This window comes from Taudactylus pleione, unplaced genomic scaffold, assembly GCF_031769625.1.
Source record: "Taudactylus pleione unplaced genomic scaffold, aTauple2 ptg000032l, whole genome shotgun sequence".
In the NCBI taxonomy this organism is placed as follows: domain Eukaryota; kingdom Metazoa; phylum Chordata; class Amphibia; order Anura; family Myobatrachidae; genus Taudactylus; species Taudactylus pleione.
The window spans coordinates 8,188,622-8,431,875 of record NW_028284434.1 but is presented as its reverse complement, the minus strand read 5'-3'; the positions used below and the strand labels follow the sequence as shown (position 1 = coordinate 8,431,875).

At 44.9% G+C, this 243,254-nt stretch overlaps 2 protein-coding genes and 1 non-coding gene across 10 annotated transcripts; all 3 read right to left on the bottom strand.

Annotated features, from left to right (window-relative positions):
- Positions 1-19,620: 19,620 nt before the first annotated feature.
- POLR3E (RNA polymerase III subunit E) lies at positions 19,621-81,864 on the bottom strand. 3 transcript variants are annotated; one of them, XM_088451943.1, is made up of 21 exons: positions 81,749-81,864; positions 78,197-78,289; positions 77,662-77,712; positions 76,410-76,487; positions 76,155-76,270; positions 74,954-75,036; positions 73,959-74,066; positions 73,722-73,771; positions 72,869-72,988; positions 65,398-65,483; positions 61,965-62,009; positions 61,389-61,480; positions 60,640-60,760; positions 49,450-49,531; positions 48,383-48,442; positions 47,247-47,404; positions 42,347-42,411; positions 33,568-34,061; positions 22,879-22,956; positions 22,607-22,732; positions 19,621-20,720 (listed from the first exon to the last, which is right to left on the bottom strand). In XM_088451943.1, exons 2-21 carry the CDS (start codon positions 78,230-78,232, stop codon positions 20,664-20,666), a joined length of 2,106 nt encoding a protein of 701 aa, XP_088308069.1. In that variant the 5' UTR covers positions 78,233-78,289; positions 81,749-81,864; the 3' UTR covers positions 19,621-20,663. The 3 variants fall into 3 exon arrangements, with proteins under 3 accessions (XP_088308069.1, XP_088308070.1, XP_088308071.1); XM_088451944.1 differs by having other exon boundaries at positions 33,568-34,058; XM_088451945.1 differs by lacking the exons at positions 19,621-20,720; positions 22,607-22,732; positions 22,879-22,956 and adding an exon at positions 24,507-27,396.
- Positions 81,865-81,980: 116 nt separating this feature from the next.
- TRNAL-AAG (transfer RNA leucine (anticodon AAG)) lies at positions 81,981-82,062 on the bottom strand. The gene has a single exon. It is a non-coding gene; the product is annotated as a tRNA-Leu (tRNA).
- Positions 82,063-112,172: 30,110 nt separating this feature from the next.
- Positions 112,173-239,997, bottom strand: EEF2K (eukaryotic elongation factor 2 kinase). 6 transcript variants are annotated; one of them, XM_088451937.1, is made up of 20 exons: positions 239,796-239,997; positions 228,255-228,580; positions 188,982-189,032; positions 187,013-187,113; positions 182,809-182,869; positions 180,441-180,478; positions 176,018-176,189; positions 150,095-150,244; positions 142,970-143,102; positions 142,509-142,636; positions 140,362-140,563; positions 138,446-138,510; positions 138,262-138,333; positions 136,040-136,099; positions 133,088-133,135; positions 127,695-127,829; positions 123,338-123,526; positions 119,743-119,867; positions 117,540-117,721; positions 112,173-113,805 (listed from the first exon to the last, which is right to left on the bottom strand). In XM_088451937.1, the coding sequence occupies exons 2-20, from the start codon at positions 228,498-228,500 to the stop codon at positions 113,696-113,698; spliced, it is 2,268 nt and encodes a 755-aa protein (XP_088308063.1). In that variant the 5' UTR covers positions 228,501-228,580; positions 239,796-239,997; the 3' UTR covers positions 112,173-113,695. The 6 variants fall into 6 exon arrangements, with proteins under 6 accessions (XP_088308063.1, XP_088308064.1, XP_088308065.1 ...); XM_088451938.1 differs by having other exon boundaries at positions 117,540-117,718; XM_088451939.1 differs by lacking the exon at positions 133,088-133,135.
- Between the last annotated feature and the right edge of the window lie 3,257 nt (positions 239,998-243,254).

Here is a 243,254-nt window from a genome sequence, read left to right as displayed (position 1 = left end):
TCATTCTCAGTGGTCAGGGTCGCATCTTCAGATGCACCATCTGGTGCGTCTGTCTCCCCGGACCTGCATTTCCCTGCTTTGGTGGTTCCAGACCGACAATCCTTTTGCGGGTTGTCGCTTCAGCATTTGGAACTGGGGTCTCCTGACCTCTGATGCCAGTTTCTACATGTTGGGGGTGCAGTGGTACTGGAAAGTTTCAGGTCCACTGGTTGCAACAGGAGATGCTTCTTCCAATAAATTATTTAGAGCTCAGAGCAGGCTACATCCATGGCCAAAAGTTTTGAGAATGAGACAAGTACAGGTTTTCACAGTGGTTTTTTTTTTTTTAGACTTTTTTGTCAGATGTTACTATGGTAAACTGAAGTAAAATTACAAGCATTGAGTTTGTCACTGAGCGCTGTCCCCATATACACGTGAGGGGAAGTAGAACACTGGGTGCACCCCCTCCTCTTACCCACCCTGCCCAGAGCCCCTATTACCCTCTTCCATACCCTTGGGGGCACCAGTGCATGAACCCCCCTGAATGCACAGAGCTGTTTCCTGTACACAGGACACGTACATACTGCGCAGGCACTGATCACAAGAGTTGGCAATTTATCTCCCTGTGACAGGGAGGTAGATTGCCAGCTCTTGTGATCAGTGCCTGTGCAGTATGTACATGTCCTGTCCCCCAGCTCTCCTCCCATGCACAGCATACACACTTTTACTAATGTAGCCCCCATCATTACTCACCTACAGGATGCAGGATGAGGAAGCCTGCGGAAAGGAGGGGGAGGTTCAGTAGAGAAGGGTAAGATTGGGAAGGGAGGCACAGGGAGAGTCCGAGGGAGCGGGGAGTGGCAGCTGCAGGATGTGCTGGTGGACACAGGGATTCTGCAAGCTGTATTTCTCACAGCTCCAGCCAGCTGGTCTGTGCCCAGAGGGGGGAGGAGACGCTTCCAGCAGCAATGGGTTGATGAGAATCAGCGATTGGTTGCGAAGACGCCGGTGGTGGTGTCACTGCAGATGCAGTGCGTCCTGCAGCGATCCGCTGAGTTTTAAAAACTGGGTCCCCAACTTCCTGTAGTGTGTAAAAACTTGCTATAGTGTGTATTTTTTAATATATATAAACAGTAACAGTAAGGGGGTACAGAAGGAAAATAAAAAGAGGAAGGGGAAAGAACATAGTGGGTTACATGTATGTGTTACAAATAAAATAGTATAATAGGTCAAAATCAGTGTATATTATCACTAGGAGAAAATCAAAACAGAAAGGACAGGGTGAAGGTATAAAACTCATTACGTGGCTACTGGCAGACATGGACCCTCAGTGGAGAACTCGTGCCAGCTGAACCACTTCATAATCGGTGAGTTAGCTGAGGAGGATTAAGGACAAGTCAGAGTCTCCATGCGGAAGCTATAGTTAATTTTGGTCTTGATCAGTGTGAGAGTGGGAGCTTTATCTTGTTTCCAGAACTGAGCAATAGCTACTTTAGCAGCAATATGAATATGGCTTATAACATCATTGGAGAAAATATGTAAAAGTGCTCTGGAAGGAGACAGAGACAATTGTAAACCAGTAACCTGTAAAATTAAATCTTCCACCTCGGACCAAAGGGGATGTATGACAGGACACTTCCAAAAAACAAGATCTCTTCTATTTGGCCACATGCACGCCAACACAGTCTAGATGGGGAGGGCCATATTTTATGCAGTCTGATAACTATGATAAAACGCTACATTTCAATATGTGAGATACATTTAGCCATTTTAAAAATGGAAAGAAATAGAGACCATTCATGAGGTTCTAAACAAATATCCAGGTCATGTTCCCATTTCAAAATAGCTTGTGTCGTCTAGCGTTGTCTCGCTGTCACTAAATGGGTGTACTAAAAAGAAATTCCTCCCCTGCGAGTACCTGAGGTAATACAGGAGAGGACATGGGAGGGGACAAGTCCAGATGAGCCTACCAGGGGAGAAAAAGATTGGATCCAATGTCTTATTTGAAAATATTTATCAAAATCTCTAGAGGAAATAGAGAAGCGGGATTGTAACTGGGAAAATGACAGAATAGTATTATCTAGAAACAAATCATGAATAGTTTGAATACCATTAGCACACCAAAAGGAGAGATTCAGATTTGGGATCAAACAGGACAGACCTTGGATAGAGACTTTAGCTGATGGAAGGTGAAACTGTAAAAGAACAGATAGGCTGTCCCAAGCTTTAAGGGATGCAAGTGTTTCCCTGGAAATAATTTTAGAAAAAACTTTGGAACTAGATGGGATCCACAGCAAGTCAAAAAGGGGGAGTTGGCCCAGCATGTCACCCTCCAGTTTGACCCAAGGTTTAGGATCAAGGACCGGAGACCAATCACTAAGTTGATCAACCAGGCAAGCTGCTTGGTTAAGTTCCAGATTTGGATAAGCTAAGCCCCCACTGATCTAGACATCTCTTGGCTGCCCCAGGATTACCCCTATATTTTCCCTGGCCCTTCCCCATGAAGCCATGGCCCTTTTTCAGGTGCACTATCTTATGTCCCTAATTAAAAAATGATGGGGGGGGGTCTCTCTGGCACAGGGCACTAAAAAGTCTAGTTACGGCTCTGGGTCCTAGGGATAGATCTAAATAGATATAGAATTTTAGGAAGAAGAGTCATTTTGACAGCTCCCATTCTGCCCATCCAAGAAACATCATCCAGTCCTTTGTGAAGGAAATATATTGATTTAACAGGGGGCCATAATTATATTCGAGGAGGGTTTCTTCCTTGGCTGACAAAGAAATACCCAAGTAATGAAGAGAAACAGATTGCCAAGTAAAATTATATTGTGACTTAAAGGAAAGCAGAATATTGGGTGGAACATTTAATGACAGAACTTCTGTTTTATATGTATTCAATTTATAAAATGAGGCTGCAGAATATTCATCAAGCAACCGTTGTAGGTAGGGAAGAGAGGTTTCTGGATGGGTGATAAACAGAAGAATGTCATCTGCAAAAGGCAAATTCGGTGTTGCAAACAATTAATAAGGGGGCCACTAAGAAATGGGTTAGTATGGATACGTTCTGCAAGGGGTTCTTTTGCCAGAACAAAAATTAGGGGAGAAAGAGGACATCCATCCCTGCCTGGTGCCATTACTAATTGTAAACAGGACAGGAAACTATTACTAAATACATGGGCACCTGGAGAAGAGTAGAGCGCCAATATGGCATCCAAAAACCGTCCTATGAAACCAAATTTGTGGAGAACTGCCTTCATGTATCCCCAGTGGAGCCTGTCAAAGGCCTTTTCAGCGTCCAGTGAAAGTGCCAATAATGGGTCTCCCATCCGCATAAAATGCTCAATATTAAGGGTTCTGCGCGTATTATCAGGAGCTTGACGACATAGCACAAAGCCCACCTTATTCAAATTGATCAAGCCTGGTGGCAACGGATTTAATCTATTGGCTACCAATTTAGCATACAGTTTAATATCTGTGTTCAATAATGCTATGGGGCTATAATTTTGGGCATATGTCTGGTCTTTACCTGGTTTTAAAATGGTGATAATTCGAGCCTCCAGCATTTCAGGAGGGAAGGAGCCTAAGGAAGTCCCCGCCTCAAACACCTGCACCAACGCCGGAATAAGATCAGCCTGAAATCCTTATAAAAGTTATTAGAGAAGCCATCAGGGCCTGGAGCTTTATCATGCTTTAAGGTTTTAATCGCATCATTACTTCACCTTCTGTCCAGGGAGCCTAAAGACTGTTAGTTAAGAGTGGGCAGAGATAAATCTGAAAGGAAGGCAGAGATAGTCTCCGCAGAGGGCTGTAGTGTATTAGTGTCATCATTCAAATTATAAAGGCGGGCATAGTACTCAGCAAATGCATAGAAATGTTAGTGGATTGGTCAATTCCGCTCCAGAACCATTATATAGGGCCCTAACTGAAGCGCGAGCCATTTTCCCTCTCAGCTTCCGCGCCAAAAGACGGGATGCCCTATTACCTTCTATAAAAAAAATTGTTGATTCATCCTATCAATGGCGGACTTAATCTTTCTCATAGTATACATTTTTAACTCTTCTCTAACTTTCAGTATTTTCTGAAAACGCGTGTGGTTAGGGGGATCAGTTTTATGCTGATCCTCCAATGTTTGGACTTTAATCTCTAGGTATTTCTGTGCTAGAGCTTCTTGACGTCTAATTCTAGAGGATATCTGAATCACCGATCCCCTGAGAACCACCTTAAGGGCACACCAAAAGTTAATGGGAGAGGTATCTGCGGGATTGTTATGTTGGCGAAAATCTGACAGTGTCGCCTGTATGGCCTGTTTCGCTTCTACTGAGGAGAGAAGGAAGATATTAAATATCCATGGTCTGGTAAAGGGAAGAGACCGGGTAAGGTCCCAGGTAAGGGTCAAAGGGGCATGATCAGACCAGGTTTTAGGGAGGATATCAGAACTACGGACCTGTTGTAATCACCATTTATCCATACATGCAAAATCTATTCTGGAGTATGATCTGTGAACATGAGATAGAAAGTTATAATCATGCATAGTGGGGTGTAATGCCCACCACACATCACACAGACCATACTCCAGGATAAGCTGTCTAAAGGTCTTCGAGGCACCAGAAGGATCAACGAAGGTATCGCCATCTGCATTATTAGATCTATCCAGTCTGGGATCCAGAACTAAATTAAAGTCACCGAGAAGGATAACGTGGCCTGAGCACACTTTCTGAGTAGCCTTAAACAATTTTCTAATAAAAGACACTTGGCTCACATTCGGGGCATATACAGATGCCAAAGTAACAGCCTTACCCAGGGGGACCGAGAGGGGGGGGGAAGCGGGTAGAAATTACCCAGGCCCGGGCTTACTGGAGGGGCCCGGCGGGGGCCCGGGTCCGGTACCGCTCTCCCCCCTCTTTCATCACAGCAGCCCAGCACATGCTGTATGCTGTGTGCTGGGCTGCACTGGGAGACTGCTCGTGGCTGCTATGAAGCAGCCACAGCAGTCTCCTATGCCTGTGGGGGGAGCGATCACACTGATATAATAATATATCTACCTAAAACATCAGATATTTTAGTTTTTAAAATAAAATTGCAGTGACGGTGGAAAAGGATTGCTGCTCCTCTCTTTTTACCTGGGCCATTTGCAAAATAACCAAGTGGATAATTTAGATCAGAGAAAGCAGGGGGGGGGGCCAAATTAGCAAAATGGGTTTCCTGAATTGCTATAACATCCAGTTTATGAGTTCAAAAATAACGTAGGGCAACTCTTAGGGCGTATTCAATTAGCCGCGGGGTTGTCCCTGCGACTAATTGCCGTGCCGGTCTTATTCAATTGCCAGGGATTCCTCGCGCGGGAGTCCCCGAGCGCAAGTCCCCGCAGTCTGAATTGACCTCACAGCTCTTGGAGGTGCGAGGTAATATCAAATCAGACTCGCGCGCAGGGAAAAGGCTATTTAATTGAATAGCTTTTCCCCGAGCCGCAGGGATTAGGACGCCAAATAGTCGCGGGGACAACCCCGCGGCAAATTGAATATGTCCCTTAGTTTCTGGGGGGAGTTTAAACCTTTAGCATTAATAGACATGAATTTCACCATGTAACAAAAATTAAAGAGGTGCAAAAATTAGAAAAAGACAGCCAATCGGTACTGGACCGCACTACACTGACTTTGTTATACATAGAAAAATTGAGTATCACATAACCTGAAGGTAAATTAAAGGGATTAAAGAGCCTTGGGTAGGGACAAAAATAAAAAATACAAACATAAATGACTCCACAATGGAGGTCAGAGGGATCACGGAACAGAGTGGCGTAAATTGTAGAACACTGGGGGTAGTGATATAGTTCCCACCACCTGGCAACAGGAAAACACATAAAACTAAACAGATAACACCAGATATAGCCTAACAAACATAAAAAATTTATAAATACAGAAATAGGTCTATATGGCAGATAGAGACATAACATTCTTACAACCGAAGTCGAAAAAATATATAGAAAATATATAAGATATATAGTGAGCAAAAGAAAAATGGTAATATAAATATAAATTGCGATACAGTAACAATGATAACCAATATATATTTATGGTGAGTAGGGTCTTCGCAGTTTGTGTGAGGGACGACTGGCACCGTAAGGCACAACAAAAAGTCCAAAGCAAATGTCCAAGACTGCAGGGAGCATTCGAGTGATCTCCTAAGGAGTTACATCTCAGTCCCCAATGTAATAGGCTTAGATGAAATAGAGTATCTAAAGCAATAAATCAGCAAAGGATGGGGAGACGCCCCATGAATTCAAAGAAATAGCACGTATTTTGAGATCACTGAGGTACAAGTGCCTGCCTTTGTCCATCTTCTTTCAGCATCATTTGGCGCTTCAAGTGGTTCAGATGTTTCCTCAACGTCCTCTGGCATCCAGCAACTAGTGATTTGAAGGCTGAAGCACAATTCACAAGGGAACAACCATAGCTGCAGATATTGAAGTACCAAGGGATGGTGGGAGTCCAGATAAGCATCCAATAAGTAGAAAATCCAAGTGGATAATGACACAGTGTCTCTGAACGCGTTTCAATGAGCAATGACCACTCAGCTTCCTCAGGATTGTGCTTCAGCCTTCATATCGCTATTTGCTGGATGCCAGAGGACGCCCTGACAGCTATTTCAGCCATAATTGGTAAAGTTGCATTGCTGCTAATTATTTTCCATCTGGGACTATGTGGAAAGAGCCCTAAATCCAACAATTGACTATTATATTCGTCGCCAAGTGGACTTTTACACTATTTTTACTGAATTTTATTCATTATTTCTGAATATCAACTTATGTGCTTATCAATTTGTGATCCGTTGAATTGCGCAATGTGCTAGATATATAATTTATCTGCTTCTAAAGGTTTATTTTAACTTATTAAATTTCATTTTAACTTATCTTATTTTCAAACCGTCCATCATCCATTTTTATGCACTGCATCTTTATTTAGCGCTGGTATTCCTTTATATATGTGCTTTTATTTGTATTGTTGGGACTGACAATCCCTTTACCAGCAGTTGCAATAAAACTCTCCCACATCTCAATTTAATTTTTTTTAATTTTCTCCTGCACCACCTCCACCCAGGCCATACAAAACAGATAAAATAACTTTGTTTTGAAGAGCGTTAAGGTGGGAGGCTCTGGATGTATCTACACCTGCAAAACAGATTTATGAGCAGCAGCGCTGACCGCTAATAGTAGTCGTCTGCCACCTCTTGTCATTCGAATCTCTCTTGGAAGGATTCCGAACAAGGCCCATTCAGGTGTCAGAGACATGTCATTAAATAAATGATCTTTGGAGTAATTTAATACTTGCAACCAAAATCTGCGAATTAGTGGGCATGACCACAGACAATGGAATAGATCAGCCTGAGACTGATCAAACTTGAAACAAGAGTGAGAAGTTGAGAGCCCAATGATAAACCTTCTATGTGGGGACAAATAGCATTTGTGTAGTATATTGAGAAACATCTCCGTACACATGGTGGAGGTAACATGACCCATGATGAGCTTTTAATTAATCTGCCAATTGTACAAGGGGCAGTTGTGAGATCCATGTCTGGAGTCCTCCCTGAGAAGTAGAATAGTCTAGAATATGTTGGAAGTGTCCATAGGCTATAGAGATCACTTTTCTTGTTGACGGTGTCTGTTGAAGAAAAGCATCTAAAGTGTTCGACCAGTCAGTTTGGGAAAAATGGCGAGTGGTTTGGCTAACATAGTGTTGAGGTAGGTGGAAGGCCACAGGGTATGGAGCTAATACAGGGTATTTCTCGGTTTCCTTCCGGAATGTGAGGGGTCGCCTAGCCGATATATCTACCAAGCACCCAATGTTAACTACAACCCCCCACCCTCCAAATATTGAAAGGGTGCCTAGCTGTGCCATCTTGGAAATCAGGATTAGACATAAAAGGAAGATAGAGAGATTTATGTGCATTTAAATTATGCTTATGCCGCAGAGTGTGCCACAATTTCCTGGGAGGCCAGAGCAACGGGTTCTCTCTCATTGGGTTGGGACCTCTTGATCATGAAGATGTAGAAATGACAACAGATCTCCCCCTTCCAAAAATTCCCTCTCCATAGAAGTATTTCTTAAAAAAAAAAAAAGTCCAACATATTTTTTATTAAAGCTCAGTAAAGTACAATGTGAAACAGGAGGTATGTCAATCAGATGTATTTAATACAAAATAACACAAAAGTTTACTGAATTGGTTAACACACCATGAAAGGAACAAAGGTAACCGGTCTATAATGAAGAGCTATAACATATTTAACTTTATAAAGTAATATATTATGTAGCGTGGACAAATCTATGTGACTATAGTAGGTGAGGTGCAAATACTGCAAAGTTAAAGATGGTAAGGGAAACTAATCCCAATGTCTTCCACCTTTAGATTAACAATTTCACAAACAACTCCAGAATTACATAAAAAGGAAGCAAAAAATGAAAATAGGGTGGGGGAGGGGAGGGGTGGTAGAGAATACAAGAAAATGTGGTATGCAAAATATGAAAACAAAAAAACAGGTGCAATCAGTGCCTACCCAGAGTCCACGAGTCTTCGATCCAACCATGGAGCAGATCCGTAGTGAGAGAGGGAGATGTGGGAAAAGATAGTTAAATGAGAGGTGTGTTAACCACTTGACCGATGATTTTTTTTTTCTAAAAACCGCTCCGAAATTGCCGTTTTTTTTTTGTGAGTGAATTAGGTGAGGAACATCTATTTCAACTTATCCAAATTGATTTAATTAAAAAAAAAATATATACATATATTTTTTTTTTAAAGGTTTGTAAAAAATAGTTTTTTTTTTCTTTTTTCAAACATCGCGACTTTCAATTTGAAACCAGTTTCAGGCACCAGGTACACTAAGGGGGTGAGGGGGAGGTTAATTAACATTTTCCCAGGGTACAGGCAAGCAGAGGGACCGGAAGGTCCCTCTGAAAGCAGCTGCGGGAAGATTCTCTTCCTGCAGCCACCCTCATGTCTATCTGACTGGTCGAAATTTTGCGACCAGAGCAGAAAAAGAACTGCCTGGTGTGGTCGGAAAATTGCGACCATGCCAGGCAAGTGGATAAGAAAGAATACAGATGGACTGTATGTCATTAATAACTGTTTTGTGGTGCTTTACACAATAAAATTTGTTTAAAAAACAAACAATACAGAAAGCATATAAAAATATAGAAAAAAATTAAAGAGGAATAGGATTTTGAGCACCCAATAATTGGCAGCAATACCATGAAGTGTGTTGAAAGCAGCGTTTGGTCGCCAGTTTGGTTGGTGAGGGTCTGAATGTATTTGTTCCAGCTCTGAAATAAAACGGGTGACAGTGAATCTTTATTTAAAGTGGCCTCCAGCCAATTCATGTTGAACAGTAAGAGTAGCCTGGAAGTGGCCATTGTAACAATAGGTGCAGAGTCATGAATCCACTGTTGTAAAATATCCTTGAGCCAAGAGTAATGGTATGTACACACGGTACAACCTGCACAACCAACGATATCGCTGATAGATTTCCCTTCAACTTTCTGTAGTGCAGGGCAAATGATTTTGGGTGTACACACACATATCTATCATAGATATTTCAGTGAAGTCATCTCCTAACATGCAAATCGTGTTGAAATTGTCCAAGTTGGCCTGCATGTACGGACGACCATAGATATCGTTATCGTCCATGTGGGAACATGAGTCCCGATTTTACGAAATCCCGACCGCCGGCTTCCAGACTGTCTAATCCCAGCAAGGTACTAATGACAGGCGTTAAAATCTCAACGCCTGTATTTAGACCTACGTCGGGAGCCCGACACCCAGGTTACCGATCGAAGGTAATCCTGGCGTGGACAGCCGCGGGGGACGAAGGATTAGGATAGGGGCTCCCGGTGGGGTACTTAGGGCTAGGCACCCCTCCCCGGGAGGTTAGACTAAGGAAAGGGAGGGGTTAGGGACCCCCTGGGAGACTTAGGGTTAGGCTGCGAGGAAGGGGGGGATTAGGTTTAGGCACTAAGAGGGGGGAGGTTAGGGTTAGGAACCCCTAAGGGAGTGTTAGGGGGTAAAAAAAAGGTTAGCAATACTTACCTTTTGTAGCTTCGGGATTGTAGCCTGTGGCCGGCGGTAAATCATACCGATTCCGTCTAAAGCCAGGCTTGAGCTTGCCAACAGCTTGGCTGTATATTGTAGTCTCCCTCTGCTACAAATACTGCGGGTCCCTAGTTTTTACCCTGCACACCTCAGCTTTTCCAATTGAACATCTCCGGACGCAGAGTTTATCCCAATCAATACAAGGTCTGTTTCGGATATTGCTCCCTTTAGTCCCCTAGTGTGCACATATGCGTCCCTACTTACTACTAGCTAGTCAGGGGTGAGTTTAGATCCAAGATTTCCAAAGCAGAGGATGATTTAATCAGGACTCTAATTTAGAGATGTCCACTTACAAATGAGGGGTGATTACTCTACTTTTATTAATGCAGGGTCCTTAATAGCCGTAGTGTAATCCATGCTGTTACTTAAGCCTATGGTGAGGACACTCCTTTCCAGGAAAGTCCTTAGTTAAGTGTAGGAGGGAATTTTCTAGCAACTCCTCACCAAATTCTCACCAGGGAGGAACTTAGTCATGAGAGAACTCCTGAGGTGCTCAGCTAGGGAGACATTTTCCTGTTGCCTCCTCTACTGCCATTGATGCACTCCCTATATAATCAGCCAGCCAAAGGGTGCACTCACTCTTTACACCCTAGGCTGGTCATCTTCTCATCAACTTTGCCTCATGAGACCGGTCTTGCAGCCTGAGAGTGCTAAATCTTTATCCCTCTTAGATTCTGTGTCTATACTGCTGAATGGTAGCTGTATATTGGAGCACATGTAGACATAAGTATATTCACTGTGTTTGCATATATACTCATTTTAGTCTAAAATTTTTTATTTTGGTCCTTATTCAGTTGAAGGGGTTTGGTTCAGGGGTTAAAGCCACAAGTGTACTGTATATGACTCTTTTCCAATATATGCATTAATTGGTTTGTCACATAATATTTCAATGTTGGCTAAGGAGAACTCATCCAAAGCTGCCCATATCAATAGGGCCCTTTGTGTCTCATGCTGGGAAGACGATATAGTAGTTCGGTGCATCTGCAGGTGTGTACGTGCAACATTTCTGTGGGCGACATCGTTTACAGATGCCACGCCAGCCGCCAACACTGAAGTAATAAATCCCTTTGTTATTCTGTTTGTTTCTTTTACAAGAGCTTCTGAAGGTTTGGAAGATTGGTCTCTATGCCACACGGTCCTTATGTTACTGTATAGCCATGACAATCAATACACCTCAATATGTGTAGCTGGTGTTAAAAATTACTGTACATCCTCTGTCAGACTACTTTTCTGTTTTGTCTGGTATGGCATATTCTTGGTCCAACACCCTAACGGCCTTTTCTGTTGCATAACTGTCCCTTGAACCCTACCTGCACACATGTATATTCTGGCAGGTCCTCAGCTGTCGTCCTTTTAACATAATGGGATTTCCCACTTTCAATCTGGGGCATTCCAGACTGACCCTCCTTCCTACTTGTTACTCATCTAGTCTTCACTTTTGGTTTCTATTGCTCCTAGGGGCTGTTTCTTCAGTGGGTGGAGTTCAAGACTTATGCTAACTCTGCTGAAAAAAAAAAAGTTTTTGTTTTCTTTTGTTTTTCCTAACTCCCAACTACCTGGTGTATAAGGATTAGAGCAGTGATTCCCAACCTCAGTCCTCAAGGCACCCTAACAGTCCTGGTTTTAGGGATATCCATGATTGTGCACAGATGGTTAAATCAAAATAATTGAGGTACTAATTAAGTCACTTGTGCTCAAGTATGGCTATCCTTAAAACCTGGACTGTTCGTGTGCCTTGAGGACCGTATTTGGGAACCCCTGGGTTAGAGTACTTCACATTTATATTGATCTGGGAAAAGGGTCACATTGCATTAACTCTACACTGGTTGTAGGTTACTTGCAAGTATTACCCATGTCTCAGGACAAGGGTAAACATGAGACTGTTGTCCCTGTGCTGGTTTAATGTAAATTCTGTGCATTTGGCCTCTCAGGATTTCATACAGGATGGACTGTGGTTTGATTGTTCTACACCACAACAGTCCACCTCACCAGCACCTGTTTAGGGGTCACCTTCAATGTCCTCCTGGTCTAAGGTTATGACGCAGTTAGTGGACCGCTTAGAACCCACGACGCCTCCCACTTTGGATTACCCCCAGTGATTACAGCCTGCTATGTTTCCTCTTCCCATCCCTTTCTGGATGGAGGGTTATGTCAAAATCTAGTTTTTAGCATCTACCTATCTGCAGATGTTACAGGTGAATAAGGCATCAGCTGTCTAAGCATATAGATGGACTACGCTATCCTTTCAGTCCACCCTGCTTTCAGATTCTGATATATATATAATTTGAGGAGGCAAAGGATACACAGTTTTCTCCCTCTGGGCCTATCTCAGAGAGGAGCATCATTCATCAGTGGATGTTCCTCTCTAGCAGGGGCGGTTAATTCTATTCTCGTTATAGAAGATGAAGTACCGGCTCCTAAAGCCTAATAAACCTAATTAACCTAAAGCCTAATAAACCTGGTGTTCAGACACCAGAAGGTGATTTAGGCTGAATTCCCTCAATCTGAACAGCTCACTGAGCTTATAGGGGAAGCATGTAACGAACTGGCGAACCAAAGAGACTGGTGTCTTTTTACACAGAGAGTGAATTAGGTGGTAAATCCCTATTGGGGATTCTTACATGACACCTTCCTAAAGGGTTACTCCCCAGAAGGTTGTTTGCACAACTCCCAGGTCCTTTAGCTAACAGAGAAGAAGTTATTAGATTTGTTTTTGATTCAGAAGCTAAATAGGTATTGCTCTATTCTGAATCTGAAATCTCTCAACAGGTTCATCCATGTGCAGTTCCGTATGCAGAGCCTACGGTCAATTATGCTGGAAATGGAACCCAGGGATTTCATGGTCATGGACATACAGGATGCATTTCTGCATTGCACCGTCCACCGAGGGTTTCTGAGTTTTGCGGTTCATCAGCAACATTCCCACAGTCCCTGGGGTGTTTACCAAGATAATGGCGATCATAACTGCTCATTTCAGAAGGAGTCAGGATACTGCCACACTTGGACGACCTCCTGATATTGACATTCTATGGAGGTTTTAAAACATCATCTCCAGCTGACCACTGCCTGTCTACAGGAGCAGGGCTGGATAATCAATTGGAAAAAGTCTTCCCTTTCTCCAACAAGATAGAAGGTACATCTGGGGGCACTACTGGATTCCCTGGCACAAATTCTCTTTCTCCCAGTGGACAGGTTTTCAGCTCTACAATTGTGGGTGCGCAAATTGCTTCGAAAACAGTCGAAAAAATTCACTCTGCAATACAGGTCCTGGGGTCCATGGTATCCACCTTCAACATGGTGGAATATGCCCAGTTACATTCCAGACCTCTACAAAGATTGATTCTCTCCGGGTGGAACGGACAGCATTATCTTATAAAGTCTCAGATGATCCTTCTCACTCCAGAGGTTCATAACTCCCTCCTGTGGTGGCTGAGAAAGGATCATCTAAACAAAAGGGCACCCATTCTGGGGAAGATGGACACTTCAAGCTGGCATATCTGGTGCTTCCACTTTCCCTACTCCCAAGAGTTCTCAGAAAATTCAAACAGGAAGGCGGAATGGTAATACTGGTGGCTCCAGCTTGGCCCAGACGTCATTTGTTCACTGACATACAGAATCTGTCCATAGACAGTCCTTATCCTAACACAGAGTCCTTGCCGACATCTTGACTTAGCTCGTCTGGCTTTGACAGCGTGGCTCTTGAATATTCCATTATAAGAGCAAAAGGTTTTTCCAGTTCTGTAATTCAAACAATGCTTAGGGCAGAGGTTCCCAATCACAGTCCTCAAGGCTCCCCAACAGTTCAGGTTTTAGAGATATCCATGGTTGAGCACAGGTGATTTAATTAGTACCAAAGTCAATTTGATATAACCAACTGTGCTTAACCAGCGATATCTCTAAAACCTGAACTGTTGGGGAGCCTTGAGGACTGCGTTTGGGAACCTCTAGCTTAGGACACAGAAGCCTGCTTCTGCCCGGATCTATTACAGAGATTGGCATTCTTTTGGTCAATGGTGTTCCCATAAGGAATATGATCCTAGGGCAGTGGTGGCAAACCCTGGTACTCCAGCTGCTGTTGGACTACATATCCCAGCAAGCACTGTCAGAGTTTTGCTATTAGGGAATGCTAAAACTGTGACAGGGCATGCTGGGATAAGTAATCCAACAGCAGCTGGAGTACCTGGGTTCTTCACCACTGTCCTAGGGTGTTCAGGATTACCATGATACTGGCTTTTCTGCAAGTAGGGTTAGGCAGTGGTCTCTGCCTAGCCACTTTGAGAGTGCAGTTTTTTGCACTGTCAGTCTGGTTCCAGAAGAAGATTGCTTTATTACCAGATGTTAGATATCTTTTCCAAGGAGCTCAGCCTCCCTTTGTTCCACCGGTAGCACCATGGGATTTGTCTTTGGTTCTTGAGGGGTTAAAAGCTTCCCTATTTAAACCTTAGACTGTAGATTTGAAGTAGTTGACAGCAGAGACTTTTCTTCTTGCTATGTCTTCAGTTCCCAGAGTCTCAGATTTGGCAGCGCTCTCTTGTCGCTCCCCTTTTTTTTTTCTTCACAAGGATAAAGCGGTTCTTCGTACAAGGGAGGGTTACCTTCCTAAGGTAGTATCCCATTTTCATGTAAAGAAATTGAAGAAATGAATAAAGTTTTTCAGGCTCCAGACCTTTCTGTACGTGAAGCCTCCCTGGATGTAGTTCGTGCTCTCCGTATTTATGTGGAGCGTACGAATTCTGTTCGAAAACCAGATGCTCTTTTTGTATTATATGGTTTTCACAAACTAGGATGGCCAGCTAATAAGCAGCCTCTGGCGAGATGGCTACGCATGACTCTCTCTCAGGTGTTCACACAGGCTGATATTCCTGTCCCAAAGCACGGTGACAGAATATTCTACACGGTCTGTAGGACCATCGTGGGCATTCAGTCGTGGTGCCTCTGCTGAACAATTGTGCAAGGCTGCCACGTGGTCTTCTATCCACATTTTTCTTAGGTTTTATGCCTTTGATACTTTTGCCTCTCAGGATGTTTCCTTTGGGTGACTAGTTCTCTTTTCTGCTCAGGAGCGTCCCCACCATAGGGGAACTGCTTTTGGACATCCCCATGATATCCTTGTGGATCCCTATGGACCCTGAAGAAGAAATATAGTTATGGTAAACTTACCTAGATAACGGCTTTTCTTCAAGGATCATAGGGTCCACAGGGCACCCACCCCGACGCACCTGGCTTCACTGGGTGATTTTCTTTCGGTCACAGATTCCCTCATCTTCTGTAAGAGTATTTCTGGTGTACGATTGTTCTTCCTTCTCCTGCCTTTAGGCTTGTTAACTAAACTGAAGTCCTATGGCTAGGGGCAGGGTATATATGATGTAAAGCTGGCCACACATCTAAAGATTATCTGTCCAACCAGCCAACTAGTTGATTGGTTGGAATGAAAATCTGGTAACATATGGGAGTAACTGATGAATTTGCTCCTAAATGCCAGAAAACAGATGAAAATGGTCGGTCAGACAAGTTTGTTAAATGTTTGATCTAAACAATTTGTTCAAACAACAGTTTTTGTCCATTTTCTGGCGTTTGGGAGCAAATTGCTGATTGTCATTTGTTTTCATCTCTTATCAGATTTTCATTCCAACCAATCAACTAGTGGGCTGGTTGGACAGATAATCTTTTGATGTGTGGCCAGCTTAAGACCCAGGGCATTCTGGAAGCCAAAGCTTTAACTATTTGGTGCCTGGTCTTCCAACCATAATATCCCCATGGTATCCCTGTGAACCCTATGGACTTCAAAGAAAGGAGTTATCTAGATAAGTCTACCATAACTGTATATTTTGCACTGAATGACCAAATTTCTGAATGTTTTCACACTTTTAAGTATTATCCTCTAGCGCAGTGGTTCCCAAACTTGGTCCTCAGGACCCCATATAGGTCACGTTCTGCAGGTCACGTAACTGGTGCACAGGTGTATTCATTACTCACTGACACATTGTAAAAGATCCACAGGTGGAGCTAATTATTTCTCTTGTGATTCTGTAAGAAAACATGGAAAACATGCATTGTTTGGGGTCCTGAGGTCAGAGTTTGAGAACCTGTACTGTAGCCTAAGGACACCACCCGCAGAGCAGTACTGGGATGGCTGCAGATCTTGAGACAGACCATTCAGTAGCTGGACATCAGAACACCATTTATAACAGGGGTTCTCAATACCAGTCCTAAAGTACCACCAACAGGTCAGATTTTTGTGGATTTCTTTAATCATGCACAGGTGTTAATCTATTGTTCTGGGTCAGTAATTATACCACCTGCTTCCACAAACACAAAATATGACCTGTTGAGAAAACTTGAGGGTGTGAACTACTGATTAAGAGCATCAATTTTTTTATTTTTTTTTTTAAATCTTTTTTTGCAGGCAGGGAACTAGATAGATTTGGCACACGTGACTTGGTTACACTGCACAACAATGAACATGTTTCCGATGTGAAAATAGTTACTTCTAACTGATTTCAGCATGCAAAGAATGAATATGAAATTTAAAACTCTCAGTTAGCTCTGAGTTCCGAGATATAGCCCATTTATGACGATGTAGGGGTATGCCTAGTGAAGTGGGCAGAATGGAAAGAATCTTACCCGCAATCTGCATTCCGCGCAGAGGGGGCGGGCCTAATAACCCAATTAAATGAATCCGTTATTTGTCCCCTCCCCTATTCACATATATGCGATTCATGGGATTACCCACACAAAATAACTGTGGTGCACTGAGTGACAAGCATAGTGAGCCATTCCACCAAGACATTTCAGCAATGGAACAAAGATATCAGGGTAGGTGAATCACTACTGTTGGACAGTGACAAGAGATATTGAATACCTTTCCACTGGACCCAAACATATTGGCCAATCCAACATGGTTCCCTTTTGAAGATTTAATTTGGTTGCCCTCTCCAGTGTTACCATCATGAAGTCTGGCTACAGCTAGCGTGTGGATGATGGCACTGACAAGATCCGCAGCAATGACTGATCTTAGATGTAATATACTGCTACAATTATTTCTATATCTCAGACTCTAGATCAAAAGAAAGTATTTTTGAGCTAAATAATCAGTAGGGAGCAGCTCAATGAATGAGTACAATATAAAAGTAAATGAGCACTAAAAATAATTAGGTGGCACCTGAAAACAAATCTTATATAAAATGAATTGGTCTGTTTATCCGGTTATGCATTCAGACACCCCTGCACAGATTGGGATGAAACCAACACAAGGTGGTCTAGTTGGAGCCTGCCCAGGTTTTAGGGAAGGGGGGGAGGGGGGGGGGGGGGGGAGTTAGGGTCCCAGTCAGACCTCCCGTTGGTGTATGCTGGGCAGAACTTTGACCTGGATATCCTGTCCTGGGCATTCCACTGGATGGATTTGGATAACATCACATAAAACTTAACTTGAAGATTTAAACCCGGGCAACACTGGGTACTTCAGCCAGTATCAATATATACGCAGAAATAGGTTTATACAGTAGCCCTTAAGTAAATCTTTAGGAATAGTCACAAAACCGCACAGACCTCACCACTCAGCGGAGTGTTTAACTGTCTAGTTGGGCAATTTGAAAACAATCCACAATTACTTTATGTAATCAGTGGGTATTCTGCTCAGTCACTTGTGTATGATAGGTTTCAGAACGCCTCATAGCTCATGGAGTTAAACCAATTGCAAACACGTCTCAGTAATAAAAAACAAAGATGGAGGAAAATGTTAAATGAACCAAATTTTATTGTTTGATATTTTTCTTTTTCCACAACAAGCCAGACCGGCTTTTCAACTCTCTCCATTAATTTAAGTAGAAAAATGTTAAGGCCATTCTATACAGCAGCTCTGTATATTCAGAGCTGTCAGCTAATTGTGCAATACTGGATGTACTGGGAAACACTGGGCTAATATTGAATGTAAACACAGATACATTTTGTTACTCGACATGTCCCATTGTTCCAATGCTGAGAGAAAGCCGTCACTTTGTAATGGAGCAGCTTTGGTCAGAGATGTTTTCAGTAACAAAGGACTTTTGTCTGTTGTGAGCAATCATTAATAGAGATGGATGGGAGAACATGTTAAGAAGTTTCCATCCAGATTTCATTATGACGGTAGAAAGCACTACCAATAAAAATGGTTGAAAATGATTGTCAACTAGAGTGAACATAAAAGGCAGAAGCGTAACCTACAATGAAAGTGTATTTAGAGAAATGTAAGCCCACGTGACCAAATACATTTTCAGAGGGTTGTATTACTCCATGCCATCAGATTATCCAACAGGCCCAAATCCGTTCATACAGCCAATATAGCAAACATGTGCCATTTATACAGACAACCTAGTATTGGAATGCCACAGATCTGGGTTGTTAGAGACCCAACAATATATATACTGGTATATATTCAACATAGTACATTATATTTATTTCTCAAAATGTTGTTCATCTCCAATAAGCTTCCTCAGTCATGCGTGTTAGAATGCAAACCCCTAAACTAAAATAGGGGTTTGGTCATGGTTACTCTCCTCCATTCTGTTTTTGGTGGGTGATGACTAATCTCTATGAAGAGCCAATAATTCACCACACGAAGGCGCTCTGAAGTGGGGGAGAAATAAAGCAGAGTACAGACCGGGCATAACATGTCCTAGTTTCCCACCCATTTCTATTATCCTCTTCTGTAAAGCAGCCATGTCAGTCTGTCGCTCCACAGAAAGTTTAGCCTTTCTCCTGTCAAAATCAGAATGGAGCGAGACTGATATAAGCACACCTGTGTGCGCACGGCCCTAGTTTAGCCACAAAGTTAATATTTTACACATCTAGTCGAGGAGAACGCTTGAAAATCAATTTCAATGTCCCAGTACCCAGTTTGCTCTTTGAACAATACAATCTGCCACTCAAGCTGGCATTAAGATCTGATAACAGGCACCATTAATTTGCTGCCTTTGCAGACATGATAATAATAATAAAAAAAAGGAAACAGCTTAATGGTGCGATATTTCTTCTTGCTTTTACATCTATCGTCTACAAATGCTAGAGGCAGCCATTTTATAGCTATAGTCAATACTCCCGAGACTACAGTTTAGAGGCACCAGATTTCACTGCCACATAAATATTTGTCATGGAGAACCTCAGTGAAGTCACCTCCAATCTCTTAAAATCTGGTTCAGGGATTGTGATTTTGCTTCTTACCTGACAAATCCTTTTCTCAGAACTCGGGAGAGACATGGATATAGGAGGTGCTGGAGGAATCTGAGTACTAAATAGATAGAAGTGTGACAGCACAGGATCCTCCTCCCCTAGCCCACATGGATAAAAGAAAAATGGCTACCACCAGTTTGTGTAGGCAACAGGTTATTTATATATTTTTTTTTAAAGGGTCATAACACAATGCAGATATTTTTTTTTTGTTCAGAGCAAAAAAAAATAAAAAATATTCCACCCACAAGTAAAGGATATTTCATGCTGGCAGGTGACGTATCTAATAATGGTAAATACATTTAATCCAATCTACTTTATTTTACATTAGGAAATATTTTACATAAAAAAAATGGTCATGGTTAATTAGTTAGCAAACCAATGGTCAGCCTTTTTAATCGTGCAATTTTTGGTACACAGACCATGTGCTGGTTACAGTTATTTAAGGGACCAAAAGGCTTTTCATGTACAGACAATTTAGGCAACCTATGGCATTCCCAGCGTCAATCCAGAATATGCTGCCACCAACTAAGTTGCCGTATTAAATTAAGCAAAATGTAAGAATTAAGTAGTTATCCATATTTTTTTTATAATAATATTTTAAATAATATCATACAGTGATCCTAAAAGTTTTAAATACAGAAATGGGAAAACAGTTTGAAGAATTTCTAACAGATCATTAATGTAAATCCCCACGCTCTGAAGTGGCCCTGCGCCTACACACTGAAGATTCATCCCATAATGTGGCCGCATCCACTGTTTACCAATTCCCTACGAGCTAGTGACATAAGACGCATCCATGATGTCACCAGTTGCGAGTGACCCATAGGTCTCTGTTTTCATGAATATTGAATTTTGTTCACAAAATGTCAGCTTCCACTGTGACTAGGCCGGTGGAAGCAGAGCAGCCAATCAGTGCCCAACATACTGAATGAGGTGAACACATTACAAATTTCTTTAGGAGAGTTCTTCTTTATGACTAATAGATTCAGGCTGTTATTATTGCAGACATAATGTTGTTCCTGCACATTGTCCAAATTGTTGGCACTAAGTGGTAAACCAAAACGTAACCCCATCTTCTCTTCCTTTGGCTGTGCATACTTTTGTGCATTCACTGGGGTTAGAGAATGAAAAAAAAAAAAAAAAAAGATTTAAAAGCAAAAGTAAAGATCAACAGAGCAGCTTCCTTCCTCGTACTGCTCCGTCCTCTATAGACCATCGCGCCGACTCCATCTCATCCCTTTGGTAACGGTTGTGTGATGGTGCAAAAGCCTGAGATCAGGTACAGTCTGTGCTCAGGCCTCTAGGTTCTTCATCTACTGCCAGGTTTCCGGATATCGTCAGGTTTGTACCGTTCCTTTAAGATACCACATAGCTCCGAAACACACGCAACAGTCCTGCAAAATTAAATTTATCATGAAATCCAAGTATTGTGTGTGAGTTTCCCTCTGTGGGAGATGCACATTGCTACAGTGACATAGCAGACAGCGTGATTAAAAATAAATACATTAAATAAACATTCCTGATTTACTTTTCTTCAAACGCAGTCATGCAAAGGGATGTGTCAAATTTAACAATGTGTTGGATTGCATGGCCTCCAACATTACCTTAAATATGTTTTTTTTATTTCAAGCCCTATATGTAAAATCACCAGAGGCGGCCAATTACTTACATTATGCTTGGTTAGGACAGAGCTCTGCTGTACTTCTCTGCAGTACTGAATGCAAATACCAGGGTTGTTCAATAAGTAAGGTAACAGGACCTGTCATTACGTAAATTTATTCAACTCATACATATATGTACTGTATAATCAATATGGCCTTGGTACAGATTATTTTTTCCACAGAGTCCCCATACTTGTCTAAGTACTTATTCCAATGGTACACCAAGGAACCTATCCTGGCATAGAAGAAATCAGTGTCAAGCGCCTGAAGCCAGAACATGACGGCTTGTTGACCTTCACCTCCCACCCAGGTGCTTCTTCAATGGTCCAAACAGATGGAAATCACCTGGTGCCAGGTCAGGGCTGTAGGGAGGATGGTCCAGTACCTCCCAATGGTAGCGCCGTAACAACTCATGCCTGCAGATGGCTGGGTGTGGCCTGGTGTTATTGTGCAGCAATACAATGTCTGTTCGCAGCAACCCAGGTCATTTTCAGCAAATTGCCCTCCGTAACTGGCTCAGTGTGTCACAATAGTGGACAGCATTCACAGTATCTCCCTTTGTGAGGTAATCAACAAGAAGCACACCCTTGTGGTCCCAAGACACGGTCGCCATGACCTTCTGTGCTGATGGAGTGGTTTTGAATTTCTTTGAAGTTGGGGACGATGTGCGTTTCCATATCATGGAGGCTTGCTTTGTCTGTGTCACATGATGCACCCACGTTTCATCGCCTGTAACAATATGCTGCAGCAACTGCACTCGCTTATGGTAGCGCGCCAAGTGCACGAGAGACGATCCCATCCTATTGCTTCATTGAGTTGCTTCGGTAGCCAGCTTGAACACTTTCCCCTGTACCCCAGTTGCTCATGATCGATGTTGTGCACAGGACCCACTCAGACGTTTAGTACATCAGCAAAATCACTAACTCGAATGTGTCTATCCTCCTGAATCAGACCTCCAATGTGGCACCAATTGTCATCTGTGGTGGATGTGCTTAACCGGCCAGATTGCTGCTCATCTTGATCGTCTGTCCTGCCATTATCAGAGGCAGTGCACCAAGCCCAAGCCTGTCTCCATGACATGACGTTATCACCGTACACCTCAACAAGTAGGTGATGAATATCATCTACTGATGTGCCCTTTAGATGCAGAAATCTGATCACACTACGAACCTCAATGTCTGACCATGTTTCCGCCAGCCCCACCATCTTACAACGGATGTTGGTACAGTACGACTAATATGAGGTGCAGTCTAATGGCCATGAGGGGAAGCAGTGGTCTACCTACTCTGGCCTAGCAGGAAATTAGAATGAAATAGAGAATATTACAGACTGGGGAGGTCTTGTTACCTTACTTATTGAACCACCCACGTTTATACACAACACTCTATTACAGAGTAACGGAAACCGCAAAGTACAAAAACACAAATAACTGTTTATTAAAAACACAAAAAGTTTTGAAAAATGCAATATATTATATATAATGATGTTCATGAAGAAAAGCATCGGAAGTGTTAAAAAAAAATAAAACATCAACTCAGTGCTAGTAAACACACGACTGAGCCGTTAAGCCAATTAAACAGTTTGCCGAGACGATGCTTAATTCCTTTCACACTTCATACCTTCAGCACCTTATCCAGCTGCTGTTTACTGAGACTTTCTCCAAACTCCTGGCTCAGCCGTGCCTGGATTATGTTCCTACGCAGTCTGTGTCCCTTGGAGAAGAGTTCCAGTAGCGCCTGCCTCTCCTATGGCACAGGGATGCAGACTGAACTCAGCAATTATTCACTTTAACCAGCAGGGGGCAATGTAGCTTATTATCTCTTACATTTCACAGGTTATGATAATAATGATACACAATGGGGATGGATAATGTCATATGAGGTACTATTACCTTGTCATAATTGTCCCCACAAGTCCACAATGCGAACACTTTCTGTTCCTCAGGCGTTGCAGTGCTCTGGGGAGGAAACTAGCACAGAAAACAGGTCAGTAGTTCAATCTGGACCACTTCAGAAATAGCCTCACATAACCAAAGGCAATTTCACCAGTAAGACACAAACACTGAAAACACCCAGAGTCACTCTAAATACGAAACCAATTGCACCAGACTGGCAATTTTCAGCATTAGAATCAATAAAGGGTCCACTAACCGTAACACACAGGCTGAACCAAAATGAAACATTCATTTTCACCTCCCCCCCCAATTCTATTAAAGACAGCAGAAGCCCCGTTCCCATTTTTAGTTCAGTCTTCTCATGGGATGAGACGAAGGCACAAAAAAGCTGCGTGCAGTAATCAGTTTCGGTTCAGTCGATGGTGTCACCTGTGTATGGATTCACCAATCCGCACTGAGTGTTTTTGCAGAGCAGGTTTGGCAAATTGTCAGTCACACTGTTGTGTTACAGAACCACCTAACAAGACAATCTGCTGCAAAGGGGTGTAAGGGCATGTTAGACATTGCTAGCAAAGTATACATACTAGTTTTATTTCATACATATTATTTAGTTCATTAATAAACAGACTTTGATTTATATAAAAATGTCAAATACTGGATTAACAGGTTCTTTAAAGAAGGATGAGGAGTCCTCATCTACCTCGCGATCGTCCTTCGCCATTTCAGGGTCTATCACGGCAATCTCAAGTAACTTCACTTTTGATATGACTCATATGTACTGTTGTCTTGTGTACCTAATTTGTATGCTAGGTGTAGTGTTTCTCTGCATCTCCAGGAAGGTGGAAATTCAAGATTTTAATTCAAATTAACCTCTTCTTTGCAAGGGCTACCATCAAGCGTATTAGTACCTTTCATCTATGAAAGTAAAGGAATAACGGGACTGTCAAAACAGAAAGATAAAAGTAATAGAAGACAATGACTGGTGATCTTTTAGTGAATATTTGTGTCACTGACCTAACTGAAGGCTCAAAGTGGCCTGGTTTATAAATACATGTGAACAGGTACATTGCTGGCAGGAGAAGTAATTGCATTCATACAAAGAGAACCACACATTCCTATACTGCAATGAGCCTGAAGTTTGTCTTTTTTTTATACTGGCTTGTATCCATTTTACATAATAGTTCTACTTAGAGAATATACAACCCATTTCCATTCAGCAAATAATGTGGCCGGTCTGCTCATATACACAGTGTAATATGTAGACCAAGCTACAGCTGGTATGGGTTTATGGACGGCCGTAGATAGCACAATGGGTTATTACCATATGACTGGTAAACAGTCACTTTTCCCCCTATTTTTGTGCAGTAGATGGCTGGTAACAGGATAGCAGCTTGCACTCCGTTACACATACTCATAGGAAATAGAATGTAAAACATCTGTAGTTCTGCCAAGGTATAGATTCATATTGCACAGACAACCATATTCCTTACATATATTCTCAAATGCCTTAAGTCAGGCCTGGTCAACCTGTGGCTCTCCAGCTGTTGTGAAACTACAAGTCCCAGCATGCCTTACCAGCAGATCTGTGGGAGGGGATGCTGGGATTTGTAGTTTCACAACAGCTGGAGAACCGCAGGTTGGCCAGGCTTGCCTTAATGCACGTTTATCCTAGATAAAGATAGTCGCAGCCTCCAATAGGATATTGGATTTGGGCTCGTAATCAAAAGTCCCGCTTTTCGCCCTGTTCAATTCCAAAGGACGCGAAAACGGGCCCGGCGAAACTCTAACAGGCGATAAGTGCAGTCAGATTTGGGGAAATCAGCCTGACACCCCCCAAAAGATGCACTGCCATGGGGGTTCCCTATGTAACTCCCCGAATAGCCCTGCTGAAGGTATTTGGGGTACTTAAATTATGTCAATAGCTGCTATTTAGCATCTTTGCGTAAATGGTGTAGAATAGCATTTAGCAACTTTTTTTTGGCAAAAATAAGTAGTCCCATCAAATTTATGGTACTTGAAAATGGGTGCAAGCATATATAAAAATCGCTAAAGTGAAACATTAAAAAGCACCAAAATCGCACCTTCAGCAAGCCCCTGCAATTAAAAAACCACCTCCCATATACATGCAGACCCCCCCAAGGCTATTTCGCTAGTTTTTTAATTTGTACCCCCACTTTGAACTTTTTAGCCCACATTTTCTAAGTATTTTTTTGAGGTGTCCTTTGTGGTTTTTCTGCGGTTTTTGATGCAGGTCGTGTCAAGGTGGGGGGTGTCCAATGGGTGCAGGGTGGTTGCCGCAAGTTTGCACCCCAAAACCCCAATTCTGCACTTTTTTCTGCCGGTTAATCACTGGCGAATCTTTTCCGCTGGTTACAAGGCGCAAACTTTTCGCACAGGGGAAAAGTCAGACAAATTGAATACGGGATAAGTGGAATCTCTCCAAATTGAATACGGCCCTGAGTAGCAAAATGGACAATAAAGTAATATACTTGCTTAGCGTCACAAATCCAGATTAACAATTCACCTACATATAGGACTATCCTGGACTTATTACTTTTGGAAAAGTTACTAATAAGTAATAATTTCCCTCTGAAGTCATTCACTTGGGACATTACACTGCCTACTGCTGTTCATGTGGAAAGTATTGCAGTGTTCTTGCTGGCAGAGTCCATGATTGTTTATTTATGGGGTTATATAAAGCTTCCCTTGCAAACCTTCTAAAAGAAATGAGGGACTCCTCTGTCTGGGGAAGACAAAGTACAATTGCTCTATACTCCTTCAGGCTTTTGTGCAAGTTGAAGCAACACTACCAGGGTGAGCGATGCTGCAGAATAGCTTGGGTCCTAGGCATTGAGTCACATGCTGAGTACACACTTGAGCGACTGGCAATCGTGGCGATATCCAGGGACCCCCTAGACATCGCATCATTGCTGCTACACATTACAGCGATGTAATGAATGAATGAAGGACAGAACGATCACTCGTTTCGTCCTTCATTAATATGCACGGCGCCGCATGTGATATCGTTTGGTTGGCCATGCATCACGGCCGACACAGTATGCAATGGTGGGAGCGCGCAAATCGGGCATACACACTGAGCAATATGCGCTCCAGTGTGTACCCATCTTTACACTTGTACGTCTTACAAGGATGAGGGATTACACATAAAACGTTACGGCGGGGTTATCCCTAAACCTTACCTCAGTAGTCAGCTACAACATTTCCCAAATCAGGTAGAAGAGAAATGAGGTAGCACTCTAATTGGTTACACTCGCATGTCATACAATGCTGGACCCTCAGGGTGCTGGGACTTGTGAAGAGAATGAAGATACTTGTGTGCACAGATCCTTAAACTTTATACACACACAGAACAGCAACACATTTCGCTATAGCACCAATTAAGGGCCGTATTCAATTTGGAGCGAAAAGCCGTTTTCGCGTGTTTTAGGCAAAAACCAGTTGCCGATGATGTCATTTTCACCTGTTTTGATTTTACTCTGTATTCAATTTGAAAGACTTTCCGCCTAGGCAGAAAGTCAATGCAATGTATGAATAACAGGCAAAAAAAAGTGCAGAATTGGGGTTTTGGGGTGCAACGTTGTGGGAACCCCTATGCAGCCTTCAGACAGTCCCCCAACGGTAAACTGTGTCAAAAATTTTTTAACACAGACTTAAGGACACCCCAAAAAAAATCACTTTGAATTTGGAGGCGAAAAACAAAATGTTGGGGGACAAAGTTAAAAACTAGCGAACTTGACTCTGGGGGGGTCCCCAAGGATGCCCCATATGTTTTTTTCATTGCAGGTGCTTGCGGAAGCTGGATTTTTCACGATTTTTTCAACTTTAAAAAATGCTGAGCCCCATTTTCAAGTACCCCAAATTTGCTGGGATAAGTTATTTTCAGCAAAAAACCCCCTCCAGAATACTACTCTTCACCACTTATACAAAAACGCTATTTAGCAGCTATTGAGCCCGTTTATAAACACCAAATACCTATAGCAAACTAAATCGGGGGGTATCATAGCTAACCCCCATGTCAGAGCATCTTTTGGGGGGGTGTCAGGCTGATTTTCCCAAATCTGACAGTACTTTTAAATTGAATACAGCGAAACTCGGGCACTCCGCCTGCAAAACAGGCAAAAAGTCCGGGAGGCGAAAAAGTATCGCGGCTCGCCTCAAATTGAATAAGGGCCTAAGAGTCATCAAGATAAATTCAGGAAGGTGGAAGTAGTGACAGCATACCCTGAGTACGAGAGCTTCAAAATGAACACTCCATCTGCCCTTTACAGCATGACAGACACTACTTTTTTAAGTTGCTTAACATAAGTTCAACTATTCACAAACAGAACACACAGCAAATGATGTACAACACTATACAAGTATTGAAAGAAAGGTGCAGAGGGATCATCACAGATCTGGCTGCAAAGCCAACTGTAGGCATCAGGCAAGTGCAAACATCCGTAGATCTACCCACAACAGGCCTAAGGGAAGTCATCCCCCAGCGGACTCATAGAACTGTAAGTGAAAAAACAAGAGATATGGTAAGAACTTACCTTTGTTATCTCTGTTTCTACGAAGTCCATAGGGTCCACAGGGTGACCTTGGGGGTATAGCTGGATCCTGGATCCTCGGGCACCACGGAGTTAAAGCTTTTAGCTGCTCCCAGGATGCACTTGGGTCCAACCTCCCCTATACCCCGCCCCCGAGCCACAGGCACCTCAGTTGGTAAGCAGCCCAGGCCGGAGGAGGAGACGAAACAGAGAGAAGGAAGACTGGAACACACAAGAACCATACTCACAGAAATGGGAGACGGAAAACCGGTGACCAGTCACAGAGCCCTTATGAAGCCAGGTGCGTCAGGGCGGGTGCCCTGTGGACCCTATGGACTTCGTAGAAACAGAGATAACAAAGGTAAGTTCTTACCATATCTCTTGTTTTCTACTTCAGGGTCCATAGGGGTCCACAGGGTGACCTTGGGGATGTCCCAAAGCAGTCCAACTAAGGGCGGGGACGCTCCTGTGCTGATAGGAGAACCCGGCGCCCAAAGGATGCATCCTGAGAGGCAAAGGTGTCAAACGCATAGAACCTCAAAAAGGTCTGAATGGAAGACCAGGTGGCCGCCTTACAGAGCTGAACAGCAGAGGCGCCACGGCTAGCAGCCCAAGAAGGGCCCACGGACCGAGTGGAATGAGCCTTAACAGAGGCTGGAACAGCTAAACCCTCCTGCATATAAGCCTCAATAATAACAGAACGAAGCCAACGGGCTAGAGTCTGTTTGTTGGCAGGCCAACCCCTCTTGTGAAAACCAAAGAGGATAAACAAAGAATCCGACTTCCTCACAGAACTAGTCCGGTCCACATAAACCTGGAGTGCCCTTACAACGTCTAAGGAAGTCTCCCCAGCCGAAAGATCAGGTGACTGAAAGGCTGGTACAACAATTTCCTGATTAATGTGGAACCTGGAAACCACCTTAGGCAGGAAATCAGGACGAGTGCGAAGCACCGCTCTGTCCTGATGAAAAATCAGAAAAGGGGGACGACAAGAAAGCGCCCCCAAATCTGAAACCCTCCTGGCAGAAGCAATTGCCAAGAGGAAAACAGTTTTAAAAGTTAGCCACTTGAGCTCCACTGACTCCAAGGGCTCAAAAGGAGGACCCTGTAAGGCCCTAAGAACCACCGCCAAATCCCACGGGGCCACAGGTGGCACAAAGGGAGGCTGGATTCTCAAAACACCCTGGAAAAAGGTGTGTACGTCCGGCATAGCAGCGATCCTGCGCTGGAACCACACCGACAGACCAGACACGTGTACCTTCAGTGAAGAAAGACGTAATCCTAAGTCCAAACCGGACTGAAGGAAAGCCAGAATACGCGAAACTCGGAACACCTGGGGATCATAGTTTCTGGCCTCGCACCACTGAAAGTAAGTGTGCCACACTCTGTGATAGATCCTCGCGGAAGTAGGCTTGCGCGCCCTCAGCATGGTGGTAATAACGGAGCTAGAAAAGCCCCGAGACCTCAGGACGGCTGTCTCAAGAGCCACGCCGTCAAAGATAGTCGACCCAGATCCGGGTGAAGACAGGGCCCCTGAGACAACAGGTCCCGCCGTTGAGGTAGGAGGTACGGAGCGTCGATGGACAGGCTCCGCAGATCGGAGTACCACGGCCTTCTGGGCCACGCTGGGGCCACCAGGATCAGCGTGCCTCCGTCCTGTTTGAACTTGCGCAGGACCCGAGGCAGCAGAGATATCGGAGGGAACAAGTAAGCCAGTTGAAACAGCCATTTCACCGACAGCGCGTCTATCAGACTTGCGCCTGCGTCCCTTGTCCTTGACCCGTACACAGGCAGCTTGTGATTGTAACGGGACGCCATCAGGTCCAGCTCTGGCAGCCCCCACTTGTCCACGAGTAGTTGGAATACCTCTGGATGAAGCGACCATTCCCCGGGATGCACATCGTAACGGCTGAGGAAGTCTGCCTCCCAATTGAGGACTCCTGGGATGAAAACTGCCGAGAGAGCTGGAAGATAGCGCTCCGCCCAAGCCAGGACGCGGGACACCTCCGACATCGCAGCTCGACTGCGAGTCCCTCCCTGGTGATTGATGTACGCCACCGTGGTGGCGTTGTCTGACTGCACCTGAACGGCCCTTCCGTGAAGAGCGGTGCCGGACGACTGCAGGGCTCTGTATACTGCCCGCAGTTCCAGGATGTTGATGGGAAGAATCGCTTCCTCCGCCGACCAACGACCCTGAAGTGACAAGGAGCCTGTCACCGCCCCCCAACCCCGGAGACTGGCATCTGTCGTGAGCAGAACCCATTCCGGGATCCAAAAGGGGCGCCCCTCCAGGAGATGCGCTGTCTGCAGCCACCAGGCTAGGGACAGACGCACCTCCGAGGACAACACCAGCATCTGAGAGCGGATCCTGTGTGGCAATCCGTTCCATTCTGAAAGAATCAGCCCCTGCAGGGGCCTGGAATGGAACTGGGCAAACTCCACCATGTCGAATGCCGACACCATGGACCCCAAAACTCTCATCGCTGAGTGCACCGACACTCTGCCACTGCTCAGACAACTGTGAATCCGCAGCTGTAAGGAGGAGACCTTCTCTGGAGTCAGAAAAATCCGTTGCTGACGAGAGTCCAGCAGGGCCCCCAAATGAACCATCCGTTGTGATGGGATGAGGGAGGATTTCTTCCAGTTGATCAACCAGCCGTGCGCCTGTAGACAAGCGACCGTCAGGTGGAGATGCTGGATCAGTACCTCCGGGGAGCTTGCCAGCAAGAGGAGGTCGTCTAGATACGGTAGCAACCGTATCCCCTGGCTCCGAAGGTGAGCCGCCATGACCGCCATCACCTTGGTAAATACCCTTGGTGCCGTGGAGAGACCAAAGGGTAGAGCCCTGAATTGGTAGTGGTTGTGGAGAATAGCAAACCGCAGAAACCTTTGGTGCGATGTTGCTATAGGCACATGGAGGTAGGCGTCCTGGATATCCAGGGAGACCATATAATCCCCCGGTTCCATCGCCAGTATGATGGAACGCAAAGTTTCCATCCTGAATTTGGGAACCCTGAGAAACCTGTTCAGGGACTTCAAATTGAGGATGGGGCGATGAGAGCCATTGGGTTTCTGCACCAGAAACAGCGTAGAGTAATACCCCATCCCACGTTGAGACTGTGGTACGGTTATAATGACCCCCGCCGTCAGCAAGGCCTCTATGGCTTCCTGAACCTGCAAGGCCTTGGTTTTGTCCTGAGAAGGACTTGTGCAAAAAAACTGGCAAGGCGGCCTGTGCCGAAAAGACAGGGCGTACCCCTGGGAGACCACTTCTCGCACCCAGGCATCCGTGGTGGTATTGTGCCAGCACTGGGCGAATTGAAGAAGTCGGCCTCCCACTCTGGGGTCCCCCAGAGGGAGGCCCGTCCCATCACGCAGAAGGCTTATCTTCTGGCTTGGAAGAAGGGCGCCTAGCACTCCAGGCTTGCTTCTTTGGCTTTGTGGCGGTCTTGGGTGCGGACTGCCTCGGGAAGGACTGACCCTTTGCCTTGCCCTGAACCCGAAAGGAACGAAACGCCGAGCTCCGGACCTTAGCAGGTGTAGTAGCTGAAGGGAGGAAGGCTGACTTGGATTTTGCCAGGGTATCTACTATTTTGTCCAGGTCCGGACCAAATAGTAATTCCACATTAAAAGGTAAGGCCTCCAAGCCTTTCTTTGAATCCGCGTCTGCTCTCCAAGACCGCAACCACAAGGATCTACGAGCATACACTGCTGCCGCCGAAACCCTAGAGGTCAACAGGCTAGCATCCAAAGATGCTTCTCCAATGTAGGAGGCGGCATCTCTCATCTGTCCTAACAACGCCCCCTGGACGTCCGGAGATTCATCCGTAAACGTGTCCTCCAAGGCGTTGGCCCACCCCTCAATGGCCTTGGCCACCCAGGAGATGGCCATGGACGGCCGGGCTACAGCCCCTGAGAGAGAATAAATAGACTTTAGACAAGTCTCCACCTTCCTGTCCGTAGGATCCTTCAGCGAGGATATAGACGGCAATGGCAAAGTAGCACTCCTGATGAGGCGTGTTACATGGGAATCGACTGCAGGCGGAGTTTCCCATTTCTTACAATGCGCTTCCGGGAATGGATAATTGGACGCCAAGCGTTTCTGTGGCAGGAAACGCTTACTGGGCGTCTGCCAGGCCACCGCCATGTGATCAGTCAACTGATCAGACAAGGGGAACGCTGTAGAAGTAACCTTAGCTTTTTTAAAACTAGGATACCTTGACTTGGGAGCGGGTGCCTCATCCTCAATCAGAAGAATAGCCCGCACCGCCTTAACCAGAGCCCGCACATTGATGGAAGACTTAGTGTCTACCTCCTGGACTGAGGCATCTGAGGCTGAGTCATCCTGTACCTCACCATCATCCGAGAACCCCTCAGAATCCGAAAGATGCGCAGCCTGTGCCATGACTGAGCGTTTAGACGCCCTGGAGGGCACGTCACTGCGCAACATCGACTGAAAAGCCGAAGATGCTGCCGCCAAATCTTGGACAGTGTGGGAAAGCGCATCCACCCAGGGTGGAGGAGCTGTCACAGGAGCCTGAAACGGCACCACAGCCGGCTGTGCCACAGGGGTGGACTGAATATACATTGGCAACCCCGCATAGGGACCAACAGGCTGAGACCCCGGGGGAGTCTGCAATAATTGTGGGACACCCGGGGAATGGGGGATGGCAGGCTGGGGCAACGCCCTAGTAGGGGCGGCAGTCGGGACCGACAGACGGTCCGCGATGGACACCAGCACCTGGGAAAACATCGCCCATGGTGGCTCCTGCGAAATGGGAGGTTTAGACGTACCAGGGACCGCCTGGCACCGTCCGCACAGGCCGTCCTGTGACAAATCCTCCCTATCCACTCCTGCAGAACAGCGCCTGCAGGAGAACAATGCTGGAGCCCCGGAGTGCTCAATCTCCTCCTCAGACATGACTTAGGAAGAAAACGTGCGCACTCACCAATGTGCTGAACAACAGCCCACAATATGGTACTGTGTAGCACACAACTGTATGTGACGGACCTCACAAATACGTGATCTATATAGGTGAGGTCAGTAGAAACACCCTTCCCCCGCACACCTGTAGGGCTTGTAGGAGAAGGAAAGGGATAGGTACAGGCTGACAGTAAGTAGAAAAAAGACACAGACAGGCAGCACTAGCAAAAGTCACATACCATGCAGGAAGATATACTCACTGCACCTTTCCACTACAATCAACCTCCCAGATTCAGTGTCTGGGAGGGCTATAGTGCTGTGTACACTGTCCTTCTGCAGGGGAGAGGTACACAGGGGGACCGGTCCGCGTGCTCCCTGAGAGTATCCACGCTGCCAGTAAGAAAATGGCCGCTGGAGACCTCAGAGGAGGAGTGGCCGAGTATCTGCAGCTCAGCGACGCCAGACTCCGAGCTGAAAGGCGCGCTGAGCTGAGGGGAGGAGCCGCTAGACAGGGAAGGCTTCCTCCCCTGGCTAGCATATTAACCCCCGGGTTGCCGGCATCCCGCTTGCCGCGATATTAACCCTGGTGGTCTAGTGGTCTGGCGGGGTATGCCTCCGCTGGAGGGGGGGCCCGCCGCCACCGCTAGCGCCCCCGGTCTGTCCCCTAGACCGGGGGCATGGGACTGCATTTACAAGGAACCCGCGCACCGCCGCTAATCAGCGGTGCGCGGCTTACCTGATCTCCCCGGCGTCTTCCGGCAGCAGTCCCGGGGGAAGCCAGAGTCCGGCTAGTACAGACTGTGGCTTCCCCCGCCGCGATCCCCAGTTCAGTGCTGGCGTCGCGGCGCCAGCAGGGAGAAGGAGCGGCAGCGTGGGCGTCTGTACAGACAGCCCAGCGCTGCTGCTCTAGAGAAAAAACTAATAGTAAAAAATAAATAAATTTAACTAAGTTCAATAAAAAATTAAAAGCTTTAGGGGGCTGCTCCTGCAGCCCACCCCGCAGGGTGACCCGACTCCGGCCGGGCACCATCTAAAACTGAGGTGCCTGTGGCTCGGGGGCGGGGTATAGGGGAGGTTGGACCCAAGTGCATCCTGGGAGCAGCTAAAAGCTTTAACTCCGTGGTGCCCGAGGATCCAGGATCCAGCTATACCCCCAAGGTCACCCTGTGGACCCCTATGGACCCTGAAGTAGAAACAACCAAATATACTTACAGGCACCATGATCTGCTTACAACCAGAGTTTAGAACCGTTTCCTGCAGCATTTTGTCAGAGATGCCACTAAATAGAAGATGTCCAGGAGGAAGGCTGGCTAAATGAAGATTAAATAAACGTTTCAGTTCTCTCATGGTCAACACATATTGTTTCTTAAATGTTGAAACCACAAACTCTTTCAGTTCTTTTGCAACAGGTTCCTGGTCTCCTTTACTACTGGGGCCGTTCATTGACTCCCCCGAGTTTTCTTCTAGATGGACACCATTAACAATCCCATTGTTCAGACTGTCATACGTAGATGTGTCCATGCTTTCCTCGTCACTCATTGGCTCCTCTTTAATGTGGATGTCAGCCACGACTGTTGTGCTGGAAGCCTTCTTGCTCAGCTCTTTCTTCCTCTGCAAGTCCTTCTCCAGCCGTGCCTGGTTCTCCTTGGCTTTAGTTCTGGCATTGTTCAACACTTGGTCCCCAGGGATTACCACAGATGAGGCTGCTGAAGGATACAAAGTAAATGTCACAATGACCATACTTATAGAAGAGCAGATAGGTTTCCACACAATAGTATAGAGCAAAGTGATTGCAATCCTTTTCACAGTCACACCAAAATTAATGGCTTTCTGTAATTTATAAGTTTTACTTTTATATCTACGGTGCATTAGTGATCGCATAGCGCAGAGCGCCAGTGGAGGAACACACTCCAATGCAGACTTCCTCCATTTAAAATTTATGCCATCAACCTACAGTGCTGCTCTTTCCCTCTCTAAACAGTCCTATTTCAAGAACCTCATCTTCTTCCAGTTCTCTATCCCGGCAACTCTTCGCCACTGCCTCCTCTGCCCCCTCACTCATCACACCCCCTTCTCACTCTCTGCCCATGACTTTGCCACCCACTTCACATTGAAATTGAATCCATACGCCAGGACATCACATCCCACCAGACCCTCACCACCCCATCCACTTCTTCTCCAGCCTTCCTAAGCCCATCCTCCCCCATCCATTTTGCTAACTCTGACTTCATTCTGCCTCATATCTAGAGATAAAAGTCATGGCCCTAATCCAGTACCCCCCCTCACCTAACTCCTTATCCCCCCATATCCCTTCCCGCCTCCTCCACTCCCCTCTTCTGATGCCTGTTCTCAACTTTTCAATCTCTCCCTCTCATCAGGAACTGTCCCCTCTGCATTTAAACATGCCCTCGTTTCCCTCATTCCTATAAAAACCACCCTTGACCCTGACACACTCTAATTACCGCCCCATCTCTCTCCTCCCCTTTACCTCCAAACTCCTTGAGCGGATTGTCTACAACCGCCTTACCACCTTTCTTTCCTCCCGCTCCCTGCTCCACCCATTTCAGTCTGGCTTCCGTCTTCTCCACTCCACAGAAACAGCCCTCACTAAAGTCAGCAATGACCTCCTTGCTGCCAAATCCAAGGGGCGAATACTCCATCCTCAGTCTCTTTGACCTCTCTGCTGCTATTGACACTGTGGACCACCCTCTCCTGCAAAAAAACTTAATTCCCACGGTGCGTGATACTGCCCTCTCCTGGCTGTCCACCTACCTGTCTGACTGTTCTTTCACAGTCTCCTTACATAACTCCACTTCTCCCCTACACTCCACTTCCTCTATCAATAGGTTTTGTTCTTGGTCCTTTCATATTCTTCCTTTATACATCATCTTTAGGTGATCTCATCAGTTCTATTGGTCTCCAATATAATCTCTGTGCTGACGACACTCAGATCTACCACTCCTCCCCTAACCTCTTACCCTCCATCTGCACTCGAATCTGTCTCTGCCATTTCCTTTTGGATGTCCCAGCGCTTTCTTAAACGTAACATGTCTAAAGGTCGGTACACACTGTACAGATCTATCTGCAGATCAAGTGATGGTCGTTCATATATATACTGAACAGCCATCATCTGTGGCTGGCCGCGGATCCCGACGGCCTGGGGGCGTGTACTGTCCCCCTTCCCACGGCCTCTGCTGCATGTGTATGGTAGTTCGGCAGACCGCCATTACACACTGGCCGTTGGACAGATATATCTGCAGGTACAGATCTGCCATTGGCTGTGCAGCACAACCTACATGATATGTGTGAGAATGACGTTCACAGACATACGCTGGCACACACTGGTCGACGGCCATCCGATATATTGGCCGACCAATTGATCAGCCAATATATCTGCCACTGTGTACCCAGCATAAGACTGAGGTGATTATCTTCTCACCCTCCTGAATTACCTCACCTTCCACAATTTCAATATCACCTCTAACTCGCAAATGAGCTGTCTTTGGAGTTATTCTTGACTCTTCCCTCTCCTTCAAACCACACATCCAGTATCTTTCGCAGTTCTGCCGTTTCCAACTCAAATATCTCCAGGATCAGACCCTCATCCACACTAGTCATATCCTGACTGGACTATTGTGACCTCCTCTTATCTGGCCTCCCTGACTCACCTCTCTCCACTCCAATCTGTCCTCAATGCTGCTGCTCGGCTTATCTTCCACTCCAAATGTCTTACATCTGCCACCCCTCTCCAACAAGCCCTACACTGGCTCCCCTTCCCCTTCAGAACCAAATCAAACTCCTCTTACTTACAAAATCCTGACCCAATCCTCTCCCATTTACATCTTAGGCCTTACCTCCCTTTACACTGACACCCACCCACATCGCTCCACAAATTTATGCTGCCTCTCCTGCCAACTGATTACCTCCTCCCATTCTCGCTCCCAAAACATTGCCCATGCTGCTCCTTTCCTCTGGAACTCTCTATCTCTCCAACTCTTTATAAAACTTCAAATGGGCTCCCAAGACCCATTTCTTTATCAAAGCCTTCCATCCCTCATCCTAATCCACTGTTCCATGCTCTTTGCTCACGGTCTCTCCCCTCTGAGGTTATTATCGCATATATGGCCAAACACGAAAGGCCACTCAGATTTGTCCCCAATATTGCTACTGCATGGCACTACAAGCCTCAGTATGGTAGCACCTCTTACTATATTTAATTTAGGGTGTGCCGTCAAAGTACTCCCCCCCCCCCCCCCCTTTTCTGTATTTGCATATATAAAATACATTTGGAGGTTAAGACTACTTCTGCCGGATACTAGAACCCCCTCTCATCTGCCCTAAGGTGATTTTAATCAGAACAGGTCGACATCACGGTCTACAAATAAGTGGGTTTTATTATGGCAAGTCCTTGATAAATTGATATAATGCATTATATTAATAATGTTAGGGACCCATCTGATGGAGTTCACCTTGACATGGTGGATGGGCTCACGTTAGGCCAAACATGCTCATTTATACTTCATGTTAATTGTAGAGTTTATCATAATTGTTTTGACTATTCGTAGTCCTTAGGGGGAAATTCTTAGCCATGGTAATTTACTGCAGGCTAATTGATCGCAGAGGGCTATTCAATTAGCCCCACTTAATGGGATTTCTTTTCGGGTCTCATGAGACCGGAAAAGAAATCCACGATAACTCTGCTGTTATTGTGTTATAAGAGCCAGTTGACGCACGTATCCATGAACTTTTCATGGATTCAGTGTATTAATCAGTGTTAACGCTCGTTAACACGTTCATTTAAGGGGCGTTAACACAGGTATCGGGGGGGAATGGAGCCTAAGCGAATAACCTCGGGCGATAAAGCCCGAGGCTACTTCCCTTTTTAACCCCCGATATTTTATCGGGGCTAGTTGAATCTCCCCCATAGAATGTGCAGTTGTATTTTATTTTTCTTCCTGCAAAGCCTAAATAATAGTTAATAAAGCAGGATTACTATCTGTAAATCAAATCCTCAAATAAGCTTGAGCATATCCTCTTAGTTGGCTGAGAGCAGGACAAAAATGCTAACACAGGAAAACAATATAATCACAACTTGCAGGATCAGCACTCACTACTAATTCTGTGTGTACACGCGATCATACACGTAGCTACACATACTTAACTAATACATTTATTTATTTTTTCCAATATATGTTTATTATTTTTATCAAAACAAATAAACAGTACATCAGAATGCAGAATAAAGATCACACACAACATAGACTGATCATTCAAATATACTCAAAACATAGTAATCGTAACCAAAAGTTGGTAACTAGTCCAATGAGAAAAACTATATATAAAAAAAAATATATATAATAAAAAATAAAAGATTAAGATATAGGTAAACATAAAAATAAATAAACAACTTAATTAGAGACAAACAGAGAAGGGAAGGGGTTGGGACAAAAGGGGAGGGAAAAGTGTGGGGAGGTGGGGGGGAGGAGTTAGATGCCTCAAAATACAAATAGAGTTGTTAATTAAATCCTGTCCTCAACCAGATCTACCATTAGAACTCCATCAGTGGAGAAGTGATCAAGATCATGCCACAGACGTCAGATATGTTCCAGAAGATTTAAAGTTCAGCCATGGATGCCAAGTAGAGATGAACTCTTGACTCCTTTCTGGGGTCACTCGGAGGTCCTCCATAGACATGTACATGTCTATTCGGGCAAACCACTCTTTAAGAGTGGGGGGGGGAAGTAGACCGCCAGTGGACTGGGATAACAGCTTTCGCAGCACTGTTGAGGAACTTTAAGAGGGATTTTTTATATGTTGCTGGAGAACCATGGTATAGATTAAGAAGCCAGAAAGAAGGATCAGAGGGTGTCTCCGAGCCCACAATCGACTTGGTGATAGATATTACTTGTTCCCAGAAGGGGCGTAGAAGCCTACATTCCCACCAAATGTGTAGTGGAGAGCCAATTTCCTCATTGCACCTCCAGCATCTGTCGGACACCCCAGGAAACATCTTAGCCAGGGTAATGGGGCACCTATACCAGCGTGATAGAACCTTAAATTGTGTTTCAATTACAGAGTAGCTAACAGAACTAACAAATGTATTCTGGAAAATTCTGTTCCAATCAAAGTCCGTTAAGTCCAGCTGTAAGTCACGTTCCCAGTCTTTAACATATTTAGGGAGAGCAGAGTACATGTGCTCAATCAGAAGTCCGTATCCTCTCGAGAGGGAATGTGCCGGGCGTAAAGGTGCCAAGCACATGTCCTCAAAGAGAGTCAGGGGTCTGACAGAAGCAGCACGTAATTCCCCGGACTGTACGAAATGCTTTAATTGTAGGTATCTCCAAATCTCAGATGGGGGGAGGTCCCATTTAGTCTGCAATACAGAAAAAGAAGACACACCCCCCTCCTCCACCAGCTGGCCAACTCGCTGCACTCCATGTCGCATCCAAATGGAAAAGGCAGAGGTAGCAACCCCTGGGGGAAAGTCAGGATTATCGAACAAGGGAGTCAAGGGGGAAAATTTTGAGGACACGCAGGGAAGTTTACGCAATCTATTCCAGCGAGCCAAAGTTGGGCCTATAGTGGGATGGGAGACAACAGGAATCTTAGACATCCAGGGATACTGTGCTATATGTATGGGCAAAGATACATTTTCAAGGTGAACCCACTGTTTAATGTCAGTTGTCCGGGACCACTCCATGATCCTGCCCAGCATTACTGCGTCATAGTAACCTGAGAAGTGTGGGAGTTGAAGCCCTCCCATATGTCTACGTCTAAAAAGGATAGCATGCTGAAACCTCGGTCTCTTATTACCCCATACAAAATTTCTAACAACATTGAGTAATTCCCGTAACCAGGCTTTGGGGATATGTATAGGTAGTGTCTGAAGAAGATATAGAACCCTAGGTAGTACATTCATTTTCACTACGCTAATTTTACCAAGCCACGAAAGCCTTTTGGTACCCCAGTCTTTGAGTTCGGAGTGTAGTAGCTTTTTAAAATTATCGGCAAAGAGACGGGAAAGGTCAGTGCATAGGGTGACCCCGAGATATTTCAGGCTAGAGGGATGCCAGGAAAAGGATTGCTTGAGCCCAGCTATGGAGTGGGGGGGAGCAGACACATTCACAGCTACAGACTTTGAATAGTTCACCTTAAAATTAGAAAGAGAGCCAAATTTCTGAAATTCGACCATCAGATTGGGTATTGAGACAACCGGATTGGATAAGACGGCTAACAGGTCGTCTGCGAACAGACCCAATTTGTAATCAGCATCCCCAATTTTGAGGCCAGTGATGTTTGGGTTGAGTCTAATAGTGCATGCAAGGGCTTCCATACATAGTATAAAGATAAGGGGTGATAGAGGGCACCCCTGTCTGGTACCATTATTTATTTTTACCGGGTCCGAGAGTGCACCATTAATTTTAATCCGTGCCGTGGGAGAACGATAAAGCGCTAATATTCGATAAAAGCCTACAGGGCCGAAACCCATGTGTTTCAAAATTCCTTCCATAAATATCCAACTGACTCTGTCAAATGCCTTCTCGGCATCAGTGGATAGCAGGACCACTGGGACGGAACCACCAGAAGCTAAATGTATTAGATCTATGGCTTTAGTAGTATTGTCCCGCGCCTCCCTCCCAGGCACAAACCCCACCTGATCCGAGTGTATTAGGGTAGGAAGCAGGGTCTTAAGCCTATTGGCAATCAATTTCGCAAACAATTTAACATCAGTATTAAGGAGGGATATCGGGCGATAGCTGGCGCATTGAGTCGGGTCTTTACCTGCCTTAGGAATGACTGTAATGTGTGCTTCCAAAGATTGGGGGGAGAACCCACATTCATTCCAAATTGTATTAAAGGCATCAAGCATTTTGGGCAAAAGAGTCTTTAAAAAGTTTATAATCTGCAATGGTGAATCCATCTGGACCTGGACTTTTTCCAGATGGCGTGTTTTTAAGGGCTGTCTCGAGTTCTAAAATGGAAAAAGGAGAATCTAACCAAACACTGTCTTCCTCTGACAGTCTGGGCAGGCCAGAATCGCGGAGATACTGGGCCACAAGCTCCCGAGACAAGGCCATAACTAATACATTTTATTGTCTGCTGGATTTACCACCACCGAGGACTACAAGTCATCCACCACCGAGGTCACGAATGGTTATGAAAGATCAGTGTTCGCAAAATACACGCTATAGCGCGTTTTTACGTGCTACAGAGAGTGAGGGACCCAGTTTTTCAATATTGCCGGGTCCTGCAGTACGCTCTGGGACTCTCAGACCTGTTGCAATCCTCAGTGTCTCCCCAGTCAATCACTGCCGGCAGCAGTGAACGGCTTCCAATTGGCTCATAAAGTCTAGCCACTCCCCCAGTGTTGTGGTACAGCAGCGTTCTCCAGTCTGACCGGCAGCCATGTGGAACTTTGCTCTGAACTGCAGTCTTGCTGTTCCCGTCTCACCACCAGCTGCGAGATAGTCTGGGATTCACCTACCCATGACCTCCCCAGCGGCTCAGTCCAGCATGATAGCCTATGACAGGGACAGCTAAACAAGTCTAATATACTGTGGCCAGGCCACCATTAATCACAGCACAAACGCTGCTGCAAGTATTTCTACTGCCTTATCTACCCAGGCTGGAACTCAGTCTGCCTTGCATTGATTCTGGGCACTGAAGGGTTAAACAGCTGGGAGCACTACTAAGACAGCAGACCTGTGAGTGGAATCAGTGAGAGAGCATACAGCTCACATTACAGTATGTTATTTTATGAACACATTTTCCTTTTTCACTGCATGCAATTTTCACTAACCAATAGGGGGTATTCATTAGCATTACAATATATATTTCACCAGTAGTGGACATTGGTGCATTAACTTTAAAGACTAACCTATACTAATATCAGTGGGCTAAACAATTGTGTGGATCCAATTTAATCCATGTGAATGTGCTCATACTGGAACGGCAATAAAGCCTGATTCAGAGATGGACGCTAATGTGATCGCAGCTGAAATTTCGCACGGACCGTAGCTGCAAAAATATGCTAGTATAGGGATGCTCACCGCTGCCTTCTCATCTGCGTCAGACGTGGTTTTCCAGGGTAAATACCAGTAGCATGGATCAGCCATGCAGCCCTTGTGGAAGGTCTGACCTTCAGACGTGCTGCATAGGAGATAGCAATGTCTAATTTATGCACACCCAGGTAACGGTCAGACACACCTGTGTTTTTCTAACCACCCCCCGTTACCTCCCCCAAAAGCTGACTACCTGTCGCTCACTTTGCGAATGGGTTCTGTGTGTGTGTGGAATCGCAAGACAATCGCTGCACGTGCACAGTGCGGGTTATATGCAGGGGCAACAGCAAAAATTCATTTCATACATCTCTGTATCAGGCCCTTAAGTGAGTGATTTATTTAGTAGTTGAAAACCCCATGTGCTTCAGCTTACTAACCCACATAGACATCAGCACAGCATCACATAGCTGTTATTATTGTGCTTTATATTTTTTGAGATTTCTACATTAGTATTATTGACCCAAATGATTTTATTTTGCCGGTTGATATTTGTGGATTTATCTAATTTAGACAATTTTCTGTGATTATTGCCCAAATGCCCCCATCACCGACACGGTCTCAACTGCTGCCTGCCCTTAGCCCCCTGTCTGCCCCCCAGCACTGCACCTGTTGGCTATGTGAGATGAAGCAAATATATTTATAAACATTATCTGTAAATGAGTGCGACTTTCCCTAGTGTACAGTATGTATAAAAGGCATGTGGGATGGTCTGATGGCATATGGGAAGCTCAATAATCATAAATTTTGATGGGACCCAGAAATTGTGGAGTAGGACCCTAATTTTTTAAAGTGAGGAGTCCCTGGGACCCACCTTTTTTTTTTGCTCAGCGCGATCACTGAAGATTATACCACAGAGAGATGAAGACAAAATATTGAAAACGGACAAACACACCACAAATGAATGACAGCTGTATGTATTTTAACTTTACCTGCAGACAGATCGCTCTTTTTAGGCATCAGGTCTTCTTTTGACAAATTGAACACTTTTTCTAACCTGCAAAAGAAGCAGACAGGGCTCAAATAGTGGCCACGTCCTCTACACTAGACGTTAGGTGGGTACACATTTTACGATGTGTACCCAGCCAACCTATCATGCGACAGGACCCGGCAGGGGTCTCTGCATCGCCAAGTGCATACACACTTGCCGATGTCGGGAGCGTCAGCAGGGGCCGTGCTGCATTCGGCAGCATGGCCCTTGTAATGGTGACGCCCGTAGGACCTGCATGCAGGTCCAGCGGGCGATGTCGCTAGCAATGTGCGGGAGCGCGCATAGTCAGTGACATTGAGGGTACACACTAGTCCAGGGGTAGCCAACCTCGGTCCTCAAGCGCTACCAACAGTTCACGTTTTCCAGACCACCTAGCTGGTGCACAGGTGTATCCATTATAGATTCACAGGTGGAGCTAATTAATACACTTGTGATTCTGTGAGGAGACATGGAAAACATGCACTGTTGGTAGCTCTCGAGGACCAGGGTAGGCTACCCCTGCACTTGATGTGCCCTATATGTAGTCTGATCCAGCCGGATTGGACGACATATCATCTAGTGTTTACCGGCCATCACACCACTCTAGTAAGTATACTACAATCAATGATATACCGCAATGGGCGACCTTTATAGCTATGAGATCTTTTATATGGATCCCCTGGTACTTAGAAAATCAAAGAATTGCTGGTCAGTGAGGACTTGTATTGTTTTTACTGTTTGATTTCCTATAACAGAAGGTAATCTCAGCATTTCCTGGGTTCCATTTTGTTACCTTAACAAAATTAGTACATCATCTGGTTACTGCCAATCTTGTGGCACTGACCGGGCTATGAGGGAATGTAAAAATGTTCCTTTAGCATGGAGGTGTTGCTTCATCGCTCTTAATTTTGTTTAATTGTAACTGCAACTCCTCCAGTGTTTGGAAAGTAATATTTCCTTACACATCCTATGTCCTAGGACTATTTCCTTCTTTGCAGAAATAGATTAAAATGAGACACAGCATAGCCCTCCATCTTCAATTGTTGTTCCCACTTCATCATTTAGGAGGATAAATATTACACTTTTCTCCAGTTCATATACTTGGAAGAAAAAACTAATCCATTATTAAGCTTGAGTGCAATTTCCATTTCACGTATTTTACTACATTCCATGTACTTCCAAAGTGTTATCTTCCTTCTTGTGTTAACAACTGTGAGCAGCATATCTAAGCAAAGTACTGAGAATGTTATATAGATACGATCACTGAGTGCCTCGTCCTGTAGTCACTGTGAGGAGCACATCTAAGCAAAGTACTGAGAATGTTATATAGATACGATCACCGAGTGCATCGTCCTGTAGTCACTGTGAGGAGCACATCTAAGCAAAGTACTGAGAATGTTATATAGATACGATCACCGAGTGCCTCGTCCTGTAGTCACTGTGAGGAGCACATCTAAGCAAAGTACTGAGAATGTTATATAGATACGATCACCGAGTGCCTCGTCCTGTAGTCACTGTGAGGAGCACATCTAAGCAAAGTACTGAGAATGTTATATAGATACGATCACCGAGTGCCTCGTCCTGTAGTCACTGTGAGGAGCACATCTAAGCAAAGTACTGAGAATGTTATATAGATACGATCACCGAGTGCCTCGTCCTGTAGTCACTGTGAGGAGCACATCTAAGCAAAGTACTGAGAATGTTATATAGATACGATCACCGAGTGCATCGTCCTGTAGTCACTGTGAGGAGCACATCTAAGCAAAGTACTGAGAATGTTATATAGATACGATCACCGAGTGCCTCGTCCTGTAGTCACTGTGAGGAGCACATCTAAGCAAAGTACTGAGAATGTTATATAGATACGATCACCGAGTTCCTCGTCCTGTAGCCACTGTGAGGAGCACATCTAAGCAAAGTACTGAGAATGTTATATAGATACGATCACCGAGTGCCTCGTCCTGTAGACACTGTGAGGAGCACATCTAAGCAAAGTACTGAGAATGTTATATAGATACGATCACCGAGTGCCTCGTCCTGTAGTCACTGTGAGGAGCACATCTAAGCAAAGTACTGAGAATGTTATATAGATACGATCACCGAGTGCCTCGTCCTGTAGTCACTGTGAGCACATCTAAGCAAAGTACTGAGAATGTTATATAGATACGATCACTGAGTGCCTCGTCCTGTAGTCACTGTGAGGAGCACATCTAAGCAAAGTACTGAGAATGTTATATAGATACGATCACTGAGTGCCTCGTCCTGTAGTCACTGTGAGGAGCACATCTAAGCAAAGTACTGAGAATGTTATATAGATACGATCACCGAGTGCCTCGTCCTGTAGTCACTGTGAGGAGCACATCTAAGCAAAGTACTGAGAATGTTATATAGATACGATCACCGAGTGCCTCGTCCTGTAGTCACTGTGAGGAGCACATCTAAGCAAAGTACTGAGAATGTTATATAGATACGATCACCGAGTGCCTCGTCCTGTAGTCACTGTGAGGAGCACATCTAAGCAAAGTACTGAGAATGTTATATAGATACGATCACCGAGTGCCTCGTCCTGTAGTCACTGTGAGGAGCACATCTAAGCAAAGTACTGAGAATGTTATATAGATACGATCACCGAGTGCCTCGTCCTGTAGTCACTGTGAGGAGCACATCTAAGCAAAGTACTGAGAATGTTATATAGATACGATCACCGAGTGCCTCGTCCTGTAGTCACTGTGAGGAGCACATCTAAGCAAAGTACTGAGAATGTTATATAGATACGATCACCGAGTGCATCGTCCTGTAGTCACTGTGAGGAGCACATCTAAGCAAAGTACTGAGAATGTTATATAGATACGATCACCGAGTGCATCATCCTGTAGTCACTGTGAGGAGCACATCTAAGCAAAGTACTGAGAATGTTATATAGATACGATCACTGAGTGCCTCGTCCTGTAGTCACTGTGAGCACATCTAAGCAAAGTACTGAGAATGTTATATAGATACGATCACCGAGTGCCTCGTCCTGTAGTCACTGTGAGGAGCACATCTAAGCAAAGTACTGAGAATGTTATATAGATACGATCACCGAGTGCCTCGTCCTGTAGTCACTGTGAGGAGCACATCTAAGCAAAGTACTGAGAATGTTATATAGATACGATCACCGAGTGCATCGTCCTGTAGCCACTGTGAGGAGCACATCTAAGCAAAATACTGAGAATGTTATATAGATACGATCACCGAGTGCATCGTCCTGTAGTCACTGTGAGGAGCACATCTAAGCAAAGTACTGAGAATGTTATATAGATACGATCACTGAGTGCCTCGTCCTGTAGTCACTGTGAGCACATCTAAGCAAAGTACTGAGAATGTTATATAGATACGATCACCGAGTGCCTCGTCCTGTAGTCACTGTGAGGAGCACATCTAAGCAAAGTACTGAGAATGTTATATAGATACGATCACCGAGTGCATCGTCCTGTAGTCACTGTGAGGAGCACATCTAAGCAAAGTACTGAGAATGTTATATAGATACGATCACCGAGTGCATTGTCCTGTAGTCACTGTGAGCACATCTAAGCAAAGTACTGAGAATGTTATATAGATACGATCACTGAGTGCATCGTCCTGTAGTCACTGTGAGGAGCACATCTAAGCAAAGTACTGAGAATGTTATATAGATACGATCACCGAGTGCATCGTCCTGTAGCCACTGTGAGGAGCACATCTAAGCAAAGTACTGAGAATGTTATATAGATACGATCACCGAGTGCCTCGACCTGTAGCCACTGTGAGGAGCACATCTAAGCAAAGTACTGAGAATGTTATATAGATACGATCACCGAGTGCCTCGACCTGTAGCCACTGTGAGGAGCACATCTAAGCAAAGTACTGAGAATGTTATATAGATACGATCACCGAGTGCCTTGTCCTGTAGCCACTGTGAGGAGCACATCTAAGCAAAGTACTGAGAATGTTATATAGATACGATCACCGAGTGCCTCGTCCTGTAGACACTGTGAGGAGCACATCTAAGCAAAGTACTGAGAATGTTATATAGATACGATCACTGAGTGCCTCGTCCTGTAGCCACTGTGAGGAACACATCTAAGCAAAGTACTGATAATGTTATATAGATACGATCACCGAGTGCCTCGTCCTGTAGTCACTGTGAGGAGCACATATAAGGAAAGTTATAGGAATGCCAAACAAAGATAAGATCACAGAGTGCCTCTTCATATAGTCACTATGAGGAGAACTGCTGCACAGCATAACAAAGTGGAATGTTGAGGGCATTTTTTTTTACTTTTTAATGTTAAGTTAATTCTTGATATTAGACCCCGTACCTATACTCAGAAGGCACAATGCCAGTCTAAAACACCACAGCATACAGGAGCCCAGCATAGGGCATTTTACAGACCGCATTTAATGCCCACTAGCAATATAATTAATTTCTCCCACAACTGACAGATGGCCTGTGAAAATTATTGGCAATAACAGGCCGGTTGCTTAAATCTGTAATTGTACTTGTCCAACATTTAAGTAAATCTGGACATTGCGGCACAAAAATTAAAATGGAGTCACTTTTATTTTGTAAAATCATCTCGCAGTAGAGGAGCAGAAATAGAACTCCGGGAAGAAACTTTAACCTCAAAACTACTCACTCAACCGTTTCATTATTTAAATCTAGTCTCTTAATTTTTCCTTCACAAATGTCATTATTTGCTTTCTTACAACGATGTCCATAGACAGACATTTATTGCCTGAGCTTTGTTCATAATCGAATATCTCCTTGGCATTATGAACTGTGCAACATGCAACAATAATGTAGGAAACTGTACATTTTCTATTGCCCACCATGTACGTACTTGGACTGTATGCCTTTCCACAGCATATTCTGTCTCTGAACCACATCCGGGTGCTTCTTCATAAAGTCTTCATTGTACGGCAACATGAACTCCCAACCTTGGTTGATTCTCGGGATGGCCATATGATCCAGGAAGTCCTTCACATCTTCTTGGCAGAGCTGGGGAGACAATGAAAGAGCTCTCCTGATGTTCAGAACTGATATTACAGTGATTATAACCACAAGTGCTAGTCCAAAGGTCAAGGAGGCCATTATTGTCATGTCTCAAGAGTCTATATTTTGGGCTCTCATATGAACACTTTGGTTACCTGGATCGGTGGTGGGCACTGTAAGGTCTCACTAGGTGACTAGGTCTCCACATTACACTTCAACAATTGTTGAACTGCGAGTCTTTTTCCAATCTCCAGGTTATAGGGTATGGTCAGTGACACAGGTCCACACAACAACAAGCTAATAACTACAGTCATAGTGATCACTGGTTAGAATTACCACTCCAGGGTGGAGGTAACCGACTAAGGGCACCCTCTTACCTATCATATATCTAATTCCATGGAAAGTGTCACTCAGCACAAAAGTGCCAATCTAATATGAAACAAATAAAGCATTCATCTATCAAACTCCCAAAATGATAACTATGTAACTGGCATTAGCACTTTGGAGGTCACTGTGGTATGGCCATCTGAAGAGCTTATGCAGCTGGGTCTGGTATGTTAGGTCGACAGTTCATTATGTCCACATGGATGAGAATGTCAACCTAATGTCAATGGTGGCTCAGTGGTCACTTTCGTGGTCCCGGTGGCTGCAGAGGCACCAGCACGGCTTCTGGTCCATCACTTTCGCCGCAGACCTCAGACGTAGCACCTTTTTTGGACAGTATTTTCTTGCTATCCTTAACTCCTACCCTTAGTGCCTAACCCAAGCCACCCCCTCTAACTCTAACCTCCCACCGCAGCCTAACCGTCGGCATTCACATGGCAACTTTCTAAGCATGTCGACATACAAGTGTCAACATAATGAATGTCGACCATGTGACTGGATCCAATGCGGCATAGCAGATCATATTTATACTAACTATACAAGTACATGACAGTCTATCAGAACCAAGTACACATGAAAGGAAAGTTTGGAGCTCCTTACCTTTGTAACAGCAGCCACCTCCTTCCTCACCAACCAGCGGTCTTGTGTGAACTTCCACATCTAGGAATAAACATGAAACTGGTTAGACCGCTTTACCCAGCTTCAGTCTCTGACGTTGCAGCCTAAAATGCCGATTATTAGATCTATGGCAGGGACAGAGGCCACTGCATGGCATAGTCAGGACACTCTGAACACAACAAAGGAATGTATGGAAATGAGTACACAACTAATGGCAGAAAGTGGGCTATAACCTTTATCAGCAAATCAGAGGTTCGCGACAATTTTACAAACCTTACAAGAAAGAGGACACCTGCAAATTTACTGGTTTCAGCAATTCTTTCATAGTTTTCTCAGTGCCCCAGTGTTCATAGATGCCCATCTGTGAAGCTTATAGGGGAACTTCTGTTTATTTGAGACACTGATGGTGAACGGTCAGCAGGATACTTAGCGCCCTGACCTCTCAGCATAGGATTGCACAAGGCACCTACAAATTACACAGTGCTTAAACAGAGTATTTAATCATTTGCACACACACGGGATATTTGTATGTGTGTGGGGGGACTAGAGCACTCAGAGAAGTGAACATACAAACTCCACACAAATGGGGCCATGGTCAGAATTTGACCCATGACCCTAAAACTGTATGGCAACAATGCTAACCACTGTGCTCCAAACTAACAAAGGTTATTTCTATTTAACCATCACATAACAAAAATACTTAAATGTGCCTGGTTAATATGTTGACTAAGCATAAAAATGTTGGCATATCAACACATGCAGATGTAGCCACTAGAGGGTGACTAATTGGATTTCAACATTTCCACCAGCTACTGAAGAACTGCTGTGAAAGAAATCATATTAGAATGAGTTTTCCAAATTCCAAGAGCCCCAAAGATAACCCACCATAAGGTTAAAGGATTTGCTTGATTTCAATTTAATGATTACAGCTCTAAATGCTGTGAAATAAGTTAACAGACACATCCATTAACAAGGCCATTCTTATTGGAGCCATCAATATTCTGCAGATCATATTCCACGGCAGGCATTTCCAAGCTCTGTACACTTACAACAAAGTCTCTTCCCCGACACAAAACCTCAGCAGAGACCCCGCTGTGTGGACTGGAGGACTCCTTCGGATACACCACATCACTGGACAAGAGAGAGATGACAGCATCGGCATTAGATTCATGACTGCTTCCAAAAGCAGCTCCCCTTTCCTAAATTAGTAAGTGCCGTCCTCTACGGCAGAGACTCCCAAACTCGGTCCTCAGGGCACCCTAACGGTCCAAGTTTTAAAGGATATCCATGCTTAACCACAGGTGACTTAATAGTACCTCAGTCAATTTGATTTAACCACCTGTGCTTAACCATGGACATCGCTAAAACCTCAACTGTTGGGGAGCCTCGAGGACCGCGTTTTGGAATCTCTGCTCTAGGGGATTGCCAGAACTACAAAAACAAGAGTACAGCTGGGAACAAACTATACCTCCCATCATTGTGAGGTAATAACTATGCATATATTGCGGCTATATGATCTATAAACTAAAACATACAGGGTGTGTGCTCATATAGGGGGAGAAGTATCATACAGTCTAGAGAGTGGACAAGTTAAGAAGTTACCCAAAGTAATTAATCAGCTTTTAGCTTATTTTATAGAATGTATTTGATAAACGCTAGTTAGATGCCGATTTGTTGCTATGGACAACTTTTCCACTATTTAGATGGTTTGATAAATTTTTCCTTTAAATGTCCAAATTCCAGCAGATTGTAACTTTTGTCATCCAAAGAACATCACATTGTCTGCAGACACACAGAACAGATAACACCTTTTCCTTTGGAAGTGTAAAAGGTACAGTTTATAGCCCAGTCATTTGAACACTACAGTGTAACTGTTATAATATAAATGTTTTTGCAATGTATCAGGCTTTTTTTATCCCTGTTACTTTTTAACTAGATGCACGCATGATATAAGTTACTATATTTATTAGGAACTTGTTAGAAAAAAAATAAAAACATTTTGTACTTCTTGTAAGATCCTTTTGTAGTGTATTGTATTGGGAAGGAGACACAAAATGATCGTATAATCCCTGCCTGTTAAAGGGTGGACACTACGGAAAAATGACGAGCTACTTCTGCAGGCCGTAATGCCAGGCATGATGGAACAAATATAACACTGCATCAATTAGAAGGCAACCTGTCGACTACAGAATAAAATCACCAACACCACAAAAATATATATACACATGGGAAATACTCAGTGCATCCCATTACATACAAGGGACTTAATGGTAAATGCAAATATATTCTCTTCCTGTGCGATACTTATGTGGAGACTACATGTTACATTGCAAACACCACACAGAGGAAACACCTACTCTACTGAACACCTTGCTCAAGGGGGTCTTTACCAGTACCACTGTAAAACTTAATTTAAGTGTGGGTGGAGGACACCGTTACAGTCTTGATTCCAGACAGGCTCTTCCTGGGTCTGTGACCCGGATGGTAGGGGAGGAGGGGGGTCAGTTTCCTGACAGAAATTCCTTAACAATAAGTGCACACAACTAGACAGCAGCCTTCTGACCCTACTGTTTCTAGAAAGGGTTACTTCTATACAGCTTAAACATCTTCCAAATCATGAGGAGACACCATCGCGGGATAGAAGGGAGAGGGGCACAGATTGTCTTAATTCAGGAGGATGACAGACACCAGCTTAGGAAGGAAATCAAAAACCAGATGCAATATTGCTTGATCATGATGGCATAAAAGGAACAGAGCCTTGCATGAAAGGGCAGCCAACTCAGAAAATCTTCTGCCCAAGGCGTTGGCCCCAAAGAAGCAACCTTATAAATTTGAACTCTTAGTTTATGAGTAGATTAATCTAAGGGGATCTGGTCAATATCCGGGCACATGGAATGCCATTGCTTAGAATACCGGTGGCGGAATCCTGACGCCGGCTCCCCAAAGACAAGTAGCGGGGTTAGGGGCTAAGGTTAGGCAATATGGGGAGGGTTAGGCACTAAGGAAGGGAGGGGGGGGGGAATTAGGTTAAGGCACTAGGGAGGGAGGGTTAGGGGTAGGAGATGGGCTAGGATACCTACCAACAAATGTCGGTATCCTAACCCTGTTGGGTTGCAGGCATCGGGATTTTGACTGCCGGGATCTCGAGCGCCAGCATCCCGTACCCAACCCAATCTGAGGGACCTTTAGATAGGAGTTTGAGGAAGAAGATTAAATTCCAGAGATGCCAGGGAGACCAATAATGGGAGCCCCCCCCTTAATGCGAGAATGAGGCAATTGTACACTGAAAATAGACCAGCACAAAATAATGGACTTGTAGAGGAGCAGCACATCCCTACATGCAGTCCTGACTGCAGAAAGTCCAGGTGATGCAGTGCAAAGAAAACAATAATAGATTTGTATTCCATTTGTCAAAGTAGGAGTGGGATACATGGGAATACAGCTTACTAGCCAGTAGCTTTGTTTGAATGAGATTCAGAACTGCAGATTCAATAGCCACTGTTAAAAAGTTGATAAGGAAAGAGATTGGGTTAATCAGCCCTTAGGAACCATGACTTCTGATTGCAAGGTCCTTCTGGACCAGTTTTCTGGCATAATCTTGGAAGCATGGCCAGAAGAGGGAAGAGGTATGCCAAGCAGTAGTGTGGGGAACTTTCATGGTGTTTGAGCCGATTGGCAAAGGATATCAGTAGTGGTCTATAAACTGCAGGACTTTGAAGCTGTGCAAAGATGCTATCAGATACACCTGTGGTTCCTTAATTTGATGTAAACTGAACAAACACATTAGGTTGTGTTTTTCACCCCCAAAGATTTGGAAGGTCACGATCAATGACACAGACTTTCTCCAAGCCACGAATCGGTCATGCTTGGCCATCTCCTTCCTGCTCCTGTCCCCTCTGAGGGTGATGTATGCAACAAAAGTGGTACTGTGCAGAGATACCCTTCAGGCCAACCATCCCATGGAGGAAGACACAACTTATCCAAAGATCAACAAATGACAAGGTGGTCTAGAGCATGGGCCAAGGTGAACAGATACCAATCAGGGAAAAGAAGAGTAGTCCATCTTTTAACAGGAGAGAGAAACACCTGCAAGCTGAGCAACAGGAGAATGGGATGACTGTGTGAATGGCACCACCTGCTTTACTGGCAATAGCAACCTGAAGCTAGCCAGCGTTGAATTAGACAAACTGAATCTCCTCCTCAGTTACCACCAACACGCGTAAGACCTGTATACACTCTACTGCTGGTGCCATGTACTGATGGCAGATAAACAACACCCTGTCCTAATTGGAAGAACCTCTCTGGGGGAAGAAGGCTTCCCCTGAGCCATGCTGAAGATCAACTCCAGAAAAGTAATTATCTGCTATGGAACCAGAGAGGACTTCTGGTGGTTAATCAACCAGTATAAAAATTACACGCTAATCAGGGCTAGGTGAAGGTAGGCTCTATTCTCTTCCTTGGATCAGGTGGTCATCCAAGTACAGTATAACGATGACCCCATGTAGTAAAGGTACCGCCAGTAATGATGCCAGCATCTTTGTACACATTCTGAGCAAACAGCAGTACTAAAAATTGGAAGTGCCAGCCGTGGACTGCAAATTGAATAGATAAATTAAACCATCGCTTTTGCGGGCCACAAATGTAGGCGTTATACCCATTAACAATAAGTTTCTATTATATTTTATGTTTGGTCTTTGATCCAATAAAAAAAAAATGAAAACGCCCAATTATTGTTGATTTCTGGGACTTGGTTCATACTCTCTTGAACACCAGATATGGCACATGGTGGCAATGGAGGCGATACCTTACTACCTTCATGACAGAGGCCACGTTTCCAACCAAGTTTGGGCTCCCTGGCTCTTTGCGGAACACAGACCCTCCTCTCCCTCTGTATCTATAATCTCTCCCTCCTAGACGACCCATGGGTGGTGAATACTCTCTCTTTTCACCAGCTCCATTTTCTTTGCTCTTGACGATTTTTCTTTCCTTTCTCTTCTTTCTTGATCCTTAACCAGAGGTTATTTATATAACCCTATCTTGTGGTTCCCCTCCCCTATACTCGTCCCCCTTCTTACTTACCCACATTCCGGCTTATTTCATTATTACCGTTACATTTCTCTTTTCGAAATAATGGAAAAATTGGACATCCATTAATGTTTACTCCATTTTACTGCACATTTTTTGGCAACTGTTTACTCCAAGATTTAACTTGTATACACTGTGGCATTTTCTCTGTATTTAATGTGTGCCCTCTTTCCCTACGCCACAATACTATTGATTGCGTTTCTTTTTTTGTAATTTTGACTGACCATTCAAAATAAAGAATATAATATATATATATATATATATATATATATATATATATCTATATCTATCTATATCTATCTATAAAATAAATCCAATAGAGGTACAGAAATTCTCACATCCATGGGAGAGCAGAGCCTCCAGTATCAGTCTGTTTTATAGAGGAATATTGGATTCTAAAGCTGTGGAAGATCATTTCCCTGATTTAAAGCGGCAATTCTGTAAAAAGGCAAAACTAGGTTGTTTTTTTCTTTATCTTTTGAGGAGATATATATATTTTTTTTCCTAAATCTAGTGTCTGCAACTTGCAGGCTGTTACATATAGCCAAGACTCGGCTTCTCAGGGGAAAACAAACATGAGGAAGGAGTCCTGTAGAGGAGGATAGCTTAGAACCTTATGGTCTTGGGACTGTCAAACCACCCTGGGCTTGACTGAAAATCCAAAAGTTGGAAAGAGCTACAGCATGAGGCTCTGCCAAATTCACTAAAGAATCCTCAGAGGATGGAAATAGTTGTGAGAAAAGCTTCCACGATTTTCCATCCACCTTAATGTCGTCAGTGGAAAAACAGGATTTTGGTACTTACCGATAAATCCCTTTCTCCGATTCCACAGGGGACACTGGAGTTCAAGACAGTGGGGTATAGACGGTGGTAGAGTAGAGCCTGGCACTTTAAATAATTTAGAAGTGTGACTGGCTCCTCCCCCTCTATGCCCCATCAGCCCCAGTTTAAGAACTGAGCCCGAGAGGAGACGGAGGACAACAGGAAAATGAGGAGAAGGAGAAGACCACAGAACGGAACAAGTCCAACTGAAGGAGAACGGAAGAAACCACTGCAGGGAACACATGCAGTCACACAACTATATAAAGACCCACAACAGGCAGGTACGCCGCGCCGGGCGGGCATCCAGTGTCCCCTGTGGAATCGGAGAAAGGGATTTATCGGTAAGTACCAAAATCCTGTTTTCTCCTTCATCCACTAGGGGACACTGGAGTTCAAGACAGTGGGGACGTCCCAAAGCCAACCTCCCGGGTGGGAAGCGCGGAGGACATGCCGACCCTTCGGCCAACCGAACAGGGACCGCATAGAACCGGAGGTTCAACGGAAGGCAAGAGCTGAGAATCAAGTGTCGTGAGCCAGGAGACAAACAGAACTCCGTGCGGAACAGACACAGAATACCACAACGTACAGTAATCGAATGGAATAAGCGGCTAGCGAGAAAACACCCTCAGATGAGAAGCATCAGAACACTGTAAACTCAGCTGAAAACAGACCAAGCCAGACTGTTGGGAGCAGAGAACTCCTACCCGAACCCATAGGAGAAGGGCAGTAACCCGAGAAGAAACCTCGAGGAAACCGTACCAGATTTGGAAACAGGAAGCTGCCACATTTGCAGATAGCAGAATACCAGCACTGCTGGACATAACTCATATAGATAGAAGTATAACGATACCAATCTACAAAAACAGAGAGTCCACAGACTCCTAACAAAGAGTATACAGGGAGGTAAAAGTCAAGGCCGCACAGTCACCCTGACACCCTTCTGGAAGTCCAACTACTACAAAGTTGTTAACCTGCGGAAGGATGAGATCATAGAAATCTCTGAGTGGAGATCACCCTGGGCATGAGGCCGAGGCGGCTTCGAGAGGATTGAGATTACAATACCTTTCAGAGGGTTAGACCGCAGTACAACCCATTCTGAGAACAGGAATAAACCAGCAACTGAAACTCTGACGCTAAAGAGAAAACAACGGACAACTTCCAACATGATGGAAGTGCATAGGTAGTAGTAACTGCTGGCCTGAACATAGCATGAAAACAACCAGGAAGATACCAGTCAGGTACCTGTCAGTATGATAAAAATATCAACAGCTACTGAACAGGAAACCCACCAGGCCCCCTGAGTGGAACATAGTGACTGTCACACTTCTATGTAAAGATGTGCAGTAGCCCAGAGATGTGCTTTGGTCCATAACGCCAACAGATTCTAGTAGAATTGGGTCTCAATGTTGTAACTATGCACCAACACTCCAGGAAAATTCTAAAGTGTAGAGCCAACTGATTAAAAGAGCAGATGGCTGCTAGGAGGCAGTAAGGGAGAAGAATTCTATGTATGTCAGTTTACATGAAATAGGAGCCTCTACCGAGGCATTAGTGGGTAAGCTCTCACCTGTGAGCGACCAGAAGCCCTCTGGCCGAAATGTAGAATGTCACTGACCTGCTCTATCGCAAAGCAACCCGCCACATTAGGAATAGAGAGTAGCTTCAGTGGGCTAAGACCAATGCCCTACAGCACGTACTTCAGTCTGGAGATGTGCAGTAGAAAATACTGTGGAAACTAGCAAAATGTTAGTGGAGACAAGAAGGTCGTAAAACAGGACTCTATACCTGAGCCTGTTCCATTAGAGACGTGTATCTGTAGATTACACTCATACCCCAAAAACGGTCTGCTAGTTTAAGTATCCTTACATAAATATTTACAATGTGTATTATGCCGACAATAATATGGAGTACCGGAATCGATACTGAGAAGGGTACCTGTACTTAGACATACAACTCGTTAGTTATCCCAAGCAAAGAAGGGAGATATCAGTAGTGATAACCCCAGTAGGGTTAAACAGAAAACAGGTTTTTGTTGCCCAATTATTAGGAAATATACATACAAGGAATGGGCGTCTTACAAGTTTGCTACCAAGTGCATCACTGTAATGATAATAGGTCCCCCGAAACGGGGCGCCATAGATATAGACTGACATGAACCGAGCTATATAAGTATATATCCTTATATACATGTGACATGTCTAGGGTCCATACTAGAAGCAATGCCTTAGGGAATTGTGACTATCACTATGTAAGCTGCAGCACATGACTTTAGATTATAGAGCCACCATATAATATGTATGCATATAGCCTACAGCTTTTGATAATCCCAGGCGGCTTCCCATGCGTGCTATTATAGGTAACCTAATGCTTGTGGAAGTATAGGCCTCCTACACATATACATGTATATACACACACAACCCAATCCCCAGGGAGAGATCGTGTTAAGCGGAGTTATTGTACCAACTACCGCATCAGGAGTCCAGCCTCCAATCGCAGCCTTCTATCAATATGCTAGGTATCAGACATAAAACTGATAAGAACAGATCCTACCCCTGCTCTTATGGTAAGGATAAGAAGCGATATCCACATATGCATACGCATACCTACATACAAATTTAGTAGGTGACGATAATATTGTAAAATTAGAACATGAGCAAAAATTAAAGCCATGGAAGGAACTGAACCCAAGGACAAAATTCACTCCAGCATGTATATGTTCTACTGCAGGGCTAGTATAAAATACAATATACATATTACACACACACACACACATATATATATATACATACCATACACGTGGCTTACCTCCACGCAGGGGAACTGCTCATGTACCGCATGTGGCCGTCACTCTGCTACTGCGCAGGGGCAGGATATGTTAGCTGCGTGCTGTCCCAGACTGGTTTAGATCCTGGGACCCTTCTGTTACAGGTGGACTCGCCTTAGCAGGTGAGCCATTTTAGCACCAGATTAACCCATTTTTCGAAGTGGGAATCAAAAAGACTACCTCAGTGCTGTGAGGCCGTAATGCCAACAACTACACTAGCCGCACGTTACTAACCTCTTCCTGTATGTGCTGCTGAAGGGAACACATGAGATATAAATAGATGCACATATGCATACCTTCTAAGGTAAGCACAGAAAGCTGGTGAAAGGTTTTAAGACCAGCCTATAATGTAGTATATGTGCTGCCACATATATGCATGGGAAGATACTGCCCCTCTTTAAGGCGAGCCCATGTGAGGCATAAGCCTGGGGATGGGACGCCAAAATGTGCTAACCCTGGGTGAAGGGTATGCTATAACCATAAGTTCTGGCAGCAGCACCAGAACAGTAGAGCTAGTACACCATGAGGCTATGATACTTCACAGGCTGAGATACCAAGCCATTAGATTAAGCTAGGCGCCCTTTGTTATAGAACGAAGGGAAGCCTGCCAAGCGGCGCTGCATTGGCGGGACAGTCTCGTCAATCCCTCGCTTCTAGCTGTGATGCATCAACTGAACTGGCCTCTTTCAGAACTGCCTAACGTGGTGTTATGGTGCAAAAGGGAATTGGGCTAGTTCCCATACAGCTAGCAACCAGCTATCCACTGTAGCTAGCACTAAACTCCTGTCATACAAGGACAGGGCCTCCCCTACCTTTTGCGCTGAAGCAATCCCAGTGTGGTAGGCGTAAGAGACCCACGCTAAAGCACTCCCTGCTGCAGGTAATGCACTGAGCTATCATGCTTGTGAGCAGTAGTAACTACAGTCCTTAAAAGGGAAGCAGGGGGCGCTGTTTGTTCATGAATACCGCGCTGTGCGTGTGCAAACTGCTACACTCCAGTCAGCACAGCGCTGCTAGCCCCCTTAATAGTATAAAGCGGTGATGCTGTCCTGCTGTGACAGGAGCGTGATGGTCATACAGCGCTGCATCGGGGAGCCGCATTGTGCTGGTATAACTTAAGGCTATTAGCCCTATGTTATAGCTAACAGGGAAGCCTGCTCAGCCCAGCCAGGAGCTGCGGGACGCAGCATCTCCTCCTGAGATTTAGATGAGGAGCGTTGCTAATTTTTAAGACCAGCCTAAGCAAAGACAGTGCTGCCTGCACCGGGAGAACATACAAACTCCACACAGCAAGAGCCGTGGAGAGATCCGAGCCCTGCGCTGATACTTATTTTGTAGCTAGCACTATACTCCTACTTTTGTGCTAGCAGCACTCCCAGCGTGGGAGGGGGAGGGGGTCGCGTAGGATACCCACGCTAATTAACCCTGTTGCAGGAGTTGGAGGCAGCCGCGCTCATTCAGGCGCTGGTCTGCACTGCACTGCATCTTTAACCAGCGGCAGGCAGTGGTGGCTGCCCCGCTGGTTGGGCTGTTGCATGCCCGCGATTAGGGCCGCAAAGGGGGCGTGGCTTTGCCCCGAGTGTGGCCACCATTTTAACACTGGGGGGGCTGCTGCTGCCTGCTCTAGACGCGGCAGGATGCCCTCCCAGGTACCTCGGAGGTCCCTTCATGGGGGGACTAATGCAGAGTATGTTTGCGCAGCACCGCTAACGGACCGGCAGACCGCGCTGCTCTCAGATGAGAGCTTAGAGCACGAGCCCGACTACAGATGGCGCGGCTATTATTATGCCTAAAATACCGGCTATCAGTGTGTGCGCGCGCGCGTGCACTGTAAGGCTCGCCTCTGCCCAATTACTAGGAAAAAGTGGGCTGGGCGTAATATAGGGAAGACAACCTTCCTCCCGGCCCTTCTGAGTAAGCAGCACTTCACAGTAAGCAGCCTGCCTGTCCTCAGCTTGTTAAATAAAAAACAAAAAATAAAAATTATACGAGAAAGGCTGGAGACAGCCTGATGTGCGACCGGCTCTCTCGGGCACATTCTAAAAACTGGGGCTGATGGGGCATAGAGGGGGAGGAGCCAGTCACACTTCAGAATTATTTTAAGTGCCAGGCTCTACTCTACCACCGTCTATACCCCACTGTCTTGAACTCCAGTGTCCCCTAGTGGATGAAGGAGAAAAACAGGTCTAGAGCCAGCAATGGAGCATGGAAGTGCATGCAAACGGCTCAGACCAGCGTGTTCTGTCCAGAGGATAGCTTAGCCTTGTGCTGGGAAGATTTATCTCTGCAAAAGGCATAATGTCTATGATAGGAAATCAGAATACTGCAGTACATGCCATAAACCCGCCACACAGTGACTCTGCAATACACACAAACACTCCAAGAAAGGTGTCTAGAGAAAAAAGCAGCAGAGGGTAGAAGATGCAACCTGGAGGCAAGTGGCAGGCCCTATAAGCCTCAGCAGTTGTAAAGCTTAAAAAAAGGATCAAGTAATATGCAGCGGTGACACAAACACTCAAGGATACATCCAAACTAGTCATGTGGCCTACTAGCCTGGTAAGCAAAGGTCTGTCCTGCTTTTTGCCATTTTTTTTTTTTTTATTGAGTTATTTTTATTGAAATATAAAACAAAACAAATAATTAACAAAACTAAATGCACATGCATAAAATCACATAGCACATTAATAATAGTCAGATACTGTATATACACAACTTGCTAAATTTTTAAATAATCTTTGTAATTAACAAGACAGAACTAGAATAAATAGTAACATCGGTGCTAAATAATCTTGACAGAATCATATACAGAATATGTAGTATAACTGTATAAAAATTAAAGCAGCTGGACAAAGTAAGACACAGCATTGTCGCAAACCATCATATATGCTGGATCAACAGCACAAGAATGACAATTTGTATAAGCTTCCAGACCAAGATGCAGATATCGCCATTACAGTCTAGAGCAGTGTTGGCTAACCTTGACACTCCAGCTGTTGTGGAACTATATATCCCAGCATGCCCTGCCACAGTTTAAGCATGCCCTAATAGCAAAACTGTAGCAGTGCATGCTGGGTTATGTAGTTCCATAACAGCTGGAGTGTCAAGGTTAGCCATTACAGTCTAGGCTGCTTTATGCCATTTCAGTGACACTCAGATCCATTCTGAGCCAGCAAAGGACAGATAGAATTTAAGCCTTACACACTAGTACTAATAAAGAGATTATGCCGAGAAATACAGGAATGCAGCGGGTGACTGTTGTGATCATATAACTATGGGAAGGGAAAAATAAAAGAAAGAAAACTCCTATGTTGGGCACCAAGAAAGAACAGACTTCAGGGTTCATGTCTGGGGGTATTTGGCCTGCATGTGGGACAGTTTATCATTTTTTAATTTTTTCTTGCTCAGTGTCCAAACTCCAGAAGCACCTTTTCTATCCTTGTTTTACAGCCCCCTCAATGTAACTCATGAAAAGTCAGGTTTTATCAAATGACAAACATCCTGTACTCACCTCTTAACGACCCAGTTTCCCTGGACCAACATTGCCACCTGCTGAATGCATCGCAGAACTGTAATGGATTCTGTTCCTGCTGCCATTAAACCCATAAGATTTGCAAAAGGTATTACCTTGACTGCAAGAATAAAATCAGGGAAAAGAAAGATAGAGCTCATTAGAACAATAGCTTAATAAAACTAATCTTAAACAGTGAAGGGGGTGTATGGTAGTTAATGTAGACTGTAGGGTCCAATGGGACAGAGACAGATATGAATGATTAGAGAGAAAAGCAACCGAGCGGGAATAGAACGCCCTATGCCTAATGTACAGTGCTTTGGGTCCTATTAGGACAAAGGGGTCTATTTACTAAGATTGTTAGGAGATAAAGTGAACGTAGGTAAGGTACCAGCCAATCAGCTCCTAACTGTCATTTTTCAAACACCACCTGTGACTTGGCAGTTAGGAGCCGATTGGCTGGTACCTTATCTCCATTCACTTTATCTCCTAACCAAGCTTAGTAAATAGACCCCAAAGTCTCTATTTAACTAAATATTAATAACTCATCTTCAAATGGAGGGAGAACCAATCACAGGAAACAATCTCATGACTACGGCTTGTGATTGGCTCTTCCTCTCACAACCACCTAGGAAATTATCATCCCAAGTAGTAATGCAGCTTCGAGAGTCAGACTGTGATGTGGTGATGGTGGAACATTCAGCAACTAAATTTTCTCCCCCTTATTCAGACCGGTAATTAGGACGTACCATTCTTCATCAAGATCTTGATCTGGTCAGCCAGTGGCAGAGTCCTCAGTTGAGCCATTGACAATACATTGCTCGGAGCAACTGGTTTCTCACTGTTTGAGAAAATCGCATGATCAGTTCTGCTGTAAGATTTGTGCCCATTACAATTTGTTTTTTTACAGAAATCAACCCCAGAAGAATAATTAAATGAAACCTTATGCTGGGTACACACTTAGCAATGTGTACCCAGTCTGACATCACTGGCGACGGGACCCGGCACACGGCAAGTGCATATACACTTGCCGATGCCAGGTCCGACGGGGATGGAGAGACGTGTCATGCTTCATTCTACAGCATGGGATAGTTAGCGACATCTCCCGTCTGTCCGGCAGTATGGCCGACGGGCGATATCGCTAGCAATCCGCAGGAGCGCGCATATCATGGGTACACACTAGATGATGTAACTTATAGGTCACTCCGATTCGCAGGATCAGATGACCTATCGTCTAGTTTGTACCCAGCATTACAGTTAACAGCCAATGTGCTTCTCACTGCAAATATCATAAATAATCACGCATATAAAAATATGGCACTTACGTCTCTTCCTCAACTGTAGGAGGCATCAGCATCTGTAGATATTCACTGAAGCAAAGAAAATGAAACAACGTGATTATGCACCATAGATGGTTTAACCATCCAGCTTGCAGAGATGTCTGTAATGCATGATACCAAACTTGTTCTGCCCAATCTGAATCATCCTTATTGTAGCCAACACAATTATTCTGGCCAATCTGAATCATCCTTATTGTAGCCAACACAATTATTCTGGCCAATCTGAATCATCCTTATTGTAGCCAACACAATTATTCTGGCCAATCTGAATCATCCTTATTGTAGCCAACACAATTATTCTGGCCAATCTGAATCATCCTTATTGTAGCTACTTCTTAAAAAGATTTCAAAGTACCAACAAGGAAGAATCGGTTAGAAAATCTCTCAAACAACAGAAAGTGAGTGAATTCACCTAGAAAAGCTAATTTTTACCACACAATTTGTCCATCTTTTATACCCTGGCATTGTATACGAGGAAGGAAAGCAGTAAAAGGGCAGGTCCTGTGTTTTAGCATTACTTGTGGTAAGTGGTCATGACTGTATTGCATACCAGACTATAGAGAGGTTTGGTGTATTAATAGTCGCTACATAAAACATAGAATTGTTAATGCATAGAAGGCAAATACAGAAATTGGGGCTGATTCTGAGTCTGATGCCGATATTAGTGCAAATTGTAGAGGTTTATCTACTACTCTTGCATCTAAGTAGCTAAAAAGTGGCAGTGTGCATTCATCCCTTGGTGTGTGCGTACTGAGTCGCAGGATCCATTCAGATGTACGGAATCTGGAATGTATTAGGGCGTTCCAGGGCGGTGGCTACTCAGACGCAGGAAGATGCATCATCTTATAGTCATGTTAGGGGAGTGACGCAGAAGTGGTTGCGAATGCAGACAATCACTTACAAGTTTCGATGCTGTGTCTGATGGTTATGTCTAAAGACACATCAAGCTGGATACTTGCATCTAAAGAAGGACAAAGTGTGCATCCCAGTAATTGCACAGTCAGACACACGGATCAGTGTTCTCCCCAGAAAATGTAACCAGCCAGGTGGCATCAAGTAGCAGCAGGATGGGGGCCTTTGCAATAATGAAATTATATTCTATTGAATTAAACTCGAAATTAACAAATTAAATACTAATTATTCTCTTCTTTTTATAGGCCCCCTGAAACGCAGACAGTGGACGGAGGCAGTCAACTCTCTTCACTGGTGACCATTCCTGCCGGCAGCCGCACAGTCTTCCTTTTACACTGGGGTAAGGAACTGCTCTGCCCTCCAGTCGGACGCCACCCGGCACTAATGCGGCCAATAAATTGCGTTGTGGTGACATTTCTATATGAATCATCAGTACAGAGCGACTTTCGGCTGCTTCACAGTGCCGGACGGCAGAGGAATTTTGCCGGGTGGACCGCCAGAGAAATAAAGTGAGGGAAAACACTGCGGATGTACAGTACATCAGGAAAGAAATTTTACTAGTATAAGCAATAAGTCTCAGGCGTGACAGAATCAAAAGACACAAGCATGGACACCACTGCATCTGACTCAGAATAAGGCCTATAATATCTAAGGGCAAAAGGCAGCTTTTCCAGTCAACTTATTCCAAACAATGTGACAGAGGAACAACCATAGCCTAGGCACAGGGATGACATCCCTGGGGCAGCAGACGGTGTAATGGTTAGCATTACTGCCTCACAGCACGGAGGTCGTGGGTTCGATTCCCACCATGGCCCTGACTGTGTGGAGTTTGTATATTCTCCCTGTGCTTGCGTGGGTTTCCTCCGGGTACTCCGGTTTCCTCCCACACTCCAAAAACATACTGGTAGGTTAATTGGCTCCCTCCAAAAATGAACCCTAGTGTGTAAGTGTGTGTGTTCACGTGGTAGGGAATATAGATTGTAAGCTCCACTGGGGCAGGGATTGATGTAAAAGCGCTGCGGAATATGTGCGCTACATAAATAACTGGTAATAAATAAATCCCTGGGGTACTGTCTGTGTGGATCCTAACTTCTCAGTCTTTCGGGCGATGCCCATGTCCTCAAAGCCAGTGGTCCACAACTTTGTCACCTGAGAACACCATGAATATTGGGAGCGGTAAGGCAAGAAAATCGCTCGCCATGGCACAAGACATCCAGTCACTACCTGCCACACTAAGAATGGCCTCCCCACTGTCCAGTGGGAGATTGTGCATTCACTTACTCTCTGATTAAATATTCTCTGTACAGCGCTGCAAAATATGTAGGTGCTATAGAATGTAAGAATAAATAGATAACCGCCCACTGATATAGCCGAAAAGGGATTCCCGAGATGCCTGAAAGACCTGTTTCACAAACAAGTGGATGATATGTAGCGCACAGCTTGTTAGACGTGGGGATATTCACTCTATAGAGAATAATTTTTTTCCTGAGTGTTAAACACAGCATCAGGAACATCAACAATTTGGGCTTCTTTATAAGCCTCACGACTCCAAGAGCTGGGTAGTAAGCTGTAATTATATGGAATCACCAGCTAATTTGATCAGGTCCTCACCAGAATAACGTCCAGACATGATACAATCATGATCCATTAAGGATACAGAAGTGTCACCATTGACTTAGATCTGAAAAGACAAAAAGGAATAGCCTACTAATCTGGGAGAGCTGCCTGAAAAGAGCAGAAAGTCATGAATGGGGATATGACGATAGGCCTCCTCAATATCCCGAGACCATGTCAATTCTACTTCTCATGGTTACATTTTCGCTCAAAGCTCAGTAATGTAATTAAATTAGTGACCTAGCCTAGGAAGGCTATGGGACAGAAATGCCTGAGGAACTTTGGCCCTCCCATGCTACATTATATGTGCAGAACATAAACAGTCCAGTCTTGCTAGAGATCACACCCACTCTGGCTCAAGCATTGCCTGGGAGGGTTTCAGCACCTAGACGTGCCACATGGGATTGTGGTGGAATACAGGCAGTACATAGTGAGACAGATTGTGTTACAGGTAATTTAGTCTGCCATTTGACACAGCCATAACTAAAGGCTGCCAAGGTTGTGGGCCTAGCACACAGAAGAGGGGTTTCTCCTTGGTTAAGAATTCCTGGTGAATGAAACTACCCTGGAAGGGAAAGGGTGTTTTGAGTGTGCCCTGTCACACTCTGAAGTCAGTAAGACCCTCTGAGTCACATGCTAAGCCATGCTAGAAGACAAAGTACAAGGGAAAACACTTCCCTGAGAAGGTGAAGCTAGAGACAGCCATTGTTGGCCAGGTACCACTGTCCTCTGGGAAAGCTGGAATAATGAGTCTGGTTCTCTCAGAGATAGGACAAAAGAGGAACATAACACATACAGGTGTTGCATTCTGTATAAGAAATATGATTTGGTCTAAAAGCCTATACAAAGATTTTGTTATCTATACTAAACAACTGTGTAAATGAACACGTACCTGGGGGATTTTATTAGTTCCGTATTTTCAGTCATGCCAGGATTTTGGCAAAGCAAATATTGTCTTTCATGTTCTGAGCGGCTGTCCTAAAAACAAAAACAAGAGATATGGTAAGAACTTACCTTTGTTATCTCTATTTCAACGAAGTCCATGGGGTCCACAGAGTTGACCTTGGGGGGTATAGGTTGGGAACCAAATCCAGGCACCACGCAGTTAAAGCTTTCAGTTCCCAGGATGCACTGGATCCACTCTCACATTAACCCCGCCCCCAAGCCAGAGACACCACAGTTTGTTAGTCAAAGGCCGGAGGATGAAAGAAAGAGAGAAGACTGGAACACTCAAGAACCATACTCCAGAGAAGGAGACGGGAAACCGGTGACCAGTAACACAGCCTATATGAAGCCAGGTGCGTCAGGACGGGCGCCCTGTGGACTTCGTAGACACAGAGAGAACAAAAGGTAAGTTCTTACCAGATCTCTTGTTTTCTACTTCAGGGTCCATAGTGGGTCCACAGGGTTGACCTTGGGGATGTCCCAAAGCAGTCCTTATAAGGGTGGGGACGCTCCTGTGCTGAGAGGAGAATCCATCGCCCAAAGGAAGCATCCTGAGAGGCAAAGGAAACCAATGCATAGAACCTTAGAAAGGTCTGGACAGAAGACCACGTGGCCACCTTGCAAGGCAGAACAGCCGAGGCGCCACAGTGAGCTGCCCACTAGGGGCCCACAGAGTAGAATAAGCATCAACAGAAACAGAAAGGCCTTCCCAAGTGTAGGCCCCGGAGATAGGCATAAGAAGCCATCCAGCCAAAATCTGTTTATTGGCCGGCCATCCTTTGCTGTCAAATCCAGAAATCCATACACCATAAATAAGGAGTCTGAATTTCTGAAGGAACTTAAACGGACCACGTAAATCCTGAGAGGCCGGACCACAGTCAAATGAGGCCACCCCAGTCAATAGGACTGGAGACTGAAATGTCGGTACAATAAGTTCCTGAATAATATGGAACTCAAGAACCACTTTAGGAAGAAACACAGGGCAAGGTCGACTCACAACCCTGATTTGGTGAAATATCCAGAAGAGGGAGCCCCATAAGAACACTCCCAATTCCGACACTCTCCTGGCAGATGCAAACGCCATAAGAAAGAGAGAGTCTAAACCATAAACCACGGAAGGGCCATCAAAACTAGTGGTTCACATAAAAGGCCCCAGGAGGGCACGAAGAACCACTGCCAAATCCCAAGGAGCCCCTAGAGGGGGGATAAAGGGAGGTAGAATCCAGAAAACACCCTTAGAGGAGGATCTGGATACCCCAGAGTGGAGCAATTCCACATCCGAACCATCCTGACAGTGCAGAAACCCGCACTCTCAGGAAGGCCAGGCGGAGGGCTAGACCCAAGCCAGCTGGAAGGAATGCCAGAACTTCTGGAAATCCTACACACCCGAGGATCGTAGCTACAGGTACGATACCATAAGAATTATGTATGCTACATTCTGGAGGTAGATCCCAGCAAAAGCTGGCCTACACGCTCTAAACATCCCGATGACGACAGAGCCAGAGAAGCCTTAGGACCACAGTAGGGACGCAGTCAAAGACAAACGATCCAGGTCAAGGCAAAGGCAAGGACCCTGAGACAACAGGTCCGGAGTTTGAAGCAGCAGGAACGGAGTGTCGATGGAGAGACTCCGAAAATCTAAGTACCAGTGACGTCTGGGTCAATCTGGAGCCACCAGCAGGACAGTACCTCAGTCTTGAGTGAACTTCTGAAGAACTAAAGAAGGGAGACCGAAGGAAACAGATACACAAATTTGAAGGACCACCTCACTGACAACACGTCACCGAATGTGGCTTCAGCACCTCTAGTTCTGGACCCTAACACCGGCAGTGTGAGATAGAGTCAGGAGGCAATGAGGACCACCTCTGGGAGGCCCCCTCTGCTCACTAGGAGTTGAAACCTGTCTTGGAGAAAAGACTAGTCCCCGGAATGCACATCGTGATGGCTGAGGAAGTCTGCTTCCCAATGGAGAACTCCCGGAATGAATACTGCAGAGATTGCCGAGAAGAGACCCTTGGTCTGTGTCAGAATGTGTGACACTTCCGTCACTGCTGCCCAACTACGAGTGTCTCCTAGATGGAAACCACTGTTGTGACATTGTCAGACTGAACCTTTACAGGTTTACCATGAAGTATGTGTTAGGCCAGAGCGAGTGCCCAAGACAGCTTGAAGTTCCAATAAGTTGATTGATAGGGTGGAATCGACAAACGTCCAACTGCCCTGAAAAGAGTGCGGACCAGTCACTGCGCCCCAGAGACCGGCGTCGGTAGTAGGGATTACCCTAGATGAGATGGCCATAGCCACCCAGATAGACAGATGCACCTCCGGAGAGAGCATCATCGTCTGAACAGTGATCCGATGGAGAAACCTGTTCCATCTGGAGAGGATACGTTTTTTGTAAAGGCCTGGAATGGAACTGAGCATATTCCACCATTCCGAAGGTAGACACCCTGGATACCAGAACCCGCATTACTGAGTGTTATGACACTTGTTGACTGAGGAAACATCCTCAGGATTCTCTGATTCTGAGAATCCAGCAGGGCTCCCAGATGAATCATATCCTGTGCGGGATTCAGGGAGGACTTTTTCCCAGTAGATTAACCATTTGTGCTTGTGAATGAAAGCAATGGTTAACTGGAAAAGGCTTTAAAGTACCCTTGATCCTGCAAGAGCAGGAGGCCGTCCAGATACAGGAGCAGTCGGATACCCTGAACAGGTGGGCTGTCATAAAAGCCATAAAGCTGGTAAAGCCCCGGTGGAGCTGTGGACAGTCCAAAGGGCAGAGCCCGAAAATTGGAAGTGTTGCTGTAGCACAGCAAACCTGAGCTAACACTGATCAGAGGGCTCTATAGGTACATGTCCTGAATATAAATTTCCTGATACCATAAAGTCCCCAGGTTCCAAAGGTCGGATGATGGAGCGTAGGGGTTCCCTCCTGAATCTAGGCATCTTTTAGGAATTGGTTCAGGGATTTCAGATAGAGGATAAGGACCATTCGGCCTCTGCACCAGAAAGAAAGTAGAATAACTAGTCCCTTGCTGAGATAGTGGAACTGGCATAATTACCCCTGCTTACTGCAAGGACTGTATAGCTTTCTGGATTTGTAAGGCCTTGTTCAGGTCTGAAGAAGGGCCTGTGTAGCAAAATATGTGGGGAGGCCATCCGAGCAATGAGAGGGCATAGCTGTGAGAGACTTCAACTCTTACCCAAGCATCCGTGGTGACTTGACACCAGGCACTGGGCAAACTGAAAAAGTCGGTATCTCATGCTGGGATCTCCCAGATGAAGGCCTGTCCCATCAGGCGGAAAGGTTTAGAAGCAGGGCGCCTGGAGTTCCAGGTCTGCTTGGTTCCAGGTATGGTGGCCCTCGTGGAGGCCGACAGTCTAGGAGAAAACTGGCCTTTAGGCTTTCCCTGAGGACAAAAGGACTAAAACAGATGTAGTCCAAGGCCTTGTAGTGGAAGTAGCTGAAGACGGAAATGTCGTTTGTGATACTGCCAACATTGCTCCAATCTTGTCAAGGTCAGGGCCAAACAAGATCTCCCCATTATAGGGTAATCCATTTTAAAGCCTATCTTGGAGTCCACCTCTGCCTTCCAGGAGCGCACCCATAAGGTATGGTGGGCAGACACAGTCGCGGCCGAAACCCTGAAGTTTAGGAGACTGGTATCCAATGTTACTCCAAAATATGAAAACTGCATCTTGAATGTGAGCAGCAAGAGACATCTGATCCCCAGAAGTTTTTGAGGGAAAAACGATCTACAAATATATCAGTCTATCTCTCAAAAGCATTTAGCCATGGTTGGACGGGCAACAGCCCCTGAAAGCGAGTATATTGATTTCAGGCAAAGCTACCACCTACGTATCTATAGAATCCGTCAGAGCAGGGATGGGAGGCGTAGTAGCGCTCTTAATCAGATGAGTAACATGAGAATCCACCCCAGGAGATGATCCCTATTTCCCGCAATGACCCTCAGGGAATGGGTAACATGAGACCAAACGCTTTTGTGATACCTCCAATCTGGCGATTGCCAGACCCCCGCCATGTGATCCACCCGCTGGTCAGAGAGGGTGAAAACAGCCGAAGACACTTCAATGCTTAAACTGAGGGCGATTTGATTTAGGTGCAGGTTCAACATCCTCTCTAACTAGGATGGACCGCCAGCAGCCAAGCAGGGATAACAAAACTTGTTTTAGGCTGCCCCTCGTGTGAAAGGGATAGGAGTCCGAAACATCATCCAGTACTCCCTTAGCTGACGATCTGTGCTAGACAGTAGTGTAGACTGTGAAGTAACAACAGGGCGTTTATGGTAAACCCTGCAAGGGAAATACCCTGAGGGAATTGCATGTACTGTGAAAAACCCCAGTAGGGAGGGATAGTCTGTGTCACAGGGGTAAACTGCAAGAACTGTGAGATACCCTGAGAGGGAAGGGTAGCATGTTGAGGTAACCCCAAGTGGGTTACAACTATAGGGGACGCCAGGCGATCCGAAATGGAGGCATGGGTCTTGAGAAAACAAACCGCTCAAGGGGGTCCTGTAAGGGGCCCGGCACCTGATGGCACCTTAGACATAACCCTTCAGGAGTCAAATCCTTCGTACTCACACCTGCATCACATGACTTACAAAATAGCAAAAATGGGTGAAGTATCATGCTCTATTTCCTGGTCAGACATATCTGACCAACAATCATTGTGGAAATATCAAGCAGCACTATACTGGTCCTGACTGGCGCTAAAATTAGCTGCAGGGACCCATTATCAATGTATGCAACACACAGTTCCATTTAAAATATGGCAACGTGCAGCACGCAACAGTATGTGACAAACCTCACAAATTATATATATATATATATATATATATATATATATATATATATATATATATATATAGTCTCAGATCCACCCTAAGTAAACCTGTATTAGGGCACATTGTAAAGAAAAGGGATATACACTGACAGGTGAGAGAAAAAGCACAGACAGTCAGCACTAGCATAAGTCGCATCCAATGCAGAAATATTATATATTTATATATATATATATATATATATATTTATTACACACACATATAATTATACTGCAAATGTCGCTACATTCAACTGCCCAGATTCAGTGTCTGGGAAGGCTATAGCGCTGTGTACACTGCCCTAAATGGTGAGGTACACAGGGGGACTGGACTCACTGACATCCTGGAGATCTGCTGCATCCATAGAGGAAAATGACCACCTGGAGACCTCAGAAGAAGCGTGGATCACGGAGGAAGCAGCTCAGGGACGCCAGACCATGCGCTGGAAAGGCGCGCTGAGCTAAGGGGAGGAGCCGCTAGACCGGGAAGGCTGCCTCCCGTGGCTAGCAATTAACCCCCGGGACGCCGGTTCCCGCTGCCGGTATAACTCCCTGGTGGTCTAGCGGCTGCTAGCACCTCCAGTCTATCCCCAGAGACCGAAGGCAGAAGACTGCAGGATACACACGCGGGTCAGCACAAGCGGTGACCCGCGATCTTACCTGTCCCCGTCGATCTGGCTGCAGCCTTGGGATACCTCCAGAGCCAGGCTAGCACAGATTCTGGAGTCCCGCCGCGATCTCCAGATCTGTACTGACATTGCGGTGCCGGCGGGGTGTAGGAGTGGCAGCTTGGACGTCCAATGGACAGGCAGATGCTGCCACTCTGAAGAGCTCCAAAACAAAATAAAAATGTATCAAACTCAAATAAATAAAAGCTTAGGGCTGTTAAATCAGCCACCCTGCGCATAAAAGGTGACCCGACTCCGGCCAGGCACCAACTAAAACTGAGGTGCCTCTGGCTTGGGGGGCGAGGTTATAGGGAGAGTGGACCCAGTGCATCCTGGGAGCTGAAAGCTTTAACTGCGTGGTGCCCGGATTTGGTTCCCAACCTATACCCCCCCCCCCCCCAAGGTCAACCCTGTGGACCTCCTATGGACCCTGAAGTAGAAAGGCTTATTATGTACATTAGATACTTTATATAACTAATTAAATCATTAGAGCAGTTTCCCAAACGCCACCTTTACGGTCCAGGTTTTAAGGATGTCCATGCTTGAGTCCAGATGGTTAAATCAAATTGACTGAGGTACTGTACTAATTAAGTCAAGCATGGATATCCTTAAAACCTGGACTGTAATGGAGGAGTCTGGGAACATCTGAATTACGGGCTAGGCTCTAATCAAATGGATATTTCTGTCCGTTACATACAGTTCAAACTCATCAAGTGTTTGTTTTATTTTTAAACATATAAATTGAGTGGGCTGGTATAAAATTTACTTACTGTCCTAGAGTATGTTCATTAATTACGTAACTAACAAACAAATAAGCTTAAAGCCCCGCATGTGTGAACCACTAACCCTCAAAAGGGTTACACATCAGAATAAAAGTGGGGTATAACAGAGCTCACAGCAGAGTAAAGGTACAAAGAGCCAAAGCCAGAAGGAACTGAGGGATGCCGGTAAAGCCTTCGGTTATTGACCTTTTTTTTTTCTTTGGGTTGCGGTTAACTTGATAACCGATTAGTGTCATTGAGGCATATCTTGATAATAGAAGAAATCCTGAATTAAAATTCTAAAGCTATTCAAGTCAAACGGATTTAGTTACCAAGGGAGTAAAGTGTAACAAAACACAAGTATTTAAAGACTATTCACATTTGTTTTCTTATAGGAGACAGATGTCTGTATTTAATTAGGCCTATAGGTTATATGGTAAATGTGATTTTCATATTAACAACTGTTCAGACAACATTCTCTCTAATGTATATGACCCCTAATTACATTATATTCAAATAGGGCAACGCGACTTTCACAATTAGTGCGAATATTGTCAAGTCACATCTACGGTACTGTGTGAACCCACAATCCTTATACTTTAAGCTCTCACTAGCAGGGCCCTCCTCTGTCATTGTTCTCACCCTGCACTATCCTCGCCTCCAGTGTACCGATACTCGTGGTCAGCGATTCTGCTCCTCTCTGACCACCCTTCTATTGAGTGTTACCGTTAATAATGGTCTCATTTCCCTGTATCACTATGGCACTGGTAGATTGTTCCAAGAGTATTCTGCTTGACCCCTTTTACATTGTACTGCATTTACTATTGTAATTCTCCATATACGGCGCTACGGAAACATAATAATAATAGGTGCATAAGTATACACGCTTGTTACTCCTAATGTAAACCTGGCACACTTACCACTGTTGTACAACTGGGGTACATCTTCAGCTGACTGCACATATGCAGATAAATACACTTTTCCTGCCAGAGCCAGATTTAGACCTCATGGGGCGCTAAGCAAGATATCAGTTTGGGGCCCCACTTCCTCAACTGCATGTAATTTTGTCCCGAAGGTATTTTTAGAGCACAGAATAAAATGAAATGTATAAATAAGTCCTTAGGCGGTAAATGCCTCATCACCCACCTTGGCTGCACAGTAATGAAGGTGCACCCAGGACTCCTCTGCCTGTTTCTTTTGCAGAAACTCGTAGGACTGCACCCTCCTCTGCTTAGCTTGCTCAGATTCCGGGCGGGAGAAACGTACCTACCAGGGGAAAGAGAACCGTCAGCCTGGACAAGCCCCATAAACTGCTCATACGAAAAGCATCACATTACTTGGATACAGAAAATGTCTTACAGATACCCAGGAATCCTTTATAGTACATATATGTCCCAATATCAATGTTACATCATAGGGATCTGCAAATTAAAGTTTTATAAATAGTCTACTATGGCAAGAGCGTTACACTGAGGGAATGTACTGAAAATCTAGGGGAATATTGACTAAAGTGCAGGTTTTTAGAAGTGGAGATGTTGCCCATAGCAACCAGATTTTAGCTATTATCTTCTAGAAAGTGCTAGATAAATGCTGAGTTGAATCCGATTGGTTGCCATGGGCAATATATAAACTTCTAAAAACCTGCACTTTAGTAAATATATCCCCTAGTGTTCATTCTAGCACCTATGACAACCCGTGTACTTCAGCGTCACCCAATGAACTACAAAACAGTAAGGATTACAATGTGTCATGTGTTAGGGGAATGTAACAAACAGTAGATGACAAAATTCCCAGGTAGGCAGAATACTACACTCAATCAGGTCTTCATACTTTTGATTCATTTACATTACAGGAGACTGATATACATCTGGTATAGATGCCTGCAGTAATGCTTGGGGGGAAAACATAATCATGTCAGCATTAAGGGAATCATGTTACGTAACATTATAAAGAGCGCACTCGGTACAGAAAAGACAGGGGGTTACCATATGAGACTTACAGTTACTTGTTTGACATCATCCTCAACTTCATCCTGGGAGGAATCACCAGCTACATAAAGAAGACAAGTCAGGGTAATTTAATATCAGCACCAATAGCACAGTTTCTCCTAACCAATACAAGGAGATAGCTGTCAGTATACAGAAAATCAGATGGATGAAAAAAAAACACAAAACTTTAAGATACTGTAGTCCCACTAAATAGTAAATAAGGACAACATACCACTAATATAGCTTACCATCATTGGCAGCCTCTCGTTCTCGATATTTGGTGTCTGCTTTGTCCAAATATGAAAAGTTTGGACGCAACTGCAGAATCCCTTGCAGAGGAGTTACATGAATTTCACCTGCACAAACACACAAGAAGAAACAGGCTTCAATTCATTCATAATATTCTTACACACTGCTCTGGGAAAAGCTCAATGGGCCATCAGACAAACCTACTAGTGTAAAGGAGAGGGGTTCAGCACCAGAAAAGAAAAAATATCGTAGGATATTGGTAGAAAAAATAAATAAAATTGATAATTGAAGGATCAAATTCCTGAGTATGGCGGTGCACCACAGTCAGTAACTTAATACATATTCACAAAGAGGTTAAAAAATATTAATGTAGAAGAAGATAAAATTAACTTAATTGTTATGCATTCAAAATGAGTCCCATCTCACTTATGGTTTTGTGTGTAATTAAAATAAACTTCATCTCTTATAATCCCTCTATTTTTTTTTTTATAGTACGGATTCAGATTCTTAAGGGTAGATATGATAATAGACCACAAATGGACTGGGGTGAAATAGATTCAATGATACAGTTTATCTTATATATAGGAATATAATGCAGGGTTGGTCTTAACGGAATGTATGCACCTTTGGAAACAGGAAATCTATCTCAATATGGATACCCAAGCTGAAATGGGCATAACATAAGCACCAAAAAGTTCCAATAGTGAAGAACTTCTCAAACATAATGCATTGTTACAACAGCTGCCCAAATATCCAAACCAATAGGTTTGCCTCTGGATACAAAAAGATAATTAATGGTTTCAGTATTATGATGGACACCACATATAGATACCAATACATTAGTATCTATATGTGGTGCAAAATCAACCTCGTAAAAGCAGGCTGATTTTGCCCTGTGACTGCTAATTTAAAATACTGTGCACAGTATGGCACTGAATTCACCGATGTCCGCAGGATATAACTTTTACCCTATAGTGTAAATATTACGACATACCTTTTCGATAAATCGCAGCAGCATAGCGAGAAGTGTTGCATGCAGCTTGTATGGAAGAGAATGTCTGCTTGTCCATTAGTTTCCTGTAATAAAGGAAATTGAGAGGATATAGAATATATATATATATATATATATATATATATATATAGACACATACATTAAATATATATCCATGTTTCATATTATAATTTGCTGTAAAACTGCTCCAGACAGTAGGATGGAAATGATTCCTAAAACTAAAAGCTGCATACACACGTAAAGATTATCTGTTGGAATGAAAATCTGGTAAGGTACGAAAGCAAATGACAATCAGCAATTTGCTCCCAAACACCAGAAAATGGACAAAAACCTGTTGTTTGATCTAAACAATTTGTTCAAACAGTTTTTGTCCATTTTCCGGCGTTTGGGAGCAAATTGCTGATTGTCATTTGCCTTCGTACCTTACCAGATTTTCATTCCAACCAATCAACTAGTTGATTGGTTTGACAGATAATCTTTACGTGTGTATGCAGCTTCGCTGGGCATCCACTATACAATTTTCTGTCAGATATCTATCCAATCTGGCTGGTTGGAATGAAAACCTGGTAATGTATGGGAGCAAATGACAATCGTCCATTTGCTCACAAACACTGGAAAATAGCCAAAAATGGTTGTTCAGACAAATTGGTTAACACACACAAATGTAACCAATTTGAACAATTTTTGTAGGGGTTTTTTCAGTGTTTAAAACCATATGATCGACTGTTTGCTCCCATACACTGCCAGGTTTCATTCCAACCAGCCAGATTGGACAGATATATGACAGAAAATTGTATCGTGGATGCCCAGCTTTACACAGTGACTTCCTGGAAGTTGTCCAGCACTGAGCTAATCAGTTGTATTACAGGCAAATCTTCTTTTATCTGCCTAATCTACATGTGGAACGACCATTAAATTCCCATAAACTGGGCAAACAAAGCCCTGAATACACACATGGCAGCAGCTACGATAAGTATATAAGGCTTTTTTTCTAATTTGCCTCTAAGGTTAATTTCAAGTACAATGCTTCAATTCAAACTATTAAAAATACAAATGACAGGCATGCATATGTACTAACAGCTTTCATATAATATTATGAATCTGAAATCCTTTGCGGCATTTATTTTTTAGCATTGCTAAATATTTAAGGCTAGCGGTAAGGCGGAGAAGGCTGTGCACTTACGAAGAGTAGGTACTGGTCTCATCACTACACGTGCCATCAACATTCAAGGCAATCTGCTCTCCTTTACTGCGGCAGTAATTGGGACTCACTGTGTTAATGGCCATATCAATCTCCACCTGAAATGATAATGTACCACAACATTTGGATATACGGGCAGATACACTGTGCTCAGATTGAGAATAAATAAAGTACATAAACAGCAAATAACTTGCGAGTAAAGATTGTTAGGAGAAGTATATTAGCCATGTCTTTTACCTTGTGTAGCTTTGGTTTAATCCTTGCTGAGAGATGTGGTACTCCATCATACGTCATCGATGCTGGCCGGACTGGATACTTGGAAAGAAGGAGGGGGGAATTGAACTCCATGATATGTCTATGACTGAGTTGGTATTACAGCAACAACACAGGAGTACACCATGGCTTGTGGCCTTATCGCAGAGGATGCAAAAGGAAGTATTTAGCACTGGGCTGGAAACTACCACTGGCACAAACACTAACAAAGGGGTCAATTCAATTCAACACGATGGCCGCAATGTGCCATGTAGGTATGGCACACTGCATCCAGCCAGATCACACCATTTACCTTGTACCAAAGAGGTGCACATGGAATCTTGTGATGTTGGGTGTACCGTAACTGCCTGATATTTGCACAGCTGATCGCAGCACATCACCAGTAATTGTATTGACATACACAGAGTTGTCAAATCAAGGTGGATGCAGTTGGATTTTAATCAAAGAGAGTGTTCAGATAAGTTACAGTACAACATTGAACCAATATATACTAGGGAGGCCAATCCTGGGATCGGTGGGATCCCAGCATTTTGGCCTAAAAATGGTTGGGATTGATTCCCGGGATTGGAAGCCTCCAATCCCAATCACGGATTTGGCCATAAATATATATATTTTTTAAATGCCAGGCAGCACAGAGCACCTCGAACAGAGTGCTCTGATACAGCTCAGCTCCCCCTTCTCCCGGCTGTGCACACTGTGCAGCGTGACGTGAAGACAAAGTTCATGCTGTGCAGCCCTGCGCCGACTGGAGCGCCCACTCACCCAGCCCTCTAAACAGCCACGCTGTAGCTTCCATGCCGCTGCCCAGTAAGTCACTGTGGGGGCTGGGCGGGGGACATTTTTATTTTTAAACCCTAATCCAGAGGTTCCCAAACACGGTCAAGGCTCCCCAACAGTTCAGGTTTTAGAGATATCCATGGTTGAGCACAGGTGGTTCAATCAAATAGACTGAGGTACTAATTAAGTCACCTGTGCTCAACCATGGATATCTCTAAAACCTGAACTGTTGGGGAGCCTTGAGGACCGTGATTGGGAACCTCAGCCCTAATCCATAGGAAAACCCAGGGAGACCTCCCTTGTTCATATTGGGGCCGTCAATAATAAAATTCACCTGGTTACAGGCCAAGACCATATAGCATTGAATTAAACGACATCTAACACCATTTATTATATGTAACTCATTTATGGATCAATGTCAAACATTCTTTTAGCGTACCTGGAATAAGTACAGCTTATCTGCCAGGCTTTTGGCCAGGAAAACATCAAGCTGAAATACAATAGTAAGAGTCAGAGCAACAATATCGAAGACAGAGCAAGACGTACTGTACAAATATTTGCTTTGAATTTAAACTTATTGACATAGAAAGCAATGTAGGATCCTTTTATCAGATCACTTATTTCACTATAGATTGCCTGATTGCTGACAATCTCAGCATTACGGTGATTAGCCTTTATTATTAAATCACCAACATATAACGCAGCACTGTACAGCAAATAAGGGGTAAAGACAGGCCTGTACCAGCCCTGCACATCATAGTAACATGTTATCATTAGTTGTCATCTATCATTATCCTGTGTCAGTTCTTTTTCATTAAGTCAACATGTAAATAAATAATTTGTCTAAATCAATAATAAAGATAATCAAATTAGAACATAAACATGGTTGGGTAACAATTTTCCTTACATACAATACAGTAAGTAAATGGAAAAACAAACATGTGAGGTAAAGCCTGGGCGAGAGACTGTTTTACCTCATGTATAATTGGATCGTCATCTTCATTTTCCATACTACTGTGTAGCACAACGATCCGTTTTCTCCTCAACTCTGGACCCAATGACAACCCCTATAGGAGAGAGGAAATGTACAAGTTATGAGTATAGCTACATATGCTCTACGGACTCGTCCAGTGATTACCACCAAGTGCATGACAATTTGGTAGACAGCAGTAACACCTACATATCACATCACAGGGTACCCTGCCTCTTCTCTCTTCCTGATATCTCATTTTACACTGGTTGTGAACTTATAATTTCTGCAGTTCACACACAAGGCTTCTACCTATACCCACGCTGTGTTCTGATAACTTAACACTACATCAAACATAATGAAATTATTTAAGTAGGTAAAGTAGAATACGAACAGGTAATTAGATGAATGTATTCTTTTTATTTATTTTGCCTGAAAACTTTATATAAGAAAAGCAATGTATGTAGGACAGACAACAAGAAGTACACCATTAACAGTCTGAGGCTCTATAGCACTGATGGCGAACCTTTTAGAAACCTAGTTCCCAAACTACAACCCAAAACCCACTTATTTATCGCAAAGTGCCAACACGGCAATTTAACCTGAATACTGAGGTTTTCCCCATAGTTATGCCGCCAGCGCATGTTCTACAATATAGTTATGACCTAAATCATATTATGCCCCATAGTTGTGCCCCCAGTTCATGTTCTGCAATATAGTTATAATATATTATACCCCATAGACATCTATAAAGCCCCATCCCTAGTTGACACCCCCAACCCCCCCCCCCCCACTCATCGCGCCACAGCCCACGCACCGTACCTCCGACTCGCACTCACCAAATTGAAGAAAAAAAAAACAAATAGCGTGGCCTCCGGCACCCATAACCCGAGACCACCAACCTAATCCGGAGACAGATGTCACCTCCTGTGCTGCTTCCCTCAGCCTGTGCTGTGTAGAGTGCTGCATGGATGTCTTTAGGTGCGCGGAGGGCAGCAGCCCGGCCCCGCGCTGTGGCGATGGCACATGCCCACAGAGAGGGCTGAGTGCCCCCTCTGGCACACGTACTATAAGTTCGCCACCACTGCTCTATAGGAAAATAGAGGGTTTAATGTGACTTAGGCTGAAGTCATATAAGGTGCCTTTCCAGGGCCCATGCCTCATTTTAATAGTGTCTATATTGAATCTTGAGAAGTGCAGCACTAAGGGGTTTATTTACTAAGCGTTGGGTTCTAAAACCCAGAACTTCTGAGCATGTTTATGCCCGAAATTTAAAGGGCATAATTATTTTACTAGCAAAGAACAGCTAGTAAAAACATTGCCCTTTTAAGTTTTAGACATAAAAAATCTGAGTTCATAAAGCAGCACTTACACGCTCCCTGTGACAGGGTTTGCTTGAATACACAGCATTTCAGTTGGGCAGCGAGTGTATGGAGTACATTAGAAACAGGTCCATAACGCCGATGTCAGAGTTTTAAGAGGATTTCGAATTGAATCAGTTTGACACTGTACTTTTACCAAGGAAAATGTATCACACCTTCAAGAGAGAAAGTGGTTACATTGAACATAGCAACCAGTCAGCTTCTTTCTATAGCTGGACACACACTGGGCTATATATCAGCTGTTCAATCAGATGGCCGATATATTGTGAACTCGTTGGCGGGTGCGTACCCCCGATATGTCTGTGAACGTCGTTCTCAGACATATTGCATTGGCTGTGTGGCACAGCCAATGGCAGATATATCAGCGCACATGGCTGTGTACAGGAGGTCCGTCGGCCGCCCGTACACTTGCTACAGGAACCATGCGGTGATTGAAGCCGGAAAATGCTGTTTACCATTACTAAAACTCGGGCATTAGTCTCGGTAAAAAACTGCATTGCCCGACTTAAGTGCCAGCTGCGACGTGGACAATTGAATAGCTCCCGGCACTCATTCCCAGCTCTAAACAACATCGCGTTCAATTTTCTCCTAGTTCCTTTCAGCGACTGACTTTGTGCTTCCCCTACCTCAGGTACTGTCTTACTGTGTACTGAACTGCCCTCCACTCCCCATGACTCACCGTCCCACGCCTGTCTGTATATAAAGAGTCTGACAACCATGATCCCATCTGCATCCTACCTAGTTTGTCAGTTTCTTGCATTATGTTGTTTTAATTACATTTACAGTACATTTTGTGTGCATTTTCCCTAGTACCTGTATGGTGCTTTACAAACAAAGATATAATCAACTGGACTTTTAATTACATTATTTCTGAAACAACTACCCAGTCAAAAACACTTATGAGACAACAGGACCGAGAAAAATAAGTTTCCAATTACACCATTACTACACTAGGGTATTACTATATTAGAGGTGAATTAAATTAGAGGCGAGGAGAAGTAGCTGCCAGGATGAGTGCCTGGAGATGCAGTTTACCGTGACTAATACCTGGGGCACAGTGACAGTAAACTAATTTTCCAACTTATGTGCCAGCTGCAATGCTGATACTGCCACCGGTAACACTGCGACTAGCACCAAGGTACTGGTAAGCGCGGATTTCTGCTAACTCCCCAGGAGGGTGCAGGCAGAAATTAGCTAGTCACCGGATTACAGCGCGGGCAACTGAATAGCTCTGGGCATTCATCCTGGGAGCTGCATCCATTGGTTTGTAACTGAATTCCCCATAGTCTGTAGCATGTACTATGTTAGTGTCACAGCAGTGCTGTAAAGATAGACTTCCAGTAACATGTTATGGAACTACATTTTTTAAACCAGTATAAATCAATTTAGGTGCTTCCCTGATACACAAAAGTTCATCAACATATATAAAATACCAAACCACCTGGCATCATTGATCTGGCCACACACCTAAAGAGTATCTTTCCAACCAGACAACTAGTTGACTGGTTGGAAAGATAATCGTGTGTGTGGCAAGCTGTATTACCCACTCCTTGCCTATTATCCCAATAGAGCCAGCATGGAGCACCGAACAAGCTTTCAACTGTTTGGAACTCCATGCTGGCTACATTGGAATAGTAGGCAAGGGACACTTGGTTCTGTGGCGGATTAAAACCAGGTGAAATCCAGGTTTGAAGTCAGCCAGCCACAGAACCTGTGTTATCTCAAGAGTGTCCTGGTTTAAAAGGATAGTATGGCTTTAAACAACACTGTATATGAACCCCATAGACCTGCAGAGTACATAAGAGTTACAATGTAACGTGCTGCCAACACACAGTAATACAGGCAGACAGGCAACAAGTGACATGATGCAATGTATTGTCACACAGGCTGAGTGTAATATAAATTATGTATATACACACACATTGTAGTGGTGACATGCTAGAGACTGGGGGACAGGGATGCTGTGTGGGATACTGGGAAACACTGCAGCACCCGGATACCACCCCCTCTGCAGCAGGCAGCTGTGACAGAACCCTGCGTGGTATGATCACCCCCATCAGGCCCGGGGCAGGGAGTGCGGCACATGGAGTCACCACCGGGCCGCGGTGTACAGACCCCACACGGCACACACACACAACAGTCCTGCTTCCCCCACCGCGCCAGGCCGGCCCTACCTGCTAAACTGGCCGCTATCAGCGGCGTGTGAATCACTGCTCGCAGTCCCGGCTCAGACTCAGGCGGCGGCCATACTGCTTGTAATAACGCTGGTGCTGCTGACACGTGGGGAGCGGCTCTCTTTACCCATAATGCAGCATTCCACTGACTAGTGACAGCGCCGGGAGGTGGCGCTGTCTACCCGAATACCAAATGGGATCACCCAGCACAGCATAAAGAATAAAAAGAATCTGGCAGCGGTGGGATTCGAACCCACGCCCCCGAAGAGACTGGAGCCTTAATCCAGCGCCTTAGACCGCTCGGCCACGCTACCTCGATGGATTCCACAGCGGAATATGTGTTAGATATCATGTGATATGTGTATATACAGTGGTGTATTAGTTATCACGTGATATGTGTATATACAGTGGTGTATTAGATATCACGTGATATGTGTATATACAGTGGTGTATTAGTTATCACGTGATATGTGTATATACAGTGGTGTATTAGAAATCATGTGATATGTGTATATACAGTGGTGTATTAGAAATCATGTGATATGTGTATATACAGTGGTGTATTAGATATCATGTGATATGTGTGTATACAGTGGTGTATTAGTTATCATGTGATATGTGTATATACAGTGGTGTATTAGAAATCATGTGATATGTGTGTATACAGTGGTGTATTAGATATCATGTGATATGTGTATATACAGTGGTGTATTAGTTATCATGTGATACGTGTATATGCAGTGGTGTATTAGAAATCATGTGATACATGTATATACAGTAGTGTATTAGTTATCATGTGACACGTGTATATACAGTGTTGTATTAGATATCATGTGACATGTGTATATACAGTGGTGTATTAGTTATCATGTGATATGTGTATATACAGTGTTGTTTTAGATATCATGTGACATGTGTATATACAGTGGTGTATTAGATATCATGTGATATGTGTGTATATACAGTGGTGTATTAGATATCATGTGATATGTGTGTATATACAGTGGTGTATTAAAAATCATGTGATATGGTACAGTGGTGGTGAAATGTGAATGTTTTTCAAATTCGAATGCTTATAGAAACTGTTACACTTCACGCAGTGCAATGATTCATATATCAAAGGAAAATAAATTTAATGCTGAATTCAACACAATAAACAGAGGTCAAATATTTGCATTACAAGGGAAGTTATGCAGTGAAAACAACACTTCCTGTGTACTTATGATATTACTGTCCCATCAGTATTTCGTTGGGTATCCTTTATTATTCAAGACAGCAGCACAGCGACATGGCATTGAGCCAACCAATGTTTGGAGCTCTTCCTTCTTTATTATGTGGTGTCATGAGACAATTATAGCCTCAATTAATTGTCTTTTATTGGATGGATGCCTCAGATGTACCAGTTTTTCAAACGGAACCACAAATGTTCTATGGCAGGGGTCAGGGAACTTTTTTATCTTTTACCCCAAAATATATTTAGATACGCCGACGTTACTCCCTTGATTTGAAAGGAAGGAAATCATATAGTAGTGCCCCCATATTATGCCCCCGTAGTAGTGCCCCCATAGTTATGCCCTTGTAGTAGTGCCCCCGTATAATGCCCCTGTAGTAGTGCCACCATAGTTATGCCCCTGTAGTAGTGCCCCCATAGTTATGCCCCTGTAGTAGTGCCCCCATATAACGCCCCTGTAGTGCCGCTTGTACAAAAAAAAAAAAACACTTACCTTAATCCCCGCTCCTGCATCCGCCCGTCCTGTCCGCCCGGCTGCTCCTCGGAACTATGGGAGAGACGTCATGACGTCTCTCCCATAGTGCGCATGGAGAGAGGCAGAAGCTGGAGTTCAGAAGAGAGCCAGGTGCCCGCTGGTAATAACATCTCAGCGGGCGTCTGGCTTAGAGTCTCCCTGCGGCACAGCCAGGGGTAATGGACGGACATCCGGGCATGCATAGAATGATTCATATGCATGCCCGGCTGTCCGTCCATTACCCCCAGGAATTTCATTTTTACCCCATGTGGGGTAATTTACCCCTGTTCCCCGACCACTGTTCTATGGGGTTCAGGTCTGGGCTGTTTCCTGGCCATCCCAGCACCTGTATGTCATTCTCCGTAAATCACTGTTTGCATATCCGTGAAGTGTGGCATGGAGCTGAATCCTGCTGGAAAAAAAATTGGGCATTATCTGGAAAAAGATCCCTGATAGAAGGTAGAAGTTTTGGTTGTAGGATGGTGTCAATTAGGGGGTGTGCACCGGCCACTTTTCGTGTTATGTGTTTTGGATGTGGATCTTTCTTCGTGTTATGGATCTGGATTGTTTTTGCCAAAACCACCCTTCTGTGTTTTAGGTTCTGGGTTTTGTGTTTTGGATCTGTATTTTTTTGGGAAAAAAGCATAAAAACAGCTGAAATCACAGTTTTATTTTATTTTTTTGTTCCTATGCTATTATTAACCTCAATAACATTAATTTCCAGTCTATTCTGAACACTTCACACCTCACAATATTGTTTTTAGGCAAAAAGGTTGCACCGAGGTAGCTGGATGACTAAGCTAAGCAACACAAGTGGGCGGCACAAACACGTGACCCATTTAGGAGTGGCACTGCAGTGGTAGACAGGATGGCAGTTTGAAAAACTAGGCCCCAGAGAGTACATACTTGGCGCTGCTACTTTGTTGATGCACGTGCGGCTAATGCGCACATAAACACAGAAAAATAAACAAATTTAAAATGTTTGAAATTTTTGGGGCACTTTGGGGGTTACACCGCCCTTCAACAGACCAGCCGGCCCTTGACTTATGACACTGGCGCACGCTTGGCGCTGCAACTTTGTTGTTGCACGTGCGGCTAATGCGCACACAAACACAGAAAAATAAACACTTTTTAAATGTTTTAATTTTTGGGGGCACTTTGGAGGTTACACCACCCGTCAACAGACCAGCCGGCCCTTGACTTATGACACAGGTGCACACTTGGCGCTACTACTTTGTTTATGCATGTGCGGCTAACGCGCACACAAACACAGAATTTTTTTTTTGCACTTGGGGGGAGCACCCCTGATGGAAAGAGCACCCCCTGGACAACACTACAGCACCCCTTTAGAACTACAGTGACACAGGAGCCACTGAAGCCCCCCCTCTTCTGTCCTATGGACAACACAGACTTTATGGGACAACAGCACTGCACAACACAGCCCAGCCAGCTCCTATGGACAACACACACTTTATGGGACAACAGCACTGCACAACACAGCCCAGCCAGCTCCTATGGACAACACAGACTTTATGGGACAACAGCACTGCACAACACAGCCCAGCCAGCTCCTATGGACAACACATACTTTATGGGACCACAGCACTGCACAACACAGCCCAGCCAGCTCCTATGGACAACGCAGCCTTTATGGGACAATAGCACTGCACAACACAGCCCAGCCAGCTCCTATGGACAACACAGACTTTATGGGACAACAGCACTGCACAACACAGCCCAGCCAGCTCCTATGGACAACACAGACTTTATGGGACAACAGCACTGCACAACACAGCCCAGCCAGCTCCTATGGACAACGCAGACTTTATGGGACAACAGCACTGCACAACACAGCCCAGCCAGCCCCTATGGACAACGCAGACTTTATGGGACAATAGCACTGCACAACACAGCCCAGCCAGCTCCTATGGACAACACATACTTTATGGGACAACAGCACTGCACAACACAGCCCAGCCAGCTCCTATGGACAACGCAGACTTTATGGGACAACAGCACTGCACAACACAGCCCAGCCAGCTCCTATGGACAACGCAGACTTTATGGGACAACAGCACTGCACAACACAGCCCAGCCAGCTCCTATGGACAACACATACTTTATGGGACAACAGCACTGCACAACACAGCCCAGCCAGCTCCTATGGACAACACAGACTTTATGGGACAACATCACTGCACAACACAGCCCAGCCAGCCCCTATGGACTTTGGACAGCTGCTATGGACAACAGCAGCACCAGCACAGCAACCCCCACCCTCCCTCTTCACTGTCCACAGTCGGAGTGAAATATGGCGCCGATGCGGGGACCTTTTATAGAAACCAAAACCGAGAGGATCCGACAACGGGATGATGATGACGTTTTGCCTCGATTTCAGTTCCGAGCCAGGATTGGGGGGCTCAGGGGGGTTCGGATTTTTTAAATCCAAACCCGCTCATGCCTAGTGTCAATGTACTTTCTGCTGTTCAGTGTGCCAGCTATGACATAAAGGCGGCCTACAGCATCTGCTGTCATACATGACCAGATCATAACACTTGTAGGATTCTTTGTTGTCGCTTGAATGCAATCTGGATGTACCTCTTCCCCGATGCGACGTCTCACATATTTTCTCCCATCACTACCAAATATCAATAGCTTAGTTTCGTCACTCCATATCACTTGTTTCCACTGACCTTCTGTCCATGCAATGTGTTCTTTTGCCCACTGTACTCGTTTCTGCCTCTGCTTTTTATTCAGCAAAGGCTTTTTTCAGGGAATCCTACCTTTTAGGCCAACCTCCAGTTAGTCTTCTCTGTACCGTTCTTGCACTGACAAAAACACCAGTTGCACTCAGTTCACTGCTAATGGCCGCAGATGACATCCATCTGTCCCTGATGCAAATTCGTTTTATTCTCTGTTTATACAGCTGTTGTGCACTTTTTCCGGCCTTTTCCTTCTTTGTTTTGTACAGATTGTGTTTCCCGATAGCGTAAACAAAACTTTCGTACTCCTGATGTTGTCACATTCCCACCAACTTCTCTCGCAATTGCTGCATACGAAAGACCATTTTCACGGAACACCAAATCCTGGATCTCTGGATGACATTGTTGTACTTATTTTTTACACCGTCAATAGCACTAAACAATACACACAAACATCCAACCAACCGTATTTGCACTTCAGTAACCAACTTTATTCTACAAAATGAACAGCCAAACTGACCTTTCCCACCTTTGAACATGACCTTGCACCTGCTCATAAATGACAGCTGATTGGTCCTCAGAACGATGATTCCGATTGGCTGGTAGTAGCTGTTACTACAAACCGCTTCTTGAATCTCACGCGTCTGTGCTTCTTTGTCTGACTGAAAGTAGCATAACTTCCCTTGTAATGCAAATATTTGACCTCTGTTTATTCAAATTTCAAAATGTGTCTGCAATTTTGGCCACCAGTGTATGCAGACCCTCCAACATGACCCATTCCATTAGGTACAAAATGCTCTGCTCCTGAACTTCCCTCTTAAATTATGATTGCAGACACCTGTGCTGAAACACCTGTCTCAGCAGTTAACTAGTTCAACACAGGTGACTGCAATCATAAATTAGGTGGGAAATCCAGGAGCAGAGCATTTTGTACCTGATGGGAGGGGTCATGTTGGAGGGTAGGGTGTATGTTGTATATATGTTATAGCTTTCTTGTGTGAGGAGGAAATATTCATATTGTGTTCATTTATACACAAGGGATTGATGACATTTGCAGTCAGATAACTACTATCAGACCCATACCTTGCACTGTACATTCATTATAACTCACCCCTAATAGGCTATCTGGGACAAATACACATTAATAATCAGCCATCGATGTTTGCTAGCCATTGATGGACGATGGCCAACCCTAGGCCTGATTACCCCCATGCAGCCTGGTTGGCATCTGTCAGCAAGGTCACTGACAGTCATAGAAACTACAAACATAGCTGAAATAAAAGCATCAACATAAAACAGTTATGGTCTCGTATAATTGCAACATCATTAGTGCTTTATAACCAAGCGCATACAGTTACTAAATAACATTTAGAAAACTGCAAGTTGAGTAGATGTCTAAGGTCGAGATACAGTAAGGCAGATATACATGATCTAAACACATTAGATTACTGTGGATTCCTAAACATACTGTTCAATAATCCCAAAGGGTATAGATTAGTTCATGCTGCATACCACAGTCATATTAATGTCAATCACATAAATAACATATGGCATTACAACCAGATGCTCCAAGTGCTACCAAACACCATCTACAGAGGGTAGAGAATCCAATGGCCCACCCACTCGCTCATCAGTAGCCTTAGCATAGGCTGAGTCCAGACACTTGTCCCAAATATGGTTACATTTCTTCTCTGCATTTCGAGCTAGGTAAACAAACTTTTTATGTGCAATTCACTCATTTGTCAGCGATTCCCTGTATATCTGTCCCATAAGAGCCATCAATGATCGGGCTATACACACTCTTTTGCAGGTATACACAAATTGGCAATAAGGGGGTGCCCGGATCCTAGCTCTGTACTTGAAACATTTTGTCAGTTAAGCTCCATATGCAAACAGCCTACTGCACTAATGCAGCTGTTTCCCACATGTGGTACCACTCAACAATATATGCAGGGGAGAATGACCTGGGGATACCTATGCGACCATAAGGGTATGGAGAGCACTAACATCCGAGTCCCTAAACCAGGCCCACATATGCGCCTGTTGGGAGGTAAAATAATACAACTTAAAATGCGGAAGTGCAAGACCTCCCAACACCCAGGATCTAGTAAGTGTTCCAAGCTGAAAGCGGGCATGACGGTCTACCCATATCAAGGAGAACAAACCATCTATCTGTTGAAATATTTTTTTGTGGGATGTAGATTGGAGAATGTTGAAAAATATATAATAATATATCTCTTGGAAAGGGAAATGAATGGGGAGGAAATAAAACCATTTGTTGTGGGTTTACATGAAGTCCATATAGGGTTTGAAATTGTCATCAAGCAATGCAACGTAGTGGTTACCGGTCAATGACGTGTCCAGGTGGACAAGCGGACCCCACCCATGCCATGTGAACACCCCATACATCATTATGGAACCACCACCAGAGAATGGAAAGTGCGCTACAAAACCAAAAACACAATGCTAATACAAACTGGCAGCTCCTAACAAGCAGGATCTGCTACCTGCTGAAAATAGAATACAAAAAGAAGGTGTGTAGGAGCGCTGGTTTGTAGAAGAAACAATTCAATATTAAAATATAACAAAAGATTTAATAGCAATTAATAAATATCAGATGATAAAAAATAACAATTCCAACATAAATATCACATGAGCTCATATGATATTTATGTTGAAATTGTTATTTTTTTATCATCTGATATTTATTCATTGCTATTAAATCTTTTGTTATATTTTTATATTGAATTGTGTCTTCTACAAACCAGCGCTCCTACACACCTTCTTTTTGGAACCACCATCAGCCTGCACGGTGCCTTGTAGACAACTGGGGTCCATGGCCACATGGGGTCTGTGCCACACCCGAATCCTTCCATCAGCCCAAAACAACTGGAACTGTAACACATTGGACCACACCACATTTTGCGAGTCCATCATGGTCCAATTAGCGACGGCACAAGCCAACGTGAGGCACTGTGTCCAGTATAGTAGTGTTAACAGGGGCACTCTGATGGGTCTTCTGCTCCCATATCCCATGGAAGCTAAAGAACACTGCACTGACCTGCTGGGTATGTGTCTGGTACCTCCTGCATACAAAGTGGATGTGATTTGAGCCAGTGTCACTTGTCTGTTACCACAGACAATTCTGTCCAGGCACCGCTGGTCACAATCATGGTAATGCCTTCGATTAGGTATTCCTGGTACACACGTGACACCGTAGATCAAGGAATGTTGAAGGTCCACATAACTTTGGAATTGGAATGTCCCATCCGATGGGCACCCACTATCATGCCCTGTTTGAACTCCAATAATTAATGTCACCTTACCATGAGCAAACTGACTCACGAAATGTCAGATTACAACTGATGCAGTTCTGGGCATTTCCAAGATGTCACAATATGGTAGAGCCACTTTCAGGATTCAGCCTGGGATCGGCCGTCACTCATCGGGGGGCCGGCTTCCCCAGACTCAGTGGCAAACGCAGGATTTTGAAAGGGGGGTTTCCTATACTTGGTTACAAAACCAATGGCAAAAATCTAAACACATACAGGCAGCACTCCTCCTCCTCCTCAATAATCCAAGCTTGTTAATTCATTACTGTGCAACCTTTCAGATGCCTTGACAAAATATGTAATAAATGCACCTGAAAAGTGGCACAGAAATGGATTAATAAGCTTGGATTACTGAGTACCCAAGGAGAGCACTGATTGTATGAGACTGAGCTATGCTTAGAGCTTATTATATGCACTCAGGATATGCCCACCACGGGCCTAGTGTCCAACAACCCATGTGGTCTAGGGAGGATTAAATAAGTGAAAGTGGGCGAAGCCGCCTACCATGGCGCTGGGAGAGGCTGCAGTGGGGAGATTAGTTTTATTTCTTTTCCTTTCCACCACTGCAGCACTCTCCAGGTCCTTGGCTTCTTGCTGTAGGTCCATCCTGGCCAGCAGCGCCTCCTATTCTTGGCCAGCTCTTCCTTCTTCTTTTCTTCTGAAAGTCTTCTTTCCTCCCTCTCTGCTCCTCTCCCTTTGCAGCAGCACTCCTTTCCTCACTGCAGCCCACACCTCTCCTCATGCTCACACCTACCCTCCCCACAGCACTCACCTCTCCTCACACCTCCCCTCCCCACAGCACTCACTTCTCCTCACACCTCCCCTCCCCATAGCACTCACCTCTCCTCACACCTCCCCTCCACACAGCACTCACTTCTCCTCACACCTCCACTCACCACAGCACTCACTTCTCCTCACACCTTCCCTTCCCATAGCACTCACCTCTCCTCACACCTCCCCTCCACACAGCACTCACTTCTCCTTACACCTCCCCTCCCCATAGCACTCACCTCTCCTCACACCTCCCCTCACCACAGCACTCACCTCTCCTCACACCTCCCCTCCCCACAGCACTCACCTCTCCTCACACCTCCTCTCCCCACAGCACTCACCTCTCCTCACACCTCCCCTCCACACAGCACTCACTTCTCCTCACACCTCCCCTCCCCATAGCACTCACCTCTCCTCACACCTCCCCTCACCACAGCACTCACCTCTCCTCACACCTCCCTTCCCCACAGCACTCACCTCTCCTCGCACCTCCCCTCCACACAGCACTCACTTCTCCTCACACCTCCCCTCCCCACAGCACTCACCTCTCCTCACACCTACCTTCTCCTCACAGCAGCACACCCCTCCTCACATGACCACTCACCTCTCCTCACCTCACTGCAGCACTCACTTCTCCCCTCACCACTCACCTCACGCCACCCCTCCCCTCAGCAATCGCCACAGCACTCTGTTCCCCTTACCTAAACACACAGCCCCTCAACATTTGTACACAGCCCCTCACCATTTATACTCACAGACCCTCACCATCTGCATACACAGTGCACACAGCCCTCACTAAATGATCTGCATACACACAGCACCTTACATCTGCTCTGTGTGTATGCAGATCAGATAGTGAGGGGCTGTGTATACTGTGTATGCAGATGATGAAAAGGCTGTGTGTACAGTGTATATGCAGAGCAGATGTAAGGTGCTGTGTGTATGCAGATCAGATAATGAGGGGCTGTGTATACTGTGTATGCAGATGGTGAAGGGGCTGTGTAATACAGCCCCTACACCATCTGCTTACACAGTACACACAGCCCCTTCATCATCGGCATAATCTGCATACACACAGCCACCTCACCGGCATTTCTGCACATAGCCCCGCTCTCTCAGGACTCGCTTCGCCGCAGTGGTGTGCACCCTTCCCTTCAGGATCCCCGGAGGCACATTAGAATAGTGCGCCGGCCGCGCTGACCGACAGCCAATTAGGAGCGGCCACGTGGCCGCTATTGATTGGTTGCCGGCCGTGAGGAACAACAGCCAATTAGAAGCGGCCACGTGGCCGCTCTTGATTGGATGCCGGTCCGCGAGCCATAATTGACTTGCGCGACTGGCGTTAGTGGACAAATTTGCCGCCGGGTCCCTTATTAAGCTGCCAGTGCGCGGCGATGGATCGGCGGGCAGGGGGGGTTTCTAGGTACTCGGAAACCCCCCCTGCGTGCGCGCCTGAGACTAGCCGTGTGGCCAGACGCCAAGTGCGGTGGCAGGTGACATGTTGAGTATTATACCCGGGGCCCTGTTGACTTCCACGCGATACTCCATATCGGAGTTCCTGCGGCGGAGTCATGGGCGCAACCATATTGTCTGTCTCACCTGACCAGAACCTCCACCAATGGTAGCCTGGTCACCTCTCAGCTGACTCTCTCCTCCAATAGACTGCTACCTAAGGGTATAAAGCAGGACTCCAGGAAACAAGAAGTCGCCTGAACAACTTCTCTTCTCCAGTAGCTGCTAGTTTCGGATCGCTGTTCCAGGCTCCACGCTGTTGTATCCTCAGTACCCTTCACCAGTCTCTGTGATATTTAACTTCAGTCACTACCAATATTCTTCAGTGATATTCGACATCAGTCACTACCAGTGACATTCAGTATCGGTCACTACCACTATTCTTCAACATCGGTCACTACCAATATTCTTCAGTGATATTCAACATCAGTCACTACCAGTGACATTCAGTATATGTCACTACCACTATTCTTCAACATCGGTCACTACCAATATTCTTCAGTGATATTCGACATCAGTCACGTCAGTGATATTCAACATCAGTCACTACCAGTGACATTCAGTATCGGTCACTACCACTATTCTTCAACATCGGTCACTATCAATATTCTTCAGGGATACTCAACATCAGTCACATCAGTGAAATTCAACATCAGTCACTACCGGTGGTATTCAACATCGGTCACTACCGATATTTCCCCAGTGATATTCTATATCGGTCTCTACCAATATACTTCAGTATTAGTAACATCAGTGATTACCGATATTCACCATTGACAGTCTCCAGCCACTCAATTGTCTTCTTATCTCCCTGTCAGTTGCTAATTCCTGGGTCCCTGACCAGGGGGTGCAACCTGCTCATTGGGCACAGCTAAAACCCAAATCCCAATTGGAGGGGTCACTGGTGAAAACCATCAATGAGTTATACTCCACGCTTCTGGTCAGGTCTCATCAACACCCGGAATTAGCAGAGGAAGTTGTATGTACTTCCTCCTCGTTTACTGCTGCCTCCCCACCTAGTCACCCCAACTCCCAGTCCCCTGACTGGAAACCTCAAGGGCCAGGTCGTGACAGCCACCTACCATTACGTTTACATACTGCTATCCCAATACTTTTGATACTTCAGTAAATACCTTATGTAATAGACAGAGACGGATTAAGGGGGCGAGTACCCCCGAACCCCCCTCTTTCAGGGGACCCACTCAGCTGGAACTGCTCAGACCAGGCCCACTAATAGGTACAAGGGCCCAGAGGACCTTGGCTCCCCTGAAAGCTAAGCTGACTCCTTGCAGCTGCTGTAATCGGTATAGCACAGAAAGTGGAGGGGCCGGGAAGCCTCTCAACAGTGGTGAAGATCAGCGGAGCGAAAAGCGGCTATGGAGAGGGAAGGGAGGCCTGTGACTGCTGCTTCAGAAGCATGGGGAAGGGGGGAGAATGTTGCTGCTGCTGCAAAGGCAGAGAGGGGATTGTGGCTGTTGCAGAGACAAATGCACAGGGTGGGGTGGCTGTGGCTGCTGAGACACGAGGGGGAGGGGGAGCAGAGGCTGCTGGATAAACACCTGGGGGGAAACTGAGTCTATGCAGAGACACAGAGGGGATCTGAGGCTATGGAGAGATACAGGGGGGTCTATGGCTATGGAGACACAGGGGCATCTAAGACTATGGAGAGACATAGGGGGAGCCGAGGTTGCTAGATAGATACGGGGGGAGTTTGCTGGAGAGACCTGGTGGGGTGAGACAGCTGGAGAGATGCAGGATGAAAGGAGCACAATAATCTTCATTAAGACACCAATAAAAAAAAACATTACCTCTGTTGTATGATGGTGATTACATTGGTTATATTCCTACTTAAACAGGCATCTTCTGGGCCATGTGATTGCTTACATGAAAAGTGAATACAGACTGAATTTATCGTCTGCCGGGGAGGATCTATTTCCTCAGAGGTTTACCATTGCAGAGGTACAATTCTGCTCATATCCAGCCTCAGCGGCTCTCCCAGCTACAGCATGGCATTGGCAACAGATGCTGCTCTGCCGCTGGGTTGATGGCGGATGCTGGAGATGAGCAGAATCGGTCCCCACACTGCCCTAGGAGTGCAGGTAGGACCTGTGCTGCTGCCTAATGGAGGTGCGGGGGAAGGAGGCACACACAGCAGTCACAGCCAGGGGGGCTGTGCTAACTAGAGAGAGAGGGCCTCCCTGTCTTAAGTGCCCCGCGCCCCCGAAGGCTTAATCTGGCCCCGGTAATAGCTGAGCAACTGCACTTTTTATATTGCATATTAGGGTAAAACCAGACTTACCTACCCTCTCGATTTGGTCGGGAGCCTCCCGAAAATCGGGTGCCGCTCCCGGCCCCCCGGAAAGGTAGGTAAGTCTCCCGGTCCCCGGCGATCCATCTGGCTCGCCGCCGCTCCCTCCGCGAATTCAGTATTATCCCCATCAGCGGGGGGCCCGATGACGCGATTCGCGCCATCATGGCCCCTCCCCCTGCTTCACACTGACATTTATCTTGGCATTGTGAAGAGGGGGCGGGGCTGCGATGACGCAATAGCATTGTCACGCCCATGCCTCGCCCCCATTGACTAGTCATAGTCCGGGTCACGCCCCCTTCTGATGGGACACGCCCCCTGCTGAGGATGCCTGACAGCTCCCTCCCGGAAGGAGGGAGCTACAAGTCGGCAACTCTGGGTAAAACATATAGATGGATACATACCTATAATCCTATGGACAATCCTATGAACCATTGCACTCAGGGCCTGATTCAGAGATGGACACAATGCCCTGGGTGTCTGGGTCGCAGATATCTCACCTACCATAATCTGGAACTATTTGGGTTCTCATCAGCTTTAGTGCCTAAGTGGACAATTTTTAACTTTAGGGAATTGGGTGAATTTCCCTGTCTGTGTCACTGGCAGCTGGCTAATGGTTTATTGCGCACCAGTTGTTATATATTTTTTCATATCATTTTCTGGGTGTGTCAGCATGTGACTACGATCCCGCCCTCAGTAATAATGACTCTGGTTCCCGTGGCCATTCTGCATGACCATAGGATAAGTAAGAAAGCTGATTATCGACTGATCTGCGACAGATGCTGCATCTTTATACACAGTCATCTTGATTTGCAAAGCCTCCAATGGGTGTCTCAATACAAATCTTGGCACCTGCAACATTTGCATATTTTTGCACAATTGCTGTGTACAATTCGCAGCTCCAGTGGCATTAGCATCCATCTCTGAATCAGACCCTCAGTCCCATAGATAATCCTATAGACAATCTTGCATTGAGTCCTATGCAGGCTTGCCTACCCTCACGATTTGGTCGGGAGCCTCCCGAATATCGGGTGCCACTCCAGACCCCCCGGAAAGGCAGGCAGGCCTCCCGGCTGCCGCCTGCCCCCTATCCACTAATAGAAATCCCCACAGCGGCGGGGGGCGATGACACGATTTAATGATGGCATTGTGAAGAGGGGGCGGGGCCACGATAGTGCGATCGTGTGGCTCCGCCCCAATCCATCATCAGTGTCCGGCCACGCCCCCCACACTATGCAGGCATTCAGCTCCCTCCCGGAAGGAGGGAGCTGAATGTCAGCAAGTATGGTCCTATGCACAACCTGCACCCCATCATGGAACAATGTAATGCAATATTTTTGAAAATGTGGAACCCTGGTCCCTGCACTCAATACTGTATACATTGTGGAACCCTGCTTTTTGTACTGTTGGATCATGTATTCATATTAAGTCCAACTCACAATGTGGAACCCTGCACTCAATACTGTATACATTGTGGAACCCTTCTTTTTGTACTGTTGGATCATGTATTCATATTAAGTCCAACTCACAATGTGGAATCCTGCACTCAGGGCCTAATTCAGAGATGTACATAAACCCGATGTTTATGCACATCTCCGATGTTTTTAGATCTGCACATGTGCAGATCTGTGGCTACGATGCCCTAAACACTGCAGCATGCATGACATGATGCTGTCGTTTGGGGGCAGTGACGATGCGGCATCAGGATGTGTTACAGAAAATGGGGGGTGCATTGGCCTAATTTTTTGGGCGTGCCAAAGCCAGTGCCTGCGTCCAGCTCCACTGCTCAGATTTCCTATGGTCACGCAGTTGATCCGATGGCCAGGGTCATTAGTAGGGGTGTGTGACCGGTGCCACAGGACTCTGTGGGCAGCATCGTCACCACCCCACAGCTCTTGCTTCTGGTTGGCAGGGTGCCAGGAATGGCACCCTGCAGCCAGGATTGCTGCTGTAGTGCCGCCAAAGCACTTTCTAGACATTCCAGACAGGCACCCTGCTGCCTGTACTGCCAATCGGAACGTCTTCAGGGCCTGATTCAGACCCGGTCGCAAGCGCTGAGCACTTGCAACCGGGTCGATGGTGGCCCAGAGCGCATGCGCACGACGGAGCCGGCTCCGTCGTGCGCATGCGCGAGACCCGGATAGCGACAGGCAACCCATCGCTCCGGGTCTCGCACCATATGGGGCGTGGTCGATGTTGAGTGACAGCATGCCCCCTTTGGTGGGCGGGCCGGGGGGGTGGCTGCCCAAACGGAGGCATTCCCATGAGAACATCAAAAGTGATGTCAGTGGGAGAGCTTTCGGCTCTGTTTGAGCCGAAAGCTCTCTGGGGCTTGCGGCCACGAGATCCTACCACAAGGGTCTCGTTGCAAGCCCAATGGTCGCGATGGTCTTGACCATCGCGACCACCATCCTAGCCGCTCGCATTAGCTGTGGGTGGCAAACCACAGGAATGCGAGCGGCAGGGAGGCCGCTCCATAAAAAAAAAAAAACGCCCTGATTCAGAGCGAGCGCTCTGTCAGAGCGTCCGGCTCTGAATCAGGGCCTCAGTACGCTCCGGTCAGCGCTGCACTAACTGGTGCAGCTGGCCCACCCCTCTCTTTGCAATGTAATGATGCTATGTGCACAACGTCATGATGCCAGGCTCTCAGGGGGCAGGCTGGCACAGGTTGCATTTGTGCCCTCATCGGGCGCAGCATTGGATCAGAGACACTGGCTGTGGGAGCCTTTTTACTTAAGACGCCTGCTGCGGCTTTTGCATGCATACAAAGATGCAGTGGTTGTGCTACTGCGTCCATCTCTAAATCAGACCCTCAGTTTTGTGGCAATGAGGAACCCAGAACACAGTCCTATGGCAATGAGAAACCCAGCACACAGTTTTGTGGCAATGAGGAACCCAGAACACAGGGCCTGATTCAGAGCCGCTCGTAAGCGGGCGCTCGTTCGCTCCGAGCGATGTTCGCACATCTGCGCATGTGTATGGGTCGTAATGCGCATGCGCCAACCAGTCATTGCGGTCGGAAATCGTGCGCTTGCAAAACAGCGAGGGCCTGCTAGTTTGAGTGACAGAATGAGGCGTTTGTGGGTGGTAACAGGGGAAGGTGCTTGAAAACGGGGAGTGGAGAACTGAATGCAGGCGTGCCAAACGGTCAAAACGGGCATTTAATGGGAGTGCATAATTAGTAAGGGAGTGTCATCGATCACGTCACTTGGTTGTCTTTTAGCCTGAACTGCTCGCAGTGATTGCGGGAAGTAAAACCTACCACAAGCACTGCGAGCAGTTCAGACGCCTTTCGATGTACTTGATTTATCTAATAAATAGCGGAGATGACGTATGATGCGAACGGCCAGGGGGCGTCTTTACAAAATAGCGAGTGCATGTTTCATTCGCTCGCTCAGACATAGAGGCGTCAACAGACCGCAAAGAGCGAGCGCTCAATTTAAATAGCCGGCCCCTTTTTCTGAACGACCGTTCGCAAATAGCGTCCGGCTCTGAATCAGGCCCACAGTCCTGTGGTAATGAGAAGCTGACTCAAAGTCCAATGGTAATGAGAAACCCAGCACACAGTCCTGTGGCAATGAGGAACTGGACACACTGTTTTGTGGCATTGAAGAACCCAGGACACTTCATCTTAAAAATATTTCCAAGATTAGACCCTTCCTCACCCAGGATGCCACTAAAATCCTCATTGGTCATTTCCAGAATGGACTATTGTAACCTCCTCCTATCTGGCCTCCCCAACTCCCTTCTCCCCCCTCTCCAGTCTGTCTTCAATGCTGCTGCTCGGCTCATATTTCTCTCCAAACGCTCTGCATCTGCTTCCCCTCTCCTACAAGCCCTTCACTGGCTCCCCTTCCCTTTCAGAACCCAATTCAAGGTTCTCACACTCACTTACAAAGCCCTCACTGGTTCCTCTCCCATTTACATCTCGGACCTCATCTCCCTTCACTCTCCTGTCCGCCATCTTCGTTCAACAAATACACGCCGCCTTTCATGCCATTTGATTACTTCCTCTCACTCCCGCCTCCAAGACTTTGCCCGCGCTGCTCCCCACCTTTGGAACTCTCTCCCTCTTCCCATCAGACTCTCCACCTCTCCACAATCCTTCAAACGGGCTCTCAAGACCCACTATATCAAAGCCTTCCATCTTTCATCTTAACTTGCTGCTACGCACTCCTTCCTCCCTGCCTACCCCATCTGTGTCACACTTGTTTGTCTGTCACTCCCTTTAGAATATAAGCTCTTACAAGCAGGGCCCTCTACCCCCTTGTGCTTCTCCTTCTCTACTTTCATCTACTTCTTACTCCCCACTAGGGCACTTACCACTTGGTTGCTTTGCTCTGTTGCTTATCTGAGTGTATGGTCGCTAATGTAGCAATGTATATTATCCATGTCCTTGTCCTGTATTGTATTGTACTGTTAGTCACTGGTCAACTTATTTGTTTATGTACTTTGTAAGGCGCTGTGGAACACTTGTGGTGCCATATTAATAAATAATAATAATAATAAGGAAAGAAGTCCGTGGCCGCACAGGTACAACAATGCAAAAATATTTCTAATATAACAAATTGTGACTAAAAAACTAGTAGTACAGTATAGATAATTGTGGTGTATTATACTATAAATCCATATGTATCTGTATTCAAAAGGGAAACAGTATTAGCCTACTAGGGGTGCACCCCAGAGTCAGATATAGGTAACTTGAAAATGTATCCAAGAGAGGAAAAGGATCACAAAGGACTCCTGGTAGGAGGCACGCTTGAATAGTCACAATCAAAAGTTATTCTCTTATTACGTATATTATTTAACTACACTGCGACTATTCAAGCGTGCCCCCTACCAGGAGTCCTTTGTGATCCTTTTCCTCTCTTGGATACTTTTTCAAATAATAATAATAATAATAATAATAATAATAATAGTAATAATAATGAGGAACCCAGTACACAGTCCTGTGGCAACAAGGAACCCAGAACACAGTCCTGTGGCAATGAGGAAGCGGGCACACAGTTTTGTGGCATTGTGGGAACCCAGCACACAGTCCTGTGGCAATAAGGAACCCAGAACACAGGCCCTGATTCAGAGCCGGACGCTCTGACAGAATGCTCGCGCTGAATAAGGGCCGTCCCTGCTCCTTTTTGGAGCGGCCTCCTGGCCGCTCGCATAGCTCTGGGTGACCACCCACAGCTATAGCGAGCGGCCAAAATGATGGTCGCGATGGTCAAGACCATCGCGACCATCGGGCTTGCGATGAGACCCTGCGGTAGGGTCTCGCTGCCGCAATCCCAGGAGTGCTTTTGGCTCTATCAGAGCCAAAAGCACTCCCACTGACATCACTAGTGATGTCAGTGGGGCCGGCCCCAGACAGTAGGCGTTCCCACGGGAACGCCTCCGTCTGGGCAGCCACACCCCCGGCACGCCCACCAAAGTGTCAATCACCATCGACAGCACGCACCCTTTGGTGCGAGACCTATAACGACGGCTTGGCCGTCGTTATTCGGGTCTCGCGCATGCCCACGACGGAGCCGCCTCCGTCGTGCGCATGCACACTTGGGCAACATCGACCCGCTTGCGAGCGCTCAGCACTCGCGAGTGGGCCTGAATCAGGCCCACAGTCCCGTTGCAATGAGAAACCCAGCACAGCGTCCTGTGGCAATGAGAAACCCAGCACAGTGTCCTGTGGCAATGAGGAACCCAGAGCACAGTCCTGTGGCAATGAGGAACTAGACACACAGGCCCTGATTCAGAGCTGAACGCTCTGACCAGAGCGCTCGCTCTGAATCAGGGACCTCCTCCATGAAAATGGAGCGTCCTCTTGGACGCTCGTATAGCTGTGGGTGACCACCCACAGCTATAGCGAGCATCCATGATGATGGTCGCAATGGTCTTTGACCATCGCGACCATCGGGCTTGCGACGAGATCCTGCAGTAGGGTCTCGCTGCTGCAAGCCCAGGAGTGATTTTGGCTCTATCAGAGCCAAAAGCACTCCCACTGACATAATTACTGATGTCAGTGGGGCCGGCTTCAGACGGTAGGCGTTCCCATGGGAACGCCTCCATCTGGCAGCCACGCCCCCGGCACGCCCACCAAAGGGGGTGTGCTGTCAATCAACATCGACAGCACGCAACCCTTTGGTGCGAGACCCGGAGCGATGGAGAGCCCGTTGCTCACCGGGTCTTGCGCATGCGCACCTCCGTCGTGCGCATGCGCAGTGGGGGAACATTGACCCGCTTGCGAGCGTACTGCCGCTCACGAGCGGGTCTGAATGACCCCCACAGTTCTTTTCACACCTGAGGGTTGGTTTGGGCTGGAACAGGCGCGGGAGGCTGAAGAGGAGACTTAGAGGTGTGTATAAACCTGGGTGGCTTGAGCCAGGACTTCCTCATGTAATGCTGTGAGCTGGTAGAGGAGCTGCAGAGGATGATGGTCCCGAAGGCGAGAACAAGAATAGAATGTCTTTATTAAACAGCAGGTTGGAATGAGAACTGGACATGATAATACTGAATGAATGAGCAAAGTCGGATTGGGATCGATGATGCTGGATTGAGAGCTGATCGGCTTGAGACCGATGTTGATGATTTGAAGAACTTGATGGATTTAAATCCGATGTTGAATAATTGATGTACTTGATTGTTTTGAGGGCCTGATTCACTACGGAACGTTATTCTGCAACGCAGTTGCTAATATCAGCTGTGATACTGTATATAAATGTATGCATTAGCATTGCATTCGCAGCCTGACATAAGGACGCCCACTTCCCCTTACTCACATCCGTATACTTGGCCAACATAGAGAAACATCGAGTAACATCGGACAGTTAATGAAGCCCAGACCTTACTCAGGAATTGCTTACTTCAGCACACGCTATGACGCCTCAGGCGGCATCTGTAATTGCAGTGGGTAATTTATGCACACCCATGGAACGGCATTGAAAAGCACTGGCACGCCTGCGTTCGCCCAACCACCCCCCATCACCACCCACAAACGGCACTTCCTGTCAATAACATTGCCATGGGTCTCTGTATCCTCTGCGTTCGCTGTCCAGATCGCAGTGGCTAGTTCGCACACTTGTACTGCGATGCATTGGCTATGCAGAGCAGTTTGATTGACAGGAAGTGCCGTTTGTGGGTGGTAACGGGGGGGGGTGGTCGGGCAAATGCAGGCGTGCCAGTGCGTTTCAACGCCGTTGCAGGGTGTGCATAAATTATCCACTGCGTGGCCATAGCACTGATAGTGTGCCTGGCTGTTAGCAATTTCTGAGTAAGGTCAGGGCTTGTGCAAGTGTGCATATGGGTCTGATGTTACCCGATGTTACCAATTGTTTCACTATGTTGCCCTAATATATGAATGTGAGTAAGGAGAAGTGGGCGTCCTTATGCCTGGTGTTCGCAATGTGAATGCACACATTTAAATAGCACCGCTGTTATTAGCAACTGTGGTGCGTGCGTATAAGCAGAATTGCGATCCGTAGTGAATCAGGCCCTTGATCGTTTGGGACCGATGTTGATGTATTGAGGAACATAATTGATAAGAGTCTGATGTTGATGAATTGATTAACTTGATCGGTTGGGACCGATGTTGATGAAATGAAGAACTTATTATTGGAAGCATCGCATGAGACCGATGGTTGGAGGTATCGGCTGGAACCAATGGTGGCTGTAAGAACAAGTCTCAGGGCCTGATTCAGCAAGGATCACAGTTGCTTATACGTACGCAATCGGCTGATTATTTTGCACTGCGCATGCCTACGCATCGCAGTGCGCGTGCGCAAACCAGACGCTGTGATCAGGATTGCAATCACAGGGCCAGATTCAGCAAGAATCGCAGTTGCTAATACGCATGATATCGGACAATTATTTTGCACTGCGCATGCATGTGCATCGCAGTGCGTGTGCGCGAACCAGATGCTGCGATCTGGACTGCAATTACAGTGACCACACAGACCCATTGCAGAGTGATTGACAGGAAGTGCCATTTGTGGGTGGTGATGGGGGTGGTCGGGTGTGCTAGTGCGTTTCAATGACGTTGCATGGGAGTACATAAATTAGCCACTGTGATGCAAGACGCAGGCAGAAGTAAGCAATTCCTGAGTGAGGTCTGACCTGCCTTAAGTGTGCGTATAAGTCCGATGTTACTCGATGTTACAGATTGATTCGCTATGTTGCCCTAGTATACGGATGTGAGTAAGATGAAGTGGGCGTCATTATGTCAGGCTGTGATCGCAATGCGAATGCAAACATCTATATATCGCTGCTGATATTAGCAACTGCGTTGCATGCGTATAAGGAGAATAGCGATCCGTGCTGAATCAGGCTCTTAGGGGCATATACAATTACCCGCGGGACTTCTCCCGCGAGTAATTGGAGCTCGAAAGTCCCACGGCGCGGGGTTAAGCTATTCAATAAAATAGCTTTTTCCCCGCGCCGGTAAATGTGCTCTCGCGCGCTGGAACACACTGTTTCCGCGAGAAGTGCGTAAACAGTGTGTTATTGTCTCGCACGCGAGGACGACAAGGGCGGCTTCGTGCGGCTGTTACCTCGCACCTACAAGAGGTGCGAGGGAAAGCACGACAGCGGGGGACTAATTGACTCACCACCAGCGTGACAATTAGTCGCGGGGTAAACCCTGCGGCTAATTGCATATGCTCCTAAGTGTTGAAAACCAGACTGGTGTGCAAGATGGTATAAGAGACTTGTTTACCAGATATAGGGACTGGATATAATGGACTGGGGGCCTTAGGGCCTGATTCAGACCCGGACGCTATTTGCGTCCGCTCGCTGGCTAAAAGGGGCCGGCTACTTAAGTCACGTGCTCGCACTGCATTGCGTAAAGCCGCCCACTAAGTAATAGCCGGACTATGCGCTCGCACCTGTATAAAGATGCCCCTTTGCCACTCGCAACACGTCATCTCCGGCAGTTGTAGGATTAATCAGGAACATCGACAGCCATCGGAGCTGCTCGCAGCACTTGTGGTAACCTTTTCCCACCACAACATTGCGAGCAGTTCAGGCTAAAATACAACCCAGTCACGTGTGTAATGACGCTACTTTGCTAATTATGCACAAGCATTAAACGCCGTTCTGACGGTCGGGCACGCCTGCATTCGCACATCCACACCCCCGTTTTCAAGTGCCTTCCCGTTACCGCCCACAAACGGCACTATCTGTCACTCAAAGTAGCGGCCCGACTGCAGGCTATGGGCGAGCACTTTCCCATCGCAATGACTGGTTCGCGCACGTGCATTGCGAATCATACGCATGCGCAGATTGCGAAAAATCGCTTAATGCGAGTGAGCGTAGCATAGCATCCAGGTCTGAATCAGGCCCTTAATCTTTAAGGATCGCTATTGCGATTGCAGCTCCGCAATCGCAGGTCAGCTGCGAAAATATGCTAATGAATGCTATTGCAATGCCGTCGCACTGCCAGCATAGAGATGTAACCTGCCTCCCATTACCGCTATCTCACATGTGTAATACCTTGCAAACCTCCTACATTCAGTCCTGTGGACAATGATGGATCATATATTCATATTTAGCTCTTTGCACAAAGTGGAACCTGGCATTTAGTTCTGCTAACAAAGAGGAACCCTGGCACAGTCCTATAGACATTGTTGCACCCTGCATTCATTCTTCTGTGCAATGTTGGAACCATTTAATCAGGGGCACAGCATAAGGGGAACCTACTATTGGGGGCACTACTACAGGGAGCATTACTATTGGGGGCATTACTACTGGGAGCACTACTACAGGGGGCATTACTATTGGAGGCTCCACTCCTGGGGGAACTGCATAAGGGGCACTACTACTGGGGGCACTGCATAAGGGGCACCACTACTGTAGGCTCTGCATAAGGGGCTCTACCACTGCATAAGGGGCACCACTACTGTGGGCACTGTATAAGGGGCACTACTACTGGGGGCAGTGCATAAGAGGCACTACTACAGGGAGCATTACTATTGGGGGCATTACTACTGGGAACACTACTACAGGGGGCATTACTATTGGGGGCACTACTACAGGGAGCATTACTATTGGGGGCATTACTACTGGGAGCACTACTACAGGGGGCATTACTATTGGAGGCTCCACTTCTGGAGGAACTGCATAAGGGGCACTACTACTGGGGGCACTGCATAAGGGGCACTACTACTGGGGGCACTGTATAAGGGGCACTACTACTGGGGGCATTGCATAAGAGGCACTACTACTGGGGGCACTGTATAAGGGGCACCCACTCCTGGGGGCACTGCATAAGGGGAACTGCCACTGTGGGCACTGCATAAGGGGCACTGCCACTGTGGGCACTGCATAAGGGGCACTGCCACTATGGGCACTGCATAAGGGGCACCACTACTGGGGGCACTGCATAAGGGGCACCTCAAATGTGGGCTCTGCATAAGGGGCACTGCATAAGGGGCACCTCAAATGTGGGCTCTGCATAAGGGGCACTACCACTGTGAGCACTGCATAAGGGGCACTGCCACTACTGGGGGCACTGCATAAGGAGCACCACTACTGGGGGCACCACTACAGTGGGCATTGCATAAAGAGCATTTCTGCTGTGGGCATAAGGGGCACTACATAAAGGGCATAAGGGGCACTACTGTGGGCATTATATGTATTAGGGGCACTACTACTGTGGGCACTGTGTTTAAAGGGCACTAATGTGGGCATTATGTAAAATGGGCACTACTGTGTGTCATAATATGAATAAGGCACACTACTGTGTGGTGTAATGTGGATAAGATTGTGCTACTGTGTGGCATAATTTGAATTGGAAACAACACCACGTCCCTTTCTTTTGAAACCACGCCCTTTTTTCACCACACGCCTACGGTGCACGCTGTTTCTTTATTGAAAAGCTTGAAGGTTGGGGGTGGGTTCCACCACTTCTCTAGGACCACTTTAAGCACTGGTGCTGCTCCCTGTAAGGTGCTACTCCCTGTGTTGTGTTGTCCACGTAATAGACCTGTCCTCTGTATAGTGCTGTCACTTGTATACTGTAGTATTGCCTCCCTTGTATAGTGTTGCGTACAACACACTTGAATTCCCCCCATAGAGGTGAACATTGGCGTGGCCACTAAAAGTCCCGGCCGAGCGCTCAATCGGGTCACTTTTCGGTAATTTCTGTTCGCCAGCTCGGAGGGGCTGCAAGTAGAAATGTCAGCGCCGATAGATGAGGACGCCCAAATAGAACAACAATTGAATTGCTTCATCGGGCGCAATCTAGTGCCCGTCGGCGTGCAACAAACTTGAGCAGCGTTAAGGAGCAGCGTTAGCCTTTTATATATATATATATATATATATATATATATATATATATAATTACTGCAACATAATTTCCTTAAGGGGTTTTAGACCATAACTTCCTTTGCTATGGTAATAATCCCAGCTTTTTTTTTCTATTATCTGTGACGCACACATCGGAGCTGATACAAACCTGTGTGAAAATAAATTTTTGGGCCCAAACTGCAATTTGTGTACAGAGGACCTGATTCAGACCCGCTCACGAGCGCTCGCAACCGGGTCGATGGTGCCCTAGTGCGCATGCGCACGATGGAGGGAGCTCCGTCGTGCGCATGCGCGAGACCCGCATAGCGACGGCCAAGCCGTCGCTATGGGTCTCGCACCAAAGGGGGCGTGCTGTCGATGCTGAGTGACAGCACGCTCCCTTTGGTGGGCGTGCCGGGGGCGTTGCTGCCCAGATGGAGGCGTTCCCATGGGAACGCCTACCGTCTGGGGCCGGCCCCACTGACATCACTAGTGATGTCAGTGGGAGTGCTTTTGGCTCTGATAGAGCCAAAAGCACTCCTGGGCTTGCGGTAGCGAGACCCTACCGCAGGGTCTCGTCGCAAGCCCGATGGTCGCGATGGTCTTGACCATCGCGACCATCTTTTTGGCCGCTCACATAAGCTGTGGGTGGTCACCCACAGCTATGCGAGCGGCCAGGAGGCCGCTCCAATTTTAGGTAGGAGGGCTCTGTTTCAGAGCGAGCGCTCTTGTCAGAGCGTCCGGCTCTGAATCAGGCCCAGTGCATGCACACAAAACACTTGTACGCATCTTTGCCTATGTGAATTCTGATATATTTTCCACATATGCCTCCTTGTGCTTAGAGGTGGAATGGAGGATGAGGAGGGAGGTGTACAAATGCTGCATTACGATGTTTTCACACAATTTTATACCATCTAGACCATAACAATAATGCACATTGCTGGTGTAAAGTATTTTAAAGTCATTTCTGATATGAGTACGTCTTGGTCCCTCCCATTGATGCTATTCTACTATTAGTGTGGCTGCTCCAATCTATTTGTAATATTTAAATATTTTCGATTGATCCGGATACTAAATTCCCTTTTGTTTTGTTTTTAAAGTGGGGCAGACAACGGATGTTTCTATTTAATTGAATGAATAATTTAGTGTTCCTTAGCATGTAAGCTCACAGGGGCAAGGTCCTCCATCCTCTTGTTCACCCCTCGCACTATCCTCGCTTCCAGTGCTCCTTGTCTCCTTCAGCGATTCTGACTGTGTGCTCGCACTTCATTAGGGGCCTGTCTCATTAAGTGCTGGACTGCGTTATGTGGGAATGTGCTACATGGTTTTTTGTTAACATCACACGTGTTGTTAATGACAATACAGTACTCTATTATGTTCCTTCCACTCCCAGTGACTCACCGTCCCACGTTTGTCTGGATATAGTGAGTTTCCCAACCATTGCCCCGCCTAGTTTTGTCGGCCATTTGTTTTGTGTAGTTTCAATGTTATGTCAGATTGCATTTACTGTACTAATGATATTATCATGTAGCGTAAGGGACGCCGGTACAGAGATGCCTTGACGTGGCCTGGAGCTTAACCATATATTTGCAAATATATGCAACAAAGATACAGTATCGGAATTTCTATTATCATGTGGTATTCAAGTCTTTTTGCTGTTTTTTTTTTATTGCAGTGTGCTGGAGGGAATTTTATTTTCTAGCACAGAGTAATCCCCTCCCCTTTACAAGCACCTGTGAAAAACTATTAAGTTGATCATGAGCAACCATTATTTTGTATTGCGGTAATTAGAGGCATGGACGGGACCAGCATTGGGAGGGTGTGCTGGCTCCTGTAGTGCTACTTGGAGGTCTCTGGGGTACCTTCAGGTGAGTTGGCTCTCAACTTAAATATATCTATGTATGTGCTGTTATCATGTGAAACAACAGTATGTAATTAAATGAACCATAGTGGGTGCTGTTATTATATAGCGTTAGGGACGCCGGTACGGAGAAGCCTTGACGTGGCCTGGCATTTAACCATGTATTTGCAAATATATGCAACAAAGATCTCTGAATTTCTATTATCATGTGGTATTCAAGTCTTTTTGCTGGGTTTTTTTATTGCAGTGTGCTGGAGGGAATTTTATTTTCTAGCATAGAGTAATCCCCTCCCCTTTATAAGCACCTGTGAAAAACTATTAAGTTGATCATGAGCAACCATTATTTTGTATTACTGTACTACTGATAAGTCTATTTTCATAGTTACTTGTATATTGCCTGAACAGTGCTGCGGAAATTGTGTGGCGCCTTAAGACTAAATAACAATAGTATTTGCCTCTGTATTTAAAAGCATTTTACATGGTGAATGTGACTTATTTACTAATAACACTGTTCAAACACAGACAGACGTAAGGGGAGATGTATCAGGCCTTGAAGAGAGATACAGTGGAGAAGTTGCCCAAAGCAACCAATCAGCTTCTGTCATTTTACAGGGAGTGCTAGATAAATGACAGAAGCTGATTGATTGGCTTGGCTAATTTCTCCACCATAATTCTCTCCAAGGCTTGGTACACCTCTCCCTCATTCATTACAGAACTAGACTGTGCACAAATTGTATACTGTACCTTTAGCAGTCACTATTAGCACTTTTAAGTCACACCTCTTGCCATCAAACAGGGACATACCGTATATTACTTGGTTTCTCCTGGCCTTACCCTAGTCATTTCTCTTGGCATAAAACCGTCCCATATACTACTTTTGATGAATTGCATACATCTTGAAATTTGTCTAGCTCTGCAAGAGGAGCAAAATGCACCTTTTGGGGGGCACATTTTACGCCAGCATTTTTTTTTGCACAGTGCGCTCAGAACCCTTGTTATGGCTCTGAGATATACCACTGGCTAAAGCCATACTTGCCAACTCTCCCTCATTGTCAGGGAGACTCCCTGAAATAGCTGTAATCTCCCGGTCTCCCTGAAGAGCCTAGTAATCTCCCTGATTGCACCTTACCACATTATGAAGCTGTTGTATTAAAAAAACAGAGATATATACATTAAAATGTGATCATTAGTATCATTTTCCTGCATTGGTTATAAGGCACAAAGGCCCTGATTCAGAGCTGGACGCTCTGACCAGAGCGCTCGCTCTGAATCAGGGCCCACCTCCATTAATATGGAGCGTCCTCCTGGACGCTCGTATAGCTGTGGGTCACCACCCACAGCATATACGAGCGTGCAGGATGATGGTCGCGATGGTCTTGACCATCGCGACCATCGAAACTGCGAGCAAAAGCCTTGGGTTTTTCAACCGCAAGGCCAGGAGTGATTTTGGCTCTATCAGAGCCAAAATCACTCCCACTGACATCACTAGTGATGTCAATGGGGCCGGCTTCAGACGGTAGGCGTTCCCATGGGAACGCCTCCGTCTGGCAGCCACGCCCCCGGCACGCCCACCAAAGGGGGCATGCTGTCAGTCACCATCGACAGCACGCCCCCTTTGATGAGACACTCCGAGCGAAGGAAAGTCCTTCGCTCGTCGGGTCTCGCGCATGCGCACGACGGAGCTCCCTCCGTCGTGCGCATGCGCAGTGGGGACCATCGACCCACTTGCGAGCGGACAGCCGCTCGCGAGTGGGTCTGAATGAGGGCCAATGATCCATATGGCTACATGCATTTTCTTAGTGTGTTTTCATCAACAGATAGATCTTATTAATTTCTTTTGGGCTCGCTTAAATTTGGATGTAAATCAGTATTATGACACGCCTCTCAGATGTAAAAGTACACGCCCACTTTACTGTCATGCTCTACCTTTCACAATCTCCCTGAAATGCTTTTTCAAGAGTAGGCAAGTATGGGTAAAGCTGATCTATGTAAAAGGTGTTTGGCACTTGATTTTCACTATACTGATGCCTGCACATTTACTTCAAATCAGTAACCAAGGATAAGCCAACAGCGTGTGTAACAGCCTAATGACAGAATAATTTTGGCGGCATATCGGCTTTTATTAGAAACAAAATATGGAGCAGACAAAACATTCATAACAAAATTAAATGGCAGTAAAATGTATGAAACAGTATTACTGTTTGTTTGATAAAATAAAACAGAACATGGAAATTAAAAACCCATACAACATGCGTCTTGCACATTAAAGTTATTAGCACATTCGCTTAACCAAGCTTTTCTGTAATTATTAAAACATAATTTTATTTTTTTGTTTGTTTTTTTGTTTGTTTTTACTTTATACAAGTTATAATAATAAAAGTATATTTTACACAGGCATTACTAGCACAATCCCTATGGGATTTCAAACAAAACTTGCATATTTTTTTTCTTTTGTAAACATTGCATGTGGAACTACCCATCATATATTGGATTAAAGTTTGTGTATTCATGAAAGAAAACTTTATTGTCATTGTACAAAACTAACAATAGAATTGACAATGAAATACAATTCATAATACTCCCTTCATCCCAATAAAAGCAGAGCTCTGACTTAAAAAATACACCCTAAACACTCTCATTTATATTAATCCTAACAATAACTGAGGGGGGATAAAAAGCTCCTTTGCACCTTTGATGTCCGTTAATGCAATTAAAGCGCCTTTTTGATGGCAATAAAGAAAATATATTATGGTTGAGATGGTTACAATCCATGACCATGCTTTCACTATTCTTAGACTACTTGGTATATTTACTACATGTCGATTTCTGAAAGCCGCAGAATATCGGCGATTTTGACTGATAGTTTTAAAACGGCAACTGGAATCAAAGCTCAACCAGCCTGTTTAAGCATTGATTCCCATTGCTGTTTTAAAACTATTTGTCAAAGCCGCTGTTTGACATAGATGTACTCAATAGGGGGCATCCACATACCAATAACATGTTCAGGAGACCCCACACTCTTTGTAAGAGCTTCTGATAGGCCAATGTGCTATTCCCATAAAATGCTTTCTACAACACAGTGATAAAAGTTAATAAGGTTTCTCTTAGACAAATTTACTGCCCTCAGTATTCTAAGGTATTTAAAAGTTGTTTTTTTGTTTTGTTTTTTAAATTAGCACTTTTAATTGTGCTGCATCTGTACAACATAGTATAAGCATATGTTTAGTGGGTAGACTTTAACATTCAACCTCTATTTATAAGCAAACTATTTCCTCGGTGATTGGCAAGATATCTATGTCCTGTGATGTTTTCAGCCAAGCAAACAGTCCGACAAAAACAGGGAGCAGTCGGGTGCCATTCACCATGGATTACTGTGGGTACGGGTAAGCAGCAGCCGTTGTGCTAGATGGGCAATCCCTTCAGAAAGACAGAGAACACAGGGCCTGATTCAGAGATGGCCGTAACTCCCGTCACCACCGCGTCTTTGTCAACTGTGCAGAAATATGCAAATGTCATAGCGGCCTGGATTTGTACTGAGACGTCAACCCCCACCTTCACAAATACAAGCGATTTCGTACAAAGACCCTTGTACACAGACCAGTCGATTATCGAACTTCTGAGTAAGACTAAGGCAGTCGGAACCTTTGCAACAGTGTATGGGATTGCAGTCGCAGAGTCCCCAAAACGGTCACGAGACGTCTGCCTTTAAGACGCCACTCCGCCCCGTTGCCCCCCCGACAGTCCCCATCTGTTAATCATTTTGCGAACAAATCCGCACTACCAGCATCAGTGGTAATCCATCCGGACACATGCTCTGTATGTATCCAATGCATGCGTCCATCTCTGAATCAGGACCACGTCCTTTGACCAGCAATTGTAGGAGAAGGGATAAGAAACTCTTTTGTGCTTATAAAAGATAACTCCACCTAAAACTTTTTTTTTACTTTTGGGTAGAATTCAATCTGAAAATGATATTTACCTTGAATAAGCCTCTCCCTAGATTCGCTGTGGTTCCCCATTGTCTGTGACTTTCCCACAATGCCCCATACTGTCCTCTCACTGATTAGCATGTTTCAAAGAAGAAGTCTGGATGTCAAACTCATCCCTCATGAACGTTTCAGTCCCATGAATGAGAGGTGCACAGAGAAGGCAGACCTACATCTGATCAGTCTGTGTGAGAGATGTAAGGCAGGAAGAGAACAGATCTGCATGCATAGGCGGTTTAAGGACGAGGCCTAAAAATGTTCCCCATTCCCATTTGCTTCCCTCATCACGTGGCGTACTGGAGATGAAGAACTAATGCTTTGATCTACAAATCATGGATATTTCTCTTTAGGGGGCACCTAAAACATTTTATTTTCTAATTAGCTTGTGAACAAATGGGCAGAAGTAAGTAAATGAGTAATGACAGTCCTGTCATTACAATCCTGTTGCAGATTCTCCAGCACCGAAGAGGTTAATGTAAACATGGCGGCACCAGGACATGTATGTTCACCACCATCAGAGTAAAATTAATGCTGGTCTTACCCATGTATGCATATCTGTATGCAGCAGGTACACGATCTTACTATTTACAAACAATATAGAAATGTTACGTAAGATTATTGCTAATATGATAATGCACCGCACAGCTGCAATATAAAACTCTTTGTCCCAGATTTAGAAGTTATATGTAAAAATGTGAGAAACAGCTAAATATATTTATTCTGTAGCAAAAGTAAATATATGTGTGGGGTAAAATGGGTTTCAGGAGACTGGATATACATTTAGACATATTCAGAGATCTACTAGGTCTGAAAGGATACAGCCGCATACACACTAGACGATATGCTTCATGAGCGATGAAGCACGCATCGTTGGTTCGTTTACCACATACACACTGGACGATATTGGACGCGATGGGCGATAACGATATAGTTAATATAGTCCAACTTGTCGTCTAGTGTGTACGCGGCTTAAGATAGTGATAGGCAAAAAGGAAAACAAAGAACCTAAGCTATTTCTCTCTATGGAACTTAATTTAGTTATTTAAATGAAATGTTGTTAAACAGTCCGCAAAGGAAAAAACAAGTATAATTACTTGGCTGCCATTGGCCAACATCCCGGAATCTGATGTAACATAAAGCAGACTTGCAGTATGGTCTGATCCAGATTTGTACCCAATACCAATGTGTACGGATTTCAGCGCTTATGCATCTAAGCCGCACTGCGCGTGTGTCAGGGTACATTACTGTAGTCATATTCAGCGACTTTTTACTCGCATTGTTATTGACAGTCAGGGAGTGCTTAGGGGAGGTAACGGGGAGTGGCAGCAAAGATGGCAGGCGCGTAGTGACCATTTTGGGGGCGTATCACACTCTGCGTCTGCGATCGCAAGAAATATGGCTCTGGCATCTCAGTACCCGCGGCCATTCTGTGGGACTGTAGTCTCACTCAGGACTGTGATAATCAAATGATCTGTGGCCGCAGCTGCGATATTTGCATATTTTTGCATAGCATCTGCATACACATTGGCAGCATTAGTGTACATCTCTGAATCAGGCCCTATGGGTCATGTTATATTTTTACATTTATTTCTGTTATTTGCTTATACTTTTATAAATGTTTATGGGGACAAAAGGAATGGAGGTTTGGCAACACATTTAAATGCTAAAATTTAGTTTTTGTATGATTCCATGTCTTTTGAACCAGATGCAAGTCTATAGATGTCAGATGTTTTAGTTATAATAAATGAACAGTCTCATATCTTAAAGCTACATTACCTACTATGAAAATATTTAGCTAAAGAGGCCCCTCCTCCTAGCCAAAGCCCCATGGGCTCCTCCCTATCACTCACAGCTCTCTTGCAGCTTGTGATTGGTCCTTTCGTTCCCGCCCTCCTCCCCCCTCCACACAACCAATAAAAAAACAAATTTATAGGTTCGGTATTGTAGAACGGACCTGGGAAAAAAGCCTGGGTAAGGTAGTACGCCCTTGGGCTCCAGGTAGGGTGCGGGGCCAAATCTGTGACAATGCAACCTCAGAATTCCAAGAAATAAACCTCTGCACAAAGTTTTTGCTTTACAGACTAACAAACACAGCAAAAATAAAGCAATATGGCGGCTAGGACTTTATTCCTGAGAGACGCTCCAAAAATTAGGAGTGCACAGGACCTGGGTTAGCAGTTTGTCTTTATGAAATCTGTTCATGTATACAAATGCAGCGGAGTGCAGGAGTAGCTCACCCTCTGCCATATAAAGCGTACACAGTATCAGCCAGCCCACACTGGGGTTACTGCTAGCTCTGTGGAGATTCTCACCCACAACACAACATCTAACAAAACTATTTTTCTCTCAGTGTAAACGTATTGGGTCCAGAGAACATTCAATCATTCTGTAACAAATACAAAATATAATCCTTATTTGACAAGTATCTTAATATGCCCTTTGCATTGTTTTAAGGTGGCATATTAATCCTCCATGAGAGCCCAAGCTTCCTCTGCCTTCTGGTAGTACTGGTTGGCAAGCCTTCCTTTCATAGCCTCCATTGCAGCTTCTGCGGCTTCTGTGTACAGGTCACCTAGAAGGAACAGAGGACATAGTGACCGTGTGAACAACTGGATACTTGTGTTATTTCCTGCCATGCAGAACTGTGCCTTGTAAAACATAATTGAAGTTACAAATGTTCCCTCTGTATAGAAAAACTAAATTGCATACTAAGCATAGAGGGGGGTTTGTTATACTAACATTCAACATAATGAATTTGGTGTAGTTTGGGCTCATCTAATGCACAGGTAACAATAAGGTAGATGAGTTATATTATGGCAGTGTGCCTCTCCATCCATGCAGGAATGCTACCAGACCACCGTCGTTGGGTTCTGACGCTGGACAGCAGGGTAAATAGAGAGCTGTCAGTGCTATGAAGAGAATAGAGCAGGGCATTCAGCAGGGATAAGACCGCCATTGACGTGCTACAAGGTGGAAGAGGGTAGGTAGATAATTTAGCTTAATCATAAACAAGGTTGAGGGAATAATGTATTTATACACTATTGTATAATCATCTCTCTTAGGGGTATAATTACGAAAGTGAGAGTTTTTAGAAGTGGAGATCAGATTCTACTTAACATTTAAATAGCACCTTCTAGAACAGGAATGGGGAACCACCGGCCCGCAAGATCATTTCATCAGGTCCGGCCGGCTGTGGCTCTCTCCCCTTCAGTGGCAGCAGAGACAGCACAGCGGGCGTCCCCCTCAGCGACAGGCATAGGAACTTGTGGGGTGATCCGAGTGCAGAACACCCTCTCTCCCTCCCTCTGCACCCAATGGCTTGTTTAGTGGCTTGAGTGGCGTTGATCGTGGTCCAATGAGCGTGGGAGCGGCAGAAGTGGCACCCCACCAAGCCTATCATGTGGCGGCAAGTGGGCGGGCGGCTCAGGTTTAGCCATGTTACAGAACGCTCAGCCCCGCAGATCTCTGAAGATGGTGGCAGCTGCAGGTGGGGGGAAGGTCAGCTTATCACAGGACTAAGGGAGGGAAACCCAAATGAGGATGAAGACGGACGGTAGCAATGACAACGCAGCGGCGGTAAGAGTGCAGCCCTGTGCCTGGGGTTGGGGGCCGGAGGCACTGTGTGGGCTGTATAGCAGCGTAGAGGAGCCTCCTGTGTGTGTGTGACTGGCTGGGGCCTACTAGTCACTAACACTCCACACTGGTATGCACAACCCACAAAATAGGGATGCAGTGGGTTGCTAGTATGGGTTCCTTTTCCCTATATACAGACATTTCCCAGTAGATACTGCGAGGAACGCTGCTAAATGTAGCGCTTTTAGTGTAAGGGTCAGTATGGGGGGAACAGCAGGGCTGCTGGGTGATACACCTCTTACATTGCTTGTCTGCAACACCAGAGATCCTATCCCGACCTTATTGGTGCATATTCCACTGCACATTTTTAACTTTTAATAATATGGGATATATCTCCCAAACCTTATCTGTTCAGTTTCAGATTAAAGCTGCCCCCTTACATTATGAATGCACAGTATTGTGTGTGGGTTGTCTCACCTAAGTGGTCCCTTTGTAAGGCTGCTCTTAGCCTGGTCCCATTCACTATCAACCCCCCCCACCCTTCCATTGTAGTAAGGGCAATTTGGGGGATGGGGATTTAGGGGGGAGCACTGTGTGTGTCCCTTAAGCTGGGTACACACTGTCAACACAGTCGATTCGCCAGCACAGCGGCAGGTATGGCCCCCGACTGATTTTATAAATCTCCAAATGGCCCTTGGCAGAAAAAAGGTGGCATGACATCATAGGTCACGCAGCCGCCAACTTTCTTCATCACTGAGGCTGCTGCATGCCAGTGCCGCCCACGGCTGGGGGTAGGAAGGGACTGGAAGATCCTTTCTCTCTTATTCTACTGACTGGACAGGTCAGTCTTCTGTGGGGGTCTGGGAAAATTAATGTGTATTTTATTTTGACCTGTGGCTTTCCAGCTGTTGTGAAACTACGAGTCCCAGCATGCCCTGCCACAGTGTTAGCATTCCCTAATACCCAAACTGTGGCAGAGCATGCTAGGACTTGTAGTTTCACAACAGCTGGAGCCACAGGTTGGCCAGGCCTGTCCTAGTTAAAGTGGAATGGGGAGAAAATCAAGGGCTGGTCACAGTAACAACTTAACTTGGGAAAAATTAGAAATTGAGCCTGACAGGAAATATCAATGCTGTTCCAGACAGTAGATGGCTGATACTCACTGGCAGATGAAGTGGCTCCCCTATTTAAATCTTGGAATGCGCTGCAGCCCCACCCCTGGAGCCGCCACTGTTAATCATACATCTAGCCTACTTGTGTGTTAAACAGCCCTTCTAAGCGCGCCATGCCGTGGCGTGGCTCTGTAGTGCTGAGCGTCTTTTTGTGCTACTTTTTAGCACAAGCAGCTTCTGCCGATTAACATGATATGCAGCATGCCTATGTTCTGTGTGTGACTGCCGGTGTAACTGCATGCTAAATGCTACGTTACAGTGTTATAGCCGCTGACACTGTAACGTTGCGTTTCGCATGCAGATACAGCCGCAGACGCACACAGAACATAGGCACGTCGCATATAATTTTAATCAGCAGAAGCTGTTTGTGCTAGCTATTCGCATCACTGTGTGAATAAGACGCATTTGAAGGTAAAAAGTCGCACAAAAGACGCACAGCCCTACCGAGGCACATGGAGCTCCCATGTTATGTGTGGCGCAACTTATAGCGCATGGAGGATAGATGTATGTGGACACATCTGTACCAGGAAGGCAACAGGTGATGCATAAGGCTGACCTATGGGTAGACTAGTCGGTCAGCAGGTTGAATAATTCTATAGAGTAGATCCAAGTCTACACTAGACGATTTTTCTAACAATTTGTCCGATTCCGCCGGAAAGTCAAATCGTTAAAATGGTTAAGTGTGTATGCACTATGGGCCTGATTCAGCTTGGATCGCAACTGCTAATATGCACGCAATTGGCGGATTGTTGCGTTCTGCGCATGCATATGCATCACAGTGCGCAAACTGGCCACTGCGAATGGAACTGCGATCACAGTGACTACACAGACCCATTGCAGAGTGACTGACAAGAAGTACTGTTTGGGGGTGGTGATGGGGGGGTGGTCGGCGAAACGAAGGCGCGCCAGTGCGTTAGAACGCCGTTGAAGGGGATTGCATAAATTATCCACTGCGATGCCTTATGCAGCGTGCAACGAAATTAGCATTTTTTGAGTAAGGTCTGTGCTTGTGCAAGTGTGCGGGAGGCGGCGATGATACTCGATTGTACAATGGCTTCACAGTCCTGGAAAACATGACGATGCGGCTGACTACCCCATGCAGCGGGATGCGGCAGTAGGCCACTGGATCGTCTAGTGCATAGGTTCTCAAATTCGGTCCTCAGGACCCCAAACAGTGCATGTTTTCCAGGTCTCTTCACAGGATCACAAGTGAAATAATTAGCTCCATCTGTGGATCTTTTAAATTGTCAGTGAGTAATGATTACACCTGTGCACCTGTTGGGTGACCTGGAAAACGTGACATGTGTGGAGTTCTGAGGACAGAGTTTGAGAACCAATGGTCTACTGTGTACGGGCCGCCCGATATGTGTCACTATTTGCTTAATGTAGGTCATGACCTCTACTGCAGTATTCAGGACACAGTTTACACTGTTATAAAGAGCAACATTCAAAAAATATAGCAGTAGGCAAATAGTAAATGGCTGATAAGGATGAGCCTCCAAGGAAGGCAAAGTGCACCTGCTGTTTTATCCAGAAACATTAAACTGAATTAATATTTTACCAGATCTTTGTGGGTCTTTCTCCAATTCAAATCCTCCTGTGAGCAACATATCAGCTTCCCTAGCGAGCAGCAGGTACTTGGGTTCATCTTGGGTTCCGTCATATTCTCCGCCTTCGTCATAATCGGTCATGTTAAGTGCAGCATTGTACCAGAAAAGGGCCTCCTGCCAGTTTTGTAACCTGCTGGATGACAGTCAGGATTACTCCTACAGATTAATGTACTAAGACTCTGTCTCTCTGCTAGGCTACACAATATGTTTAGTAGAACATCCTTCGGCAACAGAGCTTTGCTTGCGCTCCGTACTAAGGGGCTGGTTCAGAGGAGGACACAGTGTGGATCGGTGCTACATCTTCGATCGCAGCGGATCTGAGTGTATAAGCTAATGCTGAAGACGCAACATGGGATACACAGTGCAAATATCGCCGGCCCATTGGACATCAGACAGCTGCGAAAATATTGAAACAGCCTCCACCTCTGAATCAGCCCCTAAGAGTCTAATGATATTGGAGTGGAGATAAGAAGATTTCTTATTTGTGAACTCTAAAAAAAGTTTTAGGCATCTATCTCCAACATATAGAGGAGGGCTATTTTCAATACAAAAGGCACCTGATGCTCTATGTTCCTGAAACATTAAACTGTAACCCTCTCCCCCCCAAATCAGTTAACATCAATGCAGAACAGGATTTACTAGGGATATGGTGTTTCAGGGCCGTAGGGAAGGTGGTGCGGCCAGTGCCTCCGCACAGTGCAGAAGCCTCCAGGGTCACCGGCCACACACTTCCCGGCTCACGAGGTCTGCAGGAAGAGATCTCCGGCAGTGGTGCGCGGCGCACCAAGAACAACGGCAGAGGATCCCGCCCTCCCTTCACCCCCTGGAGGGAAAGGTTAGCGCTCAGGGGGAGTTTAGCAAGAGGGGCGGCAGTGCTGCACAGGGCGCATTGCCGTCCAGATAAAGCACTGTGGTGTTTCACCAGAACTAACAAATTCCCAGCACCTGTGACAGCCTGGCTGTACTCTCCGCCATCGACATATTGGGTGGTGAAACAAACACTAGAAATGTTCTGCATTAATGTTTAGTTTATGGAATTCCATTAAAGTATAAAACAATATACTTCACACTAGACTGTGTTCTTTTAGTTGAGTTTAGGTGATACAAAATGTCGACAAAAATTTGGTCGACACCAAAATGTCAACATGGAAAAAAAGGTAGACATGACAAAGTTAGACACCACAGAAGGTCGACAGGTTCAAAAGGTCGACATGCAAAATGGTCTTTTATTCCAAAAACAAAGATAGTTAAAGTAACAGGGCAACCCATTTATTTTGCCCTTGCTTTCATACAGAAGTAGACGCAAGTTCATTATCATGTCTGTAAGCTTCCCTGCAGCATAGTTGTTATTACCTAATAAGGGTTTCCATAGAACCCCAATCTATATGCTTACAATAAACACCTATGTGTAATGAGCTCCTACTCTTATTGTAAGAGTGCATTATTTCAACATTGTTGCAAGACACAGATGTATATTCTGGTCACACAGGGGGTGATTCTGAGCTGGGAGCAAAGGAAAAAAATATTAGTAACTTTGCACCTTGGACAAATCATGTTGCAATGCAATGGGTGCAAATACCAGAGCCGTAGCTAGACTTTTTGGTGCCCTGTGCCAGAAAGAGCATTGGTACCCCCCTCACTTTTCAAGGGGACATAATGCACCCAAAAAAGGGCCATGGATTCATGGGGAAGGGCCAGGGAAGAGATAGGGGGGGACAGGAGATGCTGGGGATGAAATAAGAGGAAGCTACAAGCAAGAATGACAATAAACAGAAATTTGACAGGCCCAAACAGCGCCCCCTGACCTGTGGTGCCCTGTGCGATGGCACCGGCTGCACTACCCTAGCTACGGCCCTGGCAAATACATTTATTTTTTGCAGGTGGGGTAAATACTGCCTGATAATGCATCTGGACAGCTTTATTTTTACACGGCCCTCTCAGCTCTAAATCTCACTGCACATTTTACATCTGCCCCACCTGCAGTGCAACATGGTTTTGTCAAGGTGTAAATTTGCTTTTTTCTTATTTGTTTACTATGACCCCAATACAGAGTCAGTCCCACTATTTTGGATTGCAGTATTGCAGTTGTCACACTATCGCAGCAGCGGATCTGAGTGTACTGTTGAGAGGTGTAATTGCAGTGTTGTTAATGACCTGTCTTTTCTAAGATTTGTTCCAGTGTCGTAGGCTCGAGCAATGTGGATCATGGAGGGCCGGTCACCAGCTTCTGCTGCCATCAATAAATAGTTGAATCCCTTAATTCTGTTTACTTCTGTGTCCTTTGGAAAAGAAGAGACCAACATTCAACATGATTGTTAAATGATAAAAACATTTCCATTAAACACAGCTACCAATGAGACACCTGCTTTCATCATCTACTTTGCAGTAGACAGAAAACAGCTTATTGCTGATTGGTTGTTTGCATCTGTGAAAATGTACGTTAGAAAACGAGCCTCTATGTGTTGGTGTAGGAAGCGTTCCTTGAGCTCTAGTAATGAATTAGTACCATCATACATAATTACACCATACGTTTTAAAGTCCAAAATGTTTCTTAGTAAACAAAGATGAATAACGCGACAATAAATACACCAAAATGACACAAGCTGTATCTCACATGAGACCTGTATTGTTCATTGTATTTATTAGGTGCTGATTACATTAAACTAACTTTCCACAATTTTATACATTGATAACTAGTAGGGGGCAAACCTTTGTTTGACTTCTCTACATTTCAGCTCTCTCTGATAACTCATGACTATATAAATATTCATATACACTATTACAATAGGCATATGCATGTATTACAATAGGTCTCTTGCACCAATAAGGCTTATGCATGTATTACAATATGTCTCTTGCAACAATAAGGCATGATGACTGGGGAGTGGATGACCATAACATTATAATTCTAAAACACCTGACACAACATAAACTAACCTGGACTTTAGGTGGGTTTAGATGTTTTACACGGCTAAACCAGGTCTAATTGGGCATGACACGTGCGATAATTAATTGGAGCCCTAAACAACTGAATTGCAACATTGAGTGCCCATTAATTACCGCAACATAAAAAAACAATTGAATCGCCCCCTACATGTTTGAAAATTAATTTGGGGGTTGGTTCAAGACATCCCCGACACAGGATGAAGACTTTTTTTGGGGATGGCCTGGTGTCAAGAAGGGCAGCAAAGAAACCACTTCTCTCCAGGAAAAACATCAGGGACAGACTGATAAGGTACAGGGATTGGACTGCTGAGGACTGGGGTAAAGTTATTTTCTCTGATGAATCCCCTTTCAGATTGTTTGGTGCATCTGGAGTGAGCGCTACCATCAGTCCTGTGTCATGCCTACAGTAAAGCATCCTGAGACCATTCATGTGTGGGGTTGCTTCTCAGCCAAGGGAGTGGGCCTTTTGCCTAAGAACACAGCCATGAATAAAGAATGGTACCAAAACATCCTCCAAGAGCAACTTCTCCCAACCATCCAAGAACAGTTTGGTGATGAACAATGCCTTTCCAGCATGATGGAGCACCTTGCCATAAGGCAAAAGTGATAACTAAGTGGCTCGGGGAACAAAACATTGAAATTTTGGGTCCATGGCCTGGAAACTTTCCAGACCTTAATCACATTGAGAACTTGAGGTCAATCCTCACGAGGCCGGAGGACAAACGAAAACCCACAAATTCTGACAAACCAAGCATTGATTAGGCAATAATGGGTGGTCATCAGTCAGTATGTGGCCCAGAAGTTGATTGACAGCATGCCAGGGCGAATTGTAGAGGTCTTGAAAAAGAAGGGTCAACACTGCAAATATTGACTCTTTGCATAAACTTAATGTAATTGTCAATAAAAGCCTTTGACACTTATGAAATGCTTGTAATTTTACTTCAGTATACCATAGTAACATCTGACAAAAAGGTCTAAACACTGAAGCAGGGAACTTTGTGAAAACCAATACTTGTGTCATTCTCAAAACTTTTGGCCATGACTGTATATAGTTTGTTTCTGGTTGCCAGGAGACATCATCTACCCTATGAAGCATCCAATATCTACAAAAGCACAAATGTTCTATTTACATAAAGTACATTAATACATGCTGGAAACAAGTATAATTTTATGGTTAAATATGGAATTTTGCTTTTTAGCGAATAACCAACCTAATGGATATTACATTTAAAACTTTTCCACTCGTTGAAAACATGACACCTTTTATAAATGTTGCATATTCGCTATGGCCTTATTAACACTGGTTGAAAGAGCCAGTGAGCGATCTGCTAAGTGAAGGGCTACACACAGGATCAATGCTAGAGTGTTCGGCACCCCCCTGCAAACCATAAATTTGCGCTCACCTACAAAGATGTCCTCTTGAAATGTCTAATATTTACCTCTCATTCACATTACGCCACACAGTAAAGCCCCTTATACACATTATGCCACACAGCAGTACCCCTTATACACATTATGCCACACAGCAGTACCCCTTATGCACATTATGCCACACAGTCCCTTATACACATTATGACACACAGTAAAGCCCCTTATACACATTATGCCAAACAACAGTACCCCTTATACACATTATGCCACACAGTAAAGCCTCTTATACACATTATGCCACATACTGTAGCAGTACCCCTTATACACATTATGACACACAGTAAAGCCCCTTATACACATTATGCCACATACTGTAGCAGTACCCCTTATACATATTACGCCACACAGTAAACCTCTTATACACATTACACCACACAGTAGTACCCCTTATACACATTATGCCACACAGTAGTACCCCTTTAGCACATTATGCCACACAGCCCCTTATACACATTATTCCACACATTAAAGCCCCTTATATACATTATGCCACACAGTAAAGCCCCTTATACACATTATGCCACAGTAGAGCCACTTATTCACCTTATGCCACACAGTAGTGTCCTTACGCACATTATGCCACACAGCAGTACCCCTTCTACACATTATGCCACACAGTAGTACCCTTATACACATTGCGTCACATAGCAAAGCCCCTTATACACATTACGCCACACAGTAGTACCCCTTATACACATTATGCCACACAGTAAAGCCCCTTATACACATTATACCACACAGTAAAGCCCCTTAAACACATTACGCCACAATAGAGCCACTTATTCACCTTATGACACACAGTAGTACCCTTATACACATTAAGCCACACAGTAAAGCCTCTTATACACATTACGCCACACAGTAGTACCCCTTATACACATTACGCCACACAGTAATGCCACCCTTACCTATCTGTTAGTAAAGAGTGGACTGTGCCTAATGCCCAGCCACTCTCCAGGGGCTCAGGCTATTGTCTGCCTACTGTAGGGTGCATAAAGTGACCTGGGCCTAATGCCCAGAGTTACTTTAATTGTGGTACAGGCAATCTTCCCGCCTAACATGCTCCACAGGCCTGTAGCCTGATTGCACCCACAGGCCTGATGCCCAACACCTGGTGGTCTAGGAGGGGGGGGTAAATTACCGGTGGTCAAGGCCGCTGGGAGAGGCTGCAGTGGGGAGCTTTGTTTAGCTCTTTGCTTCCCACCACCTGCAGCACTCACCGTCCGGTCCCCATCTTCTTTCTAGATTCCTTCTTTCAATATTTGTCAAACAGTGAAATATTTGTCTTCCTGCCATAAGCGTAGCATTCATGTGTAGTTCTGAATAAAAAATAAATGAGCAGGTCCTGTTGAATGGAGCAAAGAGGCATTACCTGCACAGAGACTTCAGTCAGGATATGATGAGGCAGCTGAGAATACATGAGGCCAAGGCCAATAATTGCTTCCAATTCCCCACAGCGAGCAGCATGTTCCAGGTGGAATACGGCAGATTCCTGATCCCAGTCCTGATCTTTGTCACAAAAACGCCCGGCTTCATGATAGCGTACCATTGCCAAGTGAACCTGCAAAACAGTACATTGTTAAGTGCGTGTAACTTCTTACACACAATTGTTATACTGTGCATCAATTCTGTAGTGTTGAATCACATTTACTACATTTGACCTTTTGTGGATTATAAACACTAAAGGTCATTTATGACGCGCACTACAGAACACTTTATTTGTGAGCCGGTGATCCATGGAGCACACATTAATGTGCCTTGTGCATCAATGTGCAGAAGGTAGAAAAGTTGCTAGTGATCACCGCTTTTAGGAGACGACCAAAAAATTTAAAACTCACATCTAATGCAGGCTATACATCAGCGACGCAATTCCCCGATGCCAATCCTATACGCTGATCAGCAATCAAAACTGCCGCTCTGTGGGTATCAATGATTGGCATATGTCGGGGAATCGGGGGGAAATACTGCATGTTAAATCTCGACCTGCAAATCGCAATAATTTTTTGGTCGGTATCTGCAAATCAGGGAAATTCAACATGCTGGAATTCCCCGATCCCCCGACCCAGGAGTTGGGGAATTGCGTCAATCAGTCGCAGATGTATGGGCCACTAAAGTTCAACCGACTCCCCCTTATGTACCACCTCTTTTAAAAAGTTTTATTTACTTTTAAAGTACTGCATGGTTTAGCTTTAATTGGTTTAAATAAATCACTAGTGAGGGAACTTTGTTTATATTACACTTTAGGGGCTACATTTACTAAGATCCGTGTTGGTCCCGATTTGCATTTTAGGGTGATAATATCCCTTTTTTGCAAATCGGGAATTAACTATCATTAAAGTCGGGTGATTTCTTAAATTTTTCAGCTTGAAATCGGGTGGTTTAATGCCGCAAATTCATCCTGTTTGAACAACAGAAGTTATATCACCATCGGCTCAATTCGGAAGTACTTTTCACTTATTTCATACAAATCGGGAATTTACCATTATTCGTTTTGCTAAAGGCGCTGTTTTACACTCAAATCGGGGACTCAATAGAAGTTTTCAATGCATCACCTCCTGAGCTGCGAGTTGTCATTCAACATACACAAATCAGTGTGATTTGTGTAAGTTCCTGAATGGAACAAGTGTTGTAAGGGTTAATTAATAAAAAAAATGACGTGAGGTCCTCCCCCAAAAGGCTAAGCAGCCCCAGACTTGCCAGTCTGTCCTGGTATCTAAAATTACGGGGAACAAAACGTATAGGGTTCCACCGTAATTTAGGTACCAGCACCAGGCTGCAGGGCCAGTTCTGGTTTTAATTATAGGGGGGAAAAAATTGCGTAGGGGTCCCCCTATAATTAAAACCAGCACCAGACCCTTTCTAGCGGGGGGCTGATGCCACAGCCAGGGGAGCCCTTTCACCAGGCCCCCCAGCCGCAGCTTCAGTCCTGACCGCTAGTCAGCCCAGGCCAGGGATCCTTGAGGAGTTGGGGACCCCCCTCTCCAGGGCACCCCTAGCCTAAGCTGATAGCCTGGGGCTATCTCTACCACCCTAGGGCAGTGGGTGGCAGGTTGATAGTGCATATAGAGTGTAAAAAATAGATTTAACAACATTGTCTTTACAGTGGAACTACAGGTCCCAGCAAGTCTCCCCCGCATGCTGGTACTTGGAGAACCATAAGTACCAGCATGCGGGGCATTAAGGGCCCGCTGGTACCTATAGTTCACCTGTAAAGAAGTGTGTAAAAAAACACACAACAAACAAAGTACAGTTTTGTTACATACATACACATACTCACCTACATTACCAGGAGTGGTCCCCTAGTCCAGTAGGCATCCACGTTCTTCTTAACACAAAAAAAAGGACATTACCCAATCCACGCAACACATAATAACCAGAATGGTTGTTATGTCCAGAATGAGTCGCTCAGAAGCGGCTCTAGCCTTTGTAGAGTCGTATCTGAGCGTTCATTGGCTGAGGTGAGCCCCCGCCTCTCTCAGCCAATGAACGGCTCCTCCATTGAAGTCAATGAAGAGCTGCAGTTTATTAAAGTTAATTCTGCGGTTCCCACCATTGACTTCAATGGAGGAGCCGTTCATTGGCTAAGAGGCGGGGGCTCACCTCTCTCAGCCAATGAACGCTCAGTTATGACTCTACAAAGGCTAGAGCCGCGTCTGAGCATCTCATTCGGGACATAACAACCATCCTGGTTGTTATGTGTTGCGTGGATCGGGTAATGTCGTTTTATTGTTTTAAGAAGACCTTGGATGCCTACTGGACAAGGGGACTACTCCTGTTAATGTAGGTGAGTATGTGTGTGGATGTATGTAATTAAACTGTACTTTCACGGTGTGTGTGTTATTTGTTTTTTTACACATTTCTTTACAGGTGAACTACAGGTACCAGCGGGCCCTTAATGCCACGCATGCTGGTACTTGTGGCTCTCCAAGTACCAGGATGCGGGGGAGGGTTGCTGGGACCTGTAGTTCCACTGTAAAGACAATGTTGTTAAATCTATTTTTTACACACTACATACACTATCAACCTGCCACCCACCGCCCTAGGGTGGCGGGGATAGCCCCAGGCTATCAGCCTAGGCCAGGGGTGCCCTGGAGAGGGGGACCCCTTTATTGGGGAGGGGCCCCAACTCCCCAGAGATCCCTGGCCTGGGCTGACTAGCGGTCAGGACTGATGCTGCGGCTGGGGTCCCGGGGAAAGGGCTCCCCTGGCTGTGGCAGCAGGCCCCTGCTAGAAAGGGTCTGGTGCTAGTTTTAATTATAGGGGGATCCCTACGCAATTTTTTCCCCCTATAATTAAAACCAGGGCTGGCCCTGCAGCCTGGTGCTGGTACCTAAATTACCGTGGAACCCTACACGTTCTGTTCCCCGTAATTTTAGATACCAGGATAGGCTGGCAAGTCTGGAGCTGGATATCCTTTTGGGGGGGCGGAGCCTCACATAATTTTTTTTTTTTTTTTTTTAAATAACCCTGATATGTGCAGGCTGCTTGTTCGGGAGAGAAATTCGGCTATTTAAATCGGGACTTCAAAACGAACAGGATCGACCAAATATACCATCAATCAAAACGATCCTGTCAAAACCGCGAGCTTAGTAAATTCCCAATTTTTTAAGTGAAAAAAACGTCCGTTTCTGATTGATCCTAATCGACTTGAACAACAGGAAAAATCGGGACCAAATCGAATCTTAGTAAATTTACCCCTGGGTGTGGAAATATTTTTATGACACTGCTCAAGGGCTGGATTATAACTAGTAGCCTCAAGTTATCTATTTATTTATTTTTTTGTTTTAATGGGAAAAAAATAGTCAAGGAAGCTACAAGTTTTGCATGCTCTGGTAAGAGGGGGGAACCCCTCATCATCTTGTGTAACCTCACACATTGAGAAACATACTGTCATACGTCAGGAAGAGCCGCCTGCCTGCGTTCATCTGTGGTCCCCAAATTGTCTCCAGAAATCGAGATCGCAAGAGCAGGGGAGAATAGCCACTTACATAGAACAGACCGCCGGATGAATAGCCAGAGGAGAAGCAGTACTGACGGCCTGGACTGGACAATCTGTCCAACAATCTTATTAAAGAGCATAAACATTGTATTTCATAGTGAACTACCTGACCTCTTTTCCCATTTTACCCTTGACCCATGTCTTTATCCAGCTGTTCTGATCTTTTCTTGCCTGATTTCACCCCTATATCTTTGTTTTTATTTGTATTATTTTAATTTTCCCTATGCACTTTTTTCATCCATCAAATACAGATGACTTTTTCTAAAATTGATACCCCAATTCCTATTTACTGTTCTCACGGGAAACGCTGATAGCATTTCTGACCTAGTATGTATTCATTCATATTTATCGTTTTAATTGATATTTAATTGATATTTCAGTGTAATAGTAACAACTTTAAATCTGCATTCTTACATGTAAATTCTGCCGTCAGTTAAAATGTGATTTCTTTTATGAAAAATATTTGGTTACCTTCTTAGTGCTAATTAGTGGTTCTTTAAAAGTTTCCCATGAGCTGTTTTAAAGGTACCTGTTGGCCAATTGTAGGTTCCTATAATGTCTAATGCTACAGAGCAGATATTTTGTGCTTTACACGTGATCTCCAAAGACTATCCCACCTACATTTACTAATAGCTTGCCTTTAGTCAAATCCTTCAAAAGACCGTCTGCACAATACTGTAAGTAAAATAACATATTAGGCTACTTCATGTATCAACAGGTTTTCATTTACCTTCCCGAGAATGGATTTCCCAATTTTCCTTTCAATCTCAAGGTCGTTAAGTCTTTGTACTTCCACTGCAACACAGGATGATCGGTGTATGTGCACACGGGATGCATGGAACTGGTTCCATTTCTCCACAGTCACCTATATCAGCCAGGAGAAAGAGCTTTGTAGTCATAAAACCATATGCCATAAGGGTCTCTCACACATACCGTATGTTCTGCATCACAGAACAATGTTTGGGGAAAATCATTGCTGTAGGATTCATGTCAATGGGACTCATTTACAAGCACAATGGATGCTCTCTGAAAAATGCCCCCAGTGTCCAACAATAAGGCACACACCCACTCCCTGATCTCAGGACATGCATCTATAACCTAAGTGTGCCTGGGAGTATGATGAAGTGGGAATATCTGAAAGGGAACACCGTGCAAAAGTGTATACATCACATCAATATCTTATCATTCATTCAACTTTTCCATGGTACCCCTGAAATACAGCTTGGATCAAACTCAAGCATGAGAGTGAGGGGACATTTTATCACGTGTTACGTCTTTGTGTGCTAAGCATCTTATTACATTGCTTGAAGGGCACCTAGGAGTGCAACAAGAAGTTGCAGAGATCATGCCATTAGAAGCAGACTAAGAGACCCGAAGACCTCCAGTTATGACCTAACACAAAAGGTTAGTCCGCTTGCATAGTGTAAATAGCCATGCACCCCTCTACACTGCTAAAATGCGCTTTACCATTTATATAATTTAAATAATCTGCAAAATGGAATCTTATATTTGTTCTCTTCTGTACTTTGTAAGGAACTCGCGTAATACAACCAACCCTTGGCCTGTGCAAACTTCCGCGGGACTGCAAACACTGTCATCTTGCTTTGCAAACTTATGTAGTTTGGTAGAAATATGGGATCCCTTAATGCCTGTAGTCATTTTCCATACAATATCAAATATGAACACTGTGGAGTACATTTTATGTAGCAATGTATATACAACCATGGGTGTCACACAAGAGGACATGGCCACAGCTCTTAGGATGATAGCAACACGGAACACCAGACAAGTCCTAATAATGAATTTCTCTAACAGTGTTTAGCCAGATGATCAGTCACCAGGGGAGGGATGCACTAATACTTACTGCCTAACACTGCCGGACATCGCAATTTTACAGATCGCATATGCACTAACATATGCGATCTGTACAGCAAAGGACAGCTCTTCCGATAAGAGCTGTCCTTTGCGATCTCTCCTGCACAGTGGACTTCGGGTTTATGACCCGGGAGTCCATCTGCGCATGTGCAGACTGACGCGGCAGCCGCGAGGCATGCTGGGAGGGATCCGATCGGATCCTTCATAGCAGTGCTATGCGGCAGAAGCCCATAGGCTTCTATAGGGTAACGCCAGCAAAAGCTGGAGTTACCCTCCACATCGCAGCCCAGCGGCCAGGAGATTGCTGCATACGGAAATTGCGGTAAACAGGGGTTTTACCGCATTTTCCATTTGGTGCATCCCACCCCTGGTAATAGAAAACAGTTCTTTTTATTCAATTACACATTTTGCAGGCCTGGGGCCTAATTCAACACGGATCACTATTGCGATTGCGGCTGCGTAAATATGCTAATGTTTGCAACCGCTCAGCCAGCATAGAGAAGCCCATTACAGCCTTCTCACAGACGTAATACCTCACAGTCCTGCATACACATCGGTAACATTGGCCCTTCACGCACAATTACAGCAGCTCTGACCTGTCTCAGAAATTGCAACTGTCGTCGCACGCGGTGAGTACTCAAGCTGTGAATGCAATCGCAGTGGCTAATTTAAGCACACTCATGCAACGACGTTCAAACGGACAGACACACCTGCGTTTCTCCTAACAACCCCCGTTACCACCCCCAAATGCTGACATCCTTTCACTCACTTTGCCATGGCTTCCTACACCAATGCAATACTGTCGCTGCACACGGGCACTGCGGTGCATATGCAGTACACACCATCGGCCGATCTGCGTACGCGGTTGCAAGTGCGATCCATGATGAATCAGGCCCCTAATCAGCACCTACTGATAGTCTTTAAAACAAAATGTAACCATTTTTGTGAGCCAGTGTAGTAACTTCTTGCAGCCTGTAGATGTAGCTGTTGCTCTCATAGTTTATAGTCTCAGTTTGGGGTCTCATTTAAGACTTAAGCTGTCCACACACTAGACCAACTTACATCCAACCAGTCAACTAGTTGATTGGTTGGAATGAAAATCTGGTAATGTATGGGAGTAACTGATTATCAGCAATTTGCTCCTAAATGCCAGAAAACAGATTAAAATGGTCGTCAGACAAGTTTGTTAAATGTTTGATCCCAACAATTTGTTCAAACAAGAGTTTTTGTACATTTTCCGGCGTTTGGGAGCAAATTGCTGATTGTCATTTGCTTTCATACCTTACCAGATTTTCATTCCAACCAATCAACTAGTTGGCTGGTTGGACAGATAATCTTTAGATGTGTGGCCAGCTTTAGATGTAAATTAATTTGCGTCACGAAAAAATCTGACATGCTAGAAACTGGTCGCACCCACTGTGCATTCACACAACTTATAGACACATGGGGGAGATGCACTGAGCCTTGAAGAGAGATAAAGTGGAGAGTGATAAAGTACCAACCGATCAGCTCCTGTCATTTTTCAAACACAGCCTGTAAACTGACAGTTAGGAGCTGATTGGTTGGTACTTTATCACTCTCTATTTTATCTCTCTTCTTAGAGAGTCAGAGACATTTGTGTGTAAGTTCAATAGTGTGCAGAGAGGAAGCCAGCCACCTGCCTTAAGATGTGTAGAGATGTGCTTAGATACTCCTTTTGAGATGTGTAGCTTTTGGGGATCAATATGCCATGGTGTCATTTTACGAGTTTATGATGCTGCCACAACTTTGCAATGGACAATTCTACACATTACAGGCACATGGATCTGGTATATGTACAGTACAACCACAATTTTGGTCAAAATAGTACGTCTACATTCAGATACATTTTTATGGCCAACTGTTCATTAACCACCTAACTGGTTCGGTCGTATTAGATGCCAACTTAGCTAGCTGGGCTTTCTCTGACACGGTTGCATCTCACATGAATATGCCATCTTGCTGCTTTCCCAACTCCTCCTGCTCACCGGCAGTAAGGTCTGTGACATCCAAGTGCTGAAAAACCACTCGGATCTATTACCAGTTAGTGGGGTGGGGGGTAGTGTTACTGGGGATCTTACACTGTGAATCAAGGTGGAAGGTAATTTTACAGTGGGTCCCTATGGACATGTGAGGTGCCAGTCATCCCCTCTGCATTTATTTTTCTATAGAATATTTAAATACATCTTTTAATAATATGCTTCATTAAATAATTAAATAAAAAATAATGAGAGGTTTTTGTTGCTTTTTGGTACAAGAAAATCGTCAGTTAAGGGAATAAGCCCTTGGATCCTAACCAAAAGCAATCCACAGACAATAGATTACAATATGGTTTCAGTCAACATATTGAGGAGGACAAGCATAATGACCCAAACACAATTAAAATTAGGCATAAATGTGACCCACACAGTGTAAGATGCCATTTTGTGTGATGAATTATCCATTAGAAGAAAGCAGTGTACAGTACTCTGAGGTACAATAGGTCTCTGGTTTCTAGTGAACTGACAGGCTGCCTTCCAATGAATATTGCATCAATCCATATAATAAAGTCTGTCTTTAGTGTGATGCTGTGTTACACATAATGGGGCTGGTTCAGCAAAGCAAAAAAAGAAAGTAGCTTTGCAATATGGATATCTGATTGAACACACCCCACCTGCAGTGCAACATGGTTTTACCAAGGTGCAAAGCTACTTTCTTACAGTGCAACAATAAAGCTGTTCAGCATCTTTGGGCTATTTGCAAATGCAGCCAGTACTTACTGTGCATGCAAAACATATCAATGTATTTGTATTTTGTAAGCCTTGCAGTACAGGTACAAAGTTCTTTTCTCTTTTGCTTTGCTCCCAACTCAGAATCAGCCTCAAAGTATGGTGTAAGGTTTAGCTACACATACAGATGTGTCCTTTCTCATCTAGCCTCAATACGCCATGCAGCGCGATATGCCTGACGTGAGTGAGCCGCCAGGTCCCGTGTTACTCTGCTAGCGTCAAGCGTATTTTTGCCGAAACTGCGCCTGTTGCCATGCGATGCGACTAGAATGCACCAGGAGACTGTGATGACTCATTTAATAAGTGACACTTATATATCTGTGTGCAACTGAGACTGCAAACAAAACTTGGCATGGAAAAGAGCTACAGCTGCTACATTGTAGCACTTGGTAAGCTGACTAGAGAGACTCAAGGCCCCCATACACGGCACGATATACATGCGGATCCAACGGATTGGCACGATATAGGTGCTATATATCGTGCCGTGTATGGGCACCATCGGTCGCACACAGATATACAAGTGTCCATTATAATAATATCATATTAATCAGCCCAGTCTCCTGGTGCTTCCTAGTCGCATCGATTGCGACTTAGGAGCATTTTCGTAAAAAAAAAAGGTGCTAGCAGTGTCTCACGGGACCAGGCGCGCCAAGAGGGGCTATTTGGCACAACTGCAGCCAAGATGAGTGAGGACACATCTGTAGGGGCTGATTCTGACTTTTAGATTATTGCCACATTAAATCTACAGCTGAGATGACTGAAATTGCACGGCTTTACACAACTCCCACAAAAAATCTGCCGCTAGTGTAAGGTTTAGATACATATAATGCTGCTAAACATGTTACAATAATAAACATTCTGATAAAACAAAGTAGCCATTGTTACTTTGTAAAGTAATCGCTTTCACGCAAATGAAACCGCCTATTTTCATGCATAGTCATAGAGCAGAAGTAATATTCAGCTAATATAAAATAAACACGCCTACTTTCATTTAGCACTTATTGTCTGAAGTGCAACCCTGTAAGATAATGCAAAACGAGACAATATGCATGCCGTATTTTCACACCTTCATGTGCAAGGTTACCATCTGTATTAGACAGCACTCATGTAACAAAAGCCACATAATATATGGACGGGTCTGCTTAGCACAGTATGGATGGATACCTGAAATTGTACATTATTCTCTCAAAAGGAGGGAGGGGGGAGAGAGAGAAAGAGAAAGCGAGAGAGAGAGAGAAAAAGAGAGAGAGAGAGAGGGAGAGAAAGAGCGCTGCTGTTTGAATAGTGATTCTAATGGGGATGTTTATTGTATGATAGAATATTACACAATATTATGGGCCTATGGCAGGATGAATCCGTGAATGGGATGCCACATTTCTGGTGGGTATCCATCCAAACATATGCTAGGTGCAAGCAATAAACATTAATTGAAAACTCTTCTCAGGGTGTCATGCAGAATCACCAGTTTACTCCGGGAGATCACATGGGCCTTACTAATAAGACATTTGCTCTAATTGAAGAAAAGATTAGAAAGGAATGGATGAAGTCATGTGTTAAGTAACAATGATAAAGAAATTAAATGAAAAAAAAAACACAGCAGTACTGGGTGTATATTAAGCTATTTTGTATTTATTTTTCAAATTTTTTTTTACTAAGCCAGTATATGTATCTGGAATAAACAAATGCTTATTCTTGAATTACCAAATAGCTTCCATTTACTGTATGTCCCTGGAAATGGTATTGTAGATCTATGGTCATTTTAGGCATACATACTGCATCTGGAGAGTAAATAAATAATTCTTACATTCTGTAACCTTACCTACTACAAGCAATTTACTGACAGAAAAACATTTACTAAGCAGTGTTAGGAGACAGAGTGAAAAGTGAAAAGAAAGTGATAAGGTGCCAGCCAATCAGCTCCCAACTGTCATCTCACAGACTTTGTTTGAAAAATGACAGTTGGGAGCTGATTGGCTGGCACCTTATCACTTTCTTATGACTTTTCACTCTGTCTCCTAACACTGCTTAGTAAATAGACCCCTGTGTTACATTTTTACCCATCAGTAATAATCATCACACACAGTATGTTCCAGCAGCTAGTCTGAGCGCCTGATTCAGCTTTGGGAATAGAGTGAGAAACAGCACGTAACTGATCATCTTGGTAAAACCATGCTGCACTGCAGGTGGGGCAGATTTAAAATGTGCAGAGAGATTTAGATTTGGGAGGGAGGTGTCCAAACTGACATCTGAATTATAGAGAAATAATAAAGCTGTGCAGTATTTGTGGGCTACATACAAAAGCAGACAGTATTTACACTACATGCAAAAAAATGTATGTATTTACACCCCTTGCATTGCAACATGGTTTGTCCAGATTCACAGTTACGTGCTAATTCTCACTGTATTCCGAAAGCTGAATCAAGTCCTGAGTGCCAAGCAACAGGATCACTGGCCAGTTTAGCCACAAATGCAAGGGGTAAAACTGGTCACTCCTATGGCCCCCAGGCCGAGCAGTCTGAGCCTGTTAGAACAGTCACAAGATGGCCGCCTGCACGTGGCAATAGTGGTCATCTGTGATCATCATGACTGCATTTCATAACATGTCCCATAATGATCAGATTTACTTTTCACTGGGGATCATTTTGAGACTGCACGTGAAGCTTACTGTCAGGCTTAAGCCAGTTTTCACTCAAAAGCTCAGTCACCTGCAGCAATAGTGGCCACATGCCCACAAGGAAAAAACAGCTCAGTAAAAATCTTCCTGAAGGCTCTATATTACACTATACATTGTCCAACAAATTATTTTGAGACACTGTAGGCTCCAAATACCGTTCTTAATGTCATGGACAATCTTTCTTTTGCAGATGCTGTAATTATGGAAACTGTTTGATATAGGGGGGAATTCATTTAGCTGCAATAATTCATTCTCGTGCGTTAAAGTGAATTTCTGGTGAATTTTTTTTTCGCACTATTCAATTAGCCTGCAATTTAATGTGTGGTAATTCTTCATAGGGTTTATAGCAAATTTATTTTCACCATCTCCAGAGCAGGTGAAAAGTTGGGGAAAATCCTTATTTTAAGGTAAAAATGTTGTGACTTAGAGCCTGAATCAGCTTTGGGAATAGAGTGAGAATTAGCATGTAACTGTGACCCAGGACAAACCATGTGGCAAAGCAAGGGATGTAAATACATAAATTTTTTTGCTTGTGGGGCATATACTGGCTGCTTTTGAATGTAGCCCACAAATACTGCACAGCTTTATTATTACTTTACAATGTACATGTCAGTTTGGACACCTCCCTCCCAACTCTAAATCTCTCTGCACATGTTAAATCTGCCCCACCTGCAGTGCAGCATGGTTTCACCAAGATGATCAGTTGAGAGAGATATCTCACTCTATTTCCAGAGATTAATCAGGCCCTTAGTTCAGAACAACTAGGACACCCTCTATAATGACTAATTAGGCAAAAATAATTTTTTAATCAACTTAATTTGCCCTATCATGACGTCATTTTTGGGGTGAAAATGTGCAAAGTGCAGGGGAATGGGTTAATTGATGTAGGACAGGTATATGGAGGGTGCTATATGAATGGGACAGGTGTTTTTAAGACTGCAGATGGGTGTTAGAGGCGTATTTTGTATTTGTATTTTTTTAAGTGGCTTAAAATTACACAAATATATATTTATAGGTATTTTATGCACTCCCAATTTAAGTAGAACATTTATTTTGCAAAAAAAACACTTCCTTTCTATAATTTTTTCACTGTTTTAGAAAAATGCATGTAACAGCCATTTGACACAATTTAAGAACCCCAAATACTTTTATTATGGCCACTAATAGACTTCTATGCTGTTATCCTATATCAGTTTGGTGTTTTTGGTAGATACAGGTAGATTTCCCCATTTTCACCTATACTACTTATGTGTAAAACCTGCAAGAATTATCGCGCAAATGCCGGAAGATGACTTTTCAAAACAAATTGAGCGAAAACTGGAGCGCGCATACTGGCGAAAAGTGAAATTAACGGGCGATAGGTTGGATAATTTAATGCACAAAAAGTTGAAGTTTTATCAAGGCTAATTGAATTAAACCCATAACCTAAAAGTGGTGTCTGTCAGTAAACTGCACAGTAGGTAGTCAGTAAAAAATATATTACATGGATTGCAGCATTCCTGCGGTTTCAAGGCATTAGGTCCAAAGGAGCAAAACAAATGTGGACATAATCATATGGCTAAGATGGAGATAAATCAGAGAGAGATAAGGGATAGACAGAAGTCATATTTACATACATATACTGACTATATATGTGACATTAGTACTGCTGTCTCATGGGTTACATAAACGGAAAATGGTGAAATGTTGGGAAAAGAGGTTGAACAGAAGAGAAATATTGTTACGTCTGTGGTCACCAACCTTTCCAAAGCTGTCTTCCGACTCGGACTCTATCCGTCTACGGCTATAATTTACAGGTATCTGCATAAATGGAAAATACTAAATAAAATACAAGGTCTACACAATACGAAAGTGGTCTGTACAGAGTATATTATATATTGTGTGACTTCATTATTCTGGTTGAGCTGGTAACACGAAGGGTGAATGCAAGTCCCCGGTAATAAAACTCTCCGATACTTTAAATGCCAGTATAATACCAACTTTATAAAGAACCTAACAGAGTAGTGAGTCCTGCTGCAATATTATTTTATCAATAAAGAGAGCTGGTTATATGTGCCATATCTGGTATGTAGGTGTTATAAATGTATACACTTTAACAAGACAATGTACATTCAATATAACAAAATGGATAAGGCGCTAGACTGTTTAAGGATCAGATTTGTTCAAGTAGTATCAATATAAAACACATTTACTAATAAGCCAATCAAAAAACAGCCCCCTGTTTTACATTACTCTCATATACATAAACTGTCACATTTGTTCATTTGTTAATAAATATTGTAGCATGCCTGGTAAAACTCCTCCATGCTGAATTAGTAAATTTATGTAGCACAGTATATTATATATATATAAATGCATCGAACTGTGTCTAGGTTATATATTGAAAAACCCATAACATACAACTTTACTGAGATGTTGCTAAGCTTTTTGTGCCTTAGTCAGGCTGCATCTATAACCAGCTATTTTGCACTAACGACGAGCGCCAATGAGGATGAAAAGTTTGTTGGCGGAATAGAGTGGGTAAAACACTGACTCCATCAACCAAAAGTCTCCTATATAGAAGCACTCTATTTCCTGACAGTATAATAATTCAGCCACTATGATGGAGTCTGTGGTTAAGCTAACTTAGGATGTAATCATTTGGCATTTGGAAAGTTACACTGTCCTTCCCTGGCTTTAATTATTCAGTTTGATGTTTCAAAGATTGAATTTGAATATACACAACTGCTCCGAGTGTGGGCTCTACAATATAAGAACATTGAGGGAACCATTTAGATTTAAATAATGTAGAAGAGATTCTGTAGTCACCACATGTATAAATCTCACCCGCAGTACCATTAATGCCGGTACCATTAATGCAGGTACCATTAATGCCGGTACCAGTAATGCCAGTACCTTTAATGCAGGTACCATTAATGCCAGAATGCAGGTACCATTAATGCCGGTACCATTAATGCCGCTACCATTAATGCCGGTACCATTAATGCAGGTACCATTAATGTCGGTACCAGTAATGCCAGTACCTTTAATGCAGGTACCATTAATGCCGGTACCAGTAATGCCAGTACCTTTAATGCAGGTACCATTAATGCCAGAATGCAGGTACCATTAATGCCGGTACCAGTAATGCCAGTACCTTTAATGCAGGTACCATTAATGCCAGAATGCAGGTACCATTAATGCCGGTACCAGTAATGCCAGTACCTTTAATGCAGGTACCATTAATGCCAGAATGCAGGTACCATTAATGTCGGTACCAGTAATGCCAGTACCTTTAATGCAGGTACCATTAATGCCGGTACCAGTAATGCCAGTACCTTTAATGCAGGTACCATTAATGCCAGAATGCAGGTACCATTAATGCCGGTACCAGTAATGCCAGTACCTTTAATGCAGGTACCATTAATGCCGGTACCAGTAATGCCAGTACCTTTAATGCAGGTACCATTAATGCCAGAATGCAGGTACCATTAATGCCGGTACCATTAAAAGCTTCAAAAGCTGGGATTGGTCCTTTAAGCATTATTCATACTGATGATGAACATAAATTGATACACATTAAATAAAAAGTACTGGGGTGCTTCACCCTATGAATTTGCATTGTGACTGCATTCTAGTCCTCCCCTATGACCACTAACACTCTGACATGGCATCCTCTGCCAACTTGTGTAATATAAGTGAAATAATAACCAGTGTATGCTGAACATGGCTGCAATTCTTTTATATAGACAAGAGCTTACATGCCTAGTTTTAAATTCACCACCTCTATGTCTCTTTAAAGGACAGTATCACAAAACAGTTTTTTTGTGTTCCGCTCTTTTTGATGTGGAATACAGTAATCAATATTACAAAGATAAATCAAACTAATGTTTTCCTGTATTACTGACTGGCTCCATTTCTAAGACTGACGACAATCCAACACATCCAAGGTGACAATGGACAGGACAGATGTCCAGACTTACCCGATGTTCCATTTCATCAGATTCACTTCTCTTTTCGCTGGGACACCCGCTATCACCACCATTCTCAGAGTCCTAAATATGCAAAAAAATGAAATTAAAATGAAAAACAAACAAACATATTTTGTACACAAACCACCAATATTTCTGTGCAATGTTATAAAGACAATCATTAAACAAAACTCACTCTGCGGTTATCTAGATTGTTATCTTCATTAACCAAGTTGTCAAATTCGTTGAAAATCGGCCATCCTGTGCCAAGAAAAAAAAAATAAAATATATATATATATATATATATATATATATATAAAGAAACCTTAAAACAAATACTTCACACAAACATACCGAATCTTGAAACAAACCTTTTCCTGTTTTTGTGAAATTTTCAGAATATAACAGACATGTGTTTCGCCAATTGGATGAAAAAGGGAAGGATTCATCATGATTTTTAATGGTCTTAAAATGATATATATTTTCTTTTGGCTCATAAAAAAATAGTAAATAGATATTTACATCTCTGATGGTAACTACTTATCAGTATTGTAGGTCAGTCTGTAGACTGAGGGCCTGATTCAGAGCTGCTCGTTCGCTCCGAGCGATGTTCGCACAACTGCGCATGCGTATGGGTTGTAATACGCATGCACGAACCAGTCATTGCGGTCGGAAATTGTGTGCTCGCAAAATAGCGAATGCCTGCTAATTTGAGTGACAGGATGAGGCGTTTGTGGGTGGTAACAGGGGAAGGTGCTTGAAAACGGGGAGTGGAGATCCGAACGCAGGCGTGCCAAACGGTCAAAACGGGCGTTTTAAGGCTGTGCATAATTAACAAAGCAGCGTCATCGACCACGTCATTTGGTTGTCTTTTAGCCTGAACTGCTCGCATGATTGCGGTAGGAAATTCCTACCACAAGCACTGCGAGCAGTTCATACGCCTTTCGACGTACTCAATTAATCAAATAAATAGCGGAGATGACGTAGGATGCGAGCGGCCAGGGGGTGTTTTTTAAAAATAGTGAGCGCATGTTTCGTTCGCTCGTTCAGACATAGAGGCGTCAACAGACCGCAAAGAGCGAGCGCTCTATTTAAATATCCGGCCCCTTTTTCTGAGTGAGCGAGCGCAAATAGCGTCCGGCTCTGAATCAGGCCCTGACTTCAGTAAATCGCATGCATATGAAATATATCAGCCGTAGGACTTCATTAATGAAGTGTGTCCAATGAATACAGCCTCGGGTGCACCTTGGTGGTTCAGATATCTGTGCACTCGGGTAAAAGTGAATCTTGATTTACGGAGAAGTAGGAAATATATAGGTGGTATCACATATAGGGGTGAATCAAATTACTCGTGAGTCCCCTCGCAGCTTGTGTAAGTGTGGCTCTATGCCACACTTCCGAGAATACCGGACTCGCAGATTTTTGTTCACAGACCCATAGGGCTGCACACAAAAATGTGCGAGACCGGAATGAGCAGGGGCAGCGAGGGGTGCGAGTTCAGGTGACGTTGCCGGCGTTTGTATGACGTTGCAACGGCAACTCTACCCCTTCGCGGGTAATTGGATCGACCCCATAAAAAGTGTTACACTTTTAGGATTAGCACTTTCAATGAAATAAAGTTTTATTTTTTTCCTTCTAAAATACTCCTTGTTTTAACCATATTTATGGCTTAGATAATACATGAGTGCCTCAGTCACTGATCTCTAATCTACCGGTAGGCAGCATTCTCAGCAATATTTGACATTAGTACTATAATACATTATCCTTTTCGTATAGGGAAGAATAAAATGGTACAGTCCATGAAACTGCTATTAGCACAGTGGTAGGCAGTCTGATACACTAAATAAGGCATACATTACCCTTACTCTCCGTAATAAGTTAAAACAATATAATCAAATGAAGAGACACCTTTCTGTAATAACATATCAGCAGGCATTTTAAACATGTGTTAAAAGCTATAACAAACAAGTAGGACAAAAAAGCAGCAGGAGCTGGGGGCCACAGATGAAGGCTCGGAGTGCTGCTTACGGCCCATCACACTGTATAATGAGATTTAATGCAGGCCCAGCAATTGAGTTACTCCTATGATCACACAAATGATGTTGCTCATACCATTCCCATCAAATCTGTGGCCTTGAGGGGTGACTGGGGACGGTGAGTTGGGTAAGGAGTCAAATGTGATGTCGCTCATGTTCTCGTCCCCTGAGTTCTCAGAAAAGCGGGACAGCAGAGGTGGGCGGCTTCCAGACATAGTCCTCACCCGAAAGCTGCCACATTTCTCTTCTGTGCCACGCACAACTGTCTGTGCAGATTGCTGTAACACAGGAAGGTTGCTGTAATGTGGTCAGATGCAGAATAAAGTCACATTACCATAGGATTACACCATGTAGATGCAAATATCATCTGCACCTTAGATAATGGGCCTATGGAACATCTGCTAAGATTTATGATGCTAATATGAGAGCAATGCAATTATACCACATAAACTCACATAAAAAGGTTCCGCTTAGGGCTGGCATGCACTATATAATTCACATCCAGCACTAGTGGTTTAATCAGCAATAAATGAATGTATCTGTAAATTCAAAACACATACATATGTGGATAAATGTAAAGAACCACAAAATATGTTACATTAACATTTCAAATGATAAACAAATAAATATAATTTAACCAAAGCTCCTAAAAACAATTCACCAAGCTATGTTTTCCTGCCAACAACATGCTTTCAGCGGGAGCGTGCAGAAGTGGAGCAGCGGCAGGCACCTTACAGCCTGAATGCTGGAACCCAAGAAAGATTTTTAAATTGAGTTTGGCCTAAGAATATTCCAAAAGTATAATTTAATTAGCATAGGCCAGTGGTTTCCAAACGGTGTACTCGCAGAGGTGCTGTGGGCAGGAGGGTGGTCCGGTCCCAAATCAAATGATTTGAGCCGGCATCTTTGAGGACTTGGCCAGTCGCTGTCTGTGGCATCGCAGAGAGACAACACATAACCATTTGCACAGGCTGCATGCTTGTATGCCACCCCGCACCCTCCTCCACTGAATGGCTTACTGCAACCTGCACACCAGGCTCCCAGCATACATCTCTGTAAGTAGTGTCCCCACTCCTCCCTTGTCTGTTCAGTCTGACAACAGCATCTGCAGCTATGCTGGAAACAGGCACTGCCCATTAGTTGCTTGGCTTGACCTATGGTATTGGCTCATGTGTAGATGGCATCACAGACAGAGAGTCTGATGTGCATACAAAAATATAGCTCGGGAAACAAATTATATCATCAGTCTCTGATGTTTTTAGCTGTTATTCCCAAAGCTTTAAAATATATAGTAGTAAATGTTGAATTGTTTATGCCCCTTTTCCACTGCTGCAATAACCAGGTTATTGCTGGGTCTACTCAGGTTGCGGCTCAGTGGAAAAGGTTAGCGACCAGGGTTGGACACAGGAATAACCTGGGTTAGAGGGCAGTGTAAACGAGTAACCCAGGCTGGACGCCCCAGGTCCCGTTTACAGTATGGGGAGATACAGATTTCCCAGCACTTGGAGATGATGTCATCTCTAATTGCCGGCAGAAATGTTACATTGCACACGGGAATAACCTGTGTTGGTGCCGCGGCGGGAGAGGGGTCTGTCCCGGGTCTGACCCAGTTTGGTAGCGTGTTCCAAATCCCAGGTCGGACCTGGGATTTTTGGTTGAAAGGGGCTTCAAGTGAGAACTTGACAGTATCAAGCCTCCCAAGTCATATCTGTACATAATATCTTGAAACCCAAATTTACCTTAAAAAACATTTCCTGCCTTATGCTGGGTACACACTATAGCGATACATCTGTTGATCGAATGATCTGCAGATATATCTGCAGATGATGGTCGTTCATACACACTGACCGGCCATCATCTGCTTCTGCCCACGGGTCCCGGAGGTCGGGGGTGTGTCCTGTCCCCCTCCCCGCAGCTGCCCCTGTATGTGTACTGTCCATAAGCTGTGCAGCACAGCCAATGTGACATGTCTGTGAACGACTTCGTTCACAGACATGTTGCAGATATATTGGCTGATCAATTGATCGGCCAATATATCGGCCAGTGTGTACCAAGCATAACTCGTGTATTCTGCCAACTGAACTGAACAAAGCACTTCCCTAAAAATGCATTGTACAAGGTAAAGTGGGACACTGATTGTTACATACTGAGTGAGGCCTTATTAGTATATGTTGTTGAAAATCACACATCATCTAAAAAACTGTATTTAAAACTGGTGCATACCAATAGCTTGCTGCAGTTGTCCAAAATGGTGTTCTCCTGAGCCGAGAGGTCAAACGGTGTCAGTCGCATGCTTTTGCAGATTCTGTTGCAGGCATGGGAATGAAAGAACAGGGCCATTCCTCGCACCCCTGAAGGAAAGTGGGAAGCAACGTTTCAAAAACAGAAGAGAAATCACAGGATCAAAGTCAACCACTTGGCCAACACTTGTAGGCCCCCATCCATCCTCTGTTCTTCCTATCTAAGAGCAAGGAGGCCTAAGTGCGAAATGCGTTTGATTCTACATATGGATGGATGCGTGTTTTGGCTCATGCCTAGTACAAAAAACAGTGCAATATGTGCCAAAAAATATGCTTATGTCCAACTCTACATCAACACCTTAAAGTCTACCTGGCTTCTGGTATTCTGAACAACAACTGTAATTGTATAAGTCATATTGATGAACACATGGCAGAATATTATACCTAAGTTGCCGTCTCCGAAGTCAGTTCCGCTCTCTGTGTGGATTTGAGGATCGGTGTATAAATCGCCCACACCTTGAATATCAACAACAATCAGCTGATGCCCTGATCTCTCAAATGTAAAGTGACTGAAAGCCTAGAGAACAAAATACATTTCTCAAATACAGAATTTATAGATTATACATTCCAAGCACACGGCCACACACGTCAGCCATGTACAAACGTACACACATAAAAGATACAGTCTATAAATTCAAAATAAACGGATACATCGCTGCTGGATGGGGCAGGAACTGTGACTGTGAAACTCAAAAATAAATTGGTCAAAGCCACAAAAATGGCTGCAGACTTTGTAATGCATGGGTCCACTATAACAGGTGGTAGCCGGTTTTAAAAGTGAGACCCAAAGGCTGATTTGTAATCACACAGGTCTCTCTACACGGACGCAAGTGGCGAGGGTTTGCCTCTGTACATGTGGAGCAAATATAAAAACTGTGAAACATGCAAAAAATATGAGATATGGTAAGAACTTACCCTTGTTATCTCTATTTCTACGAAGTCCATAGGGTTCCACAGGATACCTTGGGGTATAGGTGTGACGTCAGTCGCAGGGCACCAAAGAGTTAAGCTTTCAGCCTCCCAGGATGCACTAGGTCCCCCTCCTATACCCCGCCCCCGGGCCAAGGCACCTCAGTTAGTTACTAAGCCATAGGCCGGAGGAGGAGAAGGAAGAGAGAGAACAAAGATCTGGACACATACAAGAATCACATTCTCACCAGAGGGAGACGGAAAACCGGTGACCAGAGCAAAGCCCATCTGCAGCACAGGTGCGACAGGGCGGGAGTCCTGTGGAACCCTATGGACTTCGTAGAAATAGAGATAACAAGGGTAAGTTCTTACCATATCTCATATTTTCTACTTCAGGGTCCATAGGGTATCCACAGGATACCTTGGGGATGTCCCAAAGCAGTATCCTTTAAGGGTGGGGACGCTCCTGTGCAGAAAGGAGAATCCGCTGCCCGAAGGAAGCATCCTGAGAGGCGAAGGTGTCAAACCTGTAATACCTCACGAAGGTATGGACAGAAGACCACGTAGCAGCCTTGCAGATCTGAACTGCCGAGGCACCACGTCGAGCTGCCCACGAAGGACCCACAGACCTAGTGGAATGAGCCTTCAGAGAAGGAGGGACCGGTAGGCCTTCATGAAGATAAGCTTCAGAAATAGCCATACGGATCCAGGCTGCCAAAGTTTGCCTTGAAGCAGGCCAACCCTTTTTAAGGAAGCCATAGAGGACAAACAAAGCGTCCGACTTCCTAAACGAAGAAGTGCGGTCAACATAAGTCCTTAAGGCCCGCACAACATCCAAAGAGGCCTCACCCACGGAAAGACCCGGTGAGTTAAAGGCCGGAACAACTATTTCCTCGTTAACATGAAACTGGGAAACAACTTTGGGAAGAAACTCGGGCCGAGTGCGGAGCACTGCCCTGTTCCCATAAAAAACCAAGAAAGGGGGTCTACAAGAAAGAGCCCCTAGCTCAGAAACACGTCTGGCCGAAGCAATGGCCAGAAGGAAAACAGTCTTAGCTGTTAGCCATTTAAGATCCACTGAGCCCAGTGGTTCAAACGGCGGTCCTTGGAGAGCCCTCAGGACCACAGCCAAATCCCAAGGCGCCACAGGTGGAACAAAGGGCGGCTGAATGCGGAGAACACCCTGCATAAAGGTGCGCACATCCGGGATTGTAGCAATCCTACGGTGAAACCAGACAGATAGGGCCGAAACCTGTACCTTCAAAGAAGCAAGGCGAAGCCCATGATCTAGTCCCGCTTGCAGGAAGGCGAGAATCCGAGACAGACGAAACTCCCGCGGTGCATAACCTCTCGGTCGACACCACTGGAAGAACGTATGCCACACACGATGGTATATCCTCGCGGAAGACGGTTTCCGAGCTCGTAACATGGTATGCACCACAGAGCTGGAAAACCCCCGGGACCTCAGCATGGCCGTCTCAACAGCCACGCCGTCAAAGACAGCCGAGTCAGGTCCGGGTGAAGGCAAGGACCCTGAGACAGAAGGTCCGGTCGTAGCGGCAACCGCAGAGGACTGTCCACGGACAGACCCTGAAGGTCTGAGAACCAGTGCCGTCTGGGCCACGCGGGAGCTATCAACAGGAGCGTCCCTCCTTCCTGTTTGAATTTCGGATTACCCGTGGAAGAAGGGAGACCGGAGGGAACAGGTATGCGAACCGGAACGTCCACCGGACGGACAGAGCATCCACCAGAGACGCCCCTTCGTCTCTTGTGCGAGACCCGTACACCGGCAACTTGTTGTTGTGCCGGGACGCCATGAGGTCGATTTCTGGAAGACCCCACCTGTCCACCAGTAGTTGAAAAATGTCCGGGTGCAGGGACCATTCCCCCGGATGAACGTCCTGGCGACTTAGAAAGTCCGCCTCCCAATTTAGCACTCCCGGGATGAAGACCGCTGATATGGCCGGAAGATTGCGCTCCGCCCAAACCAGGATCCGAGAGACCTCTACGAGAGCCGCCCGACTGCGAGTTCCTCCTTGCCTGTTTATGTAGGCCACGGTGGTAGCGTTGTCCGACTGGACCTGCACCGGGCGACCCTGGAGAAACCGCTGTGCCTGCTGGAGAGCATTGAAGACCGCACGGAGTTCCAAGATATTTATTGGAAGCTCCGCTTCTGTCGGCGTCCACCTGCCCTGGAACAAGTGTGGACCCGAAACTGCTCCCCAGCCCCGAAGACTGGCGTCCGTTGTCAACAGGACCCAATTTGGAACCCAGAACGGACGTCCCTTGTTGAGGTGGGTCGTCTGTAACCACCACGCAAGGGACAGGCGAACCTCCTGGGTGAGCACAATCGTCTGGGACTTCAGAGACTGAGTCAGCCCGTTCCACTTGGACAGGATCAGGTGCTGCAGAGGTCTGGAGTGAAACTGGGCGTATTCCACCATGTCGAACACCGACACCATGGAGCCCAGTAACCTCATCGCCGAGTGTAAGGACACCCGGCGGCTGTGCAGGCAACTGCGCACCCTTGACTGTAAAGCAGAGATCTTGTCCTCCGTCACGAAGATCCTTTGCTGTCCCGAGTCCAATAAGGCTCCAAGATGCAGAATCCTCCGAGACGGGATTAGAGTGGACTTCTGCCAGTTGATTAGCCAGCCGTGCCGTTGCAGCAGTGCAATGGTCAGGTCCAAGTGGCGTAACAGGAGCTCTGGAGATCCTGCCACCAATAACAGGTCGTCCAAATACGGCAACATGCGGACTCCCTGCAGCCGCAGAGAAGCCGCCATGACCGCCATCACCTTGGTGAAAACACGTGGTGCTGTTGCCAGGCCAAAAGGTAACGCCCGAAACTGGAAGTGGTCGCTGCGGATTGCAAACCTGAGGAACTGTTGATGGCGCAAAAGAATAGGGACATGCAGGTAAGCGTCCTGTATGTCCAATGACACCAAGTAGTCCCCAGGTTCCAGCGCCAGAATGATGGACCGTAGGGTCTCCATCCGAAACTTCGGGACCCGCAAAGACTTGTTGAGTGCTTTGAGGTTGAGAATCGGACGATATGACCCATTGGGTTTCTGTACCAAAAATAGATTTGAATAGAAACCCTGGCCCCTCTGGGAGAATGGAACAGCCACTATAACTCCAGCCTGGAGCATAGTGTGCAATACCTTCCGCAGCTCCGTAGCCTTGTTCCGGTCTGATGGGAGACCCGTGGTGAAGAAGCGAGCCGGGGGTCTGTGCCGGAAGGAGAGGGCGTATCCGTGGGAAACCACCTCCAGAACCCAAGTGTCTGTCGTAGTGGTCGACCAACACTGGGCGAACTGTAGCAGGCGGCCTCCCACCCTGGGATCCCCCAAAGGGAGGCCCGGACCGTCAGGCCGCAGGCTTGTCATCTGGCTTGGGGGCCGGACGTCTGGTACTCCATGCCTGCTTCCGGGGCTTGACCGATTTCTTAGGGCCAGCCTGTCGAGGAAACGACTGTGGTTTGGGCCTGCCCTGGGCCCTAGATGACCGAAAGGACGATGGTCCCGAACCAGAAGGAGCAGCGGCCGACGGGAGACAAGCAGATTTGGCTGCCGCCAGCGTGGCCACAATCTTATCCAGATCCGGACCGAAGAGAACTTCTCCGGTAAACGGCAACGCTTCCAGACCTTTCTTGGAATCTGCGTCCGCCTTCCATGATCGCAGCCACAAGGTGCGACGAGCAGCCACCGCTGCTGAAGAAATTCTAGACACCAGAGTACTAATGTCTAGAGCCGCCTCGTTGATGTAGGTGGCCGAATCACGGAGATTGCCAATCAACTCCGCCTGTTCGGCCGGACAGTCGGATTCAAAAGAAGCCTCTAATGAATCCGCCCAGCGCTCCATCGCTCTGGCAACCCAGCAAATGGCCATAGCCGGCCGTGCTGCCCCCCCTGCAAGGGAATAAGCGGACTTCAGGCAGATTTCTACCTTGCGGTCCGTAGCATCCTTAAGGGAGGACATGGATGGCATCGGCAATGTGGCACTACGGACAAGACGGGTCACGTGAGAATCCACCTGTGGAGGGGATTCCCACTTAGCAAAATAATTATCCGCGAACGGATAAGCCACCGCCAGGCGTCTCTGCGGCTGGTATCTTTTGCCAGGTTGTTTCCACGCCTCCTCTAAATGGTCCACCAACTGACCCGAAAGAGGAAAGACTGTGGCATCGCCCTTCACATCTTTGAAAAAGGCATACTTAGATTTAGCCGCTGGGGGAACTTCGTCCTCAATCACCAAGGCTGTGCGGACCGCCCGAATAAGTCCAGGAATATATACTTTGGACTTAGCATCAGCGTCCTTAGTATGGAGAGGTTCCTGATCGTAAGGATCCAGAATCTCCCCATCATCAGACGTCCCTTCGTCATCCTCATAAGGAGCGGACAGAGACGCCACCGGCCTTTTATGAGGCCGCATCACAGACTCCCCTTGCAACACATCCGACAAGTGCTGTACAGAACTCGTCAGGGAGTTAACCCACGCTGGCTCCTGAGAACCCGGGAGCGGGGAAATAGGGAGACTGTGGGGTACCACCAATTGTCGTGGGAACCCCTGCATGGGTGACGACACCACAGACTGCTGGGACAAACCCATCGGAGTAAACGCGGGCTGCGGAGCTAACTGGCCCACTAAAGCTGTTAACGCCTGAGCGAAACAAGCCCAGGGCGGCTCCTGTACCGGTGCTGTAACCGTAATAGGCCGCGCCATGGACAAACACTGCCGGCAAAGGCCCTCCGCGCTACCCTCCCCCTCCGCTAACGGTACTTTGCACGTGGTACACTGTAGCCGGAGGGGAAAATCACTTTCAGACATGATGGCACCACGTATGTGACCTCTCTCACCAATTAAGTATTAAATAGGCGAGAGACCACCCTGCAGCACCGCACCGCAAGGGCTTTAGCAGAAGAACAGGGACAGTAATAAAGCTGACAGTTTAGAGAAGAAAAGTTACAGGCAGCGCTAGCACAGTCACATACAATGCAGAGAAATAACAATTCCTGCACTAACAGCGCTGATTACTCAACTACACAGACACAGGGCCTGGTAGGACACAGCGCTGCATACACAGACCTGAGCCACAGCGGAGGAGAGGTATGCGGGGGGACCCAGACCACGATGCTTCCGTCCAGCACTTCCAGCAGCGTTCACCATGCGTTCTGGAGAAGATGGCCGCCGAGGAGCAGAGAGGAGGCTGGCCTGGGGGAGGAGCGCTGCCACAGGACCAGTCGGCAGCATGCAGAGAGGGCTGTGTGCAGCGGGGGAGGCGCCGGCTGTGAGACAGGGAAGGCGCGCTCCCCTGGCATGCATTTAACCCCTGGGACGCCGCAGCGCTACCGCTCTGCTGCGGTCCGCTGTCCCAGGGGGTAGTGGAAGCGCAGGTTGGTCGCCTGGCTCCACGCTGCAGCCAGTCCCCAGGGAGCCCCCTGCCTGGGGACTTAGGACCATGTGATCAGCGGGGACCCACCGCGGGACCCCGCTGCTTACCTCTGTCCCCCTTGAATCCGGCCATGGTCCGGAGCATCTGGGGTCACCGCTAGCTGTGACCCCAGACGCCCACCAGCATCCCCGGATCAGTACCGGCGTTCTGGTACCGGCGGGGTGTAGGGAAGACAGCATGGACGTCAGGACTGACAGTCCATGCTGTTCATCCAGATGTGCAGCCACAGCTGCATGAAGAAAAAGCTTCAGGGGCTCTTCTAGCCCCCACTCCAACAGGTGCACCCGACTCCGGCCGGGCACCAAACTAAACTGAGGTGCCTTGGCCCGGGGGCGGGGTATAGGAGGGGGACCTAGTGCATCCTGGGAGGCTGAAAGCTTAACTCTTTGGTGCCCTGCGACTGACGTCACACCTATACCCCAAGGTATCCTGTGGATACCCTATGGACCCTGAAGTAGAAATAGTCAATATAGTGACTAACAAACCAATCGGAATCGGTATTTAATGCCGGCGGCTGAGCAGCACCCGGATCAAATACAGACGGCAGAACCCCGACGGATCTAATTCCCGACTGGGGCTGGGAAGTAACCTAACCCTCCCCTTTCCTAACCCTCCCTTAGTGGTGCCCCCTTCCCCCGGGGGTCCCTAAACTTAATAGCCCCCCCGCGTGCGGCTATCCGCTAAGACACCCGGCTTACCTTCGTTCGGTATGCCGGGTGTCGGTATTTTGTAGAGGGGCTAATGATAGGCGTCGGGATTTCCACGCCTATCTGTAGTCCCCTGTCGGGCTGTCAGTGTCGGGATATCGGTGGGCAGTATCCTGACTGCATCCCAAACCAATCAATACAGGTTTGTACTTGAGATTTTTTTAAACAAGCTTTATGAGCCCGGACTCTGACCATGCCACTAATAGCGGTTATCGCTATATCAGGTAATTATTATTAATAATGTCATATTATTATAAGAAATGGCAATTATTAGAGCAATGTCTGCTTGTTGTTTTTAGATAATTACAATCAATAGTTATCAGGAAGACGTATTTCAGCAAGGCAATAGGCCTAATCCTGGAACAATTGTGGATCTCCAATACATTGCTGTACTTGATTAGAATGAGTTACGGTAGCTGCTTACTTTGATAGTCCTACCTGTGGGGTGAGACGAATGTTGTCATCTCGGACAAATCCTGAGTTGGAGTTATATTTAATATATTTGCCCTCAATGTAATGCTCCAAGTGGTACAATGGTTTGCCAGGTCTGTCTTTCATTTCAATGATACACATCTGCATAATGTCCACCTGCCAGGGGAAGCCAAACACTTGTTATGGAATAAAATAGCATACACTTATTCAGATGTGGACGCTATGCCGATATTTACTCAGTTGAGCGACTTACGGTTGACTGCACATGCGTGGGGATCGCACTGCGCACGCGCCAAGATACCTTAGCGGTGCCGCACGCAGGATTTCTGACAGTCAAGGACCATGTGGGGGTGGTTACAGGGAGTGATGGCATAAATGGAGGCCAGATATGGGGTGTATCTCAGCATGCTGCTGCGATCCCGTACGCAGAAAACAATGCGCCAGTGTCCCAGTTCCCGCGGCCATTCTGCGCGACAATAGGGTTACACAGATGGTCAATTATCGAAGGATCTGCGACCAACGCTGCGCGTTTCTATGCATTTTTTTTATCTGCGAAGCTGCCGGTGGTTGTCTCAATACATTTCCCGGGCGGCTGCAGGCATTAGCGTATTTTTGTACAGCAGCTGCGTGCGGGATCGCAGCTGCGAATGCCTTAACATTAGCATACATATCAGGCCCAATATTAGTAATTATGACTTTACCCCAGGAACAACAAAGTAACTAGGACTCCACATACCATAACAGCATGAGGATGTTGGATGAAACAAAAAAAGGTTTGTTTTCTTTTTCTAATTGGGGGCTGTATATGTTTTACAGAACAAGCTATAACCAGAAATGCCTCTTCTTCTCCAGAATCGTCACAATGTCAGCAGCAGGCATGCATTTCTTATTCGGCCCATACACGGTGCGATTTTTTTGCACGATATGGCCGATTTAGATCAATCGTAACGATTTATCTAAATCGGCCATCGTGTGCGGTATTTGTACGATTATGATGACGATGCGCGTCCCCGCCATCGTAAATCTCCATCATAGATCTTGTGGAAAAACAGTAAGATTACGACCTATCGTGTACCATGTGCCACACATTGTATGCTGTTTTGCTTGATAAACGATCCGATGTACGAAGTCTTGCATAATCCCTGGCCACTCTCCTCCTCCATTTTGTGAAAGACGACGCATCGGTATCGTATGATCGTATGTACAATCGTACACCATCTGACCAAATCATATAAAGAATTTCAAGGGAAGAATCTCAAGGGAAATCATACAACACATCTTAACGTTAGGAAATCGCACCGTGTATGGCCGGCTTTACAGGCTAATATCCGATGGCAAACCAATTGTCACACGCCGCCCTGGAGACCCCAGAATCAGACCCCGTCGCCTACCTTTGCGGGTGCTGACCCGCTCTGTCTTCCGGCTCCCTCGCTGTGCACTGCTTCCCTCTCTCTCTGGCCAGTCTCCGCTGTCCTCTGGAGGGTCCCGCTGCTCTGCTGCTCCCACGCTGGCTCCTGCTGGTCGCTGGTCCCCGCTGACTTCTTCTGAGAAGCGTTGTCCTCCGGTCCATGGGCGCGGCCATCTTGGATTGCCCATGTGACACACTACCACCAATGAGGAGTCTTCTCCTTTCTCTCTCAGCCTGTCAGCTCCCAGCGTCCACTATATAAGGTTCCCCAATGCTGACACAAGTTGCCAGTGCAACTAGTTTCCTAGTGAGCTTTCCCACTGTGCTCCAGTCGCTCCACGTAGCTTCCCAGCTACCGACGTCTCCCCACGGCTATCCAGCCGCTCCGCGTAGTTTCCCAGCTACTGACGTCTCCCCACGGCTATCCAGCCGCTCCGCGTAGCCACCCAGCTACCAACGTCTACCCCACGGCTATCCAGCCGCTCCACGTAGCCACCCAGCTACCAACGTCTACCCCACGGCTATCCAGCCACTCCACGTAGCCACCCAGCTACCAACGTCTACCCACGGCTATCCAGCCGCTCCACGTAGCCACCCAGCTACCAACGTCTACCCACGGCTATCCAGCCGCTCCACGTAGCCACCCAGCTACCAACATCTACCCTACGGCTATCCAGCCGCTCCACGTAGCCACCCAGCTACCAACGTCTACCCCACGGCTATCCAGCCGCTCCACGTAGCCACCCAGCTACCAACGTCTACCCACGGCTATCCAGCCGCTCCACATAGCCACCCAGCTACCAACGTCTACCCACGGCTATCCAGCCGCTCCACGTAGCCACCCAGCTACCAACGTCTACCCACGGCTATCCAGCCGCTCCACGTAGTCACCCAGCTACCAACGTCTACCCACGGCTATCCAGCCGCTCCACGTAGCCACCCAGCTACCAACGTCTATCCACGGCTATCCAGCCACTCCACGTAGCTACCCAGCTACCAACGTCTACCCACGGCTATCCAGCCGCTCCACGTAGCCACCCAGCTACCAACGTCTACCCACGGCTATCCAGCCGCTCCACGTAGTCACCCAGCTACCAACGTCTACCCACGGTTATCCAGCCGCTCCACGTAGCTTCTCAGCTCCTAACGTCCACACAAGGCTATCCAGTCTTTCCAAGTGGCTTCCAAGCTACCACACCATTTCTAACAGTACTCAAATTCCCTATTAGTACACTGCTTCCTCTCATGCGGAGGAACTTTATTAAACCAAGTCTCCTCCTGCGGGCGTCTGCGCCAAGTGATACAGGTCCAAGGCCCAGTCTGGGAACACAGTCTTTAAATCCCACGATTGTGACACCAATAGAACAACAGCAACTATCACAAATAGAGATATCTGTGCCAATAAGTCCTGGTACATGGTACGTATTTTATAAAATGCTAGCCATGGTACGTATTATATAAACTGCTAGCCATGTATGGATATATTACACATTTTCTGTTGTGCTTCACATTTGAAGAAACACATAATACAAAATATCATGGACACACTGGGCCTGATTCCGTAGTGAAAGCTGCGGCATCCGCTCTTGCGTCTGTTGCTGGAGTCGTGGCAATGCGTTTCCATTGCATGATGCACCTCTGAATAATGCCCGGGGCCATTAGTACGGGGGGGAGAGGGCGTGCGCAGATAGTTAGATAGATGTGTATGCGTATATATATACATATATATATATACACAGTATACACACAAAATTCATATACATATTGTACGTTTTTAGCGTAATCTTAAGAACGAAGTAGTATCGAATATAAACACATATCCATGACATGCAATGACAAATATACAGACAAATTAATCCAACTAAATAAGCTACTTCACATATACAGTATATACACAATCTATAAATGTGGAACATTATTAATAATAGTTTCTATGTGGCAATGTTACCCACGCCTTTCATAGAACGGCCCATGAGCCATTAACATGTTTATTCTCGGTCCGTTGACCATTGATAAATCTATAAGTGAGCCGGGGGGACGGGTTTCACTATCTTAACAAAAACAGAGCTAATGTGAGCTATGTAATAAAACAGTATATTAAAATGTATGTGCTAATACAATTCCACAGTAGAAAAGCCAGAGGTAACTGGTTTTGCTAAGGGCTCTTATCTTTGACATGAGAGGGATTAGATGGCAGATGAGCTCAAACAAAAAGCAATCTGCACAAATGGATGTTGCTGTGGGAGCCTGAGGGAATTGGTCACATGGTCTGTAGTCACATGCTGATACAGCCATTCTTCCTGCGCCCAGACTCACGTTTCAGTGTCTATAGAATGTAAATAAGACCATGCACGATGCATTGCCTCACGTATACCACGTCTCAGTCAGAGAGCCAACAGAAAATATGCTGTACATGGTGTACGCTGCACCTCAGCTGTCCCATCCCACTGGCTCATGTTACAAGCTATAACTGGAGACATGCTGCATTAAGTTATACCATAACATTCCGAGAGATACCAGAGATGCACAGACAAGATATACAAGTAAACAAGTACGAGATTTCTGCTGCCTTTGCAGACTGAGAGTGAAAATAATACTTTTAACTAGGGGTGTGCACCGGCCACTTTTCGTGTTTTGTGTTTTGGTTTTGGATCTGGATCTTTCTTCGTGTTTTGGATCTGGATTGGTTTTGCCAAAACCACCCTTCCGTGTTTTGGGTTCTGGGTTTTGTGTTTTGGATCTGTATTTTTTTTTAAAAAAGCATAAAAACAGCTAAAATCACAGAATTTGTAGGTTTTTCTGCTCCTATGCTATTATTAACCTCAATAACCTTAATTTCCACTCATTTCCAGTCTATTCTGAACACCTCACACCTCACAATAGTGTTTTTATGTCCAAAACGTTGCACCGAGGTAGCTGGATGACTATGCTAAGCGACACGAGTGGGCGGCACAAACACGTGACCCATCTAGGCGTGAAACTGCAGTGGCAGACAGGATGGCAGTTTGAAAAACTAGGCCCCAAACTGTACATAATGCAAAGAAAAAAAAGAGGTGCAAGATGGAATTGTCCTTGGGCCCTCCCACCCACCCTTATGTTGTATAAACAGGACATGCACACTTTAACAAACCAATCATTTCAGCGCCAGGGTCTGCCACACAACTGTGGCTGAAATGATTGGTTCGTTTGGGCCCCCACAAAACAAGCTGGCAATTAATGTGTCCCTGCACAAACTGGCTCTATGGAGGCAAGATGTCATCCTCATCCTCCACATCCACCGATTCCTCACCCTCTTCAGTGTGTACATCCTCATCCTCACAGAGTATTAATTCGTCCCTGCAGGAACCACAGGTCCCTCTGTACGTTCTGGAGGCTGGTCTCCCTGGAAGAGTTGATAATTCATTTTATGAACATCATCTTCTCCACATTTTGTGGAAGCAACCTCCTACGCCTTTCGCTGACAAGGTTCCCGGCTGCACTAAACACTCTTTCGGAGTACACACTGGAGGGGGGGCAACTCAGGTAAAATAGAGCCAGTTTGTACAGGGACCTCCAAATTGCTTCTTTTTCCTGCCAGTACAGGTACGGACTGTCTGACATGCCTACTTGGATTCTGTCACTGATGTAATCCTTTAACAGACAGACGCACGCTTGTCGCTGCTGCTTTGAGGATTCAAGTGCGGCTACAGCCCACACAATTCACAAAGACAGAAAAAAAAAAAGAATATTTTTATTGTTTGTGGAGCACACTTTGAGGGTTACACCACCCTTTAACAGTCAGACGCACGCTTGTCGCTGCTGCTTTGAGGATGCAAGTGCGGCTACAGCCCACACAATTCACAAAGACAGAAAAAAGAAGAAGAATATTTTAATTGTTTGTGTAGCACACTTTGAGGGTGTCACCACCCTTTAACAGACAGACGCACGCTTGTCGCTGCTGCTTTAAGGATGCAGGTGCGGCTACAGCCCACACAATTCACAAAGACAGAAAAAAGAAGAATATTTTTATTGTTTGTGTAGCACACTTTGAGGGTGTCACCACCCTTTAACAGACAGACGCACGCTTGTCGCTGCTGCTTTGAGGATGCAAGTGCGGCTACATCGCACACAAGTCACAAACACATTAAAAAAATAGTTTTTTTATTTTTTGGAGCACTTTGAGAGTTACACCACCCTTTAACAGACAGACGCACGCTTGTCGCTGCTGCTTTAAGGATGCAGGTGCGGCTACAGCCCACACATTTCACAAAGACCGAAAAAAAAAGAACAATATTTTAATTGTTTCTGTAGAACACTTTGAGGTGTCACCACCCTTTAACAGACAGACACACGCTTGTCGCTGCTGCTTTAAGGATGCAGGTGCGGCTACAGCCCACACAATTCACAAAGACAGAAAAAAGAAGAATATTTTTATTGTTTGTGTAGCACACTTTGAGGGTGTCACCACCCTTTAACAGACAGACGCACGCTTGTCGCTGCTGCTTTGAGGATGCAAGTGCGGCTACATCGCACACAAGTCACAAACACATTAAAAAAATAGTTTTTTATTTTTTGGAGCACTTTGAGAGTTACACCACCCTTTAACAGACAGACGCACGCTTGTCGCTGCTGCTTTAAGGATGCAGGTGCGGCTACAGCCCACACATTTCACAAAGACCGAAAAAAAAAGAACAATATTTTAATTGTTTGTGTAGCACACTGTGAGGGTGTCACCACCCTTTAACAGACAGACGCACGCTTGTCGCTGCTGCTTTAAGGATGCAGGTGCGGCTACAGCCCACACAATTCACAAAGACAGAAAAAAAAAGAACAATATTTTAATTGTTTGTGTAGCACACTTTGAGGGTGTCACCACCCTTTAACAGACAGACGCACGCTTGTCGCTGCTGCTTTGAGGATGCAGGTGGAATCTAGACGGGATTTGGAACCGAGGACACACTACCTCCATCAATTGTCTAAATCCCACTGCACTAATGTCAGATACCGGACGCACGTCTAACACCAACATAGCAGTCAAGGCCTCAGTTATACGTTTTGCTTCAGGATGACTGCTGTCGTACTTCATCCTCATCGCTAGGGACTGTTGGAGGGTCAATTGTTTAGTAAAAGTAGTGATGTTCCTACTTCCTCTCTGGGATGATGAACAACTCCCAGCAGCAGCAACAGCACTAGGAGGAAGTGGTTCTTGATCTTTCCCTATTTTATTTTTATCGGAGAAAGTTTGGTCCTCCATTTATGTTATATTGATATATATACGTGCGGCTAAAGCGCACACAAACACAGAAAATATTTTTTTATTTTTGCTGGAGAGTAGTGCACTTTGTGGGTTACACCACCCTTTAAGAAATGAGCCAGCCGGCTCTTTACTTATGGGACACAGGCGCACGCTTGGCGCTGCTCCTTTGTTGATGCACGTGCAGCCACAGTGCACACAAGTCACAAACACAGAAAATATATATTTTTTTGGTTTGGAGTGTACTTTGGGGGTTACAGAACCCTTTAACGGTCAAGCCAGCCGGCCCTTTACTTATGACACAGGCGCACGCTTGGCACTACTTTGTTGATGCACGTGCGGCTACTGCGCACACAATTCACAAACACAGAAAATAATTTTTTTTTTGGTTTGGACTGGAGTGTACTTTCGGGGGATACAGCACCCTTTAACGGTCTAGCCAGCCGGCCCTTTACTTATGACACAGGCGCACGCTTGGCACTACTTTGTTGATGCACGTGCGGCTACTGCGCACACAATTCACAAACACAGAAAATAATTTTTTTTTTGGTTTGGACTGGAGTGTACTTTCGGGGGTTACAGCACCCTTAACGGTCAAGCCAGCCGGCCCTTTACTTATGACACAGGCGCACGCTTGGCACTACTTTGTTGATGCACGTGCGGCTACTGCACACACAATTCACAAACACAGAAAATAATTTTTTTTTTGGTTTGGACTGGAGTGTACTTTCTGGGGATACAGCACCCTTTAACGGTCTAGCCAGCCGGCCCTTTACTTATGACACAGGCGCACGCTTGGCACTACTTTGTTGATGCACGTGCGGCTACTGCGCACACAATTCACAAACACAGAAAATTATTTTTTTTTTGGTTTGGACTGGAGTGTACTTTCGGGGGTTACAGCACCCTTAACGGTCAAGCCAGCCGGCCCTTTACTTATGACACAGGCGCACGCTTGGCACTACTTTGTTGATGAACGTGCGGCTACTGCGCACACAATTCACAAACACAGAAAATAATTTTTTTTTTGGTTTGGACTGGAGTGTACTTTGGGGGTTACAGCACCCTTTAATGGTCAAGCCAGCCGGCCCTTTACTTATGACACAGGCGCACGCTTGGCACTACTTTGTTGATGCATATGCGGCTACTGCGCACACAATTCACAAACACAGAAAATAATTTTTTTTTTGGTTTGGACTGGAGTGTACTTTCGGGGGTTACAGCACCCTTAACGGTCAAGCCAGCCGGCCCTTTACTTATGACACAGGCGCACGCTTGGCACTACTTTGTTGATGCACGTGCGGCTACTGCGCACACAATTCACAAACACAGAAAATAATTTTTTTTTTGGTTTGGACTGGAGTGTACTTTCGGGGGTTACATCACCCTTAACGGTCAAGCCAGCCGGCCCTTTACTTATGACACAGGCGCACGCTTGGCACTACTTTGTTGATGCACGTGCGGCTACTGCGCACACAATTCACAAACACAGAAAATAATTTTTTTTTTGGTTTGGACTGGAGTGTACTTTCGGGGGTTACAGCACCCTTAACGGTCAAGCCAGCCGGCCCTTTACTTATGACACAGGCGCACGCTTGGCACTACTTTGTTGATGCACGTGCGGCTACTGCGCACACAATTCACAAACACAGAAAATATATTATTTTTTTAGCACTTGGGGGGAGCACCCCTGATGGACAGAGCACCCCCTGGACAACACTTCAGCACCCCTTTAGGACTGGGACACTGCACAGGACTTTGGAGTGGACACAGCCCCTATGGAGAACTGACTGCACAACACAGTCCAGCCAGCCCCTATGGACTTTGAAGTAGTGGACACAGCCCCTATTAACAACAGCAGCACAGCACAACACAGCCAGCCCCTATGGACTTTGAAGTAGTGGACAACAGCAGCACTACACTACACTACACTACACAGCCCTAACTCCCACCCTCCCTCTTCACTGTCCACAGCCGAGTGAGAAAATGGCGCCGACGTGTGTACCTTATATAGGATCCAAAACCCGCGAGACTCGGAAGGCGGGAAGATGACGTTTTGCCTCGATTTCAGATCCGAGTCAGGCGGGAAAAGTCGAGCCTGACTCGGATCGGACTCGGATCGGGGGGGCTCGGGGGGGTTCGGATTTCAGAAATCCGAACCCGCTCACCCCTACTTTTAACTATTGTGTATACACCAAAACTTGCAGAATGCTGGATATGTATCTAAATAGCTATAATTGTATCTCTGCTATGGCCTGATCATTAAAGAGCGTCCAAATGCATGCACATATACATTCATACTCCAATCCAGGGGAGCTGGGATCTATTCCAGTATTACATTTATGTAAGTCAATATATTAACATTACAATCAGGTGAAGGTTTCGTACTGTTCCGTACTGTGCATTCCCGCACACTGTGCAGTGTATTTTCATCAAGCACATACGCGATATCTGCGCAATTCAGTTACATATGGCAAGTCGCAAGTTTCAAAGCAATTAATTCTGCAGTGTGCGACCCATGTGAAGTCCATGAAAAAGTGGGGAAATCATTCTGAAAACCCAAAAAGCGGCATGGGGAAAATGCTAAACTGCTAAACCAATGGGTTTCCTTGAATGTTAAACCCCCGATGGTGTCTTCTTACCGCTGAGTTTTCCTTGCAGCTCCTGAAGCTGTGAGGAAATGTCCTCTCAGGGGAAATGGCGTGCCGGGCCAATTGGATTCTCCCCTAAGTGTGTATATACAACTTTGTAAAAAAAACAAAAAAAACTTGCAACTCGCATCCGCAAGTACAAAAATCTTTGTCCCACCACTGCAACACCTCAACATACATGTCCCTCATCATTTTACCCATTTTTTGGCTTTTATAGAAAACATGAACAAATAACATGTTTTTTTGCCAGTATTTTCCTATTTAAAAACCTCTAAATACATTATTCTTCACTGTGAGGGTTGTCCCAAGGGTACTACGTTATGTCCTATCATTTTTATATTAAAGTATGGATGGTTCACTACTTTTCACCAATTCTGAGGACTAAAAGCCTTTTTTTTTTTTAAATCCAATAGTTTTTTTATAAAATTTTGTTTAGAATATACAATTAAATGTACATTTATAACCAATAAAGCAATGTAAACATTACATTACATTGATGAAATATAAACAATAAAAATAACAAAAGACAAAAACAAAAATACATACATGTGTGGCTTCACTTCTTGCTATTTAAATATCACTGTACCATACAATAAAATCTTTCCTCTGTATATATAACTCATAAAAAAAGTATAATTATCTGGTATAAAAAATCATATTACTGACATCTATTACCGCATCCCACATGTAATACTATAATCTTATTCTAAGGGATTACTCAATATTGCAGCCCTCAAACGGTTATATGGGGAGTCTAGCCATCTGTCCCATACAGTATAATACTTCTGAGATATATCTCTAGCAGTATAGACATATTTTTCATGTGCTGCAACTGCTCCAACTAAAGATATCCAGGTTTCCAGATTTGGCCCAGCATTTGCCATCCAATCTCTTGCAATACATACTTTGGCAAGCACACAAAGATTATTAATAAAACGTGTAGCAGGTTTGTCAATTGCGTCTGCATTTATTACGGCCAAAGTACATGCCGTAGGAGTAAGAATATCTTTTTTTTTTATATATATTCAGTTTTTATTAGAATATTTAGAAAAAAAATTACATGTGATATAAACATTTCACCTCTGATAAACCCGAAACAAATAATAATTAAATATTTGTTTTCTTAGAAATATCAGGCTAATAGCACAAATAACACAATCTATATCAGATATATAATATATCAGAAAAGAAAAATCACATAACAAACAAAAAGTTTTTTTTTAAAAGTAAAACAAACAAAAAAAAACAAACTATAAAAAGAAAAACAGAGAGAAAGAGAAGGACACGAATAGAAAAGCAGAGAAGGGAAGGGAGGAGAAGAAAGAAGAAAAGGAGGGACTATCGTGTGTATAAGAGTAAGAATAGTTGTTATTCTAAGAATCATAATTTATATTGTGGATGAGGTGGAAGACATATAGTTCCTGTATGTATCTGAAGACTTATAGTCTAGCCAAGGAGACCAGGTATTGGCAAATTCAGAGGGCTTATCTAGAGAGGAATATAAAATATCTTCCATTGACATAAAATAATCAAGCCTACAAAACCAATCTTTACGTGTAGGAGGAGTGGTAGATCTCCAGAGTACAGGTATTACGGCTCGAGCTGCGTTACTCAGATGGCGAAGCAGGGATTTCTTAAACTGAGACAATGGGACCGACGAATGGTTAATTAACCAAAATTCAGGGCCTGTGGGAACGGGAAAGCCTAAAATTTGTTGGGAGATAGAGATAACATCGGACCAAAAATTTGATAGTGAAGGACAATCCCACCAAATATGTCGGAGAGAGCCCACAGTGGAAGAACATCTCCAACAAGTATTGGGAACTGATGGGAACATGGAATGTAATATGACAGGGTGACGATACCATCGCATTAAAATTTTATATTGTGTTTCCCTAACTGTGATACAAATAGAGCTAGTGTGGGTTTTAAGAAAGATGGTCTGCCAAGGAGTAAGAATATCTTGAGGTATGCCCATAGAAACAATCACCCTGAGTACGCTTTGCCAAAAGGAATATACTATAGGACATAACCATAACAGATGCCAAAAATTACCCTCAGACAAATTGCATTTGGGACACTTTGAATCTGTCCTGCCCCCTATTCTCAGTAATCGGACAGGTGTCATATATATTCTATGTAGTATGAAATACTGTATCTGCTGATATCTTACAGACATAGTGGCAAGGCATGGACTAGCAAGAGCTACACTCCAATCATCTTCTGCCAATACCCCAACGTCATTTTCCCATTGTTGTTTTATAGCTATTAAATCTGACTTATGATGCTTGGTCAATAAATTAGTATAGATCACAGATACCAAGCGACCAGAACTAATAGATTGTAATAGAGTTTTAATAGGAGATTCCTGTAAGGTCAAAGGAGCTTCAGAGAACTGGTCATTAATAGCATGTCTAAGCTGAAGATACCAAAAGAAATATGATTGGGGACATCAAATTCAAGTTGCAACTGATGAAAGGACTTTAGAGTTCCCGCCTGAAATATCTGTCCCAGGGATACTACGTCCCACTGACCCCATGTTTCTCCGACCTGAAGGGCAGATAGCTCCTTAAGGTTAATAGCATGTGCTAGCGGAGTATCTGGATCTACGCTTTCCGCCTGCAGAATATGCGAGGCAAGTCTCCAAATATTGATGGCCTGCTTTATTAAGGGCCTACTAACTATGTGTATATTATCACTCAAGAGTAGACGCAATGGCGATAGACCTGTCTTGGACTCAGCCAATATTAGGGCGGGTAGGGAGACTGCCGTTTTATCATTTATCCAATCCCATATATGTGATAATTGTGCGGCATAGTAATATAATTTGAAAAGGGGTAGCGTTCCATGGTTTCCCAGAGAAACAACCACTCAACTGAATCGAACGCCTTAGCGGCATCCAATGAGACAATAATGGAGGTTTGTGCATCTTCCCGTTTTAACTGTAAGTGTGTGAATAAACGGCGTAAATTGACTGCCATAGACTTACCAGGCATGAACCCTGTTTGATCAGAATGGATCAGTTGGGTTATAATCTGATTAATCCTGGAGGCCAATACTTTTGCTAGGATTTTTATATCTGTGGGGAGTAGTGATATAGGTCTGTATGAATTTGGCCGAGTAGCATCTTTGTCTGGCTTAGGTAACACAATTATTAATGCCTCAGACATAGATTTAGGTAATGTATTATTTGTGTACATTTGATTAAAAAGCTCAAATAATTGGGGTACAAGTATTTTATTATGTTTTTTGTATAACTCAGGTGGGATCCCATCTAACCCTGGGGCCTTACCATTGGGAATTGAGTTTAAGGCCACCTCGATTTCTTCTAATGTCAAGGGAGAATCCAGCAAATCCCTCGCCGCTGGAGAGAGTGTCAGAAGGGAAATAGCAGACAGGAATTCTCTCACTTCTGGTTGAGTATAGACCAACCTAGATTTGTATAATTGATGATAATATCTTACAAATTCCTCTGCTATCTCTGGGGTACGCACATATGCCACATTATCTGAACCAACTAATTTAACCACCGTATTGGATGATTTTTGTTCTATTCGAGCTAACTTAGCTAAATATGATCCAGGTCTATCACCCGTAGCAAATTGTAAATGCGAATTAAATAGAATTTTATATTGGGCCTTGTCCATTAAGCAATCCTTCCATAATTTTTGTGCATCATACCATACTTTATAGGCTAACTCTAAAAATTTGCAGGAAGCTTCCAGATCCACTTCAGTTTTTTTATAAGAAAACTTTAAATTAGCAACTTTCTGAATTAAAGAACCTCTTAGAAATGACTTAAAGGTATCCCAGATAATTGCAGCAGATGCAGTGCCATTATTTAATTAAAAAAAATCTTTCCACGTGGCATCTAATTCAGCCCCAGAACCCATGCATGACAACCAGAACTGGTTAAATTTCCAGAATTGTTGACCCCGTTGTCCCTCCATGTCAAGACTGACTGTTAATGGGGAATGGTTGAAAATACCCCATGTCTAATAAATTATCTTATGCACTCTCGGTAATAAACTTGATGTAACTAAAGCCATATCAATCCTGGAAAACGATGAGTGTGTATAGGAGAAACAAGAATATTGTCTCACATTAGGTTATCTGATCCTCCAGGCATCAATGAAGCACATCCCCTGGACCACATTTGAAAAACCAGATCCCCTCCCCTGTGTACCTGAAGCAGACACTCTATGCCTGTCTAACAATGGGTCTAGGATATTATTAAAATCTCCCAGGCACAAAGCAGGTGTGACCGGGAATATGGGCAAAAATTCAGCCACCTTTTTGAGAACCTCATGTGAGTATGGTGGTGGAATGTATACCGCCATTAATAGTACAGATATAGAGTTAATTTTGCATTTCAGGAACACATATCTACTCCAGGCATCACATTGCACCTGCTCCATTGAAAATTGGACAGATTTACGCACTAATATGGACACACCACTGGATGCAGAAGTGTGCGTAGAATGATATGTCCAGCCAATGCACGGCTTTTTCAAGGACATCAATTTCCCACCAATCAAATGAGTCTCCATCAGACAAATTATATCTGCAGCATACTGTTTCACCTGTCTGAACACTAATGATCTTTTGACTTTATCATTTAAACCCCTCACATTCCAAGTAAGAATATTAACCTTTGGCAATGCCATCATTTGATATACCTTAGAAAATATTTAAACAGCCTTGGAAACATAGAGGAAGTGTATACAAAACCACACATAGCAGAAGGAAACCACTACACACAAAGAAAATAAAAAATATCCCATATCAACAGATATGAACCCATCGCCTAAAACCTCCCCCACCCTGTATAAGAAACCCAACCTAGGCATACCTTGTACCTGAACACCCTACCCCACTCTATTAAACTAAACTAGGCAATATAATTATTATATATTACCTTACTACTAACAATTAACTGAAGCAAAATATATAATGGCAATAGAACATAGCACCTGGATGTCTCCAGACACGGAATTAACCCCCGGGAATAAACACACATATTTGAAAATTCCAGTATAAATTAGGCGGTACCTAACTAGCAGAACACACTTGTTAATTTATCTAGAAGAGATTAGAAATCACAACACATAAATAGTGTAAATGAATATAGTACCCAAACAATATGGAATAACAAACATTAGAAAAATATCCGTAGATATATAATGTCAGCAGCAGTTAACCCTATATATATATATATATATATATATATATATATATATATATATCTGTACTTCGTCTATTCAAATACTGGGAGCATTTACACACAACCTATATATACTGTAGCGTAGAAAAAGTAAACACTAGCGGTGTAACAACAAATGACTGATGTAGCGCAAAATATCATGATGTCAGTCATTAGTCATTGCATCCCTGGCGGGTCTGCGGCAATCCAGCCAGAGCGCCGCATCCTGCGGAGTCGTGAAGAATTTGGTTTCACCATCAGCAACTAATCGGAGTTTAGATGGGTATAGCATGGCATATGAAATGTTGAGGTCCCGCAGGCGCCTTTTGATCGGGAGAAATTGGGTCCTGTCCTTTTGTATTTCCATAGCGAAATCCTGAAAAACTGAAACACGAGTCCCATTCCATTACAAAGGGCCATTAGTGCGGGCCAGTCTGAGGACAGAGTCCCGGTCATGATAGCGCAGGAACTTTGCTAGAGGAATGCACGGTGGCGCCCCAGGCGGCAAGGGTCTAGGTGGCACCCTGTGAGCTCTCTCAATTGTAAAATATGATGAGAAAGAAGTAGAACCAAACGTATCAGACAGCCATTTTTCCAGGAATTTTTCAGGGCTGGGAACCTCCTCCTTCTCTGGTAGTCCCACGAAACGGACGTTTTTACGCCTTAAGCGTCCCTCCATGTCAGACATTTTCTTCTGCATGGAAAGAAGCTGCGAATCTTTAGAATCAACTCTAACACTCAGAGGTGTTATCTTATCCTCCAGGGTAGAAGTGCGAGTTTCCACCTCTTCAACTCTCTCACGCACACACTGCAGGTCATGGTGTATAATTGATAAATCTGACTGCACTTTTCCAATTTTTTCTGACATCCTAGTCTCGCAGGCTGTCACTGCCTCAAGAAAACGTTGAAGCGCAGCGTTTGATGGCTCAACAGAGGTCATCGACTCTGCTGGAGATGTAGGAGGGGAGTTATCACCCCGGGCAGTACAAGTGGATTGAGCAGGGGGTACTCTGGAGAATTTCTCCAGCTTCGCTGCAGCAGCAGAATTTTTCCCCATCATGAGAATGTAAACGGTAAGGTCCAGCCGTATATTACTGTATAGAGCTGGAGGTAGAAGTATAGAGGAAAATATATATAAAGTCCCCCTTTTTGTATAACTGATACAGATCAACAACTGTCAGGAGATATGGTGGTCTAGAGGCTGGACCCGCCTGTATACTTCAGTGGGGATGTGATGACACTGCCCTTTTATTATGAGCACCAGAACTGTGCTCACTTATACAGACAGAGAGAGCCGCTCTCACCTTCAGCCACTTCAGGGACACCACAGGGTATATTAATGCAATGCCGACAGCCACCGGGAAGGAGCGCCTCCAGTTAGAGACAAGCCGCCGCTGGGACTCTGCACACGCAGAAAACATGGCGCCGGTGGGACACGTGAGCGGGCCCCGTCTTCCACACACACCTAATGCCGGGTAAGTAGATGTCCGCAACCACCGCTGAGCTGCACACCACGGCCACAGGACCTTGCGCCAGCCAGGCACCTAGGTGAAATCCCGGGAGTGCCTCAGGATAACACCGCAAGGATAGGTTAGTCCGGAGAGCGCACCAAAGTGTGTGCTACCACATGCTCTCCGTGGCCACGCCTCCGGACTAAAAGCCTTTTAACTACCATTAAAACTTTAATTAACTTAACACAGATTTCTAAAAGGAAAGCTGCGATTTTTACCAGCGTAAAAAAGTTGTGTAGCCAAACCCGTGACTAAATTAATTTGGTCCAAGTATTACCGTTCTTACAACAGTGCTATCAATTTTAACCAAAAGACGTAATTCTTAAGCTGATACCTGAATAATTTGCACACAAATTACATTACCATTATCTTCTCATGCACACACTGTAATATTAAAGTGTAAAGTAATGGATAACCCAAATGCTCACACTTAGCAGATCCCATTTCGGAGTGATATTTTAGATTATAGTGCATTGTTTTGCACAGTTTCTGCTCCACAATAATAGCGATAATTGTGTGACCCCCCCCCCATTGACTATGATAGCATCGGAATAACATCAGAATACAAAATTGTAGCAAGTGTGGGCACCTTTTTTTACCACCACCGCTCGTCTATGGCTCCAATTTAGAATGATTTGTCTAACATTGTATATCATATAAGCAGGATCTGGCTTAATGTATTACTATACTCCAATATTGCATTATCATAACTCTATTAATATACTACTCCATCCTTGCTAGCGGAATATTCTATAGGGGATGTACACTAATATAGATAACAAACTCCCCAGAGAAATAATAATGGCACACTGCCTGTGTATTTATTTTTTACTATCATTTCAATAGAATTACAGGAATGGGGTCTTCCCTTACTGTGGCACATATATATGTCCTATATATTCAGCAAATTTATCTTTCAATGACATGTTCCCAAGCAGTCACGTAGTTGCTCCTACACAGATTCATAAAATGCCTCATGCCTCAGTTATACTTCTAGTTCCTACGGAACTGATAGGCTTAATTTTAATGAGTTCAAAATGGCTGCCTCCAACGTGTAAAGATACAAAGTACTAATTGAAGTCAAGATTTTTATAACAGATTTTAAAGAGGAAGAAACAAAAACCTCATATCACAACTCAACTCCAATGTGGCTGGGAACTAGACATCAGCGGACATACCTGGCCAGAGACGTTGTCCCAGGATTGGATGTGAGCTGATCACATGGCCCCCTAGGCCACGTAACATCCTGGTAACTTTTTGTTTAGTGTTCTATAATATAGCAAAGCTTCCCAAGAGACAAACTACGTAAGAAAATGAAAGCATTCTGTGATATTTTTTTATAAAACAATATAAAAAGAAGTTATTACTTTTCTTATCAGCTTAAAGCTGTTTTTGTACTAGCCCATGGTGACAGGTAGGTGTGGCAATATGTGTTTGGAACACAAGGTCATGAGATAAATTCCTGTCTTTCTCACCTGTCTGCCAAAAACTTGTGTAAAGCCATTTATCATTCTGTATAAACATCATTGCATGGCTTCTGTGGCAACAAAAATATATATAAAAAAAGAGCACAGTAGTACAGAGTTGTGGAATTAAAGCAGATAAAGACTGCTGAATGCAAAATAACTGAACTGGTACTATCTTTAGTTAAGCCGGGCATACACGTGCAGATAAAGTGCCTGTCAGACCGACAGACATTTTATCTGGCAGCATGCCAGCCGCAGATGTCCCCGCCATACACTGTGAGAAATCAGCTTTAGACATGGGTGCCAGAATTTTTAAGATTTTAAGGGTGACCTGACTTGCACAACACTTTTAACACTTTTCCATTGGTTGTCATTCACATCTAATGCTGGCCATACACGCTACAATTATCGGGGCGATCCGCCCGATATCCGCAGATCGCCCCGATAATTGTAGCGTGTGTGTGGGCGGCCGAGGGTTAAATATTGCTCGGTTGGGCATGCCGGATTGTACAGCATGGCGGTCCGATGCGATGTTTAACAGGTAAACTGCCGGCCGCATCGGGCTGTGTATGCCCAGCCGCGGCCGACAGACAGACATTTCCTGTGTTCCTTCCCATGGAAGGAACAGGGAAATGTCTCCTCCCCCGGGGGTGGAGCGCAGATGTCGGGCTCAGTGTATGCTGCGGACATCTGCGGCTGGCATGCTGCCAGAAAAAATGTCTGTCGGTCTGCACATGTATGCCCAGCTTTAGTAGGATTAATGATTTTATTCATTTTAAAGTAATTTAATATTGATGTAGATTAGAATGCAGGAAATACATCTTGCAGAATTTGCATGACACTGATTGTATAAGTGTGACTATATACTGCTCACAGCATGCATGTTTAACACCTTTAACTCCTCTAATACAGCCTCACTGTATTGTCTACCTAGTGCCAGATTCAACTGCAAACAGCCCTTAAAGAGGTTAAAAAAACAAAACACAAGGTGCTTGCAATCATTATACCAATAGCAGCTAAGGAAGAAGTTAACCTCCTAATAACTAGTAATACCCAAGATAATAAAAAAGTGACAACGCTGTATGGTAAACAAGATAATAAAATAAAAATTAAAATATAAAATAAAATCATAATAACTATGTATGTGGTATATCGAATAGTAAATATATTTAATGTGTCCAAAATGCAGGTGCAAAATGCATTCACATAAAAATACAGAATTGCATGTGAGAGCTTAAGGCATGATAAGACAGATTTATGAACTACATGCACAACAATATAGTTCATTGTGGTTAGAAATACCACGTGGACTAAGCAATACAGAGCAGCTTTTATCACGCTCTGACCAATCACAGTGCAGCTGCTTTGTATTGATTAGCTTATGCGCCCCTTCACTCCATCTAAGGAGCAGCAAGGGTAAGTGACATTCGAGGCATTACTTTGTACACATACACAGGACAAATATGCATATTTTATGTCATTACAGGCATAACAGGCATAACATCCAACTGAACAAACAAGAAAAAAGCTCTGCATTAAATCTCCTACGGGCTGAAGTCAGTCCTCTATGCTAGCCACATCATTTATCTTAGAACCTTATATAATACACACTAAAAAATAAGGGGTCAATCCAATTACATGGGATGAACTCGCGGGTACGAGTCATCGCGACAACTGCCACGATTGACGGCAGCTCAAATTCGCAATAAAAGTGCTTGCAGCCCCATAGGGCTCCGAGCAAAAGTATGCGAATTTGGGCTCGGAAGAGCCCGTGAAGGGTGCATGGTGCGGTGCAGTTGCCAGCGTTTTAATGCCGCTGCAACAGCAACTCACACCCTTCACATGTAATTTAACCCCTAAATGTACTAAAATAAAGACACAGGGACATAACTTTGGCAGAAATTGGTCAGCTATTTATTTATTCAGAACTGAGGACGGCCAGAACTGAGCAACATCCAACAAAAACTTAGAACATGATAATTAGTCTAGGCAAATTAAAAGCAAGAGATTCCTTTGTGGGACACACTTATGTATTATATAAAGTAAGATTAAAATATAACTTTTAATGGTTCTTCCCATTAAAAAGAGAAGATATAATGACTGTTAAATATGACAAATGTGGTGGAGTCATCCCTAATGTAACAAATACTTATACAAAAAACATTCACATATAAACAGAAGATTTCAAAGAATATATATATATATATATATATATATATATATATATATATATATATATATATATAAAGCAAATGTTAGGCGAATTGCTCAAATAATTCTCCAAATGGTGAAAATTATTGTTAAAAATCTATCACTTCAATGAGCAGAATGTCACATTTAGGTATGGATCCCAAATAATAATTATTCAAACAAACATATAAAATGATTCAGATTTAAATGGATTTCCAACCATTCATATTTCCATATCCAGTTTTATTATCAGCAAATATCTCTTTTGGTGTACACACTCCCCCTTTATTCAGAAGGCATGAGGGGAGGGGAGGGGGAGGTTTGTCTCAGATGTATCCAACTATCTATCTATATTGGAATAACCAGGTTGCCACAAAATGAATGATTAAATGGAGTGAGAAATAAAAAAACACCTAAGTTCTCAATATAGTGGTGAGAGTGATACATTGGCTTAGAGAAAAAGGGAAAGATCGATTGTTTGAAAAAACATATCATATTTGTTGCAGCCTGCGCTAAGTGTCTCTCCTCAGACGTTAAGTAGCCAATATTCTATATCACAGTTGACACTGTTATTTGAGTGGACAAGTATTTTTATTGGAATATGTTGCATTAAATCATGCTAGTGCAACGATCATATGTTCAAAATCAACCAGTGAACGGTGTATTCAGATAGACTTGGTACTGATTCCAATGTACTAATTAATTCCTTGTGTTATTTGTGCAACACTGATATAAAGGGGTGTTATGATGTAACACCCCAATAAGGGTGTTTTGTTCTAAGTGTGGGGTGTTGGAGGGTTTCCTTACCACATACACACACAGCCCAGAGGACTCTTACGGAAGATACTTACGAGATCCCGCGCATGCTCAGTGGAGCTGGCTTGGACTGACAAGCAGTGCATCAGTGGTCAATAGCGGGTAGCGCCGGAGGGGGGAGTTAATGCTCCCCCTCTCCTGGCGATGAGATGTTCATACATCTCATCGGTAGTGCTTCCTGCTTCGCTTCGGTATAGACGTTAAGTGCCGCTATAATACATCTACCCCAATATGCGGTAAAAGGCAAATGTTCATAACAACTTTACATTAAAACAATTACATCACAATAGAATTGACACTTTTTAAGAGAATGAAAATACACTCCGATCCTTGTTTTATCTATTAAATCTAGAACGCAGGATACTAGATCCACCTATGGGAGCAATGGGTTAACCGCAAATGAGCATATATCATCACATTCCTGTACAGTAGTTTGACTCAGAAAAATGACCAACTAATATCAGGTGCACCCGAAAGTGTAATACACTAGTCTCTAATCCTATCTCCGCATGCAAGAGATAATTGGCTGTTAGTTCAGTTTTAGTATAACGTTGCCCGGGTTGATGAATAGCTTATTGGAGAAAGAGATTAAAAGGTCCTTGTTTAATACGAAGTCCTACACTGCTATTTGTATTGTGCAAAGTTAGCGCTATTCTTAAGAGACGTTTTCGTTTAGAATATAATCCTCACTGCTTTTTGCTGGATAAATTTGCTGACTGTTCTGTATTCAATATTTACTGTAAAACTATTCCTTTGGAAGTTAATAGACTGTATCCAATCCAGCTCACCTATTGATAAATTGTAACAATCCCTTCTGGCTACGCTCCTTGCATACAGCCTGGGAAGACTGGTAACTCCACTTAATGATCTTACTGGGACTTATACCTGCGGTCTTTCTGAGTTCTTTACAAGTCCTTCTCTACCTCTGCGGAGGGATGATGTATGTTACAATATGCAGCTACAGGGGCGATTACATTCACTGAAATGACCGGGCGGTTTCTCACTGTATAACTTGTGCAGATATCCACTGATAAGGGTTAATGTCATGCAGGTAAATTATCAATAGTGCTCCTTGAGTCCCAGTGGCTATTACCGATGGGGACTGCTCTTAGGACAGCTTAGGGAGGTAGTGCTTAATAGGAGTCCCCCTGGCTTGAATAATGTGGTCTATTCTCAGATTAGGAGCTATTGGAGGGGTTTTCTCACAGGAGTCTGATGTCTCCCATCTTCTCTTACCGCTTAGCCTGTCCCCAGCGCTCAGTCTCTCCTCCTCCATCAATCTCGATCAGCCTCCGGCACTTTGCGATGAGCTCTGCCCAGGCCGCGCCTCTGGCTCCCGGTTGTCACTCACCAGCCCTGGGGGAAGGTCACTGGGCGGCTCCCACTGACACCGCTGCCTGCCTGCAGTGTCCTCACAGCTCTCTGGCTGTCTGTGTCTCGGCTCACACCTTCCGGCTGGCTGCGGCGCTGCACAGCACTATCCAGCGAGTCCCTCCTGTAAGCACGGCACTCGTTTTCGCCACTCGCCCCCCCTCAGGACCAGCTACGCAGCGGCCTTTAGTGTCACAACAATTGCCAGACACTTTATTATCTGCATCTAATGGGTAGAGTTCCCTTTGCGTCTCTTTTCTGTCTTGGTACATGCTTTTTGCAAAATAGAGGCTATTTCTCTATAGCTTATCGTGGTGTATTCGAAGTCTGGGCGATGCCACTCGGGAAACAGATAGGTCACTTCTTCCTTATCTGCATTAGGACAGTGTCCTCACAGCTCTCTGGCTGTCTGTGTCGGGACACACCTTCCGGCTGGCTGCGGCTCTGCACTATCAGCACTATCCAGCGAGTCCCTCCGGTAAGCACGGCACTCGTTTTCGCCGCTCGCCCACCTCAGGACCAGCTACCCAGCAGTCCCTGCGGGATTCTCCTTTTATCCTAGTTGTCGTGTGCGTTCTCTTTCCCGCTCACTGTACGCGCTGCTTTAGCCCACTGACATACTGGGCTTGTTCAATGGGGACAGTGGGCCTGATTCAGAGCCGGACGCTATTTGCGCTCGCTCGTTCAGAAAAAGGGTCCGGCTATTTAAATTGAGCGCTCGCTCTTTGCGGTCTGTTGACGCCTCTATGTCTGAGCGAGCGAACGAAGCATGCGCTCGCTATTTTGTAGAGACGCCCCCTGGCCGCTCGCATCCTACGTCATCTCCGCTATTTATTAGATTAATCGAGTACATCGAAAGGCGTCTGAAATGATCGCAGTGCTTGTGGTTGGATTTTCCTACCGCAATTATGCGAACAGTTCAGGCTAAGATACAACCAAGTGACGTGGCCGATGACGCTGCTTTGTTAATTATGCACACCCTTAAAACGCCCGTTTTGACCGTTTGGCACACCTGCGTTCGGATCTCCACTCCCCGTTTTCAAGCACCTTCCCCTGTTACCACCCACAAACGCCTCATCCTGTCACTCAAATTAGCAGGCACTCGCTATTTTGCGAGCGCTCGATTTCCGACCGCACTGACTGGTTGGCGCATGCGCATTACGACCCATACGCATGCGCAGATGTGCGAACATCGCTCGGAGCGAACAAGCGGCCACTTACGAGCGGCTCTGAATCAGGCCCAGTTTCCCCTATCCAGCGGCTGCAGCACACACATCCCTGCCACGTGCCCCTTAGTATCCCTAGCGGAGCATGGGCAGACCGTTTCAAGTGCCCCTCTGTGAGGGGTGAAGATACATACATATATATGTGGGCAGCTTCACTGCCTTACTATCTATGTAAATACATGAAGTAAAAATTTTTTCATTATTTATATACAGTGAACATATATCAATTACATACCAACATATTTTAAAAATGGTAACCACTTCAGGGGTGTCACAATGACAAACAATATAATTTCATCAAAACTCTATACTATACACAAATATATTGGGATATTCGCCCAGGTCTCGATGATGTGAACAGTTATTGTGTGACATAAGATTCATATATTAGGCATTTTCCATCAAGATATAAAATGTTTAACTTCAAAATAGCGCAAGACTTGATATATAAAACCCAAGATAGAAGGATAGAAAAAGTATAGTATGCTACCAAGGTCCCGGATACACCTGCAGTCTAGGGTCATCAGCGAGCGGACCGGAGATGAGAGAGGGCCCCCTGAACAGTGCCGATAGAATCAAAAGTGAGTGCGGGTGACGCTGATGCTGGTATGCAGTCGGGAAACCGGCTGCCTTAATACCAACAGCCGGCTTCCCGGCTGCTTTATCCCGGCGTGGGATAAATGACCGGCGTCTATATCTAGATGCCTGTCATGTACCCGACGGTGGGAGACCGGCGCCCGGAATCCCGATCGAAGAGAAGCCGGGCGCCGCGTGTTCCCAGCTGCAGGAGGGAACCACGAACAACTGGGAACACGGGGAACCACGAACGGCAGATCTAGGAATCAGTAATTATTTATCATAACACTCCTTTATGTCATGTTGCACAAATAACACAAGGAATTAATTAGTACATTGGAATCAGTACCAAGTCTATTTGAATATACCGTTCACTGGTGTGTTGATTTTGAACATATGATCGTTGCACTAGTATGATTTAATGCAACATACTTGTCCACTCAAATAACAGTTTCAACTGTGATATAGAATATTGGCTACTTAATGTCTGAGGAGAGACACTAATGCTGGGCATACACGGCAAGATAAAATGTCTGTCAGACCGACAGACATTTTATCTGGCCGGCTGCCAGCCGCAGATGTCCGCGGCATACACTGTGAGAGAAATCTCACAGTGTATAGCCCGACATCTGCGCTCCGCCCCCGGAGACATTTCCTTGTTCCTTCCGTAGGAAGGAACACAGGAAATGTCTGTCTGTCTGTCGGCCGCGCTGGGAATACACTGCCCGATGCGGCCGACAGTTACCGGGTAAATATTGCATCGGACAATATTTAACCCTCGGTCGCCCCCCCACGCTACAATTATCGCGGCGATCGGGCGGATCGCCCCGATAATTGCAGCGTGTATGGCCAGCATTAGCACAGGCTGCAACAAATATGATATGTTTTTTCAAACAATGTATCTTTCCCTTTTTCTCTAAGCCAATGTATCACTCTCACCACTATATTGAGAACTTAGGTGTTTTTATTTCTCACTCCATTTAATCATTCATTTTGTGGCAACCTGGTTATTCCAATATAGATAGATAGTTGGATACATCTGAGACAAACCCCCCCTCCCCTCCCCTCATGCCTTCTGAATAAAGGGGGAGTGTGTACACCAAAAGAGATATTTGCTGATAATAAAACTGGATATGGAAATATGGATGGTCCATTTAAATCTGAATCATTTGTTTGAATAATTATTATTTGGGATCCATACCTAAATGTGACGTTCCACTCATTGAAGTGATATATTTTTAATAATAATTTTCATCATTTGGAGAATTATTTGAGCAATTCGCCTAACAGGGATGACTCCACCACATTTGTCATATTTAACAGCTATTATATCTTCTCTTTTTAACGTGAAGAACCATTAAGTTATATATATATAATACATAACAATTTTTCAAAAGTGTGCCCTACAAAGGAATCTCTTGCTTTTAATTAGTCTAGGCTAATTATCATGTTCTAAGTACTTGTTATTTGATTTCTGGGAGCACCTGAAGCCATTATTCATATATTTTTCACTAATTTGATTATTATCTAAACTCATTTTCATTTACTGCTGGTTGTCATATGCATTTGATGATTTGATTGTTTGATCCTATGCAGGATAATATATTTTTCTAGACAACATCCAACAATACACAACTTACAAATGCACTGTAAGGCAGATACCATCCAAGGTGCCTAAATCACCAAAAATGAAAGTATCCAACTCCCCCATTTAAACTTCTTTACCCATCTCATGAGATAGGTGTCACTTCCCCCATAAGGCAGGTATAGTTCAAAATATAGTCACAAAGGTGAGTGCACCTCCAAAACAATCAAAATTTGCACTTGGCCTGCTATCCTGCCATTCTTTCCCGCCAAAAATAGCCAACAAATGTAAACAACTGAGAATCAGGCAACAGGGAAGGGAGGTTGGGAAAGCATCACCGACCAAAGAGGCCTGGGCCAATTAAATACTGCAGTAAATCATCTACCACAACCCTACCACAGGCTGGTACAACCATGTGGCCGACCCCAGGGCCCGATCACAGCCTTGTGGTTTATACCACTTTATGCATATTCTGCCTGCAGTTATACTTCTTCTTCCCAATTGCAATATTATGTTAGATTTGAAGGGTTCCATTTACTGTATAGCATCCTACAGAATCTGGATAATAACACAAGACTCTGTAAAATATAAGAGAAGCCACATAAATTTTCAAAAACAGGAGCCTGTGTTGTTGACTCCTATCAGTAAGTGGTGTGACACAAACGCAATTCCAAGACAATAAACCAATCCTACCTGCTTTGGTGGCTTGTGTCGGTTGAACTCCTCCCCCCACAATTTTGCCTCCATTTGAAGTCGGACATCTTCAAAATACACATCTCTGTCGACCGTCTCTAAATATCGTTTAGCTACATAATTGTAAGCGCTTTTCCACTGCTGTTTGTGTGCAAAATTAGACAGCTTCTTCCTGTAAAAAAAGATTTGCACACATGTAGTATAATGTTACCTGAAAAAGACTTCAAAGTGATTGTTGGTCAAGGTTAGAATTTGTGCAATAGCCATAGAGGCCCAATTCCAGATCTGGCTGGCCGTATACACATCCTCCTCCCGCATAAGAGCTGGTTCTCCCACCAAACGGCATCTTGTACAATATTAGACCTTGCTCCTATTCATAATGATCTGTACAACCAGTGGATTTTAGGTTCATAATGCATGGATTGGCGATTGCTTTCCATTGATTTAGTATCAGGGTTTATAATAATTGATTAGCACACATGTATTATATTGCTATTAGGAAAGCAATATATTTTGATATAGCGGCTACATGTGTGTATGTACTGTGTATATATATGTTTTTGTTTTATAGTGCCAATTGGACCTTTTTATTTATTTATGACCAACAACCACTGAAATGTTACATAAAGTACTCAAAAGACGTTCACAAGCTGTGTCCATGGACTTTCCTGGATCTCTTAAAAACTCAATGGGTATAGAGGCTGTATTTGTAATGGTGATCTACATGATTGATCATTATTCTGACAGGTGCTTTCAGTGTCTAATAATAAAGCACTAAGGTTATAGCATAGGAGACTACATACACTAATGAGTCTTACATAATCCTGAGAATTGATACCATGCACAATCATACATCTGAGGACTCATAAAACAGGAACAAATCTTAAGCAGGAAAGCAAATAATATGAGCTCTGTTGTTAAGCATCTTATCAGAGACTGCTGTAATACAGCCCAGGTATATGGTTTATAAACATGATCTGGGGTCAATGTGTTATTTATTGATCATTTTAGCTCTACAATATTTAACTATCTCTGTATTTATTCCTCCTAAAGTCCTTAAGTTATGTCACAATGAGGCAGATCTTTACTACCAGGGGACTTTTACATTTTTAGCACATGGCTGGCGATTGCTTCCCATTGATTTTGTATAGGGGTTTAATAATAATTTTACTGATTAGAACACGTATAGCGGCTGCATGTGTATATATCGTTTTATTATTTTATATATATACATTAGGTAAGGTACAACGAAAAAAACACAAATAGGAATTTCAAAAATCACTCTGACACAAAATTTTAAATCTTAATTTACTACATTATAAATAGATTTTATCTATAATTCAGTGGATCTTTGTCTGGAAAGTCGCATTAAGTAATTATTTATCAACGCGGATTGGTGACCAATTTGAACAGTTGCACATACTCAGTGTTCAGGTCGGGCGGCTTCACCTAATAAGAGCCCAAGTGCTGATGACAGCACACACAAGCCGACAGAGGTGACCTGCCAACTAGATTCTCAGGCATGCCCAAAAATGATCCACTCAATTCTGATCTTAGGGCCTGAGTAAGACCCGCTCACTAGGATGCGTTTGCAGCCAGACAATTGCTTGCAATCTGCGCATGCATACACATCGCAATGAGCGTGCGCGAACTAGTGCGAGAGATCGAGAAGCGTTCGCTTGCTGTGCATATACAGCCCCGCTGAATGAGTGACAGGACAAGCCGTTTGTGGGTGGTGACAGGGGCTGGCTGCTAGAAACGGGGGAGTGGAGGTGCGAATGCAGGCGTGCCTGAGCGTCTTAACGCTGTTTCAGAGGCGTGCATAATTAAGAGGCAGCGTCATAGTACACGTCACCTGGTTGTATTTTACACTGAAGCGCTCGCAGTGCTTGCGGCAGGGTATGGTCAACCACAAGTGCTGCGAAATCGATATTACCAATGGTTGCATACACTTCCTGGAGATGATGTGCGCAAGTGGGCGTCTTAAGACAGGTTGGTTGGCATCTGCATACACAATGCGATCGCACGCCAAGACATAGTGGGCGTGCTAATGCCTTGCCGTGCGATCGCCTACCTTGCTGAATTTGCATACGCATCTAGCGAGCGGGTCTGAATCGAGCCCTTAGGTCCTCATTCAGAGCCACTCGCTAGCGGCAGTACGCTCGTTCCGAGCGATGTTCGCACATCTGCGCATGCGTACGGATCGTTATACGCATGCGCGAACCAGTCAGTGCGGCCGAAATTCATGTGCTCGCAATATAGCGAATGCCTGCTATTTTGAGTGACAGAATGAGGCGTATGTGGGTGGTAACAGGGGAAGGTGCTTGAAAATGGGGAGTGGAGATCCGAACGCAGGCGTGCTTAAAGGTCAAAACGGGCGTTTTAAGGGAGTGCATAATTAATCCAGCAGTGTCATTGACCACGTCACTTGGTTTTTTTTTACTCAGAACTGCTCGCAAAATACTGGTTGAAAAAACCAACCACAAGAATAGCGAGCAGTTCATACGCTGGTCGATGTACTCGATTAATCTAATAAATAGCGGACATGACGTATGGGGCGAGCGGCCAGGGGGCATTTTTAACAAATAAACGAGCGTATGTTTTGCTCGCTCAGACTTAGAGGTGTGAACAGACTGCAATTTGCGAACGGATCATTTGAATAGCCACCCCTTGTTTTTGAACGAACGACCGCAAATAGCAAATGGGTCTGAATCAGGCCCTTAGTCTCTGAACGTGCAACATCAAGTCACTTTGATAATATCAATGGGTGTGTGGCCAACATTAATGTGTACTTCTGTGACCAATAACTATACTGGCTCGCTAATAATGTTCTAGCTGTTGTTTTGTATTCTATTCCTATCCAATCTCATTTGGTAGGCACGGTAAAGCAAATATTAGCTTTGTAATATTTATTTTGAAGGAAAAAAAATAATGTTTGCTCATAGCTTTCTGTAAAGATTCTCACAGTCATGTGTGATCCACAATTGTAAAAAAAAGAAAAAAAGATTGAGAACCGCAATGCTGAGAAAGATACTGGTGCTTTATAAATCAATAACAAAACATAATAATAGGAATAAAGGATTCAATCACCATCATTATGATGAGTTCCTTTATAGAATGTGTAAGCTTCATGAAGTATCTGAGGCATTAGAGATCTATACGATCATAACATCACTATGGTGAAAGGAGTTTCATAGCGCAACACTAGGGAAACAGGCCGTGTATCACTTACTCACTACACTTTTGAGAAACCCTTCTGCATTTCCAAATTCTGCCTAAATCTCATTAGGTACTTGTGTACTTTACTGACTCATTGCAGAGAGAACCCAATTAATGTTTTAAATGGTACTTTACATACACAAGTACCGAAAGTTGTCCCCACCTAAAGAAGAAAGTTGTCTCCTCACGGGCTCGCTGCGCTCGCCACGCTTCGGGCTTGGTGGCTTGCTACGCTCGCCACAAGGTTATATTCACCCTCTATGCCCACTTGGATGGTAGGGAATGATGCTGGACACTGGGAATGACGCTGGACACTGGCTGATGACGTCAGGGTCCTCTCCATGAAGAGGATTTAGACACTACCATGATTGATAATAATAATGAGTGAAGGACACTTAGGTTCTCTCTGCAATGAGTCCGTAAAGTACACAAGTACCTCTCATTATATTCCCCAATGCTTCTCCTAGCACATTTTACAAGAGTTACAGATGCCCAGCACACCCTAAATAATGCTCACGTATAAGCAGTATCCAATTATACCTGTAGTTTATGCCTAGTTATGCCTAGTCTCTCCAAATCAAGATTCTGCAAGGATCGCAGTTGCTTATATGCACACAATCGGCCGATTGTCGCATACTGCGCATGCATCGCAGTCCGTGTGCACGAACTAGCTATTGCGATCGGGACTGCGATCGCAGAGGATATGCAGACCCATCGCAGAGTGATTGACAGGAAGTGCCGTTTGTGGGTGGTAATGGGGGGGGTTGGTCGGGCGAACGCAGGTGTGCCAGTGCGTTAGGATGGCGTTGCAGGGGCGTGCATAAATTATCCACTGCGATACCGTTCGCAGCCAGAGGCCTCATAGCGTGCGCTGAAGTAAGCATTCCTGAGTGAGGTCTGACCTGCCTTAACTGTGTATATGGGTCCGATGTCACTCAATGTTACCGATTGTTTTGCTATGTTGCCCGAGTATACGGATCTGAGTAACGGGAAGTGGGCGTCCTTATGTTAGGCGCCAATCGCAATGCAATTGCAAACATCTATATATCACCGCTGATATTAGCAACTGCGCTGTGTGCGTATAAGCAGAATAGCGATCCATGCTGAATCAGGCCCTAATTCTGTACACTTTCACATATATATCATATGCATTCATGTCAATTCAAAAATACACTCAACATCACAAAAAAATATCTTTACTTACATTCTGTAGCATTCTCTCATAGCACCACGACCAAATGGCTATTAAAAAGAAAAAGAACAACTGACATTAAGGTATGTTTTAATTTCTATAAATGGCAGCACTGTCTGATGCCATTACTTGAACACTGATTACAAACACTACCATATTAAATCAAATATGCTCACCTCTCAACCAGTGGCGGCTCCAGAGGTGTGGCTGCAGCGCAGTCCAAAATTCAAAAAGAGGAGCCAGACCAACTGCCAGTGAGACCCAGCCGGTGATGTTTGGCTGTGTTTGGATGGGCAGTTGGTGTTGCTCCCCTATTTGCATTTTGGACTGCGCTGCAGCCCTACCTCTGGAGCCACCACTGCACCCAACTGTAATGATTTTGACAGGTGGGTCCTGATTTACGACCTCAAAAGGGACTTGCCTGGCGTGGTCGCATTAGATGCAACCACACCAGACTGGGCTTTCCCTGACATGGTTGCATCTAATGTGACCGGTCAGAAATGCTCACTGGTCGGCTGCTGAAACATAATCTTCCAGCATTCCCTAATCTAAGGCTCAGGGGCAGGCGCGGGCAGAAGGGGCAGGGGCGGGCGACAGGGGCAGTGGCCCCGGGTCCCCACACACAGAGGGGCCCCTACACGGGGTCGGTGTGAACAGGTGTCCAGTGGCACCTGTTCTCGGATGGGGGCTCTGTTGGATACAGCGCAGAGCGGTTCCCGAGTCCCCTCATCGGGCCCGGCGTCATGTGACACATCATATCCGTGATGCTGAAGAGGGGACTAGGGAGCAGCTCTGCCAGAATTGCGAGCGAGGTGAGTATTATTAATCAGGGGCGGGGTTGAGGAAGTAGGGTCTCTGTGTGCCTTGGGGGCGGGGGGGGGGGTTTGAGGTAGGCTCCGTGTGGCTTGATGGGGACCCCCACAACCTAGTTGCCTTGGGGACCCCACAAGCCTTAATCAGGCACTGCCTCTGCATCCATGGCTCCTCCCCCAAGTGTGTTTCCCGATCACTGTGGCCAGCAGTGATCGGAGCAGCCGGACGGAACCCCCCTCCCGGCGACTGCAGTGAGGAGCAGGTGTCGGTAAATCCAGGGCTGCTCCAGTGTATATACCCGGTGACTGCAGAAAGGAGCAGCTGCTGGTAAATCCAGCTCTGCCCCCACTGTGTATATCCAGCGGCTGCAGAGAGCAGCAGCCTCCAGGGGAAACAAGCGTTGCCTGCCTGTCCCCATTGATGTTACCTGTCGGCTGCAGAGAGAAGCAGCCATAAGCATCCCCATTATATGCCTCCTCTCGATGGTCACAGTGGCCTGTTCATCAATGGTCCAATATATCAGTCCCAGATTTATTAAAAAATATCGATATTCATTTTTTAATGTGTTTAAAAAATAAAATTAAACTAAAATTGTGTTATTAAGTAGTAAAAAAACATCAATTTCTGAGTATTTTTTTTGGAAACAAAATTAGCCAGTAGTGGTTAAAGTGGGTTTTACTCAAAGTAGGCGTTTATGGGCAGATCAGGAACTGGCTTATATTATCCCAATTTTGTATGTTTAATGTTAGGAGGTGTACATACATCATCTGTGATTTGTATTCAGTGTCAGATCCAAGACAAGTGTCCTATGCCTTAGCCACTAACCTGGCATGGTCACATGGGATACGACCACAGCCAGTTGGGAAATCATTACACGGTCACATGAATCCCAAGCATCTATGCCACCCCGCTGCATCCCCTGGCAGGGAATGCATGCTGGTCCAGCCCCCCTGGCAGTGATGTAGTGGTCTGAAACCACCAACATCGCTGCCAAAAATCACACCCCAGAATGCTGTGTGCATGCACGGTGAACAAAGTGCGGGAAGGAGGCCGTGGGATTTCATTTACTGAGGATGTTTGCTGCCACTGGGGGTGGAGCTTATTCTTCAATGGGGACCTATGGACATCAGGGGTGGTGGTTAATGCCACTGAGTATCAATTACCACTGGTGGGCTGTCAGGAAATATTACAATGGGGACCTATTGACACGGGGGAAGTGCTAGACATCCATAGAGGTATTTTTTCACTAAAATATTTAAATATATTTTTAAATAAATTAAAGGTTTTTTTTATTTTTTATTTAAATTGACAGCTTTTTAGGTTACTTTTGAAAAAAAAAAGAATTATCAGTTAAGTGGTTAGTATGGTAATCCTGTCATTTTTTCAAAAATTAATCATCAATCAATCATTCACAAATAATACATGTTTGTAATTGACACGTAATGGTTATTAAGATGTTACAGTATAAAGTTAGAGAGTTCAATGCAATTGCGTTCACAATGGGAATGACACGATTCTGGTTACCAGGTAGTTATCTAGAGCAGGAGTAATAGGAGGAAGCACTTACCTGAGAGGCCATTTTAATCAACACGTCATCCTGCACCCACTGGCCGGACACAACATTGTACCTACAGGCAGAGCATAAACCTTATTAATAGCCCGTCTCTCAACACAGTACAGTTGTCTGCTTACAAATTAAAAAGAAAACATTCGGTCACATACAAAAGAATCTGTCTATCTCTGTGTGTACAAACAATATATCTGTTCTTACATGAAGATTTCCAGCCCAGCGGTTTTGAAGAAAATGTACAGTATATCACACTTGTCAAACCACGACAAATGTGTAGCACATACGTACTTCAGAAATACATTTGCAGGGCTTAAGTTAAAAAACAAAACCAGTTGAATAGGGAAGCAATCGGGAAGCCGACTGCCTAAATACCGGCAGCCGGCTTCCCGACTGTCTTATCCCGGCATGGGTGAAATGCCGGGCGTCTAGATGTAGACGCCCGCATTTCCCTGACGCCGGGAGACCGGCGCCCGGCATCACGATCGTAGTGATGCCGGGCGCCGCGAGTGGACAGCCGCGGGGGACTTAGGGTTAGGCACCCCCCCGGGAGGGATAGGGTTAGGCTAGGGGGAGGGAGGGTTAGGGTTAGGCACCCCCGGGGGGGGGACTTAGGGTTAGGCACCCCCCCGAGGGACTTAGGTTTAGGCAGCGGGGAAGGGGGTGGTTAGGGTTAGGCACTTAGAGGGGGGATTAGGGTTAGGCACTTGGGGGGGAAGTTAGGGTTAGGCACCCCTAAGGAGGGTTAGGGTTAGGGGGGTTAGGTTAGGTTAGTGTATACTTACCTATCCACGATCGGGATTTCCAGCGCTGTCGGGCTTCCGCTGCTTCTAACTCTGCTCCTGTCGGGCTGCCGCTGACGGGAATCGAACCGCCGGCCATGCGGCCAGCGGTATATCATACCCATTCCGTTGAATAAGACTGAGCACTATCCAAGCAGAACTAACATTACTAGAACTAGCTAAATAAATAACATATTTGGCTCTACGTTGATAAGAGAATACCAAGGACTGTTTTGCTGGAGAGTCTAAACTCTAAATGGACCTTTGAAGAATATTTTCCTAAGTAAAAAATTGTGATTGGCAAATTGATATTTTTGCTGAATTTGTATTTTAAACAAACCACATATAAACAAAGTCTCAATATAGTAAAAAGCAAGACCATCATGACAGAACATATTGTACAGATACAACGAAGCATGTGTTTGTCATATGCAGGAATGCAGTAAAGTTCAGCTATATTTATTAGCACACCACATATTGGGATTGCTCCTTATCAGTGGTTCGTAGACAGTTTAATGACATAAAGCATATGCAGGACATGGGGAAGCACAGGGCTTGTTCTGAATACACTTCATAGGCCATAACCACAATCCTCACTCTTTGTGCTATTCTTAGCCGTTTAAGGGCTCTGTATGATGTTACTGGCGCAGCTGAGTTGTGTCTTAACACAAGACTATGTTTAGCCAAGTCTCTGGCCTTGGTCTACATACTGTACAACATACTTGGTGTACATACTGTACAACATAAGAAAATAAATAAATAATGTATTTGTCCACCATACAGTCTGTATAATACAGGTCCATAAACTGTATGAACCTACACAAGTCACAGGGACAGTGTCATCACACTGGAAATGTGTTACTTCTTTCTTTCGTTTACGTTCATGTCTTATGTACGAGGGTCAGGGGGGTGCACTATTGCCTCTATGCTGTATAATCTGGAAATTATAATTTTAATATCTGTACTTATTAAGGAGAATCAGCTTGCAGCATTGTAGGTAGTAGTGGATTCTCAATCCCACCTATCATGAGGCTGGCTTTACATTAAATGTTTAACTCTTTCATTTCCAGGTTCCTCGGTTCAGAGGGAACATTACAGTGTGGGTAAGGAGAAATGTATAATATACATAATTAGTTTTGTTGTTCAAATTTGTACAATAGATTTCTGACAAAGGAACTTCAGCCACATCATGTATTTCACTATTAAGTACCATAAAAGCAACTTTAAATGATATATACAGATGTGTCCTCACTCGTCTTTTCTGCAGTCGCGTCTCACACCTGTCGACGCGCCTGGTACCGTAAGACTCTGCTAGCGCTGGACGTCTTTTTTTTTTCCATCTTTTTTTTTGGCAAACATGCGTCACAATGCAATGCGACTAGGATGCCCCAGCAGACTGTACTGATTTTTCTGAGGTGCAGTGCTTGTATATCTGTGTGCAACGGAGTCTCTGAATCAGCACGTGAAATGCTACGATGCAGCAGCCGCAGCTTTTTTCCACTCCAAGTCCCGTTTACAGACTCAGTCACACACATATATATACAAGTGTCTCATATCAAATTAATCAGCACAGCCTCCTAGTGTGTCCTAGTCGGACGGCGTATTGAGGCTAGATGAGCAAGGACACATCTGTAGTGCAAACTAAGACAAAGTACAAATGTTGACATAGGCCCTGATTCAGAGATGAACGCAACTGCAAGCCACACGCAGATCGAGCGATTATTTGCCATTGCGCATGCGTATGCATCGCAGTATGCATGCGCGACGGCAGCAGCGCATTCGATGTGCGTTCACGCAGACCACGGAGGCTCAATGCAGATTGATTGACAGGAAGTGACCGTTTTGGGGTGTTGACAGGGGGTGGTTAGTGAAACGCAGGCGTGCCTGGCCGCTTGAACGCCGCTACGTGGGCGTGCATAAATTAGCCACTACAATTGCATACGCAGCTCTGCGTGGCAGAAGAGCTCCCTGGCCTGCGCCAGGTCTGACCTGCCGCAAGGGTAAAATGGCCGCCGATGAACTTCGATGGTACCGATGTTTAAGTAGGTATGCGTAGTTGTACACAGGTGGGAAGGCAGTAGTGGGCGTCTTTATGCTCGGGTATTCTTTGCTAACATTAGCATATTTTTGCAACCGCGTTGCGTACGGAGACGCAGTTGCGGTCGCATTAGCGTCCATCTCTGAATCAGGCTCATAATTACTGAAAGTATTAGACATTAGGCCCATAACAAAGCAATACTGGCACAGCAAAAATGACATTAAACTTGGTAGATGTTACAGTGTTTAGTTCTGCACTGATAATTGCCCTAAAATGGCTAAATACTACTGTAAAAGATCCTAGCACTAAATGAGAAGTGTTACATTTCAAGACCTTGTGCCCCTACTTTACATGACTGCATACGTAGGTTGCTTTAAGTTTGCTGGCTGACTGTGTGTCACAAAGATCCACTCCAAAGTTACTGGGAACATTCCTGGAACTCAACCAGGTTTCTAGGAGTATGGGACAGCCAGGCTTGTAAAATGCAGACATTGAAACACAGCACTCGCCGTGAATTGCAAATGCAAATTAGTGTGATCAAGACAGTACAGTGTAGAGTACAACACCATTTATGTAATGCAAAGCTCTCTAATGCACAATACCTCTCACAGTCATCATATTGTTTCTGCATTGGCTAACACCTGAACATCCTGGCAGTAGAGCAGAAATAGGACACAACGATCTCTTCTTGTCTGCAGGTAAATCTTTAGCCAGGCACAATGGAATCAGCAGCCATTCATGTTCCTGTGTTTGCTTGCTTTGGACATAATTATTGCTGATGCATGCCATAGGAACCGGAATTTCAATCCTGTTCAAGGTGAATTAACATCTAATTGAATCAGATTTTAATTGGACATGATGGGCTTCTGATTGTCCAAAGGTGCTGCCATAAAAGTCTAAATTGTCTGGAACAGACCGTAGTGGTCACCATAAGTTTGTGTATGTTTAGCTATACCAGTAACAGCTAGCAAACATTGACTAGATTGGGGGTATTACTAACATTGATGGTCTTGTACATACAAATGGGGAAAGCTGAAATGGACCATCATGGGCCCAATTATGATCATAGCAAGAGTTACACATTATTTTTATACGCTTTTTGTAAACATTCATCACATTTGGTATCAGAACACTCATTATGTTCTCTACTAATCTACACAACCATACATGATAGACAGAAACACATGGTCAGTGACCTGAGCCCATTTCTGTTATGGAAGATAATATCAGGGAAAATTATGCTTTATACCAGAGACAGGTCATGAGTTGAAAGGATGACACCCTCGGTATGTCAGGGAAAAAGTGTCTTCTGACCTCAACTCTGACCTGGCTTTGAGGAGTCTTACTGGAATTTCCTATCTGGCTACCAAGAGCTGCTACGGACCTGTGTCGGATTGCATGTTCTGCCTCTATGTCTTCCAAGTGAAACTCAGCCCATGGGTCAGGCATCTGCTTGGCTTTCTGGATAGCATGTTTCCAGGCCTCCTGTGGATGGCATAGAAGAACTCATTAGCATTGCAGCCAGGATCAACAGCTGAATACTGAAATGAGAATGGAAATTTTGTGTGGTTAATAGGATCACACCTACAGTAAGTGAATGCATTGTTTTGATAGGATGGGAATGAGCAGGACGGTGTATAGAGTGCAACAGGGATAAAGATAAGGTGAATGAAAACAATAATAATAATCCTTTGTCTGGCTGGATACATTTATTCTGCAATACCAGTATATCATCATCAGGATATATATTTACTAAGCTTGCAGAAAATATAAAGTGAGAACAGGGTCAGATACACAATCTTGAAATATCAGAGCAGTTATCTACCAATGTGTATAAGGTATGGCCGGATAAAGCCTTTGGGAGGCCAGGGTTAAGAAAAGGGGGTCTGTCTCACTCTTACAGCCCTCCCCAACTTATCAGTATTGTCCCCACTCTTCAACCGGCCCGCCCCCACTTCTCATCCAGCCCACATCCAATCGTAGTCCTGCCCGCCCACACTCATCTGTCCCTTAGTAAATGCACAGGACTGCATAGTGCAGCAGTGTGTTCAGACTTGAGGAGGGACCTGAGATATTTTGGTACGGGATCCCACCGGTCAAAATCCCGAAGCCGGCATACCGACAGGGTCAGACACCTGTCTGTAGGTATCCTAACCCTCTCCCTACCCCTAACCCTCCCTCCCCGATGCCTAAACCTAACCACCCCCCTAGTGCCTTAATCTAAACTCCCTAAAATAGCCCTCCCCGTTTTTGCCTAACCTTAACCCCCACCCTAGTGCCTGACTCTAACCCCTAACCCTCCCTTTAACCCCGCTACTTACCTTATGGAATTATGACTGGTGTCGGGATTCCGGCACCGGTATTCTAAGCACCGGCATCCCATGCGCAGGGATATTGCCCGTATCCCACCTGAAAGAGGAGGGCCCTCTTATCAGCATAGTTCCCACTCGTCATCCGGCCCACCCTCACTTGTCATCCATCCCACCTCCACTCATTGTCCGGCTCGCCCCCACACGTCCGTCACTTAGAAATTGCACAGGACTAAACACAGTACAGCAATCTGTTCCAGCCAATGAAAGGAAGGGGGGGAAGCCATGCACCTGTGCCCCCCTCACCCTTACTTAATCCGGAACTAGTATTAGGGAGGAGGCAGGTGTGCAATCTATACAAAACCTCTGGAACACGCACCTGCACAAATAAGTGGGTTTCTTACTAAAAACAATCTGATGGTGCATGATTCTACATTTTTCCTATATTTTGTTTTCTTGAAAGAATATGCATCACATTCTCCTGAGACTTTGTGCCTCGTGCCTCAGTGCCATAACTCGTTTCTAGTAAATAAATAGGCTGTATTCCCATAACTACTGGTCCAGCCCTAAGAATTGCTTACTGCAAACAACAGGTTGGCTTTCATGCATACTTCCTAAATAATGGTGAATTGTGATGAAACAAGTGTGGATAACATGGGCAAGTGGCCCTGTTTTACAGTCCACAGCAGCACAATGAGAAACACAACATGTATTATGGACAACATGACATACAGTACATAGGAAATTAACAGATCAAGAAAGTCATATATTCAGGGTCCCTCTTCTCTGTGTTCAGAATAAATATAGGTGACGTGAATATTATATCATGTGACATATATGTAAGTTATTAATAGCATGTTTAATTTCCTTTATTTATAACAAAGATATCTAGAAAATCAAACAATTTTAATGGACTCTGTAGAAGTATAATAAGAATGTGTGAATGCTGATCAAGCACAGAGAATTAGGTGCCAAGTATACATACAGTACTCTCAGGATTTGTTATATAACCGATACAATGTCCAAATTTGAAATAGCACATACCCGACCTCGCTCAGCCAAGCAGCCATGCTTAATATACCGCTGTTTGTCATTCTAGGAAATGCATGAAAATCATTAATGAGCCATCACCAAAAGCAACCCGCAACACACACAACACAGCAAAGGGAACACTACTGTATAGGGTACGATTGTCATCTGTATACGTAACATGAGAATGTATCTGATTAAAGCAGGACACTTGCAGAAAAGACACATTAAGCTATGATTCCAAACATGCCCTGAAAAATTAAATCATTAGTAGCAACACCAGCATCAAAGGGGAACATCAAATCACCTTCTTCTTTTTTATTATTATCATGATTATTATTATTATTATTATTAGTGTTATTATTATTATTATTACCACTACAGTACTAAATGCATTTTTTCACCTTTTATATTTGAAACGTAGCAAAACGTCAAGAATGTATCTAACTAAATCAGAGACATTAATAACAAAAAAACAGTGCTGGTAACACTATATGTTATACCTCTTTTACACCAAAAACCCAGGTCCGACATGGGTTTTCAGAGATGGTTCCAACGCAGGTCAGACACAGTTTACACAGCACCATCAATCTGGATTATTCCCAGGTCAGCCCCATACTTTCCGTTCACACTGAACCTGTGTCTGCCCTGCTAAACTTGTGAAAAAGTGGGAGGTGACTGCTCCACAGCCACCAATCAGCTAATTTTAGGCATGACCCAGGTCGGATAACCCGGGTTGCACCGTTTACACTGCACCGTTACCCAGGTCGATCCTGGCCCCACTTGTCCCGAGTTATTTAACAGGGACCCTTTTACAATGAGCTGCAACCCCGGTAGTCCCAGCAAAAACCCAGGTTTTTGCTCTGGTGTAAAAGGGGTATTAGTCTATTTATTAGAACATAAAAGGTTTAAATTCCACATACAAAAGACACTTTAATACATATATATCTCTAAAATAGACTTAATTACTACATATAAATCACATCATATAGTAAATGTTTCCATGCTGGGGGACGCCCCGGACTTCACTGTCTAATGGTGCATACACACAGTCAGATTTTTCTTCAGATCTGAACGATAACGATTTAAAAAATCGTTCAAATCTGAAGGAAAATCAGACATATCTGACATGCCTGAACGATGAAAGATGCGCGTTCCCGATGGTCAGATAATGATATCTAACATCTGATGTGTTTGCAGTCAGACTTGGACGATTCCATTCATTTTAATGCACTCAAAAATCGTTCAATCATTCAAATTGTTCAAATCTTTGGTAAAATCGTTCAAATCGTTCAATCGTTCTTCTGACAGATCTGAAAAATCTGACAAATCTGACCGTGTGTATGCTCCTTAATACCGCCCAAATTGATACTATTAAAGGCAGTCTGATTATATTCTTTCACCACAGCTACAATACTATTTACCAAGCTGAGATACTGCTGTTGATATCAATTTTGCAGGACAGACAGATACAGTCAGGTCCATAAATATTGGGACATTGACAGAATTTTCATATTTTGGCCTCTATTCACCACCACAATGGCTTTGAAATAAAACAAACAAGATGCGATTTAACTGCAGACTTTCAGATTTAATTTGAGGGTAATTACATCCAAATCAGGTGAACGGTGTAGGAATTACAAAGGTTTCTATATGTGCCTCCCACTTTTTAAGGGGCCAAAAGTAATGGGACAAACTAAACAATCCTAAATCTAACTTTCACTTTTTAATACTTTGTTGCAAATCCTTTGCAGGCAATTACAGCCTGAAGTCTGGAACGCATAGACATCACCAGACGCTGGGTTTCATCCCTGGTGATGCTCTGCCAGGTTTCTACTGCAAATGTCTTCAGTTCCTGCTTGTTCTTGGACCATTTTCCCTTCAGTTTTGTCTTCATCAAGTGAAATGCATGCTCAATCGGATTCAGGTCAGGGGATTGACTTGGCCATTGCATAACATTCCACTTTTTAGCCTTAAAAAACTCTTTGGTTGCTTTTGCAGTATGCTTCGGGTCATTGTCCATCTGCACTGTGAAGCGCCGTCCAATGAGTTCTGAAGCATTTGACTGAATATGAGCATATAATATTGCCCCAAACACTTCAGAATTCATTCTGCTGCTTTTGTCAGCAGTCACATCATCAATAAATACAAGGGAACCAGTTCCATTGGCAGCCATACATGCCCACGCCATGACACTACCACCACCATGCTTCACTGATGAGGTGGTATGTTTTGGATCATGAGCAGTTCCTTTCCTTCTCTTCTCTTCCCATCACTCTGGTTCAAGTTGATTTTTGTCTCATCTGTCCATAGGATGTTGTTCCAGAACTGTAATGGCTTTTTTAGATGTTGTTTGGCAAACTCTAATCTGGTCTTCCTGTTTTTGTGGCTCACCAATGGTTTGTATCTTGTGGTGAACCCTCTATATTCACTCTTGTGAAGTCTTCTCTTGATTGTTGACTTTGACACATATACATCTACCTCCTGGAGAGTGTTCTTGATTTGGCCAACTGTTGTGAAGGGGTTTTTCTTCACCAGGGAAATAATTCTTCTGTCATCCACCACAGTTGTTTTCCGTGGTCTTCCGGGTCTTTTGGTGTCGCTGAGCTCTCTGGTGTGTTCTTTCTTTTTAAGAATGTTCCAAACAGTTGATTTGGCCACACCTAATGTTTTTGCTATCTCTCTGATGGGTTTGTTTTAATTTTTCAGCCTAATGATGGCTTGCTTCACTGATAGTGACAGCTCTTTGGATCTCATATTGAGAGTTGACAGCAACTGATTCCAAATGCAAATGTCACACCTAGAATCAACTCCAGACCTTTTACCTGCTTAATTGATAATGAAATAACGAGGGAATAGCCCACACCTGTCCATGAAATAGCTTTTGAGTTGATAGTCCCATTACTTTTGGCCCCTTAAAAAGTGGGAGGCACATATTGAAACTGTTGTAATTCCTACACCATTCACCCGATTTGGATGTACTTACCCTCAAATTAAATCGGAAAGTCTGCAGTTAAAGCACATCTTGTTTGTTTCATTTCAAAACTATTGTGGTGGTGAATAGACTCTGTATTGCAATTTACATCAGATCTGAGATTAAAGAACACTCCCAGGGCCTAATTCAGACCCGCTCGCGAGCGCAGGACGCTCGCAAGCGGGTCGATGGTGCCCTAATGCGCATGCGCACGACGGAGGGAGCTCCGTCGTGTGCATGCGCGAGACCCGCATAGCGACAGCCAAGCTGTCGCTCGGGGTCTCGCACCAAAGGGGGCGTGCTGTCGATGGTGACTGACAGCATGCCCCCTTTGGTGGGCGTGTCGGGGGTGTGGCTGCCAGACGGAGGCGTTCCCATAGGAACGCCTACCGTCTGGAGGCGGCCCCACTGACATCAGTAGTGATGTCAGTGGGAGTGATTTTGGCTCTGATAGAGCCAAAATCACTCCAGGGCTTGCGGCAGCGAGACCCTACCGCAGGGTCTCGTCGCAAGCCCGATGGTCGCGATGGTCTTGACCATCGCGACCATCATCATGGACGCTCGCTATAGCTGTGGGTGGTAACCCACAGCTATGCGAGTGTCCAAGAGGCCGCTCCAAGTTGAGGTAGGAGGGCCCTAATTCAGAGCGAGCGCTCTGGTCAGAGCGTCCGGCTCTGAATCAGGCCCCCAGTCTGATATTTATGGGAACATTTACTATATGATGTGATTTATATGTAGTAATTAAGTCTATTTTAGAGATATATATGTATTAAAGTGTCTTTTGTATGTGGAATTTAAACCTTTTATATTCTAATAAATAGACTAACATGTAACCAGCGCTGCATTTTTGTTATTAATGTCTCTGATTTAGGGCCGAAAATAGGCAAAAAAGTTTTGCCTATGAACACCCGGTGGCAAAAAGTACAGAATTGGGATTTTGGGGTGCAAATTTGCGGGGACCACCCTAAACCCTTTTTACACCCCTTTGACGCTAACTGCGTCAAAAAAAGGTCACCCCAAAAAAGCACTTTGAAAAAATGTGCTGGAAAAAAAAAAAGTTGGGGAGCAAATTAAAAAACTAGCGAAATAGCCTCTGGGGGGGTCTGGAAGTATGGGGGAGGGGGGTTTTTGGATTGCAGGTGCTAGCGGAAGGTGCTTTTTTTGTGCACTTTAAAGCTTTATTTTAGTCACTTTAAACTATGCTTGCACTCATTTTTATGTACCCCAAATTTGATGGGAATACTTTTCCCCAAAAAAGTAGCAAAAATCTATTCTTCATCACTTACTCAATTATGCAAAATAGCGCCTATTGAGACAATTGAAAAACCCCAAATACCTTTAGCAGGTCTATTCGGGAGTACCCATAGTGAACCCCCATGTCAGAGTATCTTTATGAGGGTGTCAGGCTGATTTCCCCAAAACTGCCAGAACTTTTTGCCGATATTTGATTTGCCTGGGTCCCGTTTTCGCACATTTGTGATTGAATAAGGGGATACGCGGGGACACGTGCGATACTTTTTCACCAGCAAAACCTCAGATGACGGCAAAAAGTTCGGATTCTGACTTTTCACTCCAAATTGAACACGGGCCTTAGTTACTGTAGATACATTCTTGGCACTGGTCGCACTACTCTAGTTACGGGCCTATAAAGATGTAATGACCCACCTCTTAGCTGTGTGTGTGTGTGTGGGGATTGTGGGGACAAAACTTCTCTAACCAGCTTTGTAACAGAGCTGCCGTTTAGGGGTTTGCAGGTCCTTTAAGTTGTATTAGGTCACAGAGAGATTAAGGAGATTTGTAGTGAATGATAGAACGTGCCTTTTTCATACCTTGAGTTGTACTTTAGGTTTAATAAACAACCAGTCTTCAAGTTAATTTCGTAAGTGTTTAACAACATTACAAAAAGTGTTTTGTTCATTTTTGGCTCCTTGTCCTTGTTACTCCTGTTTTTCTTGTGTACACTAATGATGACACAGTGAGATGTGCTTTTATTGCCCTGTGTCACATGACCCATAATCCTAAAATTTGCAGACAAGGATGATTATCATAAACTTGTGGCTGCCAGAGGAGAACTAGGCCTCCTTCTTACAGCAAAAGCTGAGACTTCTCTTAAATGGCTTAATCAAACATTTTACGAAAAAAGGGGATACAGCTGATAGAATGCTGGCATCTAGATTGTGATCTAAACTCTCACAAAACATTGTTCTGATGATTAATTCTCACTCAGGCGACTCTATTAGGCGACTCTATTAGGGATCCCTTACGTATCACTGAAGAGTTTCGTAAATTTTATAATAAACTGTATAATCTCTCGTCTTCCTTGGATAGTTCTCTCCCTACTGTGGACTCTATATAAAACTTTTTAACCAACTGTCATTTACCTAAACTATCTTCCTCGGCCCTTGAATTCCTAAGTGTTGAAATTGAGGTGCAGGAGATCTCAGAAGTGATCAAAAACCTTAAGGCCAATAAGGCACCTGGCCCAGACGGCTTTACGGCCACTTAATATAAATCCTTTAACTCCTTACTTTCCCCCTATCTTGCTGAGGTGTTCAACGGTGTGATGTCAGGAGTCTCTTTCTCCAAGGAGCCCTGGGGGATAGGATTATAGTTATTCCCAAAGAGGGAAAGGACCACTCCAATTGTGCTCAATATAGACCTATCTCGCTGTTGAACACTGATGTTAAGATTTCTGCAAAGATACTTGCTAACCGCCTGAACTCCGTATTGCCCAGCTTAGCTCATAACGATCAAGTTGGCTATATACTGAGGAGACAGGCCAGGGACAACACTATGCGCAATATTAGCCTCATTCACTCCATCAGTTCTACTCGAACTCTAGTCCTGGTGCTTTCCCTAGACGCTGAGAAAGCCTTTGACCAGATTTGCTGGCCCTTCATGCTCCAAACATTGAGGGCCTTTGGCTTAGGTGGTAATTTTCTCCAGGGCATCCTTGCCCTATACTCTACCCCTTCAGCTAGGGTCTCCGTGAATGGTCTTCTTCGTCCCCTTTTCTTATAAAAATGGCACTAGATAGGGGTGCCCTTTGTCACCCCTGATCTTTGCTTTGGTTACTGAACTCTTTGCAGCTCAAATCCACCTTGATTCAGATATTAGAGGTACCTCACTAGGAAAGGCAGTATATAAAGGGTCCCTTTTTGTCGACGACGTTCTTCTAACACTAACTTCTCCCCATACGTCTATACCAAAACTCTTTCAAGTTTTGGCTGAACACGGCTCACTCTCGGGCTACAAGATCAACCTTTCTAAAACTGAGTCTCTCGCACTCAATATATCACCTATGGCCTTGGATTTCCTGCGTCACAATTATAACTTTGCCTGGCACCCCTCTAAAATTAAATATCTAGGAGTCTATATAACAAGCAGATATGACACCCTATTCTCTGTAAACTTTCCCCCTATGCTTAAGACAATTAAACTGGGCCTCCTCCGATGGCGTGATCTAATTATTTTCTGGTCAGGTAGGATAGTGGCAGTTAAGATGAAGCTCGTGACTAGACTACTCTACCTCTTCCAGACCCTCCCTGTTGCTGTTAACAAAATCTAATTTATTGCAATTACACAGGTGGTTTGTTCAATTTTTATGGAAATTCAAGCCTCCCTGTATCAGTTTTCTCACTCTTCGTCACCCCACTACCAATGGGGGCAACGGGTTTCCTGATGTTAACCTTTATTATACGCTACCCATTTAAGTCAAGCAATAGCTTGGTTTGCTTCCTCCCAGGTACCTAGGTGGGTAGAAGTCGAGGCTAATTCGTGCGATATCCCTTTTATGTCCGCTATTGTAGGATTGGTTACACCTGACAGGCCTCAGTCTGTTCGCTCACATCCAGTTATTTCATTTACATGCTCCATTTGGGATCACTGTACATCTCACTATAATATTACCACCTACCCATCCCCTATTACTCCTATATGGTTTAATCCGGCATTTTCCCCAGGTTTCAACCTCGCCCACTTCTCTCCATGGATTAAGGGTGGGGTTAGGGTGGTATCTGATATCCTCGACTCGGGTGGGTTAGCCTCTCTGGGTTCCTTACAGAATAAACTCAACATATCTTCTATCAACACTTTTGCCTATATTCAAGTTCGGCATTTTATCAATTCCCTCCCCCCTAATTCAATTGATAGATCTTTAACATAATTTGAGTCTTTGTGTCTCCGCAATCTTTTCATGAAAGGTATCATATCTGTTATATATAACCTTTTGCTCTTTGTTAAACTCCCAGATACGCCAAATTATGAACTTCAGTGGGAAAAAGATTTAGGGAGTCCACCTGATGAGCACACATGGTCTGTGGTGCGGGAAAGGGTATCCAGGTCCTCTATTTCTTCCTTAATTAAGGAAAATGCCTACAAGGTGTATTATAGATGATACCTGGTACCTGCCTGTTTGCACAAAATGTATAATTTAGCCTCTGATCAATGTTGGAGAGGTTGTGGCGAGATAGGTACTTTCATACACATATGGTGGTTATGCCCTAAAATAGCCCAATTTTGGGATGGGGTTACCAGTCTCCTTTCAGAAATTAATAAAATACCACTGATTAAGTCTCCCTGGTCTTTCCTCCTTGGCTGTCCACTTGAGGACCTTAACAAATGCTGATAAGCTCTCTTCACATATTTTAAATGCAGCTCGATGTCTAATTGCATATTGACCCTTCTCCTTGCCAACAACTTATAAATAAAATTTGGCACGTGGCGGCCATGGAGAAAATATCAGCTTATCTCCACAATATCTCTCCTATGTTCCTCGTGGTTTGGCGTGACTGGTTCCTATATAACAGCACCACGCCAAACAGGACCCTGCCCTCAGGCTTTTCGAACCTCCTACTCTAACGTTCACAATTAACTTATATTAGTTATTTGTTTATTATCTCTCCATTTTACTATGGCGACTTTTATTCAAGTTTTCCCAATATACAATATACCGTATATACTCGAGTATAAGTCGACCCGAAAATAAGCCGAGGTACCTAATTTTACCACAAAAAACTGGGAAAACTTATTGACTCGAGTATAAACCTAGGGTGGGACATGCAGCAGCTGGTAGTGCCCCCAGTAGTAATCCCCCCCTGGTAGTGCCCCCAGAAGTAATTCCCCCTGGTAGTGCCGCCAGAAGTAATTCCCCCTGGTAGTGCCTGGTAGCGCCCCCTGAAGTAATTACCCCTGGTAGTGCCTGGTAGTGCCCCCAGAAGTAATTCCCCCTGGTAGTGCCCCCAGAAGTAATTCCCCCTGGTAGTGCCCCCTGAAGTAATTCCCCCTGGTAGTGCCTGGTAGTGCCCCCTGAAGCAATTCTCCCTGGTAGTGCCCCCAGAAGTAATTCCCCCTGGTAGTGCCCCCAGAAGTAATTCCCCCTGGTAGTGCCCCCAGTAGTAATCCCCCCAGGTAGTGCCCCCAGAAGTAATTCCCCCTGGTAGTGCCCCCAGTAGTAATTACCCCCTGGTAGTGCCCCCAGAAGTAATTCCCCCGTGGTAGTGCCCCAGAAGCAATCCCCCCTGGTAGTGCCCCCAGAAGTAATCCCCCCCTGGTAGTGCCCCCAGTAGTCCTAATAAAAATAAAAAAAAACACTTACCTGAAACCCCGCTCCTGGTCACGCCGCTGCCATCAGCTCCTCCGGCCGCTTTGCATTATGGGAGAGACGTCGTCATGACGTCTCTCCCATTACCCACTGTGGGAGCCGGAAGATGGCTCTCATCGGCTGCTGATTACAACAAACACACAGCTGCCGGCTCCAGCGGCTGTGTGTTTGGCAGTGTGTAGTGCTGACCGAACTCCGTCCGGTCAGCGCTACACACGCGGTCACAGAGACACAGTCTGCACCGCGGCCCGCATGGTACGCTACTCAGCTGCGTACCATGCGGGCATCACTCGAGTATAAGCCGAGGGGGTGCTTTTTCAGCACAAAAAATGTGCTGAAAAACTTGGCTTATACTCGAGTATATATGGTAGACCCGGATTCGGCCTCCTTCCTACTTATCCTATCCCCCATCTTATTCTCCCTCTTTTTCTTCCTTTTCTTCTCTCTTCATTTTTCCCTTCTCTCTTCTGCGTGCTTTTCTGTGTCCTACTTGTTTATTCTTTTTCTTTTTTTTTATTTTGTACTATTATTTACAGTCTATTTTGAATATGTGCTATGATATATAGCAATATTTACTCTTCTATATTTCATCTGTTTTCAGAATGGTTTATTGCTATATGTGTCTTTTTGATACTTTACTATTCTGTATTTTTGTTTTTGTAATATTTCAAATATTTTTATTGCCCATGCACATATTGTTGTACTTAATTTTTGTAAAATTCTAAATAAATTTTGTTAAAAAAAAACAAAACTTGCAGGCAAGATTGTATGAGGTCAACATATCTGTAACATCTCTGTTTGTGGGGCCAGCACAATATGACATAATAGGGCAGATGTATGAAGCTCTGGAAAGTGATAAAGTGCAGAGTGTTAAACGACCAATCACTCAGCTCCTAACTGTCATGTTACAGGCTGTGTTTGAAAAATGACAGTTGGGAGCTGATTGGCTGGTCGTTTATCACTCTCCATTTTATCACATCCCAGAGCTTCTCCATTGTTAACCCGTTCACACAATTAAAGATTTTCTGAACGGTTTTCTGTCAGATTATCTGTCAGATTTTTTAAAGTGTAATGAACAATGTTTTTGAACTACAAACGATTTTTGCATATACCCTTAATGAAAATCGTTGAGTTGGTCTGACTGAACTACAAACTACTAACGTGAACGCGCATGAACAATAATCATTCATCGTTTTAACTTAGAAAGTGAACGATTTTTCAAAGATTGAACGATAAATGATATCGTTAACGATAATCGTTCAAAAATCGTTGTGTGTGTATGCACCTTTAATGTTTAAAAACATCAGTCTGTGGGGGAGATGTATCAAACCTTTAAGGGAGATAAAGTTAACCATAACAACCAATTATCTTCTGTCATTTATCTAGCTCAGTTTATAAAATTACAGAGGCTGATTGGTTGGTATGAGAAACTTCTTCACTTTCGCTCTCTCTCTAACTTTTGAGACATCTCCCCCTGTGTACCTTACTACAAACTGACATTTATTAGATGCATAATAGAGACGGGTATCACACTCCTCCTGCATGTACCGTACCTCATCTCCCAACCGCAGCTATCAGTGACCACTGTCGGGTGCAGTGAAAGGACCACACACTGAGACAGGAAATCCTGTGACAATGATATCGAATCAGTCTCAGTTATGGATGTTTCGGGTTACAGACAGACCTCTTTTTCAAAATTGGGGACTTTGAGGGAGAGCAGCTTCACAGTCCAAATTGTGCAAATTGCTAAACCACAGAATTGCAGGAGATAGGATGGAGGGAATCGGTATGAATTACCGCCGGTTCAAATCCCGACAGCGGCTGCCCGACATGGGTGAAAATCCTGATCATCCCCAGGTAAGTATTTACTAACCTAACCTCCCCCCCGCTCAACCCTCCTTAGGGGTGCCTAACCCTAACCTTCCCCCCAGTGCCTAACCCTAATCCCCCCTCTAAGTGCCTAAACCTAACCCCCCCTTCCCCGCGGCCTAAACCTAAGTCCCCCGGCGGGGGGGGTGCCTAACCCTAAGTCCCCCCCGGGGGTGCCTAACCCTAACCTCCCGGGGAAGTGCCTAAACCTAGCCTTCCCCCCCCGGCTGTCCGCAGCGGCGCCTGGCATCATTTAGATCGGGATGCTGGGCGCCGGTCTCCCAGCGTCAGTAAAATGACAGGCGTCTACATTTAGACGCCTGTTATTTAGCCCTCGCCGGGATAAAGCAGTCGGGAAGCCGGCCGTCGGGATTACTTCCGCCGGCTTCCCAGCTGTATACCAGATGGAGATTGTAGTTTGTATTACATTTTTCCTGTATTTTACAGCACAGCAGAATACATATGCTGGACATTATGAACGTGACTAGAACAGGTGGTATACCTAGTAAGGAACTGCCCTATTTGTTATTAAAATGTGCAAGCAAATGTACATTCTCTATTAGCAGGCACTAACTTCAATGAACTGTTCGTACAATCTGTTCAGACTTGCACAACAAATTTTCTTTCAGTAAACAGTGTGACTGTAAATCCATTAGCATATCATATAAGATATATCACATCCTGTTATTTCATACACAGTTTAAAACTATTATTTTTGAAGAAAAACACAAACAATAACTGTGCCTAATACCACTAAAGTTATTATTTTTATTAATAATAATAATAATAATAATAATAATAATAATAATAATAATAATAATAATTATTATTATTATTATTATTAGAATTGATTATATTGTGGTAGCTCAAACATTTTCATATTGTGAAAACATTCCTAGTTATAACCTAGAGAAAACTTATAATTTGATTTCACCTTTAACAAAGCAAAACACATAAACAACAAAAACTCGATACAAAGAAGAGAAAACGTGACTTTGGACCTCATTCAGAGTCGGTCGCAAGCGCCGATGTGCTCGTAACCGACTGCTGTCCGAGGGCCTCCTGGTACCTATCACTGCCCTGAGTAGAAAACATATTGCCAAGTGACTGAGTATTCAGGTAAAAAGTTAGGTAGGTCACCTGGGGTACGGCCAGGCCTGGGCAGTGATGGTGAAGACACTTTCATGCATATGGTTGGTGCACAGTTACTATACAGACTCTGGGGGTCATTCAGACCCGGTCGCAAACACCGATGTGCTTGCAACCGGGTCGATGGGTAGCCCTGCGGTCGCGCAGCGGGCGCACTGTGCGTGTGCAAGCCCCGGAGCGACAGAGAAACTCTCTCGCTCCGGAGCTCGTTACCAAAGGGGCGGCTGTTGATGTTGATCGACAGCTCGCCCCGTTTGGTAGGCGGGCCGGGGGGGTGGTTTCCAAAACGGAGGCGATCCTTAATGAACGCCTACCGTTTTGTGGGCGGTCGCACTGACATCATCAGTGATGTCAGTGGGGAGCTTCCTGCTCCATCAGAGCAGAAAGCTCCCTGGGGCTTACGAGTGCCCAGACCCAACCTTAGGGTCTGGTCGTAAGCCACGATGGTCGCGATGGTGATTACCATCGCTACCATCAACCTGGTCAGTCGTTAAGCTGTGGGTGGTAACCCACAGCTTAACTAACGACCAGGAGGCCGCACTACAAAAATGAAGCGTCCGCCCTCATTCAGAGAGAGCGATCGCTTCTTGCGACCACCTCTGAGTGAGGGCCTTAATGTGTGTGTGTTTAATATTATCTGCATTATAAAAAAAAGTTTATGAACACTCCTGATATTTAATGACGATTAACAAGGTGTGCTACATTTTATTTTTCTTATTTTATTTTTATTTATAGAAGAAAAAACACAGCAAACAAATCTGCGATACATAGGACGGTATTCAATTAGCCGCGGGGTTTACCCTGCAACTAATTCACAGCCAAAATCCCCACGGTACAGGGAAAGGCTATTCAATTAAATATCCTTTTCCCGCACCGAAAAATTGGGACACTCACGGAAACACACTGATTCCGTGTAAACTGCGGAATCAATGGATTTTTCCGCAGCGCATGAGCCCGATTTGGTGTTTTTATACACGGTGATAAGCAATACACAGTAAATATATCCCAGCACATTTCCATGGACATCTTTTACAAAGTATATACGTTCACATAGCCCAAGACTTGTATAAAATACAGACACATATTTAGGGCCAAATGTAATAGGCTGAGAGTTTAGAAAATGTGAGAGTTTAGCAGTAAACTCTCACATTGGTTGAGTTTTATCTTCAAAATGGGAAAACATCTGAATGAGATTTTAAATCGTAAGTGTTTTTTAAATCTAAAAAAACATGCAAGTTCGCTCTGTTACTTTGTTTTTGGACTCTATTACATTAGCAAAGTTTAAAAAGTGTCAGAAACTCTCACTTTTCTAAACTCTCACCCTATTACATTTGGCCCATAGTGTTTGATATAAATATAAGTGGGAGATACAATGAGATGTGCTACATTTTTATATCATCAGCTAATACGTAACAGAGGCAAACACGTCAATGTTTATTTACTATTTGGCACTGTTACTATTGCTCTCTATGCACGTGATATGATAGATCCCACTAACACTATCTGTAAGTACAAAGTAATCAAGGAATTTGTGCACATAGTGAATTACGATCATGTGGTTCCCTTAATATTAGTACAGGATGAGTTTCCCATATACAAAATCCTTGGCACCAGGGGAATTTTGGATAACGGAATATTCCGTATTTTGGAATATTTGCATACCATAATTAGATATCTTGGGAATGGGACCCCAATATACACACAGAATGCATATATGTGTTATATACACCTTATACACACAGGCCCTGATTCAGAGCCGGACGCTCTGACAGAGCGCTCGCTCTGAATCAGGGCCGTCCCTGCCCCTTTTTGGAGTGGCCTCCTGGCCGCTCGCATAGCTCTATAGCGAGCGGCCAAAATGATGGTCGCGATGGTCAAGACCATCGCGACCACCAGGCTTGCGGCGAGACCCTTGCGGTAGGGTCTCGCTGCCGCAAGCCCTGGAGTGCTTTTGGCTCTATCAGAGCCAAAAGCACTCCCACTGACATCACTAGTGATGTCAGTGGGGCCGGCCCCAGACGGTCAGCGTTCCCATGGGAACGCCTCCGTCTGGGCAGCCACGCCCCCGGCACGCCCACCAAAGGGGGCGTGCTGTCAATCACCATCGACAGCACGCCCCCTTTGGTGCGAGACCCATAATGACGGCTTGGCCATCGTTATTCGGGTCTCGCGCATGCGCACGACGGAGCCGGCTCCCTCGTGCACATGCGCACTTGGGCAAAATCGACCCGCTTGCGAGCGCTCAGCACTCGCAAGCGGGTCTGAATCAGGTCCACAGCCTGCAGGTCATTTTATATATTATTTTCAATAATTTTGTGCATCACACAAAGTTTGTGCACATACATGAAATTAATTTATGGTTCATATACACCTTATACACACAGCCTGAAGGGAATTGTATATAATATGTTTAATAATTTTGTGCCTTAAACAATGTTTGTGTACACTGAACCATCAGAAAGTAAATGTTTCACTATTTCAGTCATGCAATCATGAAGTGAATACTACCTATGATGATGTATTCCCACATTAAGCATTGCAGTCTATCATCTACAGTAGGACTGTCCAACTGGTGACTAAGGGGTAAATTTACTGAAGGTTGATTTCAAGTACTGACTTTAAACGATTTCAAACCAATCTAAATCAATATTGTGTTTCTGGACAGTTTTTGATTTGGTTTAGTAAGTGTTAGTAAATGTGTGATTTAGCCCCAGAAAACACAACACCAATTTAGATCGATTTGAAATCAATAAAAATCTATTGAAATCGACCTTTAGTAAAGCACCCTTAAGACTCTATTGTACGGCAAGCACCTAGTTGTGACACAAATACAGGCTTTTACTGTAGGCACTTGAGGGGAGATGTATCAAGGCTTGGAGAGAGATAAGTGGAGTAATTGCCCAAAACAACCTATCAGCATCTAGCTGCCATTTCAAAGACTGTGCTAGATTATTTGATCTCTCTCCAAGGCTTGAGACATCTCCCCCTTGGAGAAGTGTATAAGTTCCTAGCAGAGCAATACCATTTATGTGCAGTGATGGGTAAAACCATTGTACTGTGAAACATTAACTCTCTGGACATCACAGTGGCTCAAGCAGAAAATCTTTTCCAAAAATAATAATACATCTGAATATCTGTGAGGATCTTTTCTCACTTTAAGGGGGGAATTCAATTAGGTGTGAGTTTGCAATAGGCATTACACTCGCACACTTCACCTTCAAGCGTGCACCCGAGAGACACACAATTCAATTAGAAATGCCAAATAGCACTACTTGCAGTGAGATTGTGCAAATTTTGTCCAAAAAGCTAACACAAAAAATATCATGAAAAAGTGGGGAGACCTTACTGGACCCCCAAAAAAGTGACAACTTCGTTAGCAGAATCATATAGAAGAATGAGTGGCCATAAGGAAAGTACTGTATGCTTTTAAGAGGTGTCAAAAGGTTGATTTGTGTATTTTTTATGTAAAGAAGTGAAAGAATGTAAAAAAAAGCTGTGGAATTTTGTTTTATTTACAAAGAAATTAAATGGAAAAAACAAACAAAAAAATAGAGAAAAAAAATAATTTGTTTTTGGGGTAATTTGGGCCAACTAAAATAAAGAAAAAAGAGGATTTTTGGTACTTACCGTTGAATCCTTTTCTCTGAGACAGGCTGGGGGACACTGGACCATGGGGTTGTAGGTGGGAAGGTGTGGAGTTGGCACTAATGAATGAAATCTATAACTCCCCCCCTCTGCAACCCCTGACTTCAGTACAACTTCAAAAGTGCCTGGTAAGGAGAAGCGATACTCAGTGACACTGTCACACCGAAAAATAACGAAACTGACGGTCAATTAGGACCCAAATCATAACTCATACTCAATACGACTGAGCGTGAGGGAGGGAACGCAGTGTCCCCCAGCCTGACTCGGAGAAAATAATTCAACGGTAAGTACCAAAAATCCTCTTTTCTCTTTCATCTTGACTGCGGGACAATGGACTATGGGACGTTCAAAAGCCGCCCCCAGGGGAGGGAACGCTCAGGTTGCCTGAATGGAGAACTGTATGCCCAAAATGGGCGTCCCCGGAGGCAAAAACATGAAACCTGTAGAACCGAGCAAACGTGTGGACAGAGGACCAGGTAGCTGCGCGACAAACCTGTTCAGCTGAGGCCCCATGATGCACCGCCTAGGAGGGCACCACAGCCCGAGTGGAATAAACCGATACGCTGGCTGGTGCCGGGTGCCCCACATCAGAATAAGCCTTTGAGATCACTGAGCGGAGCCATCTTGCAATGGTCTACTTTGTGGCTGGCCAGCCACGTTTGTGAGCGTCGTAGAGGACCAATAGAGAGTCCGCCCGACGTAAGTCTGAAGTCCTGTCTAAGTAAATTTACAGGGCCCGGATAACATCCAACAGTGACAGATCATCTTGGTCCCCTGAAGACTGTGAAGGTGAGAAAAGAGGAAAAACTATTTCCTGATTCAAGTGGAAAGATGAAACTACTTTAGGATGAAAAGAAGGAAAACAAGAAAAGGTGGTTTGCAAGACAAAGCCCCCAACTCAGATACCCGCCTAGCCGAGGAAATTGCCATGAGAAAAAAACACTTTCCACGTGACGAACCGAATGTCCACGTATTCCAATGACTCAAACGGAGCCTGCTTAAGAGCCGACAGAATCAGGGACAAATTCCATGGCGCTACTGGCAGCTGAAACGGAGGCTGCACTCGCAAGACCCCCTGCAAAAAAGTCTGCACCTCTGGGAGGAGAGCCAGACGTTGCTGAAAGTAAATGGACAGAGCCGAAATCTGTACTTTCAAAGATTGAAGCCGTAAGCCGGCTTCTAAACCACCTTGAAGAAACGCTAACAGCCTTGGAAGGCAGAACTGGGCAGTATGCCCCCCACTCCCCTCACACCACATGATATAAGTTTTCCAAACTATGTGATAGTTCTGCGCAGAAACCTGTTTCCGTGCCCAGAGCTTGGTTCCGATGACTGAAGGGGAAAACCCCTTAGCCTTTAAAAGCTCGGTCTCAACAACCAGGCCGTTAAAGCAAACTGAGGTAGGTCCTCGTGACAGAATGGCCCCTGCAGAAGAAGATCTGGTCGCAGCGGAAGATGCCAACCTGGGCCTGCGGCTAGCTTGAGGACCGTGGTGAACCACAACCGGCGCGGAGAGTTTGGAGTCACTAGGGTGACTGACGCCTGCTGCTCCCTGACTCGGCGGAGTACTCTCGGTAACATGGGAATTGGAGGAAAGATGTAGGCCAGACGGAAGTTCCAGGGAACTGTCATAGCATCTGGACCTCGCACAAAATAGAGGGACCTTGCAATTGTGGCGAGACGCCATCAGGTCCACCTCCGTCAGCCCCCACCTCTGGACCAACTGCTGGAAAACCTCCGGGTGGAGAGACCACTCCCCTTTTCTCTTATATGCAAACACTTCCAAACAGGCACAAAAAAGATTCAGCAATAAATGAAAACTACTTAGCTGCACCCAGCAAAGGGAATGGAGCTTGAAATCACTCTGTCCTCCCTCCATGCTGGTCCGGCTTGTCCCATTAAAAAGACTGTGAGCAGCCCACACATCTTCCGGGAGTCCTGTATTCTGCCACTGGAGAGCGGGGAGAACCAGCAGACCATGGCTCCTCCCCCCGCCATGATGAAGCAAGCCCCACGGCTCCTTCCCTCAAGTGCTACTCCCCTCTGTGGGGAAAGCACTTGGACTAACCCGCCCTCATGTAGTCGGCGCTCTCCCACAGGAGCCGCCAACAGGAAGCCCGGCAAGATGGCGCCCGCCACCCAGAACCACGCTAACTGCCTGCACCTCTACCAGGTACAGCAGCGCGCAATCCCCGGGCCCTTACAGTCTCACAGAGACTGGAGTGTGTAGAACGGGGGAAGTGCTCAGCGCTATCCCCCCTTTAGCTGCAGCTCTCACCGCTGCTTTACACTCCCGCTGTGCGCTGCTATAAGCAGCGCACAGCACCTATAGGTAAAAATAAAAATAAATATTTACAAATAAAAAGAAAAAGACCTATGCTAAAAAAGGCTGCCGTAGAAAAAAGCATGCCTACCTTCCACAGGCACTAAACTACACTGGAGTCAGGGGCTGCACAGGGGGGAAAGGGGGGGCAGGGAGTTCTAGATTTCAGTCACTAGTGCCAACTCCACACCTTCCCACCTACAACCCCATGGTCCAGTGTCCCCCAGCCCAGACGACAGAGAAAATGTATTTAATTAAAACAAAAACTTTTTTTTATTTGGGGGGGGGTGTATTATTTAGTTAAAAAGCTCATTTTGTAGTAATTTGAGGCCATTTATTTTTTATTTTTCACCCCCAAAATGACATTATTGGTCCAAGTAAGCTAACTGAAAATTCCAGATACCCAATTAGTCATTGCAGGGGAGGGGGGTTTGTGCAGGAGGGGTTCTGAGGCCAGTACCAACATTTTTACCTGTAAATAAAGATTTTTCCCTACCTTTTCACCTGCTTAGGGGGGCGCGAACAAAAACAGGCGAATTTACTCTGAAAAAGAGATGCCAGTTTGGCATTGAATCACAAATGTAATTCGCAATGTGAGTTGGGAATACATTCGCCTTCGTGGAACCAAACTCGCACCTAATTGAATTCCCCACTAAAAGTGATCCTATGCTTACAATATTATGCATTTCCTCTGCTTATCATATGCCACTCCCTATTTCAAGAGAACTTGTACTGGAACATTATGTATAACCAAACTACTGCATGTTTTGTCTAGTTCTGAAACTTGAATAAAGGTAGATCATTTTCATTTCCTAGTGCTGTGTTATTGTTTGGTACTACGTGTAATGGGAAGCACATTTGGTCACAAAAAGCACATAGGGGCCCATTTATCAATGACTTTTATCATAAGCAATGAGTTTTAAAACTTGTTATGTATGATAAATGGTTATCAAGAAAATCGGGTCCCAACTGTAATTTTTTCAAACAGATGACAGTTGGGAGCTGATTGGCTGGAGCACCATTTATCACACACAACAAGTTTTAAAACTCGTTGCGTATGATAAAACTTGTTGAGAAATGGGCCCCTTAATTTACTCATATTACTAACTGCAGCTATACGGATAAATTTGCCTCTTTGATGAGAACAATGTATAATGTCTTACTAACCATATATAGAAACATACAGTGAAAAGAAACCATTTTACAAATAATGCTGAGTTATCCGACTGCACCCGCACGCTGTGATTTCCGCTATACACAGCGGTCAGTAGAATTCCGGTCATTGCATCAAAGGTGAATATCTAATTAAATCTCATAGAGCGCCAGAATATCCGGTTGCCACAGAGAGCCTTTGTTACATTTACCCATACCAAGCTGCGGGTGGAGCTCAGAATCCTGAACAATTCCGAGGACGCTCGGACTTCACAGCCATATTTGTGCACGTTAACTATCGAGTGGCTCACTGTGTGTATATCCAAGCGAGGAGGACCCTCCGGCTATAGTAGCTGCTGTCATCGAACGGCTAACACCGGACCTCTGATATCCGACCCTGTAACCGTGAGTTCCTAGTTAACTAACGATGCTACGTGTTAAAGAGATTGTTTAATTGTCGGGTCTTCATATAGCCGCGGGGCATCTGTGGATAACTACAGCTTCCAATTGACACTTGTTTTGCTTCTCTCATAAAGGATACATTGTTACCTTGATACAGCAATTGCAACTGTTTTTTCAGCTACAAGTGGATACTATTATTTCTTCAAAGGAAAAATATTGCCAGGAATCCTGGCATTAATATTATTTAAACCATTCGGATTATAACTATATCATATAGTGTCATGACACTCAGCTAACACTGGACAAATCTGCAGATTTAAGGATTACCCTTGGTTCAATTAATTGTATCGATATATTATTGTATGTTTATTCATTTGTACTGCAATACTTGCTATTTCTTTCTATTTTTTCTCTCTATCTTATCCTCTCTCCCCATTTTCTTTATACCAATTTATTAAAATATATATATTTTTTTTCTTTACAATGTACAGGTTTTATATGATTCAATTTTAAATCATTATACATTGCTATATTTATTTACCCACGTTTTTATGTGGGTTTCTGATAATACTACATATAATATATATTAAATATTGTTACTAATTCCCAGCTGCGCAAGTCCGGTGTGTGTATTTGTATGGTTAAAATGCTATATGTAACATTTTAAGCAGATCGGCATCCTGACTGACGCTGGCTTTCTTGTTTCCAGAGTCACTGTCGACATAATGACTATAGACAAGCGCTACTGAACCCCCGTGTGCATGTGGAGATGGCTGCGTCTCTGGAATGTAGGTATTATAGGACTGATTTAGCCATTCACTGCTCATTAAAATGGTGACAAAACATTTTCCAACATTAATACCTCAGAGCAGGCCCCTTACTACCTTTTCTATCACGCCTGCACCTCCTCCGTAAACTTGTCTGTACGTGTTTTGCTTTATGTGACATTGTATTTGTTTTTTGTACTTGTGTGTTTAGCTCTGACTGTCCAGCACGGCAGAGTTTTGCAGCGCCTAACAAATAAATGATGACGATAAATATTGTTTTGATGGTGCTGTTTCTGAATAGCACTCTTTATTTTATTTTAATTTCATTCCCAAACAATTCACACTTCATAGCGTCCAACTACCTAGATTTTGGTGGCACAGCCGCACATTGAACCTTGAAAAGGGGCTTATGAGAATATGAGCGGCGTTCTCGGCCTAAAGTGGTTGCTTTAATGAATCAGGCTCAGGCCTTTTTTTGTCCTGATATTCCATGTCTGAATGCTGGGAGGTATGCACTACTTCTGTCCACCCAGCCTGTATTTACTAAGATTAACTGTCTTATCATACACATGCTAAGAGTCCCAACCACTGATTTGCTGGTCTCCTTTATGCCACATAAAGATGAAAAAAGCACTCTAGTAGATTATTTGCGTTCTCTATACAAGCAATAATAAAAACGTGACTGTATATGGAGTGGGGTAAATAAATTGCCATGTATTTAAGCCTAGCTGCCCTGTCTTTTGCTGTTTGAACAATGGAGGGGAGATGGGTGGTGTGTTTGATGCAGCAGTAAGCCAGTGATCTTTGTCCTCTGTAATAAGGCTGGAGGATTTCTACTGAGAAACTAGTTTTAGCTAGCTGCACTTAGACATAATTCCCTCTTCATTAGGCTGCCGCGTTCCTGTATGCATTAGAAACCCTTCTGTTACCAGAACAGCTCAAGTGGAGGATTGCCTATAGCTATCATTGTATAGCATGTCCTAGATAAATGAGAGCTACAATCTGATTGGTTCCTATGCCACAGCTCCCCTTGTCCTCTTTGGAAGGTTTGATAAATCTCCCCCATAATACACCATGAGGAACATTTCTGAAATCTGTTCCATAGGTATTTATAGACTGTTAGCACAAACTAATTGTTAATATCCTGTCTTGTTACAGTGTGGTACTGGTATACTCCCTATTGTAAAGCCAAAGCTGCACTACATAAATAAATGTTTATACAACAAATAATGATAGGTAACCAGGAATGGTGGTGTTGCCCCTAGCACAGAATAACATTATAGCTGTCATTTTTGTAGCACATTTTAGAAAAATTATACAGCAAAAATCTGACTTTTATATGTCATCAAAAAAGACGGTGGTTACCTTTTGGTGGGTGCACAGGTTTCGAAAATGTAATTAAAAGGTCACAATTTTTATAGGTATATATTAAAAGCAGGGATGGAAAAAAAAAACCTTTTTTAAAAAAAAAAAAGTTGTTTTGCATTAATGCTTAAATGAAAAAATGAATCTTGCTATGTATTAGAAACCTTGACCAATCACGTTTTAATGCTTTCTAAAATTAACAAACCAAAGGGGTTGATATGATTTGTTTGACATCTTTTAGAATGTAAGATCTTACGAGCAGGGCCCTCTACCATCTTGTGCTTCTCCCTACTTTACTTTCATCTACTTCTTACTCCCCACTAGGGCACCTAACACTTGGTTGCTTATGCGCAGCTGCTTATGTGGGTGTTATGGTTGCTAATGTAGCTATGCATATTATCCATGTCCTTGTCCTGTATTGTACTGTTCTGTAAGTCACTGGTCACCTAATAACTTTTCTGAGAAACATACAAACACAAAAAAAGGAGTTAAGCATTAGAACTGGAAATGTCACTGGCATTAAACATTTTTCATAAAACCACTAGTTTAGAGGCCTTTTCGGGTCCCAGTCTGTTTTGAAGCTTCGAATGAACTAAACTGAAAGAAGAAAGAATTCTTTCTACACTAGCTGAAGATGCGTGAGCAGTCAGAAGTTGTTAAATAATGGGAAATACATTGGGGTTAAGCTTTTTCAATTGCGCTTTTTTTTGCTTGTCCACCATTCATAAGATGATACTTGTGACACCACAGAGACTATGGGGTATATTTACTATGGTTCGATTTTGATATATATCTGTTTGATTTTGCATTACATTTTGGTTTGATTTTTTATGAAGGGATTTTACTAAAGGCCAAATCGAATGTCAAATCGAACAGAAAAAGGAATTTGAAATGAAATCGAATTTCTGAAAAACATCAATGTTTTCACAGAGGACAATAGGATCCCTTCATTTACTAACATTCGATTTCGAAGAACTTCATGCATTAGTTTTCAGCATGATCAGTTCGATTTCACACAGATACATGCATACATCACTGAATCACCTTTAGTAACCTTGCGGCTCTCACCATTGACTTCAATGGTGGGAGACGTTCATTGGCTGAGAGAGGCGGGGGCTGACCTCTCTCAGCCAATGAACGCTCAGACACGGCCCTACAAAGGGAAAAGCCGCGTCTGAGCTCTTCATTCAGGAGGTAACAACCATTGTGCTGTTACCTGTTGCGTGGCTCGGGTTTTCTCACTTTTGTATCTTATGAAAACCTACTGTAGGCAGGGCCAGATTAACAATGGGGCGGATGGAGCTACAGCTCCAGGCCTCCACATAAATATAGGCCCATCAACATGACAGCATGATTACCAGGTGCCCAACTGGCCATAAATTTTAAGTATTTAAATAGTTTTTCTAGTCCCCCCCCCCCCCCGTTCCCCCACCAAAAAATGAAATTTTTCTATTTCTATGTAGTTAGGGATACATTGTGTTCATAGTGTAGGGAGTGTACACCGCAAGGTGACTCTGACCACACCCACACAGCACCGATCACAACTCCTCCCTTTCTCAGTATAGGCCCTTGAACATTTTCAGCTCCAGGCCTGTCACAAACGTGGAATTTAGGAGCTGTGTTCCCGGACTGGGCCTTGGATCTGTATTATTTGGCGCAGACGCTCGCTGGAGGAGGCTTGGCTTAATGAAGTTTCTCCGCATGAGAGGGTGCAGCGAACTGACAGGAGTTTGAGGAATGCGGCAGTAACGAGATAGCTAGGAAGCTACGTGGAGCGGCTGGATAGCCTAGGGTAGACGTTGGTAGCTGAGTGGCTATGTGGAGCGGCTGGATAGCAGTGGGTAGACGTTGGCAGCTGAGAGGCTACGTGGAGCGGCTGGATAGCCGTGGGTAGACGTTGGCAGCTGAGTGGCTACGTGGAGCGGCTGGATAGCCGTGGGTAGATGTTGGTAGCTGAGTGGCTACGTGGAGCGGCTGGATAGCCGTGGGTAGACGTTGGTAGCTGAGCGGCTACGTGGAGCGGCTGGATAGCCGTGGGTAGACGTTGGTAGCTGAGTGGCTACGTGGAGCGGCTGGATAGCCGTGTGTAGACGTTGGTAGCTGAGTGGCTACGTGGAGCGGCTGGATAGCCGTGTGTAGACGTTGGTAGCTGAGCGGCTACGTGGAGCGGCTGGAGCGCAGTGGGAAGGCTACTTAGCTAAACTAAGAAACTAGTTGCACTGGCAACTTGTGTGAGCATTAGGGATCCTTTTATAGTGGACACTGGGAGCTGACAGGCTGAGAGAGAAGGAGAAGGCTCCTCATTGGTGGAAGTGGGGTCACATGGGCAATCCAAGATGACCGCGCCCATGGACCGGAGGACAGCGCTTCCTGGAGGTAGTCAGCGGGGACCAGCGGTGAGCAGGAGCCGGCGTGGGAGCAGCACAGCAGCGGGACCCTCCAGAGGACAACAGCGTACAGCGCGGGAGCCGGAAGACAGCGCGGGTCAGCGCCCGCACAGGTAAGCGACGGGGTCTGATTCTGGGGTCTCCAGGCCGGCGTGTGACAGTACCCCCTTCTTCAAGAGTGGCCACCGGACACTTCCTTGGTTTATGAGGAAATTTCACATGGAACGCTTTGACCAGACGGGGTGCATGGACATCGGAGGCATTTATCCAGATTCGTTCCTCCGGACCATAATTCTTCCAGTCGATAAGGTATTGAAGACGGTTGTATCGACTACGGGAATCTAAGATTCTGTCAACTTCGAACTCCTCTCCCTGCTGTGTTTGAACACTAGAAGCTTTAGGCAGGACCTTCTGAAATCGGTTTAAGACTAGTGGTTTTAAAAGAGAAATATGGAAGGAAGTTGGAATGCGAAGAAATGGAGGAAGCTTTAACTTGTAAGCCACAGGATTCAGGACTTTGATGATTGGGAATGGACCAATGAATCGCGGAGCAAATTTCATCGAGGGTACTCGGAGTCTTAGGTTTCGGGTAGAGAGCCAGACCATATCCCCAGGTCGGAAATTTGGAATCGCTCGTCTTTGGCGGTCAGCAAATCTCTTGTACCGGGCTGACGTTTTAGTCAGAGAGGAACGAACCTTTTCCCAGATGTTGGAGAATCGTTGAAGGGACATTTTGGCCGCAGGCACATCTAATGTGGGAAGAAGAGGGAAATCTGGCACTCGAGGATGTTGACCAAAAACTGTAAAAAAAGGAGTTGAGCTGGTGGATGTGTGATAATGATTATTGTGGGCAAATTCGGCCCAAGGAAGAAGTTCAATCCAGTCATCTTGGGAGGAGGAGACAAAAGTGCGCAGGAACTGTTCCAGGTCTTGATTGACCCTTTCGGTCTGACCGTTGGTCTGGGGATGATAAGCGGTAGAAAATTTGAGTTTTACCTGAAGGGCTGAGCAGAGTGACCTCCAGAACTTCGCTACGAACTGTACTCCCCTGTCGGAGATAATCTCTTGAGGAAGGCCGTGGAGCTTGAAGATCTCTTTTATAAAGCTCTGGGCGAGTAGAGGTGCAGACGGAAGCCCAGTAAGTGGTACGAAATGAGCCATTTTAGAAAAACGATCCACGATAACCCAAATTGTGTTGTGGCCCCGAGATGGAGGAAGATCAGAGATGAAATCCATAGATAGGTGAGTCCATGGCTTAGATGGAATTGCAAGAGGTTGGAGTTGACCGTGTGGAACCCGCCGAGGTATCTTGTGTTGGGCACATTTGATGCATGAAGACACATAAGACCTGACGTCCTTTTTCATCGAAGACCACCAATAGGACCGCTGGATAAATTCTAGGGTTTTATCCATACCCAGGTGACCAGAGAACCGGGAAGCATGAGCCCAATGCAGTAACCTCTTGCGGAGTTCCGGAGCGACGAAAGTCTTCCCAACCGGGGGTATAGAAGATAGTTGAGTAGAGGCGAAGGAAGCGGAATTCAAGATTGGTTGGGGCTGCTCCATGGGTAGATCAGGGTTGCTCGTCATGGAACGGGAGAGTGCGTCGGCTTTGAGGTTTTGTGAACCGGGGCGATAGGAGACTTTGAAATTAAATCTGGAGAAAAACATTGCCCACCGGGCTTGACGAGGGTTCAAGCAATTTGCAGATTTAAGATAAAGGAGGTTCTTATGGTCAGTAAAAATGGTAATGGGGTAATGAGCTCCTTCTAGAAGATATCGCCATTCTTCGAGGGCTAGTTTCATGGCGAGTAACTCTTGATCTCCAATGGTGTAGTTCTTCTCTGCAGGCCAAAACTTCCGGGAAAAGAAACCACAGGGATGAAGTTTTTCATCTTTAAATCGCTGGGAAAGCACTGCACCGACACCTTCAGAGGATGCGTCCACCTCCAGGATAAAGGGCCGGGTGGAGTCTGGTTGCTTTAAGATGGGAGCGGAGATGAAGGCTTGCTTAAGAAGTTGAAATGCAGAGGTAGCTTCGACGGGCCATATAGTTGGATCTGCTCCCTTGCGGGTGAGGGCTGTAATCAGAGCTACCAGAGTCGAGAAACCTTTTACAAACTTGCGATAGTAATTGGCAAATCCTAGGAATCTTTGTATGGATTTTAAGGAAGAAGGAGGAGACCAATCAAGAATGGCTTGTAGTTTTGACGAATCCATTTGAAGGCCTGTTCCGGAGATAATGTATCCCAGGAATGGTACACTCGAGACCTCAAACAGACACTTCTCTAATTTGCAAAACAGTTGATTGGACCGCAACCTCAGAAGGACTTGTTTGACCTGGTCTCGATGAGTTTGGAGGTCTTGAGAAAAAATCTAAATATCGTCTAAGTAAACGACCACACACTTGTACAAGAGGTCCCGGAAGATTTCATTGACGAAAAACTGGAAGACGGACGGAGCATTACAGAGGCCGAAGGGCATAACGAGATACTCGTAGTGCCCATCCCTGGTGTTGAAGGCCGTTTTCCATTCATCGCCTGGACGGATACGAATTAAATTATAGGCTCCTCTTAGGTCGAGTTTGGAAAAAACTGTGGCTCCCTTGACTCTATCAAATAACTCTGTAATGAGAGGAAGAGGGTAGCGATTCTTAATAGTTATTTCATTAAGACCCCGGTAGTCAATACACGGGCGCAAGCCACCATCTTTTTTTTTTACGAAGAAAAATCCAGCCCCTGCTGGAGACGTAGAAGGTCGAATGAAGCCTTTATTTAAGTTTTCCGTAATGTACTCCGACATGGCTTGAGTCTCAGGGAGAGATAGAGGATAGGTTCGGCCCCTAGGAGGATTCTTCCCGGGAATCAGATCTATGGGACAGTCCCAATCACGATGGGGAGGTAACAGGTCTGCGCTCTGTTTGCAAAAGACGTCCTGAAACCCATCGTAGGCTTTGGGCAGGTCTGTAGAATCCCGTACAACGGAAGATCTGATAGGTATTACCCGCTGAAGGCAACCTTTGAAGCAATTGGAACCCCAGGAGATTATTTGCATGGTGGTCCAATTGATTTGAGGTGAATGTCTCTGTAGCCAGGGTAATCCGAGGACTAAAAAATGAGAGGCTTTGGGAATCACTAGGAAGGATAGTTGTTCGGAATGGAGCACCCCAATGGTAAGTTTAAGTGGTGTTGTACGATGGGTGATGGTTCCACTAGAAATGCGACTACCATCGATGGCGGTTAAAGTGATGACTCGAGGCAACGCTTCCATGGGGATTTGATGCTTCTGGACAAATTCAGTAGTGACAAAGTTCTCTGCCGCTCCGGAATCCAGGAGAGCTAATACAGCTTTGGAACCTCGAGGACACTTTAAATGAGCCTGGATGGTGGAATCAGACTTCCTTTGTGATTCAATGGCAACTCCTAACTTAACCTCTCTTTCATAAGTTAGGAGGAGGCGTTTCCCGGACGAATGGGACAAGTTTTAACTAAATGTTGAGGAGATCCGCAGTACATACAGAGGTTCTGCCTCCGCCTTTTCTGACGCTCCTCAGCCGATAAATGAGAGCGGTTGACCTGCATGGGTTCTTCGCCCAGAGGAGGAGAGGGTAAGCGGGAAACTGGACGTGGCCTTCCACGATCAAATCTGCCTCTTTCCAAGGCACGCTCCCTGTGACAGAGATCCACCTTGTTGCAGAGGGAGATTAACCCATCCAAACTGGTTGGAAGGTCACGGGAAGCTAGGTCGTCTTTGAGCCTTTCAGAAAGGCCACTCCAGAAGGCAGCGATGAGGGCATCCTCGTTCCAATTGAGTTCTGAAGCCAGAGTCTGGAACTGGACTACGTATTGGCCGACGGTCCTGCTGCCCTGACGGAGGCGTAGAATATCAGCTGATGCGGAGGTGGTTCTACCGGGTTCATCAAAGATTTTGCGAAATGTAGCAACAAATTCGGGGTAGTTGGAGAGCAGGGGATCCGACTTCTCCCAAAGGGGCGAGACCCAATCGAGTGCTTGGCCAGAGAGTAGAGAGATGATATATGCCACCCTGGTTCTGGCCGTCGGAAAGTTGGCGGATTGCAGCTCGAATTGGATTTCGCATTGATTTAAAAAAAACCTGCATAATTTGGGGTTGCCATCGAACTTGCTCGGAGGGGAGAGCTGAAGACAAGCAGGAGGTAGAACTGGAGGAGCAGGTGACACCACAGGAGGAGAGGCGGCTTGGGAGCCAGCGGGAGCGGGATGAGCCAGTAAGGACTGGATGTTGTCCAGGCGTGACGACATATCTTGGATAAATTGGATCAGCTGAGCCTGAGAGGTCTCCTGTCTTTCCAGACGGGATAGTACATCCTGCGAGGCTTCTATCCCAGATCCTTGACCACTTGCCGAGTCCATTTAGCCAGTGGAAACTGTCACAAACGTGGAATTTAGGAGCTGTGTTCCCGGACTGGGCCTTGGATCTGTATTATTTGGCGCAGACGCTCGCTGGAGGAGGCTTGGCTTAATGAAGTTTCTCCGCATGAGAGGGTGCAGCGAACTGACAGGAGTTTGAGGAATGCGGCAGTAACGAGATAGCTAGGAAGCTACGTGGAGCGGCTGGATAGCCTAGGGTAGACGTTGGTAGCTGAGTGGCTATGTGGAGCGGCTGGATAGCAGTGGGTAGACGTAGGTAGCTGAGTGGCTATGTAGAGCGGCTGGATAGCCGTGGGTAGACGTTGGTAGCTGAGTGGCTACGTGGAGCGGCTGGATAGCCGTGGGTAGATGTTGGTAGCTGAGTGGCTATGTGGAGCGGCTGGTTAGCCGTGGGTAGACGTTGGTAGCTGAGTGGCTACGTGGAGCGGCTGGATAGCCGTGGGTAGACGTTGGTAGCTGAGTGGCTACGTGGAGCGGCTGGATAGCCGTGGGTAGACGTTGGTAGCTGAGAGGCTACGTGGAGCGGCTGGATAGCCGTGGGTAGACGTTGGCAGCTGAGTGGCTACGTGGAGCGGCTGGATAGCCGTGGGTAGACGTTGGTAGCTGAGTGGCTACGTGGAGCGGCTGGATAGCCGTGTGTAGACGTTGGTAGCTGAGAGGCTACGTGGAGCGGCTGGATAGCCGTGGGTAGACGTTGGTAGCTGAGCGGCTACGTGGAGCGGCTGGATAGCCGTGGGTAGACGTTGGTAGCTGAGTGGCTACGTGGAGCGGCTGGATAGCCGTGTGTAGACGTTGGTAGCTGAGTGGCTACGTGGAGCGGCTGGATAGCCGTGTGTAGACGTTGGTAGCTGAGCGGCTACGTGGAGCGGCTGGAGCGCAGTGGGAAGGCTACTTAGCTAAACTAAGAAACTAGTTGCACTGGCAACTTGTGTGAGCATTGGGGATCCTTTTATAGTGGACACTGGGAGCTGACAGGCTGAGAGAGAAGGAGAAGGCTCCTCATTGGTGGAAGTGGGGTCACATGGGCAATCCAAGATGGCCGCGCCCATGGACCGGAGGACAGCGCTTCCTGGAGGTAGTCAGCGGGGACCAGCGGTGAGCAGGAGCCGGCGTGGGAGCAGCACAGCAGCGGGACCCTCCAGAGGACAACAGCGTACAGCGCGGGAGCCGGAAGACAGCGCGGGTCAGCGCCCGCACAGGTAAGCGACGGGGTCTGATTCTGGGGTCTCCAGGCCGGCGTGTGACAAGGCCCATGTGGTCCTTAATCCGGCCCTGACTGTAGGATGCCTGCATGGAGAAGTGGACCAGTCCAAGTAATGTAGATGAGTATGTGTGAGTGTGTATGTATGTATTAAACCAATACTATCACGGGTGTGTATTGTGTTTTTTTTTTATTTCTTTACAGGTGAACTACAGGTACCAGCGGCCCTTAATGCCTCGCATGCTGGTACCTGTGGTTCTCCAAGTACCAGCATGCGGGGAAGGCTTGCTGGGACCTGTAGTTCTACTCCTAAAGACAATGTTTACACTTATCTTTTTTAACACTACACTTACACTATCAATCCACCACCCACGGGTGGCGGGGATAGCCCCGGGCTATCAGCCTAGGCCTGGGGTGCCCTGGAGAGGGGGACCCCTTTATTGGGGGGTCCCCAACTCCCCAGGGATCACCGACTTGGGCTGACTAGCGGTCAGGAGTAATGTTTCGGCTGGGGGACCCGGTGATAGGGATTCCCTGGCTGGACTTTACCCGCCCCGCTAGAAAGGGTACGGTGCTGTAATTCCAGAACCAGGAACGGATCTGAGCCTCCGGCTGGTTGTGCTAAGTACAGGGGAACCCTACGCACTTTTTTCCCTGTACTCACACAACCAGGACTGCCTATGAAAAGTCCGGGGCTGGTTGTGTATTTAGGGGGAGACCCCAGCCCATTTTTTTTTTTTTTTTTTTAAATTGATTCTTTACAAGCTTTTTACAGTACGATACATGCATGCATGTATCTGTGTCAAAACAAACTGCTCATGCTGAAAATGAAAGCATGAAGCAGTTCTATTCATTTGGGGCTTTGAAGTTCATTTTGGAGTGGGATTTGCTGTTCGATTTGGACATGAACATCAAAAATCGAACAGCAAATCCCTTCTTAAACTGAAACAAGATCAAATTCAAGTTGAAAATCGAAAGCAAAATCCATTCTTAGTAAATTTGAGATTTGCTAAGGGATTTTGCTGTTCAAGTTCAATTTGATCTCAGGAGATTTCAGTGATTCATAAAAATGAATCTCTAATCGAACTTTAGTAAATTTACTCCTAAGTCTTTCTACAGTCTGTGTATTGCCTGTTTTATGTGTTGGTGTTTTTTTTTTTCCTGACCTATGGGATTGATGGGGGAGAAGTCTTATGGTGTGTACACACTGGGCGATAAAGTGGACGACTGAACGATAACGATATCGTTATCGTTCAGTCGTCCACTTTATCGTCCATTTTTAAGCCCAAAAAGATGAACGATGACGACGACGCACGTTCCCGCGGGTCGTTCGTCATCATCGTTCATCGGGCTGACATGCAGGCCAACCTGACGATCTCGTCAGGTTGCTGCATGTCAGGGAATGGGGGAGAGAGCCCGGCGCTGAACGATATCGTTAATGATATCGTTCAGCGGCTGTGCTCAATGTCATAAACGACATTGAGCACAGCCTGCCGGGGACACACTAGACGATATCGCTCAGGGAGCATATCGTCTAGTGTGTATGCACCTTTAGCTTGATGCAAGACACATTTAGCACATCTCTTATCTGGTTCATCCACCCTATATCTTTGTAGCGTGTGTTATTTACTGCATTGGTTCAGCTTACTCAGATAAAGACCACAAGCAACAAGAATGTTGCGTCTGTAGTCACAGCATAATAAAAAAACAGAGTGTTTTTTGTTTTTAAAAACCATTTGGTTTAAACCGTGGTCTAAACCGAGGTGGTTTAAACCAGCCAACCCTGATTAAAAGTGACATGTAAAATTGTTAGATAGATCGCACAATGGGCCTGATTCAGAGACGGACACTAATGCCTTCCGCAACTGCGATCTCTTATGGTTGGCAGTTGCTACAATAAGCTAATGCCTTCCAAAGCTTAACCGAGCATAGGGACGCCCATTGCTGCCTTCTCAAGTCAGTCCGACTATGCACAACAGCGTAAACATCGGTAACATTGACGCACATCGGTCAGTCATGCAGCATGTAAGTCAAGTCTGACCAGCTGCAAACACTGCGTCTCTCCTGACATGCATGGAGCTCTCATGCTGAAAAGGAGATCGCAATGACTACTTTATGTAAGCCCATGAAACGGCGTTTAAACGGTCCGACACGCCTGCATTTACCTTGCCATCCCCAGTTACCTCCCCCAAACGCTGACTACCTGTCACTCACTTTGTGAGTGGTTCCTGTGCACATGAGTAATCGCAATATAATCGCTGCACGTGTGCAGTGCGGCATAAACACATAAACAATAGCAAACAATCAATCATTCTGCAAAAATATCGCCGTCTCTGAATCAGGCCCAATGTATATTCGCCAGTATCACTGTGATTGATGCTTGCAGTAAAGACATTTTATCTTTTTATATTTTATTTAATGTTGACCGACTTGATGTCTTGCTTTAGGGATTTAAATTGTCCCTAATTCACAGACGGACTCTGAATAAAACTGCAATAATAATCTGCTTGATAATTATTTCATATGGAAAACCTAATCCATTGCGATCGCTATGCCGTTGCAGCACACCTAAGGACGCCCACTGTACCTTACATCCGTAATATTTAGCAAGACTAAAGTACCATCGGAGCCCTCAGGAATTGCTAACCTCAGCACACGCAGTGAAAGGCCAAGCTGCGTATGGCATTGCAGTGGATCATTTTTGCACGCCCATGCGACAGCGTTCAAACGCACTGGCACAGCTGCATTTCCCACCCCCCATCACCTCCCCCAAAACGGTACTTCCTGTCAATCACTCTGTGTTGGGCCTGCGTAGTCACTGCGATCGCAGTCCCGATTGCAGTAGCTAGTTCGTGCAGGTGCACTGCGATGCTTACACATGTGTAGAATGCAACAATCGCCCGACTGCGTGTGTAATCACAGTTGCGATCCTTGCAGAATCAGGCCCACAGATTGCACTTTAATCACTAACCTGGATTAAGTCAATGTATATTGCCAACGTATATCTTCTTGTCAGGAATGGAACTCGAATCATGTATCTATCATATTACGGGTGCAGTTGATCTACCTGTTTTATACCCAACACCACTCTACTCTTTGCACTAGTTTAAAAAAATATCCTCTGTTGTGTCGCCAATCACCACAACCTTATCTTCAAGCTACATCAATATTGCCCCATTAATACAGAAAATTCATATTATTCCCTATTGCCATAATGTCTTAAGCCTCCCTAAGACAAGGAATTGGAGTAGTATTCATCAGAATGGGAATCCTGCTCTGAATAGAGGCATAAGAAACTTAGTTTATCACAAAACAAGGTTGGCCATCAATGTAAGCCAAAGGAGTCTGAATGAACCCTATAAACAAAACAGGTTTACCTCATTGCCTATCTCGGTTCCAATTATAAACCTGTTTGAGATTAATGCATTAACCACTACTTTGAGAAATATTGACCTTGCGATATCATTATAAAATCTACATGACAATAAAAAAATTCTACCAACACTACGGCTGTAGAAGGGATGTCATTATTTTTTAACGCAAATTAACCAGTTTTTATTTTATTTTTAGCAGAGATCATTTATGCTAATGCAATAAACCAACATTATCCATTTCATGAGGGCGATATTTAAACAGTGCCAGATGTTTGGGGTCTAAGGGGAGGTGGAAAACCCATCTAACTTGGACTATATATAGTGCATCCGGAAAGTATTCACAACGATTCTCTTTTTCCACATTTTGTTATGTTACAGCCTTATTCCAATATGGAATAAATTAATTTTTACCCTCAAAATTCTATACACAATACCCCATAATGACAACGTGTAAAAAGTTTTTTTGAGATTTTTGCAAATTTAATAAAAAAACACTAAGAAATCACATGTACATAAGTATTCAGGGCCCTTGCCATGATGTTCAAAATTGAGGTCGGGTGCATCCTGTTGCCACTGATCATCCTTGAGATATTCCTACAGCTTAATTGGAGTCCACCTGTGGTAAATTCAGTTGATTGGACATGATTTTGAAAGGCATACACCTGTCTATATAAGGTCCCACACTTGACAGTGCTTGTCAGAGCACAAACCAAGTATGAAGTCCAAGGAATTGTCTGTAGACCTCCGAGACAGGATTGTCTTGAGGCAAAAATCTGGGGAAGGGTACAGAAAAATATCTGCTGCTTTGAAGGTCCCAATGAGCACAGTGGCCTCTATCATCCGTAAATGGAAGAAGTTCGGAACCACCAGGACTCTTCCTAGAGTTGGCTGGCTGTCTAAACTGAGCGATCAGGGGAGAAGAGCCCTAGTCAGGGAGGTGACCAAGGACCCGATGATCACTCTGTCAGATTTACAGCATTCCTCTGTGGAGAGAGAAGAACCTTCCAGAAGGACAACCATCTCTGCAGCAATCCACCAATCAGGCCTGTATGGTAGAAAGGCCAGATGGAAGCCACTCCGTAGTAAAAAGCAAATGGCAGCCCGCCTGGAGTTTGCCAAAATGCACCTGAAAGACTCTCAGACCATGAAAAACAAAATTCTCTGGCCTGATGAGACAAAGATTGAACTCTTTGGCGTGAATGCCAGGCGTTATGTTTGGAGGAAACCAGGCACCGCTCATGACCAGGCCAATACCATCCCTACAGTGAAGCATGGTGCAGGAACTGGGAGACTAGTCAGGATAGAGGGAAAGTTGAATGCAGCTATGTACAGAGACATCCTGGATGAAAACCTGCTCCAGAGCGCTCTTGACCTCAGACTGGGGCGACTGTTCATCTTTCAGCAGGACAACGACCATAAGCACATAACCAAGATATCAAAGGAGTGGCTTAAGGACAACTCTATGAATGTCCTTGAGTGGCCCAGCCAGAACTCAGACTTGAATCCAATTGAACATCTCTGGAGAGATCTGAAAATGGCTGTGCATCAACGCTTCCCATCCAACCTGATGGAGCTTGAGAGGTGCTGCAAAGAGGAATGGGCGAAACTGCCCAAAGATAGGTGTGCCAAGCTTGTGGCATCATATTCAAAAAGACTTGAGGGTGTAATTGCTGCCAAAGGGGCATCAACAAAGTAATGAGCAAAGGTTGTGAATACTTATGTATTGTACATGTGATTTCTTAGTTTTTTTGTTTGTTTGTTTTTTAATTAAATTTGCAAAAATTGCAAAAAATAACCTTTTTACACGTTGTCATTATGGGGTATTGTGTGTAGAATTTTGAGGACAAAAAATTGTAAGAAATGGGAAACTCCGCCTGCAGTCGATTCCCATGTAACACGCCTCATCAGGAGTGCTACTTTGCCATTGCCGTCTATATCCTCGCTGAAGGATCCTACGGACAGGAAGGTGGAGACTTGTCTAAAGTCTATTTATTCTCTCTCAGGGGCTGTAGCCCGGCCGTCCTTGGCCATCTCCTTGGTGGCCAAGGCCATTGAGGGGTGGGCCAACGCCTTGGAGGACACGTTTACGGATGAATCTCCGGACGTCCAGAGGGCGTTGTTAGGACAGATGAGAGATGCCGCCTCCTACATTGGAGAAGCATCTTTGGATGCTAGCCTGTTGACCTCTAGGGTTTCGGCGGCAGCAGTGTCTGCTCGTAGATCCTTGTGGTTGCGGTCTTGGAGAGCAGACGCGGATTCAAAGAAAGGCTTGGAGGCCTTACCTTTTAATGGGGAATTACTATTTGGTCCGGACCTGGACAAAATAGTAGATACCCTGGCAAAATCCAAGTCAGCCTTCCTCCCTTCAGCTACTACACCTGCTAAGGTCCGGAGCTCGGCGTTTCGTTCCTTTCGGGTTCAGGGCAAGGCAAAGGGTCAGTCCTTCCCGAGGCAGTCCGCACCCAAGACCGCCTCAAAGCCAAAGAAGCAAGCCTGGAGTGCTAGGCGCCCTTCTTCCAAGCCAGAAGATAAGCCTTCTGCGTGATGGGACGGGCCTCCCTCTGGGGGACCCCAGAGTGGGAGGCCGACTTCTTCAATTCGCCCAGTGCTGGCACAATACCACCACGGATGCCTGGGTGCGAGAAGTGGTCTCCCAGGGGTACGCCCTGTCTTTTCGGCACAGGCCGCCTTGCCAGTTTTTTTGCACAAGTCCTTCTCAGGACAAAACCAAGGCCTTGCAGGTTCAGGAAGCCATAGAGGCCTTGCTGACGGCGGGGGTCATTATACCCGTACCACAGTCTCAACGTGGGATGGGGTATTACTCTACGCTGTTTCTGGTGCAGAAACCCAATGGCTCTCATCGCCCCATCCTCAATTTGAAGTCCCTGAACAGGTTTCTCAGGGTTCACAAATTCAGGATGGAAACTTTGCGTTCCATCATACTGGCGATGGAACCGGGGGATTATATGGTCTCCCTGGATATCCAGGACGCCTACCTCCATGTGCCTATAGCAACATCGCACCAACGGTTTCTGCGGTTTGCTATTCTCCACAACCACTACCAATTCAGGGCTCTACCCTTTGGTCTCTCCACGGCACCAAGGGTATTTACCAAGGTGATGGCGGTCATGGCGGCTCACCTTCGGAGCCAGGGGATACGGTTGCTACCGTATCTAGACGATCTCCTCTTGCTGGCAAGCTCCCCGGAGGTACTGATCCAGCATCTCCACCTGACGGTCGCTTGTCTACAGGCGCACGGCTGGTTGATCAACTGGAAGAAATCCTCCCTCATCCCATCACAACGGATGGTTCATTTGGGGGCCCTGCTGGACTCTCGTCAGCAACGGACTTTTCTGACTCCAGAGAAGGTCTCCTCCTTACAGCTGCGGATTCACAGTTGTCTGAGCAGTGGCAGAGTGTCGGTGCACTCAGCGATGAGAGTTTTGGGGTCCATGGTGTCGGCATTCGACATGGTGGAGTTTGCCCAGTTCCATTCCAGGCCCCTGCAGGGGCTGATTCTTTCAGAATGGAACGGATTGCCACAGGATCCGCTCTCAGATGCTGGTGTTGTCCTCGGAGGTGCGTCTGTCCCTAGCCTGGTGGCTGCAGACAGCGCATCTCCTGGAGGGGCGCCCCTTTTGGATCCCGGAATGGGTTCTGCTCACGACAGATGCCAGTCTCCGGGGTTGGAGGGCGGTGACAGGCTCCTTGTCACTTCAGGGTCGTTGGTCGGCGGAGGAAGCGATTCTTCCCATCAACATCCTGGAACTGCGGGCAGTATACAGAGCCCTGCAGTCGTCCGGCACCGCTCTTCACGGAAGGGCCGTTCAGGTACAGTCGGACAACGCCACCACGGTGGCGTACATCAATCACCAGGGAGGGACTCGCAGTCGAGCTGCGATGTCGGAGGTGTCCCGCGTCCTGGCTTGGGCGGAGCGCTATCTTCCAGCTCTCTCGGCAGTTTTCATCCCAGGAGTCCTCAATTGGGAGGCAGACTTCCTCAGCCGTTACGATGTGCATCCCGGGGAATGGTCGCTTCATCCAGAGGTATTCCAACTACTCGTGGACAAGTGGGGGCTGCCAGAGCTGGACCTGATGGCGTCCCGTTACAATCACAAGCTGCCTGTGTACGGGTCAAGGACAAGGGACGCAGGCGCAAGTCTGATAGACGCGCTGTCGGTGAAATGGCTGTTTCAACTGGCTTACTTATTCCCTCCGATATCTCTGCTGCCTCGGGTCCTGCGCAAGTTCAAACAGGACGGAGGCACACTGATCCTGGTGGCCCCAGCGTGGCCCAGAAGGCCGTGGTACTCCGATCTGCGGAGCCTGTCCATCGACGCTCCGTACCTCCTACCTCAACGGCGGGACCTGTTGTCTCAGGGGCCCTGTCTTCACCCGGATCTGGGTCGACTATCTTTGACGGCGTGGCTCTTGAGACAGCCGTCCTGAGGTCTCGGGGCTTTTCTAGCTCCGTTATTACCACCATGCTGAGGGCGCGCAAGCCTGCTTCCGCGAGGATCTATCACAGAGTGTGGCACACTTACTTTCAGTGGTGCGAGGCCAGAAACTATGATCCCCAGGTGTTCCGAGTTTCGCGTATTCTGGCTTTCCTTCAGTCCGGTTTGGACTTAGGATTACGTCTTTCTTCACTGAAGGTACACGTGTCTGGTCTGTCGGTGTGGTTCCAGCGCAGGATCGCTGCTATGCCGGACGTACACACCTTTTTCCAGGGTGTTTTGAGAATCCAGCCTCCCTTTGTGCCACCTGTGGCCCCGTGGGATTTGGCGGTGGTTCTTAGGGCCTTACAGGGTCCTCCTTTTGAGCCCTTGGAGTCAGTGGAGCTCAAGTGGCTAACTTTTAAAACTGTTTTCCTCTTGGCAATTGCTTCTGCCAGGAGGGTTTCAGATTTGGGGGCGCTTTCTTGTCGTCCCCCTTTTCTGATTTTTTATCAGGACAGAGCGGTGCTTCGCACTCGTCCTGATTTCCTGCCTAAGGTGGTTTCCAGGTTCCACATTAATCAGGAAATTGTTGTACCAGCCTTTCAGTCACCTGATCTTTCGGCTGGGGAGACTTCCTTAGACGTTGTAAGGGCACTCCAGGTTTATGTGGACCGGACTAGTTCTGTGAGGAAGTCGGATTCTTTGTTTATCCTCTTTGGTTTTCACAAGAGGGGTTGGCCTGCCAACAAACAGACTCTAGCCCGTTGGCTTCGTTCTGTTATTATTGAGGCTTATATGCAGGAGGGTTTACCTGTTCCAGCCTCTGTTAAGGCTCATTCCACTCGGTCCGTGGGCCCTTCTTGGGCTGCTAGCCGTGGCGCCTCTGCTGTTCAGCTCTGTAAGGTGGCCACCTGGTCTTCCATTCAGACCTTTTTGAGGTTCTATGCGTTTGACACCTTTGCCTCTCAGGATGCATCCTTTGGGCGCCGGGTTCTCCTATCAGCACAGGAGCGTCCCCGCCCTTAGTTGGACTGCTTTGGGACATCCCCAAGGTCACCCTGTGGACCCCTATGGACCCTGAAGTAGAAAACAAGAGATATGGTAAGAACTTACCTTTGTTATCTCTGTTTCTACGAAGTCCATAGGGTCCACAGGGCACCCGCCCTGACGCACCTGGCTTCATATGGGCTCTGTGACTGGTCACCGGTTTTCCGTCTCCCATTTCTGTGAGTATGGTTCTTGTGTGTTCCAGTCTTCCTTCTCTCTGTTTCGTCTCCTCCTCCGGCCTGGGCTGCTTACCAACTGAGGTGCCTGTGGCTCGGGGGCGGGGTATAGGGGAGGTTGGACCCAAGTGCATCCTGGGAGCAGCTGAAAGCTTTAACTCCGTGGTGCCCGAGGATCCAGGATCCAGCTATACCCCAAGGTCACCCTGTGGACCCTATGGACTTCGTAGAAACAGAGATAACAAAGGTAAGTTCTTACCATATCTCTTGTTTTAGATGAAAACGTTTGTTCTGTGATATAATGTACTGGATCTAAAGTTCTTATTATTGAATGTCTGCTCTGTGATATTGTGTAACTGACCTACAGGTTAGCCTAGCTGTTCATGCCACATGCTGCAATAAGGTATCTCTGCAATAGGCTGGTACCTACCACTGAGAGTCATCATGGTGACTTAATAACTTTAAATTGTGACACCAGCCATATTGCGTTACATAAATTCAAGGCATGGAGAGCAAAACTTACCAAGAGGTTACCCCAAGTCTCCTAAAAAGGTGTCATGCTCTGCTGGGGACTAACTGAAAAAAACTAGAGACCTCAGGACCCCCTGAAATGTAGCACTGTTCCTCTTTATCTCCTGTAATCCTGGGTACTGATGTTGTTCGTAACAGTTCAAAACAAATGCCTTAGTTTGAAAGTAACCTCAATAGAAAGCCATTTTCATGGATTTAGAATGGGTCTTCAAACTTATGCGGTTACTAAGCACACCTGTGCTTACAGAGCTGTGACATGCAGAGAGCCTGGACAGAATGCAAGCAAAATTGTAACCCAAGTTCCCAACACAGTACAAAAGCCTAAAGAATATTCTAGCAAGATAAACCCTTTGCAGGGTCCAAAGATTATTCGGCAAAAAGAACTCACTGACAAACAACCTTGATGCAGGGGGATGGGCTAAGAAGAAAAGATTACGGTTAGCAACATTTGCATCCAGTAAATCATTGCGACAAACCTTGAAATTGAAGGAGTTCCTGGGAGATGAGCTGGTACCATATTGAGTTTCCTTCGTTAGGCTGCCAAAAAAGCGTGTCTTTTTGTTATTTTTTTCAAGGGGTGATGATGGGTCCTCAGTGATGGGGCAGATAATGTAGTTATCTTCTTCATCACTGTCAGCCTTACTGTAATCTGAGCAGCGGTCTTTCAGCACGTTGGAGTTATCCAGACCTTCCATACTAAACATGAGATCTTCGTCTGCCATTGTCGGTGGGAAGTAGGGAGTATTCGCTGGATGACTGAAATAGCCAGACTGCTGCTGTAGATTAGCATTCAGGAGAGGGCCTGCAAACCAATATACACAAATCATAATTCATAAACTCAATGCCACACAGGGATTTATAATCCCCAGCAGCACAACATCACACAATATATATCACCACAGTAACATAAAACATGACAAGATCTATGGCATCACATTAAGCAGACATATTAAATAGGTGCGATGTAAGATCGCATATTTCAGCTGGATGTACGGGCTATGTGCAGTGCGCACAAATACCATACATATGTTACATTGACATTGTGTAGTTTTCTGCGCACCCTATTGGGCAGTGAGGTAAACTGCATGATGTAAGGGCGATATAGGGAACCATTGCCCGATATCAAATGCTGCCATAAAGGCACATTACAAGCATTACACGTATGTAGCATTTAATTGGATTTCCCCCTACGATATAACATCACAAGATTGTTCACATTACATACATCACATGAAGCTATAACATTACAAGATATTTTGTGTTGAGTTTTTAACAATATTCTTCATTGTCAGTAAAAATCTATTTTATTCTGCAAAATGACTTATCTAGAAATCAATACTGGGTTGTGCATCGGTAACTGCACATAGGAGACGCTGTATCTGCCAGATTCTATATGCCATGTAATAATAATAATAACACATTTTACTTATTTAGTGCTTTTCCCCAATTCCAATAGGACTCAATGTGTTTTACAGATACCATGAGCATAATACAGAGGTTTAGATTTGTATAAAATACAGAAACCATTCATATAATACAAAGGTGAGGCAGCCATTTTGGGCCATCAATTCTAAGTATGATTCATCCTGCCCACGATGGATAATTAAGTACACTTTAGAAAATGAAAGCCAATGTCTGCGTGGTTGTTATAATTTGCCTTTATTGTTGAAGTACTTGTGCATGTATTATATAACATGTATTACATATTGTTTATTTGGCTTTTCTTGCTGAATAATGCTAGGATACTCAACATATATCTTGTTTAAATGTCATTTTATAATCATTATCAATAGCAAGAATGAATTAATTTTACAGGAGAAAATGGCCACATGACGACACTATTTCCCTGTGGTAGATATTACATTTCACCTTGGCAGAATACCAAGATGTAGAGACACATACGTCAGTTTGTACAGATTATCCTATATTTATGTGTTACTATTTAAGGAATGGTCAAGTGAAAGTAAATCCTGCTAATAAACAGTTTATATTTTGTCCTTTGAATCCATATTCACCAACATAAAATCTAGTTTATTTATACCATGAAGTTAAGGGTAATGAAAAGCAAAACAATAATCAACTAAAAAGTAAAAAATGATGGTAGAATTTTCTTGCGACTTCCAAAAATGCTTAGAAACTGTCATTTGCGTTTTTTTTATTTGTTTGTGAACTTTGTCCCTCATTCAGAGCCACTCGCTAGCGGCAGTACGCTCGTTCCGAGCGATGTTCGCACATCTGCGCATGCGTACGTTTTTTAGTACGCATGCGCGAACCAGTCAGTGCGGCCGAAAATCATTTGTACGCAATATAGCGAGTGCCTGCTATTTTGAGTGACAGAATGAGGCGTATGTGGGTGGTAACAGGGGAAGGTGCTTGAAAACGGGGAGTGGAGATCCGATCGCAGGCGTGCTTAAAGGTCAAAACGGGCGTTTTATGGGTGTGCATAATTAATACAGCAGCGTCAATGACCACGTCACTTGGTTTTTTTTAACTCAGAACTGCTCGCAAAATAGCGGTTGAAAAAACCAACCACAAGAATAGCGAGCAGTTCATATCCTGTTCGATGTACTCGATTAATCTAATAAATAGCGGACATTACGTATGGTGCGAGCGGCCAGGGGGCGTTTTTATCAAATAAACGAGCGTTCAGACTTAGAGGTGTGAACAGACTGCAATGTGCGAACGGATCATTTGAATAGCCACCCCTTGTTTTTGAACGAACGCAAATAGCGAACGGCTCTGAATGAGGGCCTTAATTAGTTATCAATCAAAATGCATATGGAATTTTTTTTCTTTGCACTTATCTTCACAATTCTACATTGCCATGTGAGTGTTTAATGGGAGACGTTAGATTCACAGAAGGAATTCTGCAGTAATGTGAGAGTTGCATCAGGTTAATAAAGAAATTATCAGTACTGAGCTCCTGCACAAAATCATACAATGCTAGCAACACATTGACCTAAAGGCCCTGTATTACATACCTTACAAAACGACAAGATACTTTTCTAAACCAATCACGGCAGATTGTGGGGGAGCTGTATCAAATCTGTAAGAGCTAAAGTGGAGAAGTTGACCATAGCAGCAACCAGCTCTATAAATCAGCTTCTATAAATGACAATTAGAAGCTAATTGGTCTCCTCTTTATCGCTCTTGAAGGTTTGATACATCCCCCCGTGTCTTACAGAGTCTGTATAGTAACTGTGCACCAACCATATGCATGAAAGTGTCTTCACCATAACTGCCCAGGCCTGGCTGTACCCTAGGTGACCTACCTAACTTGCTACCTCCAGCTCCTTTCTGCCTTATTATCTCATTTAGGGGGAGATTTATCAAATCTTGGAGAGAGATAAAGTGGAGAAGTTACTCATAGCCATAAAGCAGCTTCTAACTGACATTTATCTAGCACAGACTGCAAAATGTCAGTTAAAAGCTGATGGGTTGCTTTGGGCAACTTCTACACTTCATCTCTGTCCAAAAGTTGTTAACTCTCCCCTTATACTGTTATAGTATAAACTAGTAAAGGCACCTGGTATATGTTGGATCACCTCAGTGTGATCCCCTCCCACCTCCGCACCCACCTGTTTGGCTGGCCCCACACCCTCTTTCCGCTGCACCACCCCCTGCTCCGACTCCTTCTGCCTAGCACTGCTCCATCCCATCCACCACCTCTCCCAACCCAATGCCCCGTTCCTGGTGGCCAGCTGGTAGCTCCTCTTCTGCAGTACCTGGTCTGTCCTGTCTCCCTCACAGTGGGAGCTGTCAGACAGGCGGAGAACGCCCCCGGCTCCCACTGCACATGCATGTTGGAGATCGGACAGCATACCTCCCAACATGACCCTCTCCAGGAGGGACACAACGCTCTGGTCCTGGACTTCCCTGGTAATTTATGATTGGTGGAGGCTCCAGAGGTGGGGCTGCAGCACAGTTAAAAATTCAAATAGGGGAGCCACACCAACTGTCATTTCACACACCGCCAAACATCACTGGCTGGGACTCACTGTCAGTTGGTGTGACTCCCCTATTTGAATGTTGGACTGTGCTGCAGCCCCACCTCTGGAGCCTCCACCAATCATAAATTACCAGGGAAGTCCAGGACCAGAGCATTGTGTCCCTCCTGGAGAGGGTCATGTTGGGAGGTATGGGACCGACCTTAGAAAATTATTATGTACGCTGCTATGTTTTGTCAGATAGGGGTCTCTTTCCTTATACAAATGTACTGTTTTAACTCATTACTGATATTAAAGATGTGTATCCTTTAGCAGCAAATGTTAGAGGGGCACCCATGCGGTACCAGAAATGTACCAGGTTGGTTCTCACCATACAGATATTTACAGAGCAATTAGTTAATTCTACATCATAATAATATAGACATGACTTGTTTTACTAAACAGTCCATAATGTGCACCTGATGCTTGATCACAATGGAGGCAGCCATTTTGTGCACTTATTGCCTCTTACCTGTATGATACCACTAGATTCTAGTGTAAAAGGACTTGCTGAGCTGAAAACCTGGCACTGGTTTACAAAAGCACTCAAAACAAACAAAGGTTTCATTAGTAAATGTTTCCAAAGCAGCAGGAACATTACATATCAAACATTCATGCTGCGGGTTTATCAGCTGTGTCCGCAGTGTTGTATACAGCGAGTTTTCAAAATTGCAGCTGAGTATTCTGATAAACAGACCTGTGTAAGTAATCTGAGGGGTCTGTACAAATATTATAACAGTTAAGATGTCGCTGCCAGGTAGCAGCGGGACCATAGGCTGAAATATGTTGCTTTGGCAACACTTGGGATTTAATAATACTAGGTGGTATTGTTCTGTTACTGAAAACCAAAAGGCTTATGTACAAAGACAAATATTGTTTTTAAGGAACTTTAACGTCTGAAAATATCTCACATCCATTTGTGTGTATCTCCTCTACATGGTATCTGCAGAAACTGACTGTATGAGCATCCTGAAAGATTAGGAAGAGCTGGACAAATGGCCCTTATTTCATTTTTGAATGCATAGGGACACAGTGTTATGTATCTGTGCTCATCATTATCAATTGATTTCCAATGAATAATTCTCGCTATGTGTTAGCCTGGAGCAGCGAATGTGCAAAGCCTTTTAGTTACTGCCTCACAGCACTGAGGTCATGGGTTCGATTCCCACCATGGCCCTACCTGTGTGGAGTTTGTATATTCTCCCTGTGCTTGCGTGGGTTTCCTCCGGGTACTCCGGTTTCCTCCCACACTCCAAAAATATACTGGTAAGTTAATTGGCTCCCAACACAAATTACCCCTAGTGTGTATGTGTGTGCGTGTGTATGTGATAGGGAATATAGATTGTAAGCTTCACTGGGGCAGGGACCGATGTGAATGTCCAGATCTTCTCTGTAAAGCGCTGCGTAATATGTGTGCGCTATATAAATAACTGGTAATAATAATAATAATAGTACAGTGACGTGCAGTCAGTGTAGGCAGGGGAGATAGAGCCCCCCTGTCTTAAGCTGGGTACACACCTATACAATCATCGGGCCGTTCATCCAAGATCGAGAGAACGGCCATTGGATTGTATAGGTGTGTACTCTGTCCTAGTGCAGAAGCGTGTGCCGATAAACGGCTTTTAACGCCGCTGCAACGGTTGAGATCGGGAGGTCGCATCTTATGTACAGTTTAATATTCGACGGTTCACCCTCCCGATCCCATAGAAGCCTGTACACACTGTGCTATGTCTGCACAGTGTGTACGCGGCTGACAGGGGGTCACACTGGGGACAGACTGCACGGCTGATCGGGACATTATTACCCAAACAGCCTGCAATCGTAAAAGTGTGTACTCAGCTTTACTCCTGAGATTTGAGATAAAAATTATTAGAATAATACAAAGAAGATATTAAGCACTTCTAAACATCTTATTTGTTTATTGTAATAATTTTTATAGTTAACACTCACCAGCTTTGTGGAGCTTCCTGGTACTGCGGGGAGACGAGAGATGAGGCAGCAACTCAGTCTTGTTTCTGTATAGTCAGACACTGCTTGCAGAGCTGGGGGTGGGGCCACATCACGGGCAGTAAGCGGCACAGAAAGAGAGCTAATAGAAGCATGCCTCTGAGTATGGAGAGCATTCCTTGAGCACTGATGGACACCTTGGTTGTGTCATGTGACCAGGAAGTGCACTGCAGTGTTTAGACATCAGGGCTCAGTCAGCAGCAGCAAGAGAGGACACAGTGATGCAGGTAGGATAATCAATGGACATTGAAGCTTAGTGTATTGAGGGGAGAGTTACGGTGAGTAGGGGGTGAGACAGGCTCACTGCACTCAGACCCATCTCCATGTGTGCCTCCCCGGCCATTGACCTCACCGCACTTCACTGGATTATAAATAGCTCTTTGGGCTGTGATTATGTATATATAAAGGTATGTATTTACATTTCTGCTCTCATTATTATCACATACAAGGAAATGATGCATCACGAGGCATGGCCATTACTAATTGTACTTTCTTCAGATACTCTGAATGCGACTTTCTCATCCATCGGATGCTGAATAAAGTAGTCACCAAGTACTCCTCTGAGTGATCTACTCTATTATATATGTTGGGGATGTAGTTAGTAACAATGTTGACATTCATAATGTTGATAGTTATGATGTCAACATTGTTAAAATAGGTATCCGGACTATAGATAGACAGTTAATAGGTCGACAATGTCTAGATAGACATCAGATGTTAGACAGGCAATAGGTTGACAAGGACTTGTCAACACACTAAATGTCGACATAGAAGAAGGTCGTCAAGTACAAATGGTCAACATGGTCAAACAAATGTCGACATACAAATGGTCGACACATGCTTTTTATGGTTAGGTTCAGGTGTTGAAGTCAAATAATTGGTTATGATCGCACACAATTATTATCTGACGATCTGGTCCTCGATGGTCTGACGATGCGTTTCCATGACCCTACTTTGCGTCACACAATCTGATGCGCTAAACTGCATATGCACACCACACACATACACTGATGCACATAACGCACACACATATAAATGTACATATACTTCTATACACGGACGCCCAGATGCGTACGCATAATACTCACACATGGACGCTCATTTGTATATAGTTATTTCAATAGACAGACGCACATATGCGGAAGCATATGTGCAAGATGGTTCCCATTCACAATAGTTACTAATCAGTGTTATTAAGGATGTTATTGACTAATAATTATAATGTAATATGTACTTAATTGAGATCTAGGGTTTAGAGCATAGTGGACATGTCATGTTTGGTATCATACTAAATCCTTGTTTATTTGCAGACTCCCGTTCCTATCGGCAAAGGAGTCGCATCTTGTGTCCGCTAGTTATGGATGATAGGAATTTATTGCATAGAATGTTATCAGTATGCAGTGTTGTAGCTAGTATTAACCAGTTGTTCGGCGGTAAACTACACAAAGGGACATGCCCCTGATGACACCGTATGAATCAACCAATGACAACACAATCCAGAAGCAAGAACCACTGGAAACCTGGAAACTAGTTCCTTTGTTAACGTAGAACTCTGTAAGGTATATAAACTGTGTCCCGATCCCAGTGTTCAGACATCCTCATTGATGATCACAGACTTCTGGATTGATGACTGTATTCTGGGACCAGTGCGCATGCATATGTATCAGCTTGTACTATTATTGATTGCTTTTTACTCTAGTTGTTAAATGTTTCACCGTGTTACTTTTTCATGACATAAATAATTGTTTGTGCTTTGGAACCACACGATTGGACTGGAAAGCAATTCTTTCTTAAGCGACTTGCAGCGCTAAATAGCGACTATTAGGAATCAATACAGGGTTAGGCAATTACCGGAGGGTTAGGGTTAGGCACTTACCCCGACAGTTAGGCACAAGGAAGGAGGGTTAGGGTTAGGCACTTACCCCGACAGTTAGGCACAAGGAAGGAGGGTTAGGGTTAGGCACTAGAGGGGATGGTTAGGGTCAGGCACCTACCCCAACGGTTAGGGTTAGGCACCAGGAGGGAGAGTTAGGCACCAGGAGGGAGGGTTAGAGATAGGCACCAGGAGGGAGTGTTAGAGTTAGGTACCAGGAGGGAGGGTTATGGTGAAGATTAGGGGTAGGAAAAAAAAACCATGTGTTGACCATGTGTGTTTCTACCATTTTCGTGTTTAACTTTTGTACCTGTTGACATTCTTCCATGTCGACCTTTTGTCCCTGTTGACCTATTGCAACACATTGTTGTATCTAGACATTGTTGACCTTTTAACTGTCTATCTTTTATACCAGATCTGTTAAAATGTCAACAGGTAACTAACTAATCAACCTAATCAAAATGTCAACATTAAGTTTAGGCTGCAAGGGAGGGGGGGTTAGGCTGTGGGCGGAAAGGTTAGAGTTAGGCTACAGAGTAGGAGGTTAAGCTGCGGGGGGGGAGATTAGGGTTAGGCTGCAGGGGGGTTACGGTTAGGCACTAGAGGGAGGGTTAGTGATAAGTACTTATCGGAATGCTGGAGGACTGGAGCTCTGACCCGGAAGTGACAGTCACATGACCGCGGACAACGATGCTGGAGCCACCAGGAGAAGGAAAGTCACAGCTGAGCCTCCGGGCCATATATGTCGACATTGTAACATGACGACATTTCATGGTTGACTAAATTATGAATTTCAACATAGTCAAGGTCGACATTATAATCATATCGATATTCTGCTGTTGACAGGATGAATGTCGACATTTCATACCAAACCCATATGTTGTGTGTCTACGGAAACACAGTTCACCTGTCTGTGAGAGTAGCACAGGGAAACACGCACAGCTGTACTTCTGTCAGTATGGGGATATGGGGACTGGAGATTTGTGACTTACTGGTAGCTCTTTAAGGTACTTTTTGGGTTCAGTGCTCACTGAAAATGAATATGAACCACCAAAATATCCATTGGCATTTTCATTCATTTTCTATGACTATAAACTGAGAATTAGGTGTAAGATTACTAAAGTGAGAGTTTTTAGAGTGGAGATGTCGCCCATAGCAACCAATCAGATTCTAGTTACTATCGTCTAGAAGCTGCTAGTTAAATGTTATGTAGAATCTGATTGGTTGCTATGGGTAACATCTCCACTTCTAAAAACTCTCACTTTAGTACTGTAAATTGACCCCGTAATATGTTAAAAATGCTAAATATAAAGCCTTAAATGGAGGGACAAATTATGTATCTGAGCAAGAGAGCTGACATGTATTCATGAGACGTCATTACAAGCAGGAACAACAACACAGAGCTTAGGTGATATCATGTAATATGGTCACATACACTAGCGAGCTATTTTCATGGTAATAACACATCCCTCCCTCCCTCCCACCTTCCTGGCACATTTCCCAGATTGCTGTGCACACACCATGTGATGTGGAGACCTGCATACTGTTACTGCACTATAAAATAAGTTGCTGTTTTAAGGATGTACACACATTTTTTATTTAAATTGGTCACATATGTATATCTATCCCTCCCCTCTAACCAAAGTGGTTGTACTCTCATTGATGAGCTTCTCATACATAAAATACCAAATATGACAATAGCAAAACAGCACAAAGTGATCACACCCCTCTTGCACCACAGTTTTTAGTTGTTAGTTTCTTTATATGAATGAAATACTTCTGGTAGAGCATGATACTAATGTTCTCATCCTAGTGTTCCTTTAGCATCAGAGCTGTCCAAGTTTTATATGGAATGGATGCAAATTTATGTTAGAAGTCGTTTTAGTCCTGACCCTATATAAATATTGTCATACACCTATTTAGATTCTCCAACAAGCCTATAAATTGTAAGCATGTAAGCAGGGCGTGATTAATTCTTTGTTTGTTAATATCCAGTCTTGTTTTATTACTGTGTTTATTCCCAAATGTAAAGCGCTGCAGAGTACTGCATATAAATAAATGGTTAATAATAGACAAACATGACTAGGGTGAGGTAGCACTAAAGCCTGGTACACACTATACGATTTCTCAGACGATAAGCCCGATTCTGACGGATGGTAACAACATATCGTCAGAATCGTCAAGTGTGAACCCACTATGTCGGCTGTTGCGGCGGGGAGGGTCGTCCATCGTACCGCTGAGTAGAGATATCGTATTTTGTACCCAGCTTAACTGGCTTAAGAGAAGTAACTAGTGCTATTTATTATTCTGCTAATACACAAAGTACAAACTGCTGTATGGAATAGTAGCAATATGATACAAAATGTAGCAACATCAGTGAGTTAATATCCAGAGAGGTATCAGTGAACAATTAAACCTAAACAAGTGCTGGGTAAAAGTACTGCTAAAGTCATGTTTTACATTAAGTGCAACATATTTTTAATTTAGAAATCTGATTTTTTTAATTTTTTTTTGCCCCCTCTGCAGACGCTTTTAGGTAAGTGGGGTAAAAAGAGGCAGAAATGAGCAGAGCATTACATAACATATGAAATGATTACTGCGTGTGCATGATTAGTATGGTAAAAGGGGTGCAAGGGTGCAGAAATAATGACAGTCAGTAACCATTTGCCATACTGGTGAAGCCAGAAGGGACTTAATAGAAACATGGACACCAATCCGATTTTTGCTATTATGAAGGTGCTAGATAAATGTTAAGTAGAATTTGAATGGTTGCTATGGGGAACATCACTTCTAAAACTCTCACTTTAGTAAAGAGACTCCTTAATATGCCATCTAAATGCAAAATTTAAAAGACTCCCTGCATTGTACTTATGTTTTATGCTACTACAAGTGTGTAAATGGGTCTAAATGCAGAACCCTACGTTTTTCATGTCACATTAACATAATTGTGGTTTTTAAGCAAATCTGTTTAAGCAACATAATGATCTTTACAATGACCTCAAAGCCCAAGTAAAAACGTATTTTCATTTCACACGTATTCTCACTCTAGTTTCTCCTTTTTCGTCTGTTTGGGGTTTTTTCTTTGTCATCTGTCTGTCTGTGTTTTGCATACAGCACCAGTATACCCAGGGCCGGATTGATGGCCACATGGGCCTGGGGCTGAAAATGACCAAGGGCCTATTATGAGAAGAGAGGAGGTGTAACCAGTGCTGAGTGGGTGTGGCCAGTGCCATGTGGGCATGTACCCCCCTATACTCTCTGCTCCAATGTCTCCCTAAATATGTAAAAGGAAAAAAATCCTTCATTTTGTGAGGTAAATAGAAATACAAATTTACCACTTATGATTTATGGCTGACCATGTGGAGAGCAGATGGCCAGTCAACATCATGTTGTTATGACAATGGGCCTATTTTTATGTGGAGGCCTGGAGCTGTAGCTCCATCCGCCCCATTGTTAATCTGGCCCTGAGTATACCAAGTGTTAAGTGAAGACTGACAGGGAATCTGCTGATGCCTGTTTGTTTTTCTGTGCCAGGTGGCCAATCCATAGCTACGAATCATGGCACCATCAGTGCGGGCACCCAGTGCCTGGCAGGCTGACTTGGCACATAACATTATACAGATCTGTAAATGCATCATGGAAATAAGTGGTTATACAAATTTACATTCAATTAAAGACAAATGTCTATCAGCAAGACCAGTCTCTTTGTCATAGCCATAAAAGGCATTATTGACTTCCGAGCACTATACAGTATATACATATATATGGAAACAGGCTCTCCTACTTCACAATACATATATATATATATATATATATATATATATATATATATACACGTCTGCATACACACAATGGTTCTGCATTAATACTACAGTAAGCATTATAAAACAATCTCATGTCATGTTTTACATCGCAAAGTGGGGAGATCATTGTACTTATAAATGTTCTTTTTTAATACGTTCCCTGGATATCTTCCCAGAGCATGGCTATGTATGAAGCATCACAGCCTGTTAGCAGCCATTGTGTTCTAGTTGTAAACAGCTTTGTTCAGTACTATCTATATGCACTGCACATGTAATATTGACATAACATATGCATAATCTTGCAAAGCAGACATATACAGTATAAGAGGAGAAGCATTTGTGCCTTACCCTGCACAGATGGCACGCCCTAGGACAGCTATCAGGGCTGGGAGAAGGCTGGATGGCAGGTTTAGCTGTCTTGGTGACTGTACAGGAAGCTTGCACACAATGAATGGTCGCAGCAAGGCTAGCCGTGTTCAGTGATCTGACTCTGAAATGAGTGCAATCCCCTTTGAGTTTCTGCACACACTGACTGAGCAGCAAGGAAGAAGAGCTCTATAGACCCTGACACACAATTTCTGCTGTCTGCTGGCTCCGCCCCGTCACCGCCCACTGGCCGACACAACGTTCCATGTCAATCTTCTAGCTCACAGCTCAGCAATGGAGAGGACCCAAGAACACGTTGTTCTCCATAATAAAATAAATTATACTTTTATGCTTTTTGTAGCAAATACGGAATGTCAGATGTGTATTGCAAAACAAAAAAAAGAGAAAACATACAAAACATTTTAAGAAATATTAAATAGTGAACATTTAGAAGTCAAACCATGCTTACACTTTTAATATTACAGTTTAGTCATAATAAAATAATTATGTATGGAAGAAATTTTAATAATGATACAGAATGAACACATGACAAATATAGGTACACACCAAATTTACCAAACAAAACACTACACAGTCCAAGTACAAAATGTAAACACATGCAAGTATATACTTGTATGTGAAGTTGAGTGAAGTTATAATTCAATTTCACTTGGTGAGCTGAAGCTGGGGTGTGTAATAGAGTGAGGACCATTATTTAGAATGTTATAGTGTGACTATAGGATCAGATATAAATAACACATTAGCTATTGTTACATCCACAATAACTCCCACCTACTGCCTAGGAATAGATGGTACTCCTTGGGGCCACAAACTGATAAATAGGATAGAAAAAAACAATCCAAATTGCAGTGATATGTGGCCATAAGGAATGTTCTTGATTTGGGTTCGAAACGGTAATATATATAAATAGGCACTTTAGTCCTACTAATACTAAAGTGCCGCAGAGTATGCTAGTACTATAAAAACAAATGTTAATAATAATAATAATAATAATAATAATAACAACACAATCACTTAATGTAGCTAAAGCTGTTTTCACATATGACAGGAAGTCCCTTCCAGAACCTAGTCCAACATACATAGCCGACAGTCAGTGAGTGGCTTCTTACATTCCTCTTACAGATGATATGCTAACTTTGTACTCCAAAATAAGGAGAAATACAGTGCAGGTAAAATGCTGCATTGGCCTCTATATGCTAAAGCATGAGAAAGTGTTATTCACAGAGGCACCTTTGTCATACTTAAAAACAACACAAAATGCTACGTTCACAAAGGCATCAGTGTTATTTTGCCCATGACTCATTTTTCTTTTGCTATCCATGTAAGTAATATAAATGTATAGGCATAGGGAACAGTGATCCCTTTACCTAAAGCATTTTACCTGCACTCTTAACATGTTGTTGCACAGTCTGTGAAGCCTGCATTTCCAGTGGCACCCAAACCCTTATCACTCGAACGTAAGCAGTGTTTGCAGTGTTAAGGCAAGAGAGAGACTTGTAATACCCCTTTCAGGCATAAGCAAAAACTTGGGAATTTGCTGGGGCTCAGTAAATCAACCCAGGTCCTGTTTATGTCTGAAAGGGTCTGACCCAGGTTGACAGTTTTGGGATCCTGCTCTCGACCACGGTTATTCCTGGCACTTGCAACCTGTGTCAGTGTCACGGTTTATGTCTGAAAGGCATAAGCCGAGCCTTAATGACCCGAGTCATGGCTGAAATAACTTAATTGGCGGGCACAGTAGCCCTTGTAGATGACATCATCTCCAAGCGTCAACTGTTAGACAGAAGACTCGGCTCCAGTATGAAGGATGACCACCCGGGAATAAGGGAGGTAAGTACTGTTGAATTTGTCAATAAACCTTTTAATACCTGCCTATAAACCTCTAAGATTCACCTGCCTAGAACCTCTAAGACAAAACCTGCCTATAAACCTCTAAGATTCACCTGCCTAGAACCTCTAAGACAAAACCTGCCTATAAACCTCTAAACACAACGCTAATTGCGTACGCAGTATGACCGCAAATAAAGACAGGAGTGAAATCTGTGGTTCCAACGTACAAGTATTATTCAGGTAAAAGTACAGTCAGTTACACGCAATCTATACATACACAAGTTAGGCGTAAAAGGAAATAATACAGACCCAAGTACGATTATACATACGCTGCGCCTCTGGACCCAGAGATAGACTTCTGACTAGATATCCTCAGTTCACCCAAAATTCAGCATGAACTAGCAAACTAGTGTTCGGACACATGTATTTATTCCCCCCCAGACTGAAACAGGACAAAGGGGGAATTTCCTGCTGATCTCATTGGTTCCCAGAGGAGAAGCATATGTAACGACACATTTAACAGGTTGTTTCAAATAGACTTTCACTGCCTCTAACAGCCGGAGTCTTTCTGGTAACGCCTCCTGTAACATTCCATCAACTAAACATTTTGTTGCTTGTAAGTTCTGCGATCCGTAACATGAGTTTGCATGATGCGATCTCTCCACCGATAACACCGGGATTCTGTAAAAAGCATACGCATCAGAACGAAACCAAACACACCTTGCTTATCATGTATAATACCTTAGATATCAAAAACCTCTATTTCTTAGCATTTAAACTACCGTATATACTCGAGTATAAGCCGAGTTTTTCAGCACAAAAAATGTGCTGAAAAAGTACCCTCTCGGCTTATACTCGAGTCAAGTGTAGCGCTGACCGGACGGAGTTCGGTCAGCGCTACACACTGCCAAACACACAGCCGCCGGAGCTGGCAGCTGCGTGTTTGCTGTAATCAGCAGCTGCTGAGAGTCTGTCAGACTCTCAGCGGCTGGTGCTGCTCCCACTGCGGGAGCCATCTTCCGGCTCCCGCAGTGGGTGATGGGAGACACGTCATCATGACGACGTCTCTCCCATGCAAAGCGGCCGGAGGAGCGGACAGCGGCGGGACCAGGAGCGGGAGTTCAGGTAAGTGATTTTTTTTTTTAATCTTTTCACGTCTCTCTCTACTAGGGGGGGGACTGCAGGGGGCACTACCAGGGGGCAATGACTACAGGGGGCACTACCAGGGGGCGATGACTACAGGGGGCACTACCAGGGGGCACTACCAGGGGGCGATTACTACAGGGGGCACTACCAAGGGGCATTATCAGGGGGGATTACTACAGGGGGCACTAAAAGGGGGGATTACCACTGGGGGAACTACAAGGGGGGGATTACTACAGGGGGCACTACCAGGGGGGATTACTACAGGGGGGGATTACTACAGGGGGCACTAAAAGGGGGGATTACTACAGGGGGCACTAAAAGAGGGGATTACCACTGTGGGAACTACCAGGGGAGGATTACTACAGGGGGCACTACCAGTGGGGGATTACTACAGGGGGCACTAAAAGGGAGGATTACTACTGGGGGTACTAACAGGGGGGGATT

Coding starts and splice junctions, on each gene's coding strand:
- POLR3E (XM_088451943.1), bottom strand. CDS start 78,232: ATGGAAAATGAAGATGACGATCCAATTATACATGAG. Junction 77,713..78,196: donor ACGATCCAATTATACATGAG/GTAAAACAGTCT, acceptor ATTGTATTTCAG/CTTGATGTTTTCCTGGCCAA. Junction 74,067..74,953: donor TGCTGCGATTTATCGAAAAG/GTATGTCGTAAT, acceptor GTGTTTGTGCAG/GTGAAATTCATGTAACTCCT.
- EEF2K (XM_088451937.1), bottom strand. CDS start 228,500: ATGGCAGACGAAGATCTCATGTTTAGTATGGAAGGTCTGGATAACTCC. Junction 150,245..176,017: donor GACACAAGCCACCAAAGCAG/GTAGGATTGGTT, acceptor TTCCCCTGGCAG/GTGGACATTATGCAGATGTG. Junction 133,136..136,039: donor CGGAAGACAGCTTTGGAAAG/GTTGGTGACCAC, acceptor TTCTTCAATTAG/AGCAAATGTCTTATTAGTAA.